The 264,892-nt window shown below is 46.0% G+C and overlaps 8 protein-coding genes across 17 annotated transcripts; 4 read left to right on the top strand and 4 right to left on the bottom strand.

Annotated features, from left to right (window-relative positions):
* The first annotated feature begins 1,847 nt into the window (after window positions 1-1,847).
* Window positions 1,848-32,584, top strand: Ndg (Nidogen). The gene is made up of 13 exons (XM_075868537.1): window positions 1,848-2,173; window positions 10,751-11,241; window positions 13,313-13,536; window positions 15,317-15,559; window positions 18,159-18,359; window positions 19,523-19,741; window positions 20,515-20,772; window positions 22,617-22,836; window positions 23,863-24,185; window positions 27,988-28,912; window positions 29,858-30,142; window positions 30,837-30,952; window positions 32,391-32,584. The coding sequence occupies exons 1-13, from the start codon at window positions 1,970-1,972 to the stop codon at window positions 32,510-32,512; spliced, it is 3,831 nt and encodes a 1,276-aa protein (XP_075724652.1). The 5' UTR covers window positions 1,848-1,969; the 3' UTR covers window positions 32,513-32,584.
* A 12,200-nt stretch (window positions 32,585-44,784) lies between these two features.
* On the top strand, window positions 44,785-96,102 carry raptor (regulatory associated protein of MTOR complex 1). 4 transcript variants are annotated; one of them, XM_075868525.1, is made up of 28 exons: window positions 44,785-45,104; window positions 46,665-46,767; window positions 49,711-49,871; window positions 53,257-53,337; window positions 54,138-54,365; window positions 55,552-56,049; window positions 56,743-56,889; window positions 57,119-57,229; window positions 57,319-57,393; window positions 57,452-57,517; window positions 58,373-58,564; window positions 58,693-58,836; window positions 61,003-61,141; window positions 62,417-62,488; window positions 62,791-63,059; window positions 66,660-66,751; window positions 67,684-67,828; window positions 75,221-75,331; window positions 78,544-78,612; window positions 80,646-80,757; window positions 84,087-84,204; window positions 85,029-85,150; window positions 85,959-86,057; window positions 86,611-86,717; window positions 88,351-88,478; window positions 91,229-91,429; window positions 93,646-93,775; window positions 95,759-96,102. In XM_075868525.1, the coding sequence occupies exons 1-28, from the start codon at window positions 44,958-44,960 to the stop codon at window positions 95,822-95,824; spliced, it is 3,933 nt and encodes a 1,310-aa protein (XP_075724640.1). In that variant the 5' UTR covers window positions 44,785-44,957; the 3' UTR covers window positions 95,825-96,102. The 4 variants fall into 4 exon arrangements, with proteins under 4 accessions (XP_075724640.1, XP_075724642.1, XP_075724641.1 ...); XM_075868527.1 differs by lacking the exon at window positions 78,544-78,612 and having other exon boundaries at window positions 80,649-80,757; XM_075868526.1 differs by lacking the exon at window positions 78,544-78,612.
* Window positions 96,103-101,335: 5,233 nt separating this feature from the next.
* On the bottom strand, window positions 101,336-102,483 carry LOC142767246 (zinc finger HIT domain-containing protein 2). Its single transcript, XM_075868534.1, has one exon. The coding sequence runs from the start codon at window positions 102,481-102,483 to the stop codon at window positions 101,404-101,406; it is 1,080 nt and encodes a 359-aa protein (XP_075724649.1). The 3' UTR covers window positions 101,336-101,403.
* A 100-nt stretch (window positions 102,484-102,583) lies between these two features.
* On the bottom strand, window positions 102,584-103,911 carry Mrm2 (Mitochondrial rRNA methyltransferase 2). The gene is made up of 2 exons (XM_075868535.1): window positions 103,497-103,911; window positions 102,584-103,020 (listed from the first exon to the last, which is right to left on the bottom strand). The coding sequence occupies exons 1-2, from the start codon at window positions 103,894-103,896 to the stop codon at window positions 102,584-102,586; spliced, it is 837 nt and encodes a 278-aa protein (XP_075724650.1). The 5' UTR covers window positions 103,897-103,911.
* A 379-nt stretch (window positions 103,912-104,290) lies between these two features.
* MICAL-like (protein) lies at window positions 104,291-167,454 on the top strand. Of its 5 annotated transcripts, none has more exons than XM_075868530.1 (11): window positions 104,291-104,547; window positions 142,180-142,514; window positions 143,311-143,417; window positions 151,871-152,056; window positions 153,253-154,842; window positions 159,154-159,328; window positions 161,998-162,100; window positions 163,702-163,775; window positions 164,955-165,069; window positions 165,781-165,830; window positions 166,928-167,454. In XM_075868530.1, the coding sequence occupies exons 2-11, from the start codon at window positions 142,181-142,183 to the stop codon at window positions 167,101-167,103; spliced, it is 2,910 nt and encodes a 969-aa protein (XP_075724645.1). In that variant the 5' UTR covers window positions 104,291-104,547; window position 142,180; the 3' UTR covers window positions 167,104-167,454. The 5 variants fall into 5 exon arrangements, with proteins under 5 accessions (XP_075724645.1, XP_075724646.1, XP_075724647.1 ...); XM_075868531.1 differs by lacking the exon at window positions 104,291-104,547 and adding an exon at window positions 133,769-133,898; XM_075868532.1 differs by lacking the exon at window positions 104,291-104,547 and adding an exon at window positions 133,769-133,902.
* A 6,367-nt stretch (window positions 167,455-173,821) lies between these two features.
* Window positions 173,822-174,687, bottom strand: Pop4 (ribonuclease P/MRP subunit POP4). Its single transcript, XM_075868524.1, has one exon. It carries the CDS (start codon window positions 174,535-174,537, stop codon window positions 173,869-173,871), a length of 669 nt encoding a protein of 222 aa, XP_075724639.1. The 5' UTR covers window positions 174,538-174,687; the 3' UTR covers window positions 173,822-173,868.
* Window positions 174,688-175,136: 449 nt separating this feature from the next.
* LOC142767241 (DNA topoisomerase 2-alpha-like) lies at window positions 175,137-205,773 on the top strand. Its single transcript, XM_075868519.1, has 10 exons — window positions 175,137-175,952; window positions 181,024-181,212; window positions 183,127-183,375; window positions 186,803-186,997; window positions 189,180-189,527; window positions 190,153-190,443; window positions 190,988-191,530; window positions 192,872-193,189; window positions 195,388-195,770; window positions 202,860-205,773. The coding sequence occupies exons 1-10, from the start codon at window positions 175,341-175,343 to the stop codon at window positions 204,586-204,588; spliced, it is 4,857 nt and encodes a 1,618-aa protein (XP_075724634.1). The 5' UTR covers window positions 175,137-175,340; the 3' UTR covers window positions 204,589-205,773.
* A 5,713-nt stretch (window positions 205,774-211,486) lies between these two features.
* On the bottom strand, window positions 211,487-225,294 carry LOC142767242 (uncharacterized). Of its 3 annotated transcripts, none has more exons than XM_075868520.1 (3): window positions 225,167-225,294; window positions 216,044-216,190; window positions 211,487-213,288 (listed from the first exon to the last, which is right to left on the bottom strand). In XM_075868520.1, exons 1-3 carry the CDS (start codon window positions 225,210-225,212, stop codon window positions 213,050-213,052), a joined length of 432 nt encoding a protein of 143 aa, XP_075724635.1. In that variant the 5' UTR covers window positions 225,213-225,294; the 3' UTR covers window positions 211,487-213,049. The 3 variants fall into 3 exon arrangements, with proteins under 3 accessions (XP_075724635.1, XP_075724638.1, XP_075724636.1); XM_075868523.1 differs by having other exon boundaries at window positions 216,081-216,190; XM_075868521.1 differs by lacking the exon at window positions 225,167-225,294 and adding an exon at window positions 222,803-223,043.
* Between the last annotated feature and the right edge of the window lie 39,598 nt (window positions 225,295-264,892).

Below are 264,892 nucleotides of genomic sequence, written 5' to 3'. Positions count from 1 at the left end.
TTATTCACTAGTAATTCAATACTACGATAAAAGAAAAAAAATTTCCTCTCGCCGTGGTGGTATACACGACTGCTGACCTAAAGGTATACTAGCGGGATCGAAGCCGTCTGTGGCGGCTGCATTTTCGATGGAGGCGAAAATGCTGTAGGCCCATTTACTCAGATTTGGGTGCACGTTAAAGAACCCCAGGTAGTCGAAATATCCGATGCCGTCCACTGTGGCATCTCTCATAATCATATAGTGGTTTTGGGACGTTAAACTACAACAGTTATTATATATCTCTTCCGCCCACGAGTCATGATTTACCTCCCTAAGTTTGTGTAGACTTGGTTGAAAGGAAAGTCATATTTATGGAAGAGCAATAAGGAAAGCTCAAGTTTTTTTAATTATTTGATATTATTAAATACATTTCGTTTTTTCCGGTTAAGCTCAAACTGTTTGGTGGCATAGCCATTGACTAGTATGGGGCCTGTTTAAAAATAATACATACGGGACCTGTTATATAGAAATGCAAGTAAATCAATGAAAAAAGTGCAGGATAAGTTATAATGACTACAGAAAAGCAGATAACAAAATCCAGAAAGATTAGCCATCGGAGTAAGTCCATTCACTTTAAACAAAGCTATAGTAGGAAACAAAACAAAAAGGAGGATGCATCACTTCACCATTATTCACTAAGCGACCATCAGAATGCAAAACGTGAGAAAATTTCGTCGACTACATTAAAACAATAACTAATAAAAAATGTAAAAAGCACAAAACACGATGATTACCTAATCATGATCAACAGCTCCAGGGAACTATTGCATTTCTCGAACAAGGATAACTTCGGTAATAACTTTATCAGTTAGGCTCATGTTTTCGACAATCGCCATGGAAGACAGCTTTCTCGCAAGCAACCAGCGCGCTCTAAAGGATGAAACGAACGAGCGTCATGTCGTATCACTCCCAACTAATTAACGTGTTCCCCTCTTTTATCTTCCCCCGCCATCTGGTCTTCTTGTGCTGCTTCATCAGCTCGGTGATGTTTTTAAGTTTTGTTGTGGCGTTGACTCGGGACTTCGAGAGCAATCGTAGTGTCATCGGCTTCCGCGGTTCGAAGCGGTTTTCGCTAACAATGCTCCCGTCAGCGAGCAGGCTCCATCATGCGCCGAGTGATGGCACACGCCGAATCACAGTCGGCAGCTCTGTTATGGGAAGGGTTAGCGGTCGCTTTCCGTCTGCCGCCTAGAGGGCGGGATATTCGAAAAGGAGCGTCTATTTTTTGCCCACTTCCTGTCTCACCTCCAAATTCGCCCTGACGCTGCAGCATAACGACACGCAAGCAGAGAGACAAAGAGTCACTGCGCTTCTGGCTTACGGCGCAGGCAGCGGTCTCCTGCGAACCGTCGCAAACTTCAAAAGACCAACTTCACAAAAGCGCAGCCCTCCGTCTGCGATGGCACCGCGGCCGGGACACCAGCAAAAATAACCGCACCTCCGGCATCCAGCTGCCGTGGCTCACACGCGTTCACCTTCCCAGAATGAAAATGGCGCCTTCGCATCATCGCTAGTCATGTGACTCGCGTCGCGTCTCGTGATTGGTTGCGATTATCGCGCGCTTCGTTGAGATAGATTAGCATCCCGCCGCGTTCCGCTTGTAACAGTATATCGGGACAAACCTGAAATGCGCGTACGCGGGGCTCGAGTAGGGTGGGGACCAACGATCGCAGACCGTACGCGCGAAAAGTTCTCGGAAAGGGGAACGCAAACACGACGCCGCCCGCCGCGGCTGAAACGGAAGCCGACCGCGACGCCATCTGGGCGCCTGAAGCTCCCGACGTCGTCTGCTGCTTCCGTTGGTCCGTATCTCCTACCGTTGCTCGGCTCGCCCCCTCAACTCCGCGTCTTCTAATCGGCCGCGACTCCGAGGAGCCGCGAGATAGCGGTCGTCCTGGCCCAGACTTCTCTCAGTCGTCTTCTTGCCACCATGGCGTGCGGGGGATGGCCGGCGTGTGCGGTGTTCTCGTTGCTACTGTTCGTCTGTTCAGTCAATGGCCTCTCCGAGGCTGACCTTTACCCGTACGGTGTCAACCAAGATCAAAGTCTTCCGCGTGAGAATGACATCAGCTCGGCCGAAGTTCAACTGAACACTCCTATCACATTTTACGGCACCGAGTACTCGACGCTATACGTGAGTATGCTGTGCTCCACCACTCGATTACCGGCTTTTTTTTTTCATTTTTTTTAATCTGTCCCCTATCAAGTTGCGTTGTCATCTTACTGCTTCAGATTTTTTTTTTCGCAGGAAAAGACATGACGCCGCCGTCATGCTTGAGCGCATCACACATTTATGTAAAGGAACACACGTGGCGCGCATAACGTGAGAGGCAGAATATATGAAAGCCAGGAAGAGCAAAGTGTGCGCATCACCTGTCCTGTATTCCATGCCTCGTCCCCGCCTCGCTATCCGCAGCGCTACAAGAAATCATTAAAAAAAACTAGAAGATAGAAAAAGAAATACGGGACAGCGAGAACTTGGCACTGACCAGCAGTTGGGCAGCGTTATATTTGTGATTTTATTTTATGCTAAGTGCTTGACTTGAAGTTCCTTGCCAACAATAGAGGCACCCAGAGCGGCAGCAGCTCCTCTGCATCGTTTTCGTTTTATCCACATAGCCACTAGCGAAGAAAGAAAGAAAGGAAAGAAAGAAAGGAAGAAAGAAAGAAAAACAGGGCCGGTAGTTTTGGTAAACACATGACTCAGTGAAATTGGAAATTTGCCTTCACCACCCATTCGCGAAACTATAATAATGTTGCCACGGACGAAATGAGATATAAAATTTAGTTCAGTTAAAGGGGACGTGAGTCTTCCATAAATACTCTCCATTATCCCCCCATCGATCTTGTTACATCCAGGAGCTAAGTATGAAAAAAAAAACTAAAACGAAAAAAGTGAACATGTATGCAGTAGTTTTTTGCGATCTATTAAGATATAATTAAAAACAAAGAAAATTTCAAGAACTCACTTTTGTTTTGTTGGACACAACATTGTCGGTTAGTTTTATATAGTAAATGAAAACAGACACGAAAGGGTACTTCGCGGGTCCGATAACGAAAACGTTGCAACCACAACGTTTGAAAGAAATTAGCATATATATACATGCCTAGAATGAAAGGGACTGTTCTATTGTTATTGACGTTAAAGAATGATTGATAAATCAGTGAAATCATTAGTTTGCTTCATTCAACGGAATATGTGTGTAATCGTGTTTATCTTAATCTAATCTCAACGGTCAGTATAGCGCAACTATATAAGATGTATGCAGACTGCTCCGATGAAAGCCGGCAGGAATATCTAGAAAGCCGTTCTCCCGCACTCCATGCATGTCAGTTTCACATCAATGGTGTCTGTTCGGGTACATCGTCAGCCTGACTGCGTCCACTGCAGGTCAAAGGCCTCTCCCCGTGGTCCGAGAACCCAACCTGGTTCTGTGCTTTATGCTGCCAGGTTATACCTGCAAACTTCCTAATCTCATCTGCCCACCTTAACTTTCGGTCGCCCCTCTGCCTCCGAGAAACATGCCTGGGGACATGCCTAATGTTTATTTTCATGGCCGGAATAGTCGCGATCACCATGGCGTCGTTAACGAGTTGGGGACATGAAAATCATCTTCTGTATCAAACAGAAGTTGGACAATATAAAAGGATGATGCACACGAGGTCAATATTGTTAGCGTCAGCTTGGCTTACTAAAATGCCTGGCACGGAGTGTCTTTTTTTGTTTTTTAACGCCATCTAGAATACTTCCTTAACACCTGGGGCAGCTATGGAAGGGTTCCATGATTTCTAAATGTTCAACAGCGTTGCTAAAGGAAATAAATATTACTTGCATACTTTCTGTAAACCAGCTGTGATAAATTCTTGTATATTTAACTTGCATTAGCAAGCTGAAGAAATAAATCAAAATGTATAATTGACCTGCTGGGACAACGGTCTGAACCATGATTATAGGAACAGTGCTATATCATGAACTACCATATACTATTAGCACATCATGTATGTACCATATATTATAAACAATTAGTCTGCGCTCGTGTCCTCGTACGTGGTCCTCAGTTCGTCCTGTGTTTTACGTTCGCGCTGTTCCTACCACCATAATTGGTCCGGTACACCAAGTTTACTGCTTATGTATAGTAAACGAACTGTTTCACGACACACATCGCAATTCGTAAATACCCTACAGGAAAAGTGCATTATTGTTTTATTACGAGCTTACGCGCAAACATGACTGAATTTTTAATGTACTACGTTGCTGAATACGTGAATCAACAGCTCGCGATGGTGGCACAAATGGTTCCAAATAGCTAGCTTGACGAACTCGCCAGCTAAAATTGATAAACCGTGGTACCTGACGTAAAGAAATTAGTTGAAGACTCAGTCACGAAACTTTGTTCATTACTTCAGGTAGTTTATGATTTATTTCGTGCAAGTAATTTCCACCGAAAAATTAAGCTCAATTACTATAGAAGTCTGAATAAGACATATGCGATCTGTGGTGGGCGATTTTTACAATTCTGCGCTATGTGCAAAAGAAACTGTGTCTTGAAATTATCATTAATGCTTACTTTAGAAGGCGTGAATATTTTGTCGTCACGCGCGATTATAGTTGCTAAAGTAAGTTTGTCTACAAAGATGCAGCTTTCTACCAGCAACTTAGGCGTAATTTTATGATAAATGAAAAATCGCTTTTCTCTGCAATCACTGCACAAAATTTTTGAAGGTGGTTTCACTTAAAAGTAATATTTCATTTTAAATCAATACCACTTCAGGAATAGAGTCGGTGGGTGGTGGTGGACGTCCGACACCCCCCCCCCCCTTTTTTTTTGAAATAAAATAATGATCACGCCCTCGAATAAGTGTGAAAATTTGAAAACGAAACTATGCTACTCACGTTTCTATGCTTTAGCAATGAAAAAACGATATCGTGATTTTCTAAACTACTCATTGTAAAACATATATAATGGAATAAACTTATTGTAGTATATAGTATCCTCTGTGACATAACTTGAATTTGTGAATATAACTAACTATATATCTCAAAGCCGACCCTTTCAAGCATTGCATAAGATAACCTAATCTGTAAACTTTTTACATAAATTTATCTCCTTTCGATTATCCAGCGCATGTCATTTTAATAACAACTTGCTGTTGTGCCAGATGGTAGCTCGTCATGTAGAAGAAACTTGGTGTAACTTGGTATTCCCTCCTCATTCACGCACATATTCGCACACGCATAAGCTTAAGAACGCGCCTCTCAAAGACCACTGCTTGTCGGGTGTGATCCTGCGCCCATATTTGTAAGTGTGCTCAGGGTTCTCCTTTAGACGGGGGGGGGGGGGGGCGAAGGTTCGTAGCAGCGCCCCCCCCCCCCCTCTCGCTATCATGTCAATGTAAGGGGCTGACTTTGCACCCCCCCTTCCCTACAATTTCAATATACGGGGCTAGACTATGCCAATTTCTTCTTCTTGAAAGTCATAGGTGAAGAGAGGAAATACACGCCGAGTTGCACTCCTCACAGCTGCGATATCGCGGTTAGTATAAAACCACCGGTGCACGAATCTGTTGACTTAAGGGGTGTGCATAGCCAATCATTCGCGGTAGCTCTATAGCTCGCATACCACACACGGGCTGATGAAGGCAATGACAATTTAGGAATGTCGTCCTGAGGGGTAGTTGCAGACAAAGTAGTCGAGTCGTATTCGATACCGTGTCATCGCTATTCGATTCCCATTTGTTTCGGTTCTAAAAAATTACTATTGACGCACCCCTGTGGGAAATCGCGAGGCCGTCTGCAGCATTTCTTGGGAGGCCGATCTTTTGCCCACGCAGTGGTACGTGAGCCCGAAGACTGGCGGCTGTCCTTTCAGCGGGAGAAGCACTCATGCGCGCGAGGACAGGGACCCCGAGGAGGCCCGATTCTTCGAGCGAGGCGACCGATAGCGATAGAGGAGCATCGCATCGACCTGCATAGCGTCCCCCGATATCGGTTCCTCAGCAGGCTGCTCCTCTTATCGACGGCTTCTTGAGCCGATAGCTGCCGGGTGCGGCGAAGCGCCGTCGTTGTTGTGCACCACGCCTCCGACGAGCACCGAAAAACAAGGCTTAGTAAACTGGGCATGTCGAACAGCGAATGTAGCCACAGGCGTACACAGTCGTCTTTGTATTGACTTCCATTAAGGGGATGCTTCAACGTATACCAACTCCCCGTTAGATAGAAATATTTTAATCAAAAACTGGACATGTTTTAGTGGCCATTCATCTCACATGCTATACTCGAGGTGCTGGGTGATGGTTATGATATGCGAATACACTGACAACCACACATACACGGTTGTTGAGAGAGAGAAAAGTAAGCGTTTATTTAGAAACAGTGTTCCGAGCGAGGCCCGGTGTCACCCTAAGGTGGGAGGGTTCCCTAGTCCAGGAACCCTCTTCTAAAGAAAATGAGCTCCGCAACGAACGCAAAAACGAAAATGAAGGGGTGACTGTATAGCTTCCTCTCTCAATGGCCTGCCTCTGCAGTGGCAGATCCAGATGTGGGGGAAAGGTGTGATCACCCCCCCTCCTCCTCAAGAAAACAGGTTAAGTACCCAAACTCTTTCCTTTCAGTGCCCGTCCACCAGTAATTATGACAAATGAGTGACGACAAATTAAGAGTATTTATGCTGTGATGGGCTCCTTGTGACGACTGTAACTATACTAAAAGCAAAAGTGTCAGTAGCATTTCCTCTCTCCGATTCGGTTTACTTCAAGAAACCGCTCCGCCCCTTTAAAATAAGTGGCTAGATCCTCCCTGGAACATGCGTTTGATTTCTGGCTTTCCGGAAATAAAAATGGAAAGTAAACAGTTCTTGCAGTGTAACATCGGAGGTACTCAGCCGCCGTTATCGCCAAAAATCTGAATGGCCCCAACTTTGAACGATGGTGGGACATGTCCAACAGAGTACAGGTACGATGCAGACCTGGCGCCCTTTTTAGATGATGGAGGCAGCCCCTCCTTTGTGGGCACTTGGCTTGACCCCAACTCTTCGATTAGTGGATTATGGCGTATGGTGCTACGCACGCAGTACATTTCCCAATGTACAAGTTTGTGGGATCCGCATTCAAACAAGAGAGAGAGAGAGAGGAATCAATCTTCAGTAAAGTTCACGGACATGCTCCTACTCCGGGTTTCGGGGGATGACTACGATGTAAAAATTCATTTCGCTCTTCACAAACGTAGGTCCTGGATGGCTTCCGGTTTCGTGCACCGGCGTAGCCACTCATTGGCCGAAAACAAGTGCCTTGGCGAGTAGCCCGCTCATTTTCAACACTTTTCTGCCTGTGTCTGGCCTAATATTTCAAGTACATTTTCTTCTAAGCTACACACAACATTATAAGAGTTAGTCTTTAACTTTAAGCGCCTTCATTTCACGTTAAAGCACGAAAAGAGTCTTTTCTTACTCCATAGCGCAACTTAGACGCTTTCTGCTTCGATATTAGAGAGTGGTAATTGAAGTGACCGGAATGTTCTTGGCAAGCGACACGTGCCACATATATGCACAAAAGACTCATTCATGACGTTTCTTAGTCGAATAAATAATATATTTCGTGAAAGTTTACGCTTGCGTGTACCGTTTGGTTTACTCCTGTCTTCACTGCACTGCACTGGACTATTCAAAATAATGGGGATTTCTGACGTTCGTGGGCAGAGATTTAGGCGCTAGATCTGGAAATGAAGCTTTGACCTTAATTTTCTCTTTACAGCGATAAACGTATATGACAGTGAAATTAACGATATCACAGTTATCTAAAAATTGTTATCAGCACAAATTGGTCTAATGTTTCTTTCACGTTAAAGTACTTTCAACACGCGCTGTAAACCAGCTTGCACCGTTAAGGTTGCCTTGCGTGTCTATAACTAACGTTCTGCGATAAGGGTGTCCTGACAAACCAACACACCCACGACATGTGTGTTTTGGTTTGTGACACCCTTGTCGTATATAGGGCGTTACAGACGTGGACCTGCAAGGCAACCTTAACGGTGCAAAACTTGTTTGCAGTCAATTAAAAGTGCCAGGTTTCCCCGGGTTGTATAACTCGGGGAAACCCGGTACTTTTGACTGCAACTTGTTTGTTGTATAACTCTTACGGGAGACTGAACGTTGCAGAAAGAGAACCCTCTGTCGCGGGCAATCGCTCAAGGCGGGACGTGACCGTGACCGCGTACATAGCGGCACAGGATGTGGCGCCACACATTACCGGAACGCGGAACTTCCGTGGCGGCGGCCGACTAATTTGGCTGCCCTCTCGCAAAGCCCAGCGTGGCACGCGCCTGGGCGGTCGTCTTTCGTAAGCGAGTGTGTCTGAGAGGCCGTTGGGAGAGACGAACACTCGTCGCTGGGACTGATTAACTCGAGAGGGAGTTCTATATGCGCCAATGTCGTCATTGGATTGACAAATGAGTTCGCATGCACCAGATAGGTATTAATAGGTGATATATACTCCATATCCAATGTATTTAGTATACCACCCCTGACAAAAAAATATAGAAGAGTATTTGCGCTTCAACAGCTCGCGGAAGGGGTGCAAAGAGCCATTTATTTATTTATTTATTTACACATACTGCAGCGCTGAGTGCGCTATGGCAGGAGTGGGTGTACAAAGTACGCGGAATTTTAACAGACAGGAATTAAAATTATGTAAACAGGTAACATAATACAGATGTGTGGTTATACAAGGTCAAAAGTGCACAAACATGTGATTAACATGAATTGAAAATAGAATAAAGAAACAATGCAACTCAAGAGCTAACACCGATGGCAAATAGATGAGGGTATGTTACAGACGCATGTCATGGATGTCGGCTTGAAAATTGGATGATGGGCGTGAACGAATAGTACCAGGTAACGAATTCCAGTCTTCAATAGAACGGGGGAAAAAACTGAACTTGAACATGTTAGTTCGAGCATAGTAAGGCGTTAAGTTTAAGTTGTGATAGCTTCTTGTCGTTGACTGAGGTGCAAAGTTTATGTAGTCCTTGTCATTTGAAAGTTTAACCGAAGACGTCACAATGCTATGACTAAGAGAAAGTGGTGGGCGTAACCTGAGGATACAAGAGAGCGGAGTTTTATCAACGTTTTATCTTTTCCAAAATATTCGCGCGATCATAGCGTCAGTGCTCTTCGAAATGCCGCAGGAATTCGCACGCCTGCTTTCAGGCAGTGGGTGGCAGCGACGAATTTTCTCTTCTTGGTTTTTTAACAATTGCATAAACGTAGATAAGAACGAACACTTGAAACCGCCGCATGGCCATTCCCGTAGAAATTGTCGTGAGAAGCACCTCTGACAATACGTCACACTCTGCGACACATTCGAATTTTCATGTTGTTTTTTTTCGGGCTTCCATTTAAACATAAAACACGTCGCCCCAAGATATTATTACCGTGGGTAGCGTAGAGAGTTTCGTCGAAAAAGTAGATGAGTATTTTGGTGCGCTGTGTTGTGTTTTTTTTTTCAACTTTATTATCATTAACTTTTTTTAATATCCTGACTACAAGGCTCATGCGTTGTTCGATGCTTTGGTGGTCTCTAATAAAGTCTAGTTGGATTTAGTGTACATTGTAACCGTATCCTCCCTGATTAGACTTATCATACTTTGTTGTTTTGGTTATTATTAATGTCTAGTTTGACTTTTTGTACAATGTACTTTCGCTGTGTACCTCTCCACTCACTCCCTGTAATGACCTGTGAAAGGCTGACAGTATTCGACAAATAAAAATAACTAAAGAATGTAAAAATAGATGCTATAGTTTTCAGGAAAGATTTGATTAGACCTAGAAATTCTTGTATGTAATTTGTGTACGTGACGAGTGCAGTTTAAATATTGTTGGAACAACACTCCCAGGAATTTAAATACTGCGCTACCCACTCAATAGTACAAACATCAGGTATATAAAGTATTTAAGACATCGGGTATTCAACACACCCCCTCCCCCTTTTCCACCGTTTTGCCATCGCGGTGGTTGCATTTCGATGGGAGAGAATCGTTAGATGCCCGTGTAATGAACGAACTCAGGCGGTCGTAACGAATCCCAGCTGGTTGAAATTATCCAGTGATTTAAAGGCGTCTGAATCGCTTTTAATGGAATCGAGTCTTTATTTGCACCTGTCGTACACGAGGGGTGCAGGGAGTATAGAAGCTGCACTAAAGTAGCTCAACTCTAGCTCCCTCAACGTACAAGGGACAACCAACCAAAATTGCGTTGAATCTCGTAAGCCTTTCGTTCTCCGGTATGTGGCGCACGCAACCGTCAGGGTCCTCTATCCGTCCGATTGAAGGCTCGTATATACAGACGAGCGGGCACACTTAGATGCAGGGCATGTCCAGACTTGGCTCTCTCTCGCAAAGTTACTGTTGATATAGATTCGTATAAGACGACTGGTGGTTCTCATTCATTCAGATAATTTTATCTAAATGTTCGGCGAGTTTGCAGGAAGCGGACGAAAGGTGCCGCCTAAGTGACGGCCTTGATTTCTCGAGCCCTGTCGGCTTCCCCGGCCAAATGGACAGCCCAAGATTTACCTTTAGCACCATGAGCAATAATTAGTCCTTTGACTTCCTTGCGGGAGTTCTGGCTTGCCACGTATCGGCTAGTATAGGCAAGCAACGTCAACGCTACTCGTTCGAGCATACCCCTTTAACCATATTGTACACGTCCTTATGCAGGTCAACGACAATGGCATCGTGTCGTTCCTCACCGAGGTGCCGATCTTCTTCAGCGCCCCGTTTCCCCTCACGTACCCAATCATGGCGCCGCTCTATTCGGACGTGGACGTGCGCGGCGTGGGACGCATCTTCTACCGCGAGACGCAAGAGCCCTCGCTGCTGGCCCGCTTCGAGCAGGCGGTCGGGGCGCACTTCGCGTCCGGCTCCACGTTCAGGGCCCGCAGCCTGTTCGTGGCCACCTGGGAAGGCGTGGGCCACTACGAGCGCAAGACGGACCGTCGCAACACCTTCCAGCTGGTCGTGGGTTCGGACACCGGGCGGACGTACGCCATGCTGCTCTACCCGCGCGGCGGCGTCCAGTGGGTGCAGGCGGAGCCCAAGAGCCCCGCGCTGCCCGACGCCAAGGCGCAGGCGGGATTCATGGCCGGCGACGGGCGCCGGTTCACGGCACTCCGCGGATCCGGCACCGACCACGTCGTCAACCTGGACAAGTACGTCGAGCGGCACAGCCATAGTGGGGAAGTAGCACGGAGAGAGAGACGTAGAGAGAAAGATCCATAATGAAGAACAGCTACTTAGCTCTACCAGCTGGGTGCCTACCTCTTACTTTGTGTAGGGAAAGATAATTTAGGACAGAAAGGCCCTTGAGAGAGGAGGGCAGAGTGAAAAAACAAGAAAAAGATCAAGAAAATATTATACGGGACGTACCCGGGAATATTCTCGGAGAGAGGAGGGTGTTCCGGTGTAGAACGGTCAACTTTGGCAGCTGCAGGGTGGTCGCTGTTTACTGTCACCCAAAACGTTAAAGCATCAGAATTTTTGAATGGGGCAGAGATCGGAATCCTCTCGAACCTCTCTTTCCCCCACCACTAGTTACAGCCGGGAATATTCTGACCGTGACACGTGCATGCATGCTGTAGCGTAAGGGCTGTGCCATTACAGTTTATCTATACTAAGCTAATGTTCTCGAGGAACCTGAACAAAAATTTCGAAATTTGACGCTGCTGGCAAGGAGAAGACGTGCTTTCAAAGCATACAAGGAAGAAAGTAGTTGTCTCCGTAGCACAATGCGCTCGACTCCGAAAGCACCACTAGATTTTGAGGAACCTATAAATTTAGAATAATTGCCCATTCGTAATGCTGGCATATGTTCGTCTTTTCACGCTTCTGTAATCGTAAGCTAAAGAAATACTGCCTGTGTTTAACAAGCGTAACAACTTCCAGGTTCCCTTGTCCATTCGCTTCGGCGAAAGCATATCGTTATGACTCTTTTAACATTCAATTCATATCGACGTCCAACTGCCGCTAATTAGCTCTGTACTGACTTAATTTGCTTAGCTCATCACGTTATAACTAACATTAGCACGCTTAGTGCTGAAGTGCTGAATAACTAACTTTTGTCAATTTGGTAATTATACAATTTAGCCGTATAACTCGCCCACTAATTAAATTTTCACTAATGAACACACCTCTCGCTTAATTTTCATGGATTGCCATAATATAGATGCAACCGTACTCCCACTCGCGTTCGTGTGGTTTTTTTTTCTCACACATGGGCGTCGCATCGGGACGCAGGCAGAACTTTTTTTTCGGAAGTGGGTGAGGGGAGGGGGGTTTCTGCCACGCCTTATGCATGTTTGTGTGTGTGTATTTACAATAATAATTGTTGAGGTTTAACTTCCTAAAAGCACCATATGATTACGAGAGACGCCGTATAGAAGAGGGCTCCGGAAACATCGACCACCGGGGGTTCTTTAACGTGCACCCAAATCTAAGCACACGGGCCTGCAGCATTTCCGATTCCATCGAAAATGCGGTCACCACGACCAGGATTCGATCGCGCGACCTGTGGGCATGTCTGTGTGTATTTGTACATGTGCGTGTATGTATGCACATACGTATACATTTAAAGATTAGGAATTTCGGGAAATGAGAAAGCGCTGACCCCCCCTCTCCCCGGCAACACTAGTTTGTCACGAGACACCCCCCCCCCCCATTTTAGGGGCGAAGCTCCTTAGGGCGTGGGCTGTGCGTCCCCTGTATGTAGCCACCTCTCGTTTAGTTCTTGCAGTGTTCACTAGATGGCGGTAGCGTTCCTTGTATGTAGCCACCTCACGTTTAGTTCTTGCAGTGTTCACTAGATGGCGGTACTTGTATTTAATGATGAAAAGATGCAAGATGTTATAAACTAGACGGCGGCACTTGTAGATGATGATGAAAGATGCGAGATGTTATAAAATAGGAATGATGTCACATATGGCGCGTGTCATTGGTGGAAGGCAATCGTTCGATTTAGTGTGGCGACGTGCGCTAGGGGGAGCGTTGTAATAAAATCAAGTGGGCAAAATGTGCGGAGGATTCATGGTTTACCAGGTTTTCCTCCAGAGCTTCGCCCACTCATCATCATTCACTTCGTGGATATGGCGGCACTTTTTTCTCTTCTCTTTGCTAACACGGGCTTTTAAGTTCAAGGCCACTTTTGCAGGAGACATGTAAGGCCTCGATAAGGAGTGGCGACGACACACGTGGCGCACGAAGCAGCGTCTTGTTCTTCCTCCGCAGGATGAGCAACACGGCCGTGCCGGGCCAGTGGCTGTACCAGATCTCGGGCGACGAGGCGGTCGGTCCCGACCTGGTCAACGTGGACCTCCTCAGCGGCGGCTCCACCTGCACCGCGGCCCGGGAGCCCTGCCCGCCGTCCAGCGTGTGCCGGGACTACGACACCGGCTACTGCTGCCACTGCGACCGCGGCTTCTTCGGCAACGGCAAGAACTGCATCGCAAATGGTAAGCCACTCCCTTTGCACGTGACTTGCAGATACGAACCTAGCAAGGCTAGTTAGTTCATTTGGTTGTAATGGTCCAAAAGTAGCTGAGGATATGCTGCAGTGCCAGTTACGAAATGTTAAATAATGAACAGTAAAAATGACGCAGTTTTGAAGCTTATTTAAAGAGCCACATTCTTTCAGAGACTGTAGAACGTTAAACAAGGGTATTAGAGGGTAACCTCTTAGAAACAGATCATGGTATAATGGCGTGTGTTGCTTGTATAGATTGCTGAAATATTTTTTTTATTTTTGTCTCTGCGGAAACGCAACCCCCGGGAAAACTATACCGCGTCACAACTAAGACCGCAAGGTTTGTTTCTTCAGTGCGGTTTATCTTTAGCTTTCATGAACTTAAAAAGGACTTCTGGAACGTTAGAGGTGCGGTGCGAGCAGAAAGATCAGGAACGCAGAATCAGGTGTAGACTATCAACTTATTATTTCGTCAATTGAGAAGCCAATTTACAGGCGTGCATATCACAAACGCTATCCACAAGCGCGCAAAAACCATATTTCATCCATATTTTCACGAGGTGCAAAAAAAAAAAACTCTCAGGGTTGGTTATGCACTCATCTAAGACAACTCGAAGGCCAAAGCCGTGTTTGTCTAAACACATCGATTGTGTACTGGCCTTACTAAGCTCGTCGCCTTAGTAAGGCGGCTTTCGCCCTAACAAGCCTGTATATGATTGTTTCGCTACAATATCATATTGTAACATGCTATGATAGCATGTTAGGCAAATAAAAAAAAGACATCGCGGCAGCAAGCGAACACAAATAATTAAAAATCTTTACATGATTTTGCAACTTAAACATTTTCTAAAGTTGCTATATTTAGATGACCTCGCAAAGTTCAACACTAAAGCACACGGTGCCATAGTTTCGAATTCAACATGGAACAGTCAGTGCAGTCTTTTTTTCTTATTTCTTTCAAGCATACGGTGCTATAGTTTCGAATTCAACATAAAACAGTCAGTGCAGTCTTTCTTTCTTTCTTTCTTTCTTTCTTTCTTTATTTCTTTTTTTTTCTTTCTTTCTTTCAAGCATACGGTGCTATAGTTTCGAATTCAACATAGAACAGTCAGTGCAGTCTTTCTTTCTTTCTTTCTTTCTGTCAAGCATACGGTGCTATAGTTTCGAATTCAACATGAAACAGTCAGTGCAATCTTTCTTTCTTTCTTTTTTTCTGTATTTCTTTTTCTCTTTCTTTCTTTCAAGCATACGGTGCTATAGTTTCGAATTCAACATAAAACAGTCAGTGCAGTCTTTCTTTCTTTCTTTCTTTGTTTATTTCTTTTTTTTCTTTGTTTCTTTCAAGCATACGGTGCTATAGTTTCGAATTCAACATAGAACAGTCAGTGCAGTCTTTCTTTCTTTCTTTCTTTCTTTCTTTTTTTCAAGCATACGGTGCTATAGTTTCGAATTCAACATGAAACAGTCAGTGCAATCTTTCTTTCTTTCTTTTTTTCTTTATTTCTTTTTTTCTTTCGTTCTTTCTTTCAAGCATATGGTGCTATAGTTTCGACTTCAACATGAAACAGTCAGTGCAGTCTTTCTTTCTTTTTTACTTTATTTCTTTTTCTCTTTCTTTCTTTCAAGCATACGGTGCTATAGTTTCGAATTCATCATGGAACAGTCGGTGCATTCTTTCTTTCTTTCTTTTTTTCTTTCTCTCTTTCTTTCTTTTGTTCTATAGAATGTTCAAGAGTAGCCGTGCTCGTGTGCCTGCACATTGTACGCAGGCACCCCTCAGCGCGTGACGGGCAAGCTGACCGGCTCGCTGAACGAAGCGCCCATCGGCGGCGAGGTGGACTTCCACTCGTACGTGGACACGGCCAACGGGCGCACCTACACGGCCCTCAGCCGGGTGTCGCCGTCGTCGCTCGGCAGCGACCTGCGAGCGCTGCTGGTGCTGGGTGACGTCATCGGCTGGCTCTTCGCCCTGCCACAGGGAGACAGCGCGCGCAACGGATTCGTCCTCACCGGTGGGTGGCGCAGCGTTAGCCTGGCACGCAGAGCCGGCAGATGTCTCGCCCAAGTCAGTATATGAGTTGAGACTGTCGCCTGACCTTTGTGAACTGCGTTGTCAGCGTCGCATATAAAATAACTCTGGCATTTGGGATGGTTTACGAAGTCCAGGTGGGTCGCGTAAATATTAGAGCCAGGGGACATTTTAAATGGCTAGGAAAGCGAACACGATCGAATCTAGACCTTTCTTGCAAACAGTGCAAATGTAAACAGGTGCTGAACGAAGTCAGAACTTCGGGCTAAATTAATAACGAAACGGCGCGTTAAGTGGTTGAGACGCCTTTCATATTGCAAAATAAAAAAAAAATGCTGTGAGGTTGCGCAGAATGGAACAATATTTCTTGTCGACTCCCCTTTTTTATAATCTCGATAATCTCGAGAAGCAAATTAGAATGCGAAGAAGGCGCACTTCATCTGCACGTCACCTCTGCGTTAAGTCGTTCGGTTGGTGCACCGTGAATTGGTGCGCTATGATCAGGTGAATGTGTGACTGTATGTATTTGAGCCTCGCTTTGGTGAGTTGGTGTTCCACAGTCGCTTTCCTGCAATGTCTCCGTCGCTTTGTCCTCTCTCCATCCGTTCTTGGCTGGGTATATTTCCTGAAAAATCGTCGTCTACCTTACCCTGCTTCTTTCCTTGCGTTACCATCGCGTGCCTTGTAGTTCTAGGCCACGAACGGCGTTCGGCTATGGGCGTGACGTAGCATTATTTGTTGGAAAGCAGCGAGCGCACAAATTTCGAGAGAGGAAACGCAAGTGCGTTTCCTTTCTCAAAATCTGTGCGTTATGATCGTTATGTGGCTTAAGCCATATGGCGATTGTTGTTGCGTGGCACAGAAACACTCTAAAAACTCTCACATATTAGCCAGGCGGGGAGCATATATTCGTTATGTTTTAACGAGGTTTTCTCGTAGGCGTTCATGCAAAAGGTTTAAAAAAGCTTCCCTCCTCACCAACACCCCTACTCAACACATGTAACACACCCTGTTCACTTTGGCACCGTCCTAGTGTGTGTGCGTGTGCGTGCTAATATACTTGCGAGGTCACGAATAGCTCGTCGATACATCTTCCGAGTCTCTCAGTTCACTCGGGAACACTGTCGAGCTTTGTGTACAAACTTCGCAGTTTCCTATCAGTCATCCTCAAGTGCTGCAAACGAACCTAAACTATATTCTTGAATGTAAACATTCGACAGAAGTCTGTCTAGTTGGGTATGAAACTGAGAGATAATTTAGACTGTAACCAAAAGTTTTGAAGAAACCCGACGTTTCGGAACCGACTTGGTTCCTTCCTCAGGGGTGACTGTGGAGCCTTCGCAGCCACTCCTGAGGAAGGAACCAAGTCGGTTCCGAAACGTCGGGTTTCTTCAAAACTTTTGGTTGGAGTCTAAATCATCTTATATTCTGCACGCACTGTATGTATATTCCGCTTCTGATTAACATACTAAAAAAAGGGTGTATTTGGGTGGTAGTTCTGCTACACAACAATAATTGTCGGGTGACCCGCTCGCGTTTCCTTTCTTGAAAAGCCGGCTCTGGCCACTTTCCTGTCGGGAATGCTGCATGTCAGACTGATAACGCGCGCGCCGTTCGCGACGGCGAACTACCGGAACTGTTGTGATAGCGCGGGGAAAGTACTCGAAGTAGATGGCGATTATTGTTGTGTAGCAGAAACGCTGCCCAAATACTCGATTTTTTTAAAGAGCGTAGAGCGTATCATTTTAGGCACCCGTTCCTATACGTTAAGCGGTGTCGCCGTCGGCGTTGTTGGCGTAACTGATAGAGCGTACGAAGAAGGACGAGAGCGAACGCGGAGTTTGTCGATATCACGAGCCTCTATGCAACCTGGCTTTCTTCTTCGGTCAAGCGCGCTGGCCCCTTGGTCGGAGCTCAGCGCATGCAGGGGAACTGCAGCTGGCTTCGATTATTGTCATCCACGGGGCCGTCGGTGATTTGCTTGCTTCGCGACGCTTGCAATGCACAGGGCGGTGTGCGTATATAGCACTCGATCGCTTGATTGATTGATTGGTTTGTGGGGTTTAACGTCCCAAAACCACCATATGATTATGAGAGACGCCGTAGTGGAGGGCTCCGGAAATTTCGACCACCTGGGGTTCTTTAACGTGCACCCGAATCTGAGCACACGGGCCTACAACATTTCCGCCTCCATCGGAAATGCAGCCGGGGTTCGAACCCGCGACCTGCGGGTCAGCAGCCGAGTACCTTAGCCACTAGACCACCGCGGCGGGGCAAGCACTCGATCGCTGACAATTTCTCTGGCAATATGTAACGCGCGTTGCATTGCTGAAACTGCGAAAATCCAAAACTTCGGTCGCAGTTAGCGTTGCCCCGACACGAAACTGCGCTCACAATTTACATTAACCTGTGTAGTCATCGTCAGTGTTTTTTTTTTATTTTATGATTTTTAATAACAAGATGGCGGTCCCGTTGCAATGTTCACGCTGAGGGACACTTTTCTTCATATATGTTTATCACCTCACGCAAGTATGTTCAACTAACTGAATTCGAACAAGACAATTGCGCTCCTTTCCCCACAGGCGGCGAGGGCAACCTGACCTCGGAGGTTCGCTTCAAGCAGACCGGTCACCACGTGACTCTGCGCGGTCACTTCCAGGGCTTCGACGTGTTCAACATGATGAAGATACACCTAGAGGTGCGCGGCAGCCTGCCTTCGGTGGCCCAAGGCATGGGCGTCACCGTGCAGGACTTCGCGCAGGACTACAACACCGTCAGTCCAGGTGTGGTATTGTGCAATACACTACGGCAACAGTACAAATCAAGCTTCGTCTTGGTAGCGAGTGGCGAATACTAAACTTCAGGCTCGATGCGTATGGGAAGCTAAGTGCAATCTAGTCGAATAATTTCGAATCGAATAGTTTGGATAGTACGTATCACGTATTACAAAGGAATACGCGCACTCTTGTCGTGGCCCAACTTGCACATTGCGAATGTCAACTGTTTGGTTACACGTCAAGTGGAAGCACCTTTGAATTACCGTATGGTGGCGCTTGTAACGTTAAAATACGTTGCGTTCCGCGTTTACTGTAGTTGGCGCATAGATCATAGATCAAGCCCACTTGAAGGCAATGCGTACTTTTAACCGTGAAGTGTGGCTTCACGGCATATTAATGTATGTTGTGGTGGAACAACCTTTACAAAGAGGTTACATGTGGTCACATGTCTATTCATTCTTTTCGAATACTTCGAAATTTTGAATTATTTGTTATTTTTGTCGAAGCAGTTCGGACATTGAAAACACTCGAATGTTCTCCCTACATTGTAACTAAGTCGTATAGCTATGTACGTGAACTTTTAGAGAAAGGTAGCACAAAAAACATCTAAAGAAAAATGTTTAAATATACTTTATTGTACTGTCCCAAATATATTGTCAATGAGAAATATTCCTTTTAGTGTATTTGTACTTTTCCATAAGTGTGTAACAGTCACTCATATCTTTCAATGCGTACTTGGAATTCTGCGTTGTACTAAGTATTCTGACCTAATATCTTCCTGGTTGCACCTTTTCACACATATTTTTTGTTTTTCATTTTGCTATGGATTATCGGTGGTGTTCACCGAACTCCTATATATTAAAGCGCATTTCCCTGTTATTCTTAATTCTTACTCGCTATTTTTATTTCGCACTACTTCTTAGCCAATATGTGGGGGGGGGGGGGACGCTAGTCAGTCAGAGATAATTCCTTTAATAAACTGAGTTGAACTTAATTGATACGAAAGTGGCTTCGTCATGTGCAATAGTTCCATATAGACGTGTATTCACAATACTGTGCCCACTTCAAGGCTATTTCTTGTCCACCTCGTTATAACTGACAATTATAGTTAAAATCCGTCGTGTAGAGATCTGACTGTGGCCTCGACCTGAAGCGGTGTCCCGTCGCAGGCCTCGTCCTGTCGCACCTGTCGCACTCGTTCCAGCTGGAAGGCTCCTCCCTCCCCATCGAGTACACGGTGGACACGACCCTGACGTTCAGCCAGTGTCCGCACATGCCCCCCGGCGTGTCGCAGCAGCGGGTGCACGTGTCGCGCAACTTCATCGACTTCGACGACAAGGACGGCATCGTTCGCTACGCGCAGTCTACCAAGGTCACCGCCGTCGACGGTGAGTGGCTGCCGCGAAGGATGGTCGAGGAGACGCGGCATCGTGACGACGTTTTAGAGATGCGATGGCTGTGCTTTCGTACGATGGACGGCAGGAGAGTAATGTGACTCGTGGAAGCTATAGTCGAGACGAATGAAGTTTCTATCTATCTATCTATCTATCTATCTATCTATCTATCTATCTATCTATCTATCTATCTATCTATCTATCTATCTATCTATCTATCTATCTATCTATCTATCTATCTATCTATCTATCTATCTGTCTGTCTGTCTGTCTGTCTGTCTGTCTGTCTGTCTGTCTGTCTATCTATCTATCTATCTATCTATCTATCTATCTATCTATCTATCTATCTATCTATCTATCTATCTATCTATCTATCTATCTATCTATCTATCATAGATAGATAGATAGATAGATAGATAGATAGATAGATAGATAGATAGATAGATAGATAGATAGATAGATAGATAGATAGATAGATAGATAGATAACCGCCTACGTCTTGGCGCTCTCTCGTGGCCGTCTCCTTAACATGATATGCAGCGAAATTGGCACAGGAGCTTTTCATTGTATGAAGAACGGGATTAGCTGCTGATGACGTGAATAACGAGACTTCCCTGCCCAGTATACGCAATGGAATCCTCTCCACCGTTCACGTGTGACACATACCCACACCATTGAAACCACTAGTCACGTGAACCCATCATTCACCGAGGGCTTCATTTAAACGAAGCATTTCAAGCGGTGCCGTTCTGTGACGGGGTTCGCAGGTAGCGACCCCTGCCAGGGCGTCGAGTGCGGCGAGCACAGCCGCTGCGTGCCGGACGGCGCCGAGACGCGGTGCCAGTGCGACGCCGGCTACGAGGCGCTCACGCTGCCGCAGAGGACGTCGGCCGCCTGCGTGGACGTGGACGAGTGTCAGGGCGGACGACACAACTGCCACGTGCACGCCGAGTGCCTGAACATGGACGGCACCTTCGCCTGCCGATGCCGGCCCGGATACGCCGGCGACGGCATCACCTGCCAGCGTTAGTTCGCATACACCTGCGCGCATAAAAAAACTCACGCGTGCTGAATTTTCAGGAGCGAGGCTTCTTAGGCCCGCCCGTTGAAGCTCCCTGCGCCAGGCGAGCGCGCCGATCAAAACGACAGGTTTGGCTCTGCTCCGCTCGGTGGCGCGGCGATGGCTCGCGCTGCAGTGCAGACGCGGTATGCAGTGCGTGTGGAGAGGAAGAAGAAACTGCCGAACACTTGATAATGTTCTGTAAAGGGCTTCACCCTATAGTTCAGAATGATGGCGCAGAGTTTTTCAAAGCACTGGGGTTTAGGAACAGGGAGGGCAAAATAGACTTTAAGCGGGTAGAATTAAGTAGAAGGAGGTTATCTGATTGGTGGCTAAAGTCAAGGCACGAGTGAAAATTAAACCCTTCACTGCAAAGTACGAATCCTCAACCTCACTATTTAAAGGGAAAAAAATATGTCTAATTTCTGGTTCATGAAGTATTACGGCTGGTGGCGCTAGCCACCGCCCGATCTAAAGGGTACAGCCATATCTATCCATCAATCCATCCTGCGCCGCGCCACCGAGTGGAGCAGACTCTCTCCCCATCCGCTTCCCGCCATGCCGCCTTCATGGAAGCCAGCCGCGATATCAGACGCATAGTGGTTTGCGACCCATTTCTAAGGACTTTCGCTCATCGGTGTTATTCGTACACAGAACAGCTAGCTTGTATTAATTTAGTGTGTATTTATTGCAAAGTTAATTGTACGAACTCCCGAGGCACGTTCGCGTGGTCGGCGTCCGCCATGCTGTGCCGCGTAAAGTTTGAAAGGTTAGTCTCACGGTGGTAGCCTCATCACTTCAGCGTTATTCCGTGTACTTTCTTGCGCGCATAACAAACTATATTTAATCAACGCCTCCTTTATTAAGATGCCTGACGAATGGCTCGTGTTGCCAGCGGAGTCGTCTTGCCTTCAGTTTTGAGCAAGCGCCGCGTAGGGGCGCTCGCGACCGACACTATTATCCCGGCGTTTTTTACTTGTGGCCCCTAGAAGCGCGTCAGTCAATAATTATTCGAGATCTGCAACTATACACGACTATTTCGGAGGCTATGCGAAATGTCGAGTGGTTGCACCGTCCGCCACAGGTGGCGCTAAAGACCGACAGTAATCGAAAATGAAGGATGGAAAGGGTGTGGCAGCTGTCTTTGTTCTCCCGCGGCGGGCATTCCAATAGAGGAGGCGTCGATTTAACATACGTATTTAAGGCTTTCGCAAGTGTACGTAGGGCCAGAAGCACGTTGGTGCCGTCGGCGTGCTGTTCCGAATAAAGCCTAAGCAAAGTTCCAAATGCGAGGAGAGAGAGTGGCCTGCTTTGAGCTTCTGAACTTGGCCACGTGTTAAATCGCGGCGCCTATACCGCCGTGGAATTACAAAAAAAGGAAACGTGTGTAAATCAAAACGACGACTATTTAGAAGCTGCTGCAGCTAAAATAGAGTGTGTGTAAAGAACTACAACGTACGAACCAGGCCTGCTCGTCGTAGTACTTCTTTGTTGTGTGCACTTAACACTTGGGAAGAAAAACAGCGCAAAAATATAGACAAGGACAGTGGAAGATAACGACACCGCGCTGAACTCGCAACTAAACTTCATTGCACGACAACCGCACATATATCAAGCATTAGGCCCGGTCAAGTACGAAGTTCCCAAGTATTAACCACCAACTAGCCCAACGTTCGCCATTATTGCAATTTATTTGTGCACTTAAAACTGCAAGAAGTCTGATGTATTACGTATACGTGTTTTTTTAATTGTTGAATCATAATATCTTGGGGCACTTGGCTTTGCCATAACCCGTTCCTCTGGATGCAGGGCTAGAGGCGCCAACGTGCGCGTCTCTGCGCTGCGACCCGGCGGCCGAATGCGTTCAGCCGAGCCCCCGGCACCCACCGCAGTGCCGCTGCCCCGTGGGATACACGGGAGACGGCAGCTCGTGCGTGCCCGCGGCCACCGACTGCCGCCAGAGGCCGCTCATGTGCGACGAGAACGCGCAGTGCGTGTACGACGCCCCGACGAGGACGTATGGATGCAAGTGAGTGTGTGTACCGTCTCACTCCTCCGACAACCTTTGGCTGTTGTCGGTGGAGGACGCATCCCGTTGAGACGCATCGTCCACATCATCATCATCATCAGCCTGACTACGTCCACTGCAGAACAAAGGCCTCTCCCATGTTCCGCCAGTCAACTCGGTCCTGTGCTTGCTGCTGCCAATTTATACCCGCAAACTTCTAAATCTCGTCTGCCCACCTAACCTTCTGTCTTCCCCTAGCCCGCTTCCCTTCTCTGGGAATCCAGTCAGTTACCCTTAACGACCAGCGGTTATCTTGTCTACGAGCTACATGCCCGGCCCATGTCCATTTCCTCTTCTTTATTTCAACTATGATATCCTTAACCCCTGTTTGTTCCCTAATCCACTCTGCTCTCTTCTTGTCTCTTAAGGTTACACCTACCATTTTTCTTTCCATTGCTCGCTGCGTCGTCCTCAATTTAAGCTGAACCCTCTTTGTGAGTCTCCAGGTTTCTGCTCCGTAGCTAAGTACCGGCAAGATGCAGCTGTTGTATATCTCCCTCTTGAGGGATAGTGGTAATCTACCTGTCATGATTTGACAGTGCCTGCCAAATGTGCTCCGCCCCATTCTTATTCTTCTACTTACTTCAGTCGCAACTGGCTTCATTGCGCTAAGTAGTGTGAACAGGAATCATCGTCATCATCAATTGGTACGCGCTCGCCGCGTCCTTTTCGATTTATGCCTCGCTTCCACACCACATAAACAACACGTGGGACGGAAATCTCGTGTAATATCGCGTAACACAAAAAGCGTAACTGTCCCTCCCCCCCCCACTATTATTGGGAAACCCTGGGCACCCTTGTGAACTTTTTTTCTTATACACAAATTGTATTCTGCTTGTATACTTTCTCCCGTTAGACCCCTTACTAGCCTATGGCTATGGGTCTAATCAGTGTTGTGCATTTCTTGAAATGTGGTCATAACAACCTCAATAAAATGTAAAATGTAAAGAAATAAAAAAAAACTGGCGACTTCGGGGCTGCTCGCAGGTGCCGCACGGGTTGGCGGGGCGACGGCAGCTTCTGCGCCCAGGAGTCGTGCCTCGAGGCCAACGACTGCCACTCGGACGCGCAGTGCGTGTACGACCGCCAGGTGGACTCGTACTACTGCGCCTGCTTGCCGGGCTTCTCGGGGGACGGCTACGTCTGCTACCCGCAGGGGGGAGGAGGAGGAGGCCCGAGGCCCGGATGCAACGTCGTGGCCGACTGCCACCCGCGCGCCCACTGCGTCTACAACGCCTCGGCGGGACAGCACCAGTGCCAGTGCATGCCGGGATACCGCGGCGACGGCTACCAGTGCATCCACAGCCGCGGTGAGTGAGGCGCTGTCTTTCAAACATGACGATAGTTATAGCGCGAGAACGAAACGACGACACAGAGACAAGAAGGACACGAAAGACACGAGCGCTATACTCGTGTCTTTCGTGTCCTTCTTGTCTCTGTGTCGTCGTTTTTGTTATCGCGCTATAACTATCGTCATGCCATACCAACTAGCCCAAGCAGCCACACTTCTAAGCCACTTAACAACCCCGAGGTCCAAAAATTGTTATAAAGAGAAACATGTGCGCTTTTGCTTTGTGAACGTGCTGCCGCAAGAATTTTGCGAATACGTGCCATATTAAGGAAGTTACAGCGGTTAGAACATCGGTTTCAGCTGGATTCAAATTTTCGAGTGGCCTCGCCACCCTTCTTTCCCGCGGGGAGGCGAAGGCGTAGCCCGTCATCGTGACTGGTTTGGACCAATCGACGAACTGCGTGCTACGTCAGGTCGCCGATTGGCGACTTTGCGTCACAGCGCGCGAAAGGAGGATTGGTCTGGCGAATACGAAAGGAGCGCGGGAATTGGTTTTTTTTTTCGAAATGGAGGCTCTGCGCAGCGCTGTAATATTCGGAAAACGTTATCGTCGTGGTCTTCTCTACGATTTGCCAAGCTTCTTTGAGGGGGTGCAAAAAAAAAAGTTGCAGCCTGTTTAGTGGCCGTTTAATGTCAGGATTTCAACTTGGACTTGTTGGTGATTCATCTTCATTGAAATTTTTATTGAGACAGTATAAAGCGAATAATAATTTTCCTTATAATAATAAATCACTCTTTCACACTGACCCGAAGGTCGCAGGTTTGATTCCGGCCGTGGCGGTCGCATTTTGGTGGAGGCGCAATGTTAGAGGCCCTTGTACTCTGCGAAAGAACACCAGACGATCGAAAATTCTGGAGTTTTCCACTACGGCGTGCCTCACAATGATATCGTGGTTTTAATGCGTAAAACGTCCGATATTATTATTGTTATTATTATTATTATTATTATTATTATTATTATTATTATTATTATTATTATTATTATTATTATTATGCTCTTCCTAAATTCTAATATCACCGCGCTGGCAAAGACAAGCATCTTGGTTATCGGGGAAGGGCGCAAAAAGAAAATGCAGGCGGCGACTCCACCTTTGAGTTCCCGCACCCAACGCCGTGACGTCACAGACTTTGATGGAGTCTACTAAGGCCTACGTAGTTCCTAGTCAGTAAAAATAAAGTGTACTGTGTTCTAAGGGTGCCATGAACTTAACATACCGAATTTTCAGAAAGCTTCGTTGCGCGAGCGACGCGAAAATACGAAAAAAAAAAACACTTCGAGATCCGTGACGACACGCACGAAGACTTCGGCGCGAAATTCAAAAATGAAACATTGTGCCTCATTTTTCTCTTCTTTTAATTACGTGAAACGTCATTGCAGTTCTGAGAGCACGATTTATCAGTCTAAGCCAATACACTGTCGCTTTAACGTGTGCCAGTTGTCGCTACTGCTCCTTCAGCAAAGGCAAACTCACTCCGAAAGTGCGGCTATAGCTTGGCTTGTTGGTTGCACATTATTAAAGAACGTGTAATCTCGGAAATGGAACGTATACTCTTTGAGCAGTTCGGTGACAGTTGTATCAGCATCCCGACAATCGGGTGTTCTCCCAAAGAACCGAGGGTGTATACCTACGTCACCGATTCTTGCAATCTGTCTTATAGTTGCGCTGTTGGTGGCCGATTTGTGCTACATCCCGTGGGGCGTTAGTGGTTACAGCATAGAGAAACATGCATAAAAAGCGGACACTCCCCTAGGGTCCTGCGGCCCAGCTACTGCGCTGCTTTCAGCGCCACGTGTGGTTGGTCAGACCCGGTAATGCCTTCAGCATAAGTAAAATAAGAATTTTTTTTCTTTCGGGCGTTGGGATTTGAACCCGCATCCTCATGCTTCGAAGGTCTTTCCCACTAGGCTACACGCCCATGCGTCCCTAAAGGGAGTGCACGTACAGTACATCTAAACTACATGATTGTGCCTCTTTGTGCAAAATAAATGCAGAAAGACAATACTTTCTAGTCATAAATTGCTGTTTTTTTTTGTTGTAAGGCATTAAATGTCCTAACGGGAACATGATGTAGAGTGGATACGAAAAACTGCACAAGTTAATAAAATGTCTTTACAAAAAAATTGACGTCAAACTTCGATATTCATTGTCCTCCTGAGAAGGCTATCACATGGCTTAATTAACAAAAGAGTAAAAACGAGCTCGGGCACGCCATCTAGCGGTTGGTCAGACCCTTTTTTGCTGGGCCGCGAAAAGGCGCCAGTGGCCACTCTTTATATACTATAGTTCTCTATTGTTACAGTGTGTATTTATAGGTTGTGCATTGCTTTCGCAATGGCACCGCCGTGGTGGTTTAGTGGTTGTGGCGCTCGACTGCCAAATTGCAAGTCGCGGGATCGAATCCCGGCTGCGGTGGCTGCATTTTGGATGAAGGCGAAAATGTTTAAGGCCCAGTGTTCTTACAGCTATAGGTGCACGTTAAGAAACACCAGGTCGTCGAAATTTCTGGAGCTCTCCACTTCGGTGTCTTGCATAATCGCATTGTCACGCGCGTTTCTTATTTTCACTTTTGTTTGATTCGCTTTTCGCCGACAAAGCCCGGGTCAGGAATGCTCAGCGCAAACTGCTCATCATTGTCCGAGAAGGTTCGCGATCGTTGTAGATAGTTCTCTCAAGATTGCCCGCAAGACGCGAACACTCGAGATAATTTTTTTAGAGCTTGCGTGAAGACCAGTGATAAGATTGGAATATTCGACGACACATGTATAACGGTCGCCGCGCTTGGCCGCTTGTCCGTCGATCGCCGGCCGGCGCTCTGTTTATCAGTGCCCGTGTGTTGCTCTAATCTGACCTTCAGTTTCCTGACCACAAGTTCGGCCGAATAAACAGTTTAATCTGAACATCGAGTCTGCTCTCTTCGTCCACTTCACGACCCCGTGACAATGTCGTGGTTTCGGGACGTCAAACCTCAGATATTATTGCTTTCACGGTGGAAAGATTGTCGACGGTCAACGGTGTGCGCGTTCCCTTTCTGTGTGTCCTGTCTGGCTGATTTTAATCACGCAAAGGTATAATGGGCAATGACGGATGGAACCACAATGTGACATGCAGGTTGTACGGACAGCAATGAGTGCCTGCTGTGACAGGACAGCTCAACGTTGAGGCTGACCGACGTTTTTATAGCTAGAGGATAGCTATAGGTCAATCTTCGTCAAAGATTTCGGGTCATTCTGTACGTGTTAACTGATATGTCACTGTCGTCATAATCAAAAAGAGAGAGAGAAAGAGATGTCGATTTAGCGTGGTCCCTGCGTGCCGGCAGTGATTCTGGTAGCTTTAAAAGTACGAAAAAAACATTAACAAAGTAAATCCATAATCTCGGAGGAACAATTACGAGCAAACAGTTTTGCTGGGCCTCAGTTGCAGAGCCGAAAAACGAAATGAGCATGGCAAACGTGGTCGAGCGACTCTTTGCTCAATCGTACGCGACATTCTACGCGTTATTTTACTAATTATAAAAAAATGCAGAAGTTTAGGGGAAGAATAGATGAATTTCTGGGCATGTACTGTCGCTGAAGTGGACGTTTTGACGAATGAACTTGTCTTGCAGCCTGGAGCATACAAGTCTACTTGTCGAAACGTCGGTAGCAGCGACACCACGTGTTCACGATTATTTCATCTCTTGGTGCTTTACTCATTTAGCATTCGTGATACTGCGATATAATTCGGTAAAAAACGGCACGTGCTTGTTTCTGGGCCCAGACTCCGCCTGCGACACGTCCTCGGACTGCGCCCCCGTGGGCGCCGCCTGCGTCGCGACTCCCGACGGTCGCCGGGAGTGCCGCTGCCTCGAGGGCTTCGAGGGCGACGGCCGACGCTGCCAGCCGCTGGACGAGTGCTCGACGGCCGACCAGTGCGACCCGAACGCCCAGTGCGCCTACGACGGTCAGCGCTATCGCTGCGTCTGCGCGCACGGCTACCGAGGCGACGGCCGGACTTGCAGGCCATCCGTGGACACCGGGCCGACCCCGGGTTGCGACTGCGGGCCGTACGCGCGCTGCGTGTACGATCCCACGACCGGGACGCAACGCTGCGTCTGCGAGCCCGGCACGGACGGGGACGGTTACGTGTGCCGTCCGTCAGCGGTGCGACCTCCGTCGTGCCTGGACGACCCGACGTTGTGCGCCCGGAACGCCGAGTGCGTGGCCGCCGAATCTAGGGGACACGTATGCCAGTGCCAACCCGGTTTCACGGGAGACGGGCGCACGTGCGCGCCGGCGCCCAGGGCCACCGGAGAGGAGTACCTGCTCTTCGGCCAGGGCATGTCCATTCTGCAGATGCCCCTGGAACCGAGCAAGAGCAACCCGGGACGCCTTCTCCTCATGGAACCGCATCAGACGGTGGTCGGGATCGCGGCCGACTGCGTCGAGCAGCGCATCTACTGGACGGACGCGGCGTCCGGAGCCGTGCGGCGCGCCTTCTACAACGGGTCGTCGGCCGAGGTGTTCCGGGCGAACCTACGGTCGCCCGAGGGCGTTGCCCTCGACTGGGCCTCTCGCAACCTCTTCTGGACGGACTCGGTGGACGACACGGTCGAGGTCGCCTCCCTGGACGGCGCGTACCACCACGTGATCGTCAACACGGGACTAGTCAACCCTCGGGGCATCGCCGTGCACCCAGCGTTAGGGTAAGCAATCGCGCCTCCGCATCGTGTTCTACGCTCATTAACGCTTCTATTGGTTTATTGACAACTGAGACAGTCTGAGGACGAAAACAAGATTGGTCGAAAAACTTGATTCTTCTATAACAGCATAGTGCCACTTTCTGGTGAGTTAGAAAACGTGGTTTTTATCCTTTGCACATGCTCATGCAACGTAAAGGTCTGGACCAACACGGTGGTCGGCGACACGCTGAATCGACAGAGGATTTTGCATGGAATACGTGCCGTCATTGTATCGTTTATTGTTCTTTTAACAGTGATTACATATCAAGGCTGGGCAGGGCTACTATGAAAGGTATTCTCGAATATCGATATCAAAATGCAGGCGCTGGAACTATGAAATAGACCGATCATATAGTTGGCTTTAACGTAACGGAATATTTCCTATCTATGCGTTAGCAGAAAGACGAAGCAATCACCCTGGAAGTGACGAAAAAAAATGGGTGCAAAAAATACGCCGGCATTAATCATAAGATGCGTTTGAGCAGTGCTTCTCAGCCGTTGGTGGGTCGGGACCCTTTGTGGGCTGGTTCAAGTGATGTCGGACCTCTCGGTATGACGGACAGGAGGGGAGTGGGTGGCTAGAAATAATGTGACAGCCGACCAGGTGGCGTGAAATGGTGTCTTCTATTTCTGTATGCAGTTCCTTTTTTTTTGTAGCGAAAGTTGTTATGAGATCGCAACAAGAATCGCATGCGTCGTATAGTTGTCCGCCGCCGCCTCCGGTGTCCGTAACCACTATCACGCATTTACGATTCAGTTCCGTGATTACCAAACACAAAGCTACAAATCACAATAATAAGTTCACAAAAAGAAATTTCCCTCTCGGGAGCCCTTTAAGCTTAATGAAGTTCCGAGTGAACGCCATAATGATCCTTAGCTGTGCCGTCACCTCCCGTCGTTGCACTGCAGGCGTCTGTATTGGAGCGACTGGGACCGTAGCTCTCCGCGCATCGAGTCTTGCCACATGGACGGCTCTGGCCGGCTGGTGCTGGTGGAAGGTGACGGCCTGCAGACGCCCAACATGCTGGCGCTTGACCTGGAACACAACGACTTGTGCTGGACGGACGCCGGACGACGTACCGTCGAGTGCGTCAACCTGAACGGGCTCGGACGGCGAGTCGTGTACACGCCGGCGCAGTACCCGTTCGGACTGGCCGTGGCTGCCGGAAAGGTCTACTGGACAGATTGGACCATGTGAGTGTGTGCGTGGGATCGGTTGAATCTGCCGCAGTCGACGTGGCATCAAACGATGACGATGCGTGGTTTAGTGGGATATAGTTGGTATTGCTTTTCAGAAAGGTTTCAGCTCACCCAGACGAAGGGACTAAGTGCAGAGGAAAAATACACAGCGCTGAACTGCAACGCTGTCTGTCTACACCGAAAGGCCCGAATGCACCTATAGCGTTGCAGCGGGTCAGCGCGCGACTTTTTAACCCGACGTCGCGAGCCCTCTCCCTTCAGAGAAAGAGGGCGTGCAGCTTCGCGTAGCCACGCACCTTATTCTAGAATTCTGCAACTTTGTCCGACTATTGCAATTACCGCGCACATTTATTACCTTCGATGCAACTTTAGAACGTGGTAGCATTGGCAGTTGGGGGAGTTGGTGATATAGTTAAGAACGGCACAACGGTAACAAAACGTCCTCGTGTTCTCATCGCATTGTGTCCCGTGTTTTTTGGGGCCGTTCCTAACTATTATTTGGAACGTGGATGGCGCAACGGTTTGTCTTTACTGAATGTCAAGCATGGTGGCGCCCGAGATCAACTAGGCCTAACGTGGCAGTGATAAGCGTGCCACGACGTGTTCGTCTGGGCCTCAGTTTCGCGATGCGTTCGTTTCCGTGTTTGTCCGACCATTACCGAGCGGTATTTACTTCGCTTCGTTGCAGTCCTTTCATCCACGTGGTCGACCGGAACGGCGGCACGGCCGAGCCCTTGAAGTTGCCACTGGGAGGCAACGGCAAGCTGTACGGAATCACCGCCGTCTCGGACAAGTGTCCTCAGTGTGAGTTCATGAGCGTGGACGATTTCAGACATGCTTTCTGGCTTGCAGAAATTGCATAATCGACAGCTTCCGGACCACTTTGAACAAGGGTTCTTATGTGGTCTAGTCGGTTCACGAACGCTGCAGTGTGGTGAAACGGCGCAGACAACAACACGGACGTCAGCGTTTTTTTTATTGATTGAACGTTTATTATCATTTGTCACATGAGGTTTACAAACACTGATTGGACCCATAGCCTGAGGCTAGTGTAGGGTCCAATGAGAAAAGTAATGGACAGAAGCGGGAAATATCAATTACACATAATACATATACTGACACTGTAAATATACGCATATACAGAGTGGAGAAGTCTTTCTCTTATTAAACAATCTGGTCACACCAAACAAAACTGCATGTGTGCATACAAAAAGTTATGACAGATAACTTCGTGGACACACCCAAAAAACATCAGTTAAAATACATGAAGAACATCAAACTATCACAAGTTTTAGTTAGAAGAAAAAAAAATTCTAGGTTTACAAGATTCACCGGCGTATATTTATACAAATGTAAGTGCTTACCACCAAAGAGAACGCTTTGTCCTCTCCGTGCCGTTTTCTGCGCTGTTCTTGTGCCACAACGACCACTTTGTTATGAAATTAACCGAGTGCTGCAGAAGTCGCACATTCACTCCATGTCGGTTATAAGAGAGCATGCAGGAAACACTATTGCATAGATTATGGGTAGGGTATTGCTTATACACGACGATGCCTTTAAAAGATTGGGCAGAACCACAGCTACCAAGTGTGTCAGACGTGAGAGACTATTCACCACACCCTGTGCGTGTGCTCTCAATCCGCGATTGCCCGATCTCCCGGTCGAAGTCGCGCACCAATCCTCTTTAAGGAGAGGTTGGTCAAAGGATCATTGCAATGCCCTGCTCCCCCCCCCCCCCTCCTCCTACTAAAGTCAATGTATGGGTAGATTTCGTGCCCCCCTAGTAGAACTCGCTGTTGGGCTAGTTGGTGCATGTCTTGATTGAATAATCAACTTCGTGCATAATAAGCAACACCGCAGAGAAAGAAACACACATAGACACCACGGGCGCTCATGTGTTTCTTTCTGTGTGGTTGTCCATTCGGCGCGAAGTTGACTATTTAATTCGTGCCCCTGTACTTGCTACACGCAGATGGTTGCCTGCGTCCCACATTTTTTTATTAGTTTTCTCACTAGGCATGTTCGAGAGAGAGAAGTGACACACTCGGTGACGAATGCCAACTTCTAGATGGAAAGTTTACCGTATTTTTCATAAAGAAAGAAGAGCACAAGCTAAAGGTCAGTCGTGACTCTCTTGTCCACCGTGACCGGTTCTTTCTTTCTACCCAATGATGGCGGTCACGATAACGCCAACCATTCCCAGATCGCTCGACGTAAAATGTTTCTCTCTCCGCGCGCGCAGTGGCCAACGCCTGCAGTCACCAGAACGGCGGCTGCCGCCACCTGTGCCTGCCCAGCGGACAGTGGGGGCGCACGTGCCACTGCGGAGGCAACAGCACGGCCTGCAACGAAGTCAGCGCCTGATCGTCCGCGGTGCTCACGGACCGAACCACTGCCCGGCGTCGTTTGAACAGAACATGCATTTCAGTTCCCGCATTTCTTTCCTTTTCCTTGCTCAGACTGACGTAGGTATACTTCGAAGGGGGGGAAAAATGTGCTCCGGAGTGTAAAGCACATATATATATTTTTTCCCAATACGTGACTGCACTGCATGGAGAAAAGAGGCGACTCGATTTTTTTTCCTTTCTTGCTCAAGAAGATGGGCGGTGTCTTATCAGCCCTTGGTACAGCCAGGCGTGCCCTTGCACTCAGAATCCGTGTGCTCATTTTCTAGGTACCCAGAGCGCGTGAAGGGATCCAAGAGGCAGAACAGCGTTCGAGAATGGATTCTTGATTTACTCAAAACGGAAACTATAGGAACACTATGGCGGGCAGCGCCGTTGGGATCTCGGCGAGAAAGCAGCCAAATTCATCCTGCCCTTGGGTAGTCTTAACGACAGCTCTGCTTCTTAAATAAAGTCCCGGATTATGCCTAGCTTCAATTTCATTCCGACCGAGATTTTATGCGGCCCCAGTCGCACTGAGCTCTTGAAGTATATCGCAGAGTGAATTACGGAGCCACGCGCAAATTCGATAGAGCATTTGAAGCAAATTCTCTTGAAATCTGATGTCGCCTTTCGGGAGTTTGTTTATCGCTTTTATTTTTCGCATTAGGACTTCGGGAGGTAACTTGACTTTGTAGTCAGTTCAGTAATATGAAAGATGTCCAGAAAAAAAAGATTAAAAAATAGGCAAGAAAAAACTCGACCAAACCATAATCATCGCCATCATCACGGAGTAATTTTCGCTTACGGTGTAGTGTGCTCGGCTGTTTGCGTGGCTTTTCAGAAAGAAAAGTTACCAACATTCGCACGCACGTCTTCAATGCCCAATTGCATTCCGCGTAAGTGCCGCATAGTCGAAACAAGTATACATTGATTACCAGACTGCTAAACGGGAATGGATGGTTGCGTACTTGGTCGACGAAAGGACGTTTATGAGCTGAAAAAACAAAAACTACGCGCCGTAAGCTATAGCGACCTTAACGTGTAGTCGTCGTGCAGGCCACATACAAGCGGCCGCGCGTTAACAATTCACTTCCGTAGTACGACAAGTAGCCGTCCGGTTTTTACTTTGCTTGCGGTTTATGAATGCCCTGCTGTTTCGTACTTCTCTTTTTCCCCTTTCGGATTTCCGCGCGGCACGTTGCTGGCCGCTTATATGTGGCCTTTTAATGCGAATGAACGTTATGGCGTCTGCATAATCGGCACACATAATCGGCACTCGTGCATGTCGCGTCCTCTCGTTTTACCCTAAAGTGCCACATGTACTGAGGTGTCCTTTTTTAAAGGGAACACTCGCTTGAAATTCATGTCCAGATTTTTTTTTTCTCTAGGAAAAAACCGCCACGGTCGTTTCGCGGTCACGAATGCTCGGCTGCCAACCCGAAGGCTTCCAGTGCACGCCATACGGTCAAAATTTCAGGATCCCTCCGCTATGGCGTGCCTATGTCGCAGTTTTAGAGATGTTGCTATTCTCGTAGAAAAACCTAATGGCTTACATCATTTGTATAGGACTGCTGATCGATGACAGTCCTTTTGACGAACTATTTGCATGCACGAACCACGTTTACAAGCCTACTTGCTGCAACGGGGACCTGGAAAATGCAACGCGCTCATCGTGTTCCCTTTCACAGTGTACCGCACTGCACATTGTCGCTGTTAGGCGTTCGTTATTGTGACGACGACTTGACGCAGCCCTTCACAGATAGTCCGCATTCCAATCATTATGCGTTGGTGCTGTCATGAAAAGCTTAGTTGAAGCGCAGAGCACTCGTATGCCGTCCATGAACGAGAAACTGAATAGAGGCAGTGCAACGTAGACCAACGTAGAACGTCTTCGATTACAACACGAAATTACACCCTGAAACTTTAGCGCCTTGAAAATGGTCCGACGTCAGCGCGTTTGAGGGCAAGCCACGTTTCCGGTCAAATGCGGTGGCTTATTTGAAATATTCAAGTTGTAACAACGCTAACAATTTCATTTGTATCATCGGTTGTGACAAAAGAAAATCATCCTTTTATGGCGAAGATGGGCAAACTCTATTCGAGCTTCAGCCGCAAGAGGCAGCACTACGGATCCATCAACGGCGCCCACAAACTGTGAAATCTCTTGTGGAGTTTGTTATACGTTGTACATGACTGGAGAATAAAAAGAAGTTATATAAAAAAGTTGCGGAAGAGCGCTTTAATTGTGACGAGGTGAGAACACGAAAGTGTTTCTTCTTATGGTTGTTTTATTTATTTATTTATTTATTTATTTATTTATTTTATGATGTATCGCACGCCCAAGTAAGGGCTGTTAGGTTTGGCCTGGGGATTCGTCTCTCAATCCCTTCGGCGCCAAGTCTGACGGACGCTGTCAAGTATTTGAGTGATTATCCAGACCAGGCGGCGGGCAGAGGCGAGTCCCGTCCTTCAAGTGCGGACCCTTTGGTCGTCCCTTCGAGCAGCAGCGTGACTGATGGCCTCATCGACTCGTCGGGCGACAGGAGGGCTGGCGGGGCCGGCGCGGGAGCTGACAGAGGAGCGGCGCTCCCTTTTGATCCCCAATCACCAAGCCGACCGGTCGACTGCCTATGCTCGTCAGGCATTGTACGTGCTAGCCAGAGGGCGAGACGTCATGTCGCCAAGACGCCGCTAACCATTGGAGAGAGGCCAACAGAGACAGCACCTTCCTGGAGGAGACCAACGGCCACCGCAAATTACCCCGCTAATTGAGCGAACAAAATCGGCGGACCCTTTGAAGTATGCTGCCAGGATCGTGGGAACTCTCGAGTGGCGGCACACAAACGACGCGGGAGAGCCCTGCTAGCGCCACCCATTGTGCAGTGTTCACGTGGACCTTGCATGCTCGCCTCCCTCACCTGTGTGTGCGTGATTGGTGTTCGACTCTGAGAGGGGAAGCCCGACAAGGCATAAAACGACGTGGCAGAGTGCTGGACATCGGGCTCTGAACTATGTAGGGCTCAACCACCACGCTCGTGGTTTGTGAAACCACTATCCCAACCTTTTCTGTAAATATGTGTAAATAATGTCATAAACATCTGTTATGTTTCCCGTATCCTCTTGTCGGCGTTCAGTTCCTCCATCCGGATGCCATCAACGAGCGTCCTTCCTTCCCATCTCTTACAGGGCCCAAACAGAAGATGCTGAAAGAAAACATTGTACAAAAGTATTAAAAAAGCAAGTGACATTGTAAGTATGGAACGAATCAAGGGGATCAATGTAGATCAATGTCACATATGTAGAGAGTATGGGGGGGGGGGGCTCGGGTTTTTTTGGGGGGGCTGCATCATATGGAAAGCAGAGCCTCCCCCCCCCCCCCCCGGCGCTGGTCCGGGATATTTCTTACGAGCTTGGCTTAAGCTTTCATCCAGTGCCAACAAACTGTTGGCCATCTTGTCTTGTAGCTATTTTACAGGGTTGTTTAGGCCCGTCCCTTTTCGTTTCAGGCTTCTGAAATGCGGGTCATGGGGCAGTGAGAATTTGGGAGTACTGGCACCGTGGTCGCATGGAGAACGAGGTCACAGGATGGCGGAAATTGCTGCGTTTGCATGGCTGTTGTGCAAAATAAGTACGGAATGTACGCGCACGTATTGAAAAAAATGAAAGTATCTTTATGCAAAGTTCAGATGTATGTTCATTTTCTTTTTCTTGATAATAACAGTATCATATTGTTACGGAAAAGAAGAGACGCCGTACCGGTGAGGCTGTGCATTAAATGCATTTGAAACCAGCGGTAGTGGCGTGACCTATTCACCAGCGATCGAGCTTGTTTGTTTGTTTGTTTGTTTGTTTGTTTGTTTGTTTGTTTGTTTGTTTGTTTGTAGTCTCTAATCCATGGCTCATACCCACTCCGGGGGATTGGCCAAGAGAACATATAGTCTCATGAACGATAACTGCACTATTGCTAACAACGAAAAAAAAAAGGGGGGGGGGGGTAGTCGTAGAGTGAAGACAGCTGTTATATTAAAAAAAAGAAAAACTAAAGATTCAGATAGTGAGAAAAAAAAATCAACAAGAAAGTAGACACTAATAGCTATACCTTGATTTTGGGAGCCGACCAGACAGCTGGTTTTGCCAAACTCGATTAATTTGGCATGTCACGGATTTATCCAGATTTGAAAATTACTTTTCGGCCCGTTTTTTTTTTTTTTGAGTACCTGGTAACGTGGGCTTTATGTTGAAAAACGTTTAGAGTCTTGAATAAAATTACACACCGCATCGAATGCATCTCCGTGGCAATTTCCCAAAACAGAGGCACCAAAATTTAGAACATTTTCGGTGGTTAAATTTAAACCTAGCTTCGCAAATGGAATATCTAGAAGTCGTTTCCTAATTGACGCATAGTTCCGACATGAGCCAAAATAATGTTAAGTAATTTCTGATTCTTCGCAAAACGGACAAAGGGGAGAAAGTGTCAGACCAGCTCTGTGTAAATAAAAATTTAATGGGGGACACGGCACAATTTCAAGTTTTTTTGATGGACTCCACTGGGCTTCCCATGGAAATTTGAGGTGCTGATAATCTGTCCATTGTGTGATATTTTCTAAACTATCTGTATAAATAGCGAATTTCCTATATCTAACCCCTGATAAGTATTCTAACTCGGGAAGTACTGAAATTACTGGTCCATCAAGTGATGTTCGTGCCAAAGCATCTGCCAATTCATTTAATTGTAATCCGCAGTGACATGGGACCCACACTAATTTGAGGAGTTTTAAATGGGGCGGTGCTAATGTGTGGAACGCTGCTATAGGGCACGAGATTGTTCGGAGGTTGTCAGAGCTGCACACACCGAAAGTGAGTCTGTTAGGATGATTGCACTGGTCTCGGTCGCAGGAATTTTTCGAAGAGCTAAAATAATAGCTACTAGCTCGGTTTGAAATATAGGAGTGAAATCTGGAAGCCTTACTGAGAAAGACCAGCCGAGGAAGTCAGACGCAATTCCTACGCCTGCCTTTTCATGGTTGACAGAAGCATCTGTAGCTGTTACATTTTTGCTTGCTTGCTTGCTTGCTTGCTTGTTCCTTTCTTTTGTGGCTCTCACCCACTAAGGGGGATTGGCCAAGAAGCCGGTGGTTAATGCAAGTAAATACCTATAGATTTTCTAGATTAGGGGAATATGAATACTGTGTTTTGACTGTGAAATTAATTTGGCGCAATGTTAAAAAAAAGAAAAAAAAGAGAAAAAAAAGGGGGGGGGGGAGAAATAATAGAATTTGTTAAATATCTGTGGTGGAATCGTTATATGAAATTCTCCTGAAAGTTGAATCATTGCAGTGTATCAGCTAAATAGTAAGTGGTAGTGTGACTAGTAAAATTCGAGAGCTGATGGCTGACTCAGCAAGGTAACCTTCTTGTGTTATATATGAAATCGCAGAGAGCCCCGCAGATGTTCCTGTCGCTATGTCCCAATGAAATGGCCCCAAAAGACAAAATATTGGGAGTATTAAGTGATATTCCTAATTTTCTGAATAAAATTTCGAAGCAGTTTTTTCTTTGATTTTTGAATCGGTGACATGTGATAAGAAAATGGTCGATATGTTCAGGTTCGTTACAGCTTGAGCACAGAGGGGATGGCACCAGACCAGACCTGTTTAAGTAGAAATTAAGAGGTGGTACACGGCAACGTAATTTTGTTACCAAGACTTCCAATTTACGCGTGGGACACCACTTATTATTCCATGTGAAGTGCAGGTGCGAGAAATCTGGATTCGGTATCATGGTTTTAGATGAGTCTTCAAGAAGGGAAAGTTTTCTAAACCTCGCTGCTGTTACATAAGCTGTAGGAGGCATAATTGGCACAATCGGAAGATCAAGAGATGTTCGCGCAAGTTTGTCAGCCATCTCGTTTATAAATATACTACGATGGCCTGGCACCCATATCATTCGCACTAGACGGATGTTTGCTGGGATTAATGATTTAAAAGTCTCTAGTACTGCTGATGTCGACGACGATGATAAGAATGAACACACAGAATACGAGTCAGTCACTATCACAGCTGTCGAATGAGTCAAAGGAAGTTTACGAATAGCTAGTATAACGGCCGTTAATTCCGCTTCAAATATTGGTGTATAATCTGGGAGGCGTAATGAAAATGACCAGAATAATGAGAGAGAAAAAATACCCACACCCGCCTTCTCGCCACTCATAGATGCATCCGTTGCAATTACTGTATTAGTACCTAATTGAGACAGGTGTTGTTCTAATAAACCAATCAAATATTTAGAGGGCAAGTGTTTAGCGTTCATGGGAAAGATATCGTCAAATTCTATTTGCACTTGGCCGATTGGTTTGGGAGATGGTGTGATCTCGAATATATTAACATTTAAAGCATCTAGAAGTGTTTGAACAAATAGCACTTGGGGTTTATATAAACGGGACTAATGCTCATTGAAAAAGACACCAGGCTCGGCAAAGAATACAAATTGTCGCCTTCTTAAAGTGGATTCAGAAAATTTTAAATAGGTGTTTACTGTTAAAATACGAAATCTGCAAGCAAGGGTGGGTATCCGAGCTTCTTGATACAAAACATTGTTAGCTGTGAATTTTGGCACACCTAAACAACTACGTAGGGCTTCCCGCTCTAAGAGAATGAGGGGGTTTATTTTGTATGCTGGTCCACCAGAGAATAGTACACATCCAAATTCAAGAATCGGACGAACGTACATGCGATAAATCATGATCATCGTATCTCTGCGAAGACCGGAACGGAGGCGGCCAAGCCTACTTACCATTCCAACAGCGCGTGTAGCCTTAATTTTAATATATTCAATGTGGTCACGCCAGCTCAGTTTTTGATCGTACAGTACTCCCAGATATTTAATACAATTAACCTGGGGTATTATTTCTTGATGGTACTGAAGAGAAATAGTAACTGGTGCGTCCAACGGAAAAACTATTATAGCACTTTTAGTTACGTTCAGGTTCATATGAATTTTCTGAATTCAGGTTTCTAATGTTGCCAAATAACACTGTAAAGTCGAATGTAGTGAATAAATATCGTTGTCAGATGCAAAGAACGCGATATCATCTGCATATATATATACGTGTACCTTATCACTCTGTGGTATTGAACTTAACAAAATGTTAAATAGCACAGGCGACAGAACAGAGCCTTGAGGAACACCTCTCGTTTGGCTATACTTCGGCGTGGAAATACCTCGTTGGAAGCAATAAAATTTTCTGTCTTTTAAAAATTCGTATATCCAATTTGTTATGTACTGCGGGAACGTAAGATCTTTTAGGACATTGATAAGAATAGCATGTTCAACACTGTCATATGCCTTGGCTAAATCAAGGGTTACTAGGGCTGCATATTGTCGTCTGTGCCGAGCAAGCTTTATACGAGCCTCTAAATCAACATGCGCCCACCATATAGAGTAACCTGGTCTAAATCCAATCTGGCACGCACTGAGTATCGCATTATCTGTTATGAACTTCGTAACTCTAATGTAAAGTATTCTTTCTATTAACTTAACTACGTGTGATGTTAAAGCGATTGGCCTAATGTTATCTATCTGCATTCCTAGTCCCTGTTTTTTAAGAAGCGGTATTATTTTTGCAAGTCTCCAGTCAGGAGGTATCCAACTATTTTCAAGTGAATAGTTGACAACGTTAAGGAGGTCTTCAGGAGAGATGTCGAATAATATTTTTAACATTTCCGAAGTGACGCCATCTGGTCCAGGACCTGTGTTTGGCAGAATACGAACGACCTGCGCAAGTTCATCCCTACTTACTTCAATAAAATCATTTTCGAATGACGGTTTTGCACACTTTATTTTGATTTGTGATGTAAATCTCTTCTCCAATTCTATTGCAATTTCCGTTAATGTATTTTCCAAATCAGTTGGAGAAAAAATAACTGAGTCAATATCTACGTGTGCTGTAATAGCTTTACGATTACGGAGAAATCTGAATAGAGCTTTCTTGTTGCCACTCTTGGATAAGTAGCTGTACCGTTTTTCTTCATAATCGTCTTTCGCTAATGAAACTGTTCTCCTAAAGGTAGCTTTAGCAAATAAATAATTTCTCCAATTAGTCGGACATTGGTTGGTGAGGAGTTTTTTCCATGCAGCGTTGCGGCGTCTATAATCTCTGGCGCAATCCGCATTCCACCAGGCAGATATAAATTTTCCCTTTGTTGAAGATATAGTGAACTGTGATTTTTTAATTGTACACTTTAGGGTGGAACAAAGGCTCATAGCTTTCATATTTGTTTCCAGATTGGGCAAGGAAGACAGCGTTGACTGTAAGTTCTTTTTAAATTTAGAGTAGTTTACAAAAGTTTGCACCTGGCGATCCACCGTCACTAAAGGAATGCTGACTTCAAATACCAGGGGGCAGTGATCACTACTTGTAGCAGTATCAAGAACAGTCCAAGACAATATTGTCACACTTGAGCTAGCAAATGTCAAGTCTAAGACGGACCTCGAATTACATCGAACGAATGGCGGAACTCTGGAGTTCCAACAAATAAGGTTATTCCGGTTAGTCCAGTCCCACAACCGTTTTCCTGATGAATCAGTGCGGAATCCCCATGAAACGTGATGGGAATTGAAGTCTCCCACAAATAGCATACTGTTTCTGCAAAAACTCGCAGTCACGTCAAGGGCTCTTTCATCTTGTATTCCAGCCGGAAAGTAGTTGTTGACTATAGATAGTGGCGCGCATCCGGGAAAGTGAATTTCCAGCACCAATACTTCATAATCGTGTGATATTTGTTGGTAAACTAAGTGTGCTTTATGGCAAATTTTGGATGAAATGAAAAACATTAATCCTCCACCACGTGAGTCTCGGTCCAGTCGAAAGCACTGATAGTCTTTTAGATAGAAGTTTTGATCAGAAGACAGCCAAGTTTCTTGTAAAATTATGACGTCTGGAGATTGTTGAGAAATTAGATATAATAAGTCTGTAGTTGCAGAGAGAATTGAACGGCAGTTCCACTGAAGTACTCTAAGGTACCCTATGATGATAAGCAAGCAGTAGCAACTGCTTGATCTAAGATACTATCTTTTAAGAAGTCCGCTTTAGTCCTAGGTTCCTTCACACTCTTTTTTGTTTTCGGATGAGAAGAATTATTAAGTTTGCTAGTGGGTGATCTGGTGCGTTTCAAAAGGCGAGCATCCATATCTACATCTCGATTAATTATTGATTCTGAATCAGATATACCTTCCTGCTCAGTTGTGTTAGGACTGGAAAGCATTGCCTCATTATCGATAGAGACATCTGACTGATGTTCGGCAGGTTTACTAATTGAGGCACTAGGAGGTTGGATACGCTTAGTTATTCGATCAGATGTACCCGACATCTGTGAATCCATAATACTATTGAGTGAGTCGGACAGATTGAGTAAAAAATTTTCTAATACTTTTTCTACGGCCTTTTCTACCATAGCAGAAATGGACTGAGAAAGTGATGCATCCATAGAAAGAGGTGAACGAGCTGCTATACCGGCATAACCCTGACTCCTGCTTTGAATTTCTGCAATTGCTTCTCTACGAGAGCATCGTCTCCTTTCAATGATTTCAATCACCTGAAGTTCCTTTGATCTTGCGGGGCAGTTAGGATCGTCTGCAGCGTGATTTGCCTTGCACAAACAGCATGTCTTATTGTCTGATTGACACTCAGCAGTACTATGACCAGCCCCGTATATGGCTCCGCATATGCGGCATCGAGTCTCCGATCGGCAACCTTTAGTACTGTGTCCAAAGCGCCAACATTTAGCACATTGCAGCGGACGGGGAGCCAAAGCTTCGACCTTATAAATAAGCGGCCATGCCTTGATCTCCGAAGGGCGATCTGTTCCAGCGAATGTGGCAATTACAGTTTCAGTGGGAACTTTCTGTTGGTTTTCCTGTTTGGTACAGCGGTAAACAGAAATAACACCTGCTGGGGAAAAGATGTCCAAGACTTCTGCTGGGCTTAGACTTGCGTCTACCCCCCGAACCAATCCTTTGCAGCAAGCTAGATGAGGTGGGATAAAAGAGCTCACCGGATGTGATGCAAAAGTAGTGCACTTCAGAAGGTCTTGGATGCAGGCCTTGTCTGGTGAGCAGCATAGTATCCCCCCGCGTCCAAACTGACGAACCTCTGTTATCAGTAGAGAGTGGGGAGTGATCGCACGAAGTTCCGTTTGGATTGTCTTGGGGTTTTTCATGCGGATGAACCCACCGGTGGTCGGCACCAAAGCGACAGGAACGCTACAGGTTCCATTGCGGAGAAACAACTCCAGAGGAAGATCTTGAGGGGGAACAGAGGCTGACCAGAGGGCAGGCCTCTGGCCCGGAGAAGAAACAGACATGAAATAAGAAGTTACACTTATCAATGCACTAAAACAGTTGCGGAACAAGAGGTAGATCTAATAAAATAAAATAAAATAAAAGTAACCGCCGGCTACTTGACCGCAACCCTGAGGATGGAACAAGGAACGCAGCCGCAGGCACGAACAAGGAACTTGCTCGCTTTCTCACACCACGATCCTTCCTTCTAGTAAAAACAGATAAGATCATGACTATGCCCCCTCTCAGATATGTTACCTCAGGCGACCGCCCTCCCTGAAATGAGTGGCTGGATCCGCACTGCCCCAGGACTGCCACCCACGATCCCTGGCACATGTTTCAGCAGGATTGCCGTTGGTGGATACATTGCGACGATTATGGCTACATTGCGGACCCTTGCCTGGCGACGAAAATTTCAGGTTACTTCTGGCACGGTCGGACTAGAGGAGCGGCTTGCGCGTGCACTCGACAGTGCGTGCTCCTCAAGTCCGACCGTGCTTCTCGCTACTTCTGAACTTCAGTCTTTGCGCATTCAGTAGCCATTTTAGGAGCCAGTGGGGCCCTGGAATAGGGGCACCACCCTGCCGGACAGACTTCGCTCTCCACCCCGTATATTCTTCGGGGCTCAGGAGTTCAAGCCTGTCTGGATTATGTTTATAATAAAGTTTTCTACTACTACTACTAGGAGCGAAGCTCTGAAAGCTGGACGTCGGGTCTCTGCAAAAAACCCACCGCGCGCCGCTGTTTAATTATCACGCCGCGCTCACCGATGGAGACGATTCGCGCAGCCGCCCGCCAAGTTTGGTCCCCGCGCCAGCCGAAGCACGGAAGGCCCGCGCTTCTACCGGAGGTGCCGCTGTCAGATTTGCACGATAGTTCTAACGCTGGAGTTTGGACATTCTGGCATGATCTGTGACAGGCTGTGGTTCGACTTCTCTAGTCTGCGCCAAGGAAAGACCTAACATTAGCCAAGAAGGCCACGTTGAGCCCCTAAGACAACCAGTTTTATAGATAGTGTACACTTCTCTCCTTCCCCCCCCCCCCCCGTATTGTTTGCATAATATAAGCACTATGTGCGCGCGCATCTTTCTCTCGTCAGCAGGCTATGCAGTGACAATAGGGAGAGGAGTGCTGCGATTCGCGTGAGAGGGCGCAAAGCCAGCCCCATACATTGACGTAATGAGTGGGGCGCTGAAAAAAACTTGCCCCCCCCCCCCCACTCCCCCTGCCTCATGGTGATCGCCCCTACCCATGGGCATCGGCAGGGGAGTGAGGGCCCCCCTGCAGCTACACCAGCACCAACAACCCTACCTCCCCAAGCCTTGGTGAAACACGGGTTAATTGCACTCCCCATGACAAGGGCCTGCCGACGCCCCTCTCCCGCACCTCTGGAACTGCCACTGATACCTAGCAGGTATTCTGATGTGGCTTTGGTGCTGAAACAAATTAAAAAAAAAAAATGGAGGCGGAGGACAGCAGGCTTCACGTGTTTCTGCACCTATGCAGAAGAGCACCAAGTTGGGCTCATTGGCTGACGTTCACTCCGTAATGCACGATTGTGTTTCGTAGAGTGCATATGACTGCGTGCCTAGTCTTTCGGAAGGACCCACGTGTCAACAACATCGACTGGCTTTGATTATGCAAATGAGACCGATTTCCAATGCTTTGAACGCGACTCTTTACGCGCCATTTTACTAGCACCATGCCGACGCTAGTATTTTGCGCTCTAGTCGACTGCTCTGAATACACCTAAATATTCTAAATGTATCGAAAGCAGAGAAAACGCTGAACATCGGCGTTTCGTGGCTCGCGGACACTCACCACTTACGGCGAAAGACAATGCGTAAGGATAGCGCATGTACGGTTTAAGGTTGGTAACCATGGTATTGCGCTTTTACCTTGAGGTGGTAATGCATCGTGGTGCCCTGTGACTTTACAAACTTTACGCTCCTGCTCTGTGTGTTAAGTCAGTCACTGAAAAAAAGCATGAAACTCGTCCCGATTCGGCGTGTGTCCGAGCCCCGTGCTCGGCGCACGGCAGTCCTTCAGTGATGCCGGCGACACGTTTGCGTTAGAGCACACCGATGGTCGCCGTTATGCGGGAGCCCGAGCTGGATGACGACTCCAGTCAACTGCCGGACTGGAAGTTGCCGCTTGCGTTCAGCGATGCTCGACACGCTCCAGAACCGTGCCCAACCATCCCCACACAGACGTGGCGGATGAAGGAACGGGTGAGTCTGAGATCGAACTGATTCAATGCCGGGTGACACCGTGGGCAGCCTTGTTTTGCTTGGGGATCCCACAAGCACGACGGTACTCAGGACACCGACACGGCAACGTGGTTAACCACTAACAGCTACAGGGTCCATCTCAATGATTCCCAAACAGATCATCGCGTTCTACCGTATTCTGCATTATTTAGCGTGTACGTGTTTGTGCGCCATCGTTAGGCTGATAGTTCTCTGCCCACGCTTTTTGCTTCAAAGCAGTCCTGGAAAAAATTAACATTGTTCCAGTTAGTTGTCTGGAGCAGAAAAAAAAAAATGACGTTACAATGGCAAATTGGAGTAATGTAGCTTGTTAAAGTTAAGCATCGAACAAGTAACGTCCTTGACCTTTTGTTAACTAATAATAGTGATATAAATGTCACAAAAATAATCATAGCACATTTTTATTCGAAAGGATGTAAGGTAAGGTCAAGTTACCAGTGAGATAAGAAAAATAAGACAAGACACAACGCAAAAAGGGATCGGAACTCAGGTTTAAATGAAAACAACTCTAGGAGATTCGGTGCAATGAGATGTCATCAGTAATACGATGTTATCGTTCTGTCACGCGAAATAAATATATGCATCAGTGCTTTCCGCCTCCGCCGTTTCTTTAATAGCTGTAATGTCATTATGTACTTGTTCAAATAACATGGTTTGGCAGCTGTATTGGATTAAAGTTACCTTTGCCGTTTAACGAGTTATGGTGTTAAAATTGCAAGTTACTTGTTGGAAAAGTACCTGGTTAGCAATAGCGCGTTGCTAGTTACTGGTCACTGCCCAAGATTGCTGTGAAAGGCGCATGTATTTGGTGTATGGACAACATCATTTATTGTCTTTTTCTTTTCTTTTTTGGTAATATGTTCATTGATATGCCTATTGAAACCCACAGATAATGAACATTTGTTATTGAGGCTCGGACTGGATACTGTGGATTTAAGAACTATAAATACCAACGTTTAAGGTCATTTCATATCTAAAGCACAGCAGTTCACATGGCTGGAACTCTCTAGGTTATGGGAGTCATTATTCAACACTTGGCAGTGAATCTTGAGGCAGAGAGCGCTTAAACGAAGGGGGGGGGGGGTGAAGAAATCACTCGCTCGGATAGCAGGGGAACTGCTATCAAGTGAAAATATCACTGGGTATGACCACAATGCTTACAGAAGTAACGACAGTGTTCGTGAAAAATATAACCACTAACTGAGAAGTAAATGCCTCGTATTCAACAGAAACGTGATGTTTAAAAGCCTGTAATAGTGCATTTATCAAAATATCGAGTACCTGTAAAAATTGAAGTCATGCACAGAGATACAGGAGAAGAAAATACGATTTGAAGGCATCATGCTTGAAGCAAGTTGAACCATCTTTGGAATACGGCCACTCAGCTGTCAGAAAGATCAGTTCACATTCTGCATCCGCATGTGAGCTCCTAAATTTACACTTCTTTTTTTCATTAGGGATGCTTATTAGTCTTATTTTGTCATCCTCATGGATTGTGTTATTGGGAATCTTTGGCTCCAGATGAAGACTGTCAGTGTGGCGCTTGTGATGTGCCTCAACATTGGTGTGGACCCGCCGGATGTGGTCAAGACGCAGCCATGCGCACGCCTAGAGTGCTGGCTCGGTGAGTTCATTTTTGGTTGATACAGACATACAGAGAAGGCAGAGAAAAGGATCGGGCCGACACTTGCACATAGCACTTCATGAACGTATGCAGCACAGTGATGCTTATAAGGAGTGAGCGTTGTATAGCTTGCCAATCATAATTGTTCTCAAGCTGCTTGAAATGACCAGGACTTGAGTAAGAAAACACACAGCACAAGACGAGTATAGTATTTTATTTTGAACATCGCACAATGTAAAACTAATCTCGCTGAGTTTTGTGCATGTGAAGAAACAACAACAAAAATGAAAAAGCAGTTGTCACGTAAAAAATAACTTGAACGAAGGTCAAAACACGACGTAACATTGCTTGATGAAAACAGAATGTTGTTTTCTCAACAAATGAACATGTAATAAAACCACATGACAATTAAAAACATGGCACAATGCATAACAATAATTAATGGAAGTAAAGGTAAAGGTAACAGAATTAAAAGCATCTAAATAAAACAGTTAATCCCCTTGTGGAAAAGTGGCATTCACCCACATTTTTGCATGAAAGACCAACCAACAAAAAAGCAACAAAAAAAGGGAACAAGTGCTTGTACAGGGCATTCTCCAAGAAAGCAACTTCTGGCAACAACAAAAGGCACACCATGCTGATATGCTTGTCATCAGTTTTTATGGTGTAATAAGCTCTGACAAGTGTGTCTTCTTGCTTGTGTCCTGGTCATTTAGAGCAGTTTGAGAATGCCTTGCAGCAGTTAACTAATTAACCCACCGGAATGTTCTACATAATGTAAAGGTTCTCGTGCACACTATGAGTATGCCAAGGAAACTTCGCCAAGGAAGCTCCCTTGAAAAGGCAGTTTCGCCCAGTTAAATAATGAGTGCAAACAAACTGTATAAAAAGTTTAGTGTCACATGATCCAAGGCCGACTTCAAAAGAGAGATCAGTTTGTAGGATGTGAGTGGAGGTTGAGAAATTAGTTTGAGGCATATTCGAATAGTGGTAAATTCTATCAAAGAAAGCAGAATGTGAGATTTTACAGATTGATAATGGTGGTGCGATTACCGCTGTATTTTTCATAGTAGTGATACCAATGGTTCTGTTACAGTTAAACAAGGGGAAACGAATTCTTCTGAACAACTTCAAATGTTGTACCCGACTGTAGTTGACCTGGAAGTTATGCCTGACTATAGTCAACCTTAACAAAGGTTGACTACAGTTGGTTGATTGATTGATTGATTTGCGGGGTTTAACGTCCCAAAACCACCATTTGATTATGAGAGACGCCGTAGTGGAGGGCTCCGGAAATTTTGACCACCTGGGGTTCTTTAACGTGCACCCAAATCTGAGTACACGGGCCTACAACATTTCCGCCTCCATCGGAAATGCAGCTGCCGCAGCCGGGAATCGAACCCGCGACCTGCGGGTCAGCAGCCGAGTACCTTAGCCACTAGATGACTACAGTTGGGTATAACTTAAAAAAAAGGCCAGAGAGGCTCTGCCTAGATGATTGAATCGCGACCATTGATTGCATTTGTGGCTAAAGAAATAGTTTAACTTGTGACCCACATGGCAGAGTCGGCAGCCATTTGGCTCATGACACTAGTCTAGCATAGGTGCCCATTTGTGCAGCCTCGTGCACACCTGCCTTTGAGGTGAGAAGAAAAAAACAACAACTTGGAAGATGCTTGAGCTTTACCATCAAGAGTAGGAAAATATAACATAATCATGTCCAATTCGCATCACCTTTTTCAATCACTTCACTTCTCAGTAGACACCTTGACCGTGCTGCAGGGAAAGGAATATGTGTGCGCGTAACACTGGCCATTTGAAACTATCCTAGAATGCCTATGGCAAGTACAGTTGCGAAGTGCCCGCTTCTCCACAATTCTTTTCTTTGCGATTTGGTGAAGTACACACTATGCATCTGTAAGGCACACATGAATTTATAGATGCTTTTGTTCATAATGATAGTTAATTAAGGTTTAGTGTTCTTAAGAGGTGAGCCTTTAAACAAACTTACTCACAATTCGCTTGTTTTGATGTCTGGTGCGATTCTCTGCTTTTGCCTGGAAATATGTGTGACATGTGTCACTGAAGAAATAATTCGTGAGCCGAACCACAGAGTCAGCAGGTATGCGGCTCATGGCGCCAGTCTAGAACTACCGATTCAAGAGTTGTTTTACCTCATCACATACCTATTTATTCATCCTGAAATATCGTTAGGTAGTATATTTCACCATGCCCTTGTCAACAACAATAATACCAGATTTTAAGGGCAAAATAACTTTCTTTGACCCAAAATAAGATCAAACTATGCCAGATTTACAGCTCATTTCTATGGTATTCATCTTTGGAATCACATATTTTTTCATACTAAATCATCTCTTGTCACTGCAATCATTTAAACACAATAGGAAAAATGTATTGTGAGAGGAACGTTTTCTTCATTTGTAATAAATTTATTTTCATCATCACTTCACAGTTCTGTATTGGTATATTTAAATAATGCTGCTATGGTAAATAAATTTTTTTTAGTATAGATCTTTCTGTTTTTATTGTTTTTTTTTCTCATTTCTTTGCTCTTTTTGCTGCTGTTACTTTTTATGTATGCCACTAATTATAGGAGGTCCCCCTGACACTCGTACTTAGAGACCTCCTAATTCTGTTTGTATAATGTAACTCGTTTTTTGTACATGCACTAATAATGAATAAACTTGAACTAAACTTGAACTAAACTTCTTAAGAGGCTCCTCATACTATGAGAAATTTGCATGGTGTTTTTAATTTCCAAAATAGTTTAAGGCACTGGCATTGTAAATCTCTGCAGGAGGTCTGTGCTTGTCATGCTGAAGGTCTGGTTTCTATCGTCACTCCAACTGAAGATCTTTATTGTATGTTTGCGTCTACCTAGAATTCTCGCTCACGTACTGTGCCACGTACTGTGCCTCGCAGACCCACTCCAGTCACCTCCACAAAAAGCACTGGAGAGCATCGGAGCTGCCTTACAGAAGCAGTATGAGCGATGGCAGTCACGGGCCCGCTACAAGCTCAGCCTAGACCCTACTGTGGAGGAAGTCAAGAAGCTGTGCTCCTCACTCAGGCGCAACTCCAAGGCAAGTAATAGAATGCCCTGCATCTGGAGTGGTACCACTATGTGTGCAACCAAGGCTCTTTGTTCTTTTTTGTACTGTGCTTAAAGGGGTGGGTACATGGACAAAATTAAGTTGTTGTTTTGCATCAAATGAAAGGCCAAGTCCTCATGAGCATATAAAATATCCTGGTAAGCGTGAGTACACTTTGGAAAGGTGACTACAGTATGTTTTTAAAAGCCAGTAACGTCACAACATGGTATGACCTTTTTACCCCGCTCGTGCAAGATGTCTTGACGTTTCCATGACAACTACATCCTGCTCCATTTGTGATGTACAAGTGGCCATTTTGAATTTTTTGGTACTTGGCGTTGTCACAATTAGCTGTACTGGTGTGTGAAGTCACCAGAATTATCACTGCAGCCTGACTTTGCGATAACGTCGATGTCAGTCAGTGTGTCAACAAAAATTGGCTTCATTCATTCATTCACAAAACTTTATTTGTGTCCTGAAGCCCGGTCTTTTCAGACCGAGGCGGGCCGCATCCACGTCGGTACCGTCAAGCCGAGCCTTGTGGCGTCATCGTGGACCTTCTGGACTGCCCGTAGTTGGCCTTGATAAGACGCGCTTCGCTCCATTGTCTGCCAGTAAAGCCATTGTTCTTCAGAATTAGCGAGAGTCGCGGGACAGCCCGCCAGCATGTGTCTGATCCATATGATGCCATCGCACGCGTCACACTAGTCTTGAATTTCACTGTCAGGGAGAATTTTATGTAGAAAATGCGGAGTGGGGTAAGTTCCCGTTTGCAGTAAACCTAGCGTGACTGCCTGAGCCCTGTTCAATTTTGCGTGTGGCATTGGGAATCGCCTATGCCCCAAGTAATAATATTTTGTGATGTCGTTGTAAGTGATGAAATTATCCTTATAGCCCCCGGAATGGTAGTGGGTGTCGGATCAGGTCTGACCGGCATGGCAAGCGAGTCCTCGTGCCAGGTCATTCGTCACCTTATTGAGGTTGACCCGAGTTTCGTCCACTTGTCTCATATGCGCAGGAAACCATCGAATTTCAGTATCGATAGGATTGACTTTGTTCATAAGTTTAACCACAGTCCCAGAGGCATAGTCCTTGTCGAAGCTCGTAATTGCTGCTTTGGAGTCGCTATAGACGTATGAACGTTTTCTGTTCCTGATAGCTAAAGCAATCGCGGCTTGTTCAGCAACCATGAAATCCTTAGTGAGTATAGTCAGGGCATCCCGTACCTCTCCCTGGCTGTCGACCACCACAGCCGTGTAGGCCTCTTGGCCTTTCACCCAGGCTGCGTCCGCGACGGCCACCTGTTGTCCTACCTGTTCGATTTCTTTCAATAAAGTTTTCGCTCTCACTCTTCGCCTGCTAACATTGTGTTCCGGATGCATTTTTCAACGTCAAATTTTTAGCATTTACTGAGCTTCACATTTGCGCAGAGCTGTCTCTGTATGCAGGAGTATGGCAGAGTTAACTCGCCTTAAAAAAAATGGTGTCAGTAGCCCTTTAAAGGGACAGTAAGGCGTAGCTCAAAATCAGTTCGAACTGATGGAAGTATTCTCTAAAGCTATGTTCTAAATAATTTTGCAAAGTCTATAAAGTAGGGAAAAAAATTCATAGCACAGCCATGGAGTGACTGATGATGAGAGGGGCGAAGCATCTGTCTGTCTGTCTGTCTGTCTGTCTGTCTGCAGTTTGTCTGTCTGTCTGTCCTCTTTAATCTAGCCTCTTTAGTCATCAACTATATGAAAACCACTAACACCATCTAGTGATATTATTTCCAAGGACATATACACACAACACCATCTAGTGAGCAATTCATAAACTAGAGGTGGCTACATACATACTATAGAAGATGGAACAACCAACACCCCAAGGAGCTTCGCCAGTAGAAGACTAGCTACCCCTGCGCAGTGGTTTAAAGGGACCCTGAAACGGTATTGACGATTTTTCAAAAACACATTTGGCTGGTAGACCAAGTCCTAAGGGTAATTTAGAGATCGATTTGAGGTTTCTGGGTAAACTGTGTAATTTATTACAACACTTTAAAGCTGGAAATCGCTCCAGTTCCCAGCGACTTGGCCAAACGTGTTTTCAACCGCCCATACATCAAGCGACACGCTCTGCCCGACTGACGTCATTGTTTCCAGCTGATCTGATTGGCTGTGGAACGCGCAGCACAGACTTCCGGTATCGGATCGCCGGAGGGATTTACGTAGGCGCCGTGAAGGCGGAGCTTAGCCCCGAGTGCTTGAAGGGAGAGTTGAGAGCAGTTGAGGGTGGAAGGCGGAGCGGAGGAGAAGGGTACTTTTTTTTTACTCATAGCTCCGTTAATAATGGGTGTTTCGATTGAACTCTGGTGCCAATGATTTGCTCCAGTAGTGGTCTAAACAAAAACAGATTGGGAAAAAACTGTTTCAGAAACCCTTTAAGATGCAAGTGGATGTGTCATGAAAATATTTCAACTATAAATATTTTTGGTACGAAAAAAAGAAAGCCTTCACTGCTACTGTTCACTAGTGATGCATGGCACAGGACAGTGAGGACCAGTTTGGCTCCTTAGCAGCACCTCTGAGGTAATGCAGCGTCTCAGAATAGTGAATAATCTCAGAGACAGCGTGGTTTAACTTGAGTAGTAGTGCATCTTCTAAACATCAGGTGTGAATATTGCCTCCATGGGCCCCCTATACAGCTGCTAGTAAACAAAGTCGCTCCGAAGGCTGTGCCAAGCTTGCCACAGTGAAATTTCGCTTTAGCTGACCTCTACTTTTCAGAGGATTGATAAAATAGACTAATAACCATACTAAGAATAAATATTACATGAAAATAATAATGTACATTTAATACTGAAAGCAAATGTGAAACATTAATCTTGGGATATGTGCAGCATTGAATTATAGCGTCTGAAAGCAAAAAAATACGTATCATAGATAAAGAATGCAGAGCACGGAGCTTCTGCGCTTCCATAAGCTATGGATCTGTACCAGCTAGCTCGAAGATCGGTGCTTGCAGTGCTTTGTTATATTTGTGACTGGGTGTTTGATGTTATGTGTAATTATTTTTATAAGTGTGTTTTCCTGTAAATATCATGGTGTGCAGAATATCCCAGTTCGGACATGTTCATGTGCAATTATCTTTACTTGTTTGAACTTGTGCTCAACTTCTTGTGACTTACGGGTTCAATAGTACAGTATTTGCACATCTTGTCTTTGACTATATAGCTTTTTATGCCCTTCATATTATTGCTTCTGCATTGAAAATTTATTGCTAAGTGATGAGGTAGCTGGTGGCACCGTAAAGGCACAATATCTTTAATATTGATCTTTTAAAAAGAAAAAGATATAGTAAAGTCTTTTATGTTTGAGCATGTTGTCTCATCTTTCAGGAGGACCGCGTCCTCTTCCATTACAATGGTCACGGCGTGCCCAAGCCGACCATCAATGGCGAAATCTGGGTCTTCAACAGGGTGAGCCTTCATTCGCAGCCGTGTTTGGATGGAAAGCAGCACGTTGAGCTAGTCGGTTGACATTTGTCGTGAAAGAAGGCAAGGCGCTCAACACGGTAGCACGAGAACTGGACAACAGTCTCTTTTGTGCGGTTCTCTTGTGTCGATGTCAGCCTGCATATTTTCTCTTGTGAGAAAACACACCGGTGGAATGAGCTTGCTTTCTTCAACATGAAACTGAATATGACCTACAAGCCACCCGAATATTAAACATGCTCAGATTTTGTTGCATTCATTGTTTACGCTCAGTGATGGCAAAAGAGGGTCTAACTAGTGCTCATTATCGCTTTGCGTTACTTAAAGGATAGCTTACAGCATGCCCGATTCTCTATTATTCTGCATTGTGCTACATTATTGCAAGTGCTTATTAATTAGCATTTGAAAGGGTCATGCAAAACAATGATGGCATTGTATGTTAAATGTCACATGAAAGGTGTAGTAGGGTGTTTTTCTATTCTTAGGATATTTTAAATAAGCACACATATTGTGCATACGGTTGATTAAGTTCTTGACCTCTAAACAAAATAACGTCCTCATATTTTGTGTGTTTGGCGTTTCACTGCGCCCTGAGAGATTGCTTGTATTCAAATTGACAACTTTACTACGGTGAAGTGGACCTAATGCAGAATATTGGTACAGCCTCTTGGCTGCTTGTTTGTTGCTTAGCGACCAGATGATGTACATAGTTGCATTCATCATAATGCCGGCACGCGGTGCTGTTGAGCTCTTGTCTTACCAGCTTGTCCTGCCATTTCTTGCAGACGTACACGCAGTACATCCCACTCTCCATGTATGACCTGCAACAGTGGATGGGGGCACCGTCCATCTATGTCTACGACTGCTCCTCCGCTGGTCTCATCCTCGAGTCATTTAATAAGTTTGCCATCCAGCACGAGCGGGAGTTCGAGATCTCGCTGGGAAGCGTCAAGGGTCAGACACCGCCCTGCTACCGAAGCTGCATCCAGCTCGCCGCTTGTCGCCAGAATCAGGTCGGCTGCCTTCTTTTCTAAATAGGCAGCTTTGATGATGAAAAAATTAAAACAGCTCTGCCTTAAGGAAGGGCAGATGAAAAAATTAAAACAGTTCTGCCTTAAGGAAGGGCAGATGGGCAGCCTTATTTGTTTCTATTTGGTTTTCTTTCTTTCCTCCTCTCTCTCCTTGCTGCTATATTTCCTGTTTTTTTTTTCTTTACTCCAATTTCTTTCCCTTCTTTCTCTCTCATTGTTTCTTGCGAGCTTCCTCTTTTTCAATTTTTATATGTGGTTTTGCTGTGTTAGGTCAAGTGACGGCAGCATATGATAGGCCTGGCCCAGAAAGTGCTCTCAACTTGATATCGTCGTCAAGGCGCTCGAATAACACGATGATGAAGACTTCTCTTTGGTGCGAGGGCGTGCTCAATATGCTACAGATGGCTTGTGGTTTTGCTTGCGCTACGCCAGGCAACAATGACGGCTTATGATCACAGGATACTACAGCATTAGACAGCCCGGCCTCCTAAAGTGCTTGCCACAGCATGCAACAATTCTCGTCTCTATGCACCATTTTTCATCATGAATGCATTGCAACTCGCCCAACTTTGTTCTCGTTCAGTTTATGCTGAAATCCTCAGTTTTGTTTCAGTGCCAACTCATAGGCATAAGAGTCCCCAGTATGCCAACATTGAAATGGGTTGGTAGGAAAGAGCTCGTGTTGTACCCTGTTTACAAGAGACACTTATATAAAAGACAAGGATTGCTGCCCAGTGCATGTCTTTTATAAAGGGGTTCAACTGTATTCAATATATTTGACAAAAATGTGCTTAGCTCACTTGCGGAAGGATCGCTTCATTTTTTTTTCATTCATTATCTAGCTTTGTTTGTTGATCAGTTGCTTTTCTTGATATTTTTTGTTGAAAAGTCCTTTTGTGGCAATTCACGCAATTTTCAACGACTTAGGGGGGAACCTAACTCTTTCCATGTGTGTTTGTTCATGTGTTAAGTGTACATGAGTGCACACACAAAATGTCAAAATTTTGGTGTGGTTTAAACCCCCCCTCCATATCCCTCGTCTGGCTACACCAGTGAATGTTGTGTGGTTGATTTTTCTTCTCTTGTGTCCGTGTTTGTACTCTTGCTTTCTGTTAAATCCATGACAACTAGCTTAAGGTTTTCTCATCTGTACATCACATATTTGCAGGTGTTACCAATGAACCCAGAGTTGCCGGCGGACCTGTTTACCTCCTGCCTGACCACGCCCGTGCAGATGGCCCTCAGGTGGTTTGTGCTGCAGAAGGCGAGCCGGCTAGTGCCGGGCGTGACGCTCGACCTCCTGGAGCGAGTGCCGGGCCAGCTGCATGACCGGCGCACCATGCTGGGCGAGCTCAACTGGATCTTCACTGCCATCACGGACACCATCGCATGGAACGTGTTGCCCAAGACGCTGTTCCAACGCCTCTTCCGCCAGGACCTGCTCGTGGCCAGCCTGTTCCGCAACTTCCTGCTGGCGGAGCGGGTGATGCGTGCCTACGACTGCCAGCCCGTGTCGCAGCCCGCACTGCCGCCGACCTTCCAGCACCCCATGTGGCAAGCCTGGGATCTGGCGCTGGACCTGTGCCTAGCGCAGCTGGCACGAGTCCAGCAAGGGCACCCGTTCCAGCACTCGCCGTTCTTTGCTCAGCAACTGACGGCGTTTCAGGTAGGGCTCCTTTTTTTACTTATCACAGATCATACTTTTTTTCCCATAACAATAAATGTTCCTTGATGTTCTTTTATGTATCTTCATTGATTTAATACATTTGTGTGTGTACAGTAAACAGAAACCTGTATAAGCAATCCATTCCTCTGCTTACTAAATTTAGTTTGTCTGATTCTGATAGGAGGCCATTTCACATTTATTAATTTTGGGCCTCCTGAAAATTTTGTACCCTTGTATGTGCATTGTATTTTGCTATCCAGTTAATGATTTAGAACTTGAACTCTCTTTCATCCTTCCTCTCCCCTGTTTTTTAATGTAAAGTAGCATGCTACTGGCAAATCTCGATTTAATGAATGCCGGATATAACGAATTTACAGGTTATATCGAAGGTGATGAAGAATAAGCTTGCCATAGATGCACAGTGTGTTTGGAATAATATACACTTATAACAAAGTTTCATATGTAAGGAATGCACTTTCGGGTAAGACACGGCTTTGTTGTAATGAGGTTTTGGTGTAGGCCTTTCCTTTTGATTAATCTTCCACTCTTTTCCCTGTCCTCTTTTTGTCTCTCCCACAGTGCTTGAAAAAGTGTGGTCATGTTGCATGTCTAGAATTTTATTATTTCCTGAGGGAAGAAAGAAAAATTAGAAGAAGGAGAGAAGAGCTGATCGAAGGCTGTCCTTGCGTGCAGGTGTGGCTGACCTTTGGTTCGGAGCAGTCGGCTCCACCCGAACAGTTGCCCATCGTTCTACAGGTGCTGCTCAGCCAGATTCACAGGGTCCGGGCGCTCGACCTGCTAGGCAGGTTTCTCGACCTGGGACCCTGGGCCGTCAATCTGGTTAGTTGTTGGCAATAGTCTTGCATGACATGGTGTTTCTATCTAATGTACTTTTATAATGAATTTTTGATGTACGAAAGCCACTTGCATGTTGGAGATGACTTCATTATAATGAGGTTTTCCTGTAAATGGTGATCACTCAGACTAAAGGCATTACGGCTGTTGGACAACCCTGATGGGCAGCCCTTTATGCGCTGAGACGGAGATCTAGAATGAACTTGTCTTGCAGGCCCTCTCTGTGGGAATCTTTCCGTACATCTTGAAGCTGCTTCAGAGCTGTGCCCGAGACCTTCGTCCACTCCTCGTTTCCATCTGGGCCAAGATACTGGCTGTCGACCAGGTGAGGTCACTTACGAAGCTTTCTTGGAAGCTTCCCGAAAGTCGTGACTCGCCACGCAGCTAACCTCTTTTTGCACTGATGCCTGCAAGTCGTGTCAAGTGGACCTTGTACGAGACAATGGCCATCGCTACTTTCTGAGCGTCCTGTCGGACTTGTCCATGCCCGTAAGTTTTAGTTGCAATAGCTGGTTGGAAGGAGATGACGTTTCCATATTTTACACAGCCGGAACATCGAACCATGGCCGCCTTTGTGATGTCATGCATCGTGGCCAACTACCCTAGTGGTCAGGTATGGTCGCTCTTCTCATACTCTGCTATGGTTGAATGTGAATACACATTAATGAACATGGTTATAAATAATCATTATATATACTTAAATACATAAATATTAAATGTTTCTGAATGATGTTAGTATTTTCACGTGCAATTTCTTATTGGTGTCACAGTTTAAATGGATTGAGAATGAAAATAGTCTTTGCTTAGTTTGCTTACGTTAACGAAATGGGAACTGTACGAACTTCATGGGAAGGTTGACAATGAAAACATACGTGCTATCTTATGCACAGGAAACCATCCATATATTGTTATGTGAAGGCACACGGGGAACTAGCCGTTTGAAGATATATTTACACAGCGCCAATGCGCAAGCCAAGATGGAGAACAAGAACTGTGCCCTACACCAAAATCACGTTATCCTCCTCGGCGCCTATCTAACCGCTTTAGTGGGACACTGTCTCATAACAATATAATTACTTTGAAAAAATATGCGTGGCATAAAACAGTGTAAGAAAACAAAACAAACTTTGTCCCAACACTGAGAGTAAGCATTTGGACATGCACAGTTGTCTGAAAACCTAACTCATATGCTCTGCCATGTAGACTTGAGTGGTCTGACTGATGCCACCCTGGGCGCTGTTCTCGATATATTATGTCTGTATGCTTGAATAGTATGCCAATATACACTGGTAACATTTTGGTAACAGAACCGAAAGCTATGTGGCACTGGCATCAATCAAACCGTTTAAGGCCATGCCCTAGAATGTTGCTCTTCCTGACAACTCTACCAAGCAGCTCTGTTGCTAAAATGCAAAAGTGAAAGTTCCTTTGTAAACTTGTCTGGACTTTGCCGTGTTGTGCCTTGCAGGAAGCAGCCCTGAAAGGCAACGTCATTGCCCTCTGCACGGAGCAGCTGACTGACAGCCACCCTCGACTTCGTCAGTGGCTTGCCATCTGTCTTGGCCGAACTTGGAACGGCTATACAGCTGCCCGTTGGTGCGGCATTCGAGACAGTGCTCACGAGAAACTGAGCACTCTGCTGGCAGACCCCGTGCCGGAGGCAAGTGGGTTATAATCGCTGGCACAAGAGAAGCCGCGAAACATCTGCGGTGGTCATGTTTGTGCTGCCCTGGTTAACCTGCATTCATTGATTTGGCGTGCATGTTTTGGCACACCCGCCCTTGGCAGGTGCGAGCTGCAGCGGTGTTTGCACTCGGCACCATCCTCAACTGCCCCGCCAAGCGCACAGACCATGCCGACACCATCGACCACAACATCGGCATGACCCTTATTTCGTCGGTGGCCAACGATGGTAGCCCGATGGTTCGCAAGGTAATGTTTTGAGTTCACCATCCCAGTCATGGCGCGAGCTACTGGAACACTGCATGACACTTTGTTGAACTATGGTAGGCTCATGTCGGTGCGTTGTGGTAGATTTCACAGCTCTCAGAAATAAACACGATTCATTTTTCTTCAACTGAGAGAAAGGACTTGCACGTAGGGCCCATTTGTCACAACAAACATAGTCTTGTAAATGTAATCTGGATGTCAGCACTCGTGAGACTAGACTTTATAAGAAATTGGAATATCATAGACAGTCCAACACAGTTAAACCTGCTAATAACAAACCTCCATATAACGAATTCCTCAATATAACGAAGTTTTTCTATTCCTCGTTGTTGCTCCATAGAAGCACATATATTTGTGACCTCTATGTAGCAAAGTAACAGTGGGCAGCAACCTTGATATAACGAATTTTCCCCACGGACAATCTAGGAATTTCGCCCCGGATTTTGTCATTGTGGTATGAGCATGCATCTTCCGCGGGTGCCCCGCCACCGCCAATGCATGAAGTGGCGGCGGCCCGCACGGCACAGCCTTGGGGACAATCAGGTGAAAGCGAGTGCTCGTCATTGCGCTAGCGGGCAGGTGGGCCACGAGCCGGTGTTGCCGCCGTTTTTGCCACTGCGAGCGCATGCGTGGATGTGCCCCCTCCCCCCCACTTTCCAAACCAAAAACAAAAAATAAAACTACTTTTGAATTGGCAGTGCCATACTTTTTAGTTAGTGTCACATATGGGGGGGGGGGGGGCGTCGCTGCATGTGGAGGGCGCTTTACCGAATAGCTTTCCGCGGTATCCGTGTCGTTCACTTTTCGTTTTCGATGCTATGTGAGCATGCATGGTTTCACTGCAGGTGCACGGTGTGGCCCCCAAGGACAAACGAAGATTTTATCACTAAATAAGTGTTTTGTTTAGCTCTCTCTTGCCTTTTAGGCTCTGCTATAGTCGCAAATGTATTGACTCAGAAAAACGCTGGTTCCAACATGGAGAGGATAGATGCAGCGGAGGTGGGGCTTAATTTATGCTGTTTTATACCTGAAATTTGGTCAGGAAGTCTGAAAAATTAGACGATGAAGATTTACAGCATCCAGAACTTCAGAAGTTCTTATATATTGATGTCTACGTGGCAGATTCGGAACTCTGGACTTTTAAGAGAGAACATACGCTTGTCCGCCAAATCAACTAGGATTCCACAGTAGTTAAAAAAGGAGACTGAGAAAATAGCATCTTTGGCTTTCATGTGTAAAGTGTTGCCGGCAACACTTTGGTTGCATCAAATCATCATGCACATAAATTCAATTCGGCCTCTGTATTTCCTCATTCTTGATAAGACAACTATGAAACACCAGCCTGCCAACGCTTTATCAACCTATGAAGCACTTTCATGTTGCTGCTATACCATAAGAATGCCCTCTCTAGTATGTTTACTGCAAGTTTGCTTCGAAGTATTTGAAAAATATTCTAGAACCATTAGAAAAATATGTGATTCGATTTGCACTCACACTTCAATATTTAGATTCGCTTTGCATGCAAAATATTGCCATTTGCACAGCTCTGCTCATTAGACATGCTGTATATTGCCGATTATAACTTGACGCTTCTTTCATAAAATGGCCTTCCAAAATTTGGCGGTCGACCTTTAATCGGAGTCTACCTATACGCGGAATCGTAAAGTCGACTTTTCTGAGGGGTCCAAAGAATGGTCTTCGTCCTCGGATTCACTACTATTCGACGCATTGATAACATCAGCCGCAGAGGCAACGGAGTCGCGGAAACTGTCATCTCCCAATGCGCGTGTGCTGCTTCCGGAGCCATACATTTTTACGATCTGTCGCCCCAAGTTTGAGGGGAGTCGCTGCCTGGTGGCCACTGGCTGAAGCACGCCTAGTGTGTATTGCTGCCTGCGTCGTCTGCTAGCCACGTAGGCTAGTTTGTGTGCGTGCGTCGTGCTCGTCCTCATAGAAGGGCGGTTTGTCCCTCTCTGTTAGCGCAAGAGTAACTGCTTGTACGTTTGCCTAGCACTGTGCCACTATACCGGTACCTGATATTTTTATAATTGGCGACCTCTAGTTTAGCTACGAAGCTACTATGGCTGTGCCGCAATGTTCTAAAGAGCTTTATGCTCGCTCACATTTTGCCTATGTGCACCTACGCAGGAGCTGGTGGTGGCATTGCAGTGGCTTCTCTTCGTGTTCGAGACCCAGTTTGTGGCTGTGGCATACCAGTACCTGGAAGAGGAGACCTCTAAGGAAGCTGTTCAGGTCGCTGGCAACCTGCTCAGTCCTGCCAGTGCAGGTACGGCCTGGGCTATGACAGCCCTGCCTGAATGGCATCTTGTTTTCTCCTGTGAAGTGCGCCTGATGTGTAAGCAGTGTGTGTGTTTTTCGGTGTTACCTGGTGTTAAAAGTACACTCAAGTGAAACAGTTTAGATTAATAAATTATACTCTGAGAACTCCAATCAATTTTACCACCGTAGCTTTATTGATAGAAAAGAGTATAAAGGTCAAAGCTTCATTTTTAAATCTTGGTCCGAAATATCCGCGCGTGACTTCATGGGTTTCCATGTGAATTAATCTTTTGTATTTTGGCAACATTGACTCAATTTAGTATGCAAAGCGTGTGACCCCCGTCGGACGACAAAGTGCTTCATGTTTACTCATTAGCAATTACGAAGGACCTAGTGGGTGCCGTCAAAATTTATGACATCACGGCATTGGGTGCAGGAATATTAATGTGGTGTTGCCACCTGCGCTTTCTTTTTGTGCGTTTTATTACTTACCTAGCCTCTTCTCGCACCAAGCATGGTGATTTTGGAATTGTTAAGGAGAAATGTACAGATTTGAGAAAATTGTTTTTTCTCCTCATGTGCGTTTAAGTGTTCCTAGTGTGTACTGGTGTCAATTTTTTCTGGTGTGCACTTGATGTAAGCATTCCTGGTGTGACGTAAAAGTTTGTGAAATAACCACACTGCACGTTCTGCTTTACTCTAATATAACTGTTGCACTCTTTGAATATTATTCTTGTCACTCATCTATGATTGCCTATCAGGCATACCTTTAGTTGTGTCAATGCCATAAGCCCAATTCTTTCAGTCTACAAATGACGCGCTTGCCATTAGCGTGACAGCATTTTTTATAGAGAGGTGGCGAGCACAGTTTTCACGACTAGAGATGCCAGTAAGTTGGATGACATTTAGAGTAGCGTAACAGTAAGGCACTTCAATAGTATGACTGTTCTTGTATTATATGATGTGCATTTAATATGATGTGATGTTAGCCCTTGTCAGACTATCGAAACCACCATTTCGTGCTGAGTGTTGACAGATCAAAAGCCAGAATGTAACTTGCAAACACTTTCAAAAGCATGCAACGCAAGACACTCACTTTCCGTTTTATTTCCTTTACATATAATTTTACGCAGTTTCTTTTATAAAGACCACTGGCTTTCATATTCTCATAGCACCTGTACATACAGACCATTGGGTGCAATCATCAAAAGCTATGGGCACCTGAGGCGGTGTCTTGTCTGAGTTGTTGCAGCCAGCTTTCATGACCGCTGCTTCTTTTCAGAAACCACACCACTTGGCATGAGAAAGGTGGCTTCGCGAGACCGGCTCAAGCTTCTGCCCATCACAGGGAACCGTAAGTGATCTCTGTGTGTCACTCTCTGATTCGCATACTTTCCAACTTCATACTGGAATGTGGGAAAACCTAGTAAGATGGCCAATTCCTACAACTTCTTTGTGATTGTTGAGTTGGAAATGTCAAGTTCACAATTTTTTTTTTCATGTGCAGTTCACTCCCTGTATTCCGGTACATGCATAGCATTTTGCGTATAGCGTTTTACCGGACAGACCAAAAACCTCGAGTGTTCACTTCGGAAAAAGCACTCAAGCCTGCCCCAGTGCGCAGTGCTACTTCAAATGATAATTTGTTGCTTTCAGTTCTGTCCGGTGCCCCCGTGGTCGAGGGTCTGCCTGAGCCACCACCCGTGCTGCTGGCCCAGCAGCAGCAGCAGCAGCAACCAGCACCCTCCCAGGAGAAGATGCGGCGGGTGTCTTCGAGCACGTCCATCTGCAGCCTGGGCAGCATCCTGGGAGGCTACGGCAGCGTCTACAGCCAGGTGTGGCGTGCACTGGTCACCCTGGGCAATGACCCGCACCCTGAGGTGGCCGCCATGGCCAGCACACTGATCAAGGCCTATCGTGACAAGGTCAGTCCAGGCAGCTAGGCGTTGATACTTTAAAATGACACTAAGCACGCTGTGTGCAGGTTTATTTTCATTATATTTATTTTTTTGTTATGTTAGACCGTTGGAACTTTTTTCCTGAAGTTCAAGTGTGTCAAATAGTAAAATTCTGGTGTGAACTATATCAAATACGAAATGCTATTTGAACACTATTCTAATAGTGTTTACCTAACAATTTATGCCTGAGTGAAAGGCCAATACTTGAAGACAGTATTTGTACCACCTGTAGGACATTCTAAAACAAGCTGAATGACATAGTAATGCCTCAGTGCAACTAATTTCAAGCACTCAAGCTACCCATGGCAAGAACGAATGTTTCAGTGCATTACAAGATGGAATAAAATGCAACCTGTGCATTTCAGTCTCATTTCTGTAAGAGGAACTTCTTGACGTTCTCCTTAGAATAATGCACGCACTGTTACTGTTAAGCTGTGCTATGCTAAAGGATATGCTAGAGCCCCCTGCTCTGTTGCGCCGCAGTGCTTGCTGTAGGACAGTAAAGCAAGCAAAGGGCGGCCATGGCTGTGTCAGACGGCCATTCTCGTAGGTGAGCGTTTTTAGTGGCACTAACAATATTCAGCATAGGTCGACAAAAAGTGTGGCGCTCGCTCATAATCGCTCATGAAATATATTTTGCCTTTGAGACTCACTCGGACTCAGATCCAGGAAGATTTTCCTCAACGAGATTCACTTGGGCTCAGGATCACTAAAATTTTTCACAGCTCAACTTGCTCCGACTTATTCACCAAAATGTTACTCACTTGGAGGTGCTAAGATGCTGGCTCACAGATCTATATAAGTGAGTCCGATTGAGCCGACTCGTGACTCAATTAGGACACAGTTGGCTTCTAACATGGAGGCAATGCTTTTTAACAGGAATATCTCGCATAATTGGTGTTCTACTTGGTGCCTGTTGATCTTAATCCCGTACCTACAAATTATGTCATATCAGTCATTGCAATCCAGCAACATTTTTATTGAGACAGATTACTCAAGTGAGATTCTTTTATCGAGAATTCTCAGGAAAGTTTTCGGGGTTAGGAGAGGAGAGCCACAGAGGAGCCTCTGTGGCTCGCACTTCTGATAAATGTGTACTTAGCTGGGGTACGAATGCTGGTGCTTTGAAGCATTTGCGAGTCGGCATGAGCATAAACGTGAGCCTGCCCAAGGCTGACAGTAATGCTGAGGGTGGCTAAATACAACCATAGACTGGCAAGAAATGGTAGAGCTCCCTCAAGCTCGCTCGTGAAATACATCTTGTGCTTAGGGCACCCTCGGACTCAAACTCGCAGAATTTCTCATCAGGCGGACTCACTGAGACTCACCGAAATATTACTTACCCAAACTCACTCAGACTCACGCGTTGTCCGAGTCTGGGTCAGTCTGAGTGAGTTCTCACAGGAGTCACTTTGCCGACCTATGGTATTTGGATCACAAAAACATGGTTTTCTTCCAAACTAAGCATTTTCTTGACGCAAGACAAGCACTGCGAAGTTTCTTGAATGCTGCTTCGACAGTGTACATTGGCTTATTACGGGCCTTTAGTGTGCCTTCTTTAATTCATCCATGCTGTATGTGGAACATTTGTGAGTGAAATTCCATCTTGACATTAACTTTCTTGCATAAGTTCACCGTAGCACAACTGTTATTCAAATGGGTTTAAAATGTCCATTTTTTGTTCTAATCCATGCAGTTTTGATGTGCTAATTTGCTTTGTAACTCGTGACATGCTGATTTACTTTGTTACCCTTTCAGTTCTAGTAATATCTTGCTCTCCAAAAGGCACATGAAATATTTTATATTCTGGAAGCTACTCATTATACTAGATTTCTGCCATTTCTGCCTATGTGTTTCCCATGTGCGGCACTTCGTACGTGTGCTGAGGAGTTCGTCATCTTGTAGTGCATTAGCATCGACGGCATGGAAGGGCCGACTCCAAAAACTCGAGTGCACCACGATGCCGCTTTTAAAAGGGAAGTCATCGCGTGTGCAGAAACGGAAGGAAATCGGGCCGCATCGCGGTCGTTCAGAGTTCCCGAAACGTGCGTGCAGGACTGGCGAAAACAAAAGCAGAACATTGTCGACAGCAAAGCTTCACGCAAAGGCTTCAATGGACCACAGCAGGGTCGGTTTCCGCAAATTAAAGAGCTGTTCGTCGAGTATGTGCTTGAGCAGCGAGCGGCACAGCGGCCCGTGACGACAGAACTGCTCCAAGTGCGGGCTATGCAATTAGCTTTAAAAAAAGGTCTAATGCGGAGCCAGTTTAAAGTGAGCAGGTGCTGGCTAACTAACTTTATGAAGAGGAAAGGCTTTTCTTTCCGAAGGGGAACGGGCATATGCGAAAAGTTTTGCGGAGGAGTACGATGAAAAGCTTCACAGTTTTCAGAGGTTCGTCCTAAACTTGCGGCACAACAACGGCTACCTGCTTGGGCAAATCGGGAATGCCTATCAGACGCCCCTTTACTTCGACATGCCTGGCACCACAACCGTCGAGAAGAAGGGGCCAAAGCAAGTTCGCGTGCTGACATCGGTCTACGGTAAAACTACAGTGACGGCAATGCTCTGTTACACGTCAGATGGGCATAAGCTTCGCCCGTACCTTATATTTAAATGGAAGACGCTCCCGAAAGGAGTCGTTTTTTCAAGTGGTGTGATCGTGCGGGCCAGCGAGAAAAATGGGTGCGCGTTGCAATCGATGTCTTACGTTTTTTTTTGTTTTTTTCGTCGTGGAAATCGGGTGCGCGTTACAATCGAGGGTGCGGCAGAATCGAGTAAATACGGTACTCTTTTTTAAATTTCTAAATACCAGTGTTCTTGTTTAGGGCAATCCAAAAATATTTATAATTCATCTCAGTACTCCTTTAATACTGAAGTACTAAATACTGAAGTATTCGCCTATGCGAATAGTGGATTCTAGGCTTGATGCAAATTCGTAGGGAATAGTGGTTTAGTCTAATCATTTAGAATTGAATTTGAATTATATACATCACATACTATAAAAAAATGAGCATATTTCTCACGACCCAACTAACCTGCACAATACTTCTTTAAAGTTAAGACAGGGCACTTGCAAATCCCGCTCTTTCAAATTCAAAGGGAAGAAGGTGTTTCAACTTTGAATAGTCACAGGCTTAGACCCTCAGTTGAATGCAAGTGAAAACGAATAAGAAATATGTTACGTTTTAAAATTTACTATACTTAGAGTATATAAGCCGGCATAACAAGCTCTTTAACCTGATGAATTGATGTGAGGGTATTACGTTCATTCAACCTTGAAGTGAGTCTTTGTGGAAGTGCGGATTTTTTTCGTATGTGTTTATTCACGGTATAGCACTTCTACATTGCAGTGAAACCGCCTTTACAGGAGGTTTATGTGGATTATTGTGTGTCTATTCATTAATTTGGAGTAATTTAAAATGTCTAATAACAGGGGGGAAGGTATTTGAACTGAATCAAATACAAATACTGTATTATTCGTTCAAAGGGCTCAGACATTTGCACTAGGAAATGAAATATATTTATAGGAAATGTTACAATTGTAGGCCTGCATGCCTTCTTTTGCAGGCACACTCAAGCTTTGAGGCCAAGAAATGCCGGAAAACCTCTGTATGCCACTCAGAGCCGTCGTCACCTTCGGGGAAGATCAGCTATCTGTCGTAAGTTGTCACCACTCTGTGCACACCTGTTGCACATCACTGTTCCTCAACTTATTGCGCCCTCAGAAGTCAATATCGCGTGACTGGCTTCTCAACCACATGAGTCGTTGAAAAGACAGTTACAAGTACCGGGCGTATGATAAGTTGAGTAGCAGCATGCGTATTGTCACGTGTGCTTATTTGTTCATTTTTATGTGATTTGCTTTCACTCACAAAAACTGTTAATATGTAAGTTGAATGCTATAAAGAGATATGCAAGAGCCACAAAACCATGCCACGCTTGCTTCTGCATTCCAAGTGGTGTTTACATTGTAAGCAGCATGAGCTAGTGGACTTGCGATAATTCATATTCGAGTCTGCTTCTAATATCTACTCATTCAAACATCTTTGACTGGCCTGCTGTGTTATTAGTGTAAGCTGCTTAATTCAAATGAACCACTTTTTAAATTGCATTCTCACTTTTTGCCTAACCGTATTGGAAATGTTAGCTGCCTTTGTTACGTCTTGCAGAACATCTCCGTCTATACATGTATTTGAATATACAAACTTCTGACAATTGAAACGGAATTCTGTGGTCCCTTGGAGTGGGAATCATCGAGAGTCTGCTGTCATGCAAGCATAAAATTATAGAAAGAAGCCTGCACAAACAGTTGAAAAATTTTCAACACGGCGTGTCGTGGAAGGCAATGTTTTGACAAGCAGTACTGTCTTCTTCAAGGCAGTTGCAGCCTGGAAGAAGGCCAGACCACTCCTTTAACATTTGGCTTCAGCGACTCCCTGTGTTCGTGAATTTTCTATTTCTCCAAGCTTCCATTCTTCCCCTTAACTTCTGCCTGGAGAAACAGGCAACTTAGCTGTGGTGAGCTTGTGTGTAGTCGATACAGGCTGGCCGCCACTGTCGTCTGAGACTTGGTTTCCACTTGGGTGCCCAGGAACGAGTCCCCTCCCATAACCGCTATGAACCTGCCCTTGAGGCCACCTGTGCAGACGCCCACTCGAAGCCACCAGTACCAGCACACGGCCCACTTCAGCCGGTCACGAAAGATTTTCGACCGGGGCCCCGATGTTCCTGCACCAGTAAGACTTTGGCTGCATTTGTAGTAAATCTTTGGACACATGAGGAACCTGGAACATTAACAGAATGTGCTAAGCCCTTTTGTACGAGACATTAATCGATGAGCAGTTCTAGCCTTTTGTATGTTTGTATGTTGTGTCTTATAAGCAGGGTACCACATATGCATTTTCTTATCAACACCTATTTCAATGTAGGCACACTGCTGTCTCTTATGCCCATTTGTCTTTTACATCAATGTGTCTTATTAAAAGGGTTTGACTGTATATCATTACAAGTGTATGAAGTTTTGTGTGGGTCTGAACAAGTTTGGGCATCTGTGCATGGATAAGAAAGATCTTCTCTTTCTCTCTCAGTCTTTCCTTTTCCAGAGTGTGTTTATATTTGTGGCAGTGCTGGCCCTGCTTGGTCTTCCTTGTCATGTTTTTGTTGTGCTGTTTTTTTTTTCCATCATGTTCATTGTGTAGTATTCTGTACAGTAAAAATCTGTCTTAGGTGGTAAAGTTCATTAAGTTTAGCGAGTGTAACAAACAGTACAAGGAAGGCAGGAGCTGGTTGGTTAATTAGAAGAGCACATGGTCTGCCACACTGTTTTGTGGAAAGGGGAATAGAAAGATGAGAGTAGAGGAAAAAAATGTGGCTGATTCTTCTTTTTAGGAATCGGTATGATACGAAAATGTAACGTGCCATTACAGCTGTAGTTGAGCGTTTATTGTGAATTGTTTCACCACAATGGCAAAGGAACAAACACTACACTGACAAATTGCGAAGTCACGCGAAGAACGGCAAGCAGCTCAAAACTTGCAGCGCGCACTTAAGGGGGGACGCGGCCCTTGAAAACCGAAAAATCGCGAAAAAGTCTGTTTTTGAAAAACCACATTTTTGGGTTGTATGTCTCATAAACTACCTATTCTGTAATTATCAGCACCTAATTCAACCGCAAAGTGAAAAAAAAATACTATTTTCGAGGCCGCCGCGGCGTCCAAAACAGGCGCAAATCCCGAAATCAAACCAAACTTCGCGCGCGCGCCATTCCCGGACCATGCGGTCGTCCCGCGCCATCTTGGTGTTTTGACCGTGAATTCTTTCTCTCTCGTTCGCCGCCTTGCAAAATGGCGTCGGCAGCACAGTTGAGACGCTATTGGCGTTTTCCCGCGATGCGATGCGGAGCGCTGATTGGCTAGAGCAGCGCATTCATATCTCGCGGGAGAAAGCGTGCCCGCCATTGGCTGCTGTGCAGCAGCGGGGGTGGTCGCTCCTCTCGATGGTGCGTCCAGCGCGCTCGCTTCGTTGTTGCTCTCTGCTCCGTCCGCCTCGACAGACGTCTGCTTACGAGCCGCTCTTCGCCTTGTGCTATCTTTTCGATCATTTTCTCTCGTTTTTTTTTCTTTTTGCACTAGTTCTGTGCCTTTCGTCTTTGTTGTTGCGGGCGATGCCGGCAACGAAGCCGAAGTCAGTGCGGAAGTCCGATGCGCGGAGGCGCGCTATGCGGCTTGTACGATCATCGAAATTCCGCTATTCTGCTGCGGGTGCCGACTGCGTAGACGCTTGCAGCGACGGAACTGTGTTGTCGGCTGTCGCCAGTCGAGAATCCGACACATCGAGTGTGGCTGGAGCCGCAAATGCACTGAGTGTTTCCGAGATCGCCGGGCTCGACACGTGCTCCGAATCGATGCCATCCAGTGTGACACCGAGTGCTTCTGATATCGCCGGACCCAGCACTTCGTCTGAATCGGTGCCATCGAGCGTGACACCGAGTGCTTCTGATATCGCCGGACCCAGCACTTCGCCAGAATCGGTGCCGCCATCGAGCGTGAGTGGACCGTCGCTTCATCTGCGGACGCGTTTCCTAACGAAGGAAGAAATCGATGCAAATGCGAAACGTCGTGACGCCGTTCGCGCTGAACTCGAGTCTACGCCGGCGACGCAGAAGAAATTTCAACTGATGCAGCCGGCTCTTGCACCTGCAGTGACAAGTGAGGGCGAACATTTTTCGCTCGTTCAAATGAACATCTTTAACGTCGTGCTCAGCCGCATAGTGTGCAAAGAATGTTTGAAAGGTGCTATGACTGTCCGAGAGAGCACCAAGCTTGGACTTGCAACAAAACTTGAAGTCGTGTGCGCCTCTTGTGGCACCGTCGATAAATTATGGACATCACCCCGCAAAAAGGACACGCAGGCCTTCGATGTAAATGTCCGCGCCATAATGGCTATAAAGCAAATAGGCGAGGGGCAAACAGCTCTTAATGACTTTTGGGCTGCCATGAACGTCTCTTACAGAGGTCTTCACCACAAGACATTTCAAAAGCACTTGAAAGAGACGTTCAGGAAGCCAGAGGCCACCGCTTTGGAGAAGTTTTATGCTGATTCTGCCACAGCAGTGATCAAAACATATAAAGAAATGGACCCCAGCTTCTGCAAGGACATCACCGTAGTGTACGATGGCACATGGCATAAGCGGGGTCACACATCACACATCGGAGTGGGATAGGTAATTGACTTCTTTACAGGTCTCATCTTGGATGCTGTAGTTCTTTCAAACCACTGCCTTGGATGCCAAACAGGGCCCAAACCTGGAGATGCAGCATACGAAAGCTGGCAGAAGCACCACATTTGCCAGAAAAACACAGACGCAAAATCGGGAAGCATGGAAGTGGAGGAAGGCTTGACTCTCTTTGGGCAGTCTGTATCCAAGCATGGCCTGCGGTACACCACTCTTGTGTCCGACGGAGACAGCCGTACCTTCGCTGCCCTCACAGAAGAGAATGTGTACATGTGTACGGGCTAGTGCCAATTGTAAAAGAAGAATGTCTGAACCATGTTCAGAAAAGGATTGGAAGTGCTCTTCGAAACATTGTGCAGAAAAGTGATAAGCCACTGAGTGGGAAGGGAAGCTGACTAAAGCCCTCATTGAAAAGCTGACAGGATATTATGGTTGGGCCCTGAGAAACAATTCAACTGACCTAACAGCCATGCAGCGTGTAGTGATGGCAACATATCACCACGTCACATCGACTGACCAAGACCCTCACCATAAACTTTGCCCAGAGGGGGCTCAATCGTGGTGCCGCCATAGAGCTGCAGAGGGAGGCAAAGCGTGAGCCACAGCCAAAACATAAACACAGCCTACCGGACTATGTCGCTGCAGCTATGCTGCGCATCTACGAAAGACTGTCACAAAAGTCGCTTCTTCAGCGCTGCCTGGGAGCGAAGATGCAAAATGCATCAGAATCATTCCACTCCATTCTGTGGTCTCTGATGCCGAAGGAACAACACTCATCCTTGATCGCGGTAGAAACAGCACTGCATGAAGCAGTGCTGCGCTACAATGCCGGCTGCTGCAAAGCAACCCAAGTGATATCGGACTCCATTGGACTTCAACCAGGTCATCTGGCCATCCAGCGAGCTCGTGAAAAAGACGCTTTACGCCTAAAGAAGAATTCTAAAAGACACCAAGAGAAGATGGAGGCCAGGCAAAAGAAGAAAAGAGTGCGCCAGGACACTTCTAGCTACTGTGCTGGAGCTTTTTGAAGAAAACACGTGTTTTGAACTTTCTCGGCCTGTTTTCTCAGAACGGATTTTTTTGCTAGTTGTGGTGCTGAGGAAAGCAAGAACTCGAAAATCGTTCATCAGATTTGTGTGCCGTTTTTTTTATTCTGTTCCTGAATGACCTTGCAAGGGCGTAACAAGCTCCTTTTTTTGAAAATTGGTGCTGTTAATTTATAATAAACAATTAATTTTTGATGAATCTGGTCATTACTGATTACATCAAATTCAAAGTTGCGTGAAAATTTTGGGGGGGGAGAAATTAAAAAAAAACGGCTTTGTAGCGCCCTGGGATAGCTATCAAGGAATGACCACAATGAATTTCAGCTTTCTACTATGTCCTGGGATTTCTCACGACTCTTCCTCAGGCACCCATGTGAAGCACCCAGTTAAACCTCAATAACTCTGGAACTAAGAAACACAGCTTCGTGAAACTTAGCAGTTGTGCTAGTTTTATTGTAGTGAACAACCCCTGAAAGTTTCATCCAGATATCTTAAAAAATAAAAAAGTTCGGTCTCCAGGGTATCCTCCCCCCTTAAGCAGAAAGCACGCACGAAATGAGTAGACACAGGACATGTGCGGACTAACAACTGTCACAGCTCGACACCGAAAGCACGCTGTTCAAACAGAAAGACGCACAAAAAGAAAATCCTGGTATGCACAGGACCAGCACAAACAACTGTCACAGTTCTCACTTTTTTTGTGTGTGAGGACCGTGCTCCTTTCAATAACGCGGCTGCAGCAGCGAGCGAAGTGACCTTCGTGCTCTCACGAATCATGAGTCTGATAAGCGTGCACGCGGGGGAGACCATGCTCCGTGAAGGCTTGCGCTCATACACGCGCTCATGGAAACGCAAAAGGCGTTAGAGCATGCCCAGCGCGAGCCCTTCGGGCCATCTCACTATTAATTAATAATGAGAACACGTTGAAAAATTGGAGCTTCTAGGACTGCCAGACGGTGTATATGAATAGCTTGCCATTAATAATTTTGACAATGTATCTTTTGTGGCCTAGTGGCTTGTGCTGCGTGTTACGGAGCAATAGGTCGCTGATTCCACACCCTGTGACAGAACTTTTTCTTGTAGTTTCTTTTTTCATTGAAATCAGTATATACGTTACGTCATATCCCTGACTGAAATACGTCGCAGGAGCCATGGTGGACCGCGGCATAAAACACTTTTGTGTTAAATGAAAGATGTACGGTAAATTTACGGATTAAATGAGAAATGTACGGTGAATTTACGGACATGTTTGGATCTGCACAGGTAATTACCGCAGCAAAAAAATAAAATACATTTACACTCAAACTTCATTACAACGAAGTTTCATCTTACACGAAAATAAGCTCGTTATAGCCGAAAATTTGTTATTAAGGTATACAGTCAAGCTTGCTTATAACGAACCTGAGCGTGACGCGGCATCCGTTCGCTTTATCCCGAAGTTCGTAGTAAATGAAGCACAGCTTTTAAAAAAAAGTTGCAAGTGAAAACACAAACTTTTTTGCCCCAAAAAGTCCGTGATGCATGTGTTTCAAAGAGCGGAAGCAATAAGGGCGGTCTTGAGTTCATTTAAAACGGCAGGGTGCTCGTTTGCCGAGGCCCATGGCATAAGCTGCATGAGAAACTTGCTCCAAAGTTTTGTCGTTCTCGCAATCCGATTCCTTCAAATTGCTCTCGCCACGTACTTCATTCACAATGCCACAATCCGGGCACGGTTCCACAGTGTCGGCATCATCATCGGCCGTAATTAAACCATCGCAACACATGTCCCACCCGATCTCCCAAGTCGGAGTCGACGACGCGCTGCCACAAATCGCCGCCGCAGTGGTCCTGTTCAGACGCTTCAGGCTCGGCATCAGGCCCGACGTCGACGCAGTCGGCCTCGTGAGAACAGTTTCGAGCGCATGTAGCCGTCACCGCCGCCCACGAAATATTCACCATCTCCACGCTCAATTGAATACCGGGACGCCCGAAGCGCGAAGTTGGCTGCCAGGTGGTCAACAGCTATGAGGAAGCGCTCTGCAATGCGGCACTTAACGCGGGGATTACGCTCAAGCCAAGCGGTCACACTTTCGACGTTTTGTTGAGCGGCAGGAAAAAGCGTGCTAGTCCTTCCGTCGGCCATCGTGACCACACACGCACACCAAGAGCGAGCAAGAGGCGCACACGCGACACACATGCCAGAACGCGTCGAACAGCTCTGGGCTCGTTTACTCTCAGAAAACGAAACTAATTCGAGCCAGCGTGGCGGGCGTCGCAAAGCGGTGGAGACGGACAAAGGGGTTGTGATCAAGAGAGGAGAGCAGACTTGCGAGAGAAGGGCAAGGAGTTGCGATAAAGAGAGGGGAGGATGTGGCGGGAGGGAGACCTTGAAAACCAAAACACATGGGAAGAAGGCAGGTTGGGTAGCTTGCTTGAAAGGTCCACGAAACTCGCACGTAGAAAAACTTGGAAAAAGTGGCTGCGCGCGCAGAAGTCAAAGCGTGGCCGTCTGGATCGGTGCACGCGGCGGTGTTCGAAGAGTCTGCGACCGTGGTCGAAAAATCGTTTTGTTGCGCCGGCGGGTTTGCATGGCCTCACGAACTTCGATATTTCGCAATTCCTTCCGCGCAAATTAACAGCCATTTTCGCGCTTCCGCACGCGCTCGGAAGGCATGCCGAGTCGAGTGCGAAGTGAGCGAGAACACGTTCTAAACACGAAACGAATCACAAATTATCAGAGTCGGTGGGGTAGCGTACGCACGTGAACTAGACGCAGACGACTGGATACAGTCGGTGGCCGACGATGTTGGCAAATGGTCTGGTCACTCCAGGCCGGGGACGCCAACGACAGTACCAGCAATCAAAAACGGGGTAGATGGCCGACCGGTCTTCGAAAGATCGGTGGCAGTGTGAAAATACTGGCCTCGTCTGGCGATGCGGGGTGCTCAGAGTAGCGGGGGGATAAAGGACGGAGGGGTGCGTAACAAAAAGCAGTCGGGGCATGGAGGAAAGCTACAGCTTTTCTTCCTCCATGGGTTGGGAAGAGCGGCAACTAGAGGGTCGCGGAGGCAGGGTCGGCGTTTAACAATAAGAATGTATGGGCACCTCGCCGATGGCTGATCGGTGGTCAAAATGGGTTTCCCGAAGTCGGCAGACTGCTGACTCCGTTCGCTGTAACCGATCAGCGGAGCTCGGAGATGTTCGTTGTAAGTGCGATTTTTTGCCATTGAACCAATGTATATTTTCACGGTCACGCGGATAATGTTCGTTTCAAGCGAAAGTTTGTTTTAAGTGGGGCTGTATATGTGGGCTTGACTGTATTGCTAATACTATGTACATTGCAAGACTTTTTTATTTAATTCGTCATAACCAATATTTCGTCAGAAGCAGGAAGGAAGTTTGTTGTGTCCTGACCTCTTTCCTTTGTCTGTGTTAGCACGCCGTGTCTCTTTAGATTGAGAGATTGGTGTTTTTTAAATGGGAAGTGTGTTGTAGCTTTTTTTTGTCTGTCTTCTTTATCCTCTAATGCTGTTTCTGGCATTGAGGAATTAAAATATTAAGTGCGGAAATTGTGGTATACCTAGATGTATGAACGCTTGAGCAAAGTGCATTTATGCTGCCACTTGCCATCGCGCTGTCATAGAGTGTGGTTTGATTTGTCCTGAGTGAATTCACCCCTGAGTATATGACTTTGTCTATCAGCGTGAGTTATGAAACTGATGGCTCAGTAGCTTTGCTTTTCGACACACAGCCTTGCATATATCAACGCTGTGTCTTGTTTATTCAATCCCTTTTGTCCTTGGCTGCATGTGTGTTATTGTTTCTAAGATGCAATACCAACTAGCCATCCTCGTGAACTTCATTGGCAGGTGGCAGAGGATGACACCGAAGAGCAGCTCAGCGCACGAATCTCGTCGCCCCTGGTGACGACCACTTTTGTGGACTGGTGCTCCCGATACTTCACCCGTCCGCTCAACAAGGTGAGATGCGTTCTTATTACGCGACTTGTAAAAAGGACCTTATTTGGGAAAACCCAATGTGATTCTGTGTGCTCACACGTGCTTATGAAGCAGCACTCTGACGGTATATCGGTTTCTAACCGTGCTCCAAATTTAGTACACATTCCTCTATTTCCGCATGCTGCACTCTTATCTTGCACGTAAATGAGCCCTGTGATAGAAGCAGCCTCTCAAGCCTGGAGATTTGCACATCCAGGAGGTTTCATGCTTCTATGATGTCTGGACTGGTGTTTGCACCCCCTTGAGGGCTGCACGTGCATTCTCAAAAAAGGTTCTCCGCAGATAAGAGGGTATTCGCACGGTGGAAAAGCAGTGCACGTGCAGCCCTCAAGAGGGCTGCATGGGCATTCTCAAAGGAGGTTCTTTGCAGATAAAAGGGTATTCGCACGGTGGAAAAGCAAGGACTGTGGATGGCGTCACAGCAGCATCGGGGATCAGCGAGTGGGCTGGCCGATTTGGTAATTCGTGACGTCGTTACGTGATCCGAAATCCCTGCTTCTCGCCAAGAATTTAAATCTACCCCGTTTGTATAACCCCTATCTGAAAATAACATACAGACAGCAGAAGAAGGGGGCAGTGGGATGAAGTGGGAGTGCAGTGCTTTATTGCTCATTGTTATAAGTCAAGTGGTAGAACCGGCATGTTACAAGCTTGCTCATAACATATGCAGAATCAAGGAGAATTTATTCCCTTGTGTGCTACCTTGTAGTAGTGCCTATTTGCAATAGGACATTTTTGTTTCATAGCATGACCAAACAAATGCACCGAATAAAGCCTGTAACATGTTGAGCAATAATGGAGCGCTAATGGTGAACTTAGGATCGAAAATGCTGGAAGAGTTGTTTGTTGTAGCAACCCTGATGCTATCCAACTGGCTTTGGTGCATCTCAGGCCTGTAGTCGTGAATTGTTTCGAGAGGGAGGCGGGCGGGGAGAAGAAAAAGAAGAAGAAATCATTTTATTTCCCAGAAAGAAACAGGTTCTGGAGAGGTTCACTGGCTAAAAGCTGTTTATGGACAGCTTGACGAGGCCAGTGAACCCTATACAAGGCAGGTGGGACAATGACAAAGATGTGTATAACAATAAAGACCATAAGCTAACATTACAATACCAAATACGGTGTAATAAAAACATATATATATACATTCCTACGAAACATCCTGATACCAGCATAGCACAGAAGATTACATGGACGCGAGCAAAAAGAAAAAAAAAACAAAGGAAAAAAACAAAAGAAAAATCCAGCAACCATAACACCATTATTGCCAAAAAATAAAATGATGAAAACATAAGGGAAGATATATATACAAATTTGTTCCTTGTGTATGTGCTCCATCATACAATGTACATCACATGTCAGACAAACAAAATTATACAGACAGAATTATATCATATAACCTATTCGGTACAGCATGGATGCACACACTGAAAGAAAAATGAAATTGTACTATCGTACAGACAGCACATTTCACAGCGTGAAAAAGTTAGCCTATATTTACAAAAAAGGATCGTAGTTCTTTTAATGAGAAACTGTTTACGTGACTGTATTTATTGAGAATCATTGGTAAATTGTATTGCAGTGTTTGAGATTTGTAATTATTGCGAAACCTCGGAACAATTCGAACATCACTGTTTCTTGTTCCTAACAAAACATTTTTCACAGTTAGACATGCGGTATTTTTAATTAATTGTTTAAATGAAATGGAAGAGAAATAGCAGGATCGCAGAATGCGAAAGATATACATATATTCCACTTTAATAATACCGTAGTCCCGACACACAAGTTGTGTTGATGACAAATAATCTAAATTAGCGACATGTCTAATAACTTTTTTCTGCATGGTCTGAAGTTTCATTATGTAAGTTTTTGTCGTGGTTGCCCACACCAAACTGCAGTAATTTATGTGCGAAAGAAAAAGAGCATGGTATATTTGCAGTTTCACCTTTGCGGGTAAGATATGTCTACAATGAACTAGCACACCAACTACACTAGAGGCTTTTTTGCAGATGTCAACGACGTGTTGGTTCCAGCTGAGGTTTGATGAAAACGTGACGCCAAGAATTTTATGTTCATCCACAAAACGAATGTCTTCAACTGCGTAAGCTAATGCTTGTGTTGATGAAAATATTTTGTTTTTAGCTCGGAATACGATGGCTTTTGTTTTCAGTGGATTAATTTTCAATAAATTTTTGTTAGACCACAAGAAAAGCTTGTTCAATAGCTTATTACACCGGATAATTAGCTCATTTGCGTCAGGGCCGGAAAAAAGTAAGTTCGTGTCATCAGCATATATAACAAAGCTCACACTGGGATCAATATCCACGATGTCATTTATGTAAGCATTAAGTAATAGCAGCCCCAGTGCGCTTCCCTGGGGCACACCATTTGTTGAGCACTTGTTGTTGAGCAACATTGAGCACTTGTTGAAGGCCTTGAAAAGCACCTACTATTTTTATTATTTGTCCTTGTTCAAACATCTCCCCTACATTCAAATTTCAAGAGAAGGGAGGGGGGCCTAGGGCACCCCTCCCCTCTGGCTACAGGCCTGGTGTGTCTGTAGACTGGCAGTGTTGTGTAGTGTACAAACGCCCTGCTGAAGTTTCGTTTTAAAGGGACACCAAGGGGAAACTAAAAATTTGCTTAGAGTGATAAGTTATACTCTGAAAGCGCTATCGTCATTAATTTCAACATTGTAGGCCTGATAATAGATGAGAAAAAACTATGCCAAGAGTTTCACATTTAAATTTTCCTTCGAAACCTCCTACGATTACATCATTGATTTCAAAGTGTTTTTCTGTATTCTGGTGACATTGGCACAACAAAATTTTCTGAAACTCGGTATATACCTATATCTCCGGCTTCTTGAGAAGACAATGTACTTCACCATTACCAATTGGGAACTACGTAGGCCCCAGTAGACGCTGTCATAGTCTTGTCTGATTTTTTCACGATGACTGGTGCCGAAACAGTGTGCCTGGTGTTGTCTGCACCCGAATATTCTTTTTGCACATTTTCTAGCTTATTTAGTACATTCTCGTGGTGAGCGTGAGTAGTTTGGTATAGCGAAAGAGTTTTTTACTTTAACGAGAGAAATTGTGTTTCTATTTAGTGTTTCTTTAAAAAAAGCATGTCTGTAGTAGGTGGTGGGACATCTGTTGTTGCTCTTTGTGCAGATTTTGGATGTTCCTCAGCTGGGTGCAGGGGACTCCTTGGCCGCTAGGGAGTCCCCCTGGTGCCAAGTGGTACTGCCTCTCTCTCTCTATTTCTCTATTTCTTGCTTGCCTGTCTCTGTCTGCATGCTGTCCTGCTTGAATATTGCACATCTCGCTTGTTCTCTTTCTGTCGCAAAGAATGTGATACAGAATTGTCTGAACAGCAATAAGTGCATCAGGCAGGCCAGCCAACGTTTCGATAGATGGAACGATCTTTATGGGAGGAGCATCATTATCCTTGGCGTGTTATCCTTGGCGTGTTAGTTTGAGATGGTTAGCCAGTGACGTCACATCATGTGATGCCACTGTGTCATATGGTGCCCTGGCATCACGTGCCAGTACATCACGTGACGCTTTCAGGTGGTGTACCAACAGCAACACCACATGACGTGACGCCACTGTCTCATGTGGTGTAATGGCATCACGTGTCAGGACACCTCGTGACACAGCAGCATCACATCCTGTGGTGTCACTGCCTGTGTACCAGGTGACACAGTGGTACCGCATGACATGACATCACTGGCTATTTCAAATGAACATGCCCGCAACGATAAGGTGCCTTTGATAAAGACAGGTCCACCTGTCCTAACATCGGTTATCCCGGCTGATGCACTTATGCCTGTTCAAACAACTTTTATGTCACTATGTGCTTCCATCTATTTGTCCTCACCTCTACTTCTGCCTCAAAGAAAGTTAGACTATTTACCAGTGGGAATGATAGGGTTTTTAGAAGTGGCAGCTCTGGCTTTTTTGATGGAAGTGGTACCCTGTAACTTTAGGAGAAATGCTAAGTCAGCTGAGAGCTCCATTTGAGTGGAGTTCAGAACATCACTATGCTTTCACTGTGTAGGCCCAATGGAAGCCGCTTCATGTTCATTAGTTTTTCATATGTGAGTGTTGTAGAGATCTTTGTACATTACATGTGCTGGCAATATCAGGGGCACTGTATTGACAGGAGTGAGCTGGTACAATCTGAATACCAAAGTATATCTTCTGTGTTCCCAAAAAGTATGTAAACGCTAAATAACTTTTGTTTGGCCATTTTCAGTGTCCTAAGATGTTCTATTGGCTTCTCCAGCCACGTAGCAGTAGTTGCGGACAAGTTCATCTCTCGAAAACGTGTTGTCTTAGAAACACACTGCTTGGCTGGGCCTGCCTGATCACACACTCTGCGCAAACTTATTCCCCTCCAACCTATTGTTCACGTGCGTATTCCTTCTAGAATGAAGCTTTCAGGTGCCTGTTTCTGCGTTTAGTACTGCCACTGTTGCCGTCAATGGCGTAACTGATAAACATCAAAAAGTTACCGACACACATGAAAAAAATAAAATAAGAAAAAGATACCTGAAATGGAATGGGATTCAAACCCTGGACCTCTGCGTGGCAGTTGAGTATTCTACCCCAGAGCCACGATAGTGCTTGAATCTCATTCGTGAAAAGACCCTACATGGGTGTTATGTTGGGCAAGAAATTGCATTAACGAATGTAGTACAGTGTGGCAGAAGAGTAAAATAACCTGTTGTCAGTCATTGCTAATTACCCAACAAGTGCGGGGCTTAGTCTTCCCGTCCAGTGCAAAGTGCTAAGCTGTAATTTTTCATCGTCATCAGCCACACGTAGCGTCAACAAAATGCACATAATACCTTTACAGATGTGTAGCGGGTACCTGCCGCGCTTATCCGCCGAAAGACGAATAAGGCGTAGTGGGTGCTGTCCGACTTCACGGGAAATTATGATTTATAGCGTAGTCGATGCCTTTTGGAAAGCCAAAATTTCAAATGTAGTAGTTGGCCTTACCCCAACACGAAGCTGTGCGCAGAATTCACATTAGGCAGTATCGTAATCGTAGGTGATCTTTTTCTCTTGAGTTATGTTTGGTCATCACATTTCACCATCAAGTGTTGGAGAGTCTTTCCAAGCTTATTTGGAAGTACCGGGGAGTCTGCAATAAATAAAGTTGCTTGGATTTGTATACGTGTCCTCGCGCCACGTTGCAATCAGGTGAAAACAAGGCTGGTTTGAATTTTGATTGAAGATCCTCGTTTTCGTTTCCATAACTAAAGCAGGTATCACAGACCTCCGACCCTGAGAGCATGGAGCACCAGCAAAAGGAGTGGAGATTTCTGCGCAATGCGCGGATAAGGGCGGCTGCACAGGCCGAACGTCGGAAAACCGGTGAGCGCTGTTTGGGCAGACACTTGTGTGGGGTGTATGATCATGATAATGATAACTTGCTGCTTTCTGGGGCGACTTTATAGTAACACCCTAGCACATACGTGTAGTAGGTAAATGACATACATCGCATCGGAGAAACCCAGAAAAAAAAAAAAAGGTGAAGGCGTACAAAGAAAATGGGAGGCATTTGCTACAGGACCGTCTTTTTTAATGCCATTTAACTATTTGCACATAAAACTGTAAAATCATGCAGCCAGCTTGGACACGAATGCTGAATAGTTTGCTTCATGCTCATTGTTTTTCTTTTGTAGTTACTATTATGGTACATGACAGAAATTGTGTTTGTAAAACAGGGCAATATGAATTATTTCCTGAAGGGTCTCAGTCACCTATATTTTCTTGCCTTCATGGCACGCATGATGATGCCGTCACATGTGCTAGGTATGGTGTACTAGAATGGGGTAGTGTGCTGTCTTGGCAGCAAACCAATTGGAAAGCGGTGGTCACTTTTGCGATGACGCCACCAGCAGGGTGCTACGATCGAACGGTGTGTCCGGCACGCATAATTTAAATTTGCATTGCGGAAGTTTCTGCAGTTTTTTGGGTAAAATAGTTGCAATACACAATTGGTGCTAAATGTATCTGTAAGATCAAAACACCTCAAAGACATTTGTATGCATTGATACTCTAAATCAAGCTGCTTCTGCGTCACCTGAACTTGCAGAATTCCTATCGCAGAACATCATTGTTTTTTCTTCCAGTTTCAAGAAGTTTGACGTAAGAGTGCATCCGTGTGTAGTTGCAAGTCTATTTTCATATAGAGACTGAGGGTGGACTGAAGCAGCAGAACTTGTCGAGACCCAGATCGTCTGCTTGCTTACTGTTTGGTTGCAGAAGGGATAAAAAATCACATAGCTATTCGTTCTATGCACATGTATGCCTGCCTAGCTATCACACTAACTTGATGTTATACGATGAAACGAACTAGGAGGTCTGGAAGGATAGCGAAAACATCATCAGGTGAGTTCCACGACCACACCTCAACAGCATGAGCCAGGAGAGTAATGTAAGAAAAAAATGTAACGCTCAATGACCAATGCTGCTTTATTTCTTCAGACATTTTACGCCTCAAAGAGGCACCAAAGCTCAGGAAAGCCGCTAAATGCACTACAATATAGTATTCAGGGTGCTGTATTTAGTCTGTAAGAAAAGGCCCTCAATTCCAATCAGTCTGCAAAAACTAGAATGCGACAGGCTTCCTCAAACACTGAGTGTGCCATGTAGACAAAAAAGTTTGCTAATGCTTCATTAGACATCAGAAGGGAACAATTAACGAGTCTGCCAGGTACATGCACGACCAGCGCAGCAACTATTACTACAGACCTCGAGGGTTTTGTATCTCAGCTTCACATAAATTACTTCTGGGGGCGGCAACAGGTGGCCACACAGTAGTACAGTGTGCTCTGGCAGCACAGGTCGTCTTCACAAAAAAAGCCATGTTTTTAGAGCCAGACGACACACGACCCCATTTCTGTACACCATATGCCAGATCTGGGTAGTCCAGCACATCTAAAAAAAAAAAAATGGCTGTTGGTGGCTGTATCTTTGGTCACGAAAATGGTGGAGCTGCTTTAGAGCTGGCTGTGATGATAAACAAGTCTGCATCGCATGTCACACTATGGTAAGTGAGATGCACCCATAGATGGCGTAACGGTCTTGGTTGCGGACAATGTGATAGCTGCACCGCAAAAAGGTAAGTGCGGTGTGAGCATGAATACGTCCTGAATTAGCATGGGTGGGCGTGGCAGGGGCAGCCACATGTCCTTTTCTTCACATCTCTGCTCGACAAATGGTGTCGACATAGACACCCGCACAAAACATCACAGGAAACCACGGGGGAGACACTGGAGAACTGCAACTCCACTATTTCTGCAGATTTCATGTAGGGTGGAACTGGAATCATATTTAGGAGTGAAGAATTTTAGGGTCTCTGCGTGTCCGCGCTTGTCGTCTGTCATTTGCTACTGTCGCAACGGTCAATTTGCTCAAGAGCAGGAGAGAGACCACCTTCTCTTGCCAAGAGAAAGTTTGCTCTCTCCCCCCCCCCCCCCCCCGTCCTTCGCCGCGTGTCAAGAGAGAGCGAATGCAACATGTTGAATAATATGAAAATGCTCCCTCGTCAATGAGAAACAACGCACAGCACAACCGTTCACTGGCCTTATATATAGGCACTGGATCAAAACCTGAAATGTATATTGTGCCAGTGGGTGATTTCTCTTGTGCATTATTGAACAATAAGGATTCACAGCGTGCACGTTAACTAAAAGTAGACTGCATTCTTTGCTCCTCCCCAGGTTTCACGTCAGTGAAGCCCTTCCCTACATGCTTCGCCCCTTCCTAGCTCTGTTGCTGGCGCTCGCCTCGTGTGGCGAGCAGGTTGGCGTGGCAACTGCGCGTTCTGTCTCTGTCAGGAGCCGTGGCTGATAAGCGACAGCGTGCAATGAGCCAGCCGTGGAGCATTTCTTTTTATTAAAGACGATAGTCTTTCTTGGTGACCTTCGACGCAAAAACTTTGGTCTGTCTGTCTGTACATTTGTCTGTTTGTCCACCGTTACTGCGAATCGGGTACTTTAAGCAGTACCAGCCGATACCCTGAACGGCTGACTTCATCCGCAGCGCCCACCAATGTTGCTTAAGAATGAGCGTTCATACGTGTGCGATTGTCAATTAAAAAGCAATTATTGCGCATATCTGAGGCACCTTAACAACACGTATATATTCTGCATGTTCGTCTTTTGCTAGAAAAGGCATACATAAGTAATTCTAAGGACTGTAGCGCTTATCACGCTGCGCTGACCATGCAACGCTTGCACTGAAAGGCGAGTGTTTCCAGCGCTTTGCCAAGAAGATACGGTCGTGGCCCCTCTCTGTCGCCTTGCGTTCTGCACCTTATCACCTCTGAAAAGGGCGCGCACGCCCGTTTCAGGGCCACGCGCTTTGTTTTCCAAAAAACACTGCCAGATGGCGCACATGTCTCACGCGTTACCTGACTTGATGCGCTCGTTCGTCTCCGCTGCACGCTCGAGGCACTCAAACACAGTGCCTCCAGAATACCATTCAACGATTTTCTCGCGCAGAACATCAAATAAATGTTTTGTTCACTCTGTCCACACCCAAGACGTCTCATCGTCTTTCAATGAAATTTGCAGATTAAACACAAATACGGGGCCAATTTTTTTGAAGAGCATGATTTGTTGCACTTTTTAGGTTTATCTTTATGTCCACCACATTCACGATGATCGAAGCTGATTGAAGGTGCACGCTTGCAGCAACTGGGGTGCGCCTGGACGAACAGGTGTTCTACAGCCGGTGCCCCAGCGTTCCCACCTGCCTGGCCTTCCACCCGTACGAGGCAGAGATCTGTGTGGCCAACAGGGATTCCTACAGGTAGGTAACTCGTTCTGACAGCCTAGTGCATTGATGAAAGTACACATCGCATAGCCATTCTTCGGTAAAAACATCATCTTCATTTCTCTAATTGGGTCATTAACGTATCTATAAATCAGGTTTGTATTTCTTTGCAATAAATTGTTCAAGATAAGAATGTACAGAAGGAGGTTCCTTAAATAAACTGAACTGAGACCTCCTGTGCATTATAAACATGGATGTTCGATTGGCAGCAACACTGACAAAATTAGTACGAAAACAAAATTATAAATAAAAGGATTGACAAAAAGAGGTCCCATAGTGCTAACTAAATTGAGATCTTTTGTACATACGAACTTGAATATCCAATTGGCAACAACAGTAGCAAAATAAGTATGATTGCAAAATTAAAATAACAGTGTAATAGCTTCACTGGGGATTTGCCTATCATTGAACGTTCACCACATGATTGTAGTTGAACTAAGCGAAAAGAAAGGCACAGAGATCTTTGATAGTGAAACTCCTTGTAAGATGGGCTGCTGTCTCTTCAAAGCTGTTCATATGGCTGAACTGTGCATTTACTAATGTTGAGAAAGATGATGAGTAGATACTGTAGCCACTCAAGTCGAATCACTGTCAATTCTAAAGTGCACCTGATCTTTGTGCATTCAAAATAAAGATGGACCTGAAGTATTGTTTGCAGATTTTGAAAACAAAAGTGTGACATGACCCTATGTTGATGGTAAGAAAGAAAAAGAGAGGGACAAGCACAATAGCCTTTACAGAACAGTTTTTTTTTTTGTATCCACTCGGCAACCGTTGTGCCTTGTTCTTGATTCATGCAGTCTGTGGGATGACCACGGCAACCTTCAGAGTTGTCACATGAACGACAATCCCGCACAAACACGCATCACAGCTCTGACCTACCTGAATGCACATGACGTACCACTGCTGCTTCTGGGCTCAGGTATGCAGGCCGCTCATCATCCTCATTATAAACAATAACTTAGTTTGAGATCAGGGACAGGCCTTAGGAATACCACTCTGCGCACTAGAAGAACAGTTGTCTCTATAGTAGATTACAATCTAAGAAAAAATTATCAGCTCCACCCACAGCCACTGCTGTCCCTCAGATGGAGAGCTTGCATAAATGTTTCACTTAGTAGCGCTTGCTCATTTTTGTGACGTTCAGCACATCTCAGGTGATTCGAATGGTTGACTTCTATGCGGACACCTGTTTTCGTCACTGGCTTTAGGTCAGAAACTTGAAGGCCATAGTAAATTTTGCAAGAATTTTGGCATTGCTGCTCAACCAATTGTAATGCTTTTGGAAGTAATGACAAACTTCTAACTCTTGATATGCGTAGTATGTACATTAGCTGAGAAAAAGTGTGCTTATTGAGTGGAGACCAGCTATCACGACTGTCTTTCACAAGCGGGGGGCAGGGGCGGAGTCCTGGGGGCGGAGCTTGTATAGGTGAATGGCAGGCATAGCACAGTTATGGGGGTGGAACTTGTATAGGTGAATGGCAGGCATAGCACAGTTCTGGTGGCAAAGCTTGTATACAGGCCAAGGGCAGGCACACCACACTTCTGGGGACGGAGCTCGTGTTTGTTCTTATGTTTTAACGGACCATAGTGCAGTTTTTTTCAATGGGGCTCTGGAAGTAAATCCTGCATACAGCATTGACTGTGCAAGCAGCTGAACTGTATCCTGCTGTTTGCATTAGAGTGATGTACATGCTCTGACAGTTCTGTTCACTTTGATTTGACAGATGACGGAGCTGTCCGCGTCTGGCGCAACCACAGCTCGTCGAATCGTGAACTGGTGGCAGCGTTCCAAGCCCTTGGAGATGTTCCGATGACAGCGAGAGGTGGGTACTTTCAGTCATTTCAGCCATGTCTTGACAATGCTTGCTCCATCTTCAATGAGAAGGTGTGGATAGCCTGTGCTAGCCTGTTTTTAAAAAAGTGCTGCTTGTTCTCAGTAAAGCACTACTAAAAATGCAGATTACTTCAGCACTAATATACCGAGAGCACTTCTAACAGTAAGAACACTCCAGCGCAAGTGAACACAAAGAACATGGTTAAACAGTTCATTATTTTAACCATTAGAGTGACATTAACAGCATGCAAAACAATAATTTAACCCATGTCATAGATTATTACTAAGCTGTTATGCATCTGTTGAAATCATGCAGTATGCAATGTCCTGTTTTAAGTTGTAACAACCCACAATGATGAGATATTTCGAGACTTTTGTTTGACTTGGCCACTGCTCTCACATGTTCAAGTTACCAGTATTTCTGTATCGAAATGCATGCATTTGTGCAGGTAACTCATAGCAAGTTCATATGATCCACTGCTTTTAACAATTGGCGTTCTGTGATATTTTTCTTTGCATTAAAGACAGTTGATCTTTTCAAGGATCTGGCATGGTGCTTGATTGGGATCAAGAGACGACCACGCTCATTACATCTGGTGACGTCAAGGTCATCCGGGTATGGGACACCAACCAGGAGAAGAAAGTGCTGGTAAGTTCTTATGCTTGAGACGTTATTGGATGCCTGTATAAGGAGCACATGAGAGCACAAGGACAATGTACTGTGGAAGCTTGTTAACTAGAGCTTGAAGGAGACTGTAAGATTGTTCAAATTAGGTGGAGTTTGTGGTGTACACGTATCCCGAAGGACTACGGCCACCAGCGTGGGTCCGGTCTTAGCGAGCCGCAGGGCACGCGTTAACCGTCGCCGTGGCGAAACACGATACTGCTCAGAGTCGCAACACTTTATTGTGGCAACACCAAACGCAGTACAGCCCGTTGCAAAAAGGCGCGGCGGGAAAGCAAGTAGGCTTATCCACGCCACGGGCACAAAGTACTACACAGGGTGCCACGAGCACGTCTCCGCGGTAAAGGTGATCCACGGAGACACCGGAACAAAGGCCCGGTTGCTCGAGCGAGGGCAAAGGCGCTCGCGTTGGCTTCGGAGGGAGACGGGTCGGCGTAGCTAGGCCACGCACTAGGACACCGTACTGCCCTTCGGCCGTGAGTACGCAGCGGGGCAACAAAAGGTGAGCGTTCGCCTCGGGCGCGAGGCGCCGTCGGCGAAGCCCGACGAGCCCCGAGCGACGGGAGTCGCCGGACGGAAAAGGTGGCGTGGCTCACCGTTTGCAGTCCCGGAGAGTACTCACCGCTCCCGACGCAGCGCGCGAAAACCTCTCGGGAGGCTCCCCGCGCGGCGCCACAGTCAACATCCGCTACCGGGTGAGGGAGTTAAACATCACTCCGCCCTTCCCAGCGCGGCAGACAGCAAAGGAGGGCAGACATGTCGAGACATGAGAATGGCAGAAAAGGCGGCAAAGCCCGCGCAAAGGCAGCGGGCCAGCCTCAATTCCCACATGTTGGAATCAGCAGGCGGGTGCTGAAATAAACACACATGGCACCATATTAGGCAGGCAGAACCACAAGAAGTTACCTCTGCTCTAAATGTCACGAATTAGACGCATTACACGTTTTGTAGCAGGTGCGGCAGACGGCATGCATTTATATGAGCGGTGAACCTTTATGTCAAGATATATGATGTTCTTTATGCTTCAAAACACATCTATTTACGTTGCAGAATTGAAGCAATCAAAATTTTAAGTAATCAGCAATTTACATTTGGTTGCTGCAAACTATCTGTTGCGACTCTGTGAGCATTGTTTGCTGCCTGCCTATAAGCTCCAGTGCAGCGTCTGAAGTCTAATCTGCTGAGAAATGCCGCTGTTTCATTGTTTTGCATCACTAGTAAATTTGGTTTGGTTTGGTTTTGTTCGGCAAAACATTGTGATCACTCTGATCTGACTTCTGCGAAAGGAGATGAAAACCAGGGGCCCACAGTTCGAATTAATTGTTGTGGGTACTGACGCGTTCGAATTATCAAAAGTTTCCTCCATAGCAATACACAGAGTCGCGCTGGGACCAGGGGTCTGTTTGAATTAACATACTTTTATTATTCGGTGTATTAAAATGCACCATGACTCGTTTAATTGATTATGTGTAAGATACTGGTTGTGTGTTAATCACTCTGATGAGTGTATCAGCTGTTGTCCTCATACCTGTTGCTCTAAACATATCACACTGGTAAAGCGAGCCGCACCTGAGATGTGCCATATACTGTATTGCAGGACATGCCCACTGGTGTAGACTACCCCATCACAAGTCTCTCCATCGACCACGAGGGCTCTCTGCTTGTTGCTGGTTGTGGCGACGGGACCATCCGGGTCTACGACCGACGGCTACCACCTGCAGACTGGTCAGTGCTGTTTTTCGCTGGACTTGAGGAAATCTCTTGATGTAGTCCATGTAAAGCAGATTTTTGGCACATTTAGTATGCTATGCTTTAGATTACGAATGGTGTACATCATTTGCACCTTTGGAGCAACCTCATGAACTCGGCTCATCTTTTTCATTGGTCAACAAAAGATTGAGAGACGCCTGTTTTATAGTTGTTTTTTTCAGTCTGCATCCTTATTGCGCACCGTTTGTTTATCGTCATATTTGCCCGCACTATGTGGGGCTGGAACGAGGAAGTAGGGTAATGAGGAAACTTGAGAAAAAGTTGCACCATGCATTAGCGATGGAAGGGAAATTAATTGACACCACATAAGATCAGAAGACAGCGGAATGGGTCAGGGAACAAACAGGGGCATGAGGTATCTTAGTTGACATCAAGCGACAGAAATGACCCAGGACTGGCCACGTAATTCATAGGACATACGACCGGTGGTAAGTTAGAGCTGTGGAAAGAGGCACGGGAAGTGCAGACGAGGACAGCAGCAAGTTTGATGGAGCGAAGGAATTAAGGAGTTCACAGAGATAAAATGAAACCGACTCGCACCAGGCAGGGTAAATTGGAGATCATTGGGAGAGGCCCTTGACCTACAGTGGACATAAGATAGACTGAAAATGATGACGATGATCATATTTGCACGCACCTGTTTACTAAAAACCATACGGTGTTAGGTGACTGTGGCACGCTGACCCATTACAGAAACGATTCGATGTGTGGGTTTGTCAAGGCTCTCAAAATTGTATTAAGGGGGCAGACTGGTCTTAGACATTTTTGTTTATTTCTTCAGTGATCTTTATCAAACTGCACAGGGTTATGCAGTTTTTTCTGCCGATTTCAAATATTTAATTAGTTTTCCTGTAACTCACCTTGTTCCTGAGATCACTTCAGTTCACACCCTATTGTTTAAGGCCGCCATAGAAAAAAAAAAGTGCCTAATTAAAAGTGATATTTAGGAAATGAGAACATAGACTAATGACTATAGAGTGAAATTATGGAAGTTTTTTTTTAGGCCTTTATTAGCTATTTTACAGCAAAATGAACTATCCATTTTCAAAAGCAGTAGGAATTGTGTTACAATTGTGGTTAATAATTAATTAAAAAGGCTTGTGTTCTAAATTCTGCTCCCATACTTGCATTCTACACACATACATGTTTGCACTGCAGAGAGAATTATTATTGTACCTGCCCTGTCTGCAGAGATATTGAGGCCTCAAAATTGAATAGTCGTAAATTTACTTCTTTGAGAAAAATGGAAAAAAACTGAAAACACACAGTTTCTTCAAAAAGCAACAATCATTGTGCACATGTTTTGCAATCCTCATGAAGACGCTCACAAATTGGTAGTAGAGCTTTAGACACAGGTGCTGGCAAATCATAAAGGAGCCTCAAAGTCGGTTCCCCATTTTTTCGCAAGTTCTGCATGTTAACAGCACCAAGAATCTGGACAGTTAGAATGACATTACAAAAAAATTACTACTTCCTGGTGCATGAAAATTTGCAGAGATATAAATATACTTCCAGAAACCAAATATGTCAATTTCAAAAAATGAAATTTTCTGTCACTTTTTGGTCCCAAAGACCAGTCTGCCCCCTTAAGTAATAAATGTGTAAGCACTTCACCTGTTTAATTGTCTGATAAGGAAATCACGCACCTTTAAACTTGCTTGACTCCATACATCTGGTGCAACGCCTTGGAGGCTAGCCAGACCTCTTGCAGTGTATGCGTTTGCACCAATAAATAGTCCAGTGATTTTATTACGCGTAATATGATTTTTTTTGTTCTTGGGCTGAGTAATAACAGAAGATGCTTGTGTCTCAGATGCAAACAAACCCCATTGTACAGTTGTCAATTAGTTGTTCTGGGCTGCTTAGCATCTCTTCGCTTTCGCACTTCGTTGTTTCATTTGCAGCTGGTCCGAGTGTTTACAAAGACGAAAGCCAAGCACAAGGCGCACATACTCCCACATGTTGCTGGCAAAACTTCTTGCATAGCTTCCACAGTGTTGCACCTAGTGTCTGAAATAGTATAGTCACTTCGACCGCTTCTTCCTTGTGCTTATAGTAGCTCCATGCTTTGGTGTCCGTATAGCAGATTTTCTTGTTAGTTCTTTTTCTTGTTGTTATTGACGAGATGCTGATACGTACTTATGCTTTTATTTATATTCTTTGGCACAATAAAGTTCAATTCACAGTCAATTCTACGTCTGGTTGTCTCTGTGCCTTCTGTTTTCATTGAAAACGAGCAGGTAACGAAGCCAGGGAAGGTATAGAGAATGTTAATTGTACTGTCTTAAGGGTATTGTAGTAATCGTGATGTAGATGTCAAGCAAGTACAGTGCACAAAAAGACAACCTGTTACGCGCAGAGGCCGAACCTGCGAACTTCAGTTGCAGATGCCTGTGCAGAGACCGAAGGTCGTAGGATCAGTCTCTGCGAGCGGCAAGTTGTTTTTTCGACAGCCTCACTTTCTTCACATATATATCATGATTACTTCGATACCCTTAAGACAGTACAATTAGCGTTCCCTGTACTTTCCTTGGCTTCGCTATCTCTGGGCTGTATTAAGGTTGTGTCAAGCAAAAAAACAAGCCCTCGAAACTTTACCTCCTTCTTGTATACTGTCCTCGTCATTTGTGCTGCTCACCTACGATACTAACAGATTAAAATGCCTTGCAGTACAACTCTTGTTTGTTCCCTTGCCGACTTTGCAGCCGCATCATGACGCTTCGCGAACACAGCAGCTGGATTGTGAGTGTGCACCTGAACGTCCGAGAGCGTCGCATCACCAGTGGCTGCGTGACTGGCGACGTGCGCTTCTGGGAGTTGGGCCAGAGCTGCTCCACGCACACGGTTTCCACGCACGTAGACATGACTGCCATGGCCGTCCACCCGGTCTTCGACGTGTTTGCGTGGTCTGTTTTTTTTTTTTCATTTGTATCTCAAAACGTGGAACCTAACTATGCATGGGAACAAGTCACAGTTTTGCAGCAAGGGCAAAGCAATAAATGCAATCACAACTAATTGTAATGTTACAGGAAGTAACGATAGCTGCCCACTTCTTTTCATATGACTGGGTGTGATATGTTCATTTAAACTTGAGGTGGAGCGTTGTGGCAGTGTGCATTTTTTCTGGAGTGATGTATTCACGGTGTCATAGCAGTCCCAACCCCAATGTGTGTATTTCAGACAGGATTATTCTGAGCACGTCGATAGCTTGCTCCACTAGTAATAGCGAAGTAACAGTTGCAGGTCCGTATTATGAGTAGTGCGGGCGTGTGACTGCGTACGCTGCCAAAGTGCCTGTGCACTTTTTCCATCCACGTCCCGTGCCGGGTGGCCTTCTCTGCACTGAGGGAGCGATGTTCGCACTAGCGTCGCCAGGCTGAAGCACGCCAATGTAGACTGGTACAGACGGCGTGAGAGTCTCGCGGCGCGGATTTTACCCTCCCCCTTCACGCCATACTCCAATACTATCAGATACGGAGGCGCTTGGAACGTGCCGGCTGCTCCCCGCTGCTACGCCACTGGCTATGCCGGTCGTGTCGTGACCAGTACGAAGCCTCAGCGTGCTCCCTGGGTTTTTCCATCTGTGGTTAAAAGACACGCGTGCGCGTGTGTTGTGCAAGGTCTGTGTGAGCCCGTGACGTTGTGTATGCACATCATGAGTGCTTTTAGTTGCCGTCAAGTGAGCATGGCACTGCCGGTGCCCGCACAGAAGTGTCTGACATTGGAGCAGAAAGTTCAACTCATACACGAGGTGGAAAAAGGCCGGCAGAAGCCTGAAATCGCAAGACAATTCGGAATACTGCCGTCAACATTATCAACTCTTCTGAAGAATAAGGATGCCGTACTAGGTGGCTTCAAGGGGAGTTTCTCAGCCAAATGAAAGCGCAACCGTGTTTTTATGTATCCTGAAGTGGAAAGAGCACTTCTCGAATGGTTGAAAAAGGCTAGAAGTGCAAACCTTCCTGTGAACAGGCCTGCATTGACCACGAAAGACCAAGGTCTAGCTGGCCAAATGGGCAAGCAAGATTTTTAAGTGCACCAACGGTTGGCTTGAACCTTTCAAGAGATGGTATGGTGTTTTCAAAATTGATCGTTGGTGAAAGCGCAGCTGTGGACCGCGATGTCGTAGACGGGTGGTGCAAGCATCGGCCGAGTGCCCTACTTCAGCAGTACAAGGATAGACATTTACAACTTCTACGAGCTAGCAGTTCTTTACAAACTGTTGCCGAAACGCATGTTGTACACTATATTGGGCGGAACCTCATCAGGATGTAAACAAAGCAAAGAACGCATTACAGTGCTGTTCAGTGTTAACGCAACGGGGGAGGACAAGCTTCCTTTGCTGATACTGGGGAAAGGTGGCAAAGCTCAGGTCGACTAGCCGGCCAAATTAGTAGACATGCTTGGAGGCCCCGATGAGAAAGAAGAGCCACTAGACAAACAGCCTCACGAAATACCAACAGTGGCACGAATGCAGGGGAGCTTCCGTCAGTGCCTGTGGAGTGTGCGGGCAGCGATCATGACCTCATAATTCGCCTGAGGAAACTGAAGCAGGCACTTCTCGTGCCAAGCCGAAGCACCCTACAGACTTTTTTGTGTGTGAACACAGGTTTGTTTCACTGAATACCACTTCAGAGAAGTTGTCATGGCTCATTTAGCTGTACTTGCTGAGCTTTTATGGAGCAGTCGCGGATATCTGATTACTGCTTACATATAATTTTTTTGCCATCTCGCTGACTTCGTTATAACAACGGTTTACTGCATTCACCTATTCGTACATTTCAAAGACTTCGACATTTCTAATATTCATTGGTATATTCGAAGCGCTCAAACATTTGCACAGGCCTAGCTGTTTTGTTGTTTGTTTTGACAACTTAGAAACTGCTCTTGAAAACCCAATATATTGTCATAGAATACTTTGCATTAAAATGGGAACATGTCAACAATGTTCTAATGGATACCGTAGTTTGGTTTTGTTGTCATAGAATACTTTGCATTAAAATGGGAACATGTCAACAATGTTCTAATGGATTCCGTAGTTTGGTTTTGTTGTTTCATTGGCCCTTTGCATAACGTCAGTGAACCATAGGGTGGTAATGACAGTGCATTGTTTGCTGTTTAGTGGTTCAGCAAGCCAGCAGATCAGCGTGTTCAACAAGGAAGGGGACAACATGGGCTCCATTCGTCACCACGACTGGTTCATCAACCAGCGCGTTGGCCCTGTCTCTTGCCTAGCCTTCCACCCGTACAAGGTGAGCAGCTGTAGCACTGAACTTGTGGTTGCCTTCACAAGTGCAAGAGCCATGGGACTTGAGCAGAATGTCACAAATGACCTCGTTGACTCAGATCCATAAAAAAGTTCTAGATGTTTGGGCCCCACCCGCCACCCTCTTAACCCTGTGAGGGTCAAAGACGTATCTTTAAAACTAGGATGTTCAAAGCCTGTAAAACGCGCGCCTTTTTCGATCATTGTTCTCGCGTGGCATGTGCTACCACATTACATTAATGTAAGGATTTTTTTTCTAGCCCCGATGCCTCTCCGTTTCTTTTTTACCCTCTACTACAGCGGTGCACTGGCTAGTTTCGGTTTTGTACTTTGTCCTGTTCCCACTTACTGCGCCCACAAAATTGTTGGCTTTCTAGTTTAGAATCTTTCGAAAGGTGACATATTAGTTAGTGTCTCGTTAATTGCTCTTCAATACGTGATTACGCCTGGTTATATGCAGGCACTCGTTGACACAAACGATGCCACTGTGGTTGCGTTTCCTGTTTCAAGGACTCGTAAAAACTGCTTCGCATTTGTTAGTGATAAGGCAAATGCTTATTACATATTTCAGACTTGCTTACTATATATTTCAGACTTGTGTTTGCTTTTTGAATGTGCTCACAACTGCACGATTTTCCTCATTACGGTCACCCGTGCAGTTTGCTAGTGTTGTAGAAGTGCGCGCTGGTTGCTCAGCTGCAGAAGTGAGTCTAGCGGCAATTTCTCCGAATTGCCACTAGGCTTCCGCATCAGAATCTGATTCGGTAAGTGTCAGCCCATCATGCAAGGCGCTACTTACAACTTCATGTTCAGATGTTGATGTGTGTGCGACATCTCAAAAGTTAGCGTGACGAGATGGTGCTCACTGGATAAAAAGTGCCTTTCCTCCCTTTGTGCAACAACTCGATACCTCTTTACGCACTTATATTCGTAAGTCTCTGAACAACAGAGACATTTATTGCAATGCATAATTTTTAACGCTTTTGCAGGTCTTTTCAAATTTATCTTGCTGTTACTTACAAAGAAACCATGTGCATATAAAGATATTTTTGCAACTTTACGGTTACTCAAAAAGGTCTTATACAAGTGCTTCCGTAAATATCTTCGTCTGAGGAATCTAATTCAGCAACAAAAAAATACATGTTTTTGGGATGTATTTTGCAAAAAATAAATAAATCGACCCTTGTAGGGTTGTAGCACCATCATCATCATCATCATCATCATTTTCCTAGCTGCAGAGTTTCTGGCACAGCTCACGCGCCTGGTGGTCTGAATGCTACTGCCGCCACCACTCCATCTGGCCTTCAAAATAAAGCGGCAAAACAATGGCACGGCCACATGGTCCGCCGTCTTCTCGCGTTTTTCTTGCTAAAAATTAATGCTTTAACGTATACCACCGAGAGGACTTATTACGTCCTACCTTGAGCTGAGCCGCTCATTCCCATAAGCTGATCCTCTTCCCAATCCACCTCCGCTTTCTGAAAAAATCCTGTATCTGCCCCTGGTACAGTGGCAATGCTGACAAAACAGTGGGAATCACAAAGTGGCGCAGCATAGGTCTGCCAGTGATAGGCCAGCTACTGACACTGGCAAAATAATGATACTTATGTGATGTCAAGCGGCAAATTTTCCTCTCATTCAAATTGGGCAGCAGTGGTATGATGTACGAAACGTTTCTGCTCATGTCACATTTGCATGTGACTTCGATTGGAAGTTCAACCCCTGGAAGTTGCCCGACTGTGCTCTCTAAGGCACAAAAACATGTGGAAACTGTAGCTTGCAGAGACGCTTTGACCAGTTGTTCTGCTGTTACGAGATTGATTTGTACAGTGCAAGATACGAGACTGGCACGCACAGACAGCGCTGTGCTTGTGTGCCTTTGTCTTTCATCTCATATTTTGTGCTGTAGAAATAAATTAGTATGAATCACGACCAACTAGTCTGGCTGTATGTTTTGCCCTATTCGCAGATGTGCCTGGCATCTGGAAGCACGGACTCCATCATTGGAGTCTACACGACAGACCGCAAACACTGACAAAGACAAGAAGATCGTGCCTTATGTGACATGGAAAGGAGGCGCTATTGACGCATGTTGGCGTGCATGCCACTGTGTAACGTGCCATTCTCTGTAAATGTGGAAAGAGAGATGAGCGGTTGCATTGTTAGCAGGCAATGCCTGTTCTCCATTGTAAACTGTTCTTTTGTTGAGAGGGAGTCGAAAACTAATCCCGATATCTCCATCCTTCATTGATTTCTTTTACTATCAACACGTTGATTGCTTGTAGCATAGGTGCCGAGGTTGCTGCGCCCCCCTAGAATTCTTCCTACAGAGTGGCTGTGCCCCCCCCCCCCCCCAGAAATATTTCCAGTGGAGTGGCTGTGACAGAATGACTAAGCCCCCCTTCCTCCCCCCGCAATTTTTCTGGGAGGCAGGGTGACTGTGCGGCCACTTAAGCTTCCGGTGCAGTGGCTGTGCCCCCCCACATCCTGAACTATTTATGACAGGGTTGCTGTGCCCACCTCTCGGGAAGATGGCCCGAATTGACTTCCCATCCCTTTGACAGATTGAAAACTCAGCGCCTGTGGTCGGCGAGCTCCTTTCGAAGGCGCTCGGGTATATTCGTTACGTGCCCTACCTCCGTGCTCTCCCATTTTTGTTTCCTTCTCTTCCCTCTTTCTCACCTTTCTAGTCCCCTTCCCTAATCCTCCAGTGTGGGGTAACTAACCAGAGGTCTTTCTGGTTAACCTCCCTGCCTTCTCCCTTTTGTTCTTTCCTTCCAGCACCTATGGCTTGCAGTAGTTGCCGCGACAGTGATCTTTATTATGATTATTATTGGGGTATACAGGTTATGAGGCTAGCGTTGTAGTTAGCCACATTCTGCTTGTAAACTAGTGCTTGCAAAGTGATCCTTACGAGTCCTGCCCCTCTGGCACTAAGAGCTTAGCTAGGTTAATCGAGATGCCTGTCATTGTCGTCGAATGTTTGGTCGGCACGACCCCTTCGGTCGTGGAGGTTTTATGGAGTAGCTGCAATTTGGCAGTACCTACTAAGAAGTGTTTGCGAGAAAAAAAAAAATTCTGCGAAATGAGAGAGCAGCCAGGATTGTCGTGAAGTACCTGTCACGGACGTGCCTAGTCATAGAGCGGAAGCCAGTTTTTGTGCCAGCTGTTGAAAGTTGTTTTGACTTTGCTTCGAGTTGCGGTGTGGAAAGTTGACTCTAGGCTTGTACAAAGAATGTGACAGGAACTTTTTTTTTTTTGAGCTAGTAGGACTAGCCGCTTGATTCTTTACAAATGTACATAATTTTTTTTTCTAGTAATTAGTGTGTGTGTCAGGCAGCTTTCTTTATTGCTTTGAAAAAATGTTCATCGCATCAGTGCATATCATTTCTTACCGTGAGCTCGTCTGTAAAAAAAAAAGTTGCGCTGAATAGGAGAATTTGCCATTTTTCTGTTAGGTAAAAGTCTGTTAAAACTTGTTCTTTACAGCACTGTTGTTCTGTAACAGCATACTGTCATCGTAAAAGCTGCTGCACTTTTTTTTGTCGCTATCCTGAGCAAGAAAAGCGATTTCTTTTGTATGTCAAAAGCAGACATGTAGAATATTGTAAAGAACACAAACTCTTTGTGAAATATACGTAGTAATATCTCTTGCACGCAATTTGTTCTGTAAATAAGTGATGGTGCTTTGTACAACACAAATGGAAGAAAAATTTAAAAGTATATGTTGTTATGCAAATTACCATATTCACTTGATTGTAACATGACCATAATTATAGCCAAACCATGATTGTAATGCGAGGGGCGACTTTTCATTACGACATAGAAGAAGAAAAAAGAAATAAAACAAAATTAAAAGAATGGTGCACGTCATTGAACTTCTCGGACAACTCAATTTTCGGTAACTTTGGTATTCAGTTGTAATGCGACAGTAGACATCATATTGTGAAAATGTGGGAAATAAACTTGCGTTACATTCAAGTGAATACGGTATCTAAGACCCATGTGACATCCCCTCGCTACTGTTACAGAGACCACTGACGAATTGCTCATTGATTTAGAGCGTATCACGCGTGCATGTTAGCCCGTGGATTGCCTGCAAGGCATGAATTGAACAAATTATCATTGTAAAATCGCATTCTTGTGGCACGTCAGGCATTCCCATGTCACAACACAAACATCAAAATGCAGAAAAAAATGCGTGCTATGCCAACCAATGTTTTCAATGCAAATACGATATGTTTAAGCCCTCGCATAGCCTCGTTGCAATTAGAGGTTTGATGGAAGCTAATCTAGTTGAGACGAAACATTTGAAAGTCTAAGCGATTCGCACTATGCCAAACGAAGTTCTGTAGCATTTTGGCGTAAAATTTGTGAACAAGGCCTCCACAGTGCTCAGGTTTTGTCATTTTTTGTGTTTGTCTGTTTCTTTTTTATGCTTTATTGCTGAAATCAACGCACATCAACTTGCCAACTCTTTGATGCTTCTATACGCACACTAGAGTGTTTTGTATTTTCATTGAGAAATCAGTTTGAGATAGTATGCATTTTTTAACCCTTTGGTATCCTTCATCTCATCCAAGTGTGTTTGTATTGAACATTGGGTTTCCCCACGACACTATGTAGAACCCGACACATTGAGATGATTGCCCATGAAGCTTGGGTTCTGTTATCTCTCAAAATTTGGTTGTTAGTATGACTCTGTAGATATTAGTCTGTAAGTCAGAGGAACTGTCCATGCTGGAGTTGTGAAATTGTGTAGAATGCAACAGCTCAGAATTGTCCAGTGTTGCTTTTACTCAAATTAACACATGCACTCATAGACTTCAGTCTGCTATCGCTTTGCATTCTGTACTGATAGAAACGAGCCACTGTAGTGGGAAACACGGCATCTTATGAATTGCAGAAGCAAGAAAATACTGTTTCCCAATGTCAACAAAGTATTGTCCCAGAAGCCGATATGCTCGTACAGTCATTAACAATATGAAAGGGAACACTGGAATCTTATTCAAAATGTCAAGTGCAAAAGTGTTCATAGAAATAATCTTTCATGCGGAAAAGTACCCTTTTGTAAACCATTGCAACAGATTTGTTCATGCATGACCGGTAACTGCTACTTTAATTTGAAACTTGGTGTGCCCTTTCATATTGTACACAACTGTACAATGGCAAAGATTGTGCATTGGAAAATAGTTTTAATCGGAATGGCAGATGTATCCTCACAGCTTGTGTGCAGAAGTAAGATACCTGTGACATGTAATTATCCTCCTGCTAGCTACAAGTTGCTTCAAAAACATTTGATTAGACTGGCTATAAATCTGGAACGATTTTAAAGGACATCTCAAGAAATGGGTTAGGCACTAGCTACAGAGAATAAATTAAAAAAAAAAATTAATGAGAACCTAGCTTTCACTTGAATATGATGCAGTGAGGGTTAGCATGTGCAAATTACACTGTGTAAATTCAGCCAAAGGCCATAGTTCAATGTCTGTTGTGCACACTTCTGGTTCATATTTTGCTCAGCTCTTAAGTAAAATGATCAGCCCAGAAGATGAATCCTTGTTTTCTATAATTTTTTGATGAATTTTCTGGTTTAATGAATGCTTTCACAAGTGTGCAATATCAATATCACATTCAAGTGCGCCATTGTAAGCTTCTCACATCATCACGATCTCAACCGATGCGACGTATTTGCAATGATTTTTGTTGTCATTGTAATGTTAGCACTCATCACATAAAGTTGTTCTGTTCGCAGTCTTGTGGCTTTTTTTTTTCGGCTCTTAAGTTTGTGAACATCTGTTCCTGTAGATGAGGGTGGAGCCAAGACAAGCCTTCACTCAACGGAAAAATTACTTTAAAATAGTCAATCGTGACTCAATATAAGTGAGAACTTGTGTTTAAAAATGAAAAAAAAAATTAGCCCTTACATTTCCGTTTTCCTTCAATCATGACAGAATAACAAAAATGTTAATATCTGGTAAATCAAATGAGAAGCAGGAAACACAGACGCTGAAATCAGAATGCACGATTTTGTTTGCCACCTTTTTATTATTTGCTCTGTTTTTGAAGGAACATTAATGAAAAACAAGGATGTGGTTGTAATGCTATAAACTGTAGTTGTAATGCTATAAATTGTAAAACTGTAATGCTATAAGTTTCATCGTCATCAATTTATTATTAGTAGATAAAATCAAGGTTGAAGTTTCATTTTAAAATTTTGTATCGAAATCTTTGAGTGTGATGTAATAATTTTCAAAATGTATTTCTTATATTTTTGGATACTTTTGCTTTGAAGTTTCATTTTAAAATTTTGCATCGAAATCTTTGAGTGTGATGTAATAATTTTCAAAATGTATTTTTTATATTTTTGGATACTTTTGCGACATTGGCTTGATAGAATTTTCCAAAACTTTGTATGCTAGGTTTATGGCACCCACAGATGACAGTTTACTACATTTCTATCGAGTAGGAGCTATGCAAGATCCACTAGACGCCTTCAAAATTTACTACGTAAAGGTGTTTAGTACGGGAATGTCATGTTGGCGTCTCCACCCGCATTTTCTTCTCGAGGTTTTTCTAGCTTATGAAGCGTCGTGTCACGGTAACAGTGGTGTTTTCAGTATTCCAAAATTGTACTTTACTAATACGTGAGAAATCGTCTTGCTTTTTAGTGTCCCTCTAAGTACTCAACCCCAGATACCTTGAGCTACCCGCTTTTGAGATGTTCAAAGAAGGAAATGGTGCACCCTCAAGTCTAAAATGTGACCCTCATTTTAAAATCTTTAGCGAGCGTGGAAACAGGGTGATAGAATGCAAGATGTTAATTACCCTGCATGTAATTACTGTCATTGTACGTCAACCCAGCTTTTTTTTTTTTTTTTGAAGGCAAGCTAGAAACGGTGTGCTAGCTACCAATGTGCGCTAAATTGTCAACATTTTTCTGCACTTCACAAGACAGCAATCATGCTTCTCAATAATTACCTCTTGTATTGAGTTAATGTATAATTCAATGCCTTCCTGCCAAAAGATTTTAAAGCTACAGTAAGAAGAAAACGTTTCGTACTAGCAGATTACTTCTGCACAAAACCAAAAACACCACCCTTGCGGAGACACTTAAACAAATAAAAATAGAGGCATTGCAAATCTAAATTTACACTTTCAGATAATAATATATGGGGGTTTTATGTCCCAAAACCACAATATGATTACGAGAGACGCCATAGTGGAGGGCTCCGGGAATTTTGACCATTCGGTGTTCCTTAACGTGTGCTGACATCGCACAGCACTCAAACCTCTACCATTTGGCCTTCATCGGATTGCAACCTCCGCGGCCGGGATTGAACCTGTGACCTTCGGGTCAGCGGCCGAGCACCGTAACGACTGCTTTACCGTGGTGGACTGCCACTCTTTCAGGTAACCACTTAACAAATAACAGAATTTAAAGTACCTTATCAATCAAAGATTTACTCTTTCTCTTCTGAGTGAATTTAACTAAATGGAGGAAACAGAAAAAGGTGTTCGGCAAGAAATCTTCAGAACCATGGCATTCGCAACTGCATTAATAAGCTTTATTGATGGCAAGTGCCTATGTGAAGATGACATGCCACGATGCATCTAGTTTAGTTCTTCAATGAGCACTCGTGGCTCTGAGGTCTTACTTCTTTGCTCTTCAACTGCCTTGCACGCATCCTGAAATGTTGACATGTTCTCGGCAACTGCGAGAGCTTCAACATCGATATCATTTAGGCACGACAGCAGCTTATCACCGTGCTCTACTGTCCACGACATCATGTATTCGACTTTCTTGATAGCTCGTCGAAGCTTTTGTTTCAGCTCCTTCTTGCATTCTGGCTCTCTCGTTGCCGCTTCAAATACACTACGAGTTTCGTCCAATGCCCTCAATGCGTTGTCCTTCAACTGCGGACTACTGAGAAACTTCCGGAAAGCTCTGAGCAAGGACGGGAGCTCTTCAGTGGCTGCCACACTTTGAGTCATGACGACCTTTTGCAGGACGGCCTGAACGGCTTCAGCCGGGGTGCCATAAACAGCGTCATCAGTCAAAACTGAACTGACGCTAAGGAATTCTTCTGCGCTCTGCGGAACCATCTCCCCGTTATAGAGCCTTATGACATGAACGTAGCTACACAAAATGTTCAGCACACTGTTCACGACACACGCTGCAGGCGGCTTGCTCGTCAATTCGCTGAGAGGCTGGACGGTCGGTGCAGAGCCTTCTCCCGCTGTTACTTCAGTGACGAGAACCTTTTCCTCCCACCACGGCTTCCATAGCGGAACCAGCTTTCCTAAATCACCAGTCTGGACCATGCGTTCAAACTCTTGCCTTTCGTCTGGGGTCAGATAGCTCCAGGCGGTGTCAGCATCGATCTCGGTCTGTTCCAGACGTTGGATGAGAGTGGCTACTTCATTGGTTTCCTGTTCATCGCCTCCTTCTTCTTCTTCTTCTCTCTGGACGGCCTTGAGAATGTCCACCATCTTTTTCTGGGTTTCGGGGTTGGCTTGTTCCATGCGCAAGTAAGTCTGGACACAGTCCTTGTAGAAGTCCTCACTACATCCTTGATGCCTGGCATCCTTGTAACACTTGATGGAGCAGTACCCGCAGTTGCACCTTGGGCAGGTGTACCTGGCGAGCGCTGACTCACAGAACTTGCATGGTCTTGGTGCACACTCCTGCATCGTCGGCAGTAGTCACTCGCCGTTGGCACAGCACCAAGTAAAAATACGCAATAGGAACGACGCTGAGGCTGTGATAGAGTTGTCGTGGCTACACAGCTTGTTACTTTTTGACTTCGGCTCCCTTAAACTCTCGGCCCAAGATGTAAATCTCGCCGGATTCCTTGCGACTTGCTGGCGGCTTTACATAGTTCACAAATGTGAAGAACTTCCTGATATCATTGGAGAGCTTAATTGCCTCACTGCCGTTCCAGATCTTGCACAGGAACGAACCGCCGATGCTGAGAACTCGGAAAGAGAGAATGAGAGCTGCGTACGAAAGTGCGACAATCGCCTCGTGGTCAAGAGCTTTCATGCCGCTGGCATTCGGTGCCATGTCGCTGAGTACAGTGCTGACAGACTTGCCACCGAGGCATTTCAAGACCTTCTCTGTGGTCTCAGGCTTCAGAATGTCGGCGTTGGGAAGGAAGGTAGCACCGGGTAAAGGGTCAATAGGCAGAATGTCCAAGCCAATGACCGTTCCTTTGGTGGCGCTGCGATCTGAAAGAGAAGTAGCCTGTTCAGAAACCACACTACAATAAGCAACCCACGTTTACTTTTTCGTTGTTCAAAACGGTACAGTTTTAACTTGCTTGTGATTTGTGATGCTAGAATCCCACTAACACATTTTGAAGAGATCACATCAACCTGTCATAATTTTCCTAGACGTACATAAAATGCGGCTAGCGTCATTATAACTAACCTGTATCGCTCCATAAAAGATACATGGCGCCGCAAGCATCCTATTCACTTGTCTCTAACAAGTTGCGTTTTCTGTAGTGATGACGCACTTTTTTTAAAGAAGTCCAAAGAGCAGACTTCATCAAATACAGTAGCCATGAAATGTTTCGTTCGAATGTGACTTTTTATCGTTATACCGCAACTCATGTACGTTGAATCTTGCCATGCGGCCGAGGCATCACTTCAAAACCACCGTTCAAAAACACTAGTTACGATCGTGTTGATAGACGTCTGACCTGTTCCGTTGGCGTTGATCCTTTCCACTATAACCTGTGTCCAGGCTCCTGGAGCTGCCCCGCATTCCACGACGTTGTAGCCAGGTTTGAGGATGTGGTATTTGTCGTCGATCTCCGCAAGCTTGTACGCGCTCCTTGCTCGATAGTTATCGTAGCGCGACTTTTTCACGTAGGGGTCATTGAGTTGCCTTGTCAGCCAGTCTTGTGACGCTTTGCTCCTGCTTTTCAAGTTATGCGGCTGAACTTTCAACTGCGCGGCGCTCGCATGTAAACTACGCCGCAAACTCTGCGAAGCGTGTTGCCTCGGAAAACGCGCAAAAGCTTCCATGAAAATCGAAGTAATGAACGGATTGTCTTGGCTCGGTGACCGGATAGTGCAGTAAACAAAGCAGTAGGTCATGCGCAAACCAACGATGCCAACGAGCTATTGCTTGTAAACATATGCTAATCACGTTAAGTTGCACTCTTGTTAACTTCAGTAAATTCAGTGAGCGTAGACACGGGAAATACCCATGTCTACGCTCACGTCCTGCTAAGTTAAAACTTGCTAACCCGGTGTTCATTACTTTTCAAGTGCCGTGATTAACGGCTGCTAAAGGTACAAACATTTTTCATTAAAGTTACATCCTCAGACTGCTTTTAATAAGTTTATGAAGCATTGAACGTTCGGTAATAGTCTAGTGCTTTGTCTGCCACACCGCAAAAACCATAATGCAAACGTAGCATCGGTAGCGTTGATGGCGCTAACATCGCTGTATGGCCAAATTGCATAACATTGCAGGGTGCTATCGGGGAGTGGCACCACTGCGTAGACGCGAACAGAGCGTTTAGATTTTCATGTGTGTGTGGAAAGTCGGCGTGTGTGTGTTTCCTCATTTACCGCTTTGCGACGTGCGCTTGGTGTGTTTTTGTGTTGACAGTGGTGTTGATGCGTGTGTGACAGTTTTGCGACTGCCAACAGACATGAGTGAGCGTCGAGGCATATCGCCGGTGTTGTGAGGTTAAAGAAGAAGAAGAGCCGTGGAGCGGTGTTCTCGTCGGACCAGCCAATGTAAGCGATTTGTTTGTGTTATCCACACCGCGCTCTGCCGATTATGGGAAAAGAATTCGCAGCGGCGCGTCTCCGATGTTTCCTATTCTAAATGTGGCTGCAGCCGAGCAACACCCGTGATCGCGCTTGTTGCATGAGCCGCGAACAGGCTGCTGAAAATGCTCTGGCGTCTCTGTTAGTTCTACGAGCTTGCGGCTTTTAACCGGAACAGGGCACCGCACATTCCCGTGTACCAGCGTTCCGGTTTCTTTTTTTTTTCGTCGGCGGTCGGCGGAGCTTTTCGCGCGAAGCCTACGCCAACTGCCAGCCATACGCAGCTTTTGACACCGGGCACAAAGTACCCTAGGTGCTGATTTGTTTGCCAGGACGCCCCGGCTCTTGCGGTTGTCAATCCGTGGGGCGGTGGTTTTTCAATCCGATGAGATTACTATGTTTTGATCTACCCATCTCGACGAACTTTTCATATCGCCGGTCCACTTATACACTCGACTCAAGAAGGTGACTGGCAGTAGGGATCGTAATCTTCGGGTATTGTTTCACTCGGGCGTTCTCAACCGAAACAATCGCCCGCCCTTGAATGGACGACGTGCTGAGCTCGTGCTGTCTATTGTATCTTTTTCCTTCAAAACGTACCACGGGGGAAAAAAAATGTTAGATTGAAAAGAGGTTGCTGTGCCCACCTGTTAAAAGTTATCTCCGCGTGAGTAGTAGTGGGTAGCTGTCGACAGCTTATTGCTAACGAGCCTTTTAGGTCGCCTAGGGCGGCTCTCGGGCGACGTTATTCGGCGATGTGCTTCAGTGATCTTGAAAAGCTCGGTTTGAAATTCAGCGAGCGCGTTCATGAGAAGCTCCCCTTTGTGCCGACCGACTCCCAACTGTTGCTGCCAAATTGATCGTGCACACTTGACAGCGCAGATATAACGAGTCGACTTCGGTTTACTTCTACACACCCCTGATCGGTTCTGTTGGCTTTAATCAAACACACTGCTGTGTTGCTCTCTCTTTCCTTTGTCAGTGTATATTTTAACGTAACCTAACCAACCGGGTTAAATATAATCGATGCCCGGGCACTCGACTCTACTAATATTCAAGAACCCGTTGCGCGATGACGAGCTGCTTGCGTAAATGAATGACGTCATGTTCCGGCGCCGGAACGTTCATAATCGCTCGTAACAACCGCTCGTAACCTAACCGAACTGGCCGTCTTGCTGCAGGTTCTTGAATATTTATAATATGCTTGAGTACCCGCGTCTTTAGTTCCCTGGGTGCGCACGTCTTCAGAAGTCTGCGCTGGCGCACGCAAAACTTTTGACTACCCCATTCCAAGTCTCCATTCCAAGTCTACATAAATTTGCCTTCGGGTGCTCTCTCTTTCTCAAAGCGAGTCTTTCAATGCGTTCTTTTGGCTGGTACACGCTGTGGAAATCTGCGACGCCATGGCATTTGGTGCGGGCTTTTCCGTATGGCGTCGCGACCCGCATTTTCGTATTTGGCGTTTTCTCACTTGCACATTTTTGCGACAAGTGCGGTGATACTCGGATTTTAAAGCGGTCATTCACTACCGTAATAGCCCGTTAATTCGAATCCTCACGGGATCGGGAAAAAAAACTGTCCGGATTAACGGATTGCCTAATGACCGAAAATATCGATAAAACACTAAGTGTCTGTTGCATCGATTTCTGAACTAAACGTTGCGGGTTCGATTTCGGCCGTGGCGGTCGCATTTTGATCGAGGCGAAATGTTAGCGACCCGTGTACTGAGTGATGTGAGTGCACGATAAAGACCACTAGATGGTCATAATTTCCGGAACCCTCCACCGCGGCGTCTCATAATCATATCGTGGGTTTGGGGCGTAAAGAGTAGCGCTCGTGCTGTGAGCCTCTTAGCTCGTCGTGTGTGTACCCCCGCGCTCCCAGTTCTCTGAACGATCATGAACTGCCAACTAGCCCACCTTTCTATCCTGTTGCACCGTAAAACCCCAGATATCATTAATATAACAGGCTTAATGACTACGCCAGTTCAGTTACTATTTTGCATAAGAGCAGTGCAAAAGCCGCAGCGTTCGTCATTTACGAACTGTTTCACAACAGGGGCGTGGGCGAAAATTTGGTGGGGGGAGGGGGGGACCTTCTTTCTTTGAAGTGGAGGACCTCCTTGATTTGAAGTGGGGGCCGGGCAGTCATTTTGCGTTCCGTATGACATGTCGAAAAAAGAATTTCAGAGGTAGGGAGGGAGGAGGGCACAGGCCCGGTGTGCTACCTCGGGGCTATGCCACTGGTTAAGAATGTGAACGCGGGCCAAGACCCTCGTGTCCTAATTCGAAAACGTGCTCCGAACCTTATCACGGTACCAGCAACGCGATTGTGTGGATAGCGAACACGTATTTTTCGAGTGTCGATTCAGTGTAGCTATCTGAAGAAAGGAAGTGCGTCTCATTAAAGGAGCACAAAATTTCGAACGCGACATAACGAGCGAGATAGATTTAGCTGGAGACATACGCAACATCTGCGTGGTATATCAAGGACGAATATAGCTTAGAACGTATTTGAAATCAACATTGAAGTGCACGCTGCGTGACTGAGCGAGATGCGGAGTCCCTCGCGACGCCGACATCAACGCAGGGGCAATGAAAACAAACCTACGTCACAAGTTTGTGTTGCCCGGTTGGTGGCGCGTGCCTCACGCTTGCGCTCTATAGTATACGTGCGATTTCCTCCTCCGTGCCTGCGGCATCGCGTGTGCCGACTGTCAGTCTCAATATGGTCAGCTGCTGGGCTAGCTGGTTCGACGTCCTGCTTAAGGGAGCGCGGATTTGGTTTTTGTTTCTCGCGCGCGGCGCCCACGTCACAGTTTTGCGTGGTCGCGTGAGCAGCTGTGTTTACGCTAGAGGGTGTTGGTCGTGGTGTTGGTTTACTTTGCTCCCGGAACTGCCCCTGTCTGGCTCGGTGCTTTTTGAAACCGAAACGGAGTGTTTTAAAAGCGTCTCTAAATAGATAACCGTTGCGCAAACGAGGTTTCTAGCCGTGATAAGTTGGTCATAAGCTAGCTATTGAAAAAAAAAACAAGAAACAAAGTGAAAAAATTTTGTGCGAGTGCTTCTTTACTAGCCACGTTCAAGTGATCTTCCGTTAGTATCTCTCTTCAAGCTTGTAGTTTCTATGCTGTTTCTCTTCTTTCCCAGTTTTAGGTTGTTAGCGGTTTGTATCTATGCGCCACTTCTCATTCTGACATTTTAGGGGCGAAGCTCCTCAGGGCGTGGGCTGTGCGTCCCCTGTAGCCTGTATGTAGCCACCTTTAGTTTAGTTTTTGCAGTGTTCACTAGATGGCGGTACCATCCCCTGTATGTAGCCACCTCTAGTTTAGTTCTTGCAGTGTTCACTAGATGGCGGTACCGTCTCCTGTATGAGGGCAGAGGTGCAATCGGGAATGGATGTAAATCAAAGGACTGTGGGACGCCTCGCGTTGGGTGCTCACGGGAAGACGACAAACGAGGCTGTAAAGGGCGATATGGGGTGGGCAGGTTTTGAGGCGAGGGAAGCGCAGAGCAAAATAAGGTTCGAAGAAAGGCTAAGAAATATGAAGGAGAGTAGATGGGCAGAGAAGGTGTTCCGTTATTTGTATAGGAAGAGCGTGGACACACAGTGGAGAAAAAGAACTAGAAGACTCACTAGTAAATATACGGCTGGTATTGTGAGCCATATGTCAACAAAGAGCGTTAAGGGAAAAGTCAGGGAGGCGGAGAGGATTTACTGGATGGCAGCTATGGAGAAAAAACCGGCTTTGAGTAACTACCGAAAGGGCAAAAATGAAATAAGGAGGGAGGCATTTTACGATAATTCAAGGGGAAGCGCTTTACTGTTTGAAGCGAGATCGGGTTGCCTTAGAACGCGTAGTTATAAAGCAAGATTCAGTAAAGAAGAAGAACAATGCACATGCTGCGGGAAAGATAAGGAAACGGCGGAGCATGTTCTGATTGAATGTGGAGATATCCACCCAGGTGTACGTTTGGGCACGAGCCTACAGGAAGCCTTGGGTTTTAGGGACAACAATGGAAAGCTGAACACACCCGCGATTGAAATAAGTAAGAGACGGTTAGAGTATTGGTGGCAGGAAATTAGAGAGAAAGGACAAAAATAAATATTGGAAAAATAAAACATGGACAGTGTGCCGTAAATGGCAGAGAACTTAAGCTGAAAATTTACCTTTTTTTCCATTAAGATAGAATTTATCGAAGTAGAGGCATTAGGCCAACATAAAAAAAAAAGAAAAAAGTTTTTTTTTTTGTCGAGCCTGGTGGCATACTTGTCACCACCCCGTTATAAAGGGGACGCTCATAGCATCCATCCATCCATCCATGTAGCCACCTCTCGTTTAGTTCTTGTAGTGTTTACTAGATGGTGGTACTTGTAGCTGATGATGAAAAGATGCAAGATGTTATAAACTAGAAAGCGGTACTTGTAGTTAATGAAAGACGCGAGATCTTATAAAATAGGAATGATGTCACATATGGCGCGTGTCATTGGTTGAAGGCAATCGTTCGATTTAGTGCGGCGACGTACGCTAGGGGGAGCGATGTAATAAAATCGAGTGGGCAAAATGTACAGAGGATTCATGGTTTATCAGGTTTACCTCCGGAGCTTCGTCCACTCATCATCATTCACTTCGTGGATATGGCGGAATTTTTTTTTTGTGAATTCATTTTACACGTTTTAATGCAGTCGCGGGAATGTATCTTGCGCCTGGCTCTGTTAGTTCTTGTTGTTGTTGCTGTTGATCATCAAATGTCTTGTGCTCGTGCGCATATTGTCTAGCTACGGAGTGCCTCGTCCTGTCTGTTGCACCTTGCTGTCCCACTTATTCCGCTTCATTTCACCAAGTATGCATAACAAACTGGCCCGAAATTCTACCGTGCTAAGTAATCGCCCGAAATAACCGGGTTGCGGCCAAATATGACCGAATTAACGAAAGTTTGATGCCATTTAACGATGCATATCTTGGCCGGGACCAGAGAACAGCTTCCTAATGATCTGATTTTCTGAAATAATGATTGTCGAATTTACGAGATTTTGCCCGGCTGCTGACCCGCAGGGCGCGGGTTCGAATCCCGGCTGCGGCGGCTGCATTTCCGATGGAGGCGGAAACGTTGTAGGCCCGTGTGCTCAGATTTGGGTGCACGTTAAAGAACCCCAGGTGGTCAAAATTTCCGGAGCCCTCCACTTCGGCGTCTCTCATAATCATATGGTGGTTTTGGGACGTTAAACTCCCAAATCAATCAATCAATCAAATCAATTTACGAGATTTTACTGTAATGCGACAAAAATCGTCCCTCTCAGTGTCCCTTTATGTCAACGCTCGTGTGTTTTTCTCAAGGCTCTTCGTTTTATCCATCTTGAGCGCCTTTGGTTTGTCATGAAATACGAAATGGCGAAATAACGCACAAATTCACGCTTGCTTGTAAGCAAATAAATCATTGTGTACATTTTCATTTTCCATTGTCAAAGTGTTCTGAAGGGCGCAGATGATGGGGCGCTTGCAGTTCGTGCAACGGTTGCCATTTTCTCGAACACGGCTTCATTTTGCGGCGTCTATAAATGAGATTGCCGCTCTCGGAACACACGAATACAGTAGACGCGGTCGAAACGAACCAAACAGATTTATTCAATTACTTTTCATTGATTATATCGTCAGCCGAATCAATACATCACTGGTGATCAACACGCTAAACAATCGTAGACAATATTACAATTCACTCAATCAGCACAAGAACAAACAGGGTAACGCGTAGGTGGCATCGCCAACGCTCGACTCACCACGAGGATGATGATGATGAAAAACATTTATTATAAAAGAGAGAGGTATGGGGCCAAAGCATGACCCCGCTACATGGTCGGCGTCCTTAGTCCGGGACACCGCATGACGAGGCCCCTACTCGCGCCCGTCTCACCAGAGCCTGTTGAGACTCTAGTGATGAGCAGTTGAGGAGGGCAGTCTCCCATGCCTCTCGGGAAGGGGTAGGAGAAGGGGGTAGGTGGGGATTTTCCCGGCATGCCCATAAAATGTGGAAGATATCACACGTCTCCCCACAGTGTGGGCACCGCCCATCTGTGTTCGCATCGAAATGTTTTAGGATTGCAGGACAGAGTAGAGTACCTGTCTGCAGGCGCCTTAGAGTTCGCTCTTCCGCCTTACTCAGCCCCCTTGCAGGAGCCGGGTAAAGGCGGTGAGTGTCGCCATAATAGGTGAGAATTTCTTTGAACCGCAGCAGCGGTGTATTGGCCTCCGAGTCATAAGAGCCAAGGTGAGGAGCCCGATGGGTAAGCGCTCGGGCGGACGCGTCAGCGGCCTCATTACCTCGTAAGCCCTTATGGCCAGGAGCCCATACGATGCGTTTCGGGGCTGGATCAGCGAGAGCCCGTTTTAGGATTTGGCTGGCTAGGGGGGATATCTCTCCTACCAAGTAATGAGCTCATGCTTTCCGGGAGTCCGTGATGATAACTTTCGAGTTGGGGTCCGCAGCAGCAAGCGCTATCGCGACTTCCTCAGCGCGCTCTGGATTTTGTGCTCGGAATGAGAGCCCATTGACATGCTTTTCCCGGAGAACTACAGAGGCCGGGTAAAATCGCCGTGGGCGAAGGCCCTGCTATATCTACGTACAATACACCAAGTCGGGAGCCGTGTTGCCTCTCAAGCGTTCGAGCCCGCGCCTGTCTCCTGCTTTCGTGCGTGTGCTTATCCATGTTACTGAAGAGTGGAGAGACCGAGAGCATATGCCGCCACAGTTCCGGAATACGCTCCGCCTCCTCTGCAGTGCAAGTGTGCTGTATATGTAAGCGGTTTAGCAGGCGGCGCCCGGGAGCCGTCTGCACGAGCCGCGTATATTGATTCATAAGGTGGGCCTCCCGCAACTCCTGGTAGGAGTTGAGCACACCTAACGCCCTCACTTTGGCGTTGGAAGTGGCCACCGGGAGATCCAGAGCTCGTTTAGTAGCCTTACGAATGATGGCATCTATTCTTTCCTCTTCTTGCTTGTTAGTGCGAAGGTATGGGACGGCGTAGAGGATCCGGCTAGTCACGAAGGCATGCGCGAGCCGAAGCGCGTCCCTGCCCCGCAGACCACCCCGCTTGTTGGAAACGCGGTGGATCATGCGCCCTACCTGTTCGCCTATTCTCTTGAGTTTCGCTATAGTGGAGTCCGGTCTGAGTCTGTGGTGAATGAACAGGCCCAGAATCCGGAGATCCTCCACCTCTCTGATGGGAACCCCTGACAGGGAGATGTGTATGGATGACTTATCTCTTGGCTTCGCTCTAACGTGCAGAAGCTCTGATTTGTTTGGAGCACATTGGAGTCCACAATCGTTGGCATACGCTTCGGCTATGGATGCGGCCTGCTGAAGGCGTTCCTGCATTTCACCAAGGCTCCCTTCCGTGGTCCAGATTGTAATATCGTCGGCATATACTGCGTGTTGTGTGCCTTCCACCCTGGCCAATTCGCTTGGAAGGCGCATCATAGCAATGTTGAAAAGGAGCGGTGATAACACTGCTCCCTGTGGGGTACCCCGTGTTCCCAACCACGAGGAGGGCCCATGGGAAACGGCCCTGGGTGCCGTCCCAATGGACCCACCGCAAGAGACAATTAAGCGCATACCGCCGCACGCCAAAGAGGACCGCAGTTTATTTCTTCCTTGATGATGACTGTTAATATCATCTAATGTGCCGCTAGCCAGCCTCACTGTCAAGCGTCACTGCTGGCGCTAACCATGATGGCGGTGATAAACGCTCGCGAGCACAACGCCACCTGCCGCTCGATGGTTGCTATCCCTAAATGCGGCTTATCCGCAGGACACGTATGCGCCACGAAGCGCAAGCGACTTTACAGGGGTGATAGAACCCCCACAATATTCTTGCCGCTTTCTTGTTCTTCTCCTTTGTATATTGCATGTGCTCCGAAACAAGTGTCTCTCCTGCGTCGCTGTTAAGATATACTTGCGAAACTTTCTCCACTTTTTTTCTTACATTCGCTACTCTTTTCACTGATGGTTGAACAACGCGCAATGTACCCAAAACGGTTGTGAAAAAAAATCACAGCGTATCCACGAAGTGAATGATGATGAGTGGGGCGAAGCGTCCGTGCATGCGTCCAATCGCGTTTAAAAACGCAGACGGCGCGTGGGTAACACCGACGAGACGCGAGCCAAAAAGCCGAGTGCAAGCGTCTTCAACGTGCCAACCGCTTGCTTCGTCCGTGTCTCACCAATGATCCGCTACGTACGGCGACTATCCAGGAGACTGAGTGAGGCACTCGTTCTGTGCGTACCCAGGCACAGCCCGCGCAGCAGCCAATCGCAGAGTAGTGGTACAGCGTCATCTGGAATATCCTCAGGCAACTACAGTTTGTATGTACTTCGATGAGACAGCGCCGTCTATTGTACTGTTCGGGAGATACTGCCTTTTTTTCTTAATCGTCTCTTCTTGTCTCGGTTACGCGTGACGCATGACAAGGTTAGACAAAGAGGAGCTTCGCCCCTAAAAGGCTGGAGTGTAAGCTCGTGCGTTGTCTTATCGGCAGAAGTGGGCCAGAGCTGCATGTACGATGGTCTTATAAAACACTGAATGACTGAAAGAAAAACAAAAACACCAGGCCCGCGATCCTACCCCTATAAAGCGGGGATGGAATCCCTCAGGACCCCAATACACTTTTTCATCTATCCATCCATCTATCGCTAAAGGGAACCATGTGTACGTTGCCCCGCCGCGGTGGTCTAGTGGCTAAAGTACACGGCTGCTGACCCGCAGGTCGCGGGTTTGAATTCCGGCTGCGGCGGCTGCATTTCCGGTGGAGGCAGAAATGTTGTAGGTCCGTGTGCTCAGATTTGGGTGCACGTTAAAGAACCCCAGGTGGTCGAAATTTCCGGAGCGCTCCACTACGGCGTCTCTCATAATCATATGGTGGTTTTGGGACGTTAAACCCCACAAATCAATCAAATCAACCATGTGTACGTGCGTAGCAGCGGCAAAGACGCGGCATTGACGCTGGAGTTATCGCGGCGCTGCGTGGTAGTAGCAGTAAACATTTATTTAAAAAACAAAATCAGGTTGCCAGGGAGACCTGCCCTCTAGTGGGTCAGCCTCCCTGCAGTACTAGGTGGAGTCCCTAGTCAGGGACCCCCATTGGTCGTGGACGCTGTCCTGGCACGCTGGACCATAGTTCGTTGGCCCGCAAGGTCCTGGCAACCGAGCAGGGCCGCCTCCCATGCAGTACCTGGGACAGCACCCCGTTGCCTGCGAAGGTGCAAAGCACGCAGTGACGTACCGGTGTTTCCTACTCGAACATTCCAATCCCTGCTAATGGGCAATGAAAGCCAACAGTCTGCTTTTGGTTAACGCGCACGTTGCGAGTTTTTGTTGTTCACAAAGCACATTACGCGCGCGCGCGCGTGCGCGCACACACACACACACACACACACACACACACACACACACACACACGCGCACACACACACACACACACACACACACACACATACGCGCACACACACACACACACACACACACACACACACACACACACACACACACACACACACACACACATACGCGCACACACACACACACACACACACACACGCGCGCGCGCGCGGTGGGGGTGGCTTGCGAACGGTTTTTCAGCGAACAGTCGGGGTTGTATTTCTTTCAAAAATACTCGCTAGCAGACGCTGCCTGCGTCGGCGTTTTCAGGTGAGAGAGGGAGAGGGGCGCGCATGCGCTGTAAGGGTGGTCACGCCGCACACCGCATTGGGCTTGACCATAATATGCTTCGCATATAAAAAGATCGTATACTATATATTTCTAACGTCGTGTTCTAAATAGAGATATCTGCTTTCTGCCGTCTTAGACTTCTCCCCTTGGAATTGGTTATGTGGCTGGTTGAGTAGGGAATCTTACTCATTGAATAGGAAGGTAACCGCCAGCATCTGACTGGCAAACGAAGGCATCAGGAAAGCACTCCATATTATATATTATGAAGCGGACGTTATCTGATCTCCATGGCATCTGAGGGGCAGTGGGGGGGGATCAAAGCTAGAACAGGCCCGAGTTTCAGCATTGGCATTCTCATTGCATCGTGGGTATGCTAGAATTTAGCACGCCAAATAATGCCACATTGTTTACGCCTAAAACATCTGCAAATGCTCCCTTCCCTTCGCCATGGGAGCTTCCTCTCTATCGCGCCTATTTGTAGCTGCGCCAAGCTAGAGCTGGTTGGTTAGACTCCCGACCGTGGTTGCCGCGCTTTGGTGGGGGCGAAATGCTAAAGCACCTGTGAATTTTTCGGTGAGTGTCAGAGTACTCAAAGTGGTCAGAGTGCACCTTCTTTTTTCACAGTGCAATGGCGCATGCGCCCTACCCCTAGCGGCAAAGTCGCGAAGCTCTTGGTGATCCCGGAGGCTTTGGTTCTGGCGATAAAAGTTGTTCCGGCCCCTAAAAAGCTACCAAAACGGCAGATTGCTGCACAGGAAACTAAAAAAAAAAAGCGGATTGTTCTTTTGCTATACCATGCCTCATTATCATATCGCGATATGAAACCCCAGAAACCCGTCGAAATTGTATCTGCAGTGTTCGCGGTAATTTTATGTGCATGGATAGCTATGGTATGAAGGGACAGAGCGCAGTGCGCTTAGAGTTTATGGCGTATGACCGCTCGAACACGCCGTTAATTGTAAGCGCGTAGCGCTCGCGTACCGGTACGTGAGCGTGGCAACCTTACCTTGTGGTTGGAATGTCGTGATTCAGTCAAGCGTGCTAGTGAATTCTCGATTCAAATATTCTCACACTACCGCTAGCTTTGCTCTCTAAGAGGGAAATAGAGAATAATCCCTGGACTTTAAAGGGACAATAAAGTCAGATAACATTTTACGTCAGAGTGAAGGCTCAATCTATGACGTCTAAAACGACAACATTATCAACAGCAGTGCCCTACTTACCGAGAAATTGAGGTAAACGCACAAGAACACATGCGCCGTAGGAGGACGTTCTCAAAATGATCCCGATGACGTCAGACGAACCGCTCACTATCAATCACTAATAGTCGATCGATCTGTACTAAATACAGAACTTTCGGTGCATAAAGAGACGTAATAAAGTGCTGCTTGTTCGTTTTTATTTGATTCATGGAAAAAAGAACTGCTGGACTTCACTAAAGGGAAATGCTGCGAGTGGTTCAAAATTCAATTTTCGCGTGGTTAAACTGAACAAGTTTGCCACCTCGCGGGGCCCAGTTGAACCAAGCACGGCAGCAATTTTGAAGGCCGTGGCTAAAAATTGTTCAGTGGCAGTTGTTACTCCCGCTACTTTCCCTCTGCTGCTACTATAGTGTTGGCGGCCGTGCATTAAAGCCGGGCAACGTTGTCTACGGCAACAGTGACGTCACACGTTCTGTTGAGGCGGGTGGTTTGAAGTGCGCTAACCCGATGCGGACCAGTGAAACGCGATTTTATTTCCAAATAAGCCCTTCCTCGGCACAAAAGCAACACTGCGAGGTTTCTGGACCGCTATTTCAACACTCAACGTTGACTTAACAGTTGCCTTTAGTGTCCATTTAGCGTCCCAAAGCCACGATATCATTATCAGACACGCGCTGATCAGCTCAGATCGGGCAGATCAAATATGGGCTATTCAGCGAGCACGGGAGGTGGCTGAGAGACAGGGTCTCTCCACCGCTCCTGGCGCGGCTTAGGGCCCACGCCTCAATCCGCTGGTTAAATAAAGTTTGCTCACTCACTAAGTCTTGGAGGGTTCCGGAAATTTCGACCATCCGGGGTTCTTCAACTATGCAGTGACATCGCCCAGTGCATGGGCCACTGTCATTTCGCCTCCATTGAAATGTTTCGGCCGGAATCGAACCCGCGACCTTTAGGTCAACAGCGGAGCTCCGTAACCTCCGCTCTACAGCGGCGTATTGCCCCGCCGTAGTGGTCTATAGTGGCTAAAGTATATCGGCTGCTGACCCGTAGGTCGCGTGATTGAATCCGGACTGCGGCGGCTGCATTTTCGATGGAGGCGAAAATGTTGTAGGCTCGCGTGCTCAGGTTTGAGTCGGAATAGCCGGTCGAAATTTCCGGAGCCTACCAGTACGGTGTGATTCATGATCATAGGGTAGTTTTGGGACGTTAAACCCCACATATCGAATCAGTCAATTACCGCGGTGGACGTAAAAAAAGAGCCAAAAACCTTTTACGACAGAAATTATAACACAAACTAGACTGTTTGTGTATGTATACGGAAGAGGCATTTCGCATCATTCGTGCTGATAAAACTTCTTGTTTGTTTTAACAGAATCAGCCGCGAAGTTATTAGGCAAATTATAGACCAACCTTTCAACCGAGAGATTGAGCGTGATTGATTCAAATGCGAGGCTTGATTGTATGTAAGTTCGTAACTGCTGTTCTCGGGCATTTAATGAAGACACAAGGAGCACCGCACAGCTCGGCATCCGCCATCGGCAGCGGACGCCGAACAATACGGAGATAACGCATGTCAGACGAAACATAAGCATACGCCCCTGTCATCTGTGTGATATATTTATATGCTGTGGTGCGTACAGGTGCGACGGTGACCGCGCTCTTTTTGTCGGGTTGTCGTTTTGATTTGATCCCTCTGTTATATTGATCCGCCTGCTTAATTCAGTTTTTTTTTTTCACTTAAAGGGCCCAAAGCAGGCGCGTAGCCAGAAATTTTTTTCGGGGGTGTGCACCGCCTTTAAATGGCCCTTTTTTTTTTTTTTGCTCTCCATGCCATGGCGAAAACGAAATTCGGGATGCACGGACCTGGTGTGGCGCCCCCTAGTTACGCCCTTGCTTGTGGGAGACCAGCCCTGGATAGGTGGCGCGCCGAAAAAGGGTCCAATGGAGGTACTGCATATGCTCCCTACGGGAGCATGAAGGTAGCATATACAGTATCTCTAGGGCCCATAACGGGGAGTCAAAAACTCAGCCGCTCCCGCCAACGACCAGCCGCTGTGTACAGCTGCGAGCGCTTGCCCGTGCGCCGTTCCCGTGCTCGATTTTGGCACGAACAGCTCGAGCAGCCCTTGCGCCCCGTAATGCTGCAGTGTTATTCACTATAGCGCTTGGTATCACTTTATATTGAGGCCACTTTGACAGCAAGGCGCTGGAAAACAGAGAAAAAGCTCGGCAAAGCGTGTTACGTCAGCGGGAGTGGCTGGGGTATATGCGCGCGTTGACTGTCAGCTCGAGCGTGAAAACTCCAGCGCTAATTCTCTACAGCCTCTGATACAAAAAAGTATTTCTAGGCCACCTTGGGCTCTTTAACGTCCACTGAAATCTAGGTACACGGACCTCGGCCTGGATTCGATCCCACGGCAGCGGGATACGGCATGCTGGGTCCTTCTGAATTAACCGGATCATCTGGCTGGTTAATGCGAGGTACTCAGCACGCGGGCGGTGTTGATGCCATCTGGACAAGTGTGACGATTCGGACTGTACGTGGCATCGCGACCGTGTGCCAGCGATGCCTCACATGTAGACCTCTTCAGATGCAGGCCGCGATATATCTAATCGCATTTACAGGAGATCATGCGTGTTCTTTCTGCGACGCGTCAGCGTGTTACGATGCGCACCCCTTATCAGGCGCCGAAAACACGTAGTCCTTGCTTTGAACTTGTGTGTAAGGTGTACATCGTATACATGGAGATATTTGCGTCGAGGCGTCCAGGACGACTGGAGTGGGGACAATGCGCCGGAACTGAAGCCGGACCTCCGCCACCTCATATATGAGGGGTACCATAAAACTGAAGACGTTTAAACAGAAAAAAAAAAAACAAACTTCGTTTTGCGGAAAGTGGTGAAATCGCGTGAAGCTGGTGTCGTTCTCTTCATCAGTTTCTACATCGGCAAGAAAAAAAAAAGTTATTACGAACCACGAAAGCTGTCCTCCGGTGTCCCAAGAGCCCCACGTTGGGTGCCAGTGCGGAGTCTCGGATGATGCACTACGCTCTGGGAACACTCGGGCAGAGCAGACGCGTTCGGGCCAACCAGCACGTGCACACGGGACACGCTAGAACAATCTATACACAATGTGGAAATATATACGAGCGCACAAGGTAGCAGGAAAAGCACTTGACAGGGAAGACGCTCACTTACAAGTGAACTTTTATTAGAAAACATTCGTTGCACAAGAACATAAACGCGCAGGCGCAACCATCACTTCTAGGTTCCACCCCCCCCCCCCCCCAAAAGGAGGTATACGTTTATCTACTTTAACGGCTCAAAAAAGACACCTTTTTAAAACTTATTGCTACCGAAGGAACACTGTTACACGTGCTTGCGTTCGCCCTGATGTGTTCTGCTTCCATGATTTCTCTGGTCAGTTTGCAACACAAATGTCCTTGGAAATAACTAAAGTATGCCTGTCGGTATGCAGGGTCCTCCTCTCTCGCGTACTTGGTAGCTTTGGTAGTGCAAACGCTATCTTGCCTGTCCTCGGCCGCGTGTTTTCTGGCGAGGGGCGAGGAGGAGGTGCTGTCCTATTGAAAATCCTGGGTTGGTGAATGCTGGAATCATTGGCAGATGTGGTGGGAATAATTGTGGATATGGTGGAAATATTAGTGGGTATGGTGGAAACTGTAGTGGGCATAATCGCTGATGACGGCGAGAGTGAAAAAAATGATGGAAGATGGTGGTGATGGTGGCGAGCCAGGGGTGGTAACGGTGGAAAACGCCGGCTGATGACGGCTAGAGGGAAAAATATGGTGGCAGAAAGTGGTGGTGGTGGCGAACCAATGGTGGTGATGGTGGAGAGGCAAGACGTGTTTGGTAGAAGGATTGGTGAGTAAGGGGGATGACGGTGGCGTGATGGAAGCTTGGTAAATGATGGTGGCACGATGAAAAAGCACGTGTCAATGCGCAATCACTTATTTCTAGTGTTTCATTCTTGAATGCGCAGAGATATATGTTTATGGTCAAAAGAAAGCAACGCTGCTTATTACGCTTTCTAGCATGTTTATTTTTTCTTTATTCCAGGTGTGTCAACAACGCTTCAATTTTTGTGGAGCGTGTACAATATGCGACAGTGAATGTGTTTACATTTCGCGCACGTAACTACATCATTTTGAAATCCGTGATGTGCTTCTTTGTTGTGATGTTTAGAAGACTGGAGGTGTCACTGTGAACAGTGACAGTAAATGTTTTACATCGGCGCGCAGTTGTCGAGAAATAAATGAGCTCCTGTTCGCATTTAGAAGTGTGGCAGCTTGGGCTAGTTGGTATGGCATGACGATAGTTATAGCGCGAGAACAAAACGACGACACAGAGACAAGAACGTGTCTTTCGTGTCCTTCTTGTCTCTGTGTCGTCGTTTTGTTCTCGCGCTATAACTATCGTCCTGTTCGCAATTGCCCCTTTCAATGTTAGAGCAGAACACAGCAGTCACTTCATGTCACTACCTTGGCAATTCTTGCACACTCTATTGCTTGAGCCGTACTTTTAAGTTAACAAAGTGCGTGCTAATATGCATAAACTTTCACTTTCGACATGCGTCGAGACGAGCCCCAGTGAATTTGACTTTCACCCTTCTGTTCTACCACCATGATTTTCACCAAAGGTTAATCCTGCCGACCGAGCCCGCACAAGTGTTATCGGCGCTTCTGGGTTTCAGAATGCACAATTTTGACGAGTAAAAATGACAATAGAGCACAACTGTGGCATCATTTAACCTAAATGACGCCTTTTTTATTGTGTACGGTGTCCGCGCAAGAGGCGACAAACATCGATGCGACGCGCTTGCAGCACTTCCACCAAATGTACACGCTTCCCCTCACGGACAGCCGCCGGTCGCACTCGCCGGCGCTTCGCTGGCTCTTATGCCAGAACACAGACTCGTCAATTCGTATGCTTACTGAGCCAATGTGATAGCATAATGTTTCTGGCGCACTGCATTCGTTTTGGACAAGCCGTTATGTAGTTGTTCCAAACGACAGAGCAACAGCGGTGAGCTGTGCGTTGCGCGAAAAAAAAACAAAAAAAAAACATCACAATCAATTGTGTGGGCGTATCTATCGAATGCGTATAGAAGCGCCATAATGCCTGAAAAGATAACGCCCTTTGGAAGGAGCGAGAAACAGATATTAAACTTGACAGTAACCGCCGATAAACTCTACCTGCTGCTCAGCCCACTGAGTTATTTTTCTTGCAGTTGTAAATTGTAACAAAAAACATAGCGCTGTAGCCATTATCGCAGTGGCAATCGTTACAGGCAGCAGTTGTTCGTGTTTATCAAATGCGCAAATGTTAGTAGCAGATGCCGTCCATCTCGAGTAAACGACAAATAAAACGGAAGTTAAACAGTGAGTTTGTGAGTTCACTACTTTAACACCAAAGTAGCCATCTGTCGGCGTGGCGTAGTGGTTGGTGTGCTCAGTTGGAAATCCGAAGGTGACAGGTTCGATTCCGCGCTGCCGCCTTTTTTTTTTACAAGTGTTTTCTGCATCGTTTTTTATACAATTATTTTTATTATTTCTTTAGTGGCAGCTCGTCACGGTAATTCTGACGCTGCTTCGCGCTTCAGCACTGCCGGCTGGAGCGCGTTATCCACCGTCCGCTCCACCATATGCCAGCACCATTTCCACCACCATAATCCACCAAAATGGTGGATTATGGTGGAATCCACCATTTCAATGGTGGACGTTTTTTTTTTCAATAGGGTGCACCGGGTTATCCTCTCTTGCGCGCCGGGAGAGGGAATGCCCTGTGTCTGTAGCATGGTCCGTAGTTTCTTGCTGGACGCTGTATAGGGGCGCTGCTGAGAGAGGAGGCGAAGGCAAGCCCCGGAAACTCATCGCTAGTTTCGGTTAAAAAAACAAAAAAACATGCATGCTCTTAACGGTTGCAAGGCCTCCCAAGATCCGGTTGAACGGAGTGAGGTTGATATGTATGTTCGCATTAATTGGTTTTCGCAAGTTTTTTTACAAATAAAGAAAATCGAATACCCCTTTAAAGAACTTCTATTTTGTTTATGTGTCTTTTGCCATTCCTTATTTTGTGAATTTTAAAGTAGGTGAAGCGTGGGAAGTGATTGACTTGCGTTCGTAGCGCTTGCTTCCGCTCCTTCTCGCCGCTCAGCGATATTAGAAGTTGGATCGCGGTCAGTTATCTCGCACGGTTGGTGTGCCTACTACGGGAAAGATAAAGACAGCAAGTTGTGGCGGGCAGAGAAAGGGAGCCGCCGTGAGCTGCGCCGAAAACGTCAACCATGCATTTGCGAAGATGGCTAAATCGAGCAGCAACGCACGTTTTCCGCGGCTCTGCTGTGTGCTATCCCGCGGATTTACAGTTCCGCGAAGGTTATTCGGCGTTTCATAAATGCGACGGGTGAGCACAATAATTTGGACCCATTATTTGAACAGGTATCAATTTTGCATGAGTACATTTGAGTAAACCCTGTTCTCTGCAAGCCTGACTGGATTGACAGAAGTGCAGTCCCGCTTCACTAATTGGTCAAGACGGCAGCCAAGCTCACGTTGGGAAAATGCGTTTATTGAATGGCCTGAATTCGAGTTGGCTCGGCTACATATTTTTACTTTCGGCTTGTAGTTCAAATGATGTCAAGTAAATATAGACTGCTTCCTGCTCATGCAATTCTTGTAGCCGCAGTTCGAAAATTTTTGACTATTTACATTTTTGATAGCGTCACTCAAGTACACGTGATGGACTAAATGCTTCTAAAGGCTATTTCAGAGAATGCCGATTGAACCAACGTTCTGACAAGTGAACTTTTCCTCGTCAAGGCAACGCCGTTGCTCCGACGTAGACAAGTGAACTTGCCGAAACACTGTTTCCAGCGACGTTCTTTTTCGAAAAACTTCTGACCGCTTCAAGCCTCTCCGTGCCTCTGAGTTTCGGTCTTGGTTGGTACTCAAGTTCTGTAAAAAAACTATGCGCGCCGTCACAACAAACGTGATTGAGTCAAATACGACCTGTCATACTCGCTATTGTTGATAGTTTTCGCATTGGTTTGGATATTCTGGGTTCAACGTTTGCTCATTATGTCCGTACGTCAGTTGTAAGTTAAAGCTGGTTTTATAGATCGAACTTTCAAACTACGTATATGTTTTTTTATACAAAACGTGCTATAAAAAAGTTCATTTTGTTTTTGTCGATCGAGTTTCGTTTTACTGAGAAATCAGTCATTTCGCCTCTTCGGAAAACACGAACAAAATTTAAAAAGAAAACATGAGAAAATGGCCGCATCGCCCAAGCGACCAGCGGACCTGAAAGAAGGCACGAGCGCGTTCCGCTTGCATCCGAAGTGGGAAAGGAGTGCTTCCGCTCAACCTCGCAGTTTTTCATCATTTCCCTCTATTTCGGGACGTCACCAGTGACGTCATGAAAGAAGTTTTCTGTTCGTTATTTATTTCTAGAAAGGTGCCCGGCAACCGCCAGTGGTTAAAAGTGGCGCTGCCGCAGCCGAGAGCGAATTTATGGGAGGGATAGGGAGTTTACGCCCCCTGGCGAAGGGGCGTGCTTGGCGCTACTTTAGTTTGAGTGTGCAAACACTCCCGTTTTTCTAGGGAATTTATGCCGTGCGCAGCGCCATCTATCGCCTTGCGTCGTCACAAGAGCACGGGAGAAGGAAAGGGAGTGGCAGTACGGCGAAATGCCCGCGAAATAGTTGTGGGCATTTTCGCCGATGTTCGTAGGCATTTTCAGATCCCCACAAAGTTAATTAACGAATCTTTGTTAATTATTCATTTGTTCATAACATTTAAGCGCGGCGCAGTTTTTCAGTCTCGGTGTAGAGTTCGTTTGCGAAGACGACGGGGGCATGACTGTCATAACATTTTTAAAGTCTGTATTGTCTAAAAAAAGCTCCTTGTAAATCGCACACATAGAAACGAACATAAACTACTCACTACTAAACTACTCACGCCCGAACAAGTTCGGGCGTGAGTAGTTTAGTTTTGCTATTGTAGTGAAGAAGAGGAGCTTCAGCGGCATTTCTCGGCGCATCAGGGGCATCGCCATCAGCATAAGCTCGTGCTTGCTGCGCTTGGCCGGACGCTGCTGACTGCTTCGCTTTCTGCGTTCTGCTCTGCAAATAAACCCCGTTACAAGTGGTGGTGTCTGCTGGGTTTCGATCACCCTGGAGCTTCGGAATCGCATTTTACCATCCATTATGCCTACCGACGCTAGCGCCGCGCCAACTCCTCCACCGGCACCGCCTACAGTTCTCTGCGCCGGTTCTCTGCGTCTGCGAGATCCCCCTGTTTTCTCAGGCACAGAAGACAAGGACGTTGACGACTGGATTTCAATGTACGAGCGAGTGAGTACTCACAACAAATGGGATGACGCCGCCAAGTTGGCCTACGTGTTCTTCTACCTGTCGGACATGGCCAAGTTGTGGTTTATAAACCACGAAGCGGAACTCCCTACATGGTCGGTCTTCAAAACGAGCCTCACACAAGTTTTCGGGCGGCCTGAGGTACGCAAACGCCGTGCCGAACAACGCTTACATACTCGGTCCCAGCAGCTTGGTGAGAATTTCACAAGCTATATTGAGGACGTTCTGGACCTTTGCAAGCGAGTCGGCGAGTCGATGTCCGAAGAGCTTAAGATCAAGCATATCATGAAGGGCATTGAGGACGACGCTTTCCAAATGTTGCTTTCTAAGAGTCCTCGCACTGTCCTAGAACTGACCCAGTTATGCCAGAGTTGACGAGTTGCGCAGGCAACGTCTTTCCACCCGACGTCCCTCGGTGCTCGACGACTCTTCGTCCAGCCTTTCCACCCTTGGCATAGGAGAAGACCATGCCCCTCTTCTCTCCAAGATCCAAGAGTTCATCCGCGCTGAGGTCGCTCGTCAGCTCTCTTTGATGTCCTGCGTACCCGATCAACCACGCAGATTGACATCTACACTCCGCGACTTCATTCAAGACCAGGTCGCACAAGTTCTTCCTCCCGCCCGTGAACCGCCCCCAGTCGCCGCACCTCTCACGTACGCCGAGGCCGTTGCTCGATCTCGACAGCCTGCGTTCCAGCCAGCGCCTATGTATTCGCCGCCGCCCTTTTCGCCGCCGACCTATTCACCGCCGCCTATGCCGATACCACCTCGGCCGCAGTTTTCTGCCCCCCAGCCGCAAGTCGGAGTCTACTCCGACCAATGGCGGACCTACGACAACCGTCCCATATGTTTTGCTTGTGGTGGTGTTGGCCACGTGGCACGTTATTGTCGTCGTCGTCGCCAGGCTGCTCAGAACATTCGACGAATGCCCTCTTTCGACCCTCAGTTTTCTTCTACGCCTTCAAGCCCTCCTTCCTCTTCCTTTCCTTCTGATCGTCCACACGGCCCGACCCGCCGCTCCCCATCTCCACGTCGACGTTCGCTTTCCCCTATGCGTCGCCGTTCCGGACCGACCGACCAGGAAAACTAACGGCCGCAGTTCCCAAGGCACGAACTGCGTCCCCGTCGCCATGCACAAGTCTTCGCCCCTGTCCAGCTAACGTCATTGAAGTGTCAGTCGATGGTATCGTCGTCATGGCGCTTGTCGACACCGGAGCCGCTCTATCCGTCCTTTCCATCAACCTGTGCCGCAAACTCCGCAAAGTTCTGACGCCATTATCCGGCCTCTCTCTCAGAACGGCTAACGCACAAAGTGTAACACCTCTCGCAGCCTGTACCACACGAGTCGTCATCGAAGGGATTGTGTATATCGTCGAATTCGTAGTGCTGCCCTCGTGTTCCCATGACATGATACTCGGCTGGGACTTCCTTGCGAATAATAATGCCGTCATTGACTGCTGTCGCGCTGAACTTGAGCTATCTGCACTTCCTGATGTTGACGATGTCGAAGCCTCGCTGCCGTGTTATAAACTGTTTGTTTCCGACGACACCACCGTACCACCGCGCTCTTCTCTGCTGGAGACTGTGTCGTGTGACGCTATTTCCGACGGTGATGTTTTATTTACGCCCTCTGCCCTGTTCATTCAACGCAAATGTTCTCCACTGCCCATTGCTCTCCTTACTCTCCACCATGGCGTCACGAAGACGCTCGTGTACAATACGCTAGAAGGGCCTTTACCTTTATTCTATGGTGAATGTCTCGGTCACGTGCATCCGATCGACGCCCGTGACATTTTTGACGCTCCATCTAGTTTACTTTCTACGGACCTCAGCGCACTCATTTCTGACTCTGTTGTTGACCAGTCACTCCTTGACGCTTTCCACCGCTCCATCGATGTCGCAACGTCTTCTTCAGAACGAAGCCAGTTAGTGAACCTGCTGCAAAATTTTCGTACTTCTTTTGACAGCCACGCTTCTGGCCTCAGTCGCACATCGAACATATCTCACAAGATTGACACAGGAAGCCATACGCCTCTACGGCAGCGCCCTTACCGAGTCTCAGCGTCGGAGCGCCGTGTTATTGACGACCAGGTTGCTGACATGCTCCAGCGGGGTATTGTACAGCCTTCTAACAGTCCCTGGGCGTCACCGGTCGTTCTTGTTAAGAAGGACGGCTCCATTCGGTTCTGTGTGGACTATCGACGTTTAAACAAGATCACCCGCAAGGACGTTTACCCGTTACCGCGAATAGACGACGCCCTTGACTGTTTGCAGGGAGCAGAATACTTCTCTTCGCTGGATTTACGGTCTGGATACTGGCAAGTTCCTATGGAAGCATCTGACCGACCGAAAACAGCATTTGTCACACCTGATGGATTATACGAGTTTACCGTTATGCCTTTCGGCCTTTGTAACGCTCCTGCCACTTTTGAAAGGATGATGGACACTATTTTACGAGGCCTCAAGTGGAACACATGTTTATGCTACCTCGATGACGTAGTTGTCTTTTCCACCGATTTCGACACCCATTTAAATCGTCTCGAGCACGTCCTCACACGTCCTCACACGTCTCACCGACGCCGGCCTTCAACTCAACCTCAAGAAGTGTCGTTTTGGTGCCCGGCAGCTCACCATTCTTGGCCACGTCGTATCGCGGGACGGCATACTTCCCGACCCCGCCAAGCTTCGAGCAGTCGCCGATTTTCCGAAGCCAAAGAACTTGAAGGAACTTAGAAGTTTTGTCGGCTTGTCGTCATACTTCCGACGCTTTATTAGAAATTTTGCTTCCGTATGTGCGCCCCTTACGGACCTTCTTAGCGGCGACAAGGACCTTTCCACCTGGTCACCAGCATGCGACGATGCATTCACCAAAGTACGCCACCTGCTGACTTCACCACCCGTCCTTCGCCACTACGATCCTGCCGCTCCCACGGAGGTTCATACTGATGCCAGCGGCGTTGGACTTGGCGCTGTGCTCGTGCAACGAAAGGCAGGGTTTGATGAATATGTCGTCGCCTACGCAAGCCGAACTTTGACGAAAGCCGAGGCTAACTACTCCGTTACCGAGAAAGAGTGTTTAGCTATTATTTGGGCCCTTGGAAAATTTCGCCCCTACCTGTATGGTCACGCATTCGACGTCGTCACTGACCACCACGCCCTTTGTTGGCTATCCACACTTAAAGACCCTTCCGGACGACTTGCTCGCTGGGCGCTCAAACTTCAGGAATACGACATCCGCGTTATTTACAGATCTGGTCGTAAGCACACGGACGCTGACGCCCTTTCTCGCTCACCCATATCGGATGAAGGTGTTTGCCTCTCTTCCCTCGAGCCTGCACTTGCGTCATCCGCCTTGCGCAACATGACGGTGGAACAACGAAAGGATCCCTGGATCAGTGGCCTCATAAGCATTCTTTCTGATCCTCTCACTCCTTCGCCGTCTCGCGCTCTCCGCCGCCAGGCTAGCAACTTTTGCCTAAGGGATGATCTTCTTTATCGACGCAACTACCTTTCTGACGGTCGCAAGTGTCTCCTTGTGATACCCCGCCATCTTCGAGCTGCTATCTGCGAAGCTTTTCACGCGGACCCACAGTGCGCCCACACAGGCCTCTTCAAGACATACGCTAGGCTTCGACTCAGATTTTATTGGAGTGGCATGTATAACTACGTGCGAAAATTCATTCGCTCGTGTGCTCAGTGCCAACGACAAAAGTTACCTCCCGGGCAAGTCTACCCGTCACAACCTCTTCCTTGTCCTAGTCGACCTTTTGATCGCGTCGGCATTGACATTTACGGACCACTACCATCAACTCTAGCTGGTAATCGCTGGATTATTGTTGCGATAGACCATCTGACACGCTATGCCGAAACAGCCGCGCTGCCGACTGCCACAGCCCGTGACGTTGGAACGTTTCTGTTGCAACGTTTCATTCTGCGTCATGGTGCCCCTCGCGAGCTCTTAAGTGACAGAGGCCGTGCCTTCCTTTCTGACGCCTTGAAGGCATTACTCAACGAATGCCGAATCGTGCACCGCACAAGTACAGCGTACCACCCTCAAACGAATGGCATGACGGAGCGCTTCAACCGTACTCTTGGCAGTATGCTGTCGATGTACGTCGCCTCTGATCATTCAAATTGGGACCAAGTTCTCCCGTTCGTCACCTACGCGTATAATACTGCCGTACAAGCTACTACTGGGTTTTCGCCATACTTTCTTCTGTACGGACGAGAACCTTCAAATACAGTAGACACTATTCTTCCATATAAACCTTATGAGTCCGAAAGTACAACTCTGTCCGAAGCTGCCCGACATGCTGAAGAATGCTGAAGTCCAGCTTGCCCGCTCTTTTTCTACCGAGGACCAGTGGCAGCAGCAATCCCGCCAGACTGGGGACCGTTCGGCTCCAAACTTTCCACCTGGTTCATTGGTATGGCTTCGGGCACCTGCTACCGCGCCTGGCCGCTCCGCAAAACTTCTTCCCAAATACATCGGGCCATACCGCGTTGTAGAGCAAACGTCACTCGTCAACTATATTGTGGAGCCCATCATCCCATCCACAGACCTACGCTACCGCGGCCGCGACACTGTCCACGTCTCTCGTCTCAAGCCATATTACGACCCATTAGTCGTTTGTTCTCCCTAATCCGCCAGGATGGCGTCTTTTTGTGCGGAGGGCGATTGTAGTGAAGAAGAGGAGCTTCAGCGGCATTTCTCGGCGCATCAGGGGCATCGCCATCAGCATAAGCTCGTGCTTGCTGCGCTTGGCCGGACGCTGCTGACTGCTTCGCTTTCTGCGTTCTGCTCTGCAAATAAACCCCGTTACACTATTGACTTTTCTCGTCAGTCAAACCTGGCGTTAACATTTATTTTTAGAAGTGGGGGGTGGGGTGTTATGCCCGGAAGGTTGTAGCACGAATGCGATAACGTGCACACTGACACGTGAACGGAAGCGTTCTCGCCTTTTTGCCCGCATGTCTTCCTGTAGTCTGTGTGTACAAGCGTTACCCTTTCGTTCCACCCCCTGGCTACGCCGCTGTTGACTTATATTTCTCGCTAAAAAAAAGAAACACAAATATTTGACTGTGTCATGGTCGCTTTAATTTTCATGTTTTCGTCCATTGTGCAGCATGTTGTACTCGAACGACAAGGGGGAGGGGGTCCGATGAATCTTTGACATCCCCCCCCCCCCCCAAAAAAAAAGGAAACCGTGCGCCGGCCAATGGCCTCACACGGCTTTATTCATTCAGCCTTGCCCGCTAATTTCGACGTCCATGTTCCTCCTCTAGGGCCACAGTGTCGGAAGGCCGTACTGATGAAAAACGTCGCCGAAACTAGGCCGAGACGATGTGACGGCAGGCCGAATCGGGGGAAGCTCGTGAGACTTGTTTGGCTGCTGTGAAGCGAAGTGCCGAAAGCGTGCAGCAGAATGGGAGCAGCAGGCAGAAGGGTTCGGTGCCGAAGCCCTGTGGCATTAGTTGGTTACCTTTAATATCTGGCTGTCTCGCGTGCCGAAACCACGACATTGTTATGAGGCACGCCGGGGGGTGGGGGGTGGGGGTTCGACCATCTGGTGTGAATTAAGACCCTTGACATCAAAACTGGGAATTTGAGACGCTTGTGTTGTTTGAGAATTCTGCATGCGGGAACACTTCTGGCCTAATATGCGCGAGGAGCATTGCCTATAAGGTAATTTTATTCGGGTTTAAAATAAGGGTGAGTGCCCATCTGACCTATAAGCACCGATCGACATCGCTGCTTTGACGTAGACAGAGGCCCCGCTTGACGTTCCACGATTGAAAGAGTGTTCAGGCGGGGGACAAATCTTCGGGGGATAAAAGTGGAGCCTAGTAACGCTAGTAAGCCTAGTAAAAGCGGAGCCTAGTGTCCTCCGCTCACACGAACGAGGCGAAAGGAGGGAGAGACCAGTGTAGCCCGACGTATCTGGAGGCTTGTATATCCCGCCCGTTTTCACCAGCTGCTGAGTACACAACCAGCAGCGCGCTTCCGCTCTCTCCCGAGGCATACATGTAGCCAAACACCGGCGGAGTGTAAACTCCGGTGACTTCTCGATAATCACTGATTTCAGTAAAATTTTCAACATATGCCCTATTCGGTACCCCGATACCATTTGGCAGATTGTACGGACGCAAGTCATTCAGTTTTTCAGCAATCGAGCCAAAAAAAAAAAAAGTTTGCCGATTCTAAGATCACGCATGTAAACGCGGATTACCTTGTGTATGTGACTTTTAACGCGCCTACTTTTTTTCCAAGCCCGGCTCGGCCAGCAGGTGGGCGCAGCGCGCTCTTTCTTCTACGCAGTGACGATGACGAGTTGATTGGTTTTGTTAGCGGCGTGTCGGGTTTAGTCGTTCACGTCGGGCCTCACAGTAAACACGCAAAATACTGAGCAACGAGTGGATACATGTTAGGTACATCAGCTACGTCACGCTCAGGCGGGTCGAAGTCAAGAGACGATGCTTCCGCGCTCAGACAGTAGCGACAATCGTATGTGAACTCGTCGACGGTAAGTTCAGACAGGCCTGCACAGCTGGGTTCCGCGTCGGATGACATCGCCAGCTTGCTTTTCGCGCGATAGAACAAGCACGTGTGCTATGTTTACATCCTGCATGGCCAGCCGTGATGGCGTGTAGTGTATGTCGTGACGTCATCGCATAACCAGCACTGAGCAGCTCCTCTTTTCGGTATTGCTTTTGGCTCGTCTTTTATTACTTATTTAAAATCCTTGAAGAGTCTCTGAGCAAAATGAACCACCAGAGCTATTACAGGACTGTTAATACTTTTTGAAAACGTCAGTATCTCAATATTAGCGAAATTGCGTCGGTGTTCTCCTTTAGTGAAACGACCTCGAGCCACCCCAAAAGGGGCATTTTTCAGTTCCTCTGGTGTGCCATGTCAACGGTCTCCACACACCGGAGCCGGACAACACGCATAGAATAGTCTACTTTGGCTTTAAAGTTTTATTCGTGCAGTTTTATTCGAGCACTAAACTTCCCTATTAAAATGACCCCTAAACAACCTTCGAAAATACTAACAACGAGTTCGTTGTTTTCTGCGGGCGTTTCCCGTCTTTTCGGCACGATTCGTGGTGCCAGTGGTGTCGTTCCCGTGACGTCACGAGGAAATGTACCTTTGATTAAGTCCATATATACGAGGGGATATCAACCGTAAATTGTCTCCTGCCTTGCTCCGTTTGTCTCGTCTCGCGTAGCTATCGTGCGCGATCAACTGATTTCGCTTCGCTTTGTGACATGTGGCGTTTAACGTCCCAAAATTGCCGTATGATTATGAGAGACGCCGTAGCGGAAGGCTCCGGAAACTTCGACCACCTGGGGTTCTTTATTGTGCACCCAAATCTGACCACATGGGCTTACATCGAAAATGCAGCTCCTACAGCCGGGATTTGATCCCGCGACCTGCGGGACTTCGCTTTGTGCGTTTACGACTGCGCAAAGTCCAGACAGGCTTAACGCTTGCTTTGTTCGCTTGTTTTTTCTTTCTTCTTTTTAATGAAGAAAGTGGCGAGAGGAGACGGTGCTTGTAGGAAGGGTGGTTAAGGCGTGAGAGAAACGTTTTGTCTTTGAAGTCGGCTGTGGTTTAAGGCCTGACCACACACACCCGTTGAAGCGCGTCAACGCGTGGCTTTTTGATGTGGCGCCGAGCCCTCTCCCATAGAGAGAGAGGGCGTGTAACTTCGCGATGCTGCGCGCCCTCTCTGTCTCTTATATGAGATAGGGCTCGGCGCCGCGTATGGTCAGGCTTTTAGGGGATGGATGGATAGATAGATGTGGCTCTACTCTTTCGATCGGGCGGCGGCTAACGCCACCTAGCCGTAATACTCAGCAAACTAACCACTAGATGTATCTTTTTTTTTCCCTTTAAATAGTGAAGTTGAGGACTGGTACATTGAAGTGAAGGATTTAATTTTCACTCGTGCATTGACGTTAGCCACGAATCAGATAACCTTCTTCTAGTTAATTCTACCCGCTTAAAGTCTATTTTGCCCTCCCTGTCCCTAAACCCCAGTGCTTTGAAAAACTCTGCGCCATCATTCTGAACTATAGGGTGAAGCCCTTTACAGAACATTATCAAGTGTTTGGCAGTTTCCTCCTCCTCTCCACATGCACTGCATACCTTGTCTACTCCTTCGTATTTGGCCCGATATGTCTTGGTTCGCAGTACTCCTGTCCTGGCATCAAAGAGTAGAGAACTACCCCGAGTATTATCATAGATTCTTTCTTTGGCAATTTCCTGCTTAAAAGTTCGATAGATCTCTAATGCGGACTTCTTAATCATGCCAATTCTCCGCATGTCTGTCTCCATTTCCTTCACTTTTTTCTTAACCGATAGTTCTTTTTGGTTTGGCCACCTGCTGTTTTCTAAGTATTTACCAGTCAATTTCCTGGTTCGCTTCCTCCATTTTGTATCGACATTCTTCATGTACAAGTAGCTGAAAACCTTCCTAGCCCAACGCTCCTCCCCCATTTCTCTCAATCGCTTCTCAAATTTTATCTTGCTGCTAGCTTCCCTGCCCTCAAATGATGTCCATTCCATATCACCTTGTACTCCCTGATTTGGTGTATTCCCGTGAGCTCCTAAAGCAAGCCTACCTATTCCACGTTGCTTAATTTCTAATCTTGCTTGAACTTCTGATCTCATGCACAAGACCGCATTGCCGAACATCAGACCCGGAACCATAACCCCTTTCCACATTCCTCTCACAACATCATACCTATTGTAATTCCACAGTGCCCTATTTTTCATGACTGCTGCATTCCTGTTACCTTTAGTCGTCACGTATATTTCGTGTTCCCTTAGGTACTCGGTCCCATTGCTTATCCATACGCCCAGATATTTGTATTTATCTGTTATCTCTAGCGTGACCTCCTGTATCCTAAGCTCACAACCTTCATTATCATTAAAAATCGTGACTGCTGATTTTTCTTTACTGAATCTGAAATCTAACCTATCTCCCTCATTACCGCAAATGTCCATCAATCTCTGCAAATCTTCCTTGTTGTCGGCCATTAGCACTATATCATCTGCGTACATTAATGGTGGTAGTGCCCGATCAATGAGTTTTCCTTGTTTGACGAAAGAGAGGTTGAAGCCAAGTCCACTTCCCTCTAATTTTGCCTCTAATCCGGGGGCTTAGACAGAGGACACCCCTGCCTAAGCCCCCGTTTCACCTCTGTGGGCTTGGATACCTGTTTTCCCACTTTATAAGTACCTTGTTACTTTTGTAGATTTCCTTTAAAAGATTAGTGACTCCATCTTCCACACCTAGTGTGTCCAGTATTCTCCACAAGTCCTCTTGAACCACGCTATCGTACGCTCCCTTGATATCCAAAAATGCTAGCCAGATTTAAGGGGGCCCTTAAAAGCGAGCGCCACCTGCTCCGTCCCTTTCCCTCACTCCACTTTAAAGAAAAAAAAAGTGCCTGTCGTACAGCTTTGAAGCACGTACCGCTACTTTCTACAGTACTACTACCGCCTCCAATCTTGCTGGATAGCAACACTGTACGTCGTAAGACCTCATGTATGGGTGCTTCTTTCTTATTGCGTTTTAGTAAACTGATAGCACCGTCTCCTTTCCTCTGTCCGGTTAAAATTCGTGCCTGTCACTTATCTTTCAAGCACGTACCACCACTTACTACTTTTACAAGCACCACTAATCTCGCCAGATAGCAACGTGGTACGTCGCGCGGCTCCCCGTGTACCGGCGCTTCTTTTGTGTTTCATTTTCGGGTCTCCTACCACCACCACCAGTGGCAGGCTGTCAGCTGTTCTTCTTTACGCCGCTGCTGCCTACGCCACCTGGCGGCGGCAGCAGTTTTCACCCGCTACGTGACGCCGCTGGCTGGGAGGGCTGCCCGAGCGGCCCGTGACCTGGTTTTTTTTCGCGCGCCGGTTTTCCTTTTGCGTGACTACTACGGGCCCATTCGGAGCGGGTCTCCGTGCGGGATCGTCGCGGCTTGGCAGGTGGGTGAGTAGTGGCTGCTCGTTGGTTGCGTCGACGTGAACCCCGCTCGTTTCGCAGCCGCTCCGATGGCGGCGCCACGGGCGACGCGCTCGCTGTTGGACGTTTCGCGCTGAAAAAGTCTTGCTCCCCCCTCGAAGAGGCCATGTTTAGGGCGTCGTTGTTGCTCTTGTGTGTGTGGTACCGCGAACTTGCGTGACGCGTTCAACTCGCAATCCTTATCGAGTCTCTCGTTATCTTAGCATTGCCGCTTATCGGATGAGCTACGCGTGTTAGCTTTCTCCGAACGTGCCGCTGTAAACGTGTGTGTCGCCCTCCGACTCGGTCCAACAGATCCAACTACGAATGAACTGTAAATCGCCGGCCAGCAGCGTGTCATTGGGCGGTTTTGTTTGGACGCTCGTTTGAAGAGAAGGCCACGCCTTCTCCGTCGAAGGAGCGATTATATCAGTGCGCGCCCGATTGTAACGGTCAGTGGTCGCACTCTCGCTGGACTCCGTCGGGAGCATCGGTGTCAGCGGACCTGGTTGGCGGGTAACGACCCGTCCGTCGCCCTGCTGCCCGCCGGACCTTCTTTTTCTGGGAGCGACCGTGCTTGCCTTTTATCATTTGTTTTTCGACGTCAGTCAGCGATGCTCGAGGGTGGACTGGTCGACGTCTTGGGAACTGCCTAAAACTGCGTGTACGTTCGCAGTTTTTTTTTATCTTTTTTTCATACTTGATAGTCATGTTTCTTTGTAGTAGTTAAAGTTGTAGTTACTATTGTCGCGTTTTTTTTTTCTTGCCTCAGCTTTTTTTCTAAGAGAGTGTTTAGAATGGGAGAGCTGGCTTGTTGGTTTGTGTTCGTGTCTTTAAAGGAGTCGGCATGCTTAGGAGACAGAGAAGTAATCGGCATTTGTGGTTTCATGGCTTTTCACTTCTGTCCGTGCTCGCTTCTGTCGTTTTCTTTTACTATGAAAATTTTTGTTGTTGTTCCTTGATAGTTTCGGTGTTAACAGGCGTCAGCTGTGCGGGTGATCGCCCTGAGTTATAAATAGGAAAGGCTAGTTGTGCGTTGTCGCACAAAAGCACCGAGGTCGGCGCTCAACACGTGTGCAACGTAATTGTACTGCGAAATCTGGGTGAACTTCCTTTCGAGGGTCCGTTGTAAACTGTCCCCGGGTGTACTATTTTCTGTTAACCGTTACGTCATAAATAATAATTTTTGTGAAGTATAGGAAAGCAGTAACCAAGCCGTTATTCATGATTCTGCGGTAAGCGAGTTTCCCGTTACAGAAATCGCGTTTTTTTTTATTGCTGCGGCTGATGGTAGACTGTGGCTGAGCCCTTTGTAGTGAGTCGAAAGCTTTTAAACTGCGAATGTCGTCGGAGCCAACACATTTGACCTCCTCGTACTTTTTTTTCTTCGAGGCAGCAACTGCTGTCCTTTGCGGGAGAACGTTGGTTCCTCTTGTTCGACGATTCCTCGAAAAAGCGTGTGCGTATTATGTGAAATCTACGAACAACATCCTGTTTCATTCGTAATGTGACTGGGTGTGAAATAATCTGTGTGCAGTCGTAATAATCAGGGATGATTTGTGCAGCTTCAAGTGCCAAAAGCGTATTATGATCATGATTTACGCCGCATAGCGAGAGACTCCGAAGTAATTTTGATTATATTAACGTGAAACTATATCGAAGTGCGCGGTGTTAATGCATGTCGCCCCGTCTAGATGCGGTATCCGTGGTTTGGGAGTCGCTTTTTTCTTTCTTCCCATTTGTAGATGTACAAAGTTCTGTTTACCTTCAAGGGTTTACTGGTTGGGGGCTACTTGTTAGCAGTTGTGTTCAAAATTTGCGCTTGTCTGTTTACTCCTTTTCTCGGTTCTTAAGCAGTGCACAAGGAACCTTATCAGAATGGGATCTGGGCTTCTTGGTTGGCCGAAATGATAGGTACCACCTCTTTTCTGGCAATGCGCATATAATTTATTTGTGTACCTCCTTTACGGCCGCTGTGCGTCTTTCCCGTAATTGTGGTCGGCGGTTGTGTTTCGACTTTTGTCGCGTCCGTCTTTGCACGTACGCCCAGTCTTCCAACGTGAATCTTGCTTCGTAATCGTCTTGTTTTATGCTATACTTCGTTGCTGACCAGAAGGTCACGGGATCGAATCCCTGTGCCGAGGCGAAATGCTCTAGGTGCGCGTGCTTATAGATTTAGGTGCGCGTTGAAGAACTCTTGATGGTGAAAATTCCCGGTGCCCTCCATGGCAGCATCCCTCATAACCGTGCGGATTTGAGACGTAAAACCCGAACAATTAATGCTGTTTTTACCGTATTTACTCTAATGTAACGAGTGTCTACGTCGGTGGAATAGCGACTAGAGTGCTCGTCTGCTGACCCGTAGGTCGCCGGTTCGATTCCGGTCGCATTTCGATAGGGGCGAAATGGTAGACTGGCCTGTGTATTATGCGAGGTTAGTGCGCGTTGAAGTACACCAGATCATCGAAGTTTCCGGAGCCCTCCACGGCGGCGTCTCTCAATCATGTCGTGGTTTTGGGACGTATAACTCGCCCCGCCGCGGTGGTCTAGTGGCTAAGGTAGTCGGCTGCTGACCCGCAGGTCGCGGGTTCGAATCCCGGCTGCGGCGGCTGCATTTCCGATGGAGGCGGAAATGTTGTAGGCCCGTGTGCTCAGATCTGGGTGCACGTTGAAGAACCCCAGGTGGTCGAAATTTCCGGAGCCCTCCACTACGGCGTCTCTCATAATCATATGGTGGTTTTGGGACGTTAAACCCCACAAATCAATCAATCATGGGATGTATAACTTCACTAATTATGTAATCTCACGAGGCTTCTTTTGATCTTTAGATTTCTGCTGCCTAAAGTCTTCCCTTCGCGTTACAGTCGAATAGCGAAATAATTTATTGTTTGTTCCTAGATGCAACGAAGTCGCCCCTAGCGTTACAGTCGAGTAAATGCTGTACCTCTACGTGTTCACGTTCCTGCAGATGCGTCTCCCCTTGCGACGCGCGAAAGTTCGGTTTGGTCTCCGTGCCCTTTTTTGAACACCGCAGACGTGGGCGATCACGTGATTGCGCCGGGCATGTCGTCATTTGCGTCCCGGGCGAAGACGAGTCGCGTGGGCCTTCAATGCGCGCCCCCACGCGCCTTTTGTGCGGCCCAACTCGAACAGTCGGAACATTTCTGGGTCAACTTTCGTGGCTCGCGAAAATTTTCGGAGCGACTGCAGCGTTGGTACGGACGAAGTAACCGACCAGCTGTGCGACGGGCCCCCAAAAACTCGTTCGCGTCGTATACCCCCCCTTTTTTTTTCGCGCTTCGGGTTCGTTTATTCGCAGGCTGCTAATGATTCGTGCTAGGTCGTTCACGTTTAAGGAAATGCGCTTCATATGGGTATATATACTGGCCAGTGGATGTTAAACGTTTTTCATATCCAAAAAAAAAAAGGGGGGGGGGTTGAAGTTCAAAGGAAGATGGAAACCTGGAGAGAGAGAGAGAAAAGAAAATCGTGGGCTTTGCTGCGTTCTTTGCTGGAAAGCAAGGGCGCTTCTCGAAATGTCGACTCCACCCCGTGTTCACGAATTCCTTTAACGTTAATAATTGCAATATCTGGTGTTTCACGACCCAGAACCACGAGAGGCCGTAGTGGAGGGCTCCGAAAGTTTCCACCACGTGGCGTTCGTTAACGTACGCTGTCGTCGCGCTGTTCATGGAACCCATAGCATTTCGACGGAGGCGAAATTTGACCAAAGTGGACGTTATCGAACCCACGACCTTCGGGCAAGCGACTGAGCACCGTAACCGCTACACCAGCGCGGCGGCCTTTTTATCGACGACTATTTCGGTGCTTGATTATGTAGACACGTCACTCGCGTACGCTCGTGCCAAGTGTCCGTCGGAAACGTGTACGCCTCAAAGCGGCTAGGCCAGAACTTTGCGCACCGTAAACCAGCCCCGATTCAAACCCGCCCACCTTTCTACCTTACATGCTCAAACATTTGTTCAGCGACGAAACTGTGCTTGTTGTTGTTATTGCTGAAATTTCGATGACTTGGCAGTGACCTAACGACGCACGTGCGACTTTGAACTTTGATTTGTTTACGATTGCGAGTTCTTATCGAATCGCTGCCATTGGGTTACACCGGCGACGACAGCTAGCTTCCTCGTTTGATTCTCTATCCCGGTCCTTCCGTTCGAAGGAAACATATCCGCGAGGAGTGTTCGGATAATTGTCGGTCTGTGTGCGCCAACGCTCGGCGTTCCTTTTCCTCGAACGCTCGTCTGCCAAAGGATGCCTTTGATGAACGTTGCCAGCCAAGTTTTCTTTTGGCCGATGACCACTCGAGTGGTCATGGATATTTTCTAGTGAAGAATGTCCGAACGTGGTGGAAGGATAGCTCCGTGGCCTCCGCTTTAGCGAGACCCATCGACGACATCGATAATTACGGGACTTGAGAAGTTAAACGCTTATAGGAAACGGTCGGGTCTGGCAAGGTCGCATCTCGAAAACTGCGCTGGGACGACTTACACCTGCGGAAAAATTTTCCGTCATTATTTTTGGTTAGCGTTGACTTAACTATGTATCGAATTGTCTTTAAAGACGAGAAACGTCGTTGCGAGCATTCTGTCACTTGTCTTCTTGATGGCAGCTACTACTAAAAGCAGTATCTTCTTCAGTTCAAGCTTTGACCTTTCCCATCCATGTACTTCTGCCTTATTTGTATCTCTTTAGGGGTACACATTAACACTCTTGCCCCGCCGCGGTGGTCTGGTGGCTAAGGTACTCGGCTGCTGACCCGCAGGTCGCGGGATGGAATCCCGGCTGCGGCGGCTGCATTTTTGATGGAGGCGGAAATGTTGTAGGCCCGTGTGCTCAGATTTGGGTGCACGTCAAAGAAGAACCCCAGGTGGTCTAAATTTCCGGATCCCTCCACTATGGCGTCTCTCATAATCACTTGGTGGTTTTGGGACGTTAAACCCCACATATCAATCGTCGTGAGCTTCTGTTAGGTGTCCTCCCTCTGAGAGACAGTTACGGGGCTCTTTTATCTTCTTTTCATTTAAAATCCCCCCCCCCCCCCGTAAACGTGAAATGATGATACGTGTATGGAACTATCGCTCCGGCACAGCTGAAATGGCACACCAAAAGAGGAAGACGACAACGTGGTTGTTGTGGGTTGCACTCTCGAGCTTTCCCCGTTGGCCTGCATGACTGTGCGCTCTTTAAGCCGTTAGCAAGACCCGCTGTCGGTGAAAAAAAACTTCCCCGTAACATCTTTTGGTGAAGGTGCGGGGTAATGACAGGTAAATCTTCCCCGTAACAATATCATTTGTGAATTGTCTAGCTCCCCGGCACTGCTTTGTCAGGCATATGTCCATCCGTTATTCTTTGCCTCGCTTGAATATGTATTGTGAGCGATCTACTGCTTTCGCTCCCTTGACTTGATGTGCTTCCGTCGTTATCTCCGCTTGCTTGTGCAAGCGGGCGATGTAGCCGACAAGCGCGAAATCTCGATAAGTGGCGAAGATATCGATTGCAGAAAGGATAGCGATGGCGAGGAGGAAGCCACTATCTTTGAACGCGGGGTGGTGAGGGGATTTTTGAAGAGAATTGTGTATGTAGCAAGTCAGCACATCGCCAAAAAAAAAAAAAAAAAATGTAAGAAGTAATTTTTTTTCGTCTTAGAGTTCACGAACTCGGTACATAGGCTGCGTCCACGAAATCGCGTCGTAAATAAGGCAGTAAAACCTTGGATAATGCAACTGTTAAGCTATTTCAGCAAGTAAGTTTTAGTTGTTTCTCGTCTATGGTGTCATTGGCTGGACACTTATACTCGGGTGCCTTTTTATACGTTTGTCTGGACGTCCCGGTTCTCGGCCCAAAATCGGGCAAACAGAAAATGCGTCTGTTGGACAAAGCTTACTACATTTAAACTCGAAAAAAGCGCTCGATTGACGTTATGAAAAAAAAATGAACGAAATGTAATCTTACAGGCGCGTCCATGTAAATTACGCGTATACTGTGCGCGCCGGCTTTTTCGCGTGAGCGAATAAGCGCCAGTGGCGTTCCCATTTCGGAACCTATCTCGCATCCCATCTGTTTTATTTAGGTATACAACCAGTCAAACCAAGTGGCAGTAAGAAGAGGCTAGGGGGCGCTTTAAGTGTGGTGAATCGTCATTATCAGCCCGACTGCGCATATTCGCCCACTGCTGGACAAAGGCCGCTCACGTGTCCAATGAACCTGGCCCTGTGCTTGTTTAACCATGTCTCGAGGTCGAATCCCGATTGAGGCGGGAATGCTCGATGCCCGTGTACTCGGACTTAAGAGAACCCAAGGTGGTTTAAATTTCCGGGGCACTCCGCTATTCTCTCGTAGTCCTATCGGGGTTTTGGGACTCCAACAATTCTCACTGCAGTTAAATACTTCGAATGTCCCGTTATGATTGCCTTGGCTGTGCCTGGCTTAGGCTTTCGTTGGCCTATCTGTTGATTTCATTGGTTGAATCTGACACAGAAACGAGCTTCTCGAACAATTCATCTTCTTTCGCACTTCCATTTTACTTGTCACTTGTACGCTGCAGGGTAACAAAAGTCCGCAGGCCTGTTATAACCCGTTCGCTTGTCCGAGCTGCTGCAATAGCTGCTTCTACACACCATTCGAGTCGCCGCGCTCGAAAACCAGTCGAACAAGACTTCTCGACGTTCTGTGTGTGTATACGTCCGATGCCGTACAATAGAGGCGCCCTCATTCGCCGCAGGCAGGCGGGATTGGTGTGTGCACGCTTCGCAGGGCTACTACTCACTATACGCTCCTCTTAACTGAAGTGGGTGAATCTTGGTGGCTATTAAATAAAAAAAAACGAATAAGCGTGCAGGCAATGACACACTTTCGCGGCTTGTAATACGTCAAGGTTGTGTTATCAGCGCGGCGTAATTTATAGCACTGCGCACCCGAGGGCACACGATTGGATGTACGGCAGGCGTCTCAAACTAATTTCAGCTGGTGGGGCGCAGTCCCGAAATTTAGCTCAACAGCTATAGGGGCTGCGGTATAGTGAAGGAAGTCGGGGCGCGAGGGGGGTTCTGGAGGTTGGAGATTGGAGTCTCGTAACGATGCCATTTGAAAGAATGTCTTATATCTGCATTTATCCGCAGGGAATTCTACATTGGGTTTGAGCTAGATATCAATAACTGTATGCAGAGTGACTCAAATTCTGAAATAGACTTTTTTTCATTATATTATATAATGGGGTTTGAACAAAACGTTGATTGCAATAGGCGAGACAATAGTGCAAGTGCCATTTAGCAAAGTAACAAACGTTTATTCCTTGTGAAGCCGCGGGCTGCGTCTTTGAGAACCCCCGCAGTACAGGGTGTCTGCAGTGTCACATGGCATAGCTGTTTTCAGCTTTCGCGAGATCGGTCAGTTGTAGTTCATTTTTACGTGTCGAAAGCACGGTCTCCGGCTGTGAATTGGTTTGCCGCTTTCTGCAAGTCTTACAGGTACCCGAGCTTTCGCGTTCTTTTGTGGTCTGCCCGCTTTCTTCTGTTCGCCAGCCTCAAGAGCTTGGATCGGCAGACCGTTTGAAGGTCCCTACTGCGGAAATTAAGCTTGTCCGGTATTCCGGTACACGCGACAGGGTTTACGGAATACCGGGTTTCCGGAATACTGATCCGTTTTTTTGTGTGTGTGTGTGTGACGGTTCGTGCAGTCATGTTGTACACTTGCTTGTTTGTTCTCGCTTATTGTCCGAGGTGAAAAAAAAGTTTAAAGAGGCAACTAATTCTGTATTTAGGCTACATCCGTGAGTTTACAATGTCAGAGAAGTGAGACACGAGACGTTTATGCAATGACACCTCTGTGCTTTGCCGGTTCATCTTGATCCCGCGAGACAGCATCGCTGATCCAGCCTGTCTTAAAGCCTGTCGCGTTTACGGCCATGGTAGCCTGTATAATACCAACGCTAAGAAGCTTGCCCATAGAGAGAGAAAAGAAAACAGCAAAGGCAAGGTAGGAAGGTTAACCAGACTTTGCTACCCTAGGCGGAGAAAGGGGCAAAGGGAGGACAGCCTGAAAGTCTGATATTGTCACGTACCAAGAGCAGTAGAGACAAGACAGGAACGGCGGGGCAGAAAGACGCGATCGTGTATCTTAAAACGAAGCGCTAACACACACACACTTCTTTGTTCTCTTTGCCCTTTTCGGCTGGCTAGGCGGCAATGTTATAATCTGAAAGGCTGTCGGGTAGCTACACTGTTGCGGGTGGCGGTTCTCCCGCAGCATGGGCGAGCGTCGGGGCCTGAAGGCGCTCGAGCTGTGGTGCCGTCGGGTGACCGAGGGCTACCGCGACGTCAACGTGGTCGACATGAGCTCCTCGTGGCGGGACGGGCTCGCCTTCTGCGCCCTCATCCACCACTTCCGGCCCGACCTGATCGAGTTCGACTCGCTGCGCAAGGGCGACGTCCTGGCCAACAACCGACTGGCGTTCAGCGTGGCCGAGTCGCAGCTGGGCATCCCGGCCCTCCTGGACGCCGAGGACATGCTGGCGCACCGGGAGCCGGACCGTCTCAGCGTGGCCACCTACGTGTCGCAGTTCTACCAGTACTTCGAAGGCAGTGAGTGCGCTTGTGGCCGCTGTCGCATTGCACCGAGCGTTCGTAACGAGAGAAACAGAAAAACAAAGGCTAGTCAGTCAAAATCTAAGCATGGAATATGGCGTATGACATCCATGCAACGTATCCACGACATAGCATGCACGTCAAAGCATCAAGTCCACAGAGCGCCTGCGCTACACATATATACACAATCGACTACCTGCCATATATAGCGATATTACCTTTAGCCCCCAGTCATTGCCAGTGAACATATCCCCTCATGTTTAATTAAAAAGTAAACATTGACAGAATGTGCGTAAATTTATAGTGGGCTTGCAGATGTCCCTGAAATAGACGGACCTGTTAGTCTAAACACGCGTGCTAATCAACACTTTTTTAATTAGTGAGCTCTAATTATTACCTGGCACGCACATCGCATGGACCATACGTGTTTTGATTATCCGTATCAACCGTAGCTAATAAAGGATGTATTAGTTAAAGCATTGCACCAACGAAAAGGCAATTCGGGATGCCAAAATAACCTCACACCCACATTTTAGTTAGTTTAGGTTAGGCAAAAAGGTGTTTTCGTGCTTGAAGTAGCTTGAACGATGCAACGTGGTTTTTCAGTGCGTGTTCACGAGTACTTGCTCGCTCGTTGATTTGTTGACCCGATTCTGAATGTATAAGGGTCTGCTGATTCCAGTGGCACCGACAGGCTGTCACAGCGTGAGAAATAGATTTTTCTTAAGTATAATTAAGAGAAATTGCAGCCACAGCGTAAGCATAGGGCCCGCCTTTTTTTTTTTTCGCGCAGGCATCGGCTCCCGACGAAGAGCAGCGACTGCTGCATCAGCGCTCAAGAGGCCCGCCTCGTCTTCGTCCTCTCCACCTCCGCCGCTGAGCATCGGGCCCCCGACCAAGGTATGACGCCCGCCGGACGACGGTCCCTCGCTGCGCGTTTTTAGGGTTAGGCCCGTCGGAACATCGTCGTGATCTCCTTGTAATCCACCACCAACCCCACCCGGAGCAGGGCCTCTTTTTTTTGTTCTTCCCGCGAGGGCCGCCGCCGCCGCAATGGTACCAAAGCTTTCGAGTCACTACTCCTGTCGACGCCGTGTTTTTACTACGTGTTTGTGTGTGCCCTTCTTGTCACGCCGTTTTTTTTTCCCACGAACAAGACTGTTTTTTGCTCAAGTGTTCTTTTTTGTGTAAAGTGCAAAGGCGGTAATAAAAAACGGTTGGTTTGTCGTCGATGCCAGTTCATCCGCATCGTTTTGTTGTGGTGCTTTTAACGGGGCTTGGAGAGGAACCGGAGAGCACCGGAATGCCGGTAAGCGAATCCTCTCTTGCAGATGGACCGATGCTGTTCTGCCGCTGGCCTTACCGTTTCTTTTACGCTTTTCATAACAGTTCGGCGGCATGTCACATCCACTGTAACACTTCAAAGCGAAATCCCCACTGTGCGCTTGGTAATTCGATTGCGAGGACCACACTTCTTGCAAGACACGAGGAAGCCTTATGGTGTGAGGGACACGCATTGCATTGAATTCACGTTCTCACAATGCTACCGCAGCCGGTGGTCTGTATCGGAACGATGTCTTGAAGCATCGAATGCAAAACGGCTCGTTTTGTGACGCCCATGGAAGCTTGAACAGAGGTTGGACCCGACGAGAGCACTTGATCCATTCGGCTCCCAACAAGGTGCCGGCAAGGACAGGCGTTAAACGTGTTCATATTGGTCTCTGATTGTCCTCACCGATACTTGATATGACCACACGAAGGGACTGAAGATGGATAAGGCTAAGAATCAATCGAGGTTTACTCACGAGGACAAAGTACATACTTACACGGTCATGGAAACGTTGACTCATTACCACTTCCCGGTAAGCGCAACTAGAATATACCGCTGTCACAAAGAAAACGTCAAAATTCGTCATCGGAACACTGACTGAAAGAAAAACGGAAAGAAAAGGTACCGAAATCTGCTCGGTTCCTGCACTCGTGGGGTCTGTCAATCGATCTCGGACGAACTTCACCGTGGTGGCTACCGCAGCTGCACGAGGGCTCACTATCGGTGCATTACGTGGCCGAATTCCCAATGATATACTGGGAGAGAACAGGGACCGATTAAATCCACATGAAGTGACCAAGCATTACTGCATGAACAGAAGGGAATCGCCACTGCCAATAGATCTCTGGTGGCGACACTGAGATCGTCACAGACAAGGACCTACTCGAATCCGAACTTTGTTAGCGAGTTATGTCCAGACAAGAGAGGTCCAAATCGATTGCGAGAAGTATAACGGCATCATTATTTACTCTGAACCGCATGCTTTGGCAGTTTCTCGTGGCTTTCACAAACTGGGACTAGAAGGAACAGTGGTAGCAAAGAGTCCTTCACAGTGGAGCTCTTTCAGATCAAGCACAGGCGTTTCAAAAGGTCAACGATGCGCTGGTAGAGGTTAAACATTACTGTCCCAACGTGGGAGCCGCCTCCGTCAACCTTAAGCGTTGGTGTTCAGAAGCTGAATAAAGTTTAACATGCCGTATGTAATGAATTGTCATGCACACATTCTCTGAATAAAGAAAACACGGAGTGCAAGATACACTCAAATGGCAAGTCGGTCTGCTATGCAGGTATCTCGTACACCGGCGACCTTCGCACCGCTTAATCGACATCACCTAGGTGGTGTTTGCTTCAACCCAGGACAATTTTATGAACAGGCTAAACCCGAAGAAGAAATTTGAAAGGCCATCGTCGACAGCTGCTGAATCCAGTGAGCCTGGACAGCGGAAAATGAGCCGAGAGTAAGGATTTCACAACTGCCGTTCGTGAAGTATACGGACGCCGCTTCTGAGGAGCGCGATACGTTTTCAGAGAGACGCGCGAAACCGAAGAGTCTAATGCATATTACGAGCCAAAATGATCATGGGACGAATAAAGGCGCACGCGGGTTGATTGCTGACTGAAACCTGCAGTGGGATCATTGAGGAAACTAACTCGTTTGTGTCAATAAAATGCACAAAAACATTTTAAACGAAATTGCAGAAGAAAACTTGCTGTCGATGAACTGCAACTTCTGCAGCTGCACGACCACTCCAGAAAACGAAGAAAAAAAAAAAAAGGGTTCAAGGGTGCAGGATTGGTCAACATCCAACACTTTTAATATTTAGAAAATTATTCTACGTCTCATTCAGCTTAAACCACACTTGCTCTCAGAAAACTTGTAGTTTAACATTAATAACGGAATCGTAGGCACCGAAATATTTGACTTCAATTTGGTTCCTGACTCGTGTAGTGTTTGCGTTTGTCAGAAAAGAAAATGTGAAGACAGAGAAAGCTTCTTAGCATTATTGATTTGATCCTAACCATCAAAGGCCACTGGCGTTAGCCGTGTAACAAACTCGGTCGTGAACAAAGGAAACATACAGCTATCACAAGGTTGTTAAGCTTGCTCGGCGTGCTCCCGGCCATTTGAGCTGCAGCGACGATCTACGCTGAGTTAGGTTAGGGCAGTTTAATTATATCTTGGCAGCCGAAGTGTATGCCCTGTTTATAGCTTCGCAAGGAATCGCTACGGGAGATTTTATTTAAACGCGATGCTGTACTCGGATTCGGTAAGCCAATTAAATCTTTATTTCTGCAGTATCTCGCAACAAACTGGGTCACGTTGCGAGTATGCTGCACAAAAACAAGATCAGATTTGTTCTATTCTGGTTTCTGAATTGCCAAGGTAGATGAACTGTGGAGTGAAAAGAAAAACAAGCAAGCAAAAGAAGAATGTGCAGTGATGGCGGCTCACATGAAACTAACCGAGATAAAGCTTCCATTGAAATATTGCATATACGCAAGCTCGTTCTGTCCGTCCGGCTCAAGTGTCAAAGTAAGTGAGGCTCTTGGTCAAATAAAAAAAAAAAAATGCTTGAAATCACAATCATGGGAGAGCACCTCATTACCACTGACTCGCTTAATGTAAGTAATTTCATGTTGCATCCGAATAGGACCCACTCATTCGACTTGAGATGTTTTTTCTCACAAATACAAAACTGTCTAATCGATGCCAGTAATTCGCTACCCCGCCATGCGGCACTTGTATTCATTATTTTGTGAAACGTGCTACCGTCCTTTGCGCAGCGCTTACGGTAATATAAAACTCGCTAGAATGAAATGACCCGTGCAGGGACGTTGCCACAGTTCGAGGGGGGCTCAAATTTCCGCTGGAATTTTTGGAATTTGAGTATACTGTCGCGGCCACGTGCAAACACACATGCACGAACACACACAAAGGGGTGTTGGGTCAGCACCCTCTCTCCTTCCCTCCCACCGCCCCCCCCCCCCCAAGAAAAAAAATGCTTACGAGCCTGCCATGGTAAGTATGTGGCCGCTCAATTTACCTAAAACGTCCGTTGTGTAATTGATCACTTTCACTGGACAGCACTGGTAAAAACGAGCCTTGTACACGTGCCGAAATGCGTACCTGCTTGTGAAATATGAAACGCTACCTTAAGGTTCGTACACTAAGCCAAAGTTAAATCGTGGTGTTACAAAAGACAGGAAGGACCTCTCCACATAACTGTTCTTCCTTGCTGCAGAGCCCGGGGCGAATTTCGGAATAAAATTTTGTTAGTTCGGAACGTTTATTCACAGTGCATTGCAGTTAGTGACTGAACGGCGTTTTGGGACAAAATGAATCATTTAGACACGGATGAAAACTACATAACAGAAGAGCACCGAGATGGGCAATTTGGTGGTCGTTCATTTGTAACGGTCATTAATTGAATTCTACAAGAAGGACTGAAGCAGCTAGCTTGGGCGTGGACTCGCAAAAGAGGTTTACGGAGTGAAATGTGACATATGTAAAGTGAGTGCAGAAAGACTGCACCAGCCCATTGGCCGAAGATGATCAGGTGAACGCTTCCAGCACTTCAGTCACAATCTAGCGCCTATAAATTGTACCTCCAAATAAGCAAGCTGCACTGTGTCTCGAAGAGCTCTCATGCATTGCGGTTGCCATGTTGATACAAAACCACATTTCTTCGTGTCTACATACGCACCTCGACAGGTGGTTCGCAAGAGGACAGTGGATTAATTGTCGGGGTTTAACGTCCCAAGACCACCATTTGATCATGAGATACGCCGTTGTGGAGGGCTCCGGAAGTTTCGACTACTTGGGGAAAAGACGACAGTGGAGTCGCCGTGTGATCCGACGTTGACAGGAGCGTTGCCGATTCCAGCGAGAAGATTCTCAAGTTGCACTATAGTTGCTGAAAATCAACCTTTGGCATTATTTCACCCACCAAAATGTTTCTCGTCGAACAACGAGGTTTCCCGTCACCTTCTAAGAAGAGATCACAGCCTTCTTTTTGCATGAACAGGACAAAGGTGGTTAGAATATACCTACGAAAAAGGTGAACATTGGGACAAAAAAGGAAGATTGGGACTTGGATTGGATTGGATAAACTTTTATTTGGTCCTCCAAACACAGATCACTGTGTTGCGGGCAGCTCCCACGTGGGGACTGAGATGCCAAGCTCCTCAGCCGCCTCGCGGGCTTGGTGGACAGCCCAGAGCTGATCTGCCAAGGACGAGCTGCGGATTGCCGCCTCCCATCTGGCAGAGGTGATGTTCGATAAATGAGCGGATTTGGTGCACTGCCAGAGCATGTGTTCTAATGAAGCTATTTCCCCACAATGTGGACAAAGATTACTTGGGTATAGGTCAGGGTACATGATGTGTAACATTTTCAAAGTAGGGTACATCCGCGTTTGCAAAAGCCTTAATGGGGACTTAACCAGAGGAGTTTTTGATATGAAAATGTGTGGTTCGGGCCCAATCTCGAAAATACTCAGCCTCCCTCCCCCCCCCCCCCCCGCCTCGTATGCGGTGAGTACGAAACAATTTTGCAAGATGAGGAGAATCTACGGAGGCGCCATGAATTATGCACCACGTTCAGTGCTTCACCGAAGCGCAAGTAACAACGCATGGACGAGAGTCGTGAAAACGTCATTGTCGGGGTTGACAGCCGTGAAAGGCAAGGACAACGCATGTCCCCGAGTTGGAATGGAAGTGTAACAGAAAACAAACAGAGTATGGACGAGTGAGTGGCGTGAACAAAACATCCCCGAGATACGCGAACAGAACAGGTGTCGCCGTATGGGAACGGACGAAAACACATTCGACAAATGCCTTTGAAACGCGCGGTCATTCCAAGAGTGTGTGACTTTCGTTTCGCGTTAGCCTTCTCACTGCTTGGTTTATTTTTTTATTATTTTTATTTATAATACCTCAAGGGCCCCAGTCAAGGGGTGTTACATGAGGAGGTAGACATTCACAAACAGATGATTTGTTCGATGGCTTCTTTAGGTGCAATGCATGATAAAATGTGTGAAACAAACACAGTCTTGAAATTTTGCGGCGTGAAGCTAAGTTAACCATGTTAGCTTGAAATTTTAGTTTGGTGACGCTGCTAAGATAGGAATAGTCAGAATAAATGAATCTGGCTGCACGATTTTGGATAGTTTCAAGCGTTTTGGATAGTTTCAAGCGTTTTGTTGCCGTTCTCAAACGGAAAATCCGTGATAAACAACTTGCAACTCGGCAGTCATCGCTTATCTTGGCCGCGTTCTTCGGAAGCTTGCATTTGAGTAGCATTACACGTGGTGTATGGTTCGGTGGCTGTGGCCGTCATTTCAATACCATAGCGCAGTTCGCCAATGTAGAAAACAGCCACGCCTAGAAGTACAAATAAAATAAAATTTCAATTACGGGACTAGTATTTGAATCTACCCTAGCGTAGCGTTCCGTACGCCGTTTCCGAAAGTTCAATGCATCGTGAAATGGAATAGTTATGAAAATATGTAGACTTTTATGTGGAGTTCGCTGATTTCGCGCAATAGTTGTACGCAAAAATGTACGAAGTTATTAGGTTCACGAAACAGTTTCACTGCGAAACCTTCGAGATCTTTTCTGCTTTCAGCCTGCCATTTCTTTCTTTCTTTCTTTCTTTCTTTCTTTCTTTCTTTCTTTCTTTCTTTCTTTCTTTCTTTCTTTCTTTCTTTCTTTCTTTCTTTCTTTCTTTCTTTCTTTCTTTCTTTCTTTCTTTCTTTCTTTCTTTCTTTCTTTCTTTCTTTCTTTCTAAGAGGTATACCGTTCGACAGCGGCTTGTCGGTGTAAGGCGAGAGCCCGGGGTCACGTGACCGGGATAGAAACGTCACATGTGACGTCAATAGTAGAGCGACACGGATCGGTCGACCCTGGTTCTTGGAGTGTCGTAACGCTTGTATAACAGTGGAAAGGCACTATTGCGCTCAGAAAGTGGTCTCAAATGGGTCTCAAAGACCATTTAGGATCATCCTGGATTGATAACGTTTGTTTTGTATTCGTATTAAACAAACCGTTTTACGATGAACTCGTGCGCAAGAAAAAAAATAAACACACAGTTGGAACCAGTACATTCAACGTTTCATGACCTTGATAAAGTTTAATGTTACGACGTAGAAAATCTGCAATACATTCGTTTAACAGCCCAAGATGGCGACGCCCTTGAATCGAAAATAAAATCGTGGCGTTTGCTGCGTTAAACACTGGAGCTCTCGTCAAAGCGTCGACTCGCAGTGGCAGCCCTCCTTCTTCAAGGATTTTCAAATTTTACGGTCGTGGAATGACGTCATCCATGACGTGTTCTTCCCAGGCCCCGTGCCTGCGAGCTTCTCGGAGGTTAGCTAGCGTTGCGAGTGGAAGAAGACTATTGCCGTGTGGTAAAACTGGTGCCTCTGCGGTGTTTCTCTTTGCGCGTGATGCGCAGAAGCTGCAAAGATTGCGTCTCCCGGCACAGCTTCCCGTGTCGCGACCTACATCGGTCACGCGCGGCGGGCGACTTCGCACCTTGCGGCCGCCGTGGAAGCTCTGTTCTGTCACGACTTCGTCGTCGTTTCGGCCGGTGAGCGTTTACCGTTATCAGTTCCGAGATAGTCGTGCAGGAAGAAGAGCTCTCCGCGAGTGGCGTGGAACGCGGCGAATCGCTCGTCTCGCTGTAGCAAACCTTATCAACGGGAGACCGCGTGTAACCAGGGTTCCGCATTGTCGGCGTTATGTGTCTTACAAAATTTGGCGTGCTTTATTTTTTTCGGCTTGTCTTACTTATATGAAAAAAAAGCGTTATGTTCGCATCGGTGTTTATCTTATTTTACTTTCCATTTACCGGCTTATTTCCCCAGTTTTGAAAGAAAACGGCATGATTAAGTGCTCATTTTTCTTTGTTAGAACCGTAATAAAAACCAACTGCTGACGAAGCCAAAAAAGACACAGTGGTCGTTAGTTGTGGTATTTCGATTGATTTGTAGTGATCATGATATAAATAAAATGCGAATCGACTAGTGGACGTAAAGGCATACTTGCAAGCACCGAACCTGCGACATTCGTGCCATGCCATGTGGTTGAAATTTCCGGAAGCGTCTCTCTTCACATTGTGGTTCCCGGACGTAAAACGCCAGATATTATTATTTTAGTTATCGACGGTCACGCTTTATGAATATAGACGCCGAACAAATAATAATGCATCCAGAATGATGAATGTAATTTTTTTATCCAGAGGACATGTTTACGATGACTCTGTATCGATTAACGTTAACGCGACATTACAGGGCCTCGCCGCGGTGGTCTAGTGGCAAAGGTACTCGGCTGCTGACCCGCAGGTCGCGTGATCGAATCCCGGCTGCGGCGACTGCATTTCCGATGAAGGCGGAAATGTTGTAGGCCCGTGTGCTCAGATTTGGGTGCACGTTAAAGAACTCCAGGTGGTCGAAATTTCCGGAGCCCTCCACTACGGCGTCTCTCTTAATCATGGTGGTTTTGAGACGTTAAACGTCACATATCATTAGCTTTCGGTGATATACCTGGACCGTTTCGCGGTCAGGGGAATTGTGCTTGGTCACTCGCGTTTTACAAAATTTCGATAACCTGACCTAGAACGGGCGCTGCTTACAACTTGTCAGTCACGGCGTATTAAGGTACTAAAATATGTGCATGACACAGGCGCGTGGACACCAATCTGTGATTAATCATTTGTCGAAACTCGGTGGAACGTCTCCATGAACGTTCTCGGTTTGAAATTCTCTCTCCGCATGCGCGAAATATATTTACAAGCGGGCTATGGCACCCTCACGGGTCGTGTGAATGGATGTCACCCTGCGAGCTAGTTTGTTTCTGCTTTTTGGGTGAGTTCACTAATTGCCATGAAAGAACTTACCCAATATGTCATGAAATGTTGGGCTTTCGCGATACAATTCGTGATAGCTGTTATCACGCACTACAGGGTCACAAGAATGTCCGTGAAGAACAGCAAATGAAGTGAATATGCGTGCATATTGCACAGGTCACCGGCGACTCGTGCCACACGTGCCGCAACCGCGTGTTCCTCCTGGAGCGACTCATGGTGGACGGCCGACTGTACCACCGGTCTTGCTTCCGCTGCAGTCGCTGCGACGCCGTCCTCAGCCCGGGCGCCTACAACGAGTGCGACAATGCGCCGGGCACGTACGAGTGCACCGTCTGCCCAAAGGTATATTCACTCATTTACGGACGGGACTTAACCTTGCCGTTGGTGTATTTGACACCTGAATGAACAGTGCAGCGGTGTAGACCCGTGAAAACGGTTAGATTGGTGCATGGAACCTGCGGTACATAGAAATTTTGGCCGTTGTAAATCCGAAGTTGGTGTGGCGTGCGACGAGTCGGAGATACCACAAAACAAATTTGTGGGTTCGACTGCTACAACACAGTGTTCCGACACCAGAGAAGCTGCTGTACGGTTTAGTGGCGCCATTTCTCACATTGGGAACAAAATGTTCAGGCATGTATACGTGGGACGGGATGCTTGTTTCATTGTAGCGATATGCAAACGTTTTGAGGGACGTCAACTTGTTATCATTTATCACTGGCTTCGGGTTTATTGCGGACAGAACTAGTCATGCTCAAAAAGACGACGTTAAACCGGACTAGCCGCGATTATCTCTGCGCAAAACTTGAACGGAAATAAAGAAAAAAAAACAGCATGCCCGTCAACGAAGTGCCCAGATTTTTAAATATATCTTGCGCGAGCGCCGAAGTTTTTGTGCGTCAGCGCCTTACGACGGAGCGCGCTCAGCTGCGCCCATCGTCTGCTTGGCGCTGTTCCTTCGTGAAAACGTCGCCCTGCATCAACTCACTTCAGCTTATTTCATGCGGGGGGGGGGGGGGGGCGTGTGACGTATCCGCGGATTTCATTTTCTCGGTTGCTTGCTGATCTTCGGAATATAAGATACGGGCAAGATGGGCTGTCCGTTCGTCTCGAGTGAGTTAACGCAGGGTGACGTTCTCGCGAAGGAATAACAGCCAAGCAGACGATGGGCCCAGCTGAGCGCGCTTCGTGGGCATGTGGTTACTTTGGCCCCGTACCTCTCTCTTTTATAATAAATGTTTTTCATCATCATCATCTCGACCTGTTGCAACTTAACTTTGCTCCGTCGTATACGGTGCCACAAAAATGGCACTCACGCACGATAGTCGTGTGTTCAATCTCTCCGTCCCGTTTTTTTTTTTTGCGCTGTTACCCTCAGTATCATGTACCAACGGGCCTTTCAAGAAACCCTTCTACAACAGTTAAAATTTTGGGGGCTGCACCTGATGATCCTGTATACTGATGCAAAGCACAGTGCGGTGTGCATTGAATCTGATGTGCATTGCAAAAGCGAAACGTCGCTTATTTTTACCGCGCAGGACGAAGGGCCCGAGTTCACTCTCACGCGAGAAGACGACGCACCACCGAAGACGTCGACACCGAAGGGCACGCCAGCGTCGGTGACGGCGCCGACGAAGCCGGAGATACCGGAAAAGAAACTCGAGCTCACCGAGAGCGTTCGCGTCGCCCGCAAGCTCTTCCAGAGCGCCATGGTGGCCGACGACGCGTCACCGGACGCGACGAGGGCCAACGCCTCAAAGGCCCCGGAGACCACCAACTCGTCGGTCGATTCTGCGCCGGCTGTCCGAAACGGTGACGAGGGCTCGGAGAGCCCCGTCGCCAAGTGGAAGTCCATGCAGAAGCCCGAGTTGCCGGCGTTCCTGCGACGTCGCGACGATCAGCCGACGACTTCGACAGTGCGGGAAAACATTAAGCGGTTCTCCCAGGCCGCCGAGGCGAACAACAAGTCCTCCGCCTGGACCAGTAGTCCTCGGAGCACTCCCCGGAGCGCCTCGAAGTCTCAGGAGGAGACGTCGGCCAGCCCGAATGTGACGCCGCGAGTCGCAGATTCAATGCCGCCCCGTGACAGTGCCGCGGCGCGAGCTCTTCCTCGGAGTCAGACCACCACGAGCACCACTTCGCCGCAGAAAACTACCACGTTCGACTTGCCGGTCATCAAGTCTGACGTGCCAGTGGGTGACGTGATTCCTAGACCAGCGCCGCGTACTAGAACGTTAAAACCGTCAGATCTCAGTGCGGCGGGAAACTTTGCGTTCACGTCCTCATCCGTCAGCTCGAGCTGCGGGTCGGACGATCAAGCTGACGGCGGCGCCGCGCCGTCGGAGTCTCCGCCGCCTCTGCCGTCGGAACCGCCGCCATCTCTGACTTGCGAAGATGATGACGTCACCCTGCCGGGAGAAAAAGCGTCGTCGCCGTCGCCCAAGTCGACGAAATTAGCTCAAAACGACGATGCGCCGAGTATAGTAGAAACGAAGCCCACAATTCCTTGCGACGAAGACCACGCCCTGAGCCGCGACCGGGAGTCGGAGGACAAGACCAGGAGGCCCGACCAGGAGTCCAAGGACGTCATAACGATGGTGCCTCCGCGCAGTGACGATGACATAGCGGATGTTACGGTAAACGAAGACAAGGTGGCCCTGAATGTGCCTATTGTCGTGGAGCCTCCGGTGTCCTCGTACCCCACAGACCTCAACCCGTTCGGTGAGGAAGAAGAGGAAGGAGAGGACAAAGATAAGGAAGAGTACCCCGAGTCCCTAAACCCGTTCGGGGATGACGAGGAAGATGACGACGACCGCAGCAGCGCGTGCAAGACGAGTCTGTATGACGACTCGCTGAATCCGTTCTCCGAGGGAGATGACACGTCGTTCTCAAGCACGGCGTCTCCTAGGAGACCTTCCCCGAGAGTGCGGAAGAAGCAGGCCGCACCGCCTCCTCCGATCAAGAAGAATGACGACGTCGCTGCGAAGGACAAGGACGGTGTCAAGGACAAGCAGGAGAAGAACCAAGCGAACAAGTCCTTACAGGACACGCCCTCCAAGAGTACGTTCGCGTACTGGAAGCGGAAGAAGAGGCCGGCGCCGTCCGTGCCCGTTCCTGTCCGCAGAGAGGTCAGTTGAGTGCATTTATTTGTTCTATCGGGCATAAGGGGATAGGGGAGGGGTATTTTGTGACTGTCATTGAGCTATAGGCGCAAAACAAAGCAGGACAGAACGGCATATACGCACAACTATCGGTGTTCCCAGCGCATAGGTTGCAATTTCAGCGCCGTGTGCACAGGTGGGTATGTAGTGTATGGGGGGGAGGGGTTTGAACTTGCCTCTCATCCTCCCCTCACTGTAGAACTCCACGCTTGTCTGCGGCCCTGTTTTACTGCTGTTGTCCTTGTACTTGTGCGCAAGCGCAAACAAGAATCTTAGAGGGTGCTTCACGGTTTGCACATGTGTGGAAGACAGACGCTACAACTGTACAAATACTGAAAAAAAGAACAGCCGGTTATTTATTGAAAGTCGAGGAAATTTCAGGGCGAACTACCCGCCACGGGAGTTCAGTGGCTAAGGTGCTTGGCTGTTGACCTGCAGGTCGCGGGATTGAATCCCGGCTGTGGCGGCCGCATTTTACGTTAAAGATCCCCCAGGTGGTCGAAATTTCCGGAGTCCTCCTCTACGGCGTCTCTTATAATCATATCATGGTTTTGAGATGTTAAACCCCATTCAGTTATTATTTTATTGTTTTAGGGAAAACTACTTCTGCCTTTCCTGAATCTCAATGACCGCCGCACCCGTCCTGGTAGAGTCCAGGAACGGGCACTCGCATTTCGGCGCTCACATTTCGATTGGGCCGAAATATATACAACCAGTGTATTTTTATAAGGAAAAAAAATGGTGCTCTCAAATTTATGTGCACCAAGAATTCGCAGGTGTTCTGTGGCAGATCTAGTGAAAGGCGGTGGGTGGATGCTCGACAATAAAAGGAGGGAAAAAAAAATCACAGCATATCCACAAAGTGAATGATGATGAGTTGGGCAATGCGTCTGTCCGTGCGTGCTTCCGTCTATGCTTCCGCATTTCGATGGGGCCGAAATGCGGCCGGTGTATGCTTATAACAAAAAAAAAGTACTGTGCTCTCAAATTTGGGTGCACGAAGAACCCGCAGGTGTTCTGTGGCAGATCTAGAAAAAGGCGGTGGGTGGATGCCCCCACCCTTCAGTGCTTGTCGTCCACCTCCAATTACAGATTGTGGGACCACTGTCAGTACCAATTAATAGTTTTGATGTTGCTGTGAGGTTCTTGCGATGATTAACATACTGAAAACAATAACGTTAGGACTCCCCCCCCCCCCCCCCCATTGCGCCGAAATAAGTGGCAGTATCTGCCCCTGCAGGTGGTCGAAGCTACTTCTGGGTCACTTACTTGGGTGTGCTTCATAATAAAATCGGACTTTAGGCAGGTTAAATATCCTAGGACATATTTTCGTCGAGGTTCATCTGTCGTGACGTCGCGACACAAAAGGTGGCCTCGTGAGAGAGGGTAACTTGCAGCTATGCAGAAAGGAAGAGTTAGGGGACGGCACAGAGCAACACGATTGAAGCCAAGCAATAGTGTTGTCACAACATGTACAGTACTAACAGATTCAAACGCCACATTCAGTTGCTTAGTATATAAGGAATGTTATGGTCAATTACTTGAAATAGGACTTCATGTCACGACGAATCTGGTCTCTAAAGATAATTTTGGCTCTGACCTACACGTTCTAGTCGAAATTTCGGCGATGTGATGCACACTGAAGACGGGGTAAAGAAAAGTACGGTGTTTACACAGCCTGTAAGATACGCGGCTGCAACATCAGCGCGCGCGGTGTAAGCACGGATGAAGTTTGTTTCCTCCTCTGTTAGTTAGGGTAGAGTAGTACACTGTAGTTAGGGTATGATACCGTAATGGGTACCTCAAGATAGCGGCAGCCGTGACAATTTATCCCGTTAGAGAGGGTTAGTATATAGTGCACTGTAGTGTCAGTGCAGGGGAGTGCACATGGCCGTTCGGCCCTCGCTAGCTTTTAAGTGTGAATACACTTTATAAGCGACCCCAAACCATCCACCGCCGTCGGCGGCGTCCGCAGTCTTCTCTCTATTTTTAAAAGAAAGAGGACTTGGCTGGCCGCAGCGCGACGCTCTACCGAATAAGCCACGGACGCGACGCTGATAGTCTCCCTCCTCCTTCGCTCGCTCCTCCGCTCTCCTCGCTCGCTGCAGCTGCGCACGCACCCCTCTCACTCGCGCGCCCGCCTTCTCTCTCAATCTCCCGTCGAGAGCGGGTCGTGAGGGGGAGTAAAGTTAAAATCCGTTGGCATTCGCCAGTGAGTTAACGTAAACTCCCCCGTGTGATCAAATTGCGATTCCCAGGAACCATTACACCATAAAGGCACCATAGTGTGATTAATACATATAATAGTGCGAATTAATAAATACCCCTCATAGCGTCACCCCGCGTGTTCGCACTTACCCATGTTCACCCTCGGGGAAATGCTTGGGAGTTTTTTATGCTCTCGCCGCATTCTGGTCGCCAGCCGCGCCAAGGGGGGAACACAAAGGAACACGATGTGGCATCGGCATCAATATGATGTCACCGTCTCTTGCTCGGCGCATTCGAGAAAGAGTTTAAGCGGTATTTCAGTGAGCTGGCACAAAGGCGTGTGCACGGTGCAGGGGGGGGGGGGGGGGGAGGCAAGGAAGCGAAGCCAGCCCAAGTAGGGATGGGGAACGATGCGACTCGTGGAGGAAGGCTGCGACGAACATTCACCCCCCCCCCTTTTTTTTTGACGGAGAATTCTGCGCATGCCTATGAGCTGTGACGTCAGTCAGTGCAAACTATCAGGGGTCACTTATGCAGCTGATGCTGCATGAGATCTTGGGAAAGGGGAGGGGGGTCGAGGGGATTGTCACCTCATCGCATATCGGGGACGACGGCCCCACGCTGCCATGTGCGGCATTTGAAAATGCTCACGCAGTGGGAAAACGATGCCTAGAGCTGTGGCTGCTCATTTCTTCACGCTCCGAACACTCGTTGTTTCGCTGGAAGCACGTTTGAAAGTGCTGCAATTATAGGTTTAATTGAAGTCCTTGAATGTCTTTTTTTTTTTTTGGAAAGTATCCTCTTTTTTTTTTTACCAAGCTGCCGCGCTGGAAAGTATCCTTTTTTTTTTTTACCAAGCTGCCGCGCCGCGTACCCTCCTCTCCCGTTGCGCGTTAAATACATGCGAAGCATTTTTTTCTTTGTGTTTTCATTTTTTGCCGTCGCAATCACAGGGACAGGTGGGAAAGAAGGGCGTGACGACTCGGTTAGGAAAGGGTACAGAGGAAAGGTGGCCAATCGAGAGAGGAGGCTCAGCCTGTAGGGAGAGGATATATAAGAAAAAAGCGCTGGAGGGAAGGAAAGTGTCGGTACTTTATATTTTAAGGGACTGTAGCTTTAGTGAAGTTTAAATTCTTCAGTTTAGTTGTGCACAAGGGCAGTCACGTGGTGGTATTTTATATTTTGCGGGCTTAAAATTATGGCCTCGCTGCTAGTGCACTGCCGCAAAAAGCCAAATCAGTAACTTTAAAAGGCTTTCTACAACTTAACGAAATGCAGTTGGTCCTAATGGGTATACGAATATCACATAGCTGGTTTTAGTTGATTGATAAGATATTAACGAATGCCACAGGACAGCAAATGTATGCATTGGTTTCATTCAGTTGTGGTTAAACAATTATTTCAAACATTTGATTCTATTTATGTGAAACATTCTGTACAAAAGGTAAAAAAAAATGAATGGGGAAGGGGTTTAAAACCCCCCCAAAGGTCTTCTTTAGGTATAATGGAGGCATATAAACATGCTTGTGGTGCCATTACGTCGGAACGTCTGCCATGCTTTGCTCACAACTCGAGCAGGTTTTCTGTAATATTTATTAACAAATACTTTGTGGGCTCCGCATGTAATTATTATGGGATGGGTTTAATTTTTTTTACTACAAAATAATTTTTATAACACAAAAACAAAGAGCACACATTAAAGAACCACTGAATATATAATGACAAAATGTGGTAGACATGATATAACTCTGGTGTCACATTCAATAAATAAAATACTTAGTACACATTGCATAAATTTGAGGTAGCCTACGTGATACGATTGTGAATTAAATGTATAAACATGAATATGTGATCATATGGGAAGCAGGAACTATCCTAGATGGTTAATATTTTATTTCTAAATGCCATATGGTCATCAATGTGCACGTTATTGAGCAGGTCATTTCATTGACTAATTGTATGTGGAAGAATCTTAGGCACTCTACAAGTGTCGTTGTGGTCATAAAGTCCACAGAAACTATGTTGATTATAAACTCGGCTCACTACGTTGATTACAATAACTGATCACAGATCAAGCGGATTCCATTAAAGGAGATTCAAGCGGAGATGGAGGAGATCGCCACCAAGCAGGAGGAACTGGAGAGGCAAGGTCGCGAGATTGAGATGCAAATACGCGACCGCAACGGCAAGTACTCGAAAGGTGGACTTGTTCCTCCCACTGCCACCGCTGGTGCCATTGCTTCAGGTTTGCGGGCTACAGCTTTTTGCTCCATGCTCATCTTTTCTCTCACTGACAAAGCTGGGGGGGGGTAACATGCTGGTCTTGGCAATTGATGGATTTTACTGAAAATGCTCGCCTGGCTTCAAGATGCTGCAAAAAAGCAAGAGGCACGCGACAATAGAGAGAAGTGCAGATTTGCCGTGTAACATTCATTTCATGTGCATCATTGCTAAAATCTATGGTCATTTATGACAGTAAGGACCTCACATTGAAAAGTGCAATTAAAACCAAGTTCTAGTGCGTAAGGTTTTCAATACATCTACTGTTCGTGAGATGGAACAAAATTGCAATGATAATTGTTTTGAAGAGCTTATATATGTAATCGCAACAGTGTGAACAAAAGCTAGGACTATTGCAACAATCACTGCACCCTGAATGGAAGTCATTAAGTGTATTGTCATTGGAACTAGCGGTTGCCAGACTGCATCTTGCTCTGCAACATAACGCTCTGCTGCAGATTTAAACCGCCGGGCCGGTAACTGCCCTGCTTTCTATCTTTGGCAAAATCTTTTTCTCTCCATTCTATTGTAAAGGGCATTCACTGGCTTTTGGTGCTTGTAACATGGTTGCTTGCTGGTATAGTACTACAATGTGCACATTCTTTTACCCTTGTTTCGCATATGCTCAGACAAAAATAACTGTTTCCAAGCAACCTATCGAAGGGCTTACAATATAATAGCTACCACACGTCTTTTGTTTTGTTTTGTTTTTGTGGTGAAAATGTACGAGCTTTAATAAAACATTCATAGATGAAAGCACTGTGTGAAGGGAAGAGAAGCCTTGAGTGTTTGTGTTCATGGTTTTCTATGCTGTTTAGCTTTTGCCAAGACATGTTACCTTCAACTAACCCAGCTACAAGTTCTTCATGATGGTGAAGTTCATTTGGGCTTCCTAGTTTTTGTCAATTGACAAAACAATTTCTTGCCACTAGTCTTCCTTTAATAAGAAATGCCTTGCAAAGTATGAGAGTTATCTTACCCTTGTAATGGTGCACAGTTGACACTGTGGGAAGAGGAGGGTATGGTAGCATTTTATGATGTGTTTGACTACACTCGGGTACAACATCAGAAGTGGGCAATACTGCCCCTTCAACAGCATATTGACACAATCTTACACCAATTGGTGCTTTCTGCAGAATGACGTCAGGAGCAGAATGGAGAACGCTGTCAAATGGAAAAGAGAGACTCGTAGTTGGATGCCAAACGTCTTGGCCATTTTGGCGACCTTCTCAAATGTATTTGAAAAAAAGGGTGCTGATTTACTGCATTGAAAACAGTGAAACAGTAGAATATTTTCTAGAGAAAAAATTCTTGGCTTGTTGCTGCCTTCTGAACTTCCCGGAATGTCAGTTACGTGTTGCTTGTAGAAAAAATTGTTAAAAAAAAAACGCTCCTTCTTTCTATACCAAGTTCGGTCTACATGTTAAGTAAGGATTCTTGTGTAAGGTGTTTGAAGCTCAGTAATATTAGTGCATTTTTTCTGGCACTTATGCCTCCAAAAATTAAACGTTAATGTGTTATGTTTGTACTTTTTTTATTGCAATGCTGCACTTTCTGTGAATATCTGAGTAGTGAATACTTATTTCACAGAAGGGTATATTTTAAGGAAAAAAATATTTTTAGACCTCTCAAGCTGTTAAACTTTACCAGAAAAATTCACAAATTTTGCGAAATCATCATTTTTGTCTATATTGAGCTGCATTTTGCACCATCTGGCACTCCTATTAAAAATCACGTTAGTTGCAAGTAGATGCTCTTTCCTTTCGCTTATTCTTCCCCAGTGCATTCTCATTTTCAAAATCACATTTTCTGGTGAATTTCGTCATTGTGCGGTCATTGGTGAAGAAAGAGTGCGGCATAACGGGTTCTTTTTCAACATGTAAATTGTGCAAACACTTGAATGCTGGGTGCAGAGTTGGGTTGGGTGAGGTAAGGTTAAGATGGCTGCTCATTGCACACACCCTGCTTGTGAGAATGGCAATGGCTGCAATGTGTGAGAGCTTGCTGTTGTTTACTCTTGTTTTTTGTTTGTATGACTCCATGACGTATTTTAGAGCAATGTTAAAAGGAAATATTTTTGAATTAGGTAGATCAGTTCTCTGGAAGCCGACGAAGTGCAGGAAAGTATAGGGAAGGGTTGCAATTTGGAAAACTGACATCTGCTTGTTTGTGCATGAAGCTATGATAAATAAATAAATAAATAAATAACTATTGCTCAGAAAGGAAACTTTTTAGTAGAAAAAGATTGGCCTGGTCCAAGATTTGAATGTGCAAAACATAGTGTGATACAAACCTGGGCCAATTTTGAGATAAGAAGGGCATGCAGGTGCAGTGTTTATGCCCAATCACAGTCTTCTTGTAAGTCTTGAGAGAGTTGATTTACTATTTCCACTTTGCCTTCTTAAAGATGTCAGCTAACTTGCCTTCGTTCTGCTGTCTGCTAGACTCATGGTTAGGTGAGATCGTGGAACAACTGTGCCAGAAAGGTGTTGGTCCATGGTTCAAATCTGATTCCGAGAAGAACTTCTTATGGACTAAAAGACTTTCTCTGTTTCGGTCTCCTTCATCCTACAAAACAGGTGGATTACAATTTTTCTCCTTTCAAAGGAGCACCTATTTTCTCACCTGATGCAGATGCTGAGCCAACAATTGAAGAGGAGGAGATGATCATGCATCTTTTTGAGCTCGTCAATGAGAAGAACAACCTATTCAGGCGGCAGGCAGAACTCATGTACATGTAAGCCCCGAACGAAGTTTTCTCAACTGTTCTTTTTTTTTAAAGCGAAGCTCCTTAAACGAACACAAAGACCAAAAAGCTTTTTCGCGTATTAGTAAAGGACAATTTCACAATTCCGGAAACACCACTCTTACTGCAACATGACACTTGGTAAGCAGGGGAACATACGAAAAGAAACCGTGGATTGAGATGCCACCTTGAAATCCCCGCACCAGACACTGTGACATCATAAATTTTGAAGGTGTTTACTGGGTTCTACATACCTCAAAATCAATAAAATTGAAGTACATTGTAGTATGTGGGTGCCATAGACTTAGCATACAAAGTTTCAGGAAATTTCATCAAGTCATTGCCATGAGAATACAATACGAAAAATGCATTGTGGAATTTCTTATGTCACATGCCGAGATTACAGTGAGAAATGTAAAAATGAAACTTCAACCTTGATTTTCTTTGCTAATAATAAACTTATGATAGTGAAACTTATGACATTGGAGTTCTCGGAGTGTAGTTATCAATCTAAGACTACTCATTGTTTCTCTTTAGTGTCCCTTTAAGATCTCATAATGTCGATATGGCTCCAATCCGTCCGGGCGCCGTACACAGTCGAAGCACAGGTGCAAAACATCTGTGTGCAAAATCATCTACAGGGTTTTCGTACCAACTCTCTACTTTTGTTTTTTGTATGCATTCATTTCGTTAGTTTTATCACTTTGGTGCTGGTTTTCCAAATACAAAAATTCACGGGATCCCATATGTGTATGCCTAAGATTAGTAGACGGCGAAAGCCATGTGGCGTGGCTATATTACAATGCACTTTATGTCGATGCACAACTTTCACAAATTATTCTTTGACTGTACTCATTTATTTGCTTGAATTATCATCATATGTACACACAGTCATGCTTGCATTTGCTTCAGTCTGGCTTTAGTTTCGAAAGATGTCAGATCATCTTTTTGTTTAGGTTCTGTTGCGCCGGGTTTTTATGTAAGGCCACATGCACGAGACATACAGGGCTTTTGTCGTGATATGCCGAGCGTGTGTTAGGCTCTTATCGGAGCTAAAAAACTTATAGCATGTCTTCCTGCCATATTTGTACTCTTTGTTTTGTGACGTTGCGTTGTTAGTACACAAGTGATGTTAGTACGCACTTATATAGGTAATATGCTATGCGCAATTGCATGTAATGCACTGTATATTTTTCTTTTTACCGCGTTAAAACCTGTGTGTCCGCGACATTATCTGTGCGTAATATATTGTGAAAATGTTCAGCGTGCTATATCTATACTTATATGTTACCCACTCCTGCTTATGGCTTCACTTTGAAGCCAGCAGAAATCCTGTAAGTAAAATAAAATAAAATTCATAGTCGCGGTGTGTCAACCCAGCATATCAGCTGGTGGCATGACACAAGTGCATTTTAAAGGAATTTTCTGAAAGCATTGTGTTTTGTGGGCTGCTGCCAGCAGCTAGAACGTGTATATTGTTCAAGAAGAGGATAAATCAGAAGCACAAGTTGATGCTTTACGAATAGTGATTCCGATTTACAGGAATAGGCTTTGCCCTTGATTGTAATACTCTGCTTTCTGTAATGTTGCAGAAAACGCTCCCAGAGGCTTGAAGAGGAACAAGTTGAGCTCGAGTACCAGATACGCTGCATTATGACAAAGCCCTGTAAGTGCTTTACTGTTTTCGCTTGTCGTACCAATGAACCGACATTGTAATTTGAAACGTACCACCACTGCTCATAATTTTTTCTTTCTTATACCCTCAAGTGTAACTACAGGAACAATAATAGAAGCACATTTATTTGTATGCTTCTTTGTTTTGTTGAAGTCCAAATTGACTGTATCAGAAGGTCTGCGACTTGCCATAAGGGGTGACTTATTTTTTGCTGTGAACGTTGCAAAACCGCTTTTTTGGTTGTTCATGCTTTGACGGACCTGCCCTGAAGGCCTGGCCTTTTTGACAGTGCATACTACGCACGGATTTGGCTGAGCCAGTTACAATGCATACATTTTGCTAGCTTGCATTTCATGAATAAAGGCATCACCGGAATATTAAGGGTTACACATAAAAACTTTTCATTTCTGTTGTTTTTTATCAAATGGAAAGGCAAGCCTTCGAGGGCCTAGAAAGTGTATCAGTAAGCGTGAGTGCATCATGAAAAATTGATTACGCATTTTAAAAACTAGTGTTTCTTCCTACTGTGCTCTGACGTCATGATACAATAATGATTTTCTCGACACATGCTTGTGTAAGATGTGATGTTATGACCATTTCACTATGTGGATTTGTTGGTGATGCAAAAGTGACCATTTTTGTATTTTTTGGTGCATGATGTCATTGCAGCTAGCCATAGTGTTTCGTGAAGTGGCCAGAATTGAAACTCTAGCTTGATGTCTTAGTAGTGTGGGTTTGAATAGGTTCATCTTGCTACAGTCTATTCTAATGTCAAATGTTTACTGAGCTTCAAACTATCTCAAAGCACTGCCTGGATTCAGGAGATTTGTATGGCAGAGTAAACTCAACTTTGAATATCGGTGTCAGGGCCCCTTTAGTTGGTAGCACGAAAGTAGTTATTGTAGTGCAAGCTGCTCGCTTTTGAGATGTGATACATGAATCTAAACAAGACAAATGTTCAGGTGAAAACGGTGGCTTGAAGGGATTAACAAAATATTTGAACAGGGAATGTCGCTTGCATCAATATTTTGACAAGAGGGCTTTTATTTCGAAAATGTTCACATATTGGTGCTTGTATTTCGACAACTTCTGATCATGGGAATGAATGGTACCCAAGAAAGAAAGCGAGAGGGTTTTGGCCATTCACTAAGTTTGCCCTTTTTCTTGCAGTGAACCAAAAGTGTGAAGACGACGCCAAGCGGGAGGAGGAACTGCTCCAGCGGCTGCTCGAGGTCGTCGAGGCGCGCAATGAAATAGTCGACAGCCAAGAAATGGATCGTCGAAGGTGGGCACATCTTTTGTCGTTGCAGTTGCGCTTATGCCAGCCTTTGCCTGTCTGTAACTGCATCATAGGTCAGCAAAAATGTGGAGCTCAGTGACGCTCACTCAAAAAATATATTTTGCGTTCAGGCTCACTCATACTCTGACTCATTAAAAGTCTTCTGAACGAACTAGCTCAAACTTAGACATGCCAATATATATATTTTTTTCTTATCTAGACTTGCACAGACTTAGACTCGCAGAGACTGAATCTCGCGGCTTGATTCGAGTCTCAGTGAGCCAACTCATGAGTGAATTCGCTGACCTTTGCGTGGCGCAATGCTGCAGCATCAAAATTAAGACACGGTTGTGCTATAGGTCGCATTTGTGAACTTGCGACTAAGCATTTGCAGGGTTGTAAAGGTGCTTTTACGGAGCCTTGTTTCTCGCTCGCGTGTACTTAGTGGCTTTTGCTGAGCCCGCCATCCACAAAATGATGTTGCAGCTGTCATACTCTTACCCTTGCAAAGTAGGCCTCTTCCTTCTGAGCTGATCGTTGGGAAGCTCTAGTGAAGCAAGTCTAGTTGACTCTATGTTGTTTAGGAATGTATCCTAACAAAGTCTTATTAAAAAAATCTTTTTTTTCAACTCTATGCTTGCGGTGCACTGCTTTGCTAGTTGTTTGAGGATTCAGTCAGGGCAGGGAAGTTCAAGCTGGTGCACCTTCTCATTGCAGGGTGATGCAGGAGGACTGGAGCATACAGGAGCAGATGGCACAGAAGCAGAGTAAGTGGGACATTGCGGGCCTCAGCATATCTAGAGTAGCCCTCGTCTAAGAGTGTACTGCAGTTGCTTTTCTAGAATTTCGAAACTGCAGCAATAGACAGGAGAGCAGTAAAAGGACAAGGACAGAGGTGTGTCATGTGCTAAGTGTGAACATAGGCTGATCTTCACACGTTCTTGATATTGTTGGCATGATAAGATGACCTTATTTATGTTGCATTTGTGTTCAGCCCTTGTGTTTTGTCTATTGTTCGTCCTGTTTTCTGGGATTTCTTGTGCTGTGTGTTTTCCGATTATATATGTCTACCAACACGCCCAAAACTTGCTCTTATGAACAGTATGTCTTGAACTGATTAACCCTTTGCGGTCTGTTATTGAACAGCGCCCAACAATGCAACACGGCCGTAGCAGTGCGCTGTTGGGCACCGCTTGACAAGAGTGTTCACGGCTTAAATTCCGCGGTTTTCTCATAGCAAGTCGCGCACATATTTAAAATACATGAAGTGCAATCCCTTTAGGAATGAGTGAGCTCAGTTTGTTGACGTTGACTTTTTTTTTACACTAGGGTGCAGCACTATGTTCAGCACGGAGCCTAGAGCATACTCACTCGTGCGCCGTTCACCGAGAAGAATGGCCATGTTTTCAGTGCGTGTGTTTTATGGGTGGCGGTTTTAGCGAAAGCCAGGATGGTTTAGGGAGGAAGAGAACCTCCACCAGACAGCAATCACAGTGATTTGACTGAAGTGAGTGAGGAACATGGCAATGAAACCGGTGGGGACAACACCTGTGTTTCTTTGCGAAACTTGCAGTAACAACCCAAGCCTACAACCAGGAGAATTCTTTGAGTGGTATCATACGCTGCTCAAATATCACTTAAGAAGTTGCCTAGTTGCCTGCAGAATTCAGGAGCAAAAATAAATATTTCGTGAGGTTCTCGCCCACAGTTCGCGTTTTTCTTTGCGATCCCAGATATTGGCAAAATACTAGTTTCGGACCGGTAGGGTCGGAAAATGGGCAAAAGTTTTGGGCTACAAAGGGCCAAGTAGAGTCGCCAAAATGAGCCAACACACTGGCGTTACACTGTCGCTCTTGTCTCTCAGGTGAGATCAAAGAAAAGATGGTCATACCTGAACCCACACCCGAGAAGAAGCACAAGAAAAAGGACAAGCACAAGAAGAAGGACAAAGCGGAGAAAAAGCGCGACGAGATGGGAGATGAGGAGAAGCGCAAGTCGCTGAAGAAGATCTTCAAGGAAAAACTTGTACTGTCCAAGTGACTTTAGTGCCGTATCAGGTATTGGAAGCGAGCTTAGGACTGGCTGATGTCAGCAGATGTTGGCTGGCACCTGTCGCTCTTGATAAGTTGTACATATTGTTCGTAACAGTGATGATTTATGGGCAGCTGTGTGTCGTGGTTGACCTTTGTTTGCTGCAAGGACCAAGCCTTTATTGTAAGTACCTATTGTGATTATGTGTAAAAAATGTGTTTCTCAACTGTTACAACTCACAGGAGTGACAATCTTCTCTTCTTGCCAAATAAGGGAGTAGCTTTCAAGTGGTCACTGGGCACAAACCTGGCAGTTCCCATTGGCGCCGAGTCTCCAACTGCCAGTGGCCATTTCATTGTAGGTCTTGAAGACTGGCTCACAGGTGATGCTTCCTTGAAGCAACAGGTGTAAGATTCGTGAAAGCATCTAGGTCTGTATTGTACAGAAAACTTCTTAGAAACTTCATAAAGACCTGTTTGCAAGCAATTGTTATGCAACTTTCTATGCAAGTCCTGCCCTCTGTGATTTCAGAGCACTTTGGTGATCACTTGATGTTGGTATTGAAATCAAAAATTTCTCTGCAAGTGTTTTAGTTTGTCTTTGGAATATTTGCCTGATTCAGCCACTAATCATGGCATCAGAGGCGGATATCAGGATAACCAGTGGAGTGCATATCTAAAAAGACTGTCTGCCTTATTTCAGTATTGTGAATTACCACAATTCAAGCAAGCAACCTTGTGTTAAGTTTGTTTAACACACTGCTCTTGCATCACATATGCACCCAGCAGGACTTTGCGACTAGCAAGGGCACATGCTAAGACGAAGTCTGCATATTCTATCCAAAAGCGACCTCCTAACATGGCTCATGTGGCAGCTTCTACACTGCCTGCACTCGCATAAAGAATGACAGCTAGTGTGCTTGATTGAAAAATTTCCTGGTGATTTTGTTGTGGCACACATAAAAAATTACAGCTAGTGTGCTTGGTCGAAAAATTTCCTGGTGATTTTGTTGTGGCTGTTTTTACAAAAGGGCTTTTCTGACTAATAAAATCTGAGTCTGTCAAGATATTCAGCCTCCATAAGTATAGTAATATAAGCTGCTGAATGTTTTTTTTGCTTTTCCTGCTGATGGAGCAAAACACTGCAGCATTATGTCTGTAGCTATCACCACTGATAAAAAGATGTCATGAAGGTGGTCAATGTGTTCAAATAAAGGAGGCACCTGTGTCATCTAGATATGTTTCCCACTCGATTCCCATTTAGTTGTCCTGTGCAAAAGATATGCGTAAATCAATGGCAATGAAATATTGCTGTGAATTGGAACACTTCATCCTTTGAAACTGGTAATTGTTGACATGTATTCCAGCACGTGGCACCTCTAGAAATGACTGTGCCATGTGAAAATATAGATGCGAAGTGAAGTTGCTGGGCGTTAGTGGCAAGTTCGTGTCGTAGTGTCCGTTTCATCAAAGTGAAAATACATTCAACAGTTGCTTCCAGTTCCAGTGCCAAGAATAGAAGTAGGCACAAAGGGTGCCGTTTTTGGATTGCATCGAATTCTGCAACCTGACAGTACCTAGCCTTGACGCTGTCTGGTTACACTAGAAATGCCTGCTAGAAAACTTGGAAACCGTTGTACCATTGCAATGTGTGATTGTTGACCTGTCATCTCGTAATATTGTGGTATCACAAGCGAGATGAGGGTGTAGCAGAGAACAACAAAGCTGGTGTCATGTGCAGTTGGCCTCAAAGATTTTGGGAAGAGATACCATATGAACATTCTCGTTGCTTTGGCAGGCAGACTTAAATTCTGGTTTCCAGCCTTTTTTACAATGCGCGAACATATGCAGTGCAGTTCGACTGAATACCCAGGCACGAAGTGCTGGGAAATTCAAAGTTTTGTCTCGCATAATGGTCCCTAAACTTTTTGAGGCTGACTACACGTCTACATGTTCGTGTTTTCTTCTGTGTTATGTTTCTCGCGCTGCACCAGCGTCCTGGGATTCACGTTTATGCATTTACTTCCTGCAACAGTGAGCAAACTTCTAATCTGTGTACATAGATGTATCCTTTATCGACCAAACTGCTTTATTTCATAGACAGAAGACCGCACTATGAAAGCTAGACTCTACGTTCTGCTTACATTAGCAATGGCAATGACAAGTCATAAATCACACATAAAAGAAATGTTGTCTATCTAGTTATGTAGTGCAATGATGCCATTTTGTACCAAAATTAGATGGCTATTTATTGCATGGAAGGCTTTGCAGATATGAACCTCTTGTCAACACACAACATATCTTGGAAATCGGAAGTACAAAGGAAGATAATTTAAACATTTTGACAGAGGTCCGTCTGCCTAAGTGAAATTCTAGATTGTGATATAACTCTAGCCACAGTTTTTTAAATGGTACCAACACTTTAAGACCCTCTTGGTCTCAAAAGGTTGGCTCTGTTACAAAAGCTGTTGCAGGAACCATTTGATCTTCTAGCAAGAAACGCAAGTATTTAATCTTTTGTAACCTTATGCCAGCAGGCTGTGTCCAAGTGTATGGGGTACTTGTGACAGATGACAATTACTTGCGTGTGGATAGAATTCTACGACCACTACACTTGCATAGCCTCTAGAGTATTGTCTGCGAAGTATGAATGAAGGTGGCACTGCGACAGCTTAGGGAATAATACATTCCAAACGAAGATTACAATTATAAACCCTTGGGAATGCCAAGGTCATGGTAAAATTACAGTAGCAATATAGAAAGCTTAGGGAATGCTACACACCAGATGAACATTACATTTTAGGAAAACTTGGGGAATTCTAGATTGCAACAATTAGAAAGCTTAGGGAGTGCCACATCAAGATTACAATAATTATAGAGCTTTGTGGATACTACATTCTAGGCAAAATACAACAGTTATTTAGAAAGCTTAGGTTCCAGTTTAAGATTACAATTAATTAGAAACCTTAGGGAATAGTATCTTCGAGATAAATATTAGAGTGAGAAAGATTAGGGAATGACACATAGGTAATACAACAGTTACACAGCTTAGGGAGTACTACATGTTTCAGAATTTCAAGTACTTTCATAATAGTTAAGCAGTGAAGTCCGTCAGAACAGACATTTCTCTAGGATACCTACAGTTATCATTAAGCTTCATTCTTAGTGCTGAAAGCTGTGTAGAGCCTCTCCAATTATGTTTATGATAATTGATGCATACCAATAAGATCCACATGGCACAAAGAGTTGTTTTTTTTTGTCTCTTGTCCACAAAACAGCACCGGAGCTTGTTACAATAGGAGGTCATATTTTTACTGGTAGCTGTACAAAATACTCGAAATGTTTGCAAAAGTTGTGTAGGTTGCTGCAGTCTTGTTATTATTTTAGATTATTATTTTTTGTGCCTAAATGTGATACACTGCATGGCATATTCGCAGCATCGACAACTGCCTTCCCTCAACCACGAATGTACTTGCAACTTTTTACGTCTCCTAGAAAAAATGTTTACCCTTTTTGAATTTCTTTGTTCTACAACACTGAAGAGTATAACTCGTGTGATACTAAAAAAATCAGTATTGGCACCTTCTTGTTTGTCGACCATTTCTATTTATTACAGTTGCACTGCATTCCAGCACTTACTTTCTTGCTAAACACAATTGCTTGCTCATCTTGCTACAATATATTCATTTATTTTTCTACAAATCACGCAGTTGTGCAATGTTGTTCACTGACCTCATTGATATGCTTGCTCAGTGCCTAACTGTGGTTAAATAATTTATTTGCGCCTTTCAGTTCAATGCCAAGGCGTGCCGCACCACATTTGTAAAGTGCCGATTCATGCAGAACTGAGCCTAATTTATGCAATTTACCAGCTTAACCCTAACGACATATGCCTGTGTTTCCACACAGTAAATTATTTTGCTTAGTTTTTTATTGCTTAAGTATGTACCTTGCTCAAGGATAAATTGTGGAAAAGAATTTGGAGGGCTCGTTGCTTCTGTTTGACTCGACCTTAATGAAAACCGGTATATAATGAAACTGACAAAGGGGTAGGGCTCGTTAAAGTCACTGTAATTATTATGATATAGATGAGAAGTAATGTTGACAAGATGACAACTTGCCTGTGGCAGGGTGAGACCGAACCTGTGGCATTATAAATAGTCAAACAAGTGCTGGTGTAATTTTAGTTTATAAGATTTTCAGGTCAGTACTGCATTATAGAGGTGAATACTATAAAGAGCTAGATTACGCGTTCGTTGCAATCGTACAAATAAAACTATGGAGTGAGATAAAGCACAGGGGATATATTTGTTATTGTAAATTGCAATATATAAATGTGCATAAACAAAAACAAAAGTAGGCAATGCGAGGACTTGGCCTGGGTGGTAGTCAAATCAACATACTACATGTAGGGTGTTTTTCCAGTTATTTCACTGTAATGGCGATAACCCTGTCCAGATTTTTTTTTTCTCGTGAGGGGGCGGAGTTTGTTTTGTGTGCATAAGGTTAATGCCAGCACTACTGATGTGGCCAGATGTTCCACATCTAACAGTACACCATCTGTTGCCGTGTTACAGACTATGGAAAAGCTATGGCATGTGCATCAAAGAAAACTATAGACTGATTTCACACCTGGGCTCTGTGAAAAGTTCCGGACTGGCTCTAATCTAAGATATACAAGTGGCGCTTCACATAAACTGGACTTCTAATACGAAAAATAGCCAGTAACCAGCACTGCTGAAGCTAAATCGATCAAATTTTTTGCAGCAGTATATCCTGCGCAATGCTGGAGGCAGCTAGTGATGCGATCCCGAATGACATTACCACAATGCCAGAATCGTGACGAGTATTTATTGTGTTCATTTTTCTATTGAAAAAAAGGAATAAGAATGAAAGAGGATATGTTACCTGAGGAAATCAAAACATTTTCCCACTCTATGTGTGAGGCTTAGCGTTGAAAGTGAAGGTATTTCACAGGTTTTGTCAGCTTTCTTTGTGTAGGTCGTAAACTTCCAGGTTGTGTTATGATTGATTAACGAATGAAGTGCAGTCTTTTAATCGACGTTTCGTCAGACTTCAGTGCAGCTGGTAAGTCTTGCTTTAGTTTCTGGTATATAAAGTACTAGGCATTGTCATGCAGGGAAGCACAGTTTGTATACGACCATGTTGGGAACTTTAGCTCACTTGACTTTAGCCTCAAAGTTGCGTGACGAGACCGTTTTATACTTTTTTGCCATCATTTCTTCAAAAATCTTTTAAACGGTTTCACTTTCTTTGCAATCCTGATCCAGCTTTCGTGCAATACTCGTCCATTACCATTGGTGCTTTCTTTTGCCATACATGCAATATACTGTGAAAACCTTGTTGTACTTCTTCAAAATAAGGTCAAATAGGACAAAGGACATCTCACTAAATTTTGGTTTGAAGTGCCTTTAGATGTTGAGTGTCAATGCCTCGTATGCTGTAATAAAGAACATGTCGCCATACTGTGACTGCTCAAAGACCCTGTGGTGTCGTGTGTAAACTTCACCACAATCAAATGTGTGATCCTCTCTAGTGCCCAGAAGCCTGCCTAAGGCCAACAGCGCTGTGTGCTTGTTATTGTTGCGAAGCTGTGGACGTGGAGCTAGCAACTGTGGACCTTCCTAACGAGAATGAATAATGTGCACAATAAAGAATGTTTCATCATCTCTTGCTGTTCTCTTTAATGTGCAGTAACTGTACTATGGTCTAGAAGAACTTGCTTTTGGGCAAGTTGGTGCCTTAGTTTGCTGAACATTTCTTAACTGACGCTATGCTAGGAGCATGAAAAACAGGGTAGGAAAGAGACAGATGGCCACAATCTGTCTCTCTCCACCCCTCTTTCTCATGTTCCTAGTATAGTGCCAGTTACGAAATGTTCAGCAAAATGTTCTGTGGTCAGATGTGTGAACAGCTGCAAGGTACCTAGTTATTTATCGAGCACACTTTGCTATATTTTACTAAACAACTGTCATAGAAGAGCTTGCAGAACAAGTTTGCACACGTCTACACACCTGCCTGTTGAGCAAGTACTGGTGCATGATGCAACTTAAGACGCCAAGGAACACATAAGGTTTATAAGTGAGTAAGAAGGAATTAAATTGGATAAAAAAAAAACACTTGCTGTCAACACTGACTGAACTTGAAACGTTTGGATAATGTGAATGAAAGCACTACAGTAAATTGTAAACGTTATTGATGCTTTTATTGTCGCAGCAAGTGAGCAGCTTGCTTCATGAGGGAACTGAGGTCATTTTAATGGAAGCACGAGGATTGTCAGCATAGCAATGATGGATTAGCCAAGCTTATCTTTCCAGCTTTGAATAGCTTTGTGATTTTGTTAAGTGACTGCAGATTGTGTTACAGATTGGAGTGATTATGCATTGTAAACAATTTAACAAGCAATGTTTTCTCAATATCTAAGTGGCTGTAGATAAAGCAAAATTGAAGGCACAAAACCCTTCAATGTGACATGTGCTATTGTAGAGAAATCCTCGCATATATTGTAAGCCTACGGTAGCTACTTAACGACTGCAGCTAAAGTCCCTGAAAAATAAACTTTATTTTTAAAGTTTATTTTTCAGGGACTTTAACTGCAGCACCAGTAATCTTCCCCTAGCGGAAAATTCGAAAAGCGCCACTTGATTTCGGGGGGCACAAACGAGTAGTTGTCAATTCCCAGGGATGAACGACAGCAGTACCAGTAATCAGTAGCAAAACTTTATGCAGTCACGGTAGATAAATAAAGTTAGGATCAGAGGCCGATAACACCGCGCGCCTTGAACTTGGCCTTCATCCTCTCGAAGCTGTGGACGCGGAAGTGGCTGCCGTAGATCTTGTAGATGCGGCCGTCCAGCTCGAAAGCGAACGCCGAGTGGGCCTTGGGCACCGTTCGCACCACGTTCCGTTCGGTGAGCAGGCGAAACACGTTCTTGGTCTCCTGCACCACGAAGCCCCTTGCACCCACGTACGACGGACATCGGGACTCGGCGACCGTCAGAAAGCAGCCCGTGTACTCGGCTTTGAGCAGCCGCGAATACTCGGTCACTTGGTCGCGAACGAGTCCGCGGAAGTAGTCCTTCCACATCAGATGGATGGGCGCGAACGACGCGTACGACAGTTTGTGGTCCTTGTGAACGTTGAACATTCCCAACTGACGCTTCTCGCGGCAAGTGAGCAGCTTGCTCCTCCTGCTCCTTCGGTCGCCGCCTTTCTTTTTCCGCGCGATGTCCGGTTCGAGCACCGCCGTGTAGCGGGCCAGATCGGCCATTTCGCCGCGTGCCTGCTGGCCGGCATGTCTCTCGATGAATTTGCGGACGTAATTCACGGCTTGCGCGGGCAACGGGGGGTCGTACTTGATTTCCTTCGTGGTGAGGTAGACATTTTGCACGGCACCATCGCTTGCGTCAGTGGAGTCTGCCATCGTTGTAGCGGTTAGATCCTAAATCGGTGCGTCACATTTCACTCGCGTTAAACACAGATGCTTGGTATACGGCACACGTGCTCCGTCTCCTCAGATACAGCACAACCGTCGCATTGCTCGCGGCTCGTTTCCAAATGCGCATGTCAGAGCAAGCATAGAGTTTCTATGAGGGCACAGAACGCGTTTTAGTCTCGGAGGCTATGAATTGGAGGCGTTGGAGTGGTTCAAGTTATCGCTGCTAGGGCCACTAAAAACGTTTATTTAAAATACATTTCAAATGCAACTTTGGTCGTTTAAAATAAATCAATACTTATCAAAAAAGCAATCTATGTCATCATTATTTAACCTCATTTTTGGGTCTATTGCAAAAAAAAGTATTAAATAGTGTGAACAAAAAGCAAATAAGTTTTATGAAAAAACCATAAATGTTGTTTTAAAATTGTCATAAGCTTTCAAAATTTGACATTTATGCAAAAATTTTTTCATTTTTTTAATATGAATCTTTGAATTAAAATCTCAGACGCCATGCGAGGAGCTTGCTGCGACGAGCGCGTCGCTGGCGCTTTCACAACTTTATTCGAAACTGCGGTTGGTCCTGTTTTTGTGGCGGGCTTGCAACCGTCCTTCATTATTGCCGCCAAAAAAAAGTAAATGGCTGTTGCGTTAGGCCTGACTGCGCGGGCTTCAACATTCAGCGGCTAGCCCGAGCGGTCAACGCTACCATTTCCGCTAGATTATCCTCCCTGGTCTCCGCATCTGCAGCGCAGCTTCGGGCGTCGTCTACGACGTCGGGGAGCGACGTCATGTCTTCGGACGGGCTGGACGACTTGGAGGACGGTTTGGCGGCGGAGGCCGGAGACGGACTGCAGAATGGCGAAGCCGGCGCCGGGAACAAAGGAGGAGCCAAGGGTAGGCTCTCCGTGGAGCGCATCTATCAGAAAAAGAGTCAACTGGAGCACATACTGCTCCGGCCGGACACTTACATCGGCTCTGTCGAGCCCGTGACGCAGAACATGTGGGTCTACGACGGCGAAGAAAACGGCGGCATGAAGAACCGCAGCATCACTTTCGTGCCCGGCCTGTACAAGATATTCGACGAGATACTGGTCAACGCGGCGGACAACAAGCAGCGCGACAAGAACATGGACTGCATCAAGATCGAGATCGACGCCGAACAGAACCGCATCTCGATCTGGAACAACGGCAAGGGGATCCCCGTGGTCGAGCACAAGGTGGAGAAGATGTTCGTTCCGACGCTCATTTTCGGCCACTTGCTAACTTCCTCAAACTACAACGACGAAGAGAAAAAAGTCACCGGAGGCCGCAACGGCTACGGCGCCAAATTGTGCAACATATTCAGCACCAAGTTCACCGTGGAGACCTACTCGCGTAGCGAAAAGAAGCTCTTCAAGCAGGTGAGAACGAGACATTCTTCTGTAATGACGGTGTCGCGCGGTGCATTGCTGGGGCGCTGACCGGGAATGAAACATCTCGAAAGCAGTGATTGACTCCCTTCTAAAGCATGACTTGAAGCCAATCACGATCGAGCCATTCGATCGAGATCAATGCGCGATCGTGCGTGATCGTGATCTAAAGTGACCGTGTTACGCCGGCATATAAAGTTGCATGATCAAGCTAAACGTTATGATGTGAACGTAAGACCATAACCAATTAAAAAAAAAATTAACCGGGCATTCTAACCCCCTATTCATAAACGCTCCTTGACTTGAACTTGTCTTGAAACCGCCTTCAATGCAGCGCGTTTGAAACGCGTCTGTGCGTTTGCGCTGCCTTGGCACCGCCTAAAGACAGCGCGTTCGAAACGCGTTTGTGCTGCATTGAAGTCGGTGGCCAGTCAAGTTGAAGTCAAACAGCGTTTCTGGATACAGAGGTAATAACTCCCGTATTCTGAAACGCTCCTCGACTTGAAACCGCTTTCAGTGCAGCGCGTTTGAAACGCGTCTGTGCTCCCTTTGCACCGCTTGAAGACAGCGCGTTCGAAACGCGTTTGTGCTGCATTGAAGTCGGTGGCCAGTCAAGTTCCAGTCAAGCAGCGTTTCTGAATACGGGGGTAAGTATGCAAACAGCCGATCCCGAATATTGAAACTTGATGTAACACACTGTTGGAGTGTCAGCTAGTTTGTGTAGTTTTAGCAGTGAACAGCAGGCTCTCTACAAAAACAACTAGATGTCGCTTCGTAAGGGATCTGTGTTGCTAATTTCTGATGTACTTTGATTTCTCAAGGCTTAGTGATTTGTAGTTCTAGGGTGACTGTTCTACACACGGGAAAAGGAACTTTAAAAGGGCTCGTTTCGCTTTAGTAGGCACCACATTAGTTAGAACAAACAGACAAGAAAGATAAGGAAAGTATACATAGCTTGCACCTACGTCACTCAACGTCATGGTCCGAGCGAATTGGCCATCTTTCTGAACCGCGGTCAGACCTTGTTCAGCCACGTCTCGTTGGACCTACGAGTTTCTTCCTCCGCGATGGTTATGTGTGCAATTGCAGGCTGCTCTAATTGTAGCCACAGAAAAAAGCAGCTCACTATAGTACAAGCTTCTTTCGAATACCGAACGTTATTGCAAACCAACGCGAGCGTACGAAAATGCTCATCGCTAACCGCCCGAGGACTGGCATGCATAAAGAAAGCGTGCGCATTTCGACGAACAAAACGACAATGTTCGTGTGTGTGAAGCTCACTCTGTAGAAGGTAAGCGACTGAGAGGAATCATAATGACAATAATTAACGTAGATGCTCTTGTGTTCATAGGAAAGCCATCCGCGTCGTTCGACGAGATGAACCCAGATTGGGCGCCGTCTCTGCAACTCGGCTACGGCTCCAAGCATATAAGCGCTGCGTGGCATGAACGCGAGGCACCGTGGGGTGAGAAAAGACGGCGACACGATAAGTGGCAAGCACAGTTCGAACGGTGCCGACGCGGCGATCGTGGATGCAGCAGCTGAGCTGGTGCCACAGACGTGTCTGCCGCCGATGCCTCCTGTCACCGCTACCCGTTCATCTGTTGACCAAAAAGCAAACAATGCTGCATTACGAACAATTTCGTCCAGAGCAAGCCGTTCATAACTTACGCGAATGAGTACATCTCCACTTTCACCCTTCATTTTCCCCTCTGCCACTTCGAAATTTCATTGTGGAATTTCTGCTGCTGAACAAGATCGAGGCACCCGTTCGTGTAGATGAATCCGAATGCGGCTCCCTCTCGATGGCATTCCACAAGCAGTGACTAAATTATCAGCACTACGTTCACACACACGTACATCCATCTATGTTTATGACAAAGCAGCAACATGTAAAAGTGGGAGGCACGATCGATAAACGCGGCGCCGTGCGAGCACCTCGCTGTACTCTCGTGAGAAATGAGCGCCAACATCAGCATTCGTTGATTAGGCAGCGTTCATGCATCACTATTCGATAACTTGAGGCTGGCATATGTAGAATTTGTTGAACCATTAAACTTGCCTCTGCAACGACGATCACTCTATGGTCGCAAAGCACCTTAGCAGACAGGCTTTTTTCCGTCCGCTGGTGAAGTAGTTGTGCGCTCCCACTGATTTGAAAGCCTTCAATTTGCCTAAGTTACAAAATTGGTGCTGACAACCAAGTAGTTCACAATGTCACCGTGCGACACCTTTGGGATGGCAGAGATATTTGAAGTAGTGCATATTGCAGGCCGAAGTGTGTACGGATGCACTCTGTTGCAGAAGTACACCTTCTCCTCGTACCAGCAGCGCGCTTCTAATGACTCGTGAGCAGTACGCCACGTTTAACCGCTGCCTTTTGCCAACCGGCGGCATGACGTACAAAAAAAAAAAATTATCACAAGGAAGATGTCGGTAGTGGCAGTGGGCCTCCGTGGTACTGAAAACTGCAATCTTTCGGCTCGCTCGCACGCACAACTTGTCGGAGCGGCGGTTCTTAAATATGGCCGCTGCAGTAGAACCACAGCAACGGTTACGTCACGTGCAAGCTATGTATAGGAGATGCTTTTTTGTGGTCCCTATCCAGCAACAAGTTGTCTTTTCGTCCACTTTTACTTCTCATTTACATCATAACTAATACAAAATAACATCCTCTTTTCATTCCTTGGCTGACTTGTCTGTTTGCTCTACACGCATTGTTTTGTTCAATTTCAGGCTTCGGACTTGCTTCAAGCTTTGTAGGATGTCTAAAACGCAAGATAACAGCTGTCTGAGGCACAACGCTATTGCCATTGCATCTGAGTGTGAGATATAGACATGCTCTGGTGAAATTGTGAATGCTGTGACCCATGCGTCAAGTATCATAAGGCATTTTCTAGCCATGATACATTGAATGGTACATCTCATAATGGGCATCTCTTCGCATCCTGCTTGTGACAAGGTGAATTTAGTTGAGGGCTACAAGTGAAATTCTGCTAACAGTAGAAAATGCAAAAGTGTATAGGTTAGTACTCTGTATTCTGTCATTCAGTTTACAGTGTAATATATCACGTCATGCTTAGCTATAAGTGTCATTCTGTACTTAAATGTCCATTCACACAAATAAGCTATCATGACTGTGCCTAGACAGCTGAATAAGCCTAACAAAACTTGAAATTTGGTGAAGTGGTTAATAGATCTCCATAAATTTTGAGAGCAAGACAAGATATTCACAAGCTTTAAAGATACAAGTTTGGCACTTCTTGTCGACATCTTTTGTTGCGCTCAAAAATCCCCAGTAGCAGCTAAATTGAGAGATGACGTGTTTGTTAAGACTGCCTGGGCTAAAAAAGACATCACCCACTGCTATTGTGAAGGGGCTTGTCAAGTTATGCTGCCATGCTTGATTGTTTTTTTTTTTCTTAACAAAAATCTAAACAAATGCGAGAGAAGTTTGCTAGAAATTGCTGCTGCAAAAATTTTTGATTATTTTATTTACAAGTACTACTGACCTTTTTTTGGGTTCATGCTAGGGTGTATACGAGGAGCACAAATAGAAGAATAAATTTAATGTATTAAATTGCTTTGCATAGTTGTAAGGGAAGCAACAAATAGATAGTTCGAAAGACCAATATATGCAGTATACATAATTTGATGCTAATACAAGGTATCCAAATCAGAGTGTGAAGGAAAGAGACACTCGGTTGCCCATAGCTTCCTCGATACAAAGCCGCTCTGCTGTGGTGGTCTAGTGGCCAAGGTATATTCGGCTGCTGACCAGTAGGTCGCGGGATCAAATCCCGGCTACGGCGGCTGCGATTTCGTTGAAGGTGAAAATGCTGTATGCCCATGTGCTCAGATTTCGGCGCACGTTAAAGAACCCCAGGTGGTTCTTTAACGTGCGCTCTCATCTTAGAGCCCTCACGAGTGCACTCGATTATTTGAGCTTCGCCCAGTCTAGACCTTCGAGATGGTACACAGGATGCGCACGATCTCGGAGGTCATCACACAGTGCGCCCGGCAGCACACACGCCCCCGGGCAACAGCGGTGGAGTGGTTGATACCTGCTCCGACAGGGGCCGCCACCCCACCAGACGATTTTACTTCCATGCGTTCCTCAGCCAGTCAGACTAACAGCCTCATGGACGTAATGTGACAGAGCATGTTGTTGTGTGGATTGGTAGTTGAGAACGTGTTTGGCTGAGTTGCAGTGATCTGCAGTGATTTGCAGCTTTAAAGCATTGTAATAAATTACACAGTTTAGGCAGGGAGCTCAAATTGCTCTGTAAAGGACCCTTAGTGTTTGTTCTACTGGTGCAATTTGTTTGTACAAGACCGTCAAAACGGTTTCAGAGTCTCTTGAAGGCCACATTCTTTTTTCTTTATTTCTTTTTTATTTAATTAATTTACGATCAATTATTGTGCTCTGTTATCTGCACTGAATGGGTGGTGATTTTTCCTTTTGTGCCGCAAATATTTGGGACACGCTCTGTGCGATCGTCTGAGGTGCTTCAAGAAACAAATATTAGTGGCGGAGCTGTCTGAAGTTGAACCTGTGCCGTCTGCATGTGCGTCAGGTGTCACAGAGGGACAGGTTTTGCATCAGCTAGAGAGGCACTCAGCCCCGCCGCGGTGGTCTAGTGGCTAAGGTACTCGGCTGCTGACCCGCAGGGCGCGGGTTCGAATCCCGGCTGCGGCGGCTGCATTTCCGATGGAGGCGGAAATGTTGTAGGCCCGTGTGCTCAGATTTGGGTGCACGTTGAAGAACCCCAGGTGGTCTAAATTTCCGGAGCCCTCCACTACGGCGTCTCTCATAATCATATAGTGGTTTTGGGACGTTAAACCCCACATATCAATCAAATCAGAGAGGCACTCATGTCGATGCTGCTGCAAGGATTGATGATGTATGGGATCTTGTTAGCCAATTAGATACACTTTCAAGCTCCCAGCATCGCTATCTAGTGTTTTTCATGGTGTATTGCACCTAATTTTCAGGTTTCTCGTTGCGCATTCTCACTTGCCTCACCGCAACCCGCTGACACCTCCATCCTTTTTTTCACAGGTATGGGAGGAGAACATGAAGAAGACCACGGACCCCAAGATCCGTACAGAGCCGAAGGGCGAAGACTTCACGAAAATCACCTTCCAGCCAGATCTGGCAAAATTCAAGATGGAGAAACTGGATCCCGACACAGTCGCCCTTCTCTCGCGACGTGCCTACGACGTGGCTGGTTGCACAAGAGGTGTCAAGGTAGCTACCCTCTAATTCACCATGAGCGAGTGGTAGTGTGAATGTGAATTGAGTCTTTTGCTGTTCATTTGATATTTAATTTCGGTGCTCTTATTGTTACCGAGTGTATGCCAGATGAGTAGCGGTTAACAAAAGCAGTTTATTCAGTAATGCAGCCGAGTATATAAGGAGGCTTGTGATAAACGGATCGTGTGTTGAACATGCGCATTGGTTGCCATGCAAGCGTGACTTGCTTGCACTCTACTACACCCAGCAAATGTTTAGAGTACCAAACTTCTGCTCAATGAGTTTTCATACGTACTACAAATATGAACCCCCCCCCCCTCCCCCCATACACACACACATAGTAGGACGAGCCCTCAAGAGTTCGAAAAATGTACTGCTAGCCTTGAGTGCACCCTAAAAAAGTAATTATTTACAGTATGTTTTTAAGAGGTAGTTTGGTTCCTGCTGTACCTTGATGTCATGACTTGGCATGAGCCTCTCACTGCGTACAGGAAATATTTCAACGTGGTTTCATTGGTGAGGCACAAGCAGCTTTTTTGAATGTCCTAATACCTGACGCCATCACAACTACTGGCAAGTGAAGCCGAAATAGCGTCGATGTCACTAGGAGCACCATGCGGAAATCAACATAAGTTCATAATGTCCAAGCATTTACTGAGCTTCAAACGTGCTTCTGTATGTACAGGAGATTTGCATGGCAAAATCTCTCCTTCGAAAATTCTTGACAGCACCCCTTATAATGGGGATGCAGTTCTCTTGTGCCAATGTGTTTGCACCAGTTTGAATAGGTTTGCATTGCTGTTCTATTTGTTTATGCCTCATGCATCTGACAACCTGCTATTACATCAGTTCGTTGCTCTTTTTTTTTTTTTTTTTTTGCCAAACTACACAAGATAAACTCTTATTTGCCTGTCAGCATCTTAGCTGTCCTGGTTAAGAGGCAAGTTTAATTGTGGTGCCAATTTTTTCATTCGGAAGGGAGCCTATTCGTACCATTCATGAGCTTTGTCCGACTTAGGTGTGTGAATAGGTGCAGCGTCCAGAATTGTGGTAGTCTCTGTATCTGAGTTATATAATCGTAGGTGCATTGGTTTTCTGAAATCTTGTCTGATGAAAAAAGTGTACATCTGCTAGTTTATGGAGTTAGATATCTATACGTAAGTGCAAGAACCTTTGCTGCGATTAGTTCTGTAGGTGCTTATTGAAAAAAAAAAATTTTTTAATATTTTATAAGTTCCTGTACTCACATGAAACAGTTGAAGACGGTATCACAGTTGTCATATAATGTAAATGCACTTCCATCTAATTTTTCAGTACCCTGGAAAAATAAATCTCAATGTAGCTTTTTTTTTTTTTGCATTAGAATAGGGACATAATGCCAAATTAAGTAATAAGGTGTTTGAATTTTCTTTATATTGTGCATCTTCATTTTAAATTGACCCAAGTCTCTTGTTGAAGTCTGCTGCCCAAAAAGCCTCCTTTTGTTTATTTTTTATTTGAGCCTCAAGGTGATCTTGCTTATTTCTACCAAAATTATTACTACTTAAACTCTATTTTTAGCTCGATTTTGTGTAGATATGAATGTGAATTGGCTTACATTTATTTTGCTTTTTCATACTACTTTTATGAGTTCCAAGCCCCTGATGATCTGAATATTTCTTTGTTACAGCCAGTATTATGGCACCTTTCGCTTTTTTTTTTCCTTGAAAGGAAAAAGTGTCGCCAAAAGGCAGCATAAGCCATGCAAGTTGTTGCTTTGTTTGCTATAACTCACAGTTTGCTACATTAGTGTTCGTTAAAACAAAGTTCAACGTCATTATAACCTCCTTCTGAAGTCCTTCGGCGCACAGTTACGAAGGAGTCGTGACCCAGAGTGATTATTAAGCAGTGCTATGTGCTCGTGTGCAGGTCTACCTGAATGGCAAGCGACTGCCCGTGAAGGGCTTCAAGGACTACACCCAGCTTTTTGTCAAAGACAAAGAGGACGAGGCGGGCAACCCGCTGACGGTGGTCTACGAGAACGTCAACGACCGCTGGGAGGTGGCCGTCACACTGAGCGAGTCGGGGGATTTCCGCCAGATGAGCTTTGTCAACAGCATTGCCACGACGAAAGGTGGCAGCCACGTGGACTACGTGGCTGATCAACTCGTCAAGAAGGTTAGCCCGCCAAAGCATTGTCGTAATCGGCAGTGCAACAGCTGCACTAATTGTGCCAATTTGATAAGATTCCCTATTTTTGGACCGAGCTGCGCCGAAGCCATGAAATTAGCCGAAATTGCACCACGCTGCGCCAAAATGCTAGTCAGTTGCACTAATTTCAGCGAAAAATGGAGGCCACGTTGGCCAGCTGTAGTTCGCGTCATCAATCAGCCCAGAGATCCAGGCGCACAGACCTTAAGATTGCTTGAATGTAAAAATTCGAAAGATGTCTGTCTGGTTAGGTATGTAAACTGAGAAACGGTTTAAACTCCAACCAAAAAGTACGTAAAGATGCATAAAACCCGACTTTTCGGAACCGACTTGGTTCCTTCCTCAGAGGGGACTGAGGCTACGTTGCAGCGGCGTCTTTAAAGCACTCGCGGGGCGGTTGATGACCCCTCTCTCTGCCATCTTGTTGCGGAGCGTAGTCCATGTGTATATACCGGGGGAAGGGTTCCGAAAGAACGGTTGATGTTTCGGGCCGTTTTTTGTGTATGCCACGACTCGAGTAGTAACCTTCTCCTCCAGTTAGTCTCGCTTACAAGGATGGTCGTCGCGTCGTAATTTATTCGGCAATCAAACGTCTCGGAATGCACGGCGACGGCGCTGCGTCATCGAGAACGCAGCAGAGGACTATTCTACTTTTCTAATGTCGGACCTATCTTAGAGCAAGGGACCCACAAACAAAGACATTGTCTAATATGCTTGAGATCGTACGGAACCGCACAGCTCGTTTTGTGGCTAGCAGCTATGACTTGAGTGTAAGTGTCACTGCGCTTAAAGAAACACTAAAGGCAACTATTAAGTCCACGTTGATTGTTGAAATAGCGGTGCAGAAACGTTGCAGTGTTACTTTTGTGCCAAGGAAGGACTTGTTTTGAAATAAAATCAAATTTTAGTGGCCTGTATCGGATTAGCACACTTCAATATACCCGCCTCAAGAAGCGGATCGTTTCACGTTATTGTTGGCGTACACAGCGTTTTATGGCTTCATTGCGTGGCCGCCGACACTAGTAGCAGCAGAATGTAAGCAACAGAGCCACAGCAGCAACGGCCATTGATCAATTTCCTGCCATTGGTTCCGAGATGGCAGACGTGTTTTGGTTCAACTGGGCCCCGCTAGATGGCGTGACCTATCCAGTTTAACCACGTGAAAATTGAATTCTTGAACCACTCTCGCCATTTCTTATAGTAACGTCCGGCGGTTCTTTTCTCCCTGAATTACACATAAAAAGACAAGCAGCATTTTATTGCATCTCTTAATGCACAGAAAGTTCTTTATGTAGTGCAGCCAGATCAATTACTAGTGAATACCGCATTTACTCGCATAATGAACGCACTTTTTTTTTTGCTCGAAAAATCGGAGCAAAAATGGTGGTTGCGTTTATTACGCGGGGTAAATTTTATGAAAACTTTTTTGGAGGAGCAAAAAATGCGGTAATGCAAGAAAAAAAAAGTTAGGTCACTTAGCTTTTCGCAATTTACATACGCCTACACTGTTTGGAAACAGCTTCTTTGTTGCACTTTACTCATCTTTGGTGGTTGATGGTACTATCTTCTGCAAGCCGTCTCCGGGCCGCCCGCGCACTATTGTTTAACCGCAACAGTGGTATCTGCTGTGATCTCGAGGAGTGCCCAAAAGCGTGTGCTACTACAACGCACTTTGCCAACTTGCGGCAACCTCTCACAATGATGTTACGCCGCCGTTAACATTGTTAGCTCAGAATAAGATAGAAAGAAAAGCAATAGGCACGTGGCAACGGGTGAAGAGGGGGAGGGAGCGAGCCAAGGTGGTTGAGGGGGGTTGGCAAAGTAATAAAAACGAAAGCGATCCAACTGGTGAGGAGGCGTCAGGTGTTGGTTTGGGGGACTGCAGTCGATGAAAATAGATGGGGGGGGGGGGGGGGGGCTTTATTACGTGGGAAAAAAAAATCAAATCTTGATGACTGAAGTTCGGAATACGTTTGTTATGCGAGTGCGTTCATTACGCGAGTAAATAGGGTAATCGTAGATGGTTCCTCTGACGTCATGGGGGGTCATTTTGAGAATGTCCTACTGCTGCGCATGTATTATTGTGCATTTATCTTAATTTCTTGGTAAGTAGGGCACTGCTGTTGATAATATTGTCGTTTTAAATGTCATACGTTCAGCTTTCACTGTGACGTAAATTATTTGACTTTGGTGTCTCTTTAAGGATAGGTTAAAGTGGGATTTGTTAGTTTCTTGTACAGAGACTTGAGATTAGAAATGCTTCTCAAATTATTTTGTAGGATGATTAAAATAGATAAAGAATCATGCCTTTCACCTGCCCATTTTTTATATAAGACCACCCTAAAAAACTAATAGAATGTCTGTACAGAACAAACGTTTACTAATACTCCTTTTTTCTACACACAATCTCCCAGTGAATCCACAGGAGATCGCTGACTGCTACACTGATAGCTACATTTTGGCTAACAACTGTTCTTGTGTTCTTGTTTATTTAATTGTTGTTCTTTTTATGTAAGCATGTGTTATGCTGTGTATTTCCCCCCTGCAATAATGCTCTAAGGTGCTGCAGGTATTTTTGAATAAATAAATAAATATAGAGGATACATCAATTAATCTGAATTTAATATAGTCAAGTTTCACTGTAGTTTACTATTAAGGACACAACTCTTAAAAAATAACTTCTTGATCGGTGTTGATGAACTCCTCTGGGGCCCATAGGGATAAATGAATAAATAAACTTGCTGAGTTATGTATATTTGGTGCTTATTTCAATATGCAAATATTTTTCTGTGTAATATGTATTTTTCAAAATACAAAATGTTTCATGTGCCTTTTGGAAAGAAAGATTTTTCCTGAACTTAGAGTTACAAAGTGAATCAACATATCGAAATAACTTTAAATCAGAACAGTGCAACGCAGCAAACAATGGATGTTCGGAACCCATTTGAATAAAAGTTGTGGTATGTTAAGCATTTGTGAGAGAGTTCATACCAAGGTAAAATTTTGCTCACAAATGTTCAACATGCCATAACATTTGTTCAAATGGGTTTAGAACATTGTTTTTGCAGCGCTGCACACAGTTCTGATATTATTTCTGGTATGTTGATTTACTTTGTAACTCTTTCGTTTTAGGCAATACATGATCCCTATAAGGTACATGAAACATTTTGCATTTTAAAATCGGCAAACAAGTATGCATAAATTCAGTAAAATTAATCTAAGACAATCAAGATACAAGATGTGAGCGCCATAATCCCCCATCAACCTTCTTTAACTCAGCTGTGAAACTCTTCCGTCGGAGGTGAATAAATCGGTCAATCAGTATTTATCAGTCGCACCAAAAAGGTAATACAATGCAGGAAAATATTGCAAAGTGTATCGCCTGTCCACGCAGATTCTAGAGAGCGTAAAGAAGAAGAACAAGGCGGGCGTTAAGATCCAGAACAAGCAGGTCAAGGACCACCTGTGGGTGTTCGTCAACTGCCTCATCGAGAATCCCACGTTTGACTCCCAGACCAAGGAGAACATGACCCTGCAGGCCAAAAAGTTCGGCTCTAAGTGCGAGCTCAGTGACAAGTTCCACAACCAGGTGGGTGTCATCATTAGGTTCGCAACAACCGTTTCCAATGCTCACAGGTCGGACGAGTTGGTTTTTTGTGCTTGGACTGGTGCTGTGCATCGTGAGAAAGGAAAGCTGGTCTTTATTTGCAAAGTGCGTGTAAGATATCAAAGTGAATGCATCAAATTTTAGAAGTGCATTTCATAGCAAGGGCCAGAATCAAGTGTATTGGCACCTTTTCCTTGGCTTTACCATGCACATGAAATGTTCTTGCCTAATCAGGCGAACCATTTATGAAATTTTATTTCTAGGACATTGCAACGGGGCTATCTCTTGTTGGCGTGGCGATTGGGTGCTTTTATGTGCCTGTAGAAGATTATATATTTGATGGAATTGGCTAATGAGAGCCAATGCGAAGTTAGTGCACTGTCCTATTGTCTGGCCGGCTCGGCAGCTTCTTCTTTTCCTGTGATGTGCTGTACTAGTTCAAATTCAAAGCCTTGGTGAGACAGGGCAGCTTAGTAAAGGCCACGATTCATTGCGCCCTCATACACCTGGAGACGTTGGAAATTGAGTTGCCCCCACTTTCATGATTCTTTGCGGCTTTGCCACCTTTCAGACGGCTGTGAAAGACACTGAGGTGTAACAATGAGTTAGCTTAGACTTATAGCTTACACTGAAAATTTATGTCATTAATCTTAGCACCAAAAGCTTATTAAAAAATATTAGATGGTCGAATTTTTTCGTGCTGTCCACTATGGTGTCTTTTGTATTTGTATTGTGGTTTGGGGTTGTCGAACCCCAACATTCATCAGTGTAAATTGTACCAATGTGCACGCAACCATCACGTCTTGAGGGATGCATGTGCAGTGAAATTCTTGCATGAACGTGAGCGTAGATCATGGTGCAAGAATACTTTAAGTGAGCGAACGCTGCGTTGCGAGTGCTTGGCTGGAAGGAACCAATCATGTTCTCATTTACAGCATGCGTTTGCCGGGCTGAGGACCGTGGCGGGCTGCTGGCAAATTCCACAAAGCACATCCGGCACGTGGGCAACGATTTCCAAATCTGAGGAAACCGGGTTATCGCACGATAACAACCATGCGACACGCATAAAGCGACGTCGCGAAAAAGGGGGTTGACGTCGCGATAAGGGAGGAGGTTGACAGTGCGGCGAGGGTGTTGTGGCGACAATAATTGAGCACTGCTACTTTCCTACTCCGAGATAGAGGAGGGTAGCCGGGGCAAAGTTTATAGCACCATCTCTCGGGCTCCTTGCGAAGCAGAACATTATCAGGCACCGTATTGGCAATTCAAATGAACATGAGGGGGCGCTGCGGAATTGCAGCATGGCGGATTCACGGAGGTCACCGCGTCCGCTGTCGCTAACACAAATATTGACTTTTCTGCCGTGGGATTGCAGTTCGCGCTGCTTTATAGAAGGGGAGCGGGTTGCTGACGCGGAGCATCTAACTTTAGTTGGCACCAGTGATCTCGCAAGCACGAACAGCGTCCTTGAGGTGGTCGCATTGTGTGTTTAATGCACATGGCACACCGCGTCTCTGCGAAATTTGTTTACATACTTCGGGCGCCGCAGTGCCATGTAGTCACTGGATGCAATGGTCATTTAACAGGTTCGAGTTAACAAGATAACACTGGTGCCTCAACTGGAAAGAAGAAATCTGCTTGGCCGTTCGTTTTTTCTTCACTAGCGGCACCATCCTACCCTACTCCTACCGTATACGACAGGCACTTAGACTGTTTGTTTGGACCTCAGTACGCAGCTTCCTTTTATTGCCGCTGGGTGCCGCATTAATTACTGGAGTTGCGGATAGTCCCCGCGTTCACTCACCTAAAGTATACTTGCACCGTGGTGTAGATGGAAGGGTCAGATACAATGATGTTTACAAAATAAAGGTTCCTTGTCCCAAGTTCAGGCTTGCTGTATGACTGAGTTATTTGGCATTCTGCCATTAAGTGCGAAGCACAAAGCTGAATAAGGAACATCTCCATGCTTCGTTCTCTCTCTCTCTCTCTTTTTTTTTTTTTTCTGGGCACTTCTTGTGTCAGGGCCTCATTGGCATTTCTCTACAATGTTTTGTAAGTTAGCATTAAAAAAGCTAGTCATGTGAATAGGACATTTTTGTCACGTTGCTGACATGAAGATTTTACAAGTGGTTTGTACAGCAGGGACATTGCACATGTCTTGCAGGTTCTCAAGTGTGGCGTGGTGGAGGCCGTCATGTCGTGGGTGAACTTCAAGGCCCAGAAGCAGCTGGGACAGAAGTGCTCGGCCAAGAAGCACTCCAAGCTCAAGGGCATCCCCAAACTGGAGGATGCCAACGATGCGGGCACCCGCAACTCTGTCGACTGCACCCTCATCCTCACCGAGGGAGACTCGGCCAAGAGCTTGGCCGTTTCGGGACTGGCCGTTGTTGGCCGGGACAAGTTCGGTGTGTTCCCCCTCAAGGGAAAGATCCTCAACGTCCGGGAGGCCACCCACAAGCAGATCCTTGAAAACGCCGAGATCAACAATGTCATCAAGATTATGGGTCTCCAGGTACACTCGTTTAGTCGAGACTGTTTGTAGGAGTCCTTTGTTCAGTAAGATTTCATTCATTCAGTGCTCGTTAGTTTTGAATATTGAGTAACTGGACTTGCTCTCAAACTTCACCGATAATATCCTCTTATTACAGTCTCTCTACAGTGTGCTGTCGTCATGGTAACAAGAGCAAGTTTACCCAGGTCATGTGACCAGGGATGAAGCTGAATAAAGAAATACAATGAATGATAATGATGCTCCAGCTTAAATGAAATGACAATGATCGAAATGATGGATGATGAGCATCTGAACAAAACATCAGGAAAGCAACTTGCACGTTCTGTTCAATAATTGCATTTATTAGGTACCTTTATTATTTGTAGTAAGTCTAGGCAAAGCCCATCAGATTGTAAGAGGGTCATGTAAATAAGAGGGAGCGCATACTAGGCAGGATTCCGGCTACTTCGTAGGCAAGTTACATGACTTGAGGCGTCTGCTGAAACGCCATTGCCTGAGCTGGCAAGTCACATGATCTTGCGTTACCCAATCAAGTGTAGGCGCACCCATTTCGAATCTATATTCAACAGCATTATTTCAGTTCTGGAGTGCAGGCCATCTTATTTCTCTGTTCTCAACATTGCAGTATAAAAAGAAGTATGAGTCTGTGGAGGACTTGAAGACCCTGCGCTACGGTCGCCTTATGATCATGACAGATCAGGATCAGGACGGCTCACACATCAAGGGACTCCTGATCAATTTCATCCACCACAACTGGCCGTCCCTGCTGAAGCTGCCCTTCCTCGAGGAATTCATCACCCCCATCGTCAAGGCCAGTAAGGGCAAGACCGAGCTGTCCTTCTACTCCCTGCCCGAGTTCGAGGAGTGGAAGACGGCCACCGATGACTGGCAACGTTGGAAAGTCAAATACTATAAGGTGTGCTACTTTGATTAGGTATGCCTTGTCAAGGTCTCAGTTACCGTAAAGACCGTATAATATACTATGAACTGAGTTGGAATGCATGTCTGTCTGCCGACTTATAAGCACGGAAAAAAATAAAATAATAGAGTACACGTACATGGAGTGCGGGGCCAAAAGCTTCGAAAGGCGCCCTTACCGTGAAATGCATGCAATTCGAAATGCATATACGTGCTGGTGTGTGCTATCCAGAGTTCGAAGCTTTCAGCTGTCTTGGCAGTTCTCTGGCATAGTGACACCACACTGCGTGCTGCATTACTGTGTGTAGGGTGCCTCGTTTTCAGGCAGACTAGGGCAGTAAACCACTGTCTTTATTTGTTCATTTCAGAAAGTTCAAGTTTGTGTCGAAGCAAGTTCATGCACTCTTGATATTTGTTGCAGTGTTCGAAGGGCTTAGAGATATTTGTGCAGGTTTAGAAATGACGTCTGCATGTTGCAATAGCAAAGCTTCGAATTAGGAAGTTTTTTTTTTTTTTTTTTTCCTTCTCTGCAAAACGAACAGGGTCTTGGCACCAGCACAGCCAAAGAGGCCAAAGAATACTTCATCGACATGGCTCGGCACCGAATCAAGTTCAAGTACCAGGGCGGCGAGGACGACCGGGCCATTGAGCTGGCCTTCAGCAAGAAAATGATCGAGCAGCGCAAGGAGTGGCTGCGCAACGGTATGGAGGAGCGCAAGCAGCGTCGCGAGCTAGGCCTGCCTGAGTTGTACCTCTACGGCAAGGACACGCGCAACATCACCTACGAGGACTTCGTCAACAAGGAGCTCATCCTGTTCAGCAACATGGACAACGAGCGCTCCATCCCTTCGCTCGTCGACGGTCTCAAACCGGGCCAGCGCAAGGTCCTCTACACGTGCTTTAAGCGCAATGACAAGCGGGAAATCAAGGTGGCCCAGTTGGCGGGTTCCGTGGCCGAGCATTCGGCCTACCATCACGGTGAGGTGTCCCTCATGTCCACCATCATCAACCTGGCGCAGAACTTTGTTGGCAGCAACAACATCAACCTGCTACAGCCCATCGGCCAGTTTGGTACGCGCCTTCAGGTAAATGTGCCCCCTTTTGGAGTGAAAGCTGTTATGAGATTACAAAGGTCCCGTGTGGTGTCGATGTTGCCCGCCACTGCCGCCGGTGTCCATAACCACCATCGCACGAAATAAAAAATGAATTTAGTAAATAAAAATGTCAAAGACACAGCGAAATTTAAACCTGGGTCCCCTGCTTGCCAACCCAATATTCTACTGCAGAGTCATGTCAGTGCTTGAAACTCCGTTGCAAACTTACCATAGGTAGGCTTGATGTCAGGAAAGGAATTGGGTTATTATGAGTAATAAAGCGTTTTAGAGCAGCAAAGGAACGAGGCGTTGCACAATGCGAATAGCGAAATGAGTGGGTCATTCAATGCTCCAACTCATCACAAAAGCTTGTTCTTAATCACCCACTAACTGTGGCGCATACCCATTTCAGGCATAATTCTTTATCATCGTCAACCAATGCATAAAAAAGTTCCTCAACCTCAGTGTAGGGTAGCATACCGGATACTAGCATTTGGTTAACCTCCCTGCCTTCCTTAACTCTCTCTTGAACAAAAATACATGCAAGTCTGTAGCGAATACCATGCTTCTCCAAAGAATTATGAAGAATAACATAGTGAATGCCGGCCTAGTGCACAAAAATCATGATTATTTATGGCATAGTGGTTACCCAGCAAGTGTGCTTGTAGCAGTTACTCAAAGAGTGTCTAGAAAAGGCTCTCAAAGGCCGCTCTTCCAGCTTTCGCTGTGCTGCGTGTTCTATGCAGGCCTAGTGTTTTTTGTACAACCTGAATGAACATAGCGAAATTGCAAATGCAAATGAAGCATACTTTGTTGTGTATAACACGTACAATAAGTACACAAGATTGAACCTAAGCCAATACAAATGTAGCATATTTTGTTGTGTATTACACCTACAATAAGTACAGTAAGATTGCAGCTGAACCCAGGGTGTAGGTAAATTTTTTGGCAATATGATGGTTGATGATCAATGCTTAGAGCATGCAGAAAGACACTGCCAATGGTAGAGCGAAAATTGCTGACAAGGTACTGTGAGTTGTAATGCAGTGTTTTGTCGCTTTCCTTCTGCATTTGTGCAAACTTGCAAACCTTACTGTGCAAAGCAGCGTTATGGCAATTCTTCATGCCAATGCAAAGAGCACTGCGTTGTGGCAAAATGCAGGAAGTTTTTTCCGCATGCTGCCAAAAGCAGAGCAATAACAACAGAACCATGTAAGCATGAGTACTCGCGTGTCTTTGTATTCTTCCATTGTTCTTGCAGTTTTTTAGGGTGGCTACAAAACCATCCTTGAATTGGCAGCTTGCATAGCCTCTTGCCGATGTCCATTGCAGGGTGGCAAGGACGCAGCCAGCCCTCGATACATCTTCACAATGCTATCACCACTGGCACGGCTAATCATGCCGGCATCAGACGACTCCGTTCTGGACTACCTGTTTGATGACAATCAACGAATAGAGCCTGAGTACTACATACCCATACTTCCCATGGTGCTGGTGAATGGTGCCGAGGGCATTGGCACCGGCTGGAGCACCAAGATCCCCAACTACAACCCCCGAGAGATTGTGGCCAATATTCGGAAGATGATAAATGGCGAGGAAACCAAGCCTATGAAGCCCTGGTTCAAGAATTTCCGTGGATCTGTGGACCAGGTATGAACTTTACCGAGAACCGTGGTGATATGATCACGGCTGGTACGAATTTCAGGGTATACGAATTTTTCTGTGGTTCCAACCAAGGTCACTTTGCCTCCGATAAAATGAAATACGATTGTCGCGAACCGTTTTTCATCACTGTGACGTTTTATACGAGCTTATGCTACCTCACAGGTTCAAACAGGCACACCACCGTGATAAACTAACAGCCAAGGGCAGCGGTTGTAAAATTTTCTGACCATCTACTGGGAGCTAAGCGTTCCTTAGGTCCCTTTTGTCACAGTACTTTGGTGTAATGCAAAAAAGCGTACTAAGATTAGGAAGGCGCTACTAGCTATTATGGTTCTCTATGGAGCTGGTTCTGCGCATGTGTTGTATTATTGTGAGTACAAGTGTGATCGGTGAGGTCTCAGGCATTTAGAGCTGTTCATGATGTTGCTACAGCCCTGAGAAACAATAAGTTGCAATGTACACCAGCTTTCTTTTGTTACTGTCTGATTTTTCATGGTTTCTGGTGATACGAAATTCAGATAATACAAATATTTGTAGTTAGCCTTCGAGATTCGTATCCAGTGGTTTTACTGTATACCATTAATCTGGGGTTGTGCTCTAAGACAACAATTTTTGGTTATAGTGGTGCTTTGCATGATCTAGAATCTCGTTTGTCCAATCACTGAAGCGACGGCTTACCAGCCTTTCTTCAGCGGGCAGATCGGCATGCAGGGGAAGTGGCAATGATTTCCAACTAGAAATATGGTCCCTAATAAACCAGGCGTAGAATTGAGCAGGAAGCATCACCGCAAGACTGCAGCCCTGGTCCGGGTTTGTTTTCTTGACTTATTTCTGCTCTCTCAGTTCTGCTCTCTGTTTTCTTGACTTATTTCTTCTATCAGTAATAGAGCTTCAATAAACGCAAATTTATTAGAGAACAGGTGCTACACCAGACAGTGATCGTCCATTGTGATGTAACAAGCCTTGTATGCTTATTAATGAGCATTATTTAATGAGCGCCCTGCGAAGGTTGGCAATGCTTGCAAGCCGCACGCATAACTCAATGTGAGCTGTTCAGGTCTTTGTTTTGTCCTTGCAGTGGTGTCTGGGGTTTATCTCCTTGAGGCACTGTGTCCACATTTGCATATGCAACTTGTTCTTGCCAGTTCTGTGTGCTAGTGTCGGAAAAATGGCAAGATACAGAGAGCTTCGGGTGAATTGAACTTCCTGCACATATCTTCATTTAACTTCAGTGTAGTGCTTAGGGTCACGTAGCTGAAGTCACTCCCACATTTAATGAGTTTTTCGGCATGCTTTACTTTCCGAGAGCCAGGGCAAAACTATTTTTTCCTTTGCTGGGAATAGGTTTAACCAATAACAAATTGGCAACATACTTTATTTCTGAAGCTTGATAATTTTTATGGAAGAATAGAACATCAGTTTCTTCAGGATTGATGTTACTCTAATTATTACTAAGCAACATTAGGCACAGCACTGAGCAACATATTGTCCACATCTCTTTCTTGCAATAGAACGTCGAGGACCTTGGAATACGACTTCATGAATTTCACACATTTTTGCGTCTGAAGTTAAAGGGATTGACAACTGGCCAATACGTGTGATTAGATCCTAGTACAAGTGAAAAGACCATGAAATATTGTCCCATATTCCAGCACTCTTTTTTTTTTTTTTTCACATTGTGAGTAGGATTTATATTTTAATCGTATCTAAAAGTAACAAAAGCTTTCACGTGGCGCAGCCTAGCAGAAGAGAATTGAACCTGGATTATGAAACATGGAGTAGATCACTTTCATGTACGTAGTCTCGTAGCCTGAGGCTGTCAGGCGCGCCAGTCCTCATAATTGGAGTAGTATGCATTTTATTATTCCGCCCCGCCCAATTCTGCGCTGCTTACGACGTGAAATGAGTTGCGTGGTGAAAAGCGGTGTTGCTGCCGCGGTCGCCAGTGGACCAAGTTGAGCAGCAGCGCGTGCACAGTAAACCATCACGCTCGAGCACAAACCACTGTTTGCAGCATGGGAGTATACGACTTCATATTCGCTGTAGATAGAAAAATTCTGATTACAAGTGTTTCGCAGTGTTTTCCACTTTAACCTTCCGTGTAAGCTTTCTGTACCACTAAAAGAAATGGCACCATAAAAATTGGTTGTCGGTCCCTTAAACGCATTTTCTGTTGCACACAGGTGGAGCCCCAGCGTTTTCTGATCAGTGGCGAGGTGGCCATCCTGAGCTCGACCACAATCGAGATCACCGAGCTGCCCATCCGCACGTGGACCCAAGCGTACAAGGAGTCCGTGCTGGAGGCCATGCTGCACGGCAGCGAGAAGGTGCCGCCCCTGATCACCGACTACAAGGAGTACCACACCGACACCACGGTGCGCTTCGTGGTCACCATGACCGAAGAGAAACTGTCCAAGGCACGGGACGAGGGCCTCCACAAGGTGTTCAAGCTGCAGACGTCCCTCACCACTTCATCCATGGTGCTGTTCGACTCCAAGGGCGTTCTGACCACCTTCCGCACGCCCGAGGAGATACTGAAGGACTTCTATGAGACTCGCCTTGAAGGGTGAGTGTAGAAGCCCACAGGAAGTACCGACAACTGTAAATATAGTTGCAGCAGCTGTTGGCATATTCGGTCATATTTCAGTTGCATTGCAGTTTCTACTGTAGTGGAAGAATCATGCATTGGGTGTTGTCATTTATAATAATAATTTCCAAAAATACCTTTCTAAAATATAGTGTCTATACTACATTTTGTACATTCGGTGCAAGGATATTGTAGCTACTGAGACTTATTGCGGTAGGTGTGTATGCACCAAGAAATTCAAACAACTGTAATGTGTTTTTTTTTTATATTTTAGACACAGTAATAAAGATTCCCAGTTCTTTAGAGATAAACAAACTCTGTTTCTATATATGTAGTTATGAACAGGTTGTTCGGAATCGCTGAGCATCTCTTAATGGGGCCTCTGCAGTGAGTTTCAGTAGCGCACAGCCGTATGCAATCACAGAGGCTGTGTTTAGGGTGAAATTAAAACGTAAGATGCGTGTACTCGCATGTTTTGCCGATCAAACTTCTTTTATGTCGTATTTACTTGCGTAATGAACACACTTTTTTTTTCTTGAAAGATCGGAGCAAAGTTGAGGGTGCATTTTAATATGCGGGGCAAATTTTATGAAAGCTTTTTCAGGATGAGTGAAAAATGTGGCGATGCGAAAAAAAAAGTTAGGTCGCTCAGCTTTTCACAATTAACATATGCGTACACTGTTTGGAAATAGATTTTTAGTTGCACTTCACTCATCTTTGGTGGTTTATGGCGCTATCTTCTGCAGCCGTCCTTGTGCCACCCGCGCACGCTATAAAAGTGTTTCACGGCTATCTTTTTACGCAATCATTGACTGCAACAGTGCTGTCTCCTGCGATTTCGAGGGGCACACAGAAGCTTATGCCACGACGCACTTTACCAACTTCGCGTCAACCTCACACGTCGTACGACCGCACTGCCACCGTTGATATTGTAGCAAGTAACCAACATTGCAGCAAGTTACCACCGAAGCATCAATACAAACTGTCAATTACAAGATTAACAACAAAATTCGGCCACCGCCTCGCAGCCCACATGAGAAGATAGTGTAGAAAAGGTAGCCTATATCCTGCGTTCCTTGAAGTACACCGTGATCACAATCATGAAGAGGAAATTGCGACTGAAGCAAGAAACGGGGGTGCTACCATGTAGCGGAAATAGTCACGATTTTTCTGGGCAAAGTGTTTTTTCTGGTTTTCTAGAAACCTGCGACGCAATGGCGAGGAATGGCCCTTCGCGATTGCCATGATGATAGCAAATCCTGTTGTCGTTACTCGAAAATTGCGTGAATGTAGTTGGGCCTTAAGGGGGGACGTGCCTTTCGGAACGAACTTTCTTGTTTCTGGTTAGATCTTGATGAAAATTGGCACAGAGACTAAAAATGACCTCATAATGCTTCCATAAAAATTTCAAGATGATATCATGAAAACTTTCTGAGAAACAAATAAGTTCATTACTGGACCTCGTGGAGCGGCTGGAGAGTTTAAAAAATGACACAGAAAGTTGGTAAACACTGCGTGCAGAGGTGAATGTATGCTCTAGGGGGCTGCGTTTTCAAAATAATTTTTTTGCAACACTAAAATTTGTAGTTCATGTTTTCTCCACTGATACTTCAATGAGCACATTTGCACTACAAACAAGAAACCCTACCAAAAATTTTTAAAAGGCTAAATTTTAAAAATAAAAACGCAGCCCCCTGAAGCACAGTTCAAGGAACATTACAAAAAAAACAGAATCAAAATCTGTCAAGTAGTTGCGAAGATATCTGCTCCACGAGCTGAGCAACGTGCCAAAAAAACATCATTGAGAAAACGAGGTTCAAAGTCTTGAGTCACGGTTTACATGCCTAATAGGCACCAGGGTTGTAGTCCTTAGTGTCCTTTGCAGTGCGGTCCTTAGTGTCCGAATCGTGCTACTGGTGGTGCTGGTAGATGGCCTTGCATCCTCGCGCGAAGTACTTGGCTGAGCATCCGCGATGTCTACATCCTCGCGCGAAGTGCTAGGCTTAGCATCCGCGGCGTCTACATCCTCGCGCGAAGTTCTAGGCTTAGCATCCGCGGCGTCTACATCCTCGCGCGAAGTGCTTGGCTGGGCATCCGCGATGAATACATCCTCGCGCGAAGTGCAAGGCTTAGCATCCGCGATGTGTGCAGCCTGCGCGGAACGACGAACGGATGTTTCCTCAGACAGCACAAAGCACTGCTCCACAGGCATATGAACAGTTTCGTCGATGCTCGCGGACGATGCTCCGTGCGTGCTTGTGCTCGGCTGCGAGTCCTCGTCGTGCCGCACGCCGTCGTCGCTGCTCGCAGAAGTTTCCGGACTGAATTTCTTTTTCACGATCGGCGGCTTCGGCTTACGAGCACCAAATTGCTGCGCAGTCTTGCGTTTCTTCTTGTACGATCGCTGGTCCATGATCGCATGCGGGAACTGATCTCAAAACTGCAATGCGCCAAACTGGATAACGTTTTTTTCCTTTCACGAGCGCCGGTCTTATCGCAGCGCGATGCGATCTCGAAACCACGCCGCGACGAGTTGAAACCAAATGCAGTAAGCGGCCCGTCAGCGCGTAGAGCAGACGACCTTTGCGCCGATTGCTACAAGCGACCGCACGAAACCACGCCGCAATGAGTTGAAAACAAATGCAGTAAGCGGCCCGTCAGCGCGTAGGGCAGACGACATTTGCGCCGATTGCTACAAGCGACCGCACGAAACCACGCCGCAATGAGTTGAAAACAAATGCAGTAAGCGGCCCGTCAGCGCGTAGGGCAGACGACATTTGCGCCGATTGCTACAAGCGACCGCACGAAACCACGCCGCGACGAGTTGAAAACAAATGCAGTAAGCGGCCCGTCAGCGCGTAGGGCAGACGACATTTGCGCCGATTGCTACAAGCGACCGCACGAAACCACGCCGCGACGAGTTGAAAACAAATGCAGTAAGCGGCCCGTCAGCGCGTAGAGCAGACGACATTTGCGCTGATTGCTACAAGCGACCGCACGGGCGACCAATGCGGAGCCGCCGTACAGTCACGTGAAGCGCGTCGCCAATCGCAAACTGTTGTGATACCCTTACACTTTGGCTTGCTGTGGGCTTGCTCTTGCCTGGTTCAGCCGGCCGAGGCGGCAAATTTGAAACGGAAGAATCGCGCTATCCATAGAGACAAAGATGGCGGCGCTAGGTTACGTGGTTGCGGAGATATCGCGGTTCGAAAAACGCTGTTTTTTCGCAATTTTCGTGAAATTCATCGCCACCCTAGCTTCGATAAAAATTTTTTACGTCATTTCTACGTTGTTTTCAGGGACGAAACTTCGATATTAGATAGAAAAGGGGTCACAGAATGTGAAAATGAGATTTTCAGAAAATCGATTTTTTTGCCAAATTTCGCGATGCCAAAGCCGCGTCCCCTTAAGGGGAGATGCTACTCGAAAAACGATTTTCTTTAATAAGAGTCTGAATTTAGCACAAATCGGCATGCTAATAGAGTTTTTTCTCCTCTTTTCAAATATGTCATTTATTTTCATGTAGATAGATTGCTTGGTTTTCTTTGTGCAGGTCAGATACTGCAAAATTATGGCCGTTGTTATGCAACAATTCTGACCTATAAAAATTTGAGATAAAGCATGCAGATATAGCTGACTATGATCCTTTGGAACTGTAGAGTGCAAAAAGCTATAAATTTTGTGTGTAAAAAAGTGAAATATAATAAATAATATTAAAATAGAAAAATTAACTATGGCTCTAGTTGCCAAGGGCTTTCAATGTTATGTAATTTTTGAAAAACATAATCAAGCAGCACTGACAATCTGAATAGATACTTGCACTCTATGGGCCTTCATCATGCTATGTGCAAAATTTCATAGAGGTATGACAATTCTAAGTACACGAACTAGCATGTATAAGAAGCACAGATCACACAAAACTGCAAAAGGAGAAAAACGAATTTGAAAGTTTGAAACCTTTTTTTTTTTATCACAGAGTTGTTAGAAATGCATAATTTTTGGCCATAATGTTCAACAGAACTTTGAAAAGCACTGCAAGTTACTAGAACTGTCCTGCAGCATAGGTTGTGCCCTCACGGTCCTTGCGAGCACTCTCTTCTAGCCGTGCCCTTTTCACTCCACGACGACGGTGGGCCCTTGCTTCTGCTGTCAGACGCTCGGACATTCTCTTGATGCGCCTCTCATCGCGGGAATCACTGAAAGTAACTAGATCTCTAGATGGCAGTATGTTGAGCTCTTCCAGGATGTGCTCGAAAGTAGCATGACCCTTGTTGAACCACAGGATTGCCATAGCTGCGGCAGTCTCGACAACCGTTCGGGAGACAAACTTAGTCTTGGGGCAAAAATAGCCAAATTTTGCTGTTCAGGGATTCCGATGAGTTCTGGGTTTTCCCTTTGATGCATCGAGCAAGGAGCTTCTCATCCGTTAGCCGCTTATAAATGGGCAAAACAGCCAATCCCTGTGCTTTTGTCAGGAGAGGTGTGTGGCGTGGTGCAGGTTCACCAAGTGCTTCAGCGCGTTGATGTTTGCACCACGACTCTGTTCCTGCAGGGCAAAACTTGTGGCTGCCAGCATTGCAGTAGAGCATGAGTGGAAGTACGAAGCCCATACTGCAGTGTACATATCCCGTACACTCCCCCTGTTGCTTGTTATGGCAATCTGATAGTATGTTCGGAGCTTCTGAATGGCTGGCTCTTTCATTTTCTGCCCTCGTGGTAATGGCACATGCAGCTTCCGTAGCGCGGTGCCAAGTCTCTTGGCCACATGATTAGTGCAGTCTTCTTTTTCTATATTGACAGCACCATAGACTTTTGACTCTGCAACTGCACTATATGCTTTGCTGTCACCGTCACTCAAGAATGTCATGAAATGCAGTGGGGTGTCATAAGTCAATGTTCTCTGCCAAATGCGCATTGCAGCCTCCGTTTCCATGGCATGGGAGGAATAGTCTGCATTTTTTTCACAGACTGGGCCATGGAATGCCTGCCACACTTCCTCGTCTGGGCCCATATCCTTGTGCCTACTGCATCTCAGGCAGTAATTTGATATGACCTCGAAGTCTAAGCAGAGGCCAGTATCTAAGGAGATAACTGCGCCAATCCCGTTGTGGCTTTTGTGGCCCCTCTTCTGCCAAGTGCCGTCGAACATAACAGCCACATCAGTTTCGCCTGCTACTTCTTTCGTCAACTCTCTGGATCGGCGCAAGTTTTCACTCACAGCTGCCATAGCAGCTGTGTGCACCTTCTTTGCTATCGAAAAAGATCCTCGGTGGTGCATTGGCTTTGGGAGTCAAATAATGGAGCGAAATCTCGACAATTGCTCATGCCCAATGCCGACAGCGCGTGCAGCCACCATCGCCTTCACATTCACAGCGAAACTATCTCGGGAGCTCCCACTGTCGTACCGTTGGCTCACTCGGCTGCTGCCGTCCGCCGTAACACGCAGTGACGTATAGGAGCACAAAAGAACAGTCGCTGAGCATTCGCTGTTTTCGCAATGAAGTTCGAGGAGCGACGAAAGTCCCTTGCGCTTTTATGCCGGCTCCCGAACGGCAAGTTTTTGAATACCGCAAGCAGGGCATGCTGCACCTGCCACAAGTGCCGTCAGCAAGAGGGTGTCGCACAAAACTGCCGTTGCACAAACCTCATCGCGCTGTCTTTCGTCGTTTTCAAAGAAGCCGAGCTTCTTTTCGAAGCACTGACGAAAGAAAGCGCAGCGTCAATCCCTTCATCGCAGCCACTGTCGCTCGCGCACTCGTCGATGCCGCCGTCAGGCCTAGCACAGGTAGGCGCGTTCTCGTTCGTCGCCGTCGTTCGGGGCGCTTTACGCCGCCTTCCCTTGAACTTGTGCTTCGTTCGAAACTTCTGCGGTCTCACGTTGCACTTTTTCGGGCTTGTCATCGCGGAAATATGCGTAGACGCGCAGAAAAGCAGACGGACCAAATGCCGATGGCAGCCACCAACACAGCTGACAATGACTCGGTAGCCAATGGCGATGTGGCTAGGGTGCCGTGCGTTTCAAACCGCTCAAACCACGTGATAAAAAGGCCTTTTTTTTTTTTTTTTTGCCCACGTACGAAACTGGCGGTCGTCGGAGCTGTAAGAAGGCCGGACGCAACTTTCCCAACCAATCGCGATGGCGGGCGGCACTGCGACGGGGAGCAGCGCGCAGTCAAAGATGGCCAATATCGGTGCAAATTCACAAAATTTTGAGCCACCGCGATGCCTTCATACACATTTTTTTGCATTTTGCGGTTCGAATTTAGTTTTGAAATTTTCACACATGAAAGAAGAAGGTTTGAAGATTACAATGCAATAAAAATCAGAAATACGAGAAATTTCGCTAAAAACGCGATTTTTCTACTCGCATCTCCCCTTAAAGTTTCGTATTTGCAGGATGCGACCGTTGACTCATGTGTTTTGTGAGCTACAATGTCTACATTTCACCATTCGGGAGCTGTGCTGTGGTTCACAGATAATAAGAAAAAACTGAGAGTGTGCCACGCACCGATGAAAAGAAAAACCAAAGTGGCGCTTGGCAGTGGGTGAAGGGGAGGAGGGAGGGAGCCGATGGGGGTTGGCGTAATAATAGAAAATGGAAGAGGCCTAACAGGCGAGGAGGCGCCATGTGTCGGTTAGCGGAACTGCAACGGATGAATGTAGGGGGTGCGTTTATTACGTGCGGAATAAAAAAAAAATTTTGGCCACTGAAGTTCGGGGTGTGTTTATTATGTGAGTGCATTCATTATTCGAGTGCATTCATTATGCAAGTGAATAGGGTAAATAACTTCCAGAGCATTGCAGCTCATGTATGAAATGGAGTATAGTGCTATGTGAGGCTTATCAGTTTTCAATGTTCTGGCATCGGGATGGATGTCAAAGTGCGGTTCATTTTTTATTCATTGAGGAAAAGTTGCTGTAGTTTATGAAAATTGCCTGCATGCCAGTTCAAAATTTTGTCCAGCTTATTTTTGCCAGGTTGTTAATAATGACCTTATGCGATCCGGGTGGCTAAGCGATAGGGTTTTATGGTTATTCTAACACCTGTCTGCCTCTCATTGCCCACAGGTACAAGAAGCGCAAGGCATACATGATGGGCCTGTTGTCGGCTGAGGCCAAGAAGCTGGAAAACCAGGCACGCTTCATCCTTGAGAAGATAGACAATCTAATCAAAATAGAAAACAGGCGCCGTAAAGAGATGATCCTGACGCTGCGCGAGCGTGGCTACGATCCGGATCCTATAGCAGAGTGGAAGAAGCAGCAGACCCAGCAAGAGGACAAGCAGGATTCACAAGACGATGAGGAAGATGAAGACAAAGACGAGGACAAGGATGGTGGCAGTGCTAGCTATAACTACCTCCTGGGCATGCCACTCTGGAGCCTGACGCGGGAGCGCAAGGAAGACCTGCTTTCCAAGCGAGACCAGAAGCGAGCTGAGGTGGAGACTCTTCGTCGCAAGACTCCAGAGAACTTGTGGGAGGAAGACCTGGACGTATTTATGACCAAATTGGATGAGGTTGAAAAGGCTGAGCGAGATGATGAGAGTTCGACAGGGGCTAAAGCTGCAGGTCTCAAGCTGGCAACCAGCAAGGGTGGCCGGGTGAAGGGCAGCAGCTCAAAAAAAATGGAAGCCGAGACGCAGCCATCACCATTCGGAGAACGTGTCGAACCCAAAGTAGACTGGGAGGCCAAGAGGAAGACGGAGAAGGGAGCTGGGCCTGGCCGCAAGCCGAAGAAATCGCTTGAAGAAGGAAAAAGTGAAGGTGGGGGAGGAGATGACGAAGGTGGCGCTCCCCCGAAGCCGCCGCGCAAGCGCGCTCCCAAGGGCACCGGAGAGAAGAAGAGGACACCAAAGAAACGACGCAACAGTTGGTCGGGATCGGACTCGTCCGACGAGCAGTCGGTGATGAGCTTCGGGTCCGACGACGAGGAGAGGCCCAAAATACCTCCAGAGCGACAAACGTCTCGACGAGCGGCGCTGGCTCGCCCTAAGTACAAGGTTGATGACAGCGATGAGGAAGACGACGACGACGACATGGGTGAGACGAGGGCCAATGAAGGCGTGCTTGAAGATGTGGAGGAGTCTCGTCCGTCGGAACCGACGGCATCGACAGAGGACGGCCAAGAAGACGGCCAGGAAAACGGTCGTGTTCGCAGTGCTTTCGATAGTGACAGTGATAGCAACCTCGAACCCCTGACAAAGAGGCTCAGCAGTCAGGGTGGAAAGGACAACTCTGAGGTGGCGTTTGACTCTCTCTTTGGTGGAGGTGGTTCGGCGAGCGGATCGAAGGCGACTGCATCACACAAAAAGGCAGGAAGCGGGTCCGCCAACGAACCGTCCGCGGCGCCTAAACCGGCACCCAAAAAAGCACCAGCAAAGAGGAAGCCGCCAGCACAGAGTGACTCGGACGCGTCAGACGTGGAGGAGGAATTCAAGCCCAAGAAGGCTCCCGCAGCCCGTAAACCTGCAGCGCCCAAGAAGAAGCCTGCTCGCAGCGGCTCTGACGGATCTGACATGGACGACGATTTCAAGCCCAAAAAGGCAGCTCCTGCACGCAAGCCGGCAGCTCCCAAGAGCCGAAAGAAGAAAGCGACAGACTCAGATTCTGATGGAGCGCGAAAAAAGCCGAAGCCGGCAAAGAAGTCGAAGAAAGCCGCATCGTCTGACGACGACGATGACGACAAAATGTCGGACAAGGACGTTGCAGCATCGGTAGCACCGCGGCTGACCACTGGCCGTACCAAAGCGCCGGTCAAATACAACTTCGGTAGTGACAGCAGTGACGATGACTTCTAAATTATGCCTCCACTTCGTTTTCCCATGCTAAGCATATTCAATGCCTTTGCTTTTAGTTGTGTTGCCATCTTATCTCTTATTACCTTGTGTTGTTATTTGTCCTGTTACATTCCACCCCTCACCCTGCGGAGCAGGACGACTCCGCTTAGTGTCCCTTTTCATTCTTTTCTCATTTCATGCTGATACCTTTGTGAGCATTCATCTGTAGTAAGTAGGCAGAGTGTACTAGAAAGGCTTTGTGGGTGAAGGGGTGGCTCCATGGGAGTTCTTCATTGTGGTGCATTTTGAATGCCGGCATGTAAAACTTTAGAATGGTTTCATTACATTTGACGGATTCGCCATGAAGCAAAATTTCATCAGCAGTTTTATGTTCTTCGCTTTGGTGCCGGATTTCTGGTTTGGAAATAACAATTCTGTACTGTTTCTTTCGGTTGAACGCAGCTTTGAACTGAAACATATGGTAGAACTAACATAGACGAACATGGCTTTTATTGGAAGTTTGCATTTATTTTATCTCTTTTACCGGGGTGATGATGAAAACGTCGGTGGGGATGCATCCTGTATTTTCACTATGTAAATATAGCATCTAGTGCAAGACATAACTCATTATTTTAGGTAAGTGTTTCATTGCCGCCTCCTTTACTAAAACTCTAACACAAGCATCACGTATTGTGCTCGAAAAAAGGCCTGGACTTGGGATGTTTTTGGTTTATCTAAGACCTCTGTATAGAGAATACGAAAAAACAGTGATGTGTTATTTCGAGAGAGTTTGTACTGTATGACATTTTTCGTAGATTGCTCACTGCACGATTAATTCGTATTTACCGTTTGCCCTCCAAAGCTTTCTAGCACACTGTACTGCAACGCCCCGCACAATCTACTTCTCTGGCATTTCATATTTTTACCATACCATGCCATTTTCTTTGCGTTATGCTGACAAGTTACTTTGTGAAGTGCTAGGATTCTTAGAAAACGGAAGCATATATTGGTGATGGTCACTTTGCTTTTTTGTGTTAAGGCACACTAGGCATTGTGTTTGCGCATTGCATTCTTTCATTAAAGTTTCAAAGTGAGCATTAAGGAGGTCTGTGCACATATTTAAGACGATTTACGTGTTGCTTTTCCGCAAGGATTGCGTTTTTATGTTTTTAAGTGTAAAATACAATAAATGTTTTGTGCGTATTGTATGCTTCTCCTGTCTCTCGATTGTCATGTTTTTAAGCTCATACTAGTATGTTCTTTGCCTAAATCAGTCAGAGCCACCAAGAAGGTGCCAATTATTTGTGTGGTTCCTTCAGCAAAGCTTCAGATGTTACTTTAAAACCTGCAAGTGTAATGGGTGCCTGAATATTTCAGCTACTTGTACAGATGTTTACAGAATGTTCTCTTCATTTAATGAAAATAAGCACATGTTAGTGTACAAATGCAAGAAAAGTTTTAAAATGTGCTAGTATGGTACCATTGCTGATATTTAATTTGAGTGAGCATCCTAAGCATGAATCCAAACAAGAATGGAGCGAAATGCTAACAGCAAAAAAAAAAAAAAAGTTTCACTTTTGTTTTATGCTAACATATTGTAATGTGCTCTGGGAGCAAGTGAGCACCAAATGGTTACCGTTAGGTGCTCACATTGAATGTTTGTGTTTGGTGTTAGTGTTCATTCATCTTGCTCCACCGGGTGGTCGATATTTCCGAAGCCCTCTACTATGGCGTCTCTCATAATCATATGGTGGTTTTGGGACATTAAACCCCACATATCAATCAATTCATCATGCTCCACATTTAATTGATTGATATCTGGTGTTTAACGTCCCAAAACCACTTATATGATTATGAGAGACGCCGTAGTGGAGGACTCCAGAAATTTCGACCACTTGGGGTTCTTTAACGTGCACCCAAATCTGAGCACATGGGCCTCATGCTCCATATTTAACCTGTGCCATTCTGTTAGCACAATATCCTGCTCAAAAAAAAAAAAAAATTCGCTTCAGGTAATTCATCTATTCCAACTGTTAAACCATTGTTAAAACTGGGAATTATCAAATTAGGCTCTTGAGAAATATGCCATTGTCATTAAAAAAATGCCATTTCGTAAATATTTGAGTACATGTGCGACTTGCCTGTTTCTGTCAGTCGCCCTGCAAAGCTTCAAAACCCCTTGTGCCACCCCAAACTCTGCACTGGAAGTGGGACCCGAGTCATCATGTTGCCTCTGGAAACTACATATTTTTTGATTTGGGAATATTTTGTTGCGTTTTAATAAAATCAGTTGTGGTTACATTTGGGACAAAAAAGGTAAGCCTTTAAAAATTTAGGCTTTTCAAATATGGGTGCATTTTGGTGCCATAAGGCAAGGCTATAAATGGTAGTATATAGGTGTTCTGTGCTGTAACCTTTGCATATCTCGCTTTTTTTGATTTTGATAAGTTTTGTGGCAATTTAGAAAAAAAAAGACCGAATGTGGGTGCATTTCTGCAAGAAAAAAAGAAGTTACTTTAAAAATATAAAATTTTGGTATCTAGGAGTGTTTTCGTTGCATTTATTTGAAATCGAGTGTTGGTGAAAGAGCCAAAAAAGGTAAGCAGGGAATCTTTTGATTTGGAAATGTTTCGTCGCATTGCGTTGAAATCCCGTGTCCACCTTTGTCCCTGATATGTTCGTCCCCAACCCATAGGTGTCGAAAGCAGGCGATGCGCTTAACATCTATAATAATGTCCAACTTTTGTCTGTCATCAAAACTTGCAACGTAATGGACCTTCTTTACTGATTAGCTTGAACCAATGCGCTTGCTTAGCCGCTACAGATTTCGAAAAGGTTCTATAGTGTATAGGTGTTCTGTGGTTCTATCGTGTTTTTCACGACAAGGCTCGACTTCAGCCTGACGTCACGCCTTTTGCAAAAAATAAAATTCGCCTCTCCCACTATTTAAGCGGCACGAGGCTGGTCCTAAGGATTTTCCCCACCCTTTGCTCTTTTTCTTTGTGTCGTGTCTACTTTCTATCTTTTCCCTTTCCGTTTTCCTAGTTCTATTTATCTTTCTTCCGTCATTCGTTCCCAACCCGCTGTTATACTATACAAGGCTATGGTGGCTAGATAACAAGGTTATGCTGTGTTCGCGTTCCTGAATAGCGGTATTACGACGCTGGCATATGGAGAGAGTGCGGAGTGGGAATCTCGACCCTGCGAGAAATGTCCTTGGACAAGGCAAGGCAGTGTTTGTTTCCCGGGAGAGGAGCCCGTGTCGATTCATGAAATTTCGATATACGGCAAACCTCGAGCATAATTGCTCTTCTGCAATATGAATTCACGAGAAAAAAAAAAGCCTTTATTGAAAGGAGGACTCCTTGCATTGGGGGAGGCCTCGGGGAGAACATCCCGAGCTAAATGTTTCCCTGATGTGGTGGCTTCACCGCAACAAATGTTGAAGTCGAAAAAGTTGAGGCGTTTATCACTCGTGATAAGGCTCAACTATTGTCTGACGTGAAGGTTTGCAGCTGAGTGGGGGGCTCCGAAAATTTGAAGTCGAAAATGTTCAAAAAATGTTGAAGTCGAAAAAGTTGAGGCGTTTATCACTCGTGATAAGGCTCAACTATTGTCTGACGTGAAGGTTTGCAGCTGAGTGGGGGGCTCCGAAAATTTCGACCACCTGGGGTTCTTTAATGTGCACCCAATTCTGAGCACACGAGCCCGCGACCTGCGAGTCAGCAGCCGAGTACCTTAGCCACTAGACCACCGCGGCGGGGCCAAGGCTTGCAGCGGTGAACCTCATCAGGGGCACTTTAGCTCCGAAACAACGCATAGCAGCCACAACGAGCAAGGTTGGACGTCATACAAAAGTTAAACCTTATCGGGGGTGATAACGGCTAAACTTTTCCCGCTATTTTGGGCATCTACCTTGGTGAAGCCAACTTACCAGGGGAACTTTCAGCTCGAAAAGAACGCGTAACTGGGCCACCGCTGCAAGGTGTGACGTCAGACAAAAGTTGAGCCTTATCAAGGGTGATAAGGGCCTAAACTTTTTCGACCGTTTTGGGCATCTACTCCGGTGAAACCAGCGCACCAGCGAAACTTACAGCTCAGAAAGAACGTGTAGCTAGGCATCACTGTAAGGTGTGACGTCAGACAAATGGTTAGTCTTATCGGGGGTGATAAGGGCCTAAACTTTTTCGGCTGTTTCGGGCATCTAGTGCAGTGAAGCCAACTTACCGGGGGAACTTTCAGCTCGGAGAGAACGCGTAGCTGGGCCACCGCTGCAAGATGTGACGTCACACAAAAGTTGACCCTTATCAGGGGTGATAAGGGCCTAAAAATTTTCGGCCCTTTTGGGAATCTATTGCGGCGAAGCCAACGCACTAGAGAAACTCAGCTCTGAAAGAACGCGTAGCTGGGCCACCGCTGCAAGATGTGACGTCACACAAAAGTTGACCCTTATCGGGGGTGATAAGAGCCTAAAATTTTTCGGCTGTTTTGGGCAGCTACTGTGGCGAAGCCAACGCACCAGAGAAACTTTCAGCTCAGAAAGAACGCATGGCTGGGTCATCGCTGCAAGGCGTGTCAGACAAAAGGTTAGCCTTATCGGGGGTGATAATGGCCTAAACTTTTTCGGCTGTTTTGGGCATCTACTGCGGTGAAGCCAACTTACCGGAGGAACTTTCAGCTCGAAAAGAACGCGTAACGGAGCCACCGCTGCAAGGTGTGACGTCAGACAAAAGTTGAGCCTTATCAGGGGTGATAAGGGCCTAAAATTTTTCGACCGTTTTGGGCATCTAGTGTGGTGCAGCCAGCGCACCAGCGAAACTTACAGCTCAGAAAGAACGTGTGGCTAGGCATCACTGCAAGGTGTGACGTCAGACAAAAGGTTAGCCTTATCAGGGGTGATAATGGCCTAAACTTTTTCGGCTGTTTTGGGCATCTACTGCGGTGAAGCAAACTTACCGGAGGAACTTTCAGCTCGAAAAGAACGCGTAACGGAGCCACCGCTGCAAGGTGTGACGTCAGACAAAAGTTGAGCCTTATCAGGGGTGATAAGGGCCTAAAATTTTTCGACCGTTTTGGGCATCTAGTGTGGTGAAGCCAGCGCACCAGCGAAACTTACAGCTCAGAAAGAACGTGTGGCTAGGCATCACCGCAAGGTGTGACGTCAGACAAAAGGTTAGCCTTATCGGGGGTGATAAGAGCCTAAACTTTTTCGCCTGTTTTGGGCATCTAGTGCAGTGAAGCCAATTTACCGGGGGAACTTTCAGCTCGGAGAGAACGCGTAGCAGGGCCACCGCTGCAAGGTGTGACGTCAGACAAAAGTTGAGCCTTATCGGGGGTGATAAGGTCCTAAAATTTTTAACTGCTGTTCGCCAGCTAGTGAGGCGAAGCGAACACATCAGGGGCACTTTAGTTCTGAAACTACGCATAGCAGCCACAGGGCAACAAGGTGTGATGCCAGACAAAAGTTAAGCCTTATCGGGAGTGATAGGAACCTAAATTTTTTTAACCAGTTATCGCCCGCTAGTGAGGTGAAGCTAACACATCAGGGGTAAACGTTTTGACAAGCTGCCATGTCTTGAAGACTCTGCTCTTCCTCCCCCACGTTTGTAAAGAATAGAAGACTTGTTGAAACGACTCTAGCAACGCACCGTGTTAAGAATAGTAATCTAGTCAAACTTCCATTTACCGAACTTGTGTCTTGTGAATGTGTGGTTCACTTGAGCAATCTATACCTACGATGCCTTGTTAATAATTGACATGCACTGATATAAAGCAGCACCTTTCACTTCCTTGAATGTTACGGCAAGCTCGATTGTGCAGAGAAGCCTTCACTGTCCCTTTGACCACTAAAGTGCGACTTTTAAGTCGACGTTGATTGTTGAAATAGTGGTCCAGAAACCTCGCAGTGCTACTTTTGTGCCAAGAAAGAGCCTGTTTTGAAATAAAATAACGTTTTAGTGGTCCACATGGGGTTTGCGCATTTCAAATCACCCGCCTCAATAGCGGACCGACTCAAGTCACTGTTATAGTGCACAACGTTGGCCGGCTTTACTGCTCGGCCACCGGCACTAGTAGCAGCAGAACGGAAGGAGCTGAGCCACACTAGCAACAGTGGCCATTGATAAATTTTCCGCCATTGGCTCCAAAATGACACACTTGTTTTGGTTCAACTTGACCACACTAGATGACTCGACCAGTCCAGTTTAGCTGCGCAAAATTTGAATTTTCGAACCACTCGCGCCATTCCCCATTGCAACGTCCGGCGGTTCTTTTTTGCATGAATGAAACAGAAACGAACGAGCAGCATTTTATTGCGACTTTATTTAGTGCAGCGAGATCGATTACTAGTGAATAATTGTAGGCGCATCGTCTGATGTCATCAGGATCATTTTTAGAATGTCCTACTGTGGCGCATGTGTTCCTGTGCATTTACCTTAATTTCTCGGTAAGTAGGACACTGTTGTTGATAATATTGTAGTTTTAGATATTATAATGCATTGAGCTTTCACTCTGACGTAAATTGTTATTTGACTTTAGTGTCCCTTTAAACACCAGTCAGCACTAAGAAAGATAACAGTACACAATGTAAATTTTAATTGAAATATTAGAGCAACCACAAAATTTGTTTGCAAAAACCGAAAGAATGCAAGTAAACACAACAGCACAACTTTTGTAAAAATGCAATTGAAAAACTTGAATAAATATAGTACCTACATGGTAATTGACAATTTACTAAGTGGCAAGAAGCGGTAGCACTATGAACATAGCAGTCCAATATGATATGTCTTAGCCAAAGGAAGTGCAATACAAAAAATGGCAAATACCTAGAAGTACTCGGTAAATGAGGAGCGATACTAGAAAGGAACATTGTACAGCTGCAGATGTGCAGAACAGGAAATAACAAGCAATCTGACACTGCTCAATGTTTCTGAACGTTTTTATTGAATGATGTCGCCCTAATTTAGAATTCAAATAAAACTTTGTACCTTACTAGAACATCGAATGCAACTTAAAAGGCAGATACAAGAGAGCATGCACAAATAGGTGAGCGATACAGGCAGACGTGAAGAGCCGGACAGCGGGTGGCTTCGCCTTTTGAGAACATTGCCGAGTGAATGGGCAGGATTATATCTTTAGTCACCGAGGTGACCGGCTGTCGTGCTTCGATCATCTGGGCGGGGCTTCTGCAGTTTTCTGGAGTTGTATCAGATTATAGTAATTACCAGATTTCAGAAAATGAATTCACTGCATTATATTTGTTACGTAAATACAACGGTGCACATTTATAGCTCGGAGAAAACCAATCTGGCAAAAAAAAAAAATAGCTCCGAGAACAATCAAACTGCGCCAAACAGACAGTACGCCTGATTTCCTGAATAATATTTTATGACCATTCTAAATCTTCACAGACATTTAAGCAGTCGTCACTCAATAAGTACAGAACATCATATCGCTACCGCACGGTGCTTAATGTGCACTCGCCCCTGCATACGCTTTCTACAGAAGCATGTAGAAGAACACTGCAGTAACCAACCAATATAAAAGGGTAACTAGGTAAATGCCGAAACAGACTCCCATCATAATGCAAGTTTTTGTTTACCATAATTATGCCCCCCCCCCATACTCCCCCAGTGAAATTGCGCGTTTTTTGGCACATTGATGCTCTTACATGTTCACCAAGAGGGCAAAACAAAATCAAAGCATGCCAACTTGATTGGCAAGTTGTAGAGCATAGGCCTTTAGTGTCAGCAGAAACAGACAGGAAGGTGTAACGGGTAGTTAGATGAAGTGGTAGACCATAATGAGGGGACCAAGTGTCAGCATTGGACTATATAACAATGATCCGGACGTCCACCAACCAGGACGCCTGAAACAAACCGATTCCAAATAAGCGAAGACTACCACGTCATGATTGACGATGCTTCAGCTGAACAGCTTGATTGGACAAACGAGAAAGTTCCGAGTCCTTCCGTACAATTACCTCAAGACCGACCAAAGGAAGCACGGACTTGAGTTGCACACATGGACAGTTGCACACATGGAAGAATGAAGTCTCTCTGCCACACGGATAGATGAATTCATATCATATATTGCCCAGCTTGCCATGCAGTTGAAAGCAAAAGTGCATCAATATGTTACTGCATTACACAGTGTGAATGGACGCCTCTATTATGGCTAACAAAACACGCAGATGAGTCTATCTCACTGCATTCGTATATGGTGGTAAATACGACTGCACGATGGTGAAATGTTGCACTAAAATTATACTTGCATAATTTAATCAACGATACGGGTCCAACATACTTGGCATAGTAGCTCAAAACACTGTGTTCTATTCTTCAAAAAGCTCTGTACGATGATAGACCATTGACGTAGCGTTTGATGTGCAGGCCAGGGTAGATCCAGAGATCTTCGCGGGGGTAATGGGATGTTTAGTCCGTTGCCTACTTTTCATCCACTAGTGCGCATAACAGAGTGATCCTCACACAGATTGAAGGAAGGGCAGGCGATAGTGATGGGCTTTCTTGCACGATGCATTTTCCAGAAGGCAAGGAAGAGGCAGAAACCAGGAGGCGAATCCTCGTGGAAGATTGGACACTACGGCCACAGGGCAGAGGTATCTCGAGGATTGTCTGGCCCACCCGAAAGGCACAGGCCAGACACGGAAGGTGATGCGGGTCTGGTCACTGCATCCAACAGGTGGGATCAGGGGTCGCGAAACTGCAAAGACACAGAGATTCGATGTTTAGATGCGCATATACGCGATACACACAGCAACACAATTTCACGGGGGACAATATTTGAAGCAATGCCGGATTTCCGCTTAGTCTATGAATTGACGAAATAACGCAATTTTTTCTAGAATTGGGAAAGCATCAGACGCGATATTCGAATGTTGCGGATTTTAAATATCATGGATAGAAAGGGTGATTTTTCCTCCGCTTTAACTGCAGCATATAAATTATGATGTCAATTGGAGCAAATTAAAGACAACAACCTCTCCTATGCCTTTTCTGTGCTGATTTGTAAGTTTACTTTGTTGCATTTAACAAAGAAATGAGTCTCTAGGACAGATAACAAAATTGTTGATTCGTGGGAAAACACAGGGGTTACGCCCCCCCCCCCCCCCTCGCTGCGCTTGAAGGAAACTGCCAGATTTAAAATAAAGTTTCTTCATTCTTTCATTCGTAGCAGAAATAGTGACCTGGACGTGTGAATAGATCAAGTTAGCGGCCCTGTCGTGCAAATGACACGTAACGCCCCTATAAGGACACGTTCCTCGCAACACCCTCTGGCGACTAAAAATCGCACTAGCCATCCTTTTCATACGTCTACACTTCTATTTGAGCGGAAGCGCAGAGGAGAGTGACACTCAAAAGTGGACGCTCATTGAATTCGACGTTTACTTTGAAGACCCAAGTGTTTGTTTGCCTTGATTCTTCGTGCGTTTTAGTTTACATGGCCCGTCTTTTAGAATGTATATTGAGCAAGCTCAGCTCTTACTTTAAAATTTATTTTGAAGGTTCTTGAGTGTTGTCCCATAGATGGAGCAGGTGCTGTTTTATCCACTCCAACAATCTTTCAATATATATTGCACTGCAGTTAAGAACAAATGCTGTCCACCATGCTTTCCTTGTCTTGGTTGTATTCATTCGTTTGGTAAGGTGCAAATAACGCAGGTTTACGGGGGACACTACATATGACAAGCCCAAATATTTGCTTAACCTTGAAATAGCAACTACTTAAAGCCTTTGGAAGCTTTCGCGATCTACAAAATTTGTTAAGAGCAGAAATTCAGTTCCACAGTGTATAAAATATACCATACCCCCAAATGCCCCATATGTCTCCATGTGCACTGGTGTGTTCAATCCAGACGAGGTGGTCAAGTGGTTCAGGGTCAGTTAAAGGTTTTTCGTATTAAAAATTTTATTGCCTGCTATCCACTAAGTACATAGCATGACAAAAGTGGTTAGTATGTACAGTCCTGGAATTTGATCTACACTGCAGGTCAAAACATATCTACAATAACCTTATAATTCTACACTGCGATACACGAGGTTGTAGCAAAAGCAACAGAAGGTACTTAAATAGAAATTGCAGGAATAGAAAGGGTTCGTCCACAAATTAAAGAAACTGGGCCTGTTAAAAAGAATCAATTGATCCAGCTGGTTAGTACATAACAAATGTCTTCAAAATGTCATGGCAGTTATGCACCCCTTTAAGTGCAATTTCCATGCTGTGAAAGCTCGCAGAAAGTAACGAGACTTGTTGTTGACTTTCTGTCCAATAAATGGTGAGAACACCATCAGAACAGACTTTCCAGGCTTCTCTAAAGCTTTGTTAACAGCAAGAAGTTCACCTGGTTCACATCAGGACTCAATTAGCGGTGATGCGACCAAGAGAAGCCTGAAAAGAGCCAGTTTTTATGGTGTTCCCACCATTTTATGGACTGATAAGTCAAGGCACTCTACTTTTATGGAGCTGTTGCTGTAAAAAATTTTTCTTGCCAGCTGTGTATCCATGAGCAAGGAGGCCGAGAATTTTATTTATACTGATAAGATCAGCAAATTGTTTTTACAAGATTCTTATTACTTTACAGACGAAATCACGTAGACACGTGTGGCAGTCGCACAGGTACACAGGTGCGTTTTTCTGCCCACACACACGCTTTGAAAATCTATCATTAGTCTCCTTTAACCCAATCAAGTAAGACTGCATTTGAAGAGATGATCGTCCCCAATGCTGCAGAACACTGTTACGCGAAGGCTTGATATCCCAACTTCAACCCGTCTTTCACTTGATTAAAAGCAGAACAGGGTCATCAGTACTACCTCTTGAGAACTGCAGTCCACTAAGCCTGCGTGATAAATGCGATGTCTGATTACGTATATATGTGCTATGCTTTTTTAAGTTACAAGAAGGCGCGCGAACACATAGCCTGCAAAAGCAGTCATCAAAATAGAAAATGCCGCCATATCCACGAAGTGAATGATGATGAGTGGGCGAAGCTCTGGAGGAAAACCTGGTAAACCATGAATCTTCCGTACATTTTGCCTATTCGATTTTATTACAATGCTCCCCCTCGCGTACGTCGCCGCACTAAATCGAACGATTGCCTTCTACCAATGACACGTGCCATATGTGACATCATTCCTATTTTATAACATCTCGCATCTTTCATCATCAACTACAAGTACCACCGTCTAGTTTATAACATCTTGCATCTTTTCATCATCAGCTACAGGTCCCGCCATCTAGTGAGCACTGAAAGAACTAAACGAGAGGTGGCTACATGAAGGAGACGGTGCCACCATCTAGTGAACACTGCAAGAACTAAACGAGAGGAGGCGACATACGGGAGACGGTACCGCCATCTAGTGGACACTGCAAGAACTAAACGAGAGGTGGCTACATACAGGGGACGCACAGCCCACGCCTTAAGGAGCTTCGCCCCTAAAAGAAATAATGTACTTGCGCGAGCCACTGCACCACCATGTAGAGAGTTCCATTACTCTTCTGAAGGATGTTTGACCGAAGGAGTTCATGAGACAAAGGCCGGATGACGTACACAAAGAATCCGAGAGCTTGTTCGTCGCATGCACCAGACGCAGAGGTTGGCAAGCTAGAAAAAAAAAAAAACTCCATTTAATCACTGTGAGACATTGCGCACCTGCTTCACTGTTACACTATAGTTGGCGACAGACCCCGATATCTAGTTTTAACGCGAAGTTCAAGAGGCCGTCACATGACACAGTGACCAAATATAGATGCTGCCACATTTTTCAAGAGATGAAGTTCGCAGGTATCCAGAGTAGATAACAGACTGATTTTATGAGCTTAAGGCTGGAGCAATTGTGGCATTAGTATTATATTCATTATAATTTTTTAAAGCGGTGTTATAAGTTGCACGTAGTACTAGTACTGTAAATTCCCAGAACATTTGCCAAGAGGCTGAGACAACCTCGCTTTATTATGGCAATGTACTGCCAACTTCAATCCCACCTTCGCTTGATTTAGTTATACGCCAAAAGAGATGCGATAAAACAGAATGACAGGCCCAACCAAGGAAAACATTGAGTGAATTGCAACAAAGCGCGGTAATGGCAACGTAGTAAACATTAAAGGACTTATTCACAAAACAAACTTATACTGATGTCTTTTTTTATGTTTCTGAACATGATTCTATGTTTGTTATAAGGAAGCCAAAATGGTAACCGTGCAAAAGGTCACTACTAGATTGATTAGCGAATACCGGCCTACTTATCAAGCGCACTATCAGTGAAATCGATAAAGAAAACACGAGATACGAATAAGGTTGGTTGGGGAACATGAGCGTAAGAGAAAAAAACAGAACCGGTGCGACGAACACCAAGAGGAGGAAGGCCTGGCCAAGGGCAGCAAGCTGTTAGGTGGAGCAATGAAGTGAAGAAAACAGAATTCAATCAACCAAAGGAACAAGCAGGATTTCGATCAGGCTACTCAACAATTGACCACATTCATACTATCAACCAGGTAATAGAGAAATCCTCAGAGTATAACCAACCACTATACATAGCCTTCATATATTACGAGAAGGCGTTTGATTCAGTAGAAATAACAGCCGTCATGCAGACACGGCGGAATCAGGGCGTCGATGAAGTATATATAAACATCCTGGAAGAAATCTACAGGGCATCAACTGCTACCATAGCGATTCATAAAGAAAGCAACAGAATACCAATCAAGAAAGGTGTACGGCATAGGGATATAATCTCCCCAATACTATTTACCACGTGCTTACAGGAGGTTTTCAGAGGCCTAAAATGGGAATAGTTAGGAATATGAGTTAATGGAAAGTACCTTAGTAACCTGCACTTGGCCGATGACATTGCATTGCTGAGTAACTCAGGGAACGAATCGCAACTCATGATTACGGAGTTAGACAAGGAGAGCAGAAAGGTGGGTTTTAAAATTAATCTACAGAAAACGAAAGTAATGTACAACAACCACGTAAGAGAGCAGCGCTTTGAGATAGGTAATAGTGCACTTCAAGTTGCAAAACACTATGTCCACTTAGGACAGGTAATAACCGCGTAGCCGAACCACGAGATTGAAGTAACTAGGAGAATAAGAATGGGGTGGAGCACATTTGGAAAGCACTCTCAGATCATGACTGGTAGATTGCCACTATCCCTCAAAAGGAAGGTATATAACAGCTGTATCTTGCTGGACTTAGCTACGGAGCAGAAACCTGGAGACTCACAAAGAGGGTTCAGCTTAAATTGAGAACGACGCAGCAAGCAATGGAAAGAAAAAATGGTAGGTGTAACCTTAAGAGACAAGAAGAAAGCAGAGTGGATTGGGGCACAAACGGGGGTTAAGGATATCATAGCTGAAATCAAGAACAGGAAATGGACATGGGTCGGGCATGTAGCCCGTAGGCAGGATAACCGCTGGTCATTAAGGGTAACTAACTGAATTCCCAGAGAAGGCAAGCGGGTTAGGGGGAGACAGAAGGTTAGGTGGTCAGATGAGATTGAGCAGTTTGCGGGTACAAATTGGTAGCAGCAAGCACAGGACCGAGTTAACTGGTGGAACATAGGATAGGCCTTTGTCCTGTAATGGATGTAGTCAGGCTGCTGCTGCTGCTGATGATGATGATATACTCACATGTGCCCCAACATGTTGCGCACTGCCGTCGCGCACCTATCTTTCATGCAGCAAAAGTTATATCAACACACAGAGATCAAACCACACGTAAAGTAATTGAATCCTTGATTGATATGTGGGGTTTAACGTCCCAAAACCACTACATGATTATGAGAGACGCCGTAGTGGAGGGCTCCGGAAATTTAGACCACCTGGGGTTCTTTAACGTGCACCCAAATCTGAGCACACGGGCCTACAACATTTCCGCCTCCATCGGAAATGCAGCCGCCGCAGCCGGGATTCGAACCCGCGCCCTGCGGGTCAGCAGCCGAGAGTAATTGAATCCTATAATATAAAAAAAAGGGGCGAACAATGTCTCCTATAGCCCTACATGATAGCGTGGTTAGTAAACAATTGTATCGGGCCAGTTGGTAAGGATCCATCTTGCTAGGAAGCGCAGCCACTATTACAAAGAACACACAACACAAGCGCTTAACTTCAACTAAACGTTTATTGAAAACGTCAGAGTTTATAAAGGGGGTGAAAAAAGAAAAAGAATAAAAAAGGGAGACAACAAAAAGCACACGTGCCAGTCCCGTACTTTGCTATCCGTTATTGTCTATCAGCCCATCCAAAAAACATAGTTCTTTCCGCGTGAGCGAGATAGAGGGTGCACTAGCACACTCAAAATCATCACGTGTCATTTCCGCCGCTTCTACTATCAAACGGGTTAATAAATCTCTGTCCCGATATAACACGCACATGTTATCGAAATAAGGCACACAACCGCACTCCTTACAGTGAATCGCCAAGTAACCATCGGTACCCTTCTGCACTTTATTGTGGTGCTCTTTTAGCCTCTCATTAATGCATCTTTCAGTTGTTCCCACATAAACAAGACCACATGACAAGGGCACTCTGTAAACAACCGACTGTGCACACTCAACATATTTATTGCGATGCTTAATTTGGCAACCTTTCTTTTCGTTTGAAACAGGACAAGTTTTGTGACATATTCTACAGTTTTTTCCGGAGATGACATGACCACTCAGACGCCCACCTTGTTACCAATCTTCTTAAGATTGTGTGCCACACTATGGATATAGGGGACAACAGCCGTTTTACGCTGCTGCATAGCGTATAGTAAACAACGACTATGCCTTCGCAAGGAACTCAACAAATTAGATAATCAACCTCTGCCGGAACAAGGAATTCTACAATATCGACAAGATGCAACTTCACAGAAGAAGGCCCTGAAAGCGCTACTACTCTTTTTGTGATCGACCGGCCTTACTGAACGCTTGTAGCTAAGACGCCCTTCCTGTGTGTGTTTTCGTTGTCACATGAGTGCGCATGCGTTTTTTTTTTTTTCTCTATCTATCCCCTCTTTCTTGCCCCTACTTCCCCGCCCCCAGCGCTGGGTAGCAAACCAGATGCCAATATCTGGTTAACCTCCCGGTCTTTCCTTTCTCTCTCTTACGCTGCTGCAGGGAAGTGTTAATACGCTGCCTATTTTGTTTCTTTAGGTCCCTATGTAGCGATTCAGCGACGCTTATAACCATTCGTTGCGGGTAACCTGCTGCCTTCAGTCGCAAAACCTGTTGCCTAAAGCTCTTCTTCATGAGGTGAAAACACGACTTCTACAACGAATTAAAAAGGCACATTCGTGCAACAGACCTCTTTACTACTTTGGTATGGGCAGAAGAGAAAGGCAATAATTGCTTTTTTTTTGCTCCTGGGCTCATAAAGCCAACAAACGTGGTCATCCTGAAATTGCAACGAAAGATCTAGGAACATGAGTGTATCACCATAGCGCACTTCATGTGTTACTTACAGAGGCTGACAAACTGTCTCAAAAACTACAAGTGTCAAAACAGCAACACTTTGAAACTCTTTGGCATCACACTTGAAAAAAAAAATAATCCACAAACCTGAAGATCTTTAAAACTTTAGTTCCCGACAACCTCTTATCAATTAATCGATCTAAGTGGGCCATAAAAATAACACTAAGGACGGATGCAATAGCCGAACCAATACAAATACCCTGTTTTTGGATATAGGTGTTCCCATTCCAAATAAGGAATGTGGACGTTAAGTATAAAGCTAGTAAATCCAGAAAACCTCTCACTGACATACCACAAGTGTTCTGAAAGGTCACCGCACCATGCTCGAGTATGCACTGCTCGACAAATTCTAGAAACGTTTCATGAAGTAAAGAATAGTACAAATCTTTCACATCTATGGGCAACGCCTTAACGACTGTTTCGGCATTCGATAGCAAAAAATTCACAATCTGCTCAGAATTGTTGGTGTGAAATGGGTCATTAATTTGAAGGAGATTCAGCTTTTCCTGTAGAAAAAACGCCACATTTTTTTGCCAAGAACCTTGTTCCGAAATTACCCGGAACGGCATTCCATCTTTGTGCGTCTTGCAACTAAAGAACATGTCTAAGCCCAGTTTATCTGTTTTCATGATATGTTTAGCCAAATCATACAATAGAAGGCTGTTGCACAAGTTTTTTGCAGCTGTTCGAACAGATTTGAGTGACACCTTTGGCTTAATATCAAATACCAACTCAAACGCCACTTGCGATTTTTGAAAAAAAAAAAAAAAGAACCATTCGGGAAAACACAGAACCCACCTTCTTTGTCAGAAGGAATGACACAAAGTCCCGACTCTTTGAGGTATGTGACCACCTTCCTTATGGGCAACACTTGACGCTTGGGCCTGAACTTTTCAAGCACATCAACGCCCTCGGAAATACACCGATCCTTTTCACAATCCGGAGCACAACCAGGAAGTTTTCTCACAAGAGACAGGAGCTTAGCCGCTTCAAGTCTTGGTTCAACAGCGTACTTGGGACCTCGTCTTAACATCTCTTTCACATATTCAGGAAGAACGACGTCATCCGTGGTGTGAATAATGTTGCCCTCAGCAGGTTTATTCGGTCGGCGCTTGGACCTGAGCTGCGACAGTACTGTTGACCAAAGACGTTCCGTTTCGCAGGTCATAAGGCCCCCCAATTCACGCCATTTATTCTTCTTCTGGTTTGTTGAGTCGCATTCCATGTAGATATGATCGCGCAGAATATCTCGGTAGAGGCCTGTCTGCCTGTGACACTCCGAACGCGGCTGTGTGCCTTATTTCGATAACACGTGCGTGTTATATCGGGACAGAGATTTATTATAACCCATTTGATAGTAGAAGCGGCGGAAATGACACGTGATGATTTTGAGTGTGTTAGTGCACCCTCTATCTCGCTCACGTGGAAAGAACTATGTTTTTTAGATGCGGAGCATCTAATACTCGAGGCTTGTAGTGCGGCGCCGTCCGCAAGCTTCCTCCTCCTTCCACCATCTGTGCATCCCTTCCTCCTCTACACACCGCGCGTGCTTCACTCCTCCACCATCTGTGCACCCTTCCTCCTCTACACACCGCGTTCGACATCTACAATTCTCCTGATTCTCCAGTGGACGCGCATGTGGCGTCGCGCTTCGAGAACATTCAACAGCTGACAGTGCATGCGCCGTCGAGCTGTATATATACTCAAGGTCGGCGCTCGCTCGCTCAGTTGCCGCTCGTCGGTTGGTTTGTACGGCGCGTCGACGTCCAAGGTCGCGGTGAAATGAATTCCAACGAATCCACAAACACAATGATCGACGTCCCTTCGACCAGCGCCGCCCTTTCGCATACGTGTGTACGTGTTCACTCATTTAACACCCCCTCCTACAACCACGTTAACCAATTTAGCCATCGACCCAAGTAAGTCGCAATTTAACACCCCATTTCACAACCACGTTAACCAATTTAGCCATCGACCCAAGTAAGTCGCACTTTAACACCCCGTTAACCAATTATATGCTCCGCATCCTCCTCAGTGTTCCCCCGAGGGAAGCTGCGGGCAATTTTTTGGATGGGCTGATATAGACAATAACGGATAGCAATGTACGGGACTGGCACGTGTGCTTTTTGTTGTCTACCTTTTTTACTCTTTTTCTCTTTTCACCCCCTTTATAAACTCTGACGTTTGCACTAAACGTTCAGTTGAAGTTAAGCGCTTGTGTTGTTTGTTCTTTGTAATAGTGGCGGCACTTTCTAGCAAGATAGCGTGTTTAGGTTCTTTTATAGCACGATATCATAACTTTATGCTGTTGGAGAGTACACGTGGGATCTATCAAGGTTTTTTCATTGTTCAAAATGGCGGCTCATCTGCTGTTTATTGCCTTGGTGTGATCACGTGGGTGTGGAGGTTGAAGTGTTGCTTTTGCGTTCATGTTTTTTTTTTCAATTAAATATTCATTTGCGAGTGAGCGCTTTGGTTTGTCTCTTCAATTGTGTCCGCGTGGTCGTGCGCTGTGTTAAAATATGTTCACGGACACAGCTAGCCCTGACAAAGCTACCCCCTTGCCTATAACTGTAAGCTAAGCCTGAAAGGTGTATACGCGCGCCTGTGTCACCCGAAGTGGCTGCTTGATCCAAGGAACTTGTCAGCTCAAGTTACGCGCAAAGTAGCTTAAATCTCAGTTTCGCTAAGCTAATATATAAAACGAGTGATGTTCGGTCACGCCCCAAGCTCCCGTCGGCATGTCAAATGAAGGGGCTCACCAAATTTTTCGATGACGAAGTCAAAGCTCACAGTGGTCATCGATGAATTCCTGGTGACGCGGTTCCTTGTATGTTACGTCATACATCCTGGTAAAGTACACACTGACACAAGAAAGCTGGAGCGCGACTCGTACGTACTAGTACTACCGCGAGCCGAGCGCCTGAACATCGCGGCGATTGCCATTCCACGAAGCCCGAGAAGTGCCGCCTACAAAATGCGCAGCAGCGAGGGAAAATTGGATGTCCGCCACCTGCGCATAACACTATTTTTACTATGTGTTGCTTCGGTATTCATGCATGCGTTCCAGCCAAATCTGATCACGCTATTACGTCATGATATAGTTCGTCACCATCTTATCGGCGAGATATGCACCCAGTGTATACTGTGAAGAGAAGGTGTACGTACACTTAATTTTAATAAAAGGGAAAATGCCAACGCGTGGCTGCCTACAGCACCATCAACCGATAGCCAAAGAAAGTACGTCGGCTTTCGGCGTGACCGGTTGCAAAACAAAATAACGAGTCATGGCCGTTGCACAAGCGCTGCTAGATAACACTGCCGCTCCGTTCAACTAACGGGTGGTGCCGCCAAAAGTGGACGCGCTTTTTTTGAATCTCAGTGAACCTTAAGGGTCCCCAAATTTTTATCTCTACGGTTTTACGACACATGAGCGTTTAAGCAAATTGTAAGTGAATGGTGACATGCGCACCTCCCGCGTTGTTTTTTTTTTTTCAATATGTATTATCGTCGGCAAATGTAACTCGAACAGCGGCAAGCCTTCGCGATAGTGTAGTGCGAACCATCCAAATATGTATCCGCTATGCCTCTGGGCATGTGCGCATACGCATGCTTCAAAGCGCAATCCCAGTGCGTCCAGAGAATGGTCGGACCGTTATCAGTTATTTAGCAGCTTCAGTGGTACCTTCCTGGACGGTGCTAAAACGCTAAAACGAGCGGGGTCAGCCGCCTTGGCGGCATGCTCGGCCGACAGGCGCTTGCTGCCGATCTTGTTGGCATGTATGACTACGCAGTTTCAACACCACGCAGTTTAGATATGCGTATGCGCGTGTGCATGCCGAAATGACTATGCGCGTGCGCATGCCATGATTAGTATGTGCGTGCGCATGTCAGAACGCGTATGCGCGTGCGTATGCCAGAATACGTATGCGCGTGCGCATGCCAAAATTCGTATGCGCGTGCGCATGCCAAAATTCGTATGTGCGTGCGCATGCCAAAATACGTATGCGCGTGCGCATGTCAAAATTCGTATGCGCGTGCGCATGTCAAAATTCGTATGCGCGTGCGCATGCCAAAATTCGTATGTGCGTGCGCATGCCAAAATACGTATGCGCGTGCGCATGTCAAAATTCGTATGCGCGTGCGCATGCCAAAATTCGTATGTGCGTGCGCATGCCAAAATACGTATGCGCGTGCGCATGTCAAAATTCGTATGCGCGTGCGCATGCCAAAATTCGTATGTGCGTGCGCATGCCAAAATACGTATGCGCGTGCGCATGTCGAAATTCGTATGCGCGTGCGCATGTCAGAACGCGTATGCGCGTGCGCATGCCGAAATGAGTATGCGCGTGCGCGTGCCAAAATTCGTATGTGCATGTCAGAACGCATAAGATATTGCTAAGCGCTGTCAGTGAAGATCCCAACACGACGCCGCAAGAGTGCGGGTGTGGTGTATCCTGATTGCACAGATTTCCATCCGCAACAAAAAAACGCCGAGCTCTGCCACCAGTGGACATAATTGCAATCGGTAGGAAAAACTACTGGTCCAGTAAAGGTACACGAGTAAATATAATTATTGCGTTTACTCAAGCGCGACGCCAGCTGTTTCGCTTTACAGCAGCGTTTTGCGTGCAGTATGCCTGTTTAGAATGCGGTACCGAATCATTGCCGTACTTTTTCGCAGGCTGCATACCAGTAATAGGATATATTACGACTCACGCGTGGATGCAAGCACCGCTCACGTATACAATTGTAACGGCGTACTATAGCGATGTAAAGGGACGTGAACGGCACGAAAATCATAGCTTTCGACTCAGTCGAACTGCGGCATGGCTTCACTCACTAGGCGAATCTGTGCTTTCGGTCGGCGTCATCGTGGCATTTTAAAATTTCGTTCTGATTGGCCCTTTCTGAATGCGTGTGTGTTCCGAGTGTCCGGCATGAGTGGCAAATGATAAACGCATGCAGTGGATGAGCGCAAGTTGGAACGAGATTTTAGCGCTACGTTGACGCCGACTTACGGCACGAATTCTGCTTTGCCACAGCCAAACGCACGCCGCAGTGCGACTGAGTCAAAAGCAATGGCTTCCGCTGTTCGCGTTTCTTTCAATCGCAATAGTACGTACCTGATGAAGTTGCTTCCGAAGTCTGCAATGCACGTGCTGTACACATTCCGGACTGTCAAGGAAGGTCTCCTCGACGTTTCACACAAAGTCAGCACCAAATTCCAGGAGGGGAAGAGCGCGAAACATCCTTTCAGCCTGAGTCGGGTTGTGCCGTTCCGCATTTGATTTGCGGAGCGTCTGCTCTCGTGACAGTACATAGGTGTCGCTTCACCACGCTTACAACAGATGGCACGACGCGCTTTCAAATATGGCAGCACGCGCTGAGCTCACTATATTCTGGTGTATAGCATGCCGTCTATGTTATTCATTAAAGTAATTACACTTTATTCTCTAATTACTAATGCAGACAGAGAGGTCAGTAGATTCACACGCAAAACTGGTCATGTCGCATATGTAAAATAAAATTTGTAAAAAATACATGTAAATTATGTAAAAATTAAAATATGTAAAATAAATGGGTAAAAGCGCGGCGATTTCAGTACAGCATAGAAACGTAAAAGCCACAAAATCAGATACAGCATGTGACTAGACAACACCACACAGAACTTCCAAAATAACATAGAATATCGTGGTAGTTAAAATTCAGCTACATATATGATATCCAACATTCACGAAAACAATTTTTTGTTGTATGATTCAACATTAGCAAAATTGTTGTCAAGCAACTAACAACACATTATGACCAAACTTGGGATCTGGCCTAGCCATTCTGCAATATGTGAACGTCGTCTCAATTAGCTATAGTGAATAAAACACTGGGATGAAGTGAAGATAAATTGTCGAAAAGGGAATGCCGCTAAAGCCGACGATTAGGCAAAGGGACTAGTTTCTGCGAGGGCTCTGACAAAGACAATGTTTAAACATTTCCTCAGGCTTCTTCTTCCACTCAACTTGTGTTATTTATGATTTTTTGTAAGAAGGAGAGAGTGAAAGAAGGGATAGAGGATAGACGGGCAAGTTAGTTATTAGCCCCGGATGGATGGATGAATATGGCTGTACCCTTTAGATCGGGCGGTGGCTAGCGCTACCAAGCCGTAATACTTAATGAACCAAAAATTAGATTTATTTTTTTTCCTTTAAATAGTGAGGTTGAGGATTCGTACTTTGCAGTGAAGGGTTTAATTTTCACTCGTGCCTTGACTTTAGCCACCAATCAGATAACCTCCTTCTAGTTAATTCTACCCGCTTATTGTCTATTTTGCCCTCCCTGTTCCTAAACCCCAGCGCTTTGAAAAACTCTGCGCCATCATCCTGAACTATAGGGTGAAGCCCTTTACAGAAGTTGGAGTAGCGCCGCGTGGTGGGAAGCTTGCATGACGTCATGGCAGGGACTCTTCGAATCTTGCTGTGGCACGCGTGTACATAAGACGCACTTGAACTCGCTTTAAACGCCGTTGCGCTTCCAGAGTTCACATTTTGTTTGTCTCACGCCTAAAATAAATGACTAAAGCAGCATCGATGATGTTCCTGGTAAAACATTGAAAAAATAAACATTTATTTTTTCAGTAGAATCACCAACGGTGCCTGCGCTACTGCGTACACGTTTTGATGATTTTTGTTATGGTGTCACGCTGCTTACCTCATGGGTTCGGTTCTCGGCCACGACAGCCACACTTCGACGGGGGTGAACAGCAAAACAGTGCATGTGCAGCAGGTTAAAAAAATTCAAGCTCACCAGTACTACTCTGCACCTTGCTTCGCAATTATGCCGCACTTCTGAAACGTATACGACAATGTATTTGCATTTCAGATTGCGTTGTTCATGGCTGATTCCTTTAAAAACGATGTGATTGTTTCGCTTCCACAATTGGTATATGTATCGGACGCATCGGAGCAACTGCTGGCAGCGTTTTTTTTTTCTGTGGGTGCGTGATTCAGTTAGTATCGAGTGTCACAAAATATCTGTTGTGTGCAGTTGCTCATATTTCACCACGTTATTTAGCTTCATGTCTAGGGGAATAATTCCGGTGCTTTGTTCCACTAGAAAAACAAGTTGAGGTTAATTGCAGAATCTGCTACTGATTGCAGATAGCGTCTACGTGCAGCATCCTAGCAACTGTGCTGTCACGCTTGTAAGTACCAGTTTATATAGCCACATGATGAATAAATTTTTCCCACTGTTGATTATCCCAGAATAGCATCAATCTGTATATGAACATGACGTGCAAGATCAATTGTTGCTTCGTTGAGGCAAAGGGCTTTTCATTATCACGTGGGTCACGAAGGGGAGTGGGCCATCGGAACGGTTCATTTCGACTTTCTGGCATTTGTTTCGCAAACGACTGCTATCAGCAGTGCTCCGTGAAGGGAACATTACTGTTTATGACGCGGTGGTAGATCGAGTCAGCTGTTCGCGCAAATCAGGGTATGCGAGTACGTTACTCTGACGTCTGTTGAGAAGAAATCTGTACATGAGATCCGAGTATATCGACGTCTCATAATTCCGGAAACCATTTTGTAGTTTGCAGCATTACTTCTTTTTCTTACTATTATAAGTGATTGTGTATGAAAGACAGATCCATCTAAAGTCTTCTGCATCCCAAAGCGGAATTCTGTCCAGTGAGCTATACATTATTTGCAGATGCATACATGCACGGTAAATCCCAATATGCTGCGAGTAAATTGAAGACGTCCTAAATTTATTGGTAATACCTCGACGCAAACGTTTAATCGCGCCGTCTATGTCAAGTTGTAATGAAGTCAGACACATTTATGCACGAGTATTTTCTTGGCATCGATTTCATCGAGTACGTGCCTTTTGAAAGCAACTAAGGCCTCACTGTCCTGCACCTTTATTTTCAAAGTGGTTCCATACTTTCTGAAGCTCAGTTAACTTTTAATAGCAATAAATACCTTTATTTTGTACCTTTAGTGACCTACTACTCGAAATTGAGTAGAAATCACCACTGTATCACTGAAAAGCGGGTACATGGTGGCCTCCGAAGCAACCATCGGCATGCATCGGTGGCGGAGCGGGCGAGTCCTTGCCGTGACGTCACATCACCGTGACTGCAGCGACGCCAGTGATCGTTCTCGGGGCCAATAGCGTCCAGTTCGCTACCCTTGGGTTGAAAAATAGAGACAAATAGGCACATTTCACAACAGACAAACACAGAGTAGCGACCATCTGCAAAACAATATTTGGCCCATCCCGCTAGTATAGGCAATAAAAAAACGTAAAGACCCTGCGCAAAAAGCGCCACACAGTCGCAACTAAAGCAGATAAAGATCAATTTCATTTCATTTCATTTCTTTTATTCAACCTTAAGGGCCCGAAGGCATTACATAAGGGGGTCGTACATCCAGGTTGCAAGTTCCTAAGCATTGTAACAATATAAGGGTACACACTGATTACAATGAATGAGCAAATAAAGAACACAGGCGGAAATAACATGCATAACAAAACATAAAAAATATAATAGGTGGTAAATAAATTCTAGGAGTACAGTAAAACAACTATAAACGCAATAGTTAATGTGGTGTTAGGACATCGTATTTGGATTTTGGAGAAGAGTTAGTTTTTCGCGAAATGCTGAGCGGTCCCTGCAAGAAACAATGTTACCTGGCAGTGCATTCCAGAGTGTTACGGCATGGGAGAAAAATGAGCTGCTCATCCCCGTCGTCCGGCATTTTATGGTCATCAGAGGGTGCGTATGGGACAGGAGAGAGGACGTTCTTAATGGGCGTTTTAGGAGAGGGTGTCCCGACCTGCTAGAGTAAAAGAATGTGTGAAGGAGGCACATACGAGAGTTTATGTGACGTGAAGCGAGCGATGCGAGTGACAACGTTTGTTTTAGTGTGGTTACGCTGATATGCCTTGAATATTGTGACGTAATGAAACGAGCTGCGCGATTTTGAACGGCTTCCAAATTATCGGTGAGGTAAGCTTGTGAAGGATGCCGGATGGATGACGCATACTCGAGTTTTGGTCGCACGTATGTCAGATATGCGAGTTTCTTTATGTCTGGAGATGCAGATCGCAGGTTACGTCGTAAGTAGTCTAATCTGCGGGAAGCTTCAGAACGAATGGTTTCAATGTGTTTCACCCATGATAGTGATGACGTCAGATGAACTCTTAGATACTTGTAAGTACGCGTGTGATCAATGCGAACCGAATCAATGCAGTAGGTTTTATGTGAGGTGTTGTGTTTACGTGTGAAGGACATGACCTTGCGTTAAGCTAGGTTTAGGGGCATATGCCATTTTTCGCACCATGAAGTGATGGTGTCAAGGTCATGTTGTAGGGTGATTGCGTCGTTAAAGGAGTGAAGGGGGTTATAAAGAACGCAGTCGTCTGCAAATAGACGCAGCTGTGACTTAATGTTACTAGGAAGGTCATTCACGTATATAAGAAATAATAGAGGTGATAAGCCGGCGCCCTGGGGAACACCGGAAGTGACGCTGGTAAGGGCTGATTGGAAATTGTTAGCCATGGTAAACTGAACGCGTCCTGTTAAGAAATGCTCGAGCCATTTTATAATGTTTGGGGGGATACCAAGAGCGTGTGATTTGATGAGCAGGTGCTTGTGGGGTACGCGATCGAAAGCCTTGGAGAAATCTAAGAAAATTGCGTCTATTTGTACGCGATCATCCATTCGCAGTAGTGTGTCGTTAGTAAATTCAGCCAGTTGTGTTTCGCAGGAAAGAGACTTTCGGAGATACTTTGTAGTGAGTTGGAAGTAATCAGGAACCCATTCGTTAAGGTAGGAAGATCTTCTAAATTATGCCGAAAATTGAAGGTCAGCTGCAACGAAATTTTACTTGGGCGGAAACGGCCATAAATACGTAGTATATATACAGTAAGTTACGATAACGACAGTGAAAAATCTTGCAGTAGCCCAATTAATTTATAATTGGTGCTCTAATTGCCAGCAAGCAGACCACGCGTAGCTCTAGCAGTGTGCCCAGGTAAATCAGACAGAACCGGATATGACGATTACTACAGAACGTCGCCGCGTCACCCCTTGTGAGCAATCCTCCCGGCCGCTGAATCGCTCTGTGCGTTTGTGCTGCCTTGACACCGCCTAAAGGCAGTGCGTTCGAAACGCGTTCCTGCTGCATCGAAGTCGATGGCAAGTCCAGTTCAAGTCAAGCAGCGTTTCCGAATCAGATAGAGGAGGTCGCGTTCTGAATACGGGGGTCAGACACTGGAAACCATAGAGTTTGTCACAATCATACCTAGAGCGAAATCTGGCGCCAGTGAGCAGCTGATTGCAAAGTTCCTAGATGAAACAAGTTTCATATAGGGACCTTAGCTGGGTGCAAGGGGATGACGGGATATCTGAGCTTCGAACTTGACTCGGATTTGTATACCTCGAAGGCCCGTCTGGCTTCACCTTAAAATGATTGATTTCTTACTAAAAAAGCACGTAACGAGCTATTTATTTTTGTCGTTGCACATAGACGTGTTGTATTTAAGACTAGAACCTTCTACGTTGATGTACAATTTTACGAAGCGTAAGAAGTAACCAACGGCCGAAAAACTTGGCAGGCAGACGACAAAGAGAGCGTTCTTTCCTCCACGTATATGTCGTTTGTTTCTTTCCTTCACCGTTTGGTTGTGCCGTCAAAGTGAGTGGACTTTTATTTTAGAATATAATATGCGTGAATGAGATTCGCTTATAAGTGTTTTGTTTTAGAGAAGCTTTATTTACGCAATCGCATTTGCTTTTGAGTCAAAGCCTCGCGGAACACCAGCCAACACAAGCCTCGCTGACACATATATACCGCCATTCCCGGCGCTCCCAATTCGCTTAGACGGTGGCGCCACACTTTCCTCTAGGTATTTCTGAGAAACTCTATGTTGCGAACCCACCAGTGAGAAGCCCGGACCAGCGTTTGATAAGAGGCTTGTTCACGCAGCTTTCTTAAAGTTAACATAAAAAAACACACACACTAAGGGGCGCGTCCACGATATGCGTGCACGAGAAGCGCGAAGGAGACGATTTTCTGTCATACACGTCACTTCCTGTCAGTCATAATGGCGTCGTTTTTCCTAATTTTGGTCTCAAAAACGCCATCGTTAGCAAGTTTTTTTTTGTTAAGGTAAGCGCTTGTAATTTGAAGGTGATATTTGGCAGGCAGCACTACCTCTAGCTAGACTACCATTATATTGAATTTTTGCGGAGTGCCGAATTTCGTTGCACTTGGCCTTTAATTAAGCATTTTTGTAGAGCAATACAGACGTAGGCGCCAAAACCATGAAGCACCACAAGCACAATGTTCAAACAGGTTTATTTTCAAGAAATACCCACTAATGTACGCTGATATCTTTTTTTTTTTTGCTCTTTCAGTTGAACGCGGACGTGTGAACTGGCGTGCACGGAAAGGACAGTGCACGTCTTTTCTCTTTGAACGTGCACTTTGAGAAGGTTACATTGTTTCGTGATGAATGAATTCATGGAATACTCACTCAATCTTCTTCTGGCTTTCGGTAAACAATGCCTCAAGGATTTCACGCGTCAGTTTGTCCACACTGTCTATGATCATAACCGCAGGGCAAAGGCCTCTCCCATGGCCTGCCAATCTGCCGCGTTATACATGCGAACTTCTTAATCTCATCTTCCCGCCCAATTTTTGGACTCCATCTCACGCACTTGCTTGTGTATTCTTGAAATCCAGCCAGTTACCTTTCATGATAAGTGGTTATCCTGTATACGCGCTGCGGGCCCGGGTCAAGTCCATTCCCATTGATTTCAGCTCCGATAGCCTTGACCCCCGTTTGTTCCGTGACCAATTGGTCTAGATTAGCATCATAGTAAGTTTTTGAGGTGATAGCACTAAAGAGATAGTTTATAACAAATACCGGTCTAAGCGTCTTTGTCGGCGTCGTTGATTGCGGGCGAAAGATCACCACCTTTCCACGACTGAAAAATCAAGAAAGAAGCAAATAAATAAATAAATAAATAAATAAATAAATAAATAAATAAATAAATAAATAAATAAATAAATAAATAAATAACAATATTATTATTACTGTTTTTATTTCTACCAATACATAGTTGATGGAGGGGGTGAAAATAAAAGTGACTATATACACTTTTACCTTACAGCTGACCGATAAAACAAATGAAAAAAAAAGATTGGCCTGGATCTGCATGTTATACTGCAAATGTCGTTGAAAGACGATAGTCTTTCATCTGGAGAGAGGGAAAAAAGATTTATTTGATGTTCTGCGCAAGAAAATTGGTGAATGAAATTCTGGAGGCGCTTCGTTAGAGTGCCTCAAGCGTGCAGCGGAGGCGAACAAGCGCATCGAGGCACGTTAGCCACGAGTGCCATCTGGCAGTTATCTCCGAAAACGAAGGAAGGCGTGCGCACCTGCGGAGAAAGATGCGTGCTTTTCTCGGAAGCGGTAAGGTGTAGAACGCAATGCGACGGACAGGTGCCACCACCATGTCGCTTTAGCAAAGCGTTGGTAACACTTGCCTTTTTGAGCATCGCGTTGCACTGTCAGCGCAGCGTGTTTAACACTATGGTCCTTAGAATTATTTGTGTGTGCCTTCTCTAGTATAAAGGCACACACACAAAACATTGACATGTTGCTAGGGTAACTCAGACATGCGCAATGATCGCTTTTTAATTGACAATCGCACAAGTATGAACGCTGAATCTTGAGCAATATTGGTGGGTGCTGCGGATGGGGTCGGCCGTTTGAGGTATCGTTAAGGACGGACAAACAGACAAATGGACAGACAGGCAGACAGACAGACCAAAATTTTCCCGTCGAAGGTCCCCAAGAAAGACTATCGTCTTTTAAAAAATTGGCAGATTCCACGTACTGTAGGAATCGATGATATGCGAAGCACTAATGAGGAAAGGTGATAGGTCACATTGAAGTCAGCACAACGTTAGGAGGTGGAGGTAAATAATGCTCTCTTGACTTCCATGTCATGATTATCATGTTTGGACGTTTCATTTACCTTCGTTATCTGTTGACGTCACCTGATACCAACTTTTGTATATATTGTCACGCTCAAGATAACCTTGCGTAGTACTGCTCGTTGATTGGTTGTTTGGTTGTTCCTCAGAGTCCTGACGCAACCCACCACGGGCACGGGGGATCGGCCATGAAATGGACGGTGCCTCATTTGTGAGATGGAATTGTTTTACCAGCCGGATTATTTAGATAAGGATGTTTAAACAAAAAACAATTGGTAAACAATACATTAGAAATAATATAAATAGAGGCAATACAAAAAACTAACAAGCTAGTATGATTTGAAATGAAGTGAATTTATGCTTCAGCTTAACATTCTATTCGTTTTGTTGCCTTTAGAAAATCGCATACGACCTCGCGAACGTTCCTGTGGCTAAATCCCTTTTCAGTTGCTCCAAAAGAAAGGACCAGCGAAAGCGATAAATTTAGAGCCAACCTACGGAGAGGTTTTTCTAACAGTCTCTTGCTTTGGCTTGTATATAACCTGCATGTTAAAAGGAAATGGTGAAAAAATTCACTCTCGTTTCAGTGGAGGCATAGGGGAGACTGTGTCACACCAGAACTGTGTAGATAAAAATTCGGGTACTCAGCGTCGCACTCTCGTAATTGATATCTCCGCCATTCTGGAGGAGCACCATCGATTTTTCCAGGGGTATTTAAGAGGAAAAAAATCAGATGTTGCCAAGCGAGATTTTTCAAAATGATCTGATATGGCAAATATTTCAAAGCGTGCCGCGGCGATAAGTGCTAGCGTCGGCAATATAGAAATTATGGGATAATTATGTGAGACCACTGGGAGTGCATCGGCATATTCATTGAGAGTTAAACCTTTATGCCGTGGTATCCACACTAAGCGAATGAGTCGTAAATGTGTTGGGGCAAGGGCGTAAGATACTTTCAAAGCATTGGACATATTAGGCGCACTTAATGAACACCACACAGAGAGGTAGTCTGAAACAATAATAGCATCTGTTACTGATTGAATTAATTTTTGTAATGATAAGAGAATCGCAAGTAGTTCCGCTTGATAAATAGGTGTACAATTGGGTAAACGAATTGAAAAAGACCAATACAACACTGAAGATGCAATTCCGACTCCTGCCTTCTCTTCGCGAACTGAAGCATCAGTTGCTATTACGATATTTATGTCTAATCTTGCCAGGTGGTTGTTCAAAATGGCATTTAGGTGTTTACTGGGAAGAGTTTTGCAATTATTAGGAAATATAATGTCAAATTATATTTTCTTGGTTTGAATAGGTGTTCTTAGTATCCGTACTTCTCGAAGGTTAACTTGTAATGTTTCCAAGAGCTTCTGTACGACGATGACTTGTGGACACTTTAATCTAGACCACTGTTGGTTAAAAAAGGATGTCGGCTCATTAATGAAAACATATTGCAACCTCCTATGTGGGGATGCTTATATATTTAGGAAGACACGAACTGATAGTATTTGGAACCTAGCACGAAGAGAAGGCAGGCGCGCTTCCTTATATAAAATATTGATTGCGACAAATTTAGGGATCCCAAGACGTATACGTAACGCTTCGCGTTATAGTAGTATTAGTGGTCTAATGTTGTAGGCGAGTGCTCCAGAAAACAAGACACAGCCAAATTCCCATATTGTTCGAATATACATACAATATGTTGCCACAAGGCAGTAGTGGGATTGGGGCATAAAGCAGTAGAGGGTCCCTGGCTGAAAGAAAAGACTACGAAGTGGATAGAGACTGGTTCCAGCCCGCCAGTGCGCCAGGCATTGTCATCGCGTGTAATCGTTGTAAATATCTGTAAATATACGTTTTCTTGTAAGATTATCATGAACAGCGCATCACGAAGTAAACCAGAACGTTTATTGCTGCGTCTACGAAGCATCCCAAGCGCCCGTGCTCCTTTAGCTGCCATATTTTCTACATGCGGACACCAATTTAGGTTTTCAGTATAAGTCACTCTCAAGTATTTTATCGATTTCACATGCGGGATAAAGTCCTGTCGGTAAAGTACGGGAATATGCACTGCAACACTTATAGGAAGAACTACGATTGCACTTTTCCTGATGTTTAATGATAGATAATTGTCGTCTAACCATGTGTCCAGAGCGTTCATATAAAACTGTAGCATCTGATATAATGTATGTATATCTGTAGCTGTAGCGAAAAATGCGATGTCGTCAGCGTATACATACATCTGTACATCATGTTGTACTGAAATTGTGCACAAAAAATATTAAATAGTAATGGTGATAGTACTGTACCTTTGGGGAGACCTCTAGTTTGTTTATACTTTAAAGACGACACGCCAGATTGAGAGCAATAGAATTCTCTATCTTTTAGAAAGGAGTAAATCCATGCCACGATGTAATTTGGTAAACCGACGTGCGTTTGCGAATTTATTAGTTTAATGTGTTCCACATTGTCATAAGCTTTTGCAATATCTAAAGTTACTAAGGCGGACACCTGTTTCTTAGAACGAGCTAGTTGTATCCTGCTTTCCAAATTAACATGGGCACACCAAATGGAGCAGCCACGCCTGAATCCAATTTGTAATGGGCTTAAAATTGCATTTTCGTCCAACCAGTTGTGTATTCTAATGTGTAGAAGTCTTTCGATTAGTTTTACCAGACTAGATTTGAGTGAAATATGCCTAATGTTGTACAATGTAAACCAAGCTCCATGTTTCTTTAATAAAAGAAATATTTTCGCGATTCTCCTCTCAGGCGGAATCCACGAATGTCTAATGGAGTGGTTAATTACTGCAAGTAAATCTTGAGGTGATACTCTATGGACTATTTTTATTACCGATACAGTTATTCTATCAGGACCTGGAGCAGAATTGGGCAATATTTTCACTACTTGTGCTATTTCCGATGCTGTAACCTCTTCAAAGTCGTCGCTGTTGAAAGGGCACGGCGAGTGGTGAAAGTAAGCAGCCGTGAAGCGGCTTTCCAGCCCTTGAGCAATATTTGCCAGAAAAGTAGGCAACTCATTTGGCGTTGAGACGATCGATACGAGGTTCGTTGGTGGTGGGGTTACTTTTTTGGCTTTAAGGAAGTTGAAAAGTGATTTCCTGTGGCCAGGCTTTGAAAGGAACTCAGAACGTTGGCTATCGTAGTTATCCTTCGCAGTGGCAACTGTTCGCTTAAAAATTGCAGCCGCGTATTTATAATCGCTCCAGTTTCTAGGGCACTGATTATAGAGCAGTTTGCGTCACGCCGCTTTTCTTAGCATGGAACGACGTGAACAATCAGAGTTCCACCAATGATTCAAATGACGTTGTTTAGAGACCCGAACTGTGAATTTAGGTTTATTTAAAGATTGTTTATAACATCCTTGAAGTTAATAACATTTCGCTCTTTATTTTCTTGAACTGGTATAGCGCATTACGGGGAAGAAGAAACGGCCGAGCAGGCCGACACAAGAAGACAGAGCGCTCTGTCCTCTTGTGTCGGTCTGCTCGGCCGTTTCTTCTTCCCCGTAATGCGCTATACCAGTTCAAGTACGACGAACCAACTCGCCCAATCTTCAACACTCGTGCTCTTTATTTTCCTCGGTTCGTTTTGGCAAAACCACACGTAGTGTCTGTTTAAATGTATTAAAATTGATGTGAAAAGTGGGCTGCCTGATTACTGATGTCGCGGGATATACAGGCTCGAACAATATAGGAAAATGGTCGCTATATATATTTGTACCCGAGTTCAAAGTACACCATGTAAAAATACAGAGGCTATGACTACAGAAAGTCAGATCAATCGCAGAATGAGATTGATCGCATACAAACGTGGGGTTCGTTGGTTAATGCATGTTAAATTATTTTTAGCAACAAAATCCCAGAAGCGCTTTCCACTCATATCTGTTCGGAATCCCAACGAAGTGAGATGAGAATTGAAGTCTTCTACCATTAATATGTCTTTTCTAAAAGACGAAATTACGGTATCTAAAACATTAGAATTTTGAACACCTGACGGCAAATAAGCGCTTACTAACAAAAAAGGGAAGGTGTCCCGGAAGAGAGATATCTAAAGTCGAAATTTCACTTTCTAAACTCATTATTTGACCTGTAACTTTGATCATATGCGAAACTTTTGAAGAGAGAAACACTGCTAAACCACCTCCTCGAGAGGGGCGGTCTAAGCGAAATGTTCAGTAGTTTTTAAGATGAAAGATTTTTTTCTTTAGAGAGCCAAGTTTCTCGCAATACTATAACATCTGGGGAAAGTTGGTTAAACAGGCAAAATTAATCAGTAGTTTCGGAAAAAAATTGACCGGTGATTCCACTGCAAGAGTCTCAATCCACCGATATCGAGAATATACCAGCAGCATTCACTTCCTTCTGCAATAAGCTATCTTTAAAAAAAAAATCATCTTTTTATGCTATTCATTTCTGATATTTTTTTTACTTTACCCTTTAGGACTCACTGAAGATCCATATTTTCGTGGCGACGCCCGTCATTTTTTTTTTAGTCGAATGCCATTTGCGAGTACTGCGAACCTGAATCAGAGCTCCAATCCAAATGTTCAACGGGAATTATTTTGCGGCCCCAGTCTGACAGATCAGCTCTTGATGAATATAACTCTTCAACAGCTATTGTTATCATATGGCTGGATTGAGAAGGCCCTGTTTCTAGAGATCCTGTATTCACCTCCTTAACCGAAGAAAGCATAGAGGCTGCATGTGGATGATTAACATTCATGAGGACTTGAGCAATTTGTGCATTTACTACTTGAGCAAATGACTCCGTCAGTGTCACAGAAAGGTTCTCCAATAGCTTTGTCATTGTTTTCTGAATGGTCGAGGCTATCACGCCTGAGAGTGACGAGTCCATGACATGGTTATTACGGATCGCAGCACCAGCGTACCCACGAAAGCGCTCCGTGATGGCAATTCGAGTTTCGCGTCTTGAATAATGTTTTGGTCAATTATTTTTATAATTTGAATCTCCTGAGCTCTCGGAGGGCATGTGCCATCATCAAATGGGTGAGGGCCACCGCAGAGACAGCAAGACATTCCTGAGCTGTGTGTTCTTTAGAGTTGTGTTGTCTTGCACACATCTGACACCTCTCCACTGATCGGCATTCTTTATGCTATGCCCAAAACGCCAGCGTTTATGGCACTGCAGTGGACGAGGATATAGCCTTCGACCCGATATATCAGTGGCCCTTGTTTGATCTCTGTTGGTCTAGTTGTTCCAGCAAAGGTAATTATAACCAGCTCTGTCAGGATCTTATTTCTGTCAGCGCTACGTGAACAGCGAAAGACTGCCACCGCGTCTGCTGCAGAAAACATCTCTAGAATTTCGGACGGAGACAGCCTCAAGTCCACCCCACGAGCTGAACCTTTCACACAGGCCAAGTGAGGAGGAACAAAAGGGCTCACCGGGAGAGAGGCAAAAGATGTGCATTTTAGCAGATCTGATATGCAGGCCTGATCTGGGGAACAGCACAGAATACCTCCACGACCAAACTGTCACACCTCGGTGATGAGTAGGAAGTGGTCAGTCACCTTCCGTAGCTCCTCCTAGATGCTTTTGGGGTTTTTCATGTGAATAGAAGCCCAATTGGTTGGCACCAGAGCCACCGGAACGCTGCTGAGACCGCTGCGCAAGAAAAGATCAATGGGTAAATTATCATTAGTTAGGGATGCCGACCAGGCAGAGTTTGCCTGGCCGGGAGACGCGACAGACATCAGTCAGCTGAGCTCAAGTCAACAGCACCGCAATGGCCCCACAGCCCGGGAAGGTGCATCCAGACACCGATGACAGCTAAACAGAAACTCGAAGAGGCACCCAAGCCTGGCAAGCAAGGTCGTTGAGCTAGGCCAAAAAGCGGCCCAGTCGGAACTTCTTCGTCCTCTTCCACACGAAAACACGAGCGACCATGCGGCATTAGTCCCCCTTTGAAAAGCATCGAGTCGTTGCTTGTAAATAAAAGAAAAAAATGACAGCATATCCACGGAGTGAATGATGAAAAGTGGGGCGAAGCATCCGTCCACCCATTCGTTTTTGCTTCCGTCCGTCCATGCGTCCGTCTGTGTGACCGCCCGTGCGTCTATTCCCCCGACCGTGCGTGCGTCCGTCCGTGCGTCCGCACGTCCATCTGTGCGTCCATCCCTGCATTCGTCCATGCATCCGCCACTCCGTCAGTCCATGCGTCCATCCGTCGGTGCAGCCATCTGTGAGTCCGTCCATGCATCCGTCAGTGTGTCCGTTCGTCCAACTATTCAACACTCCATGTACCACGATCTCGCATCTTTTCATCATATATTCCACATATGCACCGCCATCTAGCGGACATTCCAAGAACTAAACGAGAGGGGGCACACGCACACTTTCTTACGGCTTGCGCTTCGTGTCTACTTCCCATCTTTAACCACCTCGAGTTCACGGTATATACTAGTTCACTGTGTTCATGGCATTGCGGCCCAATGCTAGCTAAACCTTTCTAAAACCAAGGAGGTTATACCCAGCGAGTATAACGTAGCAAACCTTTCTTGTCAGATAGTCCTCAATGTACATGCCAATGGCTGCTAAGGGTGAATGAGAGACAGGATAATTCGGCTTTTAGTTAACGCGCACGCTGCGAATTTTTTATCGTTCAACAACGCACAGAAGAAATCTCTCACCGGCACCACCCTGGAGGTCAAAATGTAAGACTGGTTGCACACTACGACTACTACTACGACTACGAGGGATGAACGGGTGCCGAGCTTCGCCCCTAAAAACCATAAATGCAGCGCGCGATGACACAGAGAATCAGATAGTGAGTACTAGGAAAAACAATGAGGGCACACCATGGCACCTGCACCATGCGAAAACACGAAAACACCAATGAACAATATGAAAACAAAAACAAAAACAACACCACATGAGATCACTGTCACACGTGAACAAAGTAACTCGCGAGCACAGAGGCTACTGTGTGTAGTACGGCTTGAGTCGGAAGACATGCACAGTTTCGGGTCAAAGTTGTCGACGTGAAGACACTGTGCCGTCCGGAAGTACAGTCGCTCACACGTCGGATAACCTTGTGTGGTCCGAAATAACGGCTAAGGAGCTTTTCAGACAAGCCTGGTCGTCGGATAGGAGTTCACATTCAGACTCGTTCGCCAGGGTGGTATGCGACGTTTCGACGCCGAAGGTTGCAACGTCGCGCATCTGCGTCTTGTTTGTGACAGATGTTTACGCGAGCTAGTTGACGACCCTCTTCGGCGTACTGCGAGTATTGCTCGGCTTCTGGAGTCAGCACATTGCTATTATCGTATGGCAGCATATAGTCAACCATAATTTGTACGTTCCGTCCATAAACAAGGTGGAAAGGTGAAAATCGGGTTGTTTCCTGCATTGCCATATTGTACGAGAACGTGACGTATGGCAGAATATAGCCCCAGGTTTTGTGCTGCACGTCCATGTACATTGAGAGCATGCCTGCTATGGTCTTGTTGAGCCTGTCCATCATTCCATTAGTTTGTGGGCGGTAATCCGTTGTTTTTTCGGTGGCTTGTGCAGCTCAGTCTGAAAATGTCCTCCAGCATTTGTGCCGTAAATGACGTTCTTCTATCCGTAATCACACATGACGGCGCGCCGTGTCGTAGGAAAATGTGGTGCCCGAAGAACTTCGCGACTTTAGACGCCATACCGTAGGGTAACACTTTTGTCTCAGCATACTGGGTCAAGTAATTGGTTGCCACTATAATCAATTTGTTTCCAGTGGCCGACAAAGGGAAGGGCCCTAGAAGGCCCCTTTTCACGAGGTCGAAAGGTGTCAGTGGTGGTGCAATAGGGTGGAGAAGGCCCGCAGGTTTCACAGGTGGTGTCTTGCGACGCTGGCACTCGCGACAGCCTTGCACGTAGCGGTGTGCACTGGTCGAAAGTCGCGGGCAATAGCACTGCTGGCGCACTCTGGCGAGAGTCCGCAAGTAGCTCAAGTGTCCTGACGTGGGCTTGTCGTGACACGCAAGGAGGATGTCATCCCGCATGTTGGCAGGTACAATGAGGAGGAAGGCTTTGTTGCTACATCAAGCATCTTTCTTGTAAAAAATGCCCCTCCTTAGGCAAAAGGATGACAGCTCGGGAGCAATACCCCGAGGAACGTGAGAATTTCGGTCTTCTAAGGAATCAATAACCGGGAGCAATTCCTGATCTGCTCACTGTCGAGACATAAAGTCAGAATCGCTGAGGGCTCCGAGAAAGCCATCAGCATACTCCGAGTCCATATCAGGATGCCCTACAGGGGCTCGAGAAAGTGCGTCGGCGTCATTGTGCTTGCGCCCAGACCTATACACAATCGCGATGCCAAACTCTTGCAAGCGCGAACCCCACCGAGCGAGACGCCAGACGGATCACGGAGATTGGCCAGCCTACCCAGTGAATGGTGATTGATATATTCAAGGTGCTCGCATAAAAGAAGAAAGACTTCTGTATGGCGCGAGCATGCACTTAGTAACTAAATTTTCGTATTGGTCACGTAACTTAAGTCAGTTATAACAGCGACTACGTTTGGTATGACTATCAGTTAAAGCGCACGAAAACAGACAGGAAGAAAGGACACGTGCGCTTTAACTGATAGTTATACCATGCATATCCAACTAGCCCAACTTTCAATTCTGTAGCAACTACGTTAACATACAGTGCGGTAATATCTTTCCAAGAAATGCTTATCTTGCGTCATACCATTTTTTAAACTCCACTTTAAGTGGTGATTACCTGGCACACATGCCAATAAAGACAGTCATTGCAACTAATGCTTCTCAAAGTAAGGAAAGGTGTGGAATTGGTATTTTCTCTGCTACTCTTGATTGGTCTTTTTCTCTTCACCTTCCATATTTTGTGCCAATCTTTGTAGCAGAACTTTTAGCGATTATTGAAGTGCTCCGCAAATTAACATAATGAAAAAGTTCTGCCGTATTTTCGGCGTATTTCTTATCGGTGTGTTCTCCCCTCTGAGGAAATGAGGAATCACATGTTCTGAGTGCACTTAAATCCTTAATTTCTTCCCATATAAATTTGATTAGGTTGCTTTGGCTCCCACGACATAAAAGTCTATTTCTGAATGAAATGGCGGATGCGCTAGCAAAGACATCTTTGAATGGCCTGGTTACTCATGCATTGCCGGCGTCCAAATTCGTAATGGGGGCTAGAATAAGGAGAAACATGTTGTTAGAAGAATTTTCCACTCCACTATTAAAGGAAACATTAGAATTTTAGAAAATCAGGCACCGGTGGAACAGTGAAATATGTTAAACGAGAGAATTTGAAGCTGCAATCTCTAGTCCAATAGAGTATACGTTGTCAGACTTCATATTTTAATTTTTGTTTACACGTAGCTAGTCTGGCAGCTCCTCCTAACTGTTTTTTTTTGTGGAACACATGAGACAACTGAACATTAGGTCATTTTCTGCAACAGATATTACAAGTTGCGGAATAATACTTTAGGTATCGTTTTCCGACTCCTTACACTACATCGAAACGTACCAAATGATATTTCGTTCTGGGCTTTGCCCCTGGGCCACAGTGACGGGGGGGGGGGGGGTTGCCGATGGCTTAGCGGAGTTTATTTAATGTTCAAAGAGATTTAGATTGTAGAGCCAACTCACGCCCCCATTTTCTAAATTGTGTTTAAATTCGTAATTATTATCTCCTTAAATTACGCAGCTCAGAGTTACTACATATGTTTGTACTCATCCATTGGTAGTATTTGTAATTTCGTTACATTACTACATCTCTAATCTTTAACTGGACAACATTTAAATAAATAGTTAAGAATTTCTTCTGAAAACTACGTGGTTGGCCAATCACCCAGCGTCGGTAGGCACATGTCAAACACACCACGCCTGCTACGACAAGAATAAGCGAGAAAACGAACAAACAGAAAATAAATATGGCGATGTTACTTGGTAGTTCCCCCAGAAGTCACGATTAGATCATAGTTTTTACACGGCGTCTACAAGACCTACGTAGTTCTTTGATTACTACCATGGAGGTTAAGCGATGGTAAGATGATATCGATAAAAAGAAAGAAAAGAAAGTACACTCACATCGTGGGTTGGTGTAGACGGCAAGTCGTCATTATGTGGTAGATGTTATGTGATGTGGTAGAGGTGATCGGGAGAGAGCATCTGCGTCCAGATCTGTAAATAACGTGTATGTCGTGCTCCTGGAGTCGAAGTGCCCAACAGGCGAGTCGGCCGGAGGGATCTTTTAACGAGGAAAGCCAACATAAGGCATGGTGGTCAACGGGTACCACACTGAATGGGTGCCCGTAAAGATAGGGTCTAAACTTGCCTATAGCCCATACAATGGCTAAGCGCTCTTTTTCGGTAACTGAGTAGTTGGCTTCCACTTTGGTCAACGAACGACTAGCGTAGGAGACGACGTACCCATCAAATCCTGGTTTAAGCTGGGCGAGCACAGCACCGAGACCGACACCACTAGCATCCGTGTGGATTTCTGTCGGGTCAAGCGGATCAAAATGTCGCAGTATGGGAGGTGATGTAAGAAGGCGCCGAAGAGTAGGCATTGTCACATGCTGGTAACCACCTGGAAAAGTCTTGGTTGCAGTGGAGAAGTTCAGTCAAGGGCGAAATGATGGAGGCAAAATTTCGAATAAAACGACGAAAATAAGAGCATATGCCAAGGAAGCTGCGAAGCTTTTTCAACGTCTTCGGCTTAAGTAACTCGGCAACAGCACGCAGTTTTGTTGGATCAGGAAGAACGCCATCCTTAAAGACGACATTACCCAAAATTACAAGGTGTCGAGCGCCAAAACAACACTTCTTTAGGTTGAGCTGTAGACCGGCAGAGGCGAGGCAAGCGAGCACTGTTTCGAGACGCTGAAAATGTCTGGAAAAGTCACTCAAAAATATGATAATATCGTCTAAATAGCACAGGCATGTCTGCCATTTTAGTCCATGAGTGATGTGGTCGATCATGCGCTCGAAAGTGGCAGGCGCATTGCATAGCCCGAGTGGCATAACGTTAAACTGATATAGGCCATCTGGGGTGACGACAACTGTTTTGGGGCGGTCAGCCTCAGCCATCGGTACCTGCTAATAACCGGAACGAAGGTCTAGCGACGAGAAAAACGTGCTAGCGGGTGAACATATTTGCGGGTGATCTAGTTCAACCGGCTTTAGTTAACGCAAAATCTTATTGAGCCATCTTTTTCGTCACTAGAACAACCGGGGATGCCCATCGGCTGTTAGAGGGCTCAATAATGCCGCGCTTCAGCATGTCGTCAACTTGTTCGGCGATGATTTGACGCTCAGACGCCGACACACGATATGGACGCTGACGTAAAGGTGCGTGAATCTCAGTGTTATTTGTTGAGACATACTGAAAGCACGGCCCAAAGTTGGTTGCTGGTAGTCGAAGTTTGTGTGGAAGCGCTCGAGGAGGGTGATAATGTCCGCGCGCTGATATATGCTGTGAGGTTGTGGTCGATGCAGCAAGAGAGTGCCTTCATGAATGACAGCTCAGAGGGTAATGCGAAGCAAGCAACAGCGTCAATCGGAAGCGGAGTCGAATACTCAGGAACGGTCTGTGCACAGAAGGGATCAACATAATCAACAACGCCTATAGGCACTCTGCGTGCAGTAATACGGAAGGCGAGGAAAATGGATTAGTTACATAAATTTCACTTGATCCATCGTGAATGGTGAGAACGGCGAAAGGAATCAGGAAGCACTTGCGGTAGACAGCGGTTGCAGAAGCTGTAAAAAGAACAGTGGTGCCAGTAGGGACGTCACAGGAAAGTTGTACTAGCGCTGATGAGAAAGGGATTATGTATCGGTGGCAACAAAAACTTTTGCAGTTGAAGGTGGCGAACCTACGGAAGCTGAGTCCCATAACGGTGAGAACTCGACTTTGGCCCCAGCACAATCGGTAACAACATGATGAGTAGAGAGGAAGTACCAGCCAAGTATAAGACCATGGGAACACTGTGTCAGCACAGCAAACTCGTCGGCATAAATGAGACCTTGAATAAGAACGTGGACTGTGCACGCGGTGAAAGGGCGAAGTTGTTGGCGGCTCACTGTACTCAAAATGAAGTTGTGAAGAGGCGTTGTTACTTTTTTTCGTCTATGGCAAAGTTCCTCAGTCATTACAGACACCGCGGCGCCAATTTCGACCAATGCGAAAACATGTATACATTCAACGGCGACAGCAATGACATTAGACGAAAAAAAAAAAACAAAGTCTTCTATAAAGTTCCAAAGCTTCGCAGTTCATGCTTCCGGAACTGTGGCTCCAAGTTTTCCTAAGGGACAGGGCGAGGGCGGCGTAGCATAGGGAAACGGAACGGCGGTGTGGTGAAGGCGACCGTTGTCTATTGAAGCTGCGACGAGGGGAAATGTGTCCATAGCAGCAGGCGGGCCAGATGAAGCAGGCTCAGGTCGAGGTGGAAAATCGTAAGCTTTGTACCAGACGTCGTCACGCAGAAGAAACTCATGCCGTCAACAAAACTGCACTACGTGACCAGCATGACCACATGCAAAGCATATGGTGTGGTTGTCTGAAGTGCGCCATGGGTTCTGAGTGCGTGGTGTTAGCGGGCGAACGGGCGGGCGGCCGGATGCATAGGTTCAGGTGGTGTGGCATAGGGGCGCACAGAGACGTAGTTCGCGGCAGGGAAACGTCGTGGTGCTGTCAGTGCTTCGGTGTAGGACAGCGGAGCAGTAACAGCTGATACATTGGCTGCAGGTAGCACCTCGGACACTTGCTCCCGAACGACTCGCTGTATCAGTGCTGGCAAGGTAGATGGTGCACCGTCAAAGGTATACGGCACAATTGACAGCTGGTGTGTGACCACTTTACGTACAAACTGCTTGATCTCGAGGAGCAAGACATTATGGTCGTCCGACGTTAAACCGGAAATTGTGGTGCATGACACACTGGTGCGACGAGTAGATTCACGCTGTTTCCAGAGCTCGTCGTAACTTTGACAAAGTTAAATTACGTCCGCAACCGTTTGCGGGTTCTTAGCGATGAGCATCTGAAATGCGTCGTCAGTAACGCCTTTCAAGATGTGCTTGATCGTCTCAGCTTCCGTCATGGCCTAGTTGACGCGCCGGCAAAAGTTGAGCGCATCTTAGATGTAGCTGGTGTAATTTTCGCCACTTTGCTGGGCACGAGTGCACAAGCGTTGTTCAGCACGTAGCTTGGAAGTGCTGGACGGCCGAACAAATCATCCGCGAACGCCGTTCTGAAGGCTGACCAGATGGGAAGGTCCCTCTCGTGGTTGCGGTACCGCAAACTGGCGACGTCGGTTAAATAGCATTGGATGACGGTGAGCTTGTGCGCATCATCCCACTTGTTGTGCTTGCTCACCCGGTCGCATTCGTCCAGCCAATCTTCCACGTCTTTGTCACCAGTGCCACTGAAGGTAGGCGGGTCACGCAACTCAATGGGGCCGAGACAGACAGAAGCAAGAGGAGTTGAAGCCGAGGCGGGAGCCTGCTGATCTTCATCTGTGGACATCGTAGCAACTGGAGGCAGCGTATGGTTTCGAAGTTCCATAATCATCAATACCCAGCACCTCCAACAATTAAAATAAGGCTTTTCGAAGCAGCACTTATTTATCAGACAAAATAACAGCCTCTTCTACTGGCGTCGTAATGGCGGATCCAATCCAAACGGCGAGAGAGCAAAACGTCATTCTCTTCTTGTCCTGGCAAGTACCCGCTGCCGCCTCGAGTAGCATTGATCTTCACTCCTATATATATGCCGTAGTACAAGGCCGTAGTACAATGCTAGTGACGAAAAATTTAGCGACTTCTATAGCCGTGACCCTGGTGAGAGAGGCTGTTTCGGCATACCGGGTTAAGTAGTCTGTCGCCACTACTATCCATCGGTTGCCCATTGATGACGTAGGAAATGGACCAAGTAGATTTATTCCTACTTGTTCAAATGGAGATATAGGGGCTTCTATTGGTTGGAGAAATCCTGCAGGTTTCAATGGAGGCGTTTTGCATACCTGGCAATCTCTACATGTCCTCACATAATGCTGTGCAGCATCCAGTAACTTTGGCCAGTAGTACTTGGTGCGGATGCGAGCCAATGTTCTACTTACTCCGAGGTGTCCTGCTGCTGGGTCATCGTGGCAGGCTTCCAGGATTTCGGGTCGCAAGGCCGAAAGAATGACGAGTAAGAATTTCTCCCTGCTGTGTTCGAAGTTCCTCTTCTATAAAACGTTGTTTCTGATCAGGTAGGACGACAATCCCCGGACTAAAACTCGAGGAACACGCACGGGTTGCCCTTTCAGGTACTTGATCAGTTGAAGCAACTCCGTGTCAAATCGTTGGTATTCAGTCATGTCTGCGGTGCTAAGAGCTCCAAGAAACGGAAAGTCGTCTCCATCTTCCACAGGTGCAGATTCCACTGGGGCGCGTGACAGGCAATAAGCATCGCTGGGCTTGCCATCCGACTTGTATACGACTGTTATGTCGTATTCTTGCAACCTGAGGCTCCATCTAGCAAGTTGCCCAGAAGGGTCCTTGAGACATGCGAGCCAGCACAGAGAGTGATGGTCGCTCACTGCTCGAAATGGTCTACCATTGAAGTATGGTCGGAATTTCTGTATGACCCATATTACCACCAGACATTCCTTTCCCATCGCCGAATAATTCATTTCAGCTCTCGAAAGAGTGCGACTAGCATACGCGACCACTCGTTCCTCTCTGTTTTTCAGCTGCACGAGGACGGCGCCTAGTCCCAAACTGCTTAGGTCAGTGTGAATCTCTGTGTCGGCTTCTTCGTGGAAATGTGCATGGACGGGGTGGTTTAGGAGTCGCTCTCGTAGCTCATTGAACGCGTCTTCGTGCTCGCTTGTCCAGATGAAACCCGACTGACTTCTTTCGTCAGTCGGGTTAGTGGTTCCGCAATCTTCGAAAAATCTTTGACGAATCTTCTGTAATAGGCACAAAGTCCTAAGAACCGTCTCACAGCCCTTTTATCTGTTGGTCTAGGAAACTTTTCTACAGCTGCTGTCTTTTCGGGGTCAGGTCAAATGCTTTCAGAGCTAACCCCATGAACGAGGAAAAGCAGTTCATGAAAACCAAAATGGCACTTTTGGGGTTTTATCGTCAGCGCTGCAGAACGAATCGCTTCGAGCACAGTCCACAGTCGTTCCACATGCTGATCGAAGGTAGTCGAAAAGATCATAACGTCATTGAGATAAACAAGGCAGGACTGCCATTTTAACCAGGACAGCACAGTGTCCATCATCCGCTGAAATGTGGCGAGTGCGGAACACAGGCCCAATGGGAGTACCTTAAACTCGTATAACCCATCTGGGGTAATTAAAGCATTTTTCTCGCGATCTCGTTCGTCCACCTCTATCTGCCAGTATCCGCTCTTTAGGTCTAGAGAGGAAAAGAATTTCGCGTCTCATAGTCTGTCAAGGGTGACATCGATCCTTGGAGGGGTATAGACATCCCGCTTTTAACGACGTTCAGTTTTCGGTAGTGAACGCAGAAGCGCAAGGTCTGGTCCTTTTTCTTTACCAGCACTACAGGTTAGGCCCATCGGCTGGCCAATGGTTGAATTACGTCGTCTCTAAGCATTTCTTTAACTTGGCCTCTGATGACTTCTCTCTCTTTTGGTGACACTCGGTACGGGTGCTGGCAAATAGGTCTATCAAATTGATCGATTATGATGCGGTGTTTGGTGATAGATGTTCTTTACACTTTCGATGACGTGGAAAAACATGAGACGTACTCCCGTATAAGGCTCTCGATTTTAAAGACGATAGTCTTTCTCGGGGACCTTCGACGCAACAAGTTTGGTCTGCCTGTCTGTCTGTCTGTTTGTGTGTCATTCTGTCTGTCTGTCTGTCTGTCTGTCTGTCTGTCTGTCTGTCTGTCTGTCTGTCTGTCTGTCTGTACATTTGTCTGTTTGTCCACTCTTAGCGGCACCGTGTACTTGAAACGGCCGATCTCATCCGCAGCGCCCACCATCGTTGCTCAAGGTTTAGCGTTCATACTTGTACAATTGTCAATTAAAAAACAATTATTACACATGTCTGGGGCACCATAACAACACGTATGTATTCTGCATGTGCGCCTTTTACTAGAAAAGACCTACATAAGTAATTTAAAGGACCGTAGCGCTTATCACGCTGTGCTGATCATGCCACGCTTGCACAAAAAGGTGAGTGTTTCCTTAAGACTAGACGGTGGTGGCACCCACCCGACGCATTGCGTTCTGCACCTTATCACCTCTGAGACGGGCGCGCACACCCGTCTGAGAGCCACGCGCTATGTTTTCCAAAAAAAAAAAAAAAACTGCCAGATGGCGGTGATGTATTACGTATGACGTGACTTGATGCGCTTGTTCGCCTCCGCTGCACGCTCGAGGACTCTAACGAAGCGCCTCCAGAATACCACTCACGGACTTTCTCGCACAGAACATCAAATCAATGTTTTGATCACTCTCTTCACACGCAAGACTATACTCTTTCGACGACATTTGCAGATAACACGCAGATACGGGGCCAATTTTTTTTTGTTTCTGGTTGGGTGATAGGGTTGCCTTGATGGGGATAGATGCGAGTATGGAATCTATACCCTCAGGGTGTAGTGGTGCAGTCTTGGAAGAATTCAAATGCATAATCGGTACGTAATCATGCAAGTGACCAACAACAGTTCCCTTCGCAAGATGTTGCACCTAATTTCGGAAATTTGTCAGGAAGACACTCGCACACCCATCACGCAGTCGTACAATCCCTCTTGCTGCACAGATACCTTTCTCGAGTAATAGCCCAGTATTGCTTTCTGCCATTCATTCACAGTCGTTATATACATTGCTTTTTATGGTGAAAATGATGATGGATCTTGGAGGTACTGTTACATCATCACCTCCAATCTGGAGCGCATCGAATCGTTTTTCACTCTCGAATGTCGCGATGGCGTGTTTCGTCGAGAACGAGACGCACGTTTCCTGCAAGTTCATCACTGCGCCATTGGGCTGCAAAAAGTCCATTCCGATAATTGCATCTCTTGAACACTCTGACAGGACAATGAAGCTGGCGACGTAGGTGAAGCCGCTTATTCCGTCTCTAGAGGTACGCATGCCTGCCGGGTCGATAAGGTGTCCTCCGGCGGTTCGCACATGTGGTCCTATCCAGGAGGCCAGCACTTTATTTAGCATTCTGGCAAGTCCCCTGCTCATGACGGAACAGTCTGCGCCTGTGTGTACCAAATCATTCGTTTCGTAGCCGTCTATAAGTACCGACAAATCAGAAGCGACGTTACCGTTTTCGCACGCAGTCTCGTGTCCATCATCACATTTTGAAATCGGCACTGGTGGTTGTTTTTTTGCGTCGGCAGCAGCCTTACCTCACCCGGTCGCCGATTCTAGTTTTTTTCGAAGCGGGCTTCGGGGAAGTCGCCTCGGAGAGTTTGAAGATGGGCGTGGATTTGGTGACCGATACGTCAGTGGCGCTGTCGACCGAGACTGATGCTGCTGCGAGGAGTGAGTACCTTGACGCGTTGACCAGTACTCCTCGATTTCAAAAGGTCGTTCCCCATTCCTTGGACAAGCAGCGTTTACGGGAAAGCCCCGAAGTCCAGTTCGGCGATATTCACACATCCGGTAAAGATGGCCAGCTTCGACGCAGTGATAACAAAGCGGGATTTGATCAGGAGTGCACCATATATCAGCTTTTCGGATCCTCGTCTCGGCTGGGGACGGCGTGAATCGAGGTTTCGGCAGATGCGTGGTTGCTGCGGCGAATTAAGGTCCAGGGGCGACTAAAGGAGGTACAGGGGCGCATCTCCGCACCTCGGCATACGAGACTGCGGGCTGCATCGGAACCGACGCTTGACCCGGCTGTGCTTGTGGTTGCTGCTCACGGACTGTCTGTCTCATTTCTTCCCGAAAAACTTCCGGTAATGGCGAGACCATTGAGGGGTTGCCGTTTAGCGTCTGGAGCTCTTCTTGAACCACCGATCGAATGAGCTCACCTAATACGTCGATGCCATTCTCGAAGACTGCTGACACCGCGTCTACAAATGCGACGTTCCCATCTCGATTGTAGTGTCTCGCTCACTGTTGCAGAGTCTTTTCAACCGCCGTCGCCTCGGTGCGAAATTCGGCGACGTTCCGCGGGAGGGCATGGGGGCAAACCAATGAAAATCTGCTTCACCCCACGCATCAGGTGCCGAAGTTTCTTGTCCTCGTTCATATTTTGATCAGACCGGCCAAATAACCGGCACATGTCGTCCACACACATAGCAACGCTTTCATTGTTGCGCTGGTTTCTTGCTTGCAAGGCAGCTGCAGCTCTTTCCTTGTGGTCTGTACTCATTCATGTGGCCAGTAGCTCCCGTCGGAAGTCATCCCACGACTCAACGACACCTTCATTGTTTTCGAACCACGTTCGTGCGCTGTCCAACAACGCGAAATAAACGCGGCGGAGCTTCAGTTCTTCGGTCCATCCGTTGCAGTTGGCGACGTGCTCAAAACCCTCCACCCAATCATCGGCGTCTTCATGAGGAAAGCCATGAAAAGGGTCGAACGTCCGTGGCTCATCGACAACGGCGAGCGTGGCAGTGACTGGAGACAAAACGACGTGTGCCGTGGCGGTTGGAGACGACATTTCGGTACTCTCACCGGAGACAGCTGGAGACACTCTTGCTCTGGTGGCAGGGGAAATGCCGGTGGCTCACCACGTAGACGACGGCTGGAGTGCTGATGAACTGACATGAGCTCCGTTGGTTCGACTGGTCATGGTTCCTGGCTGCTTCCTCGAAGTCCAACTGGGTTTAGGATCATTACCCAGCACCTCCACCAGAATTATTACGCACAATCCAGATGGTGTAAGAATAACTGTTTATTGGGGCTAACTTGTGCCTGAAAAGTAAAGGAAAATGTAGCAGCGTTTCTAACAGGTGATCAGCAAAAGGAATCAATTGCCGAGAGCCCTCGAGTGGTGCACCACTTCTTTTTCGTCAAAACTTCTGTGCTGAGGAGGCGCGCGCCGTCACGGCCTTTTCTTGTCTCATCATCGGGCCGCTGGTCTCTTGGGGGGGGGGGGGGGGCGCACGGACTAGCGCGCTTAGTTTGAATACGGCGTCGGTCTTGCGTCAATATATATATATTCAATATATAAACTCAATATATATATTTAATTTCGCGCACTTTATACAAAGACTGAAAAAAAGAAGCAGCGCAGATATCTTACCGCAGATATAAATTTTGTCATCTCTGATTCAATTTGTAGCGCTTAAGCGCTACAAATTTTGTATTGAAAAGTTCTCTCCATGGTCATTACTTGAAAAGTTTATTCAGAAATTTTTGTTAATTGCCAAGCTTCGCGGATTGAAAAAAAAATCCCAGCATATCCACGGAATGAATGATGATGAGTGGGGCGAAGCGTCCCTTGATCCGTCCGTACGTGCGCCCATTCGTGCGTCTGTTCGTGCGTCCGTCCGTGCGTCGATGCGTCAATTCATCATTACGCGCGCCCATTCGTGCGCCCTTTTGTGCGTTCATCCATCCATCTGTTCGTCCGTGTGTCTGTCTGTTTGCCCACGTGCTTGTTTGTCCGCTCATGCGTCCGTTCGGGCATCCGTTCGTGTGTCCGTCCGTCCATCTAGTGAACACCTAAAGTACCGCCATCTTGCTTCTTTTTGTATATATTCATCATATACAAGTACCGCCATTCAGCGGACAATCCAAGGACTAAACGAGAGTAAGTACCACATCACTGCTGTCAGCGCTTTGTTAACACCGTGAGCGTGATAACGACGCCGTGCTACGTTTTTCGTAACATGTGGACATGCGGATATGTGCCCGACGGCGGGTATGTGCCACTGGTATGCAAATGTGTGCCACAGGTTACGCAGCACAACAACGGGGGACGCATAAGCCATGCTTAAAGAGCTCCACCCCTAAAAAAATATTCTTACGTGCTCTTCATAAGACTCAAAACCATACTGCGCTGAGGACGCGTAGCGCTCATGTATAATTTTTTAACACTTGGTTTTCTTTATCTGAGACACATTGTATATTTCTTGGTTCTTGAAATGTAAACTTGGTATGGCAATTCCTTTAGCACTCATCGAGCCCTCCCATTCATTGGCACCCCTTTTGTGTGTGATCAGGGCGTGCCAGGTACCGTTTGATTGAGGTTTCTATTCGTATTTCCGTGGAATCGTGCAAAGGGCGTAAGAGATGTTCTTCGGCACGAGTTGCTACGTATACAAATAAGATCTCTGGCTCCAATAAAACACATTCGTTATTGTCGACATCATCAGATTTTCTCCTCAGACGTAACAGAAAACACATTTAATTTTTTGACGGTTGTCGAAACCTTTACGATGGTATGGTTAAATATACAAACAGCTTTGAACGCTGTTAAATTGCCGCAGCATCTGGTATTTTTATTTGTTCCATAATCTCATCGTAAACACTCATAAAGGTCATAAAGAAGTGCGGAATGTCGTGAGCATGAGTTAGCAGTGCGTTTTTTTTTAAGCCTCTGACATTTTTAACAGAACGTGCTTTCATCCTTGCTAAGGCTGCCTGCGCTGCAAGTTCTTAGGGCCGTTTTACATAGTATACACCAAGTGAAATCGAAGTTATCTGGTTTCGCCAATCTTAATCGGTGGTATGTCAAGGCAATGGCACATGGTGTGGTTTAGAAGGTTTTGCTTTCAAGTGAGAGTAAATAGGTTGGAATAATTGCCCACTATTGATCTATACTAGCGATACAAATTTATGTGTTACATCATTCTGAAGACTATTTTCAGATGATTGCGTGGTGCTCCGAAAAATATCTTCTAATCAGGACGTCACAGCACTTCGGATAGACTTGAGCAGAATACACGACTGCTGCAAACCGTGAAGCATGTGTTTAAACGCTAATAGTGCATTGATATGTGTTTAATTAAAAACCAAAAACTATTGGTCTCTAGCTACTGCATTGATAAGGACTTGGTTGCCACAGTTGATTCACCTAATAGCCTAGGCGTCGTGTTATCCGCTCATTGTTGGTAGAACGCGCATATCAATGCGATAGTGTAGGTAAAGCTGGAAGGATGTTCAACTTTGTTCCAACAGAACCTGAGGTGTATTGAGAGAAAATTTAAACAAGATGTACTTACTACATGTGTAAGACGAATTTTAAAGTATAGGTGACCCTTATAAGATCCATCGGAAGCCGATATAACATGCTTGACGCGAAGCACCCATTACAGAGCATGTAGCCAGGTATGTCCTGGGCAGGTACTGCATAACAGAGTCACAGTGATAAAATGAGAATCGAATTGGAAACTGTCTTCTTCCTATTGAGGGAAATTAAGGCCGAAATTGTTTTTACAGACATTTTACATGGTTTGCATTACCAAGGAAACTTTCTTTTGTATCTATCTAAAAGAAACGGTAACAGACTCAAAATCCGTGTAGACCCCCCAAAGACATGCATGTTTTCGGACCCCCCCCCCTTTTTTTTTATTTCGAAGTGTGTACCAAATGAAACGAGATGTATGAAAAACAAGCACGTGGTGTTAATGAAGAAATTTTTGTATCTATCTTGTAACCTACACCCACCAACTGCGACGCACAAGGGTAAAAGAGTATTCTTGAATAAAGGAATGATAAAAAAAACCGCTAAAATGATCGCCTAATACTGCACCACAATAACGTCTATAACAACGCAAGCAGATGTTCAACCACGGAGCCACGCTCATACTTGAAACTGTTTGAAAAAAAAAAGAAGAAATTCTTATAGGAATGTAATGTACAGTGCGAGAAGTTTCTTTAATGCATGTAGTTTTGCATGGACGAAGCGTAGAATCGCACCAGCCACCAAAACGTCTGAATTGCGCAAAAAGTCGCTGCTTAAATGCCGGCCTATTCCAACGCACATTGGAATAATTATTCATGCTTACCAGCTGTTACGAACAAGAACCCGTGGTCGTGGCTCTCAACGACGATCTTTACTTCTTCATCAGCTGAGCTCCGCATTTCTGCTTCCTCTTTCTTCTTCTCTACGTCCGTCGCGCCTCCCCCCAGGTCCCACTTCTTCATTTTTAACGTCATCCGAGGGGAAAGAAACGCGCGACACTATGCATGCTGTCCCTTACAACCCGTACAATGTTTGGCAACTGACCACGTAATGGACTAGCCGGTACAAACACACGGACCAGGCTCTGACCCCTTCGTCTCATCCGTGATGCAGTTCCGTCATTCGGACCAGTCAGCACGTCGATGACACCACTGGGAGATGAAGCCTGCTTATTCAAAATGCAAATAATGCATGTCCTTCCATCTCCGTCGTTTCCACCTCTGTGTGGCGTCGGGTGTACTGCACACTCAGGTGCTCCTGAAGACCGTTTACTGCAGCATTTTGGAGTATTCTCTATGAGATGCCTGTATTACTGCCACGACGTTTCTTGCTGTTGTCCAAACCTCGTGTCTTGTTCTCCCGCTGCTCCATAGAAATATGCTTATGTGGCTGTTCCGCGTGCTGGTTCTACAGTGGCTCCTTTTGCAGACCCCTCCGCTTCACTTTCGGAGGCAGAAGCAAGGTTCTCACTTGCGTTCATAGGTGACCATCCCCTTCTTTTGTGAGGGCATCGTCCAATTTCTCGAAGCTGAGCTGAACAAAGTTCTGACGTCCAGCCTGCCCAAACAACGACGGGGGCACCACAGGAAACGCAGAACTACTGACTTCACCACCGAGGAGATCGAACAAGCCATCGTTGCTGGTGGGCAAACTGTAGGCGGGTTCTTCATTTGCCCCCTTCCTCAGTTGTTCACTGACAGTAACGCGTTAATCATTTTCAATCTTGTCATTCATGTCACAGCTTCCATCATATCGACTTCCGGTATTGGCTATCACTTGATACTGTTCTCTCGGTTCTTCCTCCCACTTCGGAATGTTTCCACAATGCTCAAGTGACTGTTCCTGTCCAGCAGAATTACCAGCGTAACACCATTGCTCCGAAGAATCTCGCACGCGCAGCACTCTCGCTTGATCACTACCAAAAGTGGCCAGAAGCCTCGAATTCAGCGGTGGTGGTTCCACCCTCTCACACGCTGTCATGCCCAACGCTGTGTTATTTCTTCTCCTTTATCTTAAATAAAATTGTTTTCATACTTTTCTTGACCTGCAGACTGGCTCCTTTTGTTGTCGCAATACGAGCCTTTAGAGTATCTCGGGTTCTTTTCTTCGTCTTCGAAGATGCTGTCATAGGCATCGGCGTTTTTACAGAAACCAGGTTGCTCATAGCTTCTGCTGGCATCTTTGACGTAATCAAGAGGCGAATAGCACGTGCCACGTAGGGGAAGAGACTGTCTGCGCTCAGTCAGGAAAGACTGCCCCTGAGTGATTATATACATATCTTCTCACGGCAGCGTGCAGCGTCCTCGAGTTCCAGGTCAACTGCCTCGTCTTCAGTTACGTCGAGGATGTGCTTGCCTAACTGGCAGAGCGAAGCTTTTCTAGTGATCAAAACAGTGACTTGCCTGTTCACTTCGCGTGCTTCGGTGCCGGAGTCCCGCAGTAGTCCTGTCAGGAGCGTAATATTCCGTGAGACGCTGACCCTGACAGTCCCATGCACCTTCCGAAGACGCTCGGCTGACGACATCGTCATCCCGGAATGACCACTCTCGGGTTTCACGGCACCAAATGTTAAGAACAAGGACCCGTGGTCGAGGCTCTGAACGATGATCTTTACTTCATCAGGGCTAGCTCCGCATGATGATGATGATCATGACGATTCCACAGCCATGGCTCGTACCCACTCAGGGGGATCGGCCAAGAATCGATGACTTAATTCAGTATGATTTTTTATTCAATATCGAAACCACCCACCGGAAAAAAGAAAGAAAAAAGAAGACACCCTAGGCTGAACGAAAGGAGTGCAATAGTTGTTGGTCACTCGTTCAGAAAAGACAATTATTCATTACCTTGAATAGGAATCGGCATGGTTAAACGATGCTCTTGTGTATGTTGGAATTTTTTTGCAGGAATAATAATCACGCAATTAAAAGCTTAATTATTTTACTTTCATTAAGGCACTTGCAAACTGAACAGAAAACGTCCTCGTAGCTGAAGCCCAGATCGCAAGAACCGAAGGAAAGTATATTTTCTATAGTAAGTTCAGCCCCAGGCAAGCGAATGGGAGGACTAAGAGTGTTTTCCTGAGCAATTTGTATCGGCGACATAATAAAAAATAGTGCTCTATTGTTTCCGATTCTGAACAAAAGTTGCATAGCGGTGATATCGCCATACCAGCCCTATGTGAATAGAAATTTAACGAGGGGACACGACATCTAAATCTGGTTATTATGGTTTCCAACTGTCTTGTAGCGGACACCAATGAACTTTCCATGGAAATCTTAAGTGAGTAATTCTTACTTTCTTCTTCTCCTTCTCTACGTCTGTCGCGCCTCCCCCAAAGCCCCTGCCCCACTTTTTTATTTTTAACACCAGCAACATCAGCAAACTGTGCAGCCGAGCAGGTGCACATGTTGACTTACTGACGAGTATAGTGAGTACCTCGCCAGTTCACGAAAAAGAAGTGTTATGGCGTAGTGATGACTTCGCAACTGTAGTAGCACTACGTATCGTAGGATAGTTTCAAACTGCGAGTATTAACCCCAAAACAGTCCCTCTGCCTGTGGTATACTTGAAACATGCATCGAAAAGCGAAGCCAGGCTTGCGATTGAGATGATGTGAACAGGGCTCGACCGCGCTGTTGCATTCTATACTCTTGTAAGAGAAGCTGAAGCGCCCTCCAAGTTTTATGGCACAGAGAGAGAGAGAGAAATAGAGAGGAAAGGCAGGTAGGTTAACCAAGCTTGGCTCGGTTGGCTACCCTACACTTGGGGTTGGGGAAAGGGGGAATAAGGCTTCAATGGCATGAATGCGGCAGTGTTGCCAACAAGTTTTTTTTTTTTCGAAACACACCTAACGCCAAGGTCAAAGTTCCATGTGCTTAGATTTGGGTGCGCGTTAAAGAATCCCAGGCGGTCAAAATTTCTGCAGCCCTCCATTACAGCGTCTCTCATATGGTGGTTTTGGGGCGTTAAACCACACATGTCAATCTATCAATGTCAATCTATCAAAGTCACCTTACTTTACTCTATATACAACTTTTACGGCGAAAGCTGTTATGAGATGTTATAAGAAAGCCGTCTTGATCTTCCCAATGGTTTACACTTTTTTATCGCAAAGCTTGATGCAGTAGCGCTGGTCCAGTCGCTCCGTCATTTTCCTCGCAACGAAAAGCCGACGAGAGCACTGCGCACTACCTCACTCCAACGCTGCGTCCTAGAGTTACAGTATATGCTACCTAAAGGTAGCATATAGAGTAACTCTACTGCGTCCCAGCGACTGACGCCATCTGCAGGCGGGAAAAAGAATTACGCATGCGCACGAAGGTTCAAATTCAGCTGATGCAAGCAAATTCTTTTTTCAAATCTATCAGGTGGTTGCAAAAAAAGTCAGATACTTTTATAACAAACCTCATATGTAATTTAACGTATCGTAACGCAGCGCATGGTTACGCGGACAGAAAAGAGGAAGGAACAAACCACGCAGTCGGGCGCTTTGTTACAATATGTTCAAGTAGTGTCAACAAGTGGCCCAGCTTTCAGTCCTTCTCATAAGTAATGTTGATAAAATCGAATAGCCAGCACTGCAATCACATTGACATTTTACGGACATTATATGGTCTATATATATGAAATGTAGTTCCGAGACGTAGCGTTGCTCTAAGGTAAATATTTAATTGCCACCCAGAATACTGGGGTTCGATTTCTGCTGGCACCCTGACAATTATTCTTTGCATTCGTTGGACGAACGATTCTGATGTCATTTTTAGCTTAACACTCAAGCGTTGAAATTGCCCGTGTTTGTTCTCATCGTTTCAAGATAGATACAAACTGTCGATCCCCTGTGGGGGGGGGGGGGGGGCATACTTGTGGCAAGTACCCGCCCACTGGAATGTGCCGCACGTCTGGCAGGAAGAGTTCCACGACATGCGCGACGGGATCGTGATATCATTCATGTCACAATTCAGCGAGTCATGCATATTAGTCAGACCTTACCGTCCCGTACTTCGTAATTGAATAACGGATCCCTGTACTCCATGTGCAGTGTAGCTGGGCGAAACTGGAGTGACGCGGTGAACCATATGCTCTGTGCTTGGGCATCGAGTGACACTTACGCCAAGAACAAGCAACAGGGGGCCAAAGTGCTAAGTGCTTCACTAGCAGACCAACTCCGGGCTGTTCAGCAGGCCCGCGAGGCGGCGTAGAGCTTCGGGCTCTCTGTCCGGACGTGGGAGATGCCCTCTACACCTGGCGTCTAGCCGAGTGTCCTTCAGGACCCTTTTTTGGGTAATAAAGTGTCACCACCACCCTCCGTACTAATTTTGGTTTACCACAAGTTAAGGGGGTAATCACGAGAGCACCCAGGCGTACGCAGATAGACAGATAGATAGATAGATAGATAGATAGATAGATAGATAGATAGATAGATAGATAGATAGATAGATAGATAGACAGACAGACAGACAGACAGACAGACAGACAGACAGACAGATAGATAGATAGATAGATAGATAGATAGATAGATAGATAGATAGATAGATAGATAGATAGATAGATAGATAGATAGACGGACGGACGGACGGACAGACAGACAGACAGACAGACAGACAGACAGACAGACAGACAGACAGACAAACAGATAGATAGATAGATAGATAGACAGACAGACAGACAGACAGACAGACAGATAGATAGATAGATAGATAGATAGATAGATAGATAGATAGATAGATAGATAGATAGATAGACAGACAGACAGACAGACAGACAGACAGACAGACAGATAGATAGATAGATAGATAGATAGATAGATAGATAGATAGATAGATAGATAGATAGATAGATAGATAGATAGATAGATAGATAGATGCTCAATGTACCAACAGTACGCAAAGAAATGTCTCGCATTTAAAAGACCAGGTGCCCGCACACGCCAAATTTTTGTTCGCGACCATTTCCCGATAGGTAAAATGCAAATTAATTTTCATTGCACTCCCACTTCCGTTTCATACTCCTTCCACCTCCTCTCGCACTTCACCGCACCTACTCCTAAACTGTTACAACGTAGTCTTTCCTCGACGAGGGCATATATCCCGGTCGCAACGTTCCCTTCTGGCTGAGACTTGAATCACTCAGTTTAACGGTGCAGATATACGTCACCCACGAATGTGAGGGGCTGGGATCGAACAATATAATGTTCGTTAACATTTTCTTGATGCGTATGGGGAGTGTCCAAGACAATCTCGAAAAATTGTGCAAACAGCGGACGATACAAGAGTTTGCCGTTCATTGTCACAAACGTACCGGAACTCCTCATCTTGCTCATTCTTCTCACCCTACATCTTTTAGTCCACTCTGGTATGAAGGCCTATCCAAATGATTTCCATTTACATGCGAAGCAGCTTATGGTACTCTCATAATCATATAGTGGTTTTGGGACGTTCAACCCCACATATCAATCAATCAATCAATCAATCAATCAATCAATCAATCAATCAATCAATCAATCAATCAATCAATCAATCAATCAATCAATCAATCAATCAATCAATCAATCAGCAGCTTATGGCAGAGTTCAATCTGGTGGCGTACGGCGTCACCATCGCTGATGCACATGCGCAACAGCTGGCCCAAGCACTGCCACATCACGCTCATGCGCTAGCGTTAGCGCGTTCCGCCTGTGTATGGGGCCGCGTTGTGGCCCTCTCCCCCTTACAGTCTCCCAGAAATCATGTGATGGCTTCGGGGAGTGAGATTACGCAGAGGCGCGATGAGCCTACGCGTTGTATCGTAGTCAGACCGCGTTGGCACGCGCTATATATGTTCGGGCCTGCATTAGTAACCGTGTGAATGGTTGTGGCCCCTCCCCCTTACACTCTCTAACCAATCGCGTGATGGCGTCGATGAACGAGATTCTGCAGACGCGCAGGCACTGTGCCGTTCCCCCGCGATGGGAGGCAGAAAATAGCGTCATTTTTATCTCTTCCTTTTGAAGACGACAGTCTTTCTTGGGGACCTTCGATGGAAAAAATTTTGGTCTGTCTGTCTGTCTGTCTGTCTGTCTGTCTGTCTGTCTGTCTGTCTGTCTGTCTGTCTGTCTGTCTGTCTGTCTGTCTGTCTGTCTGTCTGTCTGTACATTTGTCTGTTTGTTCACCCTTACTGATACCTCAAACGGCACCAAACAGCCAACCCCTTCCGCAGCGCCCACCAATATTGCTCGAGATCCAGCGTTCATACTTGTGCGATTGTCAGTTAAAAAGCAACTGTTGCGCATATCTGTGGCACTATAACAACACGTCAGTATTCTTTATGTGTGTATTTTACTAGGGAAGGGATACATAAGTAATTCTAAAGACCGTAGCGTTTATCACGCTGTGCTGACAATGCAACGCTATGCTCAAAAAGCCAAAGTGTTTTCAACAATTTTTATTGTCTTTCTTTTTTCTTTGTTATTCTGTCTCCCAGTTTCCTGAAACTCCTCTCCTTGATATCCGTTTCTATCTATTAATTTATATATATCTTCATTTTTTCTCTTTCTCGCTTCCTTTTCTTCTTGTATGTTTGTCGCTTTCTCTTTTTTTGTGTATATTCATTACTTTTTCTTTGGTTTCTTTCCTGCTCTTTTTTCCTGCTCCACCGCGGTGGTCTAGTGATTATGGCACTCGCCTACTAACCCGAAGGTCGTGGGATCGAATTCTCGCTATAGGGTGCCTGCATTTTCTATATGGAGGCAAAAATCTTTGATGCCCGTGTACACAGTTTTTCGGTGCACGCTTGAGAACCCAAGGTATTAGAAATTTCCGGAGCCCTCCACTACGTCATCTCTCATAACCATATCGTGCTTTTGGGACATTAGGCGCCAAATATTTTTTATTATGCTCTCTTTATTTTTTCGATTGTCTGATTTTTTCTCTCTTTTACTCTGTCGATGTCTTCGTCTATCATACATGTCTTTATTTCCTTTGTCTCTCACTATTTTCCTCTTTCTCTTTCCTTCGATCGTTTACTCTCTTCCCTATTTTGCTCTCTTTTTTTTTACTTAATCTTGCCCAATATTTTTCTGCCTCTCTCTCCATCTTTCACGTGTTGTTTTCGTTTAATGCTCGCACATGTGTACTCGTTTGATCATCTTACCAAGTGTAGTCACGCTATCTATGTACGCTGACGACATCTGCGTCGGGGCTTCTGGCGTGACAAAACCTCAGGTACGCGCAAGACTTCAGAAAGCTGCGACGTTGGTATCAATGTGCCTCAATAAACAGGGTCTGAAGATCTCGGGAGCGAAATGCACATACATTTCTTTTAGTCGAAAGCCTACGAGACCATACGCAATATCTATCGATGGCCAAGACATACCGTATGTCAGGATGCACAGATTTCGAGGCGTGTACATTGATAGAGACCTCGGCTGGGGCCCAAATGTGGCCCACTTGAAGAAGAGGCTGACAAACATTGATAACTTATTCAAGTATCTTAGAGGAAGAACCTGTGGAACTTCAGTGCATGCAATGATGCAATTGTACAAGACACTTTTTCTCGGCTATTTTCGATGCAGCTTGCCTGTGTTGACCAATACCTGCCAAACGAGCATTCGCACTCACGAAAGCATCCAGGCTATGGCTGTGCGAGTTTGTCTAGGGCTACCACAATGGTCGTCAACAATTGAGACGATTGCGATCGCTAATGACTACCCGCTCAAGACGCATATTGTAATGAAAGTGCTCAGAGCTAACGTGAGGCATCTAATTCGCGCCCCTGCCCATAATCTAGCCTTACTGCCAGAATACCGACCTCGTGCCTCATTTTGCAAGATGGTCTTGAAATATCGTACACGCATACCACAGGATGTACAACTCCGTCCAGAATTGCAACTCCCCCATGGTGTATGACTCATCCACATGTTGAACTCACAGTTCCAGGCATACGGTCAAAAGCTCGGTTCTCACCTCCAGCGCTAAAGCAGCTCTCTCTTCTCTTGTTGTATGAGAAGTGCAGTGAGCATAACCATTTATGTACTGACGCTTCTACTAAAGTACATGGGTCTGCAGGGTCGGTGATATTTCCTGCAACAGCGACAACTACGAAGATTCGGTTATCTCACCAGACGTCATCGACAGCTGCGGAACTTGCTGCTCTACGCAGCACAGTTAAAGTCATTGAACACCAAGAAATCGAGCGTGTTCACGGACTCCAAAGCAGCACTACAGTGTTTGGTGTTCTTACGTCGGGGACTTCATGAACAACTAGTGTTGGAAAATAGAGAGTTACTTCACCACCTCTTCGACGAAAGACATGACATCGCGTTTCAGTGGCTTCCAAGTAACTGCGGCATATTGGGTAACAAACATGCCGATGCAGCTGCTCGATCAGCACACGAAGATGGTAAGATGGTGAAGAAGAATTCATTCCATTTTCAAGGACTGATGCTGCAATGAAAATCTGAAAAATCGGTAATGAAGAAGTAAAATCTATGTGGAACACTGAGTGCTTACGACACACGTGACTGCATAGGCTGGACACGTCTCGTCGACTTCGGCCTCCGTCCGGACTATCTCGACTTGAGACAACAGTGCTTTGTCGACTGTGGCTTGGTGTCGCTTTGACCAAAGTTTTCGCCTTCCAAATCGCCATGGAAGACAGTGCTGCTTGCGATCATTGCGGCAGCGATGAAACGATAGAGCACGTTCTCTGTCACTGCCCTCATTACAGCGTGCAAAGACAGCAGAGTGAGTGAGTGAGACAGCAGAGTGAGACAGCAGAGTGAGGATATGTCGTCAAGGCGAGCTAACGCAGCAGGTAGCTGCTGCGTTAGCTCGCCTTGACGACATATCCTTGTCAGAACATACAGTGCTCAAAAGGCGACATAATCTGTCTTCGCACAGAAAATTTGTGAAGACCTTATTGAAATTTTTGCGTGGTAGTGGCCTATTGAATAAACTATAGCACCCCAGTTCGCTTTTTTTTTTCTTTTCTCTTTCGCGCGCTTATTTCGCTCTTCGCTTTCTTTCCTATCTTTATTCCCCATTCTCCCTTCCCTTAGTGCATGGTAGCAAACCGGATGCTGTAATTTCTGGTTAACCTCCGTTCCTTTCCCTCATTTTATTTTCTCTCTCTCTACCCACCTGATGCCTTGTTGGCTATTATGATCCGCTCTAACAGATCCACTGTTTTAAAAAAAATATTACGCTTGTTTCCCGATGTCGCTGAATGTGTTAGTGCTCTTTGTCATTCTTTTTTTTTTGGTAAACTTTTGGCGTAAACTTTTCAACTATTTATTCCTTAGTATTACCTCTTTACCTTACAATTACCACATTATTTGCCCTTAGTTTGTTTGCAACGTCATGAGCACGTCTGCACTATACAAAATGTCATGGCGTCAATACCAAAACAGTTTTTCTTTCTCGAAATAAAAGTCAGTGGCCAAGCTATAAAAAAGTAAAACTGTTGTCACATGCTTAGAGGAAGTATACGTAAATGCACAGAAGGAACATGTTTGCATGGCGAGTAAGTAAATACCAGAAGTAAACAACAACTGAGCCATGAAAATTAGAGTGCTTTAATGCTGTTTCTATAGTTGTGTCCACGTTATGACTAAAGACAGCCATAGAATAAAGCTTATACAAAGGTTTTATTTTGCGACAGAGGTACACCATGTCCACACACACACACACACACACACACACATATATATATATATATATATATATATATATATATATATATATATATATA

This window comes from Rhipicephalus microplus, chromosome 7 (assembly GCF_043290135.1).
Source record: "Rhipicephalus microplus isolate Deutch F79 chromosome 7, USDA_Rmic, whole genome shotgun sequence".
NCBI classification, from domain to species: Eukaryota; Metazoa; Arthropoda; class Arachnida; order Ixodida; family Ixodidae; genus Rhipicephalus; species Rhipicephalus microplus.
This window is presented reverse-complemented; position numbering and strand designations above follow the sequence as displayed.

Coding starts and splice junctions, on each gene's coding strand:
- Ndg (XM_075868537.1), top strand. CDS start 1,970: ATGGCGTGCGGGGGATGGCCGGCGTGTGCGGTGTTCTCGTTGCTACTG. Junction 2,174..10,750: donor CCGAGTACTCGACGCTATAC/GTGAGTATGCTG, acceptor GTCCTTATGCAG/GTCAACGACAATGGCATCGT. Junction 30,143..30,836: donor TACTGGACAGATTGGACCAT/GTGAGTGTGTGC, acceptor GCTTCGTTGCAG/TCCTTTCATCCACGTGGTCG.
- raptor (XM_075868525.1), top strand. CDS start 44,958: ATGGTCGCCGTTATGCGGGAGCCCGAGCTGGATGACGACTCCAGTCAA. Junction 57,394..57,451: donor TGTCGGACTTGTCCATGCCC/GTAAGTTTTAGT, acceptor TATTTTACACAG/CCGGAACATCGAACCATGGC. Junction 91,430..93,645: donor GTCTTCGACGTGTTTGCGTG/GTCTGTTTTTTT, acceptor TTTGCTGTTTAG/TGGTTCAGCAAGCCAGCAGA.
- LOC142767246 (XM_075868534.1), bottom strand. CDS start 102,483: ATGCAGGAGTGTGCACCAAGACCATGCAAGTTCTGTGAGTCAGCGCTC.
- Mrm2 (XM_075868535.1), bottom strand. CDS start 103,896: ATGACCTACTGCTTTGTTTACTGCACTATCCGGTCACCGAGCCAAGAC. Junction 103,021..103,496: donor GATCAACGCCAACGGAACAG/GTCAGACGTCTA, acceptor CTTCTCTTTCAG/ATCGCAGCGCCACCAAAGGA.
- MICAL-like (XM_075868530.1), top strand. CDS start 142,181: ATGGGCGAGCGTCGGGGCCTGAAGGCGCTCGAGCTGTGGTGCCGTCGG. Junction 154,843..159,153: donor CCGTTCCTGTCCGCAGAGAG/GTCAGTTGAGTG, acceptor AACTGATCACAG/ATCAAGCGGATTCCATTAAA. Junction 163,776..164,954: donor CTGCATTATGACAAAGCCCT/GTAAGTGCTTTA, acceptor TTTTTCTTGCAG/TGAACCAAAAGTGTGAAGAC.
- Pop4 (XM_075868524.1), bottom strand. CDS start 174,537: ATGGCAGACTCCACTGACGCAAGCGATGGTGCCGTGCAAAATGTCTAC.
- LOC142767241 (XM_075868519.1), top strand. CDS start 175,341: ATGTCTTCGGACGGGCTGGACGACTTGGAGGACGGTTTGGCGGCGGAG. Junction 181,213..183,126: donor GTTGCACAAGAGGTGTCAAG/GTAGCTACCCTC, acceptor GCTCGTGTGCAG/GTCTACCTGAATGGCAAGCG. Junction 183,376..186,802: donor CTGATCAACTCGTCAAGAAG/GTTAGCCCGCCA, acceptor CTGTCCACGCAG/ATTCTAGAGAGCGTAAAGAA.
- LOC142767242 (XM_075868520.1), bottom strand. CDS start 225,212: ATGTGTACAGCACGTGCATTGCAGACTTCGGAAGCAACTTCATCAG. Junction 216,191..225,166: donor TTCGGAAGCAACTTCATCAG/GTACGTACTATT, acceptor TTTTTTTTCTAG/CTTGCCAACCTCTGCGTCTG. Junction 213,289..216,043: donor ATGGTGGTGCAGTGGCTCGC/GCAAGTACATTA, acceptor GTGTCTTTGCAG/TTTCGCGACCCCTGATCCCA.